This window comes from Lactuca sativa, chromosome 7 (genome assembly GCF_002870075.4).
Source record: "Lactuca sativa cultivar Salinas chromosome 7, Lsat_Salinas_v11, whole genome shotgun sequence".
NCBI classification, from domain to species: Eukaryota; Viridiplantae; Streptophyta; class Magnoliopsida; order Asterales; family Asteraceae; genus Lactuca; species Lactuca sativa.
This window is the reverse complement of record NC_056629.2, coordinates 81,344,778-81,633,135: the sequence shown is the minus strand read 5'-3', so window position 1 is coordinate 81,633,135 and position 288,358 is coordinate 81,344,778. Positions and strand designations below refer to the sequence as shown.

The 288,358-nt window shown below is 37.9% G+C and overlaps 2 protein-coding genes across 2 annotated transcripts; one reads left to right on the top strand and one right to left on the bottom strand.

Annotated features, from left to right (window-relative positions):
- Positions 1–13,785: 13,785 nt before the first annotated feature.
- On the bottom strand, positions 13,786–15,730 carry LOC128127280 (cold-responsive protein kinase 1-like). Its single transcript, XM_052765731.1, has 5 exons — positions 15,525–15,730; positions 15,284–15,440; positions 14,965–15,117; positions 13,956–14,015; positions 13,786–13,824 (listed from the first exon to the last, which is right to left on the bottom strand). The coding sequence occupies exons 1-5, from the start codon at positions 15,728–15,730 to the stop codon at positions 13,786–13,788; spliced, it is 615 nt and encodes a 204-aa protein (XP_052621691.1).
- A 226,931-nt stretch (positions 15,731–242,661) lies between these two features.
- On the top strand, positions 242,662–243,933 carry LOC111890244 (trafficking protein particle complex II-specific subunit 130 homolog). The gene is made up of 5 exons (XM_023886401.3): positions 242,662–242,788; positions 242,864–243,050; positions 243,125–243,402; positions 243,492–243,582; positions 243,702–243,933. The coding sequence occupies exons 3-5, from the start codon at positions 243,139–243,141 to the stop codon at positions 243,887–243,889; spliced, it is 543 nt and encodes a 180-aa protein (XP_023742169.2). The 5' UTR covers positions 242,662–242,788; positions 242,864–243,050; positions 243,125–243,138; the 3' UTR covers positions 243,890–243,933.
- Positions 243,934–288,358: the final 44,425 nt, after the last annotated feature.

Sequence of the window (288,358 nt, the reverse complement as noted above, 5' to 3'; positions counted from 1 at the left end):
CTCATACTTGTAAAATCGGCACTTAAGAGATACACAAGTGAGGGCTAGTCGATTTTGGTGCAATATAATCTTCTCTCAAGTTATTCCAATTGTTGGTGGTGTTGTGTGAAGCATTTGAGGCATCAACTTTGGGGTGCTAGGCTCACAATCTCTTAAGGAATCAAAGCTACAAGAAAGGTATGTCATTCTACTAGAATTTTGTATTACATATACCCCATGATATGCTAGTTAGGATGAAACCTTGGAAAAATGAAAGTTTGCATGTATAATAGAGAAAAAATAGATCCAAGGTTTCTAGGGTTGCATGCACACCATAGGAGTGTTAGAATGCTCAAAACCCATAAGTGGTCTTAGAGCCCATGCTTGTTTTCAATTATACTTGACGTAACTTGCTAAAAAAATCGATTTTCTGCTCAATGTTTAGTGAACTCGCCGAGTCCACTGGGGGGACTGGACGAGTCCATGTTAAAATTCATCCGACTCGTCAAGTTGGTTCTTGCACTCGACGAGGTGGAGGCCCTGAGTGCAAAATATCGAGTTTTAATGTTAGAATTAGACTAGGATCATTACCCTGAACTGGTTTTAGATCGTTAAACCTGTTTTTGATGTGGTAATGATTGTGCTTATCTAATTTCAAAGATAATTGTCAAAATTTCAAGTTTTATATTAAGTTCATATGATTCTTGAAAATTGTTGATATGAATTATGCATGCTGATGGTTTTTGTTAGATTATAGAAATTATTTGACATGCTTGTTAGTTTAATTGTTGATCTTAATGCATTTTAATGGACTCCATAACTTGTCCTCAAGTTATGGAATTCCAAGGGTCTTTTTCCATTAAAATCATTAAAACTCATAAGTTATAGAAATGAATGGTTTTGAATAGTTTCAAAACTTGCCCTCAAGTTTTGGAATTTGTAAACTCTCTTTAGAATACTTTAATTCCAAACCCTAGAATTTTAGAAGTTTAAAATTCAACCCTTATACTATTATATTATTAAAAGTATAATATATATATATATATATATATATATATATATATATATATATATATATATATATATGTATGTATAAGAATAAGTCAGTCTTACCATTAGTAGGCCTCATTCACGAAGCGGGTCTATAAGGTTGCTGCCTATAAAATGGAAGCTTAATGGGTGTCCATTCTCACCCACCGCTTCCTTGATTTGTGGAGGGTCATTAGCTGAACGGGTAGGACAGGACACTAATTCTCATTAAGTATAATGATAATTATAAAGTAACTAAACCTTTTATAAATTCCTAATCTTAGTTATTTTAGGAAAATGTGAAATTAATGCTAACCCATGAAATTACACTTTGCACCTTGCTAAGTTGTTAGTGGAGCGTGTGTGGTTAACCGGCACACTAACTTGGACTAACAAGGGTGGAAAAGGGTGGCTTAAGGTTTATCATAGATCGGTGGAGCGTGTATGGTTAATCGGCACATCGATTAGGTGATAAAATTAAGAGTACCAAGTTAATTTGCATGGTTATTCACACCTTGTTTGTGATCCTTGGTATCCCAGTCACAAACTTGAAGGGCATAATCAAGATTTAAACATGCCATTGAATTGTTCAATGAATCTCAAAAGATCTAGGAGTTTCAATCCAATTAAAACTTGATAATGTGTTCTGTTTTTCATGGTGGAAATTGGTAAATCGTCATTTACCTACCTTAAGATATTTTGTAGCTTGGATTACGACATACCTCTTCCAAATTATAAAATATTGTGTTGGGTCCTAGCCTTAATATTTCGTTTGGGTGTCTTATTAAGGACTCTTTATCTAATCTAAACCTGTCTTTCTTCCTTTTCAGATGTCTTCTAACAATGCTTCTGGCTCAAACCCTACTGGCTTATTTTTCTCTCTTGAATCTTTATGGGAGAGTCATCTTTGATGGGACTAATTTCAATTATTAGATTAGGAACATAAGGATGGTCACTTGTTATGAGGACAAGGACTATGTCCTTGATAAGGAGCTAAAGGTTATTGATGAGTCTTCTGCTATTCCAGAGGAGATTGCTGAGTACACTACCCATGAGAAGGATGTTACTAAGGTATCATGTATCATGTTGGTTCCATGACAACAAAACTCCAGAAATCCTATGAAGATTTCTACCCTTATGAGATGCACCTAGACCTGATGGAAAGATACCATCAGAGTGCTCGTCAAGAAAGGTATGGAATCATCACCTCCATGACAACAAGAAAAATGAAGGATGGAGAGTCCATCACGGGCCACCTGCAGAAAATGCAAAGATTCGTGGACCGTTTGCTAAAGTTAAATGTGAACTTTGATGAGGAGTTGTAACGGCCGTAGATCCGGGCTAGTCAATTTAGAGGCAATAAGTGTCAAAAATTACTTTTCGGCAAAAGATTATTTAGAATAAATAATCTTAACTAAGTTGTAGTATATGTTACAAGGTTTCCATACATATAAAGAACGCCGAAATCCGAGTTATAATGAAGAAGTTATGACCCGTCGAAGTTGCGCGACGGAACCGACACGATACCGAGAAGCGTAAATAGTGAATTTACGATAAAGCGAGATTTAGCCTTAGCGATCTAAACGAAAGTCATAGAAAACGTTAAATTAAGAGAATCCATAAAAAGAACGCCCAAATCTGACTTCGTATGAGGAAGTTATGATTTTTGAAGTTTCGGCTCAACAGTGTACAACCTGAAATTCGAATAGTAGATTGAGAGGTTTTTAGCCAACACAACCTAAACGAGAATTGAAGGCCTCATTAATAGTAGCATAACGATAAAAAGATAGACGAAAACGGACGTCGGATGAAGAAGTTATGATAATTTAACGGACCAATCCAGTCCCGGCCTGTTAATAATGTAACATTTAAAATAAATCAAAATTAGCCGACAGAGTCTAAACAAAAGTTGTAGAGTACGTTCCCGCTTTCGTGTGGATATAAGGAACATCGAAAACAGAGCTCGTATGCGAGAGTTATGATTTTTAGAAGTCGGAAGGAAAAACTGCGAAGCTGGAGCAAGATCGATGACGTGGCGGCATCAGGGCCGTCCATCGCTGAAGCAAGTCTCGCACCGGATGAGGCCACGTAGCCCCTTCGCATTACGCCCTGCGTCCGAAACGAAGTACGCCCAACGTACCCCCGCGCCCGAAAATGTTTTGATAACGTATTTATCGTGTATTTCTGGGAACAAATTCCGCAACATTTTTATGAAAAGAAGTACTCTGATTTTTACAAAGCATAAACAAAATCGGTCTTATCTGGCCGTGAAAAAATGGGGATGTCACAGTTGGTATCAGAGCATTAGTTTAAGCGAACTAGGAATATGAATTTATTTCTAGACTTAAACTTAGAATGCTAAGCGATGATTGTGAGGTGTGAGCGCTAACTTATTTTAGGAATTATGCCTAAAATGCTTTTATGTGCTAAATGCTTGTGACTGATATGCTGTCGGATCTATGGTCTATTGCCGACCGGATCTGGAAATATGTGTTTAGGATTCTAAGCGTTTAACTATGATATTAGAACTAGCATATAAACGTTTCAGAGTGATAAGGATGATTTAGAACGTCAATCCTAAATTAAGATCTAGATTCAGCTTATTCGGTGTATAGATCAAAATGGCAAGAACCCGCAGTGGAGCTGGGAATACAAATAGGAATAGGAATCAACCCCCGATGATTCAGCAAATACCTGTCATAGTAAAAGATGTACCCGAGCCAATCACCATGGCTGGAGTACAAGCCATGATTCAGACAATGTTAGCTGAAGAAAGGGAAGAAATGAGGCGGATGTCGAATAGGGATGAAGGTACTATGCCCGTTGAGCAACCCGATTCCTGAGCAATCGGAGGAAGGGAACTACAGCCGCCAAGTGAGTCAAGTTGGGACTCAAGGTGAACGAAGGGATGGCCCGGAGAGGAGAAACAACAAGGATGGGCGAATGTACAAGAATTTGTTGGGTGCGAAACCACCAAATCTCTCAGGAAGCCCAAAGCCTGTTGAGATTATGGATTAGATCTCCAAGATGGAGATGGTGTTTGAGAGCTGCAGATGTAGCGAGAAATAGAAGACTGTCTTCGCAGTAAGACAACTGAAAACTGGAGTGTTGAGTTGGTGGAAACTATTGACAGATACGATGCCACGAGGAGAAGCCCTAAGGATGACATGGGAAGAGTTCTTGGAGCATTTGAAAATGCAGTACTGCTCATAGATAGATCTGATAGACCTAAACAATGAGTTTCAGAACCTGAAGAAAGGGAAGATGAGTGTTGATGAGTATGCCACCGCATTCACCGAAAGGATGAAGCTATTCCCATACCTGGTGCCTACTGAACTCTCCAAGATTGATAGGTTTTCTAACGGACTGCCCACAGACTATGGCCCAATGGTCGAAATGGCAACTACCTTGAAAACAACTGTTAGGGCAACTAAGAACATAGAGACCCAGATAAGAGAAAAGGGTCTAGAAAAAGATAAGGCATGAGAGAAGCGGAAGTTTGAAGGATCTTCAAGGTCCAACAAGGAGAGCAAATTCTCAAAACTTGGAGGAGGAGATGGAGGTGAACCAAGATGGTGTGATAAATGCAAGAAGAAGCATTGTGGGAAGTGCAACGAAGAAGTGACTTGTTACAAGTGTGGAAGGACTGGTCACTATTCCAAGGACTGCACACGTAATGATAAAGTATGCTATGGATGTGGACGTAAGGGGCACATGTCCAGAGACTGCCCAAGGAAAAATAAAGCAACAAGAACAGAAATGCCACCAAGGCCAAGGGCATTTCACATGATCCTCGATGAAGCAGAAAACCATGCGAGGAATCAAGGATGAGGACTTCATATCCGAAGATCAAGTTATGCAGTAGCCATAGTATCGTATGATGTAGCCTATTAGAGGCATGGTCTAGGGTAAACTTGAACACCTATGTAATAGTTTCGAGAAATAATGAAGCCCTCGTTTTGTTATCTGATGTGTTAAACTGTTATGTGATTTTCCTGTATGGTGACTTGGAAAATTTGTGAGACAATACGTGGGATGAGTATGAGTAAGTGTGAAATGTAGTAGATGCATTTACTACCGGAAGCACACGACTCACGCTTGGATCAGGGAAAGTCACAAGGTTACCAAGAAGCTAGTAATTGATATCGTTTTATTCAAGTATGTCGTTACCATTGTTTCGGTAATGACTAAAAAAAAGATTGTTGATATTCCGACTCTAGTGGTCATATCAAATTGAGTCCGACTATGCTGAGTATGCTATGTGGCTTAGAAAATCAAATTCGATGTAGCATCTGACTTAAGACGGAAGATTGGAATAAAAAGCGATCAGTAAAGGTATCACAAAAAGTTGCTTGTAGCTAGAAATGCTACCTTTTAAAATGTGATTATATCACATTAGAACATGAAGGAAGGTATAGTTTGTTTTGGGATATAACTATAAGAGACCTGAGTCTAAACGTGCATCACATGATGGTAGGTCATAATTTGGAGTCTAACCTGAGATAGAAAGCAGGTGCACGATCGAGTGCTTCTTACAGTCAATAAGTCTAAGAGATAGACTTGAAGGAATATAGAAGTTATAATTATTACCTAGGATGAAGAGATGACATATGGAGTTATCATGTGAGCCCTGTTTAGTTGATGATTCCGGGATGTAATCATCCTAAGGGGGAGATAATTGTAACGCCCGTAGATCCGGGTTAGTCAATTTAGAGGCAATAAGTGTCGAAAATGACTTTTTGGAAAAAAGATTATTTAGAATAAATAATCTTAACCAAGTTGTAGTATATGTTACAAGGTGTCCATACAGATAAAGAACTCCGAAATACAAGTTATAACGAAGAAGTTATGACTCGTCGAAGTTTCGCGACGGAACCGATACAATATCGAGAAGCGTAAATAGTGAATTTAAGATAGAGCAAGATTTAGCCTTAGCGATCTAAACAAAATTCGTAGAAAACGTTAAACTGAGAGCGTCCATAAAAAGAACGCCCAAATCTGACTTCGTATGAGGAAGTTATGATTTTTCGAAGTTTCAGCTCAGCAGTGTACAACTTGAAATTCGAATAGTAGCTCGAGCGGTTTTTAGCCGACTCAACCTAAATGAGAATTGAAGGCCTCGTTAATAGTAGCATAATGATAAAAAGACAAATGAAAACGGACGTCGGCTGAAGAAGTTATGAGAATTTAACGGAGCAATCCTGTCCCGGCCTGATAATAATGTAACATTTAAAATAAATTCAAAATTAGCCGACGAAGTCTAAACGAAAGTTGTAGAGTACGTTCCCGCCTTCGCGTGGATATAAGGAACATAGAAAACGGATCTTGTATGCGAGAGTTATGTTTTTTAGAAGTCGGAAGGAAAAATTGCAAAGCTGAAGCAAGATCGATGACGTGGCGGCATCAGGGCCGTCCATCGCTGGAGCAAGCCTCGCACCGGATGAGGCCATGTAGCCCCTTCGCATTACGCCCACGTCCGAAACGAAGTACGCCCAGCGTACCTCGCTCTTGTGCGGTCCGAGACTTCGCCACGTCGCACCACCTAGCAATCTTATCCGATGAACGCGCCGCGTACCACCTTCGTTACGCCCAACGTAGACCGAAGGCTCGCACTATAAAAGGCAGCGAAGGCTGCCGACTTTCTTGCACATTTCTACTCTCTCTGTAGATTAATTTCTATCTCTAAGTGTCCTAATCGTCCCAAAACCCTAGGTAAACCCCCTAGCTCCCAAAGGAAGCGCCAAGGCTCCCGGAGTCCCGAGAAAAAGGGTCTTTCGTTTTCAAAATGCTGCTCCGAGCAAAGCCCGATTTTCTTTAAAATCCACAGTAAGTGAGCTACGCTTATGCAAATTTTAATATAGCTTTCAAATAATTATAGTAATGTTATTAGGTCCTTAAAATAATTATTTGGGCTATTATTATGAGTTATATTGAGTGCTATTTAACGCTTATATAATAATAATAATAATAGTCAGACTATTAATTTGTCGCGGTTATTGTTAGACTAAACCCTAGTGGTATTGATACTTGGTTTTATCGAAGGAAATTGTTTTGAGAATATTGAAGCGCTGTCCGAGTGCTGAGTCACCACCTTTCAGGTGAGTTCATAGTTACTTTCAACTTACACATAGATATGAAGTGTTTTATATAAACTACGTGCTATGTGTGCATATTATCTGAATACTTGCTGTCTATACTGGATGAACGTTTTATACATGTTTTAAATGATTTAAGTTGTATACGTATTTTATATATACGAATATGTTGGGTATGACATGGGTAGATGAATGATGGGAGATAAAAGATGATGTGAGTAAACATTGGCAGCTATAGACTTAGTGCCTAATAAATAACATCGGCAACTATGGACTTAGTGCCTATTGGACAAGCACTAGTAGCTATGGACTTAGTACCTGTTAGGAACTAGTAGCTATGGACTCAGTACCTGTTAGGAATTGGTAGCTATGGACTTAGTACCTATTAGATAAACACTGGTAGCTATGGATTTAGTACCCGATGAATAAACTATAACAACTATGGAATTAGTGCTTTATGAATGAGCATTGGCAGCTATGGATTTAGTGCCAGTCCTATAACCCTGGAAGTAAGGGACTTCGGAATAAATGAATGCAAGATAGATGACTCTTAGGATAGATCCTTAAGAGTAAAGAAGATAATGGGGATGAGTAATTGAGTTGATTGTTTGATTGTTTAAACATAATAATTATATTATTGTGGGTTGAAAACCCTATGTACTCACCAGGTTTCCCAACCTGACCCACTCAGTTTATTTATATCACAAGTGTTGATATGAAGTCACATTACACTGAGAGATTAACGAGATGTAGATCACTAGTGTAAATAAATGTAAGTTCCGTTTATGCTTATGTTTTTGTATTGACGATGACATCCCAAACGTTTTAAAATGAATAAAATACGTTTCTTCAAAAATGTTTTGATAACGTATTTATCGTGTATTTATGGGAACAAATTCTACAACATTTTTATGAAAAGAAGTACTCTGATTTTTACAAAGCATAAACAAAATCGGTCTTATCTGGCCGTGAAAAAATAGGGATATCACAGGAGTTAGCAATATATATCATTCTACACTCTTTACCCTCATGTTATGATCAGTTCCGCGTGACCTATCACATGAACAAGGAGGAGGTCACACTTAGCAAACTTCAAGGACTTTTTAGGACTGCTGAAAGTAGTCTCAAAGGTAAGAATGTTGTTACCACTCCTACCACTGCCCATGTTCTGGCAATTGGGCAAGGTAAAGGGAAAAAGAGGAAGACCCCTTCGAAGGGTGCCAAGGGAAAGTCTCTTGATGGATCATCTTCGAGTGGAACCAAAGGTGGTTCTACCACTCCCTCTTCCAACCCGTAGGATGCACAATACTTCTACTGTCAGGAGAAAAGGGCACTGGAAGTGAAGCTGCCCCAAGTACTTGCAGGATGTTAAGGATGGGAAAGTGAAACCCACCCATGTAGGTATCTACAGTATATTGTCTAATAACTCACCACATACTATTCTTGGGTCCTTGATACAAGGTGTGGAATTCACATTTGTTCTGATTTGCAGGGCATAAAAAGAAGTGAGGATGTGGAGCACGGGATGATAAACTTGATCATGGGGAATAGGAAAGCTTCACCTATCACCAAGATTGGAGTTTATTCTTTACTACTTAGTAGTGGGTTAATATTAGATTTGAATAAATGCTGTTAGTCGTCTAAAATGGCAAGAAATGTTATTTCCTTTCATGGTTTGTTCAAACAAGCATTTACTTTTTCATTTGATAATGAATGTGGTGGTATTAATGCTTTTTATAATGGTGTTTTTTATTTATTTTAAAGCATTACCTTGTGATTGTGTATATTAAACTGTGTCAGTTGTAGACAGCTTAGGAAATAATGTATTGCGTATTGATTCTTCCACTAGTTTGGATAAGGCATCCTTGTGGCATTGTCGTCTTGGACATGTCAACAAGAAGCGCATAGGCCAACTCCAAAAGGCTGGAGTCTTGGAGTCACTTGACTTAAAGTCAGATGATAGTTGCAAATCTTTTTTACTTGGAAAAATGACTAAGTCACCCTTCACTGGTACTTGTGCTAGGGGTGGAGGTTTGTTGGACCTCATACACACAGATGTGTGTGACCCTTCAGAACGACCACAAGTGATGCTAACTGCTTTTATGTGACTTTTACTGATGATTACAGTAGATATGGTTATGTATACTTAATCAAGCATAAGTCAGAAACCTTTGAAAGATTCAAAGAGTTTAAACAAAAAGTGGAGAATCAGTTGGGTAGGAAGATAAAGATGCTCCGATCCGAGCGGGGTGGTGAGTATCTTAGTATCGAGTTCTTTGACTATCTTAAGGAATGTGGAATTTTTTCACAATTGACACCTCCTAGGAGACTACAGCTAAATAGGGTGGTTGTGAGGCGCAATCGAACCTTGTTGGACATGGTTCGTTCCATGATGAGTCGAGCTTCATTACCAATCTGATTTTGGGGGTATTCCTTAGAGACTGCCGACCATATCCTTAATCTAGTCCCTACCAAAAAGGTTTCCAAAACACCTCACGAGATGTGGACTGGGAAAGTTCCCACTTTACACCACATCAAGATTTGGGGTTGTGAGGATTCCGTGAGGCGTGAAACTCACGACAAGCTCGAACCTCGACGTGAGCGGTGTATTTTTCATTGGCTACCCACATAAATCCTTTGGTTATCTCTTCTACAAATCGAGTGACAATGTTGTCTTCGTGACGAGGAGAGGAGTCTTTCGTGAGAGAGAATTCATAAGCCAAGGAAACAGTGGGAGACAAATTGACCTTGAAGAACTTCAAATGTCAAGCGGTGAAGGAACCTCAAACACTAGCAATCAACCCGAGGAGGAAACTCCTGTTGAGCTGATTGATGATTCCATACCTCCGAGGCGTTCCACAAGAGTTAGGAGCACACCTGATTTTTATTATGGTTTCCATATTACTATAGAAGCTGATGCATTTATCAGTGATAGTACACTGATAAATTTTGATGAACCTAACAACTTCAAGGAAGCCATGGCAGGCCCTGATTCTGCCAAATGGAAAGAGGCTATGAACAACGAGATTCAGTCCATGTATGGCAATCAAGTTTGGAACTTGGTTGACAATGTACTGTGTCGTAAGACAGTCGGGTGCAAATGGATCTTCAAGAAGAAGACCGACATGGATGGGAAGGTACACACTTATAAGGCGCGACTGGTTGCGAAGGGCTTTACTCAAACTCCGGGAGTTGACTACGATGATACCTTCTCACAAGTACCTAAGATTAAGTCTATTAGGGTTATGCTAGCCATAGCTGCATTTCATGATTATGAAATATGGAAAATGGATGTCAACACTGCTTTCCTTAATGGAACGTTGGCTGAGGATGTTTACATGAGTACGCCAAAGGGTTTTGTTGTTGCAAAGTACCCTAATAGAGTGTGTAAGCTTGAGAAATCCATCTATGGATTAAAAAAAGCATCTCACAAATGGAATCTTTGTTTCGATTAAAAAGTCAAAGAGTTTAGCTTTTCAAGGAACGAGGATGAGTCCTGTGTATATGTTAAGGCCAGTGGGAGTATAGTTAGCTTTTTGGTATTGTATGTGGATGAAATACTACTCATAGGGAATTACATCCCAACCTTGCAGGAGGTTAAGTCCTGGTTTGAGAAGTGTTTCACTATGAAGGACCTTTGAGAAGCCGACTATATCCTAGGGATAAGGATATTGGGTGACAGGAGTAAGAGACTAATTGGACTTAGTCAAAGTACCTACTTGGATAAGGTGTTGAAAAGATTCAGCATGCAGGATTCCAAGAAAGGTGATTTACCGATCTAGAGCAATGCCAAAATGAGTAAGACTCAGAGCCCGAGTACAGAGGCTGAGATAGCTGAGATGAGTTAAGTACCATATGCTTCCGCTGTAGGCTTGATCATGTATGCTATGACTTGTACTCGGCCTGATGTGGCCTTTGCTTTGAGCATGGTCAACAGATATCTAGGGAATCCTGACAAGGCTCACTGGACTGTGGTGACGAACATTCTCAAGTACCTGCGAAGGACTAAGGACTGTGTGACAACCCGAAATTTCCATTCAAATCAAACCATTTCAATCCAATAGAAGTAGAGCAGTTACAGTGAAAATTCAGACTTATGATATAAGTTTGGCAGTTTTCAGGGTTTTACACCTAAAGAGATATTAGGAGAGTGGATGCACTAGGATTTTGTTCAACACTGTAATTCCATTACTCTAGGTCATTAGAATCCATTCCGAGAATAAAAATATTTTCTGCCAAAAATCTCAGGACTATAAATAGAATTCTGAACCAAATTGGTTCATTAGTTGAATTCCAATTAGAGAAAAGCCAATTTCTCTCTCACTGATCTTCGGGTTTTCATCCCAGATTGTGAGTCTACTTTCCTAGATGTGTTTTAATACTTGTTATATGCTTAATAACATTATTTACATGTCCAAAATACAAGATTCGGGAGCTTACGGCCCAAGAACGTTCTTGGGGTGTAAACTCCAAAACAAGGCCTAAAAGCTATCTAGTCCCATTTCCTTGTTAGGCAACTAGTTAGGGACTTTATGTATGAACATTAGAGGCTAGAAATCAATCAAAATCATATAGTTTTAGGAGTTTACGGCCAAGGATATGCTCTTGGGCCGTAAACCCCTTTTTCAAGGGCTAAGAGTGCCCTAATCACCCCCAAAGGCTTGGAATCTATTATAGACAAATACCCTAATGTGTTTAGGACCTAGAAAACATAAGAAAAGCACAAGTATTGAAGAGTTTACGGCCAAGAGTGGTTCTTGGTCCATAAACTCCCATAAAGGGGTCAAAGGACACCCTAAACACTTCCTTAAGCCAAGAGACAATTTGGGCATGTAAATAGATGAGTTATTGACTAGCTAAAAACATTTAGAACCCCATGTGTGAGGGAGTTTACGGCCCAAAAGGTTCCAAGGCCGTAAACTCCATAAAATGGTACCAAATGGTGCCATAAACCCTCCTAAAGCCAAGTACTAAAGCCTAGAATTATTCCTAGTTATTATAGAGACTTGAAAGCACCATAAGAACCCTCCCAAGGGAGTTTACGGCCGTAAACTCCAAGGGAATAGGGTCTTTGGGCATTAAACTCCCCAAAGGATTCAATATGGTGCCCAAAAACTTGAATAGCCTAGAAACAATTCCCCACTAGAGTTGTAGAAATTCTAAGCACCATTTCAAGACTTGGTTGAGAGTTTACGGCCAGGAGCTTACTCCCCTAGGCCGTAAACTCCAAAGAATATGGTCTTTTGACCTTAAACTTCCATTAGGGGCATTGCACTCCTTTGTTGCAACCCATTAGCCTCCTAGCACTTGACCAAAAGTGTTGTCCTCGCGTTAAATGTTTATACTTGTATAATTAGTGATTTAATCTCTAATTATTTATATACATATGTCTTCATATGTAATTAGGATCATTGTGTATGTCTAAGTCTTCACTTGACACCAAGCACTTGCCCGATCCTTCCTTCCGATAACAGTCCGTTCAATTCCAGTCACTTACTGCAGGTGAGTTCATACCCCTAATCAATGTTTTAAATGATTTTAAATGCTTTAATGGGGGAGGATACAAGTAGAAACAAACATGTAATTAAATCATTGATATGTATTTTATAACTATGTTTGTCATTTAACAGATTTCACATGCTACAAAATGTGATGCATGAAATGGTTTTACATCTTAAAAGCACATTGTTACCAAATGTTTTACCTCTGAAATGTTTATTAAAATGACATCAAGTCATTGTTAATTATTTTTCAAAACCCATAAGATGTCTTACAAAAACCATTTTTCATTCTTGAACTAAACTATTGCATATACACTTATATTCTTATATATGTATTGATGTTATAGTTTGTATCGTTCATTTAGTTTCCCACACCCTTGAGTAGTAAGAGTGTATAAACCTACATGGTCAACTAGTTATATTACAGTAGATCATCATAGGGATAATTTGAAGATAATCAAACGTTACTTCTATTACAAGGAGTTACACAAGAGTCAGTTCATTCATGAGTCTATACTAGTACATTACCTGATACATGAGTACTTACAGATGTTTACCTGATACATGAATATGTTTACATATACCACTACTAGAAAAAAGGCCTTTTACGACGCTCATTGCGCGTCGTAAAACGCTCAGACGACGCGCAAATGCGTGTCAAGGAAGGCCCTGTCATAAAGAGAGACGACGCGCATTTACGACGCGCATTTACGACGCGCGGTTACGACACGCAATGCGTATCAAGGAAGGCCCTGTCATAAAGGAAGACGACACGCATTCGCGTGTCGTAACTTTACGACGCGCGTGTTAATGACATGCAATGCGTATCAAGAAAGCCCCTGTCAAGAAAGGCCATGTCATAAATGAAGATGACATACATTTTTGCGTATCGTAAATTTAAATGTTTAAAAAAAAATAAATTTATATATTTATTAATTTTTAAATTAAATTTTCATTTAATTTCTTATAACAGAAATAAAATACCATATACAAAAAATACAATCCATTGCATAATATAAAATAAATTGCACAAATTATAATGTCATACAAAAAATCATTCAAATGTTAAACAAAAATAATACATTGCTAACATGTGTTATACATTCCTATAAAACTAACAAATAATCGTACAACTCTGTTTCTTACTGGAAAGGAAAGCCAAACATGATTACAAGTCTCCCTTAATCTTGAACTTCGCCACCACCGACGTAAGAAAAAAACTGCGTATAAATATCAAAAAACAAGATATGAGCCAATCATTCTATGACTCAAGGAAAAATATCATTAGAGAAATGTGAAAAAAATATGAAACAAATGAATGAAAGTGCATTGCTATTTCTTTAATACTTACTGCATAGAGTAAGACTTGGACATCATCTATAGTTTTGAAGGACATTGATGTCTCCCTATGCTGCACATATTAAAAATAAAAAAGAACAAAATTAAGTAACATATGGATTCATATATCTATCAATTGTATTGTAAATTGTAAATTAAATAAATAAGCATGCTTATTTATTTTTGCTTGTGTCTCGTTTCCTCCAAAACTTCTAGATACGTTGTGATCATGCTATAAAAATTGATTAACATGCAGGTTGTGAGCATTAAAGAAGCTTTTGAGAAAACTATGAGACAATACAATTGTGAGTTTGCTTTTGTCCTCAACCGTGCTTCCAATCTTCATCTTGTTGAGGTTTGTTTCAGGGAGGGCAAAATATATATTTTTATATTTACATAAAGGAAAAAAGTTTGGATTAGAAAATGACATGTTTACCCTTGTAATGAAAAGTTGTGTTTCAATTTTGGTCCTTATTTTTGAGGTTCTTGTAAAGGTTTTGGTCCTTGAGTATAGCTGATTTTTTCCACTTTGGACCCAAAAATAGTCATTTTCGTTGGAGAAGAGGCCAAATATGCAAAAAGGAAACTGTAGGGACGAAAAGAAAAAAGAAATCTATATTTAGGGACTAACAATTGTAGTTGGTTCAACTGAAGACTTTGATCCTTCAAAAGGCAAGACTTTAGTTGACCTTCTAGTCCTTGTTGTTTCACTTTGTTGTGATTTTGGTCCCTCTTACTCGCACCGTTAGTAAAATGACAATTTTACCCCTAGCCCCTTTCTTATAAACCAAAAAAAAGCAAACCATAACTTACTTGTGTAAAAATTCAAGACCTCCTACAGCTCTTGATTCAGTTCCCATCAATTCAATTAATCCTTCCCATTCCTGCATATATATATATATATATATATATATATACATAAGGTATTAATAAAAATCATACATACATACACACATACATACATACCTACATACATACATACATACATAAGTGAAGAGATTTTTCACTTAAAAGCATATAACCACTTCAGAAGTTGTAGGTCTAGTTGATGGTGGTTGAGTGCACATCAATGCTATCTTGATGATCTCCACAACATGTTCTACTGCATATTCACTAGGATCTAGTTTCTCATCCATTAAATTCAGATGCGCTCCACTCTCATGTAGATCCCGTGCCTATCATACACATAACAACAGAAAGGCTAGTAAGAACTTCTCACCTAAGCTTAAGGTCTCACTGAATACAAAATAAATCATTGAGTGTTTGAGATACCTTCATCATTAAAACCATAAATGAAAAGAACGGGTTGAATGAACCAACCCTTAATTATGAGATACTTACATGATCAAGGAGATTTTGAGTGACTAATTGGTAGTCAACATCCTTGTATCTCTTTCCACTAATGATTTCTAGGACCACCACACCAAAGCTGTATGTATCAACTTTCTCAAATAATTGCCCATAAATTGCATATTCAGGTGCTACATAACCACTATTCCTGCAAAGATTTAACATTGGTTATTGAAAATTTACTTTAATCAAATTGAATTAGTAGTTAAGTTATATGTACTTTTAAACATACAAATTCCCTGAGAATTTTGTGCTAAGATGAGTCGTATCTTCTGGTAGCAGTCTTATAAGCCCAAAATTTGCTATTTTTTGCTGGAATTCTCTATCAAGTAGAATGTTGCTAGTTCTTATATCTGTATGGATGATTGGAACATGGTACTTTTCATGTTGATATGAAAGACCCCCTGCTTCCTGTAAGAAAATCTTTCTGGTACCCATATATAAAAGAGCTTGATCGTCAATGTGGAAAGGGACAGCTAGCTGTTGAATTACCACTCTTATGGTCTGAATCTGAGCTCAATTATCTACAGGAAGTCCAATAAAGGTATATATATGTTCCTATCCTAAGTTTTGAATTTAAGAATAGACACCCCTGTGTTGTTGAATATAACAAACACATTACACATACGTCCCTCCTATCAGGCTGAAGTTGTTGAAAGAGCAGAAGGCATCAGAAAAGAGTATAATGAGCTTGACACTGTCTGGTTCATGGCTGGATCCCTATTTCAGGTTGTTTAGCTTTTTCCTTGGTTCATTTTAGTTATTACTAATGCCTCACCCTGTAATCACATCCAAATTCATAATCAAAAATAAATAACTAGAATAAAGAAAGTAAAAGAAAATTTTAATATTATTTTAAAATCAGCTTCACCATGGCATTAAAATGCACGCTGCGATCTTCTTCCAAACATAATTATTTGGCTTAAATAATGCATACCGACTTTGCTAGAATATATATGGCCAGGTACTTGAACAAATCCAGCCTGAATAAATCCAGCCTAAGAAAGAACCTAGCCTATCAGAATCAGGTACTTGAAAAAATCCAGCCTGAATAAAAGCAAAAAAAAAAAATTAGAACTAGTTGAAATAAAAAGTTGAGTGGGAAAAGAACAAGACAAAAAGTTCTTCATCATGATAGAAATACAAAATACTAATAATGTTAAAAAGGAAAAATGATCATAAGATGTGAAGGAAGATCAGGAAAACAGTCATCGAGATGATGCTTGGACCATGCTATTTGGCACCCAACAAACCTACATAGTCAAAAACACATTAAGGAAGAATTCAAGGCATGATACTATTGAAACTTAAATGACAAAGATCAATCCATGCAAGAGCATTCTTAGAATGTAGAGCACAAACCTTCAATGAAATCAAGCCTCAGGAGCTAAAGAAGAAAGAAGAACAAAAAACCAAGTTGAGGTTGTGTGGCTCTGAACTTATGTGCTCCTTCAACAACCATTTGTCAAACCACATCCTGTAATAAAAAAAAATACAACATGTTTAATTTGAGTAACAATAGACATGGTCTACTAACAAAACCTGTAAATAAAAAAAATCAAACCTAGTATAGATTGCAGATCAGTGCAAAAGAAGAGTTGAGGTGTCAAGTTGATATAGGAGAAGAAGACGTCGACTTAGTCAAACCATTTATAGTGTTTCCTATTCATGCCCTAACCTAATTCACCCTAAATTTCAAAGAAATTGATCAAATTCTAGCATAACTATTAACCCAATCGGGCACATGAACTGGTGGATAAAGGAGAAACCGAAGATTGAGAATTCTAAATCACAAACTAAGATCAAAATCATATGGAAAAACTCTGAAATCATAAACTCATATGGGAAGAAATATGTGAAAAAGAATTCTGAAGAAAGAGAAACCGAATATAAACATTACCAGAATCAAAAGAGAAACCAGAGGAAGCAACAAATTCTCTCAATCCCTCCTCCGATTTCTTAAACTCGTGCATCATTGTATCGCCACTGGAGATAGAGACATAGAGCCTCAGGCTGCCATTGCTGCTTCCCAGCATGCAGTTTCACCTCGATTTGGAAACAGAGCACGAAACCAAATATGGCGGAGATCATCTTTTGGGCCGAGAGTTGTTTCTTCTGCTACTGAAGCAAGAACTGATCTCACGAAACTCGAAACGCAGGTGAAGAAATTGGTCAGCGACTTGAGCAGCGTTTCCATTGATACAGTCAGGAACGCCACCGGTGAACTCAGATTACTTGCGAGACAAATGAAATTGAAAGGTGAACTCAGATTACTTGCGGGATCAAAGATTTGGTGATATTGCGATTTTGTTGTGGGAAAAAAGAGGATTTGTGATGATATTAGGGTTTTTTTTAGGTATTAGAGTAACAGAGATAGAGAAAGAGAGAGAGTGAGTGAGAGAGAGAGAGAGAGAAGAAAGATGGAAATAAGATAGAGGATAACAATGGCGGCATTTCAAACTTTTGGGATTTTCTTTCCCCCCAGCTGCAAAAAAATAGAACGCGCCTTTCATTCAAAAAATATAAAGCGACATTGCTAGACGACGCCCATTTTTAATTAAGTGCCCTCCGTGTTTTTAATTTTTTTCTTGGACATTAATTTTAGGGCACGCACAAAAGCGTGACCTCTATCCTTCAAAAGTTTGAAGAGATGACATTATTTTTAGAGCGCGCGCTTTTGCGTATCGTAAATCACTGCGTGTCATTGTTTGCGCGTCATTAAAGGCTGTTTTTCTAGTAGTGTACTTACATGATACATGAACACGTTTACATGAACACATTACATGAGTACCTTTACGTAGATATACTTAACTGTGTACATTAACATGAATACTTGTATCTCGAATTGCGAGGATGATTTATTAGTACCTTCTGTGTAAATCTTCCTGCCTATTCCACAGTACCTCGGAATATCTAAGATAGGACCCTATCCCATAGTACCTCGGGATACCTAGATGGGCCTCTATCCCACAGTACCTCGGGATATATATACGAGACTAACACAATTGGGCTTAGAGACATATGGTCAAAACTTATCTTTCATTTTGATTTATGGTCAAAACCTATTCCACAGTACCTCGGAATATCTAAGACAAGATGGAGCTTGTTCAAGACTTATCTTTCATTTTGATTTATGCTTTAATGTTTATCAAAATTTGACAGAACATATTTGTATAATAATTACATTATTAATGCAATGGATGATGTTGTTGCTTGTTTACTACTTTACATTGTTGTTGATATTATACATGACGTGCTCCGCCCCTGAACGTTTCCGCCGTTCGTGGTTTTGGGGTGCGACAGATTGGTATCAGAGCATTGTTTATAGTGAATTAAGTATATCAACCCATAAAAGATATACTAACTATAAATACATAAGGGATTAAAAATACTCTGACCAAGAGTTTATACTTTAAATAGTAAAATATTTAAGTAAGTATACGTGCTGCATTCATACTAAAATCAGTGTCACTAGGACAGTACAAAAGAATTACGATTGTTGGACAACACAAGTGGGCTTAGAGACATATGGTCAAAACTGGGAAGATATAGCCTGATCGCCTATATTATCCGAGGGTTGACTAGCATGTGCCTAAGTTTAATTGTGTGGTTGCAACAATGCTAAAATCTTACCAACCCTACCACAATGAGAACAATAGAACATAACATTAAAATTTAAAATACTATAGGAGTATTTGTTGTTACTATAAGTACTTATACTTGAGAATTAAAACGGGATCTTCATTAATAAGTTGATAGTTGCTAAGTGGATGCACTAAAGCCACATGTAATTAGGATGTTATAGACTTAGAATTTGTGGAAATTTTGCCTTACCCCTATTCTGTGTGAATTTGGAGCTAAGGTCACTTATTCGAAGGTCTATCCTGTTTAGATTACACATAGCTGGTATGCACTTCACAAATAGCGATATAACTAATGAAGGTTTTCCTAAATAATTATCTAGATAGTTTGTCTAATAATTATTCTCTTACCCTAAATTCTCGCATAGAAAACATAGCTGGAATCCATCCCCTCGGCAACCAGTATCTTCCGAATGAAGTCATAGCTGGTTGGTTTGGAGAAGAACCAGAGAATGATCATCCTATCCCCTTGAATGATCACCATGATGAAGACCTTTCGTATGATGCTAACTCCGAAACAGAGGTTGAGAACCTACCCCGAGCAGCTCCCTTTCCAATTCCTAACCCTCGTCCGGCTTTTTCGTGGCCCGAACCTGAGTGGGTGGAATGCTTGGAAACATGGAGCCAAGGACAAGATCAGTCTATGCCATTTGATGGCGACCAAAGCTTTTCCGACTTGAGCAATGGGGGCTCAGCAGATAGAGTCTTGCCAATCTTGGTCCGCAGAATGGCCCAAAATGAGATTCAAGGCAGGACAGCCCTACATCAGATTACAGAAGTAGTCGCCTATGCTAGAATGCATACCCTCCGCACCGTTCGTCTAGAAGATGCACACGAGAGATCAGAGAGAAACCATGAAACCCTGCTGCAAGCACTGGCTGAATCACGAGCCGAAGTCATAGAGCTCCGAGTACGCCAGAGGGTGTACGAACGACACCTACTTGACATGGAACGTCAATTGGCTGAACTGAGAGTTCACCAGAGGGATGACCGTCGCCAGTAGTAGACGCTTTACTTTATGGTCCTTGTTAAAAGGAATCGTTTTCTGTCTATGGCCGATGTGGCATTTTCTATGAAATTATCTTGTTCCGTAAGTACTTTAGCTAGGCCTTTATGCTGTCAGGAACTATCTTCTGTGGATATGATGTAAGACCTTTACAAGGTCCTTTTCCAGAATCTTTACATCGTGAATATCAAAGATATTGACAGCCGGCTAACTTCTGTGTCATTCTTCATTCAATTACTCTTATCATTCTTTCATTAGAGTCTATCTGAATCATGCTTTAGCCAAGTCATTGGACTATAGAAAGTTAGATCCGGAGACATTTCCAAGTCTCTATCAGTGGTTGGATCTTATAATTCACCAACCCACGATACCTCAGCTCGAACGACGAACGTTTTGAGACCATCCTACGAACTTACTTCCACCCGTTACTAGGACTGCATCATAGGGATGTAGGTCAAACCTTCATAATCATACCTTCAATCTGTACTAGGACTGTGTCATAGGGATGTAGGTCAAACTCACAAGAACATACTTCTATTCTTTTCATAATCAGTCAAACTAAGTCTAGGTTCAACCATGCTCGCTCACAAACTCATTTTCTTTCCATGAAACAGAATCATGTCGCCAAAGAAAGACGAGCAACCCATCAACCAAGCACCAACCCTCCAGATTGATGCAACTACCTTTCAAGCTGCAGTCTCGGCTGCCGTGTCAGCTATTCTGACCCACCTTCACGCTAACGATGCGAATGTTAGCGGAGCTGTTAACAACAATGCCAATCCTGGTGACAATCTAGTACCTCGACGAGCAACAAACCACCACGATACCCCGAGTGTCAGGACCAAGAGTAACAAACGGAAGTTTTGGGATAGGAAGAAGGACAAATTACGAAGAGGAACGAACAAGAAACAACCACCGGTAGCGACCTTCACAGCTACTACATCTGTACCTCCTACCACCATTCCTTCTGGTGCTCCAATTGTCCCTACACCAGCCAGGCAATATGCCGGAAACCTACTAAAATGCTATAAGTGTAGCTTTCATCATCTGGGTAGTTGCCGTCCGTTACACTGTTTTAGGTGCAACAGGAATGGACATACTACCAGCTGCTACAGGATTCCGATTCAACACATCACATCAACCACCAATGTCCAAACCTCTCAGATATGCCATCTATGTGGCGTCATGGGACACTTCAAGAGGGACTGTCCAGCAGAGAAGGACAACAACAAACCTAACAGAGTTTGATCGCAGAGTGGAAAGAGACGGTTAAGGACCCTAATATAGTATAGGTTCCCTCCAAATCGTCCGTTTTTGTATGATCAAAAACATGTTTAAAACTAGGGCAACTAGAGTCTTACCTTTTGCGAGATCCTATCTGTATAGGGATTCTCGTGCTGCGTATACTTGTCTTTTGTAGTATACCTTATTCGCAGCAATAGTCTGGTAGTAAATCTAAAGTACTGTAACTCTGTTCATGGTTGCACGGTTGTTTTTGTCTGTAAACGTTTTATGTTCAAATCTAATGCCTTTCAGTTTCTGTACGATTCCGACATTATCATACGACTCAATTAAATTTGATCCTCACAAAAACAGCTTCATACGTACGTCTCCTTATCAGTAAACGTCATTTTCGCGAAACCGTCACATCAGAACACCGAAGTACTCATGCCAGGAGTACCTCTTAGTTATCTTCTTTCCGAAGAAATCCCCGAAGTACCACTCGTACAGTACGTCAAGTTCAATCCAAGGATTCATGCGATTGATCTATCACTGAGGAAGGTATACGTAAGAGTTATATATGATCAAGCTTCTACAGGTTTAGAATTGATGATTCCACTTTAACTTCTTTTTCCCTGATGGGATGTGAACTTAAAGAAGAGTTAGTTATTCGACTACCTTTTCAACCTTAATTATATGCGACTCTTATACCCGAAATTGTGATTGTGAAAACATGTATGGATTCTAATATGAACTTCAGGATGGAGAACTGCTTGAGACTACGAGTAATCACATCGTCATGTGAACAAACTTAGAACCCAGTACGACTCCCGAAAACAGATCGCCCTATAGTTTAAACACCCACGGAGATACCAGAACAGTACAAACAACTTAGCGAACTACACAGAAATAGAATTTGAAGACTAGGTTTCTCACCCTAGGGAACCCCGGTCATATTCTCCCAGAGATCGACGGATTGCATCGTATGTGCCTCGGATATCGAGGACTTCGTCAAGATTTTCATAGAAATCGTTATCTCCGCCTCGCATAGACAAAATGGTTAAGCAAATGCAAGGAAAGAAACTACTTCCAGGAATGGATCTGAAATCCGAATATCACCAGTTTGAGTGTTAGGGAAAGATGTCCGGAAGACTATCTCCTAAACTCGATACGAACACTTCGAGTCCGTAGTGATACCCTTCGGATAGGACCAGTACGCCTATAGTTTTCATGAGCTAGATGAATAGGGTACGTCTTTCTTACTTGGATCAGTTCGTCATTTCTCCATGTAATGACTTACTCATCTACCCTTGTAGTCAGAAGGAACCCATGGGAACATTACCTCCAGAGGAACTTCTTGTGAAGTTCTCTATGCACGAGTTTTGAAATTGAAGAGTCAAATTTCTATGACACACTGTTAGTAATGTGAGAAATTTTGAGCACTTCTTCAGTTTGCCAGAACCGTTGAACATTTATCGACACCAGAGACGCCGACAGTCTTTCGCCAAATTCTAGGTCTTACCGACCTACCGCCATAGTTCATTCAGAACTCCTCGCAAGCTACAGAAACTCGTACGACTTTGACCCAGCAAGGGGTGGCCTTTGACTGGGAAGTTACGCAAGAAAAGGAACCTTTGAGATTCCAAGTGAGTGACCAAGTTCTTTAGGATAACTCACTCTGGGAATGGCTTAATACGCTTCGTAAAGCATGGAAAGCTAAATCCAAGTTAGACAGGACCTCCGAGATTCTTATCAGAATCTGTCCTGTGCCTCGCACAAACTAGACCTACTCCGCGAACTCAGTAACGTACTTTCTACTCTTCGCATCTCGATCGTGAAACCATACCTTTCCATTAGGACTCTTGCAAGTCCACTCGTCAAAATCCTCGCCTTCGTATTAGAACCGTAGTGACCCTCGACCGAGAGGTCAACACCGTCGCCAGTTAGTGAAGGTTCGTTGGAATTCCAACCGAGAACCCGATTTCACTTTAGTGCGCTAGAACCAATCAATTAGGAAGTTTCCTCCTCACGACTCGATCATTCGTGCATACTTCCTTGCCTAAATTCTAATTTCGGGACGAAATTCCCTTTAACAGGGGGATGATGTGACAACCCAAAATTTCCATTCAAATTAAACCATTTCAATCCAATAGAAGTAGAGCAGTTACAGTGAAAATTCAGACTTATGATATAAGTTTGGCAGTTTTCAGGGTTTTACACCTAAAGAGATATTAGGAGAGTGGATGCACTAGGATTTTGTGCAACACTGTAATTCCATTACTCTAGGTCATTAGAATCCATTCCGAGAATAGAAATATTTTTTGCCAAAAATCTCAGGACTATAAATAGAATTCTAAACCAAATTGGTTCATTAGTTGAATTCCAATTAGAGAAAAGCCAATTTCTCTCTCACGGATCTTCAGGTTTTCATCCCAGATTGTGAGTCTACTTTCCTAGATGTGTTTTAATACTTGTTATATGCTTAATAACATTATTTACATGTCCAAAATACAAGATCCGGGAGCTTACGACCCAAGAACGTTCTTGGGGTGTAAACTCCAAAACAAGGCCTAAAAGCTATCTAGTCCCATTTCCTTGTTAGGAAACTAGTTAGGGACTTTATGTATGAACATTAGAGGCTAGAAATCAATCAAAATAATATAGCTTTAGGAGTTTACGGCCAAGGATATGCTCTTGGGCCGTAAACCCCCTTTTCAAGGGCTAAGAGTGCCCTAATCACCCCCAAAGGCTTGGACTCTATTATAGACAAATACCCTAATGTGTTTAGGACCTAGAAAACATAAGAAAAGCTCAAGTATTGAAGGGTTTACGGCCAAGAGTGGTTCTTGGGCCGTAAACTCCCATAAAGGGGTCAAAGGACACCCTAAACACTTCCTTAAGCCAAGAGACAATTTGGGCATGTACCTAGATGAGTTATGGACTAGCTAAAAACATTTAGAACCCCATGTGTGAGGGAGTTTACGGCCCAAAAGGTTCCAAGGCCGTAAACTCCATAAAATGGTACCAAATGGTGCCATAAACCCTCCTAAAGCCAAGTACTAAAGCCTAGAATTGTTCCTAGTTATTATAGACTTGAAAGCACCATAAGAACCCTCCCAAGGGAGTTTACGTCCGTAAACTCCAACGGAATAGGGTCTTTGGGCCGTAAACTCCCCAAAGGAGTCAATATGGTGCCCAAAAACTTGTATAGCCTAGAAACAATTCCCCACTGGAGTTGTAGAAATTCTAAGCACCATTTCAAGACTTGGTTGAGATTTTACAGCCAGGAGCTTACTCCCCTGGGCCGTAAACTCCAAAGAATATGGTCTTTTGACCTTAAACTTCCATTAGGGGCATTGCACTCCTTTGTTGCAACCCATTAGCCTCCTAGCACTTGACCAAAAGTGTTGTCCTCGCGTTAAATGTTTATACTTGTATAATTAGTGATTTAATCTCTAATTATTTATATACATATGTCTTCATATGTAATTAGGATCATTGTGTGTGTCTAAGTCTTCACTTGACACCAAGCACTTGCCCGATCCTTCCTTCCGATAACAGTCCGTTCAATTCCAGTCACTTACTGCAGGTGAGTTCATACCCCTAATCAATGTTTTAAATGATTTTAAATGCTTTAACGGGGGAGGATACAAGTAGAAACAAACATGTAATTAAATTATTGATATGTATTTTATAACTGTGTTTGTCATTTAACAGATTTCATATGCTACAAAATGTGATGCATGGAATGGTTTTACATCTTAAAAGCACATTGTTACCAAATGTTTTACCTCTGAAATGTTTATTAAAATGACATCAAGTCATTGTTAATTATTGTTCAAAACCCATAAGATGTCTTACAAAAACCATTTTTCATTCTTGAACTAAACTATTGCATATACACTTATATTCTTATATATGTATTGATGTTATAGTTTGTATCTTTCATTTAGTTTCCCACACCCTTGAGTAGTAAGAGTGTATAAACCTACATGGTCAACTAGTTATATTATAGTAGATCATCATAGGTATAATTTGAATATAATCAAACATTACTTCTATTACAAGGAGTCACACAAGAGTCAGTTCATTCATGGGTCTATACTAGTATATTACCTGATACATGAGTACTTACAGATGTTTACCTGATACATGAATATGTTTACATATACTTACATGATACATGAAAACGTTTACATGAACGCATTACATGAGTACCTTTACGTAGATGTACTTAACTGTGTACATTAACATGAATACTTGTATCTCGAATTGCGAGGATGATTTATTAGTACCTTCTGTGTAAATCTTCCTGCCTATTCCACAGTACCTCGGAATATCTAAGACAGTAACCTATCCCATAGTACCTCGGGATACCTAGATGGGCCTCTATCCCACAGTACCTCGGGATATATGTACGGGACTAACCATTCCGGAACTCATCTGTTAGCAACAGTGGGTAATGAACATCTACGGATGCCTACGGTTATTACTTATATTAGGTAGATCGATTTGGGACTAACCCTTCCACCCACCTGCTGCTGCTACAGAGGACAATTGGACAATCTTCGGATGTTCATTAGGTTATACCTTTCGCTTAATGCGATGTTGTGTCAGTCCTAGTACCCTGCGATGACATTTACATTAATACTTGTTTTGGACAATCTTCGGATGTCCATTAGGTTATATGTAATATGTTAGCCCTAGTACCTCGGGTCAACATTTACATTCGTCTTGTTAGCACCAGTACCTCCGGCTAACAATTACATGATTATATTTTTCCTGTTTATTTTATTTTGTGATATCTTTCACATAAACGAGGAGTTAGACTAAGTACTTTGGTACTAGTCAATAGAAAGGAAAAACTATCATTTTACATAGTCATAACAAAACATTCGGGTATTGGTAGAAGACTACACTTCATACATACAGAACATTCGGGTCTTGGTAGAAGACTACATTTCATACTTATAGAAAATAAGGGTTTTTCTAGGGATTTCATACTTAACACAACATTTTCATTTAAAGGTTTACATGGATTTCATAACAGATTTTCACAAACAAGGCAATGACACTTATATACTTATGAATTCACCAGCTTTAAAGCTGATACTCGCTTTCAAAATTACTTGTTTCCTTAGGTCATCTTAGACATGTACCGATGCAAGGAGAAAGGAAGATGGAGCTTATTCAAGACTTATCTTTCATTTTGATTTATGCTTTAATGTTTATCAAAATTTGACAGAACATATTTGTATAATAATTACATTATTAATGCAATGGATGATGTTGTTGCTTATTTACTACTTTACATTGTTGTTGATATTATACATGACGTCCTCCGCCCCTGAACGTTTCCGCCGTTCGTGGTTTTGGGGTGCGACAGACTGGGTGCTTACCCTTGGTGGGAGTGATGACTTGAGAGTAGTGAGGTATAGTGATGAAATCTTTCAGACTGACAGGGTTAATTTCCGCTCTCAGTCGGGCTAGGTATTTACCCTAAAAGGATGAGCAATTACTTGGAAAAGTTCCAAGCAGGAGAAAGTAGCAAATTCAAGTTTCAAATCAGAGTATATAGCAGCAAGCGAGGCGGCGAGGAGGCAATATGGCTAAAGAACTTCATTGGAGACCTTGGAGTTGTACCTGCTATAAAGGAGCCTATGGAGATTTTCTGTGACAACGAGAGTGCAGTTGCCTTAGCCAAGGAACCAAAGGATCACGGTAGATCCAGGCACATCGACAGAAAATACCACTTCATTAGACATCGAATAGAAGAAGGACTACTCGTGGCGAAGAGGGAATCATCAGATGAGAACCCAACAGATCCCCTCACGAAGGGACTGAACAAGGTTAAGCATTTACAGCATGAGAGGCACATTGGGCTGAAGGTCGATATTAATTTTAGTAATTAGATAGCTTTCGAAACTTGTAATAGTTGAAATGTAATTGACATTTGATATTTAAATAAAATGTGTTTTTATTTACTAGTATGGTATTGTCTTGTGTGAATCGTTTACTATTGTTTCATTTTGCATGTTTTGACTTCTAGAATAATTATATTATTCAAACCATCCACAATCGATCATACTTTGGAAGTAGGTATTGAAATAAGGCTGTCATGAATTGGGTTTGTAGATTTGTCTAAATTGTATTAGACATAGCCATTGTTGCTGCAACATTCATGAGTGCTCATAAGTTTTGAGTATTGGATTCAACCCACGCTCAATTGTATCACTTCATGGAATTAATCTCAAGTGATCGTGAGACGGTAATATCATATAAGTCTTCAAACCAAGATATATGAGTTGTTGACTATGAGTTGCTTATACATTGATAGTACGAAAACACATCAGTAACTTGATGTTATAAAACGTGCTGTTGTGTACAATTTGACGATTACTTAGTACAAGCATATGAGTCGAAGTTTATCTATTCCTTTTAGTCTTTGGAGGATTAAAAGAGATATCTTCGGCCCCTCGATGATTTTTTTGGACTTATGTGTCAGGCCCGGTCAGAACTGAATTGATGTGTTCGATTAAGTTCTATGTCAAACAAATCGAAAATCGGGAAACAAACTGCTAGACAATAAGTACGAAGTTGTTCCATGTATTTGTCCAACTGATATCTTGAACAGAGGATTATATGATCACTTATCTAAAATGGCACAACTTAGTTCCACAAGACTTTTAAGAGCTACGATTGCTGGTCGGATCCTGAAGTCGTACTTGCAGCTATAGTTATTAGACTTATCCAAGTGGGAGAATGTTGGATAAGGTGTCTAAATCCATAAATATATTTTGTATGTACTTGACCCAATTTAGCATGGTCCATTTGGGTTGCATGGCATTGGAACAATTTGGATAGACTTTTGTGAGAAGAAGATATTTATGGTTTATTAATATATTATAAGTTCTAATATATTAATATGAATTATTTAATTAGTATTGATCAAGAATTAGTTTGGTATTAATTTTGTGATCAAAAGAGATTAAATAAATGGGGATTGATTTGGTAAATCGTTCATTCTTATAAAGTGGGCTTATGATCCATAGTTCTTCATGATGGGCTAAACCCATGTGGTGACCCATGGATACTCCATGGAGGTTAAAACCCATGGATCATGAAGAATGTGGAAAGACATGAGTTACATGGTGTAACCCTAATGAGCACACTATAGAAAAAAGCCTCATACTTTTAAAATCGGCACTTAAGAGATTCACAAGAGAGGGCTAGCCGATTTTGGTGCAATATAATATTCTCTCAAGTTACTCCAATTGTTGGTGGTGTTGTGTGAAGCATTTGAGGCATCACATTTGGGGTGTTAGGCTCATATAGTCTTAAGGAATCAAAGATACAAGAAAGGTATGTCATTCTACTAGAATTTTGTATTACATATACCCCATGATATGCTAGTTAGGATGAAACCTTGGAAAAATAAAAGTTCATGTATAATAGAGAAAACATAAATCCAAGGTTTCCAGGGTTGCATGTAGGGGTGAGCGCGGTGCGGTTCGGTGCGGTTATTAGCCAAAACCTCACCATTAACCGCAAATGCGGTCAATCCATTTTCAAAACCGCATGGTGCGGGTTATTTTTGCGGTGCGGTTAGGCGGTTATTTTTGCGGTGCGGTTTTGTTTTTTCTGTGTTGCGGTTATTAACCGCATGGATTTGGTGCGATTATTTTGTGTGGTTTTTAACCACAATTTAGAGCTCAAATAGTTTTAAGAGTTCAAACATATTACTTGTAATAATAAAAAAAAAACCATAAGGTATAAGACAATTAACTGTTTAACTTAAACCACAAACAACTATTATCTTAAAAACGTCAAATCATTAGTAATTAACAATAAATATCTTAAAGTTGTCTAATTTCATCATTTTTCAAAGTTAAACATAAGAAAAAACCAACACTTTTGTTTTCTAGTATTTTATTCGTCTTTCATTCATTAAACTTGTCTTATTTTTAATATTTAATAAACTAATAATTGATAAAAAAAATTGTATATAATATATGCGGTGCGGTGCGGTTTTTTTTTGCGGTTTTTGGAAACTAATAACCGTACCGCACTGCAAATTTGCGGTTTGTGAAAAACAGAAAACTTCACCATCGGTTTTTATTGCGGTTGCGGTTTTTCGGTTGCAATTTATGCGGTTTTTGCGGTTAATTTTGGTTGCGGTGCGGTTTTTGCTTTCCCCTAGTTGCATGCACACCATATGAGTGTTAGAATGCTCAAAACCCATCAATAACCAGTTCTAGTCCTTTTTCCTTCTTAATGCCCTAGGCATTTGGAAAATTTAGAACGAATGAATATTATAGCACATGTAATCGATCCTATACCCGAAGCAAATTGGACACGATTTATAAAGACATGATACTTGACCAGTCTTTTGCTACAATATTTCTATTTTCCATGTTCTCATAATTCGAATTATGAAGAGGGGTGCCATAATCATAATCAAATTTTGAGAACACAATTAACATTTCCTTATGTTGAACCATTCCAACATAACATTCATATATATATATATATATATATATATATATATATATATATATATATATATATATATATATATATATATATATATATATATATGACTAAATTTGATTAAAAACTCAATCTAAGCTTTTAGATTTTTAAATGAAGTATAATTTCTTCTCCCTTAATTATAGCAAAACAACTTTTCAAACACTGCAACTTTGCGATTTGAAACCTTGTGTTTTTCTATAATTAACATTGCTAACTTGCAACACTTACCATAATAATTATGGTCCCACTAGAATAATAGTTATTATCTTACTAGCATAACATTTATGTTCCCACTAGCTTTGACATGTATTCAGAAATCAGCTGGACTTCTAGAAATCAATACTTATTGACTTCCTTTCCAGAGTTCAGATTTTTGATACGAGATGCTTCGATAAGACTTTTCTCAAACTCATACACCGTTATTTAGATAGCTCACATGTGTGTCTAAACAATTTTAGAACATACATCAATAAGTCCCAAATGTTTAGACCTTTGCCATTTCTCGTAATTCAAACTATGAAGATGGACACCGTAATCATAATTGAATTTGAGAATGCAAATGTCACAATTGCTAACTATTTAAAATCTACTTAGTGAAAGCGTTTCCTCATAATCATTTTCATGAATTGGAGAGACACCTTATGACACTTATATTTTATGGTGTATGTGTTCCTATCCATGTGAATTTGTCAAACCATAATCATATGACAAGGTTAGTGACAAATCCAAACTCATATAGACTGAACTTGTTCAATCTCAATTTTGTTGCCACCTAGTAGCATAAGGGCATACCATGTATTCTAAGTTGTTAAGCAACTCACCCATACTGATGAATGAAACTTTCATTGATCCAGGTGCTTTGCTTTATGCAAACAACTGAGAACTCATAGAACTCATATGCATAGTCAACTTTTAACTAGAATGAGCACATAAATAAGAATATGTCATCATGATAGGTTACAACCTCAAGTCGTGTGCTAGTGATTAACAATAGGTTTATTCTTGATTAGTTCTTGAAACTTGTCAAGATCTTTAAGACTCCCACTGACCTCTTGACATATAGGATTCTCTTGTCATTAAGCATTCCTTGACAAACAAATATTCAAGAGTTAGTGCGGATTCTTATCATGATAAATACTTCACACAATTGGTCTTAGTTGGTGTTTGTCCTTACCAAGACATCACAACTTACCAAATTCAAATGTACATGAGTAAGAAACATTTTACTCTACATTTGACAAGTGTTATTAACCTTTCATAAGATTATGTCACTCAAGTTACAATATTAGAGTATGACTCTAAGACTTGTTCTTGGAACGAAGTATGATTCACCTTTTGATTTAACCATTTCAACAATTCACGATTCCTCTTCTTAGACATACAAGTGCACTAAGGTGTCCTTAGAGGATCAATTGTGATATGTTTTTCCATAATCATTAGGATGATCATAAAACACGATACTAAAGTACTCTCCCATCTTTTTAGATTGGAGAAACTTTTATCTTTCTGCCTAATTTGATTCTTCTCATTCATTCAGCCATACATTGAAACTTTTCTAACATTTCAAAATTATACTTAAACTTATAAGCATAACCATATTTACTTACTTTCAGTAAATCATGACAAATAGTTTTATCGATCTTTGTGGTGGACCTCGACCAGTACATAACCAAGTGTACCCGATCCCCTAGTCCTTCAGTTGACTCATATATTCATGCGAGCAAGGAATTAGTCTTAATTTCCCAAAGGCAAAGGTTCTCATTCATCACACAATACAAGTTGCATGATTCCAAGTTTATATCCAATTGAAACTTGGGTGATGAGAATATTTCCTTATTTGGCAAATTTTCGACACTACCACCAACAAAAGAATCAAATTCATATTGTTAACATAGAAACATACAAACATCAATTTTCACAAATGCCATTGCACGGAGATATAATAAAATAAATACAAAGTTTATTTATTTATAAATTGCGGAAAAACTTTTCCTTACAATGCAATTATAAATGAAAACTATGTAATTACAAAATTTTAAGCAATCTATCATAACTCTTAAGCAACATGTGACAACCCAAAAATTTCCGTTAGTATTAACGTCGAAATTAAGTACGTCAAAAATTAGCCAAATTTATCCCAAAATATTTTTGACCGGATTTAAACCTGTTGGAATATTTTAAATAATATTCGTCAAGCGAACAAAAATTAAGGAGGTATAATTTTAAAATTTGCCGTGTTTAACGGTAGTCGTGAAAAACCCCGTTCGCGGTTGGTGTCAGGTGAACCCCCAACCAGGCCATAAACTCCACCCTATATAAGGATTGAGTGGGTTTCATCCCACCCTTTTCCCCACCTTATAGACTTTCTCTCTCTACTTTCTCTCTCTACAAATCGGGTTTTGGTCAAAAATTGCCCATTTGAGCTTCCAATCGGTAAGTTAATCTTCCTAGCTTGTTGTTTATCTCATCTAGCTTGCAAATTCGTGGCTTAAACATCCAAAAACCCCAAGAACAAGAGTTTACGGTCTTGGGAGCATCCCAAAACCGTAAACACCTTGAAAGAGGGTTTTGGTGCTCAAAAACCCCTCCAAACCACTTCTAATGCTTAGTTATGACTTAGGGCTTACATGAAAGGACTTAGAACACCAAAATCTTAAAAAATGGGGAGTAAACATGAGTTTATGATCTAAGAACATTCTTAGACCGTAAACCCATCTTCAAGGACCAAAACACCTTTTTGGGTGTTAAACTACCCCTCAAACACCTCCAAAAGCTTCCATGAGTGCCTAGAGCCTTGTAATCCTTCATTTGATGCACCAAAACACATGATTCATGGACTAACATGAGTTTACCACCGTAAACTCATGTGTTTAAGGTAGTAAACTCCCCAAGAACACCTTCATAGACTGTAAACACCTTTCCAAGGTGTTTAAGTGCCTTTAACACCTTCCTATGCTCATATAAGTGACTAGAACCTTGCCTACATAGCCTAGAACCGCCAAAGCACAAAAGAAATGGACTAACATGAGTTTACTACCGTAAACTCATGTGTTTACTACCGTAAACTCATGTGTTTACGGCCATAAACTCCTCAAGGAGTGGCTCATGGACCGTAAACTCCCTATTGTGTCCATTATGAGCCCCGATCACTTCCTTAGCCATTGATTCGACTCTAGCATGATTCCATGAGTGAGTTAAGACCTTTAAACATCCCATGACACCACTACCATGAGTTTACGGCCGTAAACTCATGGGGGAAGTGGTCTTGAAACCGTAAACACCCGTAAGGGCCTTCATTTGAAGAGTAAACTCCAATATGAGTCCATACACACCTTCTATGCAACCCTTGATACTTCTAGCACTTGTAGCAAAGTGATTTTATGTAGTAAGACATCCTTACTTGCTTAATTAGTTATTAAATGACTAATTAGATACTTAAATGTATCATTACATGTTAAATAGGATTCGTGTGTGTGGTCAAGTCCTCACTTGACACTTAGCATCCTATACCGTCCATTCATCCAAAACGCCAATGTCAGGTGAGTTCATACCCCTGAATTAACCTTTTAAATGTTTTTACATGCTTTTATGGGGGGGGGGGTGGGGGGAATACAAGTTAAAACATGCTAGTTATAATATCAATCATATGAGATTAATAACCCGCATGCACAAGGATTTATTACACCTTTAGCTGTTTTACCAAGTATAATACTATAGATGGTTTTTCCAAAACGTCTTTACTTGTTTAAATCTTTTCTCAATTTATCTCTCGTGCTGTATGTTTTACTTCAAAACCAGTTAAAACAGTATTTTAAGCAAAGGTTTTCTTTACATATATTGTTTTATCAAAATTACATTCAAAACTTGTTTATGAAAGGTTTTCAAAGGATTTCCAAAGGACTTCAAGCTTATTTTACAAAAGGATATCAAGTCACAATTTTCTTAAGTGTAAAGGTTTTCCAAAGTTTTTGTCAAAGTTTTCTTCTTTGCTTCTATGCTTCTATTTCTTTAAATGCATGCCTGTACTTGTATAGTTATATAAATAATGTTTAAAGGACTTAGGAAGGCTAGTTCGCCCTATTTCCTTTTCCTCGTTGGGATGTGGTCTGGTGGGTATCGGATATCTGTCCGAAGGTCGTTTAAACATTAATTATATATCATGTATACATGTATAGGCATAAAGGTTTACATCGATCAGTTCATTTCCCTTGGGTAGGAAGGGCATCCTTCCATTCATCATTCATAGATCAGAGACACTAGTAAGTATTATAGGAATAGTTAGGAGGTTCTATTTACTCTTTCTAGTACGAGAATTCCACAGGAGTCAGTTCATACGCGAGTCTATATTATTTCTCCAGTGCCTCTAATAGAATTCAGAATACGAGATGCATCTTTAAGACACGGATCTACCCGTTGTCGAGTTGGTAACCAGAGTCTCCTATAGGGAGAGCGGGCATTGTGTGTATAGATCTATATGTGACTGACACTCCCACACCCTGACTGCTAGCTACAGTCCACGGCCTGCCAAGCCAAGGGGTGACAATTGTCATATTTATTCCGACGCTTGCAGGGCGTCAAGTACTCTAGTTTTAATCAGTATGGTTACGAGTATCTCTATGTTTACCTTATAATTCATGGCCTTAAGGTAACGAGAATTAACACTGTATTTATGTAACAACACTCTTAGGATTAGTCTTTGTTTTAGACCTTGCTAGCTGTATCGTTCATTTGATACTGTCTGGGGTCTGTGTTTCTTTGTTTTAGACCTTGCTAGCTGTATCGTTCATTTGATATTGTCTGGGGTCAGTGTCTCTTTGTGTTAGACCTTGCTAGCTTTATCGTTCATTTGATACTGTCTGGGGTCTGTGTTTCTTTGTTTTAGACCTTGCTAGTTGTATCATTCATTTGATACTGTCTGGGGTCTGTGTTTCTTTGTTTCAGACCTTGCTAGCCGTATCGTACATTTAATACCGTCTGGGGTCTGTGTTTCTTGTTGTTAGACTGAGCTAGGTGTATCATTCATTCGATACTCTCCTGGAGTCTATGATTTCTTTTGCCTTAGTCAGCAGTATTTCCTGCTGAGGCATATGTTATTTTCCCCTAGTATTTTTACTAGTGATATTCTCCTACTTTCTTTAAAGTCTAATACCGTATTTTGGTAATGATAGTGTTTTAGGGAAAATTTCTCTTTAAAACATAACACTGCCGAGTCTTGGTAGAAGACTGCTTTTAATTAGAAAATATAGGATTTTCTGGAAAGGACGCTAATACACCGTAGACTCTAAATTACTACTTGTTATAAAGTGATTTTGAATAAAATGCTTACTTACACAAATGACACTAAATACTTATGAACTCACCAGCATTTATAAAAATGCTGATACTCGCTTTCAAAATAACTTGTATTCTCAGGTCAACGATAGACAGGTACATCCCAGGAGCTTTTGCGAAGTCAGCCTAGAACCGAGCTGTATCTATACTAGTTTCTGTATTACTTTAATGTCTCAATGAAATGTAACTTATGTAAAACTATTACTATTAATGCAATGGTTGTTGTACTTCGATTACTATACTGCATATGTTGTGATACTTGACATGACGTCATCCACCCCAGAACGTTTCCGCCGTTCCGGTTTTGGGGTGTGACAGATTGGTATCAGAGCATTGTTTATAGTGAGCTAAGTATATATCAATTCATAAAAGATATACATCCTATAAATACATAGGGATAAAACACTCTGACCAAGAATTATACTTTAAAATATAACTATATTTTACCGAAGTATAAGAACATCCAGAATCTAAACACTCGAACACAAGTATCACAAGAAGAACAAGAATAAAAGTCTTCGGATGTTGAGAATTACCGTCAAACCTGGGCAGTTATGTAATCGTAAGCTGGAATAAATGTAACCTGATCAACTATATTTATTCGAGATGCGATGAACGTGTGCTTGGGGTGATAGTGGTGTTGCTACGAGTCTGAAACTTACCTACTAGGAATGCTAGAACCAAACATAAAGTTTAAAATACTATGAGAGTATTTTGGAATACTAAAAGACTCACATTAATCCCAGAATCATGTTCAGAAGTTAGAAACAAACAAGAAATTAAAATACCATAGGGGTATTTTAGGAGCCATAGATAACCTTGTGTGAAGAACTAAAAAGATCCTTATTGATATACTTACAATTACAGAGGGTATACTCCCAAGGGTTATATATAATAAGGATCCCATAGACTAAGAATGTGTGGTTTCGCTCTACTTCCTTTTCCTCGTTGGGATGTGGATATAGAGTAGTATCACATATTCGAAGGCCTATCGGATCTAAGCTATATATGATTTGTGTACCCTATGTAATTGTAGCAGGACTCGATATGGATCACCCAGCGAAATGTTAATAATCTCTTAGGATTCTTTAGACATTTCCATTCTCGCTCGAACCCTATAGAAAACCCTATCCACTTCAGTACTCGGCAGAAGAGTTGATTCAGACCCTGAAGAGGTTCATTGAGAAGATTTCCTGTTCGGAAATAAATGAACTAGGTCGAGACTATTGAAATCACCAAGTGCCTATACCTTTTTAGGGACATGGTGGGAAATTCGCCTAAACTTCCGAGATTTCCAGTCATCCATCATGAAGTGATGACACCCAGAGTCGGAATCGGAAGTAAGACGGAGTAGAAATTCAATATGTCTATAGGAGAAGAGAACTCTAGGTAACTACCCGAAGGAAACCAACACTGGTCCCAGTCAAAGATACGAGGTAGACAGAGGGAGCCAGTGCATGGAACCCGAGAAGTGTCTTTTCCTCGTGTTCGTCACGCTAATACACCCATAAAATAATACAATTTAGTGAGTTAGTGATTACACTACTCACGCTATGTGTTAGGTAAATCGTCTTTTCCGGTTGCAAGTAATACGATTAGAGCGGATCCCCACACCTATATTGAGAGTGTTTAGCCATAAGTCCTCATGAGCCTTTCTTCCCGTGGTCTTCGTTCCAAACTGTGCTCAGATCTTTCCAAGCCGGAGAGTGAACCTTTCCCAGTATAAAGGTAACTTAGTAGGAATGACTCCCATCTTATGGCTTTTTCCGATACTCATACTCTTACCTTGAATACCCAGACTACATCATAGGGATGTAGGTCGACACTCAGACAACCAATATCCGAGGCATGGGAAAAATTTATGCCTATTATAGTAAGGACAAATACGTCCGTGGTTAACCATCTTCTCTCATCAGCTTGTGTTCCTTTCCGTGTAGGAAAAACCATGCCGCCGAAGAAGCGTAACCCATCCCCTGGGAAGGAACCAACTCTCATATTCGATGAAGCTACGTTCCAGGCTGCAGTCTTGACAGCCGTAGCAGCTGTCATGGCTCAACTGAATGCTAACAACGCCAATGTTAGCAAGAGCCCTATCGGAAATTCCGATCCTAGTAATGGACATCAGCAACCAACACCTGCATACCTAGCCACCCAAGAACCTCAACCAACTCCACCGAAGAGAAAGTTTAAGAACGAGGAAGGAAGTGCCTCAGCTTAGGGACCTTTCGTAGGGCAACGAGCTGAGACAGTCAATATCCCTACCAACCCTTCCATCCCAACACCTACAAGACCATACCTAGGAAATCTTCCCCACTGCAGCAAGTATAGCTACCATCATCATGGCGTATGCCGGGAACTCTGTTGTACTAGGTGCAACATGAAGGGGCATACCGCTCACGTCTGCAGAACCCCGATTGAGTTTATTACATCAACCACTAATGTGACGACCAATCCAGTATGCCACCTATGTGGTGAAATGGGACACTTCAAAAGGGATTGCCCAACTGAAGGAAACGACAAGGGCACAGGAGGAGTCTAACTCTAATGCTTAGAGAGAAGCATCAAGGAACCCGGTAGAATTTTTGGTACGTCTCTCGATCCTAGATAACTAACCGAAAACATTAAAAGACTAATTCTAAATGTAATTACTTCCCCGTTAAGGCGAAAGTCGCAGCACTGTTATAAAATTTAAAATTTCATCAGGTAAAACTATAATGACTAGATATATACGTTACGGCAATGTATAATTGAGATGGATAGACCTAGAGTGAGTGAATGCCGCCTCATTTCCTGTTCCTCATTTGGTTGTGGATTTAGGGCGGAGTCGCTCAGTCAACAGTCCTCCCCACCTTAATTATACATGACTAGTCTATCTTAGGCGATTATAGAAAGTCCTCGTGAGAATCCATTCATGAAAGGTATCCTATTCCGAAACACTCAGGGACCTTTATAGTTCCGCGTCGACTCTATCAGTCCAAGTATCCGTGATAGTGATACACAGGACGAAACCCGAGACGCCAAGAACTGGTGTGTGCGTTCAGCACATGACCCTATCGATCCTCATTCTATGTCATGTCGATGTATGCCAACTTCGACGCCTCTATCAATCATGGTTCGACTTATTGCAACCGTGTGTAACTCCCTAGTGCTGTGTAAAAAGAATTTTCACCGTAGCCATTTCGGCAAATAAAGGTTCTTCTGAACCTAAACATAATAAAAATAATAAAGACTAATGCGATCCGTCAGTCGTCACTCTTATTTCTAACCTTCCGAAGTACCCAGGAGAAGGGTACCACGCGCTGTTAACCAACCCTTCTTAGACAAATAGAACCTGGAGCGAAAGACACTGCAGGTATTCCAGAAGACGATAACCACCCGAAGCCTACTCCATAGATCTCCCAGAAAGACCCTTCGCACCCCACAATCAGGTTCGTGAATCAAGAGGATAGAACTCATGGGACTGACTACTATAACTGAGTATATGCATAAGAGTAGTATATAATTGAGATAAAAAAGATTTAAGATGTGTGCTTCATCCCTACTCCCTGTTCCTCGTTGGGTTGTGGGTCTGGGGTGGAATCACACAACTGAACATCCTATTGACCTCAATTATATACGGCTTGCATACACCAAGTAGTAGTGGTTAAGCCGAGTATGAGCTCTACCACGAATCTCATAGCAAAACCCTTCATCCTATTCCATAGAATAGGAAATAGAGTCAAGAGAACCATTACGGGTTGAGCTACTATAATGACCACAAATCCGAAATTTGTTGTCATTCTGGTTAAGCCAACATAGTAGCTAACACCCTCAGTTGGTAAGGAAATCTGAGTCGTAAGAGTCAAGGACATTGACTACGACAATCCATTCATGCTTAATCCCCCGAATTAAGCATCTCAGTGGATATCCTGGAAATCCAGAAGCTGCGATACGTTAACCCTTGAGAAGAGTGGATGAAGAGATTAAAAGTTCCGAGTGACGGAACCATATACTTCTAGACTTAACCTAAATCAAGAAAACTCAGAACCACCAGAAGAGTAGTTGCAGAAGATGCTCGCACTACTCAGTCACTTCGTCCACCCTGTTACCGACGAGTAGTGCCTAGGACACTTCGCCTCCTCTCGTGGAAGAAGTCACCGTCGCCCTGTAGACGATAGACTGTATTCTCCGAAGCGAACACTAGAATGCCAAGAACTACAGGATAACCTCCGCAACCAAGAATACTTGATTAAAGTGCGAAAGTAGGTTGCGTTAAGCCTTATAACCCAGGTCCCAAAGAGATTATAGACTTGACACCAGTCTAGGTGTTAGTCGATGGGTTATACAAGAGCACGCGCTTTCTGCAACTGAAATAAACCGATGCCTTAGAGAATAGAGCATATTTTAGAGATTTATTGGACTACCAGGTGTTCCATGGATACTATCTCACACAGAAATAGTAGAACCACCTCCCGAGATAGTCCAACACTTCAGAAAATCTCTAAGGACTAAGTTAGCCTGAACAGAGGCTACTATCCATGAAACAGCGAAGCAAGAAAGAGCATGATCCTTTCTCGTGAAGGATCATATTGTGAAAGCGCTAACTAGACGATAATGTAAAGTTTAAAAACTTTCTAAGCACTCGTCTGGTGAAACCCTATCTCCCCGACCCTGAGAGTTTCCGATAGAAACGTCTCAAGAACCAGAAGTGCAGATTCGTTTCGCACTAGGTTGAGATAGACCCCTGCAGCAAGCAGTTACCCGTAGACATGCAATCCATCCGATGATCTAGAAAACCTCTGAAAGCCAATTGGAAGGAAACACAAATCCAAGGACAACCCGAGCTTTCTAAGAACCAACCTGAAGGACTACACTCCCAGTATGAGAGAACGTTTGAAACTTCCGAATGGCGATCACGCCATAGAAGTACACTATGTTCTAATTACCGAAAAGCCATACCCTTCTGAGAGCTTAGGACCATCCGAGATTCTACACAAAAATTGGTCTGACCCTCTTCAGACCACTACTACTTTCGGAAATTACACAAGTTTCATCCCAAATCAATCCACTTCTTAGACTTGATAAGTGTTTGCCCGACATCACTTCTTGTATCCCACTCATCTTGATAGAAACCATTGGGAACCCTAACTTCGTAGATGAACCATTAGGAATCGCTAACTACACGAGACGGAATCCGCATCCCACTAGTGAAGGTTCGCTGGAACGCCAAGCGAAGACCGGAGTTCACTTGGGAGAGCGAGGACCATTCGAATTAGAAGTACCCTCATCTCATTATTCGATCATTCATACCTACTTCCTTGCCTAAAATCTAATTTCGGGACGAAATTCCCTCTAACGGGGGGATGATGTGACAACCCAAAAATTTCCGTTAGTATTAACGTCGAAATTAAGTACGTCAAAAATTAGCCAAATTTATCTCAAAATATTTTTGGCCGGATTTAAACCCGTTGGAATATTTTAAATAATATTCGTCAAGCGAACAAAAATTAAGGAGGTATAATTTTAAAATTTGCCGTGTTTAACAGTAGTCGTGAAAAACCCCGTTCGCGGTTGGTGTCAAGTGAACCCCCAACCAGGACATAAACTCCACCCTATATAAGGGTTGAGTGGGTTTCATCCCACCCTTTTCCCCACCTTAGACACTTTCTTTCTCTACAAATCGGGTTTTGGTCAAAAATCGCCCCTTCGAGCTTCAAATCGGTAAGTTAACCTTCCTAGCTTGTTGTTTATCTCATCTAGCTTGCAAATTCATGGATTAAACATCCAAAAAACCCCAAGAACAAGAGTTTATGGTCTTGGGAGCATCCCAAAACCGTAAACACCTTGAAAGAGGGTTTTGGTGCCCAAAAACCCCTCCAAACCACTTCTAATGCTTTGTTATGACTTAGGGGCTTACATGAAAGGACTTAGAACACCAAAATCTTAACAAATGGGGAGTAAACATGATTTTATGGTCTAAGAACATTCTTAGACCGTAAACCCATCTTCAAGGACCATAAACACCTTTTTGGGTGTTAAACTACCCCTCAAACACCTCCAAAAGCTTCCATGAGTGCCTAGAACCTTGTAATCCTTCATTTGATGCACCAAAACACATGATTCATGGACTAACATGAGTTTACTACCATAAACTCTTGTGTTTAAGGTAGTAAACTCCCCAAGAACACCTTCACAGACCGTAAACACCTTTCCAAGGTGTTTAAGTGCCTTTAACACCTTCCTATGCTCATATAAGTGACTAGAACCTTGCCTACATAGCCTAGAACCGCCAAAGCACAAAAGAAATGGACTAACATGAGTTTACTACCGTAAACTCATGTGTTTACGGCCGTAAACTCCTCAAGGAGTGACCCATGGACCGTAAACTCCCTATTGTGTCCATTTTGAGCCCCAATCACTTCCTTAGCGCTTGATTCGAATCTAGCATGATTCCATGAGTGAGTTAAGACCTTTAAACATCCCATGACACCACTACCATGAGTTTACAACTGTAAACTCATGAGGGAAGTGGTATTGAAACCGTAAACACCAATAAGGGCCTTCATTTGAAGAGTAAACTCCAATGTGAGTCCATACACACCTTCTATGCAACCCTTGATACTTCTATCACTTGTAGCAAAGTGTTTTTATGTAGTAAGACATCCTTACTTGCTTAATTAGTTATTAAATGACTAATTAGATACTTAAATGTATCATTACATGTTAAATAGGATTCGCGTGTGTGGTCAAGTCCTCACTTGACACTTAGCATCCTATACCGTCTAGTCATCCGAAACGCCAACGTCAGGTGAGTTCATACCCCTGAATTAACCTTTTAAATGTTTTTACATGCTTTTATGGGGGGGTGGGGGGAATACAAGTTAAAACATGCTAGTTATAATATCAATCATATGAGATTAATAACCCGCATGCACAAGGATTTATTACACCTTTAGCTGTTTTACCAAGTATAATACTATAGATGGTTTTTCCAAAACGTCTTTACTTGTTTAAATATTTTCTCAATTTATCTCTCGTGCTGTATGTTTTACTTCAAAACCAGTTAAAACAGTATTTTAAGCAGAGGTTTTCTTTACATATATTGTTTTATCAAAATTACATTCAAAACTTGTTTATGAAAGATTTTCAAAGGATTTCCAAAGGACTTCAAGCTTATTTTACAAAAGGATATCAAGTCACAATCTTCTTAAGTGTAAAGGTTTTCCAAAGTTTTTTTCAAAGTTTTCTTCTTTGCTTCTATGCTTCTATTTCTTTAAATGCATGCCTGTACTTGTATAGTTATATAAATAATGTTTAAAGGACTTAGGAAGGCTAGTTCGCCCTATTTCCTTTTCCTCGTTGGGATGTAGTCTGGTGGGTATCGGATATCCGTCCGAAGGTCGTTTAAACATTAATTATATATCATGTATACATGTATAGGCATAAAGGTTTACGTCGATCAGTTCATTTCCCTTGGGTAGCAAGGGCATCCTTCCATTCATCATTCATAGATCAGAGACACTAGTAACTATTATAGGAATAGTTAGGAGGTTCTATTCACTCTTTCTAGTACGAGAATTCCACAGGAGTCAGTTCATACGCGAGTCTATATCATTTCTCCAGTGCCTTTAACAGAATTCAGAATACGAGATGCATCTTCAAGACACGGATCTCCCCGTTGTCGAGTTGGTAACCAGAGTCTCCTGTAGGGAGAGCGGGCATTGTGTGTATAGATCTATACGGGACTGACACTCCCGCACCATGCAAATTAGATTTGTACACCCAATGTTACAAACCACCTAATCAATGTGTTGGTTAACCACACACGCTACATTGATCTATTATTAACATCAAGCTACCCTTTGCCACACACTGTCAGTCCCAGATTAGTGTGCCGGTTAACCACACACGCCCCACTAATGACTTAACAAAGTGTAAAGTGCAACTTCATGGAATAGCACCATTTTCATATTTTGCCTAAAGTTACTAAGATTGGGAATTTAATAAAATTTTAGTTGCTTTGTAATTATCATTATATTTATAATGATCATTAATTTCCTATCCTACCCGTTCGGCTAACGACCCTCCACCATCAAGGAAGCGGTGGGTGAGAGTGGATACCCATTAAACTGCCATTTGATAGGCAATAACCTTATATCCCCCTTATAATTATATGAATACATTTATATAATTATAAACTTATAATAATATAATAGTATAAGGGTTGAATTTTAACTTCTAAAAATCTAGGGTTTAATTTGGAATTGAAGTATTCGTAAGTGAAACTTTACAAATTCCAAAACTCGAGGGCAAGTTTTGAAACTTGTCAAAACTTTTGGTTTCCATAACTTACAAGTTTAATATGGTTTTTGTGAAATTTTTTTCAAGTTCCGTAACTTGAGGACAAGTTATGGAAGACTTCAACACCATTTAAAAATGACTCTTACAAAATGAGACCTTTCATTTTCCATAACCTATGAGTTTTAATGACCTTTTAAAAGAAAAACTTTTCATTTTCCATAACTTGAGGACAAGTTATGGATATCATTAATATCATTTAGATCATTATTTTAATTAACACAATAATCAAATAATACATACATGATCTAGTTAAACTCATAAGTCAAGATAATTCATATCAACCATTTGCAAGATATTAGACTATTAAGTAACTAATACAAATTTTGAAAATATGACAATTATCTTTTATTAGGATGAGGATAATCATTACCATAGCAACACAATCAAATTTTATGAACAAAAACATTGTGTGGTAATGACCCTAATCCAAAACAGGCGAAAAAGCTAAAAATTTTTCCCACTGAACAATCGCCACCTGGTTGTAATTTTTACCACCTCGTGGTGATCAGGTAGGTTAAAAAACGATTTTTCTTGCTTTAAAAAACAATAAGCATCATGTATAATAGAAACCAATCCTAGTCTTTGATACCACTGAAGGGTTTTAGTATACTACAACATCCCATGATGCACATACAACCTTAAATGCTACCTAAATGCTTTGGATCTATGTTCTCTCTAATTATACATGCAATATTGTTTCCAAAGAATTAAGCGTAAAACTAGCATGCAATTGACATAAACAACATAAAATACTAGTTAGGAGTTTACCTCTTTATGTAGCTTGTAGAACTTGTTGTATTTGGCCTTTAAGAACTTAGTGCCCCAAGTGTGACACCTCAAATGGTTCACAACACACCTTAGACAAAGGATGAATTGTGAGAGAGTTTATACACACTAAAATCGGTTATAGTCTTCCAAAGATCACTAGGTCTTGATTTTAGTAGCCTAGGGTCTTCTTATATAGTGTGGCTAGGATTAGGGTTACATCCACGTAAACCCTAATGTGAATGACTTTTCATCTTACTTAGGATCCATGGGTTAAAACCTCCATGGACTATCAATGGACTACCATATTGGTTTAGCCCATCCTAAATAACCATAAGCCCACACCATAAGAATGATTGATTTACCAAATCAACCCCCTTACATTTAAATAGTTTCTTTTGATCACTAAATTAATTCCAAATTAATTCTTGATCAATACTAATTAAATAATATGATTTCATATTAATATATTAGAACTTATAATATATTAATAAATCATAAATAACCTCTTCTCTAAAGTCCATCCTATCAAATTGTCGTGGTGATATGCAACCTAAATGGACCATGCTACTCTAGGGTCAAGTACCTACCAATTATAGTTATAGGCTTAGACACCTAATCCAACACTTCTCTACCTCATGTTCATGTTAGGCTGATCCATAAGACATCTCAGGCTCTTATGGTCCGTATACATGGTACATCGAACTCCATAAAGATTGTGACGCCAAAGCTTAACAACAAAAACCATCGCCCCCGATTTCAAATCACATGTGGGATACTACGCCTCATGAGGCTTCAGTTGCCTCGAAGCATATGCAATCACATCCCCCTCTGCATCAACACATCACCTAACCTTGAAATGAATGCATCGCAATAGACCACAAAATCCTCAATTTCCTTAGAGAGGGCAAGTACTGGTGCTTCACAAAGTCTCTGACGAAGAGTCTCAAATGATGCTTGTTTCTCAGCCCCCAACTTAACACAACATCCTTCCTCGTCAACTTAGTGAGAGGAACCACGATCTTGGAGAAGTCTTGAATGAATCTCCGATAGTATCTCGCCAAATCGATGAAGCTCTGAATCTCAGATGGAGACTTTGGAAGTTCCCACCGCATCACCTCCTCTATCTTGGCTGGGTCAACCAAGATGCCATTCTGGTTGAAAAGGTGTACTAGAAACTAAACCTCATGCAATCATAAATCAGACTTAGAGAACTTGGCATATAGCCTCTCCATCCTCAAAACTTTGAGAATCTCTTGCAAGTGCTTCTCATGCTGCCCTCTGGTCTTTGAATAGACTAAAATGTCATCAATGAAGATAATAAATTACCGATCCAACATGGGCTTACACACCCGGTTCATGAGGTCCATGAATAACGCTGATGCATTGGTAAGTCCAAAAACCATCACCACAAACTCGTAATGCCTCTAATGAGTTTGGACGGTCGTCTTTTGAGTATCCTCCTCTCACACTCTCATCTAATGGTGGATAGACCTTAGATCAATCTTAGATAAACAAGATGCCCCTGCAAATGATCGAAGAGATCATTGATCCTTGGAAATGGATAACGGTTCTTCACAATCAACTTGTTCAGTTCCCGGTAATCAATACACATATGGTGTGAACCATCCTTCTTCTTGACAAAAAGGAGCGGTGCTCCCCACAGAGAACTGCTCGGTCGAGTAAACTCATTTCCTAACAACTCCTGAACCTGAGAGGAAAACTCTTGCATCTCAAGAGGTGCAAGACGATACAGTGCATTGGCAACTAGCGCCGCACCAGGGATCTGATTGATTCAGAACTCTACTTGCCTCTTAGGAGGCACACCAGTTAATTCCTATGAAAAACATCAGGGAAGTCACACATAACATGAACATCAGAAATGGAAACCAATGTCTTCTCATCAACCCGAGTATCCATCACATATGCTAGATAACCCATACACCCATGCTGCAAACTCTGCCTCGCCGTGGCACCAGAACAAAAAGCGGATCCTGACCTAGTACTCTCGCCATAGATGGTTAGCACTCCCCTACTAGGATCTCGAACCGTCACCAAATTTTGTTAATAGTCAATCGATGCCCCAAATTGGCTCACCTAATCCATACCCACAATAACACAAACATCTCCCATCGAAATAGGGATAAGATCTATCGGATACCCAACACCAAAAACCTCTAGCACACAACCTTGACAGATATCTGTAGCGGAGACCGGATGCTCATCAGGTATAAGAGTCTCAATGGCCTTCTCAAGGTCTCCCATGCAAAACTAAAAACATGACACAAAAGACCGACTCGCATCTGAGTCAAACATCTCAAGTGTAGGTACATAATTCATAAGGAAAGTACCTAAGATGAATAATATCGTAAGCAACATAACTAAATCAGTAGAAATAAATAAAGAAAAAATACCAACCACGACATCTGGAGCTGCTCTAGCCTTCTTTGATGTCAGGTGAAATGCTCTCCCTCGTGCCCTCGGATCCTCGACCTTCCCCTGCCCACCATTAGTAATACATAAGGCCGCATGGGCCGGAGTCTGAACCGCCCTAGATGCAAGCTGTGGACACTTGACCCTCAAATGAACCTTCTAGATGCGATTGAAGCAAAACTAAAATCCATTTGGGCAATCCTCTGCCATATGCCCTTCATTGCTACACATGTTGCAAATGGTCCCCGACCGACAGGGTCCCTCATGTCCCTTTCCGCACTTGCTGTGAGTGCGACCCTTCTGGCCTCCTACTCTTGAGTTAGAGGGCTTTGGCTGCTTAGTCACCGACTACGACTCCACTGGTCTTCTTTCTCTCACCCAAATTTCCCTCTCCTCTCTCACCTGGGTCTCTAGCTTGATCTATCTCCTCCTAGCATGGGTCTGCAACTCAACCAACGTACGATACGAGGTGCTTGCAATGAATTCATGGATACCCCTCCTCAGAATACTCAGGTACCAACTCATACGCTCCTTCTCAGTTGACACATGCTCAGGGAAAAACAGAGCCCTATGATGAAACATACTGGTGATATCAGTCACTGTCTCAATCTTCTACTTGAGAGACAGGAACTCCTGGTCCAACCTCTCTCTCTCTCTCTCTCTCTCTCTCTCTCTCTTTCTTTCTCTCTCAACCACTGGTACAAACTTATCTCTGAACGTCTCAGTAAAATTCTCCCAGGTCACTATAGAATGCTCTGCAAGAGTATGATCAAGTGTCACACATTCCACCAATCCTTTGCACCCAAGCAAAGTAGGTTTAGCGTAAAACGAACCCTCAAATTCTCCGGACATTAGCAAGTGTAAAAAAACCCTCAACATCAAAAATCCATCTCATCGCAACAATTGGATCCTGGGTCCTTTAAAACTCGGGTGGTTTCGTGTTGTTGAACTCCCAGTACCACAACGAATCTCCTCCCCCTTGCGGCCTCACAACAACAATGGTTGCGGTGGATGTGGCTGCAACAACCTCAGTGATGGCGGCATAGCGCTCGTCAAAAGTCTCAATCAGCATGGTCTTAATAGACCCAAACATCTCTGGTATAACCCCTCTGATCGCTGCGACCACCTCGATGGCCACAATCTTACGAATCTCAACATTACTGGCTCTCGGCCTCTCGGGGTCGCTGGAGCCTGAACCTCGGGTAACCACCATACTAAAACACATAAGAAAACCATTAGAATCAGGCTAAAGTGCATACACAAACATCCATACACTCCTGCAAGCTCCTTAGTTCGTTAAGATTCCTTCTTGAGCCACGTACAGATCCGTTGCTTTCAATAGTACGGGCCTAATACTACCTTCCATACCAACCCGTATTTGTCTCAAGTCGTCCCCTCCAGAACCTAAGTCACAAGGAGTCTATTTCTCATGATCAGCTATACACTCAACTGGATGGTTCCTCAGAACCACTAATAAGCATCTAGGTACTCATTTTAGATTGCTCCCTAACACTGCTCCACCTCACAAGATCTCTGCTATCCTCGCCATTTGCTTTACGCATGCCAATCGTACACAATACAAGACTTGATAGACGGTCGAATTAATGATGCTACCTTAAATCCACAACCAAACATGTAACAGGAAGAATGGCTAAATCAGGCATTCTAAGGCTATAAAATCCTAACTATATACAATTATGCACCATACACCAAGCAAATAACAATGACAAATTAATCTTATAAGAGAAAACTCCTAGGCTAAAGGCATCACAAATCAGGAAACCCAATCACACCTTTCCTATAAGATCCTTAGCCTACCACTAGCATACAGTTCTATCATTTCATAAAATATCAAATTTACTCTACTCATAAAGTAAATAGAGATATTTTGGGAAACTACTGCCCGAGCTCTGGCTGATTGTACACACTGCTTCACTGGGTTTTTCTCTTGTAAAATTTTTTGTTTCTTTGAAAAGTTTTTATTAAAATCTTCAGATCCTTAGTTTGAGTTTGGAATTCCCCTAGAGTTCATTCAAATCCCTCAAACTAGGGCTTTGATACCAAATTATAACAGCTCAAATTTTAAACCAATTTTTTTCATTTTTAATTTCACATAAAACACTTTTCATAATAACTGTCCCATGAAAACCATAATATCAATTACATATCCATAATAAAATATTAGAGTGTCCCAAAACATCCAGTAATAAAATCTCTAAGCGAATGTCTACAATCATGCCTTCGCTTTCCTGAGATCCTCAGACATACCTGAAACACAATTAATCAACAACTGTAAGAACAAAGCTTAGTGAGTTCCCCAAGATATGACATACAACACAAAACATAAAACATCTATGGGTTATCAGTAACCCTAGAGACCACCCAAAGTTTTAATGGGCAAAAAACACGCGACGTGGGTTATCAGCAACCCTGGAGACTACCCAACGTCTATACAAATAAACAACACATACACAGTAATAACACTTAGACCCAACTGGTCATCACATGTACATATAAACAATTATTCTACCACACATGTAAGAGTAAGTGAGGAGACTCACCTGATACTGATGACTGATAAATCTCACTCCTGAATTGCCAGAACTATACTCTGCCTAATAAACACAACAAGTAACCCTAATCAATTAAGGTCATCAACCCGACCCACAAGTCCAAATCCCGCAACTATGCCCCTTAAAGGAAAGAAAGACCACTTTGTCCTTCCATGGTCCAAAAACCTCAACTTTTGACCAAAAGTTAACAAGTCCAACACGTACGCTGGCCGTACATTCCTTATGAGCGATGTATTCCATGATCAAGATGGTTTGGGGTCAGGCCTGGCTACGCTGGGCGTAGCTAGGAAAACGCTCAACTTACGCTATCTGATCCTAAAATTCACTTCCTAACGCCTTAATCATTAACACATGAAACCCAAACACAGATTTGACCTCAAGAGAATGTCTTAACCCATAGAGTTTATGACTTTAAGCCTTTGCATGGCTGAAATAAGCTTAAACCTCAAAACCCTAACTTAAACCATACTCAAAACCACCAAAATCTTGCATGGACAAAAGGGACCATCAAGCAAGCATTTTTATGACTATAGATGTCCTAAAACATGAAAGGAAAACTAATGTGCTCTGGAGTATACCATACTCACGAGCATCCAAGCTTGGGACAATAAGTTCATAAATAACCTTTTTTAAGAGATCTAGAAAGAAAATCACCGTGGTATAAACTTTATCCCTTCTGAAAATGCACAAGGTGAAGTATAAGTTGGATCCAAAGACTAAAATGCACCTCCTTCTTCTCCAAGAACTTCCTTCTCTGCCAAGAATGCTCAAAAATCACAAACAAGCTCCGAAATCTCACTCATAAAGCTAGGGTTCAATATCTAGGGTTTAAAGGGAATGGAGGTTGGCTAATGAATATCTAAGGGTGGTATAATGTGTTTAAATAGGATACACAACTCAAAATTAGGGTTTAGGAACATCACCGAGTATGCCTGACATACTCACATGTATGCCCAATGTACCCCACCACCGCATTGACCTCCTCGCTGACTTATGCCAACGTACTAGGCTCGTACGCCTAGCGTAAGTGACCATAATGTAAACAATTGTAAAGTCGAGGGCTAAAATGGAAATACCTGATAGAGGATGTTACAAGAGGCTTAAAACTGGAATTAAGAGAGAGAAAATCAGTGAAGTCCCTTAAATTCTTGGTGGTGCTCTCAAATCTCGAAAAGCCTAGTTTCCGTTTACTGCTCCAGGAAGAAGGAGTCTCTGCGTCGCGGTTAGTCGATTCCAACTTTAGATCTGTTCTATTTTATGGTGTTCTCTTAGTTTGGTTGCTTCATTTCTTTTGGTTTGTGTCTTGGGTGCGATTACAAGAGAGGGGTTCTATGTTGGATCCTCCAAGTATGATAAACTGGCAAAACCAAAGAAGCCAAAGAACAAATGTGTATGCATTCTATCCTTTATTATGTTTATGACTTAGTTTCCTAGATCTAGTGAGCATAGGTCCTTATGATTTGGTAATATATATATATATATATATATATATATATATATATATATATATATATATATATATATATATATATATATATATATATATATATAACTTCCGTTTTCCCTTAAGTTGTCTAAGGACTCTCAGAACCCAACATATACTACCTCGATTTCAAGGTGTAGAGGTTGGTTATTGTTCCTTTTGTATTCTCGTTGGATTTGGATGGAATATATAGTTTTGAAGCTTCAACCCCCTAGAGCTCTCAAAATCAACTACGGGTGAAATTAATAGCTTTGTGATGTTCTATCTCATAACACAAACCGTGTCTACATGTTTCTTCTCATTTGGACAATGTACTTTCGCCGCCATGTTCGAATGATTATGACTTTCTCATACGAATATGGATGTCAACGAATTTTATACCTACATAACTCTATTGAGACAAACTAAAACTTTCCTTTAAGAAGTTTGTAATGAAAAGTTCTATTTTTAAATTATGACTCGGTAGGTATAAGGGTAAACATATTTCATTTTAACATACTTTACTGTTACATCCTTTGGTTTTACCTTTTATGTACTTATCCAAAATTCATATCATATACTTTATTTGAGTTTTTAGGGTTGTTATAGTAACATACATCGATCCTATAGCGTTGGAATATGGTACTTTATTCATGTATGCTATATCTTCTTTAGTAGTCAGACTCAAAGCAGATGATAACTTAAAGTTAGATGCAAAAGGCGTGATGACTTACTATGAATCATGCATGTTAAAACGGTGAAAATTTTCTCAATTTAACTTTCTTAAGAAAGATATATAACTCTTGAACTCCTGTCTTACACGATTTCCATTCTTATAACTTTTTTTCTTAGCCCCTAAGTCCTTCATATCAAAATCAAATTTGAAATGGTATTTTATCCTTTTATTCTTCTTTATATTTTTGCTAAAATTAACATGTCATCCATGTATAAAAGTAAACAGACCATTGAACCATCATCATACATGCTATAGCGAACATAACTATCATATGTGCACCTTTTCAGCAAGTGACTGGTCGTGAATGAATCAAATATGTTATACCATTGTCATAAAGATTGGTCAAGCATATTTATAGATTTCTTGAATTTACACACATAGTTTTATTTCTAGGATCTATGAATCCCTTAGATTGTTGTATAAATATCTCTTCCTCAAGCATACCATTTAAGAATGTTGTAGTTACATCAAGTTGTTCTAATTCATAATAATTTGAAGCAACCATTCCTTACAAAACACATAATAAAACACTTATAAATGTGTGTTTTACAACCAGAGATAAAGTATCATGTAATCGATTCCTGGGATTTAACTATATATTTTGGCTATGAATCGAACCTTGTATCTTGGTTTGTCACCTAGATGATTTGCTTCCTTTATTTTATAAACCTATTTGCATTAACTGTATCCTTAACTTCAAATTTGAAACGAGATCCCATGTACCAAATTTTTTGTAGTAAATCCATCTGTTTGTGCATGGAAACTATCCGCTCACTTGAGTTTTTGGATTTTATGGCTTCTTCATAGGTTATTGGTTTTAAATTAGACTCAACTTCATTTGCAATAGTAAGAGAATATGCTATAAAATTTTCTTAAGCAATCCTTTTGAGAGGTATGATCTGTCTTGTCAATCTATTATATATGGACCATGAGGTTGAGATATGAGTGTATATGATGCTACAATTGTATTAGGTTCACTAGTCATATTCTTACTAGGCGAGGCTAGTTTGTGTAGAGGAAAATCTACCCCCACTTGTGATTCCGTATTTTCTCTTGATGGTTTATCTTCATTGGTCAACAAGTTTGTTACCATATGGAGCATAATTTTTTTTTTGTTAAAGGTCACTTCTCTTGAAGTGATGAACTTATTTATCTCAAGACTCCATAACTTTAAAACTTTTACTTCTTAGTTGTATCTAAGAAACATGCACTTGGTTTCTCTTGGTTCGAATTTGACATTATTAATCGAGCATATGTTCGACATCTAAAGTATTTTAACCTTGTTTAATCGGCAAACTTTACAGACTGTAGCTCAATTGGGGTCTTTTTTCAATCTCTCATGAGAGGGATCGACTGAAAATATAGAATGCAATAAAGGTTGCCTCTACCTAAACATACTTTGGTAACCTAAATTTAGAAAGTTTGCGCAAAATTTTTCCATAATCGTGTGATTCATTTTTCCAACCACGTCATTCTATTGAGGTGTGTGAAGCATCACGTGGTGTCATGTAATTCCCTCTTTCTGACAATATGTGTTTAAATAGTTTGAATAGAATTCGAGTCTATTATCTGTACGAATATATTCTACTTCTAAATCATATTGTGTTTCAACTAATACTTTCCAATCCTTCAAAATTGAAAATGTTTCTCACTTTTATTTCAAGAAAAATGATCATAATTGTTGGGTTTTAGTATACTACAACATCCGATGGTGTACATACAACCCTAAATGCTTTGGATCTATGTTTTCTCTAATTATACATGCACTATTGTTTCCAAAGCATTAAACCTACAACTAGCATGGAAATGACATAATCAACATAAGATTGTGTTATGGAGTTACCTCTTTGTTGTAGCTTGTGGAACTTCTTGAGTTTGGCCTTTAAGAACTTAGTGCCCCAAGTGTTGCACCTCAAATGGTTCACAACACACCTAGGACAAAGGATGACTTTTGAGAGAATATCCTAACACCAGAATCGGCTCAAGGATCTCTAAGAACACTAGTGTGTCTACTAGTCAATTTTGGATGCTAAGGGGCTTCTTATATAGTGTGGCAAGATTAGGGTTACACAATGTAAACCTTATTGTGCATGACCTTCCATATTCCTTAGGCTCCATGGGTTTAAGCCTCCATGGATCATCCATGGGTTGTCACATGGGTTTAGCCCAACCTAAAGAATCATGGATCATTGACCCACACCATAAGAATGAATGATTTACCAAATCAATCCCCATATATTTAATTAGTCTCTTTTGATCACAAAATTAATTCCAAATTAATTCTTGATCAATACTAATTAAATCATATGATTTCATATTAATATATTAGTACTTATAATATATATTAACAAATCATAAATTACCTCTTCTCAAAAGTCCATCATGTCAAATTATCCTGGTGATATGAAACCCAAATGGACCATGCTACTCTCGGATCAAGTACATACCAATTATAGTTATGGGCTTAGACACCTAATCTAAAAGTCTCCCACTTGGATAAGTCTAATAACTATTATTGTAAGTATGACTCCACAACCCGACTAGCAATCGTAGCTCTTAAAAGCCGCTGTCGAACTCTGACCTAGTCAATGACGTGTCCATTAGATAAGGGATCATATATTCCTCCATTCTAGATATCATATGGACTGCGACATAGATTATAAACATTCTCTCTATCCATCTGTTGTTCCCGATTTCCTATTTATGACGACCAACTAATTGAACAAATCAAATCAGTCCAGGCTTGGCCAAACACTTAGGTTTGTCATCACTAAATCATCGAGGGGCCTACAGATATTGCTTTTATGCACATGGGGTAAAAGGAACGGATAAACTTTGACCCAAATGCTTGCTTGTACTTACTCATCAAATTACACACAAGGATATGTTTTATAACATCCAAGTTACTGGTGCATTTACATATGTTAATGTGCAACCGACTAGCAACTACAACTCACATGTCTTCATTTCAAGAATATAAGATATTATCGTCTCACAATCACTCGCGATAAAATCCATGAAGTGATTCAGATAAGCGTGGGTTGAATCCAATACTCGAATCTTATCCGAAGAGCACTCATTAACATTGTAGCAAACTTGTGCTATGACTAAAACACCTCTACATACCCATTCATGACAGTCTTGCCTCAATACCTACTTCCAAAGTTTGATTGACTGTGGATGGTTTGAATAACCTAGTTATTCGGGAATACAACACATGCAAAGTGAAACACAAGAATAATACTAATCCTATATGGCCCCAAAACTTTTGAGTGCCATATTGATTACTCATCATTCATTGTATAATGTTTCGATTTATCAACTTAATACTTGAATTAAAACAATAGCTATGCCATGCTCCAAGCATGCACACTATGTTTGTCTATGGTCCTCACTTTGTGAAATAGATCAATTGAAAAACATTTCAATGATGTTCATTTCACAATTCCAAATATTTATTGCAAGTGTAAGAATTCCAAATTCTTGTCAGTACTAAACTTTCATGTAATGCAACCTTTGTAATGTCATGGTACGAAAAGTCAAAGAGACTTGAACAACAATATTACAAAACTTTCCACTGGAGATTGATAACAAGGCAATTCCAAGGAAGCAAAGTCTCAAATTCAAAGTACATTCCTTTGAACATCCTTCTTGCATTAAGTTTTGTAATCTTACACAGATTTAAAGAATAACTTCCACTTATGGAAGCATTTCCATATTCCCATTTTGACTATCACTTCTGAATAGGAGTTGCCTCTTTTTAGAATATGTGAATATGGTCCATCCATTTTATACTTCCAACTGCAAGCGACCAATCCACGGCGAACCTTAGATTGTCCGTAATAGCTGTTAACCAATTTAGTCATATCCAGTGATAGTCCTTTTTCCCTCTTAATGCCCTAGATATTTGGAAAATTTAGAACACGAGAATATTATAGCATATGCAATCGATCCTATATCCGAAGCATATGGGACACGATTCATAATGTCTAACATAAAGACATGATACTTGACCAGTCTTTTGCTACAATATTTCTATTAACCATGTTCTCACAATTCGAATTATGAAGAGGGATGCCATAGTCACAACTGAATTTTGAGAACGCAATTAACATTTTCATATAGAATTTCCTTATATCGAATCTTTTCAACATAACATTCATATATGTCCTTGACTAAATTTAATTAAAATTTAATCTAAGCTTTTAGAACTGAAATGAAGTATAAATTCCTCTCCCTTAATTATAGCAAAACAACTTTTCAAACCCTGCAACTTTACGAATTGAAACCCTTTGTTTTTTTATAATTAACATTGCTAATGTGCAACACTTACCATAATAATTATGGTCCCACTAGCATAATAATTATTATCTTACTAGCATAACACTTATGCTCCCACTAGCTTTGACATGTACTTAGAAATCCGTTGGACTTCTAGAAATCAATACTTATTGACTTTCATTACCAAAGTTCAGATTTCTGATACGAGATGCTTCGATAAGACTTTATCTAGGCTTCTCAAAATCAAACACCTTTCCTTAGACAACTCACATGTTTAGAACTTACAACCATAAGTCTGCAATGTTTAGACCTTTGCCATTTCTCACAATTGGAACTATGAAGAGGGATGTCATAATCATAATCGAATTTGAGAATGCAAATATCACAATTTCTATCTACTTAAAATCTACTTAGTGAAAGCATTTCCTCACAATATTTTCATGAATTAGAGAGAAACCTTATGACACTTAATTTTTATGGTGTTTGTGTTCCTATCCATGTGAATTTTTCATAACCATAATCATAAGACAAGGTTAGTGAGAAATTCTTAATTTCTTGCCACTTGACAGCTCAAGGGCCTACCATTAATTCCAAGTTGTTATGGAAACAACTGAGAACTCATAGAACTCACATGCGTAGTCAACTTAACTGGAATGGGCACAAAAATAAGAACATGTCAAGACGATAGGTTATAAACCTCAAGTCGTGTGCCAGTTATTAACAATAGGTTTATTCTTGATTAGTTCTTGAAACTTGTCAAGATCTTTAAGACTCTCACTGACCTCTTGACATATAAGACTCTCTTGTCAAGAACTATTCGTCGACAAAAAAATATTCAAGTGTTAGTGCGGATTCTAATCAAGACTAACACTTCACACAATAGGCCTTAGTTGGTCTTTGTCTTATCCAAAACATCACAACTTACGAATTTCAAATGTACAAGAGTAAGAAACATTTTACTATGCATTTGACAAGTGTTATAAACCTTTCTTAAGATTATGTCACTTAAGTTACAATCTTGGAGTATGACTCTAAGACTTCTTCTTGGAATGAAGTATGATTCACCTTTTGATTTAACCATTCCAACAATTCACGATTCCTCTTCTTAGCGATACAAATGGACTAAGAAATCCTTAGAGGATCAATTGTGATATGGTTTTCCATAATCATTAGGATGATCCTAAAACACGATACTAAAGTACTCTCCCATCTTTTCAGATTGGAGAAACTTTTATCTTTCTGCCTAATTTGATTCTTCTTATTCTTTCTGCTACACATTGAAACCTTTCCAGTGTTCAAAATTATACTTAAACTTGTAACAATAACCTTATTTACTAAACTTTAATAAATCATGACGAATAGTCTTATCGATCTTTGTGGTGGACTTGACCAACGTACACCCAGTGTACCTGATCCCCTAGTCCTTTACTTGACTCACATATACATGTGAAAAAGGAATTAGTCTTAATTTACCAAAGATGAAGGTTCTCATTCATCACACACTACAAGTTGCATGATTCCAAGTTTCTATCCAACTGAAATTTGGGTGATGAGAATCTTTCCTTATTTGGCAAATTCTTGACACTACCACAAACGAAAGAATCAAATCCATATTGCTAATAATAGAAACATACAAACATCAATTTTCATAAATGCCATTGTAAGGAGATATAATATAAAAATAAACAAAATTTTATTTATTTATAAGATGCGGATAAACTTTTTCTTACAATGCAATTACATATGAAAACCATGTTTCTAAATATTTCTAAGCAATCTATCATAACTCTCTTGCAGCAGCTCAAGATTCTGATCGTCAAACCATGCGATCGAAATCCATTTCTTCGTGATCAGACTCAACTTACTCTTCTTTTAAGCTCCTTTGATTCTACAAAACATCAAAATGTAATTGCATTACATCATGTATTAAGAATCTTCAAATAGGAACTTAATAGAGTTAGATTGTGGATTTTACCTGAAGTAGAGTCAAATTTTTTTGACTTTACCATCTGTGTAATCTTTGACGTAAATATGGCAGCTTCTCAACCAATGCTCCTTCTCTTGGCAATAGAAACATATGGAATCTTTGGGAATGGTACACTGGACTTTCTCAGATTTTAGCCTTTCTCTTTACCATTTGGTCAAATGACTTAACTATGGCTGATCCCTTTCCATTGGGAAGAGAAAGCTTTTCTGGACTTCTAATGTTCCAATTGTCAATGTCCATGGAAGTGTGGAGAGTAGATCTTCCAATGAAATTTGCTTTACCAATGTACTAAATCATTGCCGATTCAGTAGCAACAAGCAAATATGTTAGATGAATAAGGGTCATGTCGTGATCTCCCATATAGTAGTCCTTGAAGAACCCACTATATGACTTAGGAAGTGATTGAAGAACCTAGTCAACAACCAACTTCCTTGAGACTTCGACACCCAACTCTCCCAGCTTGTCAATATATAATTTCATCTCCAGGACGTGAGCACATACATACTTTCCTTCCTGCCAATAGGGCTTTGAGTGACCTACAGCTTGTGGGTTAGGGAGAATTATTAGAGGAGGTGGAGAAATTGAAGTTCAACTACAACATGAAGAAGGGATTAATCTTTCACCTTGATTGCCTTGTGGAAAATCATCTTTATAAAGAAAGTTTTTTTCCAAAAGATTCGCGAAGACCATAGTTGTTTGAACTAGACATCTATAATGGGAGAAATTCAATTTTAGTTGATTTTAGTCCTTAATATAACACCCAACATGAAATATTAAGGCTAGAACCCAACACAATATTTTACAATTCAGAAGAGGGATGCTGTAATCCAAATTGCAAAATATTTAAAGGTAGGTAAATGATGATTTACCAATTTCCACCATGAAAAACGAAATTGATAATTAAGTTTTAAATGGATTGAAATTCCTATATCCTTTGAGATTCATTGAAATTTTCAATGGCATGTTTAAATCTCGATTGCGCCCTTCAAGTTTGTGACTGGGATGCCGAGGATCACAAACAAGGTGTAAATAACCATGCAAATTAGCTTGGTAGACTCAATGTTACAACCACCTAATCAATGTGCCGGTTAACCACACACGCTCCATCAATCTATGATTAACATCAACTTGCCCCTTGCCACACATTGTTAGTCCTAGATTAGTGTCCCGGTTAACCACACACGCTCCACTAACGACTTAACAAGGTGCAAAGTGTAATTTCATGGGTTGGCACCAAATTCACATTTTCCTGAAGTAACTAAGATTGGGAATTTAATAAAAAATTAGTTACTTTATAATTATCATTATACTTTTAATGAAAATTAATGTCTTGTCAAACCCGTTCGGCTAACGACCCTCCATCATTTAAGGAAGCGGTGGGTGAGAGTGGATGTCCATTAAACTGCCATTTTATAGGCAGTAACCTTATACCACCCTTATTGACCGGCTTTGTGAATGAGGCCTAGTAACGGTAAGACTGACTTTACTCTTATACATACATACATACATATATATATATATATATATATATATATATATATATATATATATATATATATTAGTAAACCTATAATAATATAATAAAGTAGAAGGGTTGAATTTTAAACTTTTAAAACTCTAGGGTTTGGAACTAAAGTATTCAAAAGTGAAACTTCAAAAATTCCAAAACTTGAGGGCAAGTTTCGAAACTTGTCAAAACTTTCCAAATCCATAACCTATGAGTTTAATATAGGTTTTAAGAAAAGACTCTTGACATTCCATAACTTGAGGACAAGTTATGGAGTTTATAAAAACATTTATGTAAAATACTCTTCAAGTTCCATAACTTGAGGACAAGTTATGGAAGACTTAAAACCATTTTATGATGACATTTAAAAATGAGACTTTTCATTTTCCATAACTTGAGGACAAGTTATGGATTTCACCAAAAACAATTAGATAAAAAATTCCAACTAACAAAATCAAACAATTTGCCTATGATCTAATTAAACTCATAAGTTAAGATAATTCATATCAAACAAGTTTCAAGAAATTAGCCTAATCATATAAACTAATACAAATCATGAAACTTTGACAATTATCTTTTATTTGTATGAGAATCATCATTACCATATCAACAAAATCAGGTTTTATGAACTAAAACATTTTGTGATAATGATTCCAATCCAAAACAAGCCAAAAAAACTCAAAAAACTGCCCACTGGAGCACCAACTCGGCGAGTACATGAACTGGACTCGTCGAGTTGGACTTTTTCTGCGTGGACTCAGCGAGTACCTCAATAGACTTGGCGAGTTCGCTGTCCAGAATGTAGAAACTTTGATTTTTTGCTTTGAAAAACAATAAAACATCAAGTATAGAGGAAAACAATCCTGGGCTCTGATACCACTGTTGGGTTTTAGTATACTACAACATCCTAACACCAAAATCGGCTCATTGATTTCCAAGAACACTAGTGTGTCTAGTAGTCAGTTTTGGATGCTAAGGGGCTTCTTATATAGCGTGGCATGATTAGGGTTACACCATGTAAACCCTAATGTGCATGACCTTCCATAATCCTTAGGCTCCATGGGTTTTAACCTCCATGGATCATCCATGGGTTGTCACATAGGTTTAGCCCAACCTAAAGAATCATGGATCATTGGACCACACCATAAGAAGGAATGATATACCGAATCGATCCCCATATATATATATATATATATATATATATATATATATATATATATATATATATATATATATATATAATTAGTCTCTTTTGATCTCAAAATTAGTTCCAAATTAATTCTTGATCAAAAATAATTAAATAAGATGATTTCATATTAATATATTAGAACTTTTAATATATTAACAAATCATAAATAACCTCTTCTAAAAAGTCCAATCTATCAAATTGTCCTGTTGATATGCAACCCAAATGGACCATGCTACTCTCGGGTCAAGTACATATCAATTATAGTTATTAGCTTAAACAGCTGATCCAACAATAACTTCCTTGAGAAGTCATCAATGGCAGTGAGCATCTAGGAAGCGCCAGTTTTCGATGTAACTATTGCTAGTCTCCAAAGTTCCAAGTAAATGTAATCAATTTGCCCTTTTGTTATATGTTTTCCACTTATAATATTTACTTGTTTTTTCTTACCATAGACACAATCCTCATAAAATTCCTTTTTAACTATTTTGTGATCTCCAAGTAACCCTATTTGACTTAGCATATATATATATATATATATATATATATATATATATATATATATATATATATATATATATATATATATATATATATATATATATATATACCATGGTAACTCATGTGATCAAGTCTGAGGTGTCTTATTAATATGCCACTAACGATATTATGGACGATCAAATTATTATTGGTGATGTAACGGTTTTATTGAAACTCTTATCAAATATATATATATATATATATATATATATATATATATATATATATATATATATATATATATATATATATATATATATATATATGTTTTAAGAGTAGAAGATATTATCATTTTAGAATTACTCGTGATTGAATCCATGAAGTAATATTTAAGCGTGGGTTTAACCAATACTTAAAATCCCCACTTTCTAAGTACTCATGAATATTGCAACAATCCATATGCAATTTCCAATTACCATGGACAATGTACAAATATTCCATGACAGTCTTAAATCAACACTTACTCCCTAAAGTATGATCGAATGTGGTATTTCGAATAAATTAATATTCAGGAAGTAAAATATGCAAAATGAAACACAAGAATAAATCAATTGATCAATGGTATCACACACTTTGAACATAAATAAATCTCTATTACTTAATCACCATTCAGGTACAATTTATTGTTGTTACATCGTTTTAAAAGCTACCAACTAACTACTAAAATCTAGAATCTAATATCATCTATCAGCCTAATGCTCCTAGCATGCTCGAAGTTCTTGACCTTGCTTAATCCTTTGTGAGAGGATTAGCAGGATTATCCTCCGATGATAAACTATTTAACAATAGGGTGTATGGTTAAATCTCCTTTCTTGGAATTCTCCATATTGAACCATTTCAATATTTTATCCAAGTATGTACTCTGGCTAATCCCAAGAAAATTTCTCTGCCTATCTCTATAAATTCTTATTCCAAGAATGTATGTTGCCTCACCTAGATCCTTCATAGAGGAACATTTACCAAGCCAATATATTACTTCTTTCAAAGTTGGAACATTTTTTCTTATAAGGAGTATGTCATCAACATACAAAACTAGAAAGGTCACTACACTCCCACTAGCTTTGACATACATGCAAGACTCATGCTTACTTCTAGAAAATCCAAACTCTTTAACCCTTTCATGGAAGCAAGATTGCAACTATGAGATGTTTGTTTAAGTCAATATACGGACTACTCAAACTTGCTCATGATAATTAGGGAATTTAGCATGTTCAAAACCTTCTGGTCGAGCCATGTAAACATCCCTAGTCAGTTACCCATAAAGGAAAGTAGTTTTAACATCCATTTTCTATACTTCATAGTCATGTTGAGAAACTATGGCAAGCATTACCCTAATTGATTTAATCTTGGCAACTAATAAAAAGGACTCATCATACTCAATCCATTTAGTTTGAGTAAAGTCCTTTATAATCAACCTTTCCTTAAAGATCTGTACATTACCATCCATGTCGGTCTTCTTCTTGAAGATCCGTTTGCACCCTACTTTCTTTTGACCATGCATGTGCTCAACCAAAGTCCCCACTTGGTTGTTGTACATGGATTAGATCTTGTTAGTCATTTCTGCTTTCCATTTTGCATCGTCAGGGCCTACCATCGCTTCCTTCTAATTCATCCAAATTTACCAGTGTTTAGTGTGTTATCACTGGTAAACATGTCCTCATCTGCCGTTATATGGAAACCATAAAACTTAGGTGACATGCTAACTCTACATGATCAACAAAAAGGTAACAAATTATTAATTGGCTCAATAGGCATTTCATCCTCGGGTTGAGTGCTAGTGTCAGCTAAGGTCCCTTCATTAGATAACTCTTGAATTTCTTCAAGATCAATTGTACTCCACTATCCTCTTTAGATATGATCTCACACACACATGCACTCTCTCTCTCACTCATACACAACACACACACACACTCTCTCTCTCTCTCTCTCTCTCACGAAAGACTCCTCTTCGAGCTAGAAAGACAATAATGTCAGATGGTATGTATGACGACTATCTAACGCAATTCGGTTGATATATAGCCAATGAAAGTACACCTCTCACCTCTGGATTCCAGTTTGAGTTGATTCTTGCGACTAACAAGAGTTTCACAACCCCAAACATTGATATGTGTGAGCAAAGGAGGTTTCCTATCCACATCTCATGAGGCATTTTGGCAACCTTCTTGGTAGGAACAAGATTGAGGATATGGGCGTTTGTTTCTAAGGCTTACCCCTAGAACGATATAGGGAGTAAAGCTCGACTCATCATGGAATGAACCATGTCAAGCAATGCAACACCTGTAGATTAGGACTAGATATTTAAGAGATTTTTGTTATAGCTATTCATTTTATTGAATAATTAAAAAAACTCGAATAGGATAATTATTCGTGATACGTGTTACAGGCTATATAAATTTCCATTTAATATATGCACGTTATGTGATCAAATATTATAAGTATATAATATTTTTAGAAAATCATATTATAAAATTTTATCATTGAAGCGATACAATAAAGTTTAAAAATAAAAGAATATTTAGGATAAATAATCTTAAGAAAAGTTGTATTAGTCGTGATGACGATCCCGTGGATATAAAGAACGCTTAAAACTGACTTCGTATTTGGAAGTTATGATTTTTTGAAGTTTCGCCAATACGTAAAGAAGAATCGAAGTACTCGTAAATACGAATCCGTCGATATATAGAATGTCGAGAACAGAGTTCGTATGAAGAAGTTATGATTTTCGCAAGAGTTTTAACGGTATAACACTTTATAAAATATAAAGTAAAAATAAAATGAGATTTAGCCGTTGAGACCTAAAGGAAAATTGTAGTACTTGTCAAGATGAACGCGAGAATAAAAAATGTCGAAAACGGAGCTCGTATGCGAAAGTTATGAATTATTGTCACTAAGTTTTAGTCTAATATTTATTGGGACTATATATTAGTCTAGATTTATAATTAACTCAAAGTCCACTTTCATGAAATATCAAGTAAGGAACAACCAGATAGGATCATATTGGAAGTCGGGTCCAGTTCGTATACGAAGTATACTGTTTGGAAATCCCACTTTAAACACCTCACTAAGTCACAACCTAGACATCATCCCCGTAAGTAGATAAATAACTATAACGACTTGGAATCACTGATAAATCTTTTTTGAAGGTTCATAATAACGATAATGAACTTAAACATAAATAATACTTATAGTAGGGTAATCTTAACTCACTTGCAAGGGGGTTCATCGAGAAACCGGGATATGCGCAAACATAACTTCTGAGCCAAAAGCTCTTCTTCTCGTGGACTCCTAGCGCTTTGAGACTCGCCACTAACACCTAGGAGGTTCTATGGGAAAGAATAGAGGCTTTGGTGGTGTTTGGGAGAGAAATGGGTGAAGAGGTGTGGAGAAATGAGTGAAAAACGAGCTCTATTTATAGGCTGCCCAGTGCCCAGTACACTGGGCGTACTCAATATTACGCGGGGCGTAATGGGTAAAACACCAGTATGGTGGGTGTACCTAGGGCTGTTCAGTATTCGGATAAAACCGAATTATCCAATTGGACAATTTGGATTGGACTATTTGGTTCGGATATTCGGATTTTTGGATTGGTTTTCAACAAAACCGAATTATTATTTTGGATTTCGGATTGATTTTGGTGTATAAAATAAGAACCAAATAGTCCAAAAAAAAAAACGAATAATCTTTAATAATTTATCTATTTATAATATATATATCTATAGTTATTTATTAATTTTGTAATTTATTTTTTCAAATAGATTCAAAACGTTTCACCCGATAAATAAACATTAATAGACATTTTCTCTCAAAAGTTTTCTATCTATAAAATACTTAAGTATAATATATCTTCTTAGTAGTTGTTTATAAATTTCAAATGATAACTAAATAATTTGTTTTTGCTTCTTGTGTAAAGTTAGGTAATATTATAATTATATGTCGTTTTAAAATGTTTCGGTTTTTTAAAACCGAATTATAAAAACCGATCCAACCGAATTGTAATTGGATCGGATCGGATCGGATTTGAATTTAGTTTGGACTATTCGGATCCATGTTTTGAAAACCGAAATCAATTTGGATTCAGTTGATTGAATCGGATCAAACCGATCCATCCAAACGAACACCCCTAGGTGTACCTAAGAGTTATGCTGGGTGTAATTTTCCATGTGTCTTAATCCCGTTCCAAGCCGCGGGGTGGAAGTAGTGGCCCGGATCTTGCCACGCGGCACTTCGAGGTTTAATCGAAAAATTAATTATCTTCTAAAATCCGAAACTTTCATGTACGAGCCCAGTTTTTAACGTTCTTTATATTCACGCATAGGTAGTGACGTGATCTACCACTTTTGTTTAGACACCATCGGCTAATTTTGACTTTATTTTTGAAGTTATATTTTAACAGGCTTAGCCAGTTAGAGTCCGTTAAAAATTCATAACTTATCATCCGACGTTCGATTTTGACTGTCTTTATAGCATTGAGCTTCTATTAACGAGATATTCAATTCTAGTTTAGATTGTTTCGGTGAAAAATATATCGGTCTAAAATTCGATTTCCGGCCTGTGTACTACTACGTTGAATTTTAGAAAAATCACAACTTCCTCTAACGAAGTTAGATTTGGATCTATATGCACATTCTCGGTTTAACGTACAGTACGAATTTCATTTAGATCTCTAAGGCTAAAAAGTATTTTATCAAAAATTCGCTTTTTAAAATACGCGGTGCCGTGCCTATTTAGTCGCGAAACTTCGACGGGTCATAACTTCTTCGTTATAAGTGGGATTTCAACGATCTTTATATCTTCAGAATCCTTGTCACGACTACTTCAACTTTTTTTTAAAGATATTGGGCCAAATTTTCATTCTGTTTTTGATGCATATTTTTTTATTATTCTATTACATCGTTATAAGCACGTATGTTGCACGTAAATCACATAAATCAAATAATACTCAAATAATCCTTCCTCATTACTTCAAAATAGGTTACAATTGTTGATACTAACTATTACATTATTATAATAATGCTTAGCCAGAAACACGGGCGTTATAATTCTCTCCTCCTTAGGATGATTCCATCTCGGAATCATGCATCAGCAAACATATGTGGATAACGACTCATCATGTCACTCTCTGTCTTCCACGTGAGGTTCGGCCCATTCGAATTTTTCCATCGCACTAGCACTAATTCGACCATCTTGCGTCGTAATTTCTTCGTTTGCTTCAGGCTCTCAATTAACCTCTTATCTTCGTCAATCCTTAATTCCAAGAGTGGAATTATATCGGGAACTTCTATAAAAAACTTCCTCAAATAACACACATGGAAAGTGTTATGAATACTGTCTAGTTGTTCTGGCAATTGCAGCTACTAAGCTTGGTTCCCAATCCTCTGAAGAACATTGAACGACCCAATAAATCTTGGACTCAACTTTCCTTTCTTTCCAAATCTTATAAGTCCCTTCCACGATGAGACTTTGAGCAACACTGAATCTCCAACTTCGAATGTCATTGGTCGTTGCTTCTTGTCAGCATAGCTCTTTTGGCGATACTGAGTTGCTAACATCCTTTCTCTAATCTCCTTTAGCTTTTCAGCAGTATAATGGACTATTTCGGGACCCATAAACGCCTTTTCTCCGGCCTCAAGCCAACAAGACGGCGTACGACACTTCTATCCATATAAGGCTTTATAAGGCGCCATCTTAAGGCTTGAATGGTAACTATTGTTGTAGAAAACTCTACCAGGGGTAAATGCTCATCCCAGTTACCTTGAAATTCTAGCGTACATGATCTTAACATATCTTCCAGTGTTTTAATTGTCCTTTCAGTATGACCATCAGTCTGTGGATGGTAGGCTGCACTTAATGACAACTTTGTACCCATTTCCTCTTGTAGACTCTTCCAATATCTTGATGTGAAATGACTGTCACGATCTGATTCAATCGTTAAGTGAACACCATGAAGTCATACTATCTCTTTCAGGTAAGCATTTGCAAGCTTATCCATACACCATCTCTCATTGGCTGCTATGAAGTGTTAATTCTTTGTGAACCAATCTACGACTACCCAAATCATGTCGTGACCGTTCTTCGTTCTGGGTAATTTAGTCACGAAATCCATGGTGATGTCTTCATTTTCCTATGGGTACAGGTAAAGGTTCTTAACTCCCATATGGTTTATGATGTTGTGCTTTAACTCTCACACATGTTACACACTCAGCCACATACTTTGCAACGTCGAGCTTCATCGCTGGCCACCAGTAGTAAGGTTTCAGATCCCTATACATCTTAGTGCTGCTGGGATGAATCGAGTACATGGTCTTGTGAGCTTCTTCCATCAAAAGATCCCTTATTCCTCCCATTTTAGGCACCCAAATCCTATTTTGGAATAGCTTCAATCCTTGACTTTTTGTACCAAACACCAACGTTTTGCCTAAACGTTCTTCCTTTCGGTCATTTTTCTCCAAAGCTTCTTCCTTAGATATCTTGATGCTTTCCATAATTGTTGAGACAACTTCTATTCTTAACGCTCTTATCCTTTTTTTTCCAGGTTTACCAGGGTGGTAAAGTATCTTGCAGTCATAATCGTTTAGCAATTCTAGCCAACATCGTTGGCTTATATTCAGTTCCTTTTGATCAAATAGATACTGGAGAGTTTTATGATCAGTGAAGAGTTTGCACTTTGTGCCATAAAGATAATGCCTCCATATCTTTAATGCGAATACTACCACTGCCAACTCCAAATCATGATTGGGGTAGTTATTTTTGTGCTCTTTCAATTGTCGAGATGAATATGTTATCACTTTATCTCTCTGGGTCAGAACACAATCTAACCCAACTCCAGATGCATCGCTATAAACTGCGAAGTCTTCAACTCCGTTAGGTAAAGAAAGAATTGGTTCCTCACACAAATTCTTCTTTAACTTCTCAAATGCATCTTCATGTTTCTCACTCCATGTATATGTAGCTCCTTTATAGATCAAAGCTATAAATGAAGTAGCTATCGAAGAAAAGCCTTGAATAAACCTTCGATAATATCCAACTAATCCCAGAAAGCTTCGAATCTTAGTGGGACTTTTTGGTCGTTCCCATTTCTTCACAACTTTAATCTTTGCTGGATCTACCATTATTCCTTACGGGTTAACCACATGACCCAAGAATTGGACTTCTCGAATCCAAAACTCACATTTGGAGAACTTTGCATACAACTTCTCCTTCTTCAAAACTTCTAATTCTTCTCACAAGTGCTTTCCATGATCTTGCTGGCGCTTTGAGTAAATTTGAATGTCATCTATGAACACTATTATAGATTTATTGGGGAATGGTTTACAAACCCTATTCATCAAATCCAAAAATGCTGCTGGAGCATTGGTTAGTCCAAATGACATACCCAAGAACTCATAGTGTCTGTATCTTGTTCTGAATGCGGTCTTCTCGATATCTTGTTCTCTCACCTTCAGCTGATGATATCCTGACCTGAGATCGATCTTTGAGAAATAGCTCGAACCTTGCAGTTGATCGAACAGGTCGTCAATCCTTGGTAATGGATACTTGTTATTTACCTTTGCCTTGTTCAGTTCTCTCTAGTCTATGCACATCCTCATGCTCCCATCATTCTTATTCACAAATAACACCGGAGCTCCCCAGGGTGAAGAACTAGTTCTAATAAAACCGTTATCCAAAAACTCCTGAAGTTGCATCATAAGCTCCTTCATCTCTGTCGGTGCTAATCGGTATGGTGCTTTCACTATTAGCATCGATCTTGGAAACAAGTCTATTCAAAACTATACTTGTCTATTAGGGGGCAATATAGGAAGATCTTTGGGAAAGACTTCCGGATAGTCAGACACCAATGGTATTATTTGCATTTCTTTCTTCTCCTTCTTCAATCATAAATGCCAAGTATGATGTGCATCCTTTGGACAAACATTTTCTGGCTTTCATAAGAGAAATGATTCCAGAATTTACTCTATGTTTGTCCCCGTACACCATAAATGAATCTTTTCTAGGTGGGCTTACTCTTACCATCTTCTTCTTGCATAGTATAACGGCATCGTTTGCATTAAGCCAATCCATCCCTAGTACAATGTCGAAACTGTTCAACTCAATGGGCAACAACTCCTCGTGGAATTTATTCCCGTTCAAGTCGATGATGATGTTTTAATGCAATCCCTAACAGGTATGAATTTTCCACTAACAACTTCTACAACTAGAGCATTATCAAGTTTATCTACATGCAATGCTAGTCTTCCACCAAATTTATACGATATAAAGGAGTAATTAGCTCTAGAATCAAACAATATATTGGTAGGTAATCCATTTACAAGAAAGGTACCTGAAGCAACATCTGCTTCATCCCTTTTTGCTTCCAGGGTCATCTTGAATGCTCTTCCCTTTGGCCTCAGTGGAACATTAGGCCTTGCTGCCTCTTTCTTCTTCGGGCAGTCCTTAGAAATATGTCCTTCCAGGGTCATCTTGAATGCTCTTCCATTTGAGACTCTGTTTTTTTGTTGGACCTTGAAGATCCGTCAGATTTCCTCTTCTCGCCAACTTTAACCTTGTTGGCAGTTCTGTCTTTGATCATTTTTTCAACAGACTTAGCAGCCCAAATGGTCGCCTCAAGAGTAGGTGCCTGGCGTACTGGCATAGTGTACTCCCATGGTAGTCCCTTTGTATACTTATTGATTTTTGTTATCTCGTCAGGGATGATGCACAAAGCAAACTCCACCTTTTTCGTGAAGGCATTGGTATACTCATCAATGGACATGTTGCCCTTTTCAACGTTAGAAATTGGTTCTTTGGTTCTAGCATGTTTTGGGATAAGCAAAACTTGCATTTAAAGTGTACCAAGAACTCTGCCTATGTCAGTTATAGTGGCTCATTGGGGCTTATGGTCTTTCCCAAAGTGTTCCACCAACGAACAACCCCACCCCTAAGCCGACGAACAACATAAGTTGTTTGTAGCTTGCCCTTACAACCACATGTTATGAAAGCTGGCTCCATTTCAGAGATACAATCCATAACTCCGATTGGATCTTCTTTCCCAGTAAAAGTTGATGTTTTTCAAGTCGTAAAGTCTTTATACTTGCATCCGTTCCTTTCAATTCCTTCATTATGGTTATTTCTTCTCACCACTTGTGGTTTGGCTTGACTAACAGTTCTACTATAGTTTCCTTCTTCTAACTGTCCCTCATTCAGTTCAGGTTGCACAACTGGTATAGTGGGTTCATCCCTATTAAGCAACTTTTGTCTAATCTCCTCCCTTTGTTCAGCCATCATAGCCCGAATCATTGCTTAGAGTCCTGCCATCGTGATTGGCTTGGGTGTAGCTACGACCTCTGTTGGACGCTCAATCACTCATCGCGCAGGTTGGCGGTTTCCATTAGCGTTTCTAAATCTGCTTCAGGTTCTCACCATGTCAATCTATACACCAAAGTAGGCAAATTTAGATATTCATTTACGATAGGCGTTTAAATCCTCTTTGTCACTCCGAAAAGTTACATGTCGGTTCTAATATCGTAATCAATTGTTTGGAAATCTAAACGCATAAGGTTTCCAGATCTGGTCGACAATAGACCATAGTTCCATTCAAATAATTGCATCATGAGGAATTTTATAGCTATACACAAATCATTTAGCACATAAAATCAATTTAGGCATCTTTCCTAAAATTAGCTAGTGCTTGTGTCTAAAATATAGCAGGCACTCATCTCAAAATCATCGCTTAGCATTCTATATAACATCCTGTTCCGAATAGATTCCTAGTCAGAGGCTGTGGCCCAAAGATCGGTCATCATAAGGAGTAGGGTTTTTAAAAGGTAAGATCTAGGCCCATTTGGGTGCGGGTGATGTATTAGAAGTGATCTGGGTGTTCGGTTCGTGTTTTGGAGCCTAAGGGTATTTCGGTAAGGTGTCAGTTAAGGCTTTTGTGGGAAATGAACTTTTGTTCAGAATGTATTAAGAAAGGTATGAGTTGATAGAAGTGTAGGGCTTCTCGCGACCTTTTCGTGGATATAAGGTTCGTCGGGAACGGACCTCGGATGAGGAAGATATGACACTTTGCAGTTATTGGCAATATTTATCCCTAATGGAGAAAAGTGGCAAGAAGATACCAAGCATGCAAGGTGGCCAACGTGGAAGTATGCTCAACGTATAGGAGTAAATGGACGCGGTTGTTGGAGGCGTACATCCAACGTACATGAAGTATGCCCAGCGTACGTTCAGAGTCCCTAAACACTAGTTTTTAGGGTTAAGCACTATATAAAGAATATTTTGACTCAAACCCTAGTCTCCTTATCAGCCTCTCAACCTCTAAACCATAGAAATCGACCCTTACCCCTCATTTGAGTGATTTTTGAGCTTGGATGGCCATTAGAGGAGTATTTTGTTTCTTTTGAAGAAGGTGTTCATTCTTGAAGACTTATTGAAGAAGATAGAGCTTTTAGATCCAGAACTACACCAACTTTTGGCTCTCATTTGAGGTATAAAGTCTTAAACTTGGTGGTTATTTCCTTAGATCTCTTATGTTGAGTTTTTGGACCTTTTTGGTCCCAAGGATGAAGCTTTATGGTTCAAATCCAATTCTTAGGCTTAGGGTTGCCACCCTTGGTGCTATTTGAGTCCCTAAGATAGAAAATTGCCATCTTGAATGTTTTAATGGGTTCATGCAAGAGTTAAGACCATTTTTAGGGAAGTATAATGCTATTTGGTCTTTTTGGAGCATGCAAAAGCATAAAGTTGCCAACTTTATGCCTTAGGACTCATCAAACGACCTAGATCTGAGTTTAGGACATAAATTCTTCAAGTATTAAGCACTTAATGGATTTTGTGCATAAGCTGGTTGTACGCTGGGTGTACTATGTAGTACGCTGCGCATACAACCTTTCGCCCAGTACGCTAAGCGTACAGATGAGGTACGCTAGGCGTACGCTCTCAGGAGGACTTGGACCTTAGTGGACTTTAGACCTTTGGGCCCTAATGGTTTTTGGCCTGGATTTGCTGATAGTTGGGTCTAAATGTATCTTTGGTCAAATATTGGAATAGTTGGGCATATTGGGCCTTGTAGGAGTGTTTATCTTTAGTGGGCCTAATGTGCTTGGTCCTTGGGCCATCAGAGAATTATTATTGGACCATTGGATTGCTAAGTGTGTTGGACTGAAAAATAATGATTGGGCCTTATGGTAAAGGTTTGGGCCTAATTTGGAAAATTGGGACATTGATGGATTAATGGACATTATAGTGTTGGGCTTTTGTTTTGGGTTTGGTCCTTAGTTTTGGATCATAAGGGGACAAGGTCAGAATGATAATTTTACCCCATGCATGGATTAAGGATTATGGTATGGCACCCAATTGCTAATTGGGTATATTGAATGGTATTGTTAGCTTAGGAAGAGGACATGTCAGGAGCTAAGGATTTCTCTCAGGAAGCTTCTGCATTCAAGGTGAGTCTCCTCACCATACCAATGGGTCGAAGGTACCAAGGCTGACCCATTTTGTGATATGTGGAACACTAGTTGATGTAGTGATATGTGGTACACCAGTGGGTTATATGCTATGTGGTTTGTTAGTTGTTTTGTGTTACTTGAATGTAAGACCTCAGGGGGTTCCTGAGGCACTTGCGTGTAAGACCTTGGAGGGTTTCCATGGCATCCTATGTAAAGACCGTGGGGGGTTCCCAAGGCACTAGGGTGTAAAACCTTATAGGGTTTCCATGACATCCTTAGTTAAGACCATATGGGGGTTCCAATGACATTGCGCTAAGACCATGTGAGGGGTTCCCATGGTACCTGGTATAAGACCCTGGAGGGTTTTCAGGGCATCCTTATATGTTTGTATGTATGATTTATGTGACAGTGGGCTAAGATCCTGAAGGGTTTCCAGGGCACCAGGAGCTAGACCCTAGAGGGTTCTAAGGCATCCCTATTTGTTAATATGCATGACTTGTGTAGTTGATATAGATTAGGTGATTATGTGTGTAAGACCTTGGAGGGTTTCCATGGCATCCTTATATGTAGCTTATATGGCTTATGTGATTGATATGGTTTATGTGATTATGTGGTGTATGCTCTGGGGAACTCACTAAGCTTCATGCTTACATTTTTGTTTATGGTTTCAGGTATCATTGGTTGTGAAAGGAAGGCCCAGCTTGATCGCAGCGCACACACCCGTGTTTTCCGCATTATGTGATTTTGAGATGAACTCTGATAAATGTGTTTAATTAGCAATGTTTTTGGAATACTTGGATTTAAAAGATATCTGTGTTTTGACTATAATTAAAATGAAATTTTTACCCTTGATTTTTGGGTTGTTACATTTTATGTTTAAGTCTAGAAATCCTACAAATTCCTAGTTCGCTTTAAATAATGCTCTGATACCAATTGTGACATCCCCATTTTTCAAGGTCAGAAAAAGACCAATTTGTTTATGCTTTATTTTAAAATCAGTGTATCATTTTGAAGAATAATATTGCGGAATCTGTTCCAAAAAATATGATAAAGACATTATTAAAGCATTTCCGAATAAATGTATTTTAATTATATTAATAACGTTGGGATGTCATCGTCAATACAGAACATAAGCATAAATAAAAATAGTACTGACCTTACAAACATCTATTATTCTAACGACCTATAATTCATAGATCTCTCATCCGATCATCTCACCTATGCTCTTACACCACTACCTGTAATATAAGAAATTGAGTGGATCAGGCTTAGGAGCCTGGTGAGCACATAAGGTTTTCAACCCACAATAATTAAGTTCTTTAATTTTATCAAATCATTCAACCGGATTACCCTTTCCCATTATCCTCACTTTCTGTCCCTAAAGCATCTAATTTAAGGGACCTAGCCTAAGGAATATCTTCGGGATTGACAATAATGCTTAGGGGATTCCTCAGCTGTATATGTCAGTAAGACAACCATGAGGGGGATGGAGTACACCTGGTGAAGATGTAATTCAAGAACACCTACAAGTTGCGAGCCTGCTAACGTTCCACTGGACTGTCTATAATAGTCCATGGTCGTCATCTACACTCTGCTAGATGACTGGATAAACTTTAAAATCGAGGCCTCTCATCATTTATTTCATCTTTCATCATATATATCATCTACTCATCTTTACCCAACATAAATATAAGTACAAAATACATACACAGTTTAAAATCGAGTAAAACATGTATAAATCGTCCATCTAGCACAAATATTAGGAATACAGATAATAGGCACATATAGCAAGTAATTTATATTAAATACTTCATATACTATGTGTAAGAAGAAATTAATTATGCACTGACTTGTTAAAGTAACGACTCAAAATTCCGGCAGTGCTTCGCTTCTAACTATTGTCTTTTCCTTAGACGAAACCTAATATTATTATCACTAAGTTTTAGTCTAATATTTATTGCGACTAATTATTATTATAGATTTATCATTAACTCAAAGTCTACATTCATGATATATCAAGAAAGGAACAACTAGGTAGGATCATATTGGAGGTAGGGTCCGTTTGGTATACGAAGTATACTGCTTGGAAATTCCACTTTAAACACCTTACTAAATCACAACCTATACATCACCCCTGTAAGTAGATCAATCAATATAATGACTTGGAATCGTTGATAAATCATTTTATTTGTTCATAATAATGATAATGAACTTAAACATAAGTTATACTTAAAGTAGGGTAAGCATAACTCACTTACAAGGGGGTTTAGCGAGAAACCGGGATCTGCGTGGGCAGAACTTCTGAGCCTAAATGATTTCTTATTGAGGCCTTATGGTACTCCTGGACTCGCTACTAACACCTAGGAGATTCTAGGAGAAAGAATAGAGGCTTTGAGGATGTTTGGGAGAGAAATGGGTGAAGAGGTGCGGAGAAATGAGTGAAAAACAGGCTCTATTTATAGACTGCCCAGTGCCCAGTACACTGGGCATACTCAACATTACGTCGGGTGTAATGGATAAAACAATAGTACACTAGGCGTACCTAAGAGGTACGATGGGCATAATTTTCCATGTATAGCAATCCTGTTCCAAGCCGTGGGGAGGAAGTAGTGGCCCCGATCTTGCCATGTGGCACTTCGAGGTTTAATCCAAAAACTAATTATCTTCTAAAATACGTAACTTTCGCATACGAGCTCCGTTTTTGACATTATTTATATGCACACGTAGGTAGCAATGTAATCTATAACTTTTGTTTAGACTCCATCGACTAATTTTGAATTTATTTTTAAAGTTATATTTTAACAGACTTAGCTTGTTAAAGTCCGTTCAAAATTCATAACTTTGTCATCCGACGTTCGATTTCGACTATCTTTATATCTTTGAGCTCCTATTAACGAGATATTCAATTCTCGTTTAGATTGTGTCAGCTAAAAATCGATAGGTCTAAAATTTGATTTCTGATTTGTGTAGTGCTACGTTGAATCTTAGAAAAATCACAACTTCCTCTAACAAAGTCAGATTTAGATGTTCTCTATATGCACGTTCTCGGTTTAACGTATACTACGACTTCTGTTTAGATCTCTAAGGATAAAAAGTAGTTTATCATAAATTCACTTTTTTGGATACGTGATTCCGTTCCAGTTTAGTCGCGAAACTTCGATTGGTCATAACTTCTTCGTTATAAGTGGGATTTCAACGATCTTTATATCTCCGGAATCCTTGTCACGATTACTTGAACTTTATTTAAAGATATTTGGTCAAATTGTAATACTCATAAAATTTCATGAAAATTTTAAACTTTTAATTAAATCCAAAAACCGTCATTGGGTACAAATTGTTTTAAAATATGTTCAACATCAGAGAAATCCTAGAAACCAGGAAATCAAATATGAGGAGGTTCACGATCACGCCTTCGCCTTTCCGTGATCCTTTGAGGTAACTGAAACATAATCCACAACTGTAAGTCCAAAGCTCATTGAGTTTTCCCAAAAGACCAACACTACACAAAACCAGAATAATATCATAAACAATATGAATTTAGAGCCTTCAGTCTGACTGGAATGCCCTATCGGTATACAGTCTATCTGGTATGCTCACAGAACCTACAGCATGACTAGTACGCTACCTTGGGCCTTCAGCCTATCTGGAACGTTCTCCAGGTCTTCGGCCTGACTGGTACGCCATACCGACCTTCAGTCTATCCGAGACGCCCTAGGTCTGTTGGCCTTCAACACAAAGCAGGACTGCCTCAACCCAACCACACATAACATGTTAACATATACATTACACATAAACATATAACCATGCAACAGAAAAATAAGTAGATCTTACAGATCACTAAGCATAGTATCATCCTATCTACCAGGATGTAGATCTAATAGATCACAACGGTACTCAATCATGCATTAATCAGGATAACAATCCAAAAGGGGCCAACCTTGGTGCCTATGACCAAACAAGTATAGTGTGGAACACTCACCTTACAAGTAGCGTTGAACTGATAAGATCTAACTCCGAATCTCAGCTCCCGACTCAAATGCCTACAACCACCATGCGGCTAATTCCATCAAAACCCCAAAATACCCAAAATGCCCTCAAAAGTCAAACTTGGTCAACAATGGTCAAAGTCATAGTCAACGGTCAAGGTCAACAGTCCATGTTGACCCAACTCGCCGTGTTGTTCTTTAACTCACTGTGTTTCTCCATAGATTCTGAATTGGTACAAAACAAACCTACATGCCGAGTCTAACCAACAACTTGCCGTGTTTTTCTAAATTTCCAACAACTTAATACATTAATCCTTTTTTATCAAATTTAAGGCTTCTAAATGCAGATCTGATGCCCTGGAGCTGGAAAACCACATAAAGTTGCCAACTTTACGTTCATGCATGCCAATAAGAAGCTCTAGAACTCAAGAAGGGCTTAATAAATGACTTAATGCATGAATGAAACCTAGAACCTAATAAAGCTTGCAACTTTAAGCCAAATGTGGCCATAAAATAGCCATATCTAATGTGACAACCCATGAAATACTCAACTCCTTGAACAATCCGACAATGAGCCAATAATCACAATAAAACTTCAAGGAAGAGATCTAAGAAATAATGAAGCAATGTATAGACTTTATATCTCAAAAAGACTGCAAAAAGTGGGGAGGTTCTGGATCTATAGCCTTCCTTCCAAACTAGACACCTCAAACTTCAAGGCTCCTTCAAAAGAGTACCAAAAATCAACACTCAATGCACTCCACAAGCTCACACACTCAACTTTGGAAGATGATACATGTAATTAGGGTTTCTGGATAGAGGAGGCTGGAAAGGAGTCCATCCAAGAGACACTAGGCCTTTAAATAGGGTGCAACACCCTAAAAATTAGGGTTTCCTTCTTAGCTACCAACATACCGGGTTGAGGCACATTGACTCGCCGTGTTGGTTTGTTAATATCCGTGGCCAAAAGTCATCTCAACACGCCGTGTTGAGGCTTCCAACTCGGTGAGTTTCCAAAGAAAAACATGCTTAAAGAAATAAATCTCATACCTGGGGATCAGGATGTTACATGAATTTTCATTCTATATTTAACGCATATTTTTATTATTATTTTATTATATCGTTATAAGCACATATGTTGCACGTAAATCACATAAATCACATAATACTCAAATAATTCTTCATCATTACTTCAAAATAGGTTACAGTTATTCACCCTAACTATTACATCATTATAATAGTGCTTAGCTAGAAAGGCGAGCGTTATATATTCCCATCTTGAAAAACTAATACCAATATTAGTAACTGATTCCAAAAAATTAAGACACTATTTTGAAACACACACAATACATGTGAGAACCAGCTACCCTATCTAGAATGTTATCCGAAAACTAAAGATGCCAGGTAAGATGGAAAAGTGCTTCGTAAAACTAAGCACATATCACATAAAGTAAAAACCAAGATCCACTATAAAGTCTCAAGCACTAGTAGACTTTGTGGCTGATTTTAATGATGATCTACAACCTGAAGCAGATTTGGAGAGCAAAGAACTCCAAAAAGAAGAAAGCATGGGAACATGGACACTCTTCACTGACAGATCCTCAAACTTTAGAGGAACAGGCCTAGGGATCTTACTAAAATCGCCACAGGGGGACATCATTCCCTAGGTAGTTAGCAGCGAATTCGATGCAACCAATAACGAGGCTGAATACAAAGCATTAATCATGGGATTATAGTTGACCAAGGAACTTCAAATCAAGAATCTTCAAGTATTTATTGATTCCTTATTATTAACTAATCATTTTAATGGATTCTTTGTAGTGAAAGGCGAAAGACTAGCACTATACCTACAAATCCTTAAAAAATTGGCCTCTGAATTCGAAACTTTCAGCCTAAACCAAGTCCCCAGAGAAGAAAATGTTGAAGCAGATTCACTAGACAACCTAGGTTCTTCCCTTAAGATCCCACTAGAAGTTCGGATCCCTATAACCCATATACTAATCGTAGTGATAGAAGATCCCTCCAATAAACTAGATGATGCCAATCACCATGGCCAAACAACCGACGAGGATCCTGAACCTCAACCATTTTCCCAGAATCCTGCTCATCATACTCTTAACATTCAGGATCCCACACAACACCACAAATCTTGGATCTAACCCATAATGGAATATCTGCAAAATGACACAATCCCCAAAGAGGAAAAAAGCAAGAATACATTTAAGATGAGGGTCTCACGATTTGTGATGATCCAAGGAAGACTGTATAGGAAATTCATGGCATGTCCATACCTTATATGCTTAGAAGATCACAAACCTAAAGAAGTCCTAAAAGATATACACGCAGGAGATTGTGACAACCACAATGGGGGCAAATCCTTATGCTCCAAAGCATTAACGACCAGATACTATTGGCCAACAATGAAAAAAGATGCTCTCTTACATGCCAAAAATTGTGATGCATGCCAGATCTATAGTAACATCCCACATCAACTTGAAGAATCGTTGCATCCTATCATTTCCCCTTGGCCATTCATGAAATAGGGAATGGATATAGTTGGCAAGCTACCAAAAGCTCCTGGTGGAAAGGTGGTCATGCTAGTAATGACATACTACTTCTCAAAATGGATAGAAGATAAAGCCTTTGTTCAAGTACAAGACAAGGAAAGGGTCTCATTTATAAGTGTAATATCCTGACTAGATTCGGGATCCCTACAGAGATCATATGAGATAATGGATCCCAATTCAGAAGCAAAAGGACTAGATAATTTTGCACTAGTTAGGGGAGTAAAATGATAATGTACACTCATGTTCACCCTTAAGCTAATGGACAAGCTGAATCCAAAAATTAGATCATAGTAAAAAATCTAAAGAAAACGATCGATAAGAAGAAAGGAAGATGGGCAGAGGAACTTCCTTTCGTCCTATGGGTAGATAGAACCACTTCAAAGGCCACCATAGGCCAAACTCCATACTTTCTGGTGTTTGGGACGCAAGTTGTGATCCCTACTGAGGTGGTAATCCCAACATCAAGATATCAACTACAAGATCAAGAGGACAATGATAGGATCCTAGCCTAAGATCTTGACACTATTGATGAACTCAGGGATCTTGCGAAGATTCGCATTGCTGCTCATCAACAGAGGATCACCAAAGCATATAAAATGAACATCAAAGTTAGAAGATTCCAGGCAGGTGATTTGGTAGATAGGAAAATGTTCCAAAATACCAAGGATCCTAGTGTATGTAAATTGGAACCTAAATGGAAAGGACCTTATCTCGTTGATTCAAAAGCAGGGAAAAGGGGCATATTGGCTAGCCACCCTTGAAGGCAAAGTCCTGTCAAGATCCTGGAATGCCATTCACCTAAAAACATACTTCATGTATGTTATGAAGATCATTTTCAAACAAACTCGAGGTACACTATCTCTACCCTCTACTCTTATCCGATTCTTTTTATTATTGTGAAAACCAGTACTGACTTAAGCATCAGATGGTCGTTAGATAGGGTAATGCCTACCCCAAGCTAATGTTTGCTTCGTGCATGAAATAAAAGATCCTAACATTCAAGCATCCTAACTGGTAGGTATCCTGACATTGGTTGATCCTAACGTTCGAGGATCCTAGGCTTCAGGGATCCCAATAGATACATATTCTTCATGATTGCAATGGGTAACTATGAACAGAGACTGATAGTCTCTTCTATGACAAAGGGTACTTAGTCCCCTCTAATGTTTCTACACCTCGCTTGGACGCATAAAATATTATTATGGGATGTGAGTAAGGGGATCATTTCACACTTTAGTGACTTGACTACCCTCTTATTTCTGAACACAAGTCAAGATGCTTAAGTTTGAATCTAGGGTTAATAACATTGACATGTTATCTCAAGTTGGAATCTTCCCCAGAAAATACATAAGCTTTATAACATTTTCATGTTATCATACGATTTGGGATCTTCCCCAGAAAGTATATAAGGTTTATAACATTTTCATGTTATCATACAGTTTGGGATATTCTCCAAAAAATACCTATGGTTTATAATATTTTCATGTTGTCATATGATTTGGGATTTCCCCGAGAAATTTACACTATGATATTACCTTGAATTAGGATTTTCCCCAGTAGATTACTAAGAATATGCGAGACTTATAACATTACCATATTGCAAACAAGAGTTTCCTCATTTATTTAACAAAATGAAGTTATCTCTAATTGATTCCTAAGACCCAATAATCGATAGATCTCACTAAGTTAAAGCTAATCAAGGGCCCCTCCTAATGATCTCCTAAAGCAAGGATCCTTCCATATGAAAGCTTCAAGATCATACGAAACTAACGACTTCATAACTTAAAATTTCTCTTAAGTGAAAAAATCCTAAGGATGACCAGGTCTTATCTATCCTTTAATATTATTTTTTCCTGCATAAAAAGATTTTTTTATCCTAAAAGATTTTGTTTATTTTAAGATCCTAGTCTGTTGACTAATCAATTCAGGCTAATCAGATCTTAAAAGATTTGAACTTTTCAGTATCCCGACTATGTAAGATCCTCAAAAATCCTACAATCATATCAAGCAAATTAACCATGCAAGCCGAGAAGTATAAAACAACCGTAGCATAAAAAGGGGTTGCCCACCAACCCCACAAAATAAAGAGTGAAAATATTGTTTTACAACCCAAATTTATTCAAATTGTTTTTAAGCTAAATCATTCTCAAGTTGCAGACTGTTCACCTCCACTTGGAGCCACCTCCGTATTTCCTCCTCTTTCCTTCGGTTGTGATGCATGTCCCTGATTGGCGGCAACAGGCTTGCCGGTCAATTATTCAGGGATTCACGCCATCCTGTTACATTCCAGGATCCCATATTCTCGAGATCCTCCACAAGATTGATTTTTGCTTCCCAAACAACAACAACCGCACTTGTCCTCCCTTCAACAATCACGTCGTTAATCTCAGCCACATGCTCCTTTTCCTTTCCAACTGGACAACTTCTCCATTCTCTGCTGGAGCTCCTTATTGAATCCCTCCTGCTCGTCTAAAGCATGCTCTGTTTGAGTAAGTTTGGATTTGAGATCCTCACCGGAGTGAGAGACGTGACCAACAACCTAAGAGGAACCACGATAAAAAGATAGTAAAACTAAATGGAAAAGAAACATGAATACTCACAGATTGGGAGAAGGAGATTAGCTTCTTTAACGCCTCTTCTGTCCCAACGTTTTCAAGATGCCAAGCATTAGATGGGTTTCTCTTGCGAGAAGCCGGGGTCTTCACAATGAGGTCGAGCTGAGTCTTCTTAGGAGTAAGCGAAGGAGGGATATTTTCCTTCTTCACCATGAGCAAACCACTAGATATGTCGTCTTCAAGTTCAAACAAGACAAATCGGGAACTAGAGCGAGTGTTTTTGGATCCTACACATTTAGAAGGATCCCCGTAGGCTCAGGATCCTAATGATAAAATAGATAAAAACATTGAGAATGATCCTTACCAGTGGCCATCGAAGCTATGGCAGAAGAACCCTATTGAAGACTAGGAGACTCAAGTTTGAATGATTTGATGTCTACAGATAAAGCAATAAAAGGCCTCACCTTATCCTCAGCAATAGGAAAAGCTTCACCAAACTTGTAACCTGCATCAAAATAATCAAAATAAGAAATATAAATCCTTGGATCCTCAAGATCAATAAATAAGATCCTACCCTCTACAACCCAAGCTCTAGGCAAGAGATTCTCACCATCAATAGAATCTCGCCTCGCAAAAAATAACTTTTCCTTCCAGGCTCTATCGTTGTGTTTGGTTTTCAAGACAAGAGGGGATTTTTTTGGTTTTAACCCTAAATAGAAAATGAGAACACCCAAAATTCGAGAGATCATAAACAGAAGCTAACTCAGTAAGACCAATGTCTAGATTGTGGGAATCTTTAACTCACTCAGTCTAATACAAAATCTTCCAAATACTGGGCATTGCTTGGACATAGGAAAGCTTGGTGGCTTAAAAGAAATCAGAAACAATACTCGAAAAAGGATATTTGAAGCCCAAAGAAAAGGCGTATTTAGGGAAGCATACCGAAGAAGGAGAAATGAAATCAGGCTAAATAGAAGGATCAAACGACCTAAAGATTACATCAGAGAGAAAAGCTCTGTTGGCCTTAAGATACTGCATGTCCTCGTCATTGAAGGAACAAACCTCATCATGGGCTAGAATCCTCTGATCGACAAAGTCATTCTCTGGAGGAGCAGTAATGTTGGCACGAGAATGGACCATCTTCTTGCCCATGATCAGAGAAATGAACAGTACAAAAGAAAAACAAGGGGGAGAAATTACCTGTGAAGGTAGCTGGAGACGTGTTAGGAAAGGTAAAAAGAGTTGAAAGGATTACCCAATTTAACCCAATGGCAGAAGAGAGAGGGTACGATTTGACCACGTGATGATTAACCTTGGGTAGATAAACCCTATCCGATTAAAGTTTAAAATTCAAAATTTTTATCTCTTTTATTTATTATTATTATATTATACCTTTAAATACAGGAAAACTAACCCTTATATTTTACATGTATAATTTGGGGGCAATTGTTAGGGACATCATCCTTGAATCATATTCAGGATCCTCAAATATTTATGGAGCCTCAGGATCCTTAAACATATCACAGGATCCTAACTATTACCACCAATATCTCTAACATTTGTAACAACTATATTTTCTTTATTTTTCTCACATGTGGAGAATTAGTTAACACAAGACCCATTCTCAACGGAGAGTTATCTCAACCAGGAAAAAGACCCGGAATACCATGTCAAATAATGGTTCATATGTTGATTCCATAGGATCCCAGAATTATCAGACTTCTTGTTATTAGAATTAGACTATAAGTAACACATGTAGTTAGCACACTACGAACACTTTTAACTTCTCTACGGTACTTGTACTTACATTTACACATTCATCTTTGTAAATCGACATTTTATATCAATAAAAACATCAAGACAAGTGATTATTATCAGCTCCCAAGGTTTTATGCCGGAGATCCTATCAAGAATCCAGGGATTTCCTTGTAACTCGCTTGTGTCACTTTGATCATCATTTCATACTTGATTACTGCAAATATCATAGCCTCTCATACAATTTGGTTGAATTCTACTTTGTCCATTTTTGACCAAAAACAATTATCCATTTAATGTGATTAATGTCCTATGAAACCCTTTCGGCTAACGACCCTCCACCATACAAAGAAACGGTATGTAAAAAGGACACTCATTTAACGGTCATTTTATAGGTCGTTTCCTTATACCTCTCCTATAGTGTGGCATCGTGAATGAAGCATACTCTTGATTTGACTGAGTTTATGTGATACATAATATATATATATATATATATATATATATATATATATATATATATATATATATATATAGAGTATTTTAAAGCCTTTTAATAATATAAGGTTCAAATCTTATTAATTCAATTAACTTTTAATTAATTAACATTTAAAGAAATTAATATTTCAACCAATTATGATTTAATAATTACCTTTAATTGAAATTCTAATTAACTAGAATTAAATCTTTTTTAGAATTAAATAATTATCTTTAATTAACATTTTATCAATTAATATTTAATCTTAATCATTTCCTTAAATTCGAAATTAGGGTTTATTAATCACATAGTTTAATTGTTAAATTTTTAGGCAAATAAAATAAAAAATAAGGAAACTAATGAAACTCTAGCTAATTTCGAAATAGGCAAGAGAGGAAGCCAAATCGAAAACTTTAGAGGGCTAGGAATTTTCAAAATAATAAATGTCTATTAGTTTTTCACAAATGTGGATAATATAGACAAAAACCTAAGCTCTGATACCATTGATGGGTTTTGTAGGTTACTATAAAAAGTAATCAAACATAATTTGCACATTGAAATTTCACATGAACAATTATGTGCACATGAAACCTAGAAACCTATGGATTTTCTCATAATAACAACCTACTTTGAAAACTAATCTATTTAACCTAATGTAATCGGAAATTACATAAAAGAAATCATACCTTTTCTTAAATCGAATTATGCCAAACACCACTCTTGAAAACCTTCTTGGAAAGCTAGCTCCAATAATGTGGTAGCCTCTAATGGATCACATCCAAACCCTAGCAAACCATAGGATCAAAAATTAGATAGGGAGAGATAACGAAAAGTAATTTCGAAATTCCCTATCAATTGTCTAATATTTTCCAAGCTTACTATAAGTACATATTTATAGCTATCGGAAATCCTGATTTGAATATTAGAATAATAATATTTTAATCTGATTCAAATCACTTACCATATAAGCAAATGAAGGCTTCTAGAAATCCTAATGAGGGCTCCCAAAAGCGTCCACCATAGGGAGGTTCTAGAATGCCTTGCTTGCTCAACTATTGAATAGTTTCACTCTAACCCTTATACCTTGAATTAATTATAATTAATCGAAGATCAATAATTATATTAATTATTATCAATTCTTATTTAATTGCTTATTAATTCTGATTAATATATTAATAAATCATTTATCTCTCTCTTAATATAATTCCAAGCTATTTCTAGGTTATGAGGGGAACCCAAAAAGAACTTTATTTTTATTTACTAAAAATATACCAATTTACTTAAGACCTTATACACTTAATCCAACAAATGTTTCCTTGATATGTGAAAAGGCTATCAATAAATCCGGATGACTACAATAAAATAAGACAAAACAACATTTCGCATGATCAATATAGGTACAATATGTTATTAGAGGATGTCATTCAACATAAAACACATTGGCATGATATATCAACGACCATGCAATAAAAGAAATCTATGTCGACGATATGGTATAACCACAATTCAGAGCAAGTAAATATTCCTAGGGACATAAGAGGATCGTTTAAGAGTTTGAGAAAATTTCACATGAAATTCAACACAACCAAATGCGTTTATGGGGTCAAGGAAGGCAGATTCTTTGTCTATTTTGTCACAGAGATTACATAAAGTTAACTCCACAAAAAGAAGCACAATAAGCAATTTGGTCCCATAAATCAATCTAAGAAGTTCAAGCCCTATACATGATGCTAACACAATTTGGTTGTTTTTAGCAAAATCTATAGACAAATCGATACCATCCTTGTAAACATTTTAAATGCCGAATCTCAAAAAATACTTCAAATGTGGGGCATAGGTCAAAGAAGCCCTTAACAAATTAAAATAAGTTCAATGGACAATACTAACTTTAGCTTGCCCAATACTAGATGAAACAATTAAAGTGTACATTTGAGCAACACTAGATCTACACATTAGCGGTCCCGGACCGGTTTTGGTCGGTCTTGCAATTGTCCGGTATTTTTTAGACAAGTATATTTTAGGCCCGATCTTATTTGTGGACATGTCTTTTTTTGGTTTGGAATTTTTGGGACCGGTCTCGGTTTTTTTTGCTTCCGTCATACGATCTTTGCATGCATCTTTTTCAGTTCAGTTTTAATGTTTTTCAGGTTCGGTTTCATATTTTTTATGTTCACACCAAAATAATAAATCAAAATTTACCAAAAATGATACATTAAAATTTAATAAAAGATAGAAGAGAAGAAGTTGGATAATACGTGGTTAACACAAAAATCCAGTTTTTTTTAAGCTTGGTCTTGAACATGTCTTAGATCACTCTAGGACCGTGTTTTGGTCAAAATCCGCATAAGTAATTTAGTAACCAAATTAGTAAGTGTGGTGTTATGTTTAGGTAAATATTTTTAAAAAGAAGATATATCAGATGCTTAAGATTTTGGAAGATGTTGAAGATGTTGGATGTGCCCAATATTTCGTCAATAAGACACTAATGTAAAGATTAGCTATATAGAAATATTAAATACCAATGTTGGTTTAGCTTGGAAATGGGGATAAAAATAGTGTCAAATTTATAAAATTGTTGAAATATGTAATAAGTCTTAAGATATTCGTAAAGGGCCAAGATACCACAAAGTATCTTGAGGTTGTAATTGAACAAAAAGTATAACATTTGAATAAATGTTTGTAAGTATAAAAATGGATCAAACAACAAATAATAAGTAAAAATGAGTGTAAGAACAAAATAATATATGAGGAAAGCCCTTAATCCTTTTGGATCTCCGACATAAAATCTCGGGAGGTGATAATGTCACATGCCTTAGAAATTATACTGATAAAAATAAGATTTAAAAGTGCAATTTGATCAAGTGTGAAGTGTTTTCGTGTATACGAGCTTCCAGAGAGTGAGTAGAAGTAAGAGTGACTAAGTGTCTGGGTGCAATCAATGGTGAACGTGTGTGAAATGATCTGAGCTCCTTTATTTATAAATTTGACATGTAACTAGAGGTGGCAAAAATTGACACCACACGAAACACAACACGAACCCGACACAAAATAAACGGGTTTGTGTAAGATATTTCAACCCGTTTAAATAAACGGGTTGACACGACACGACACGAAAATTAAATGGGTAAGGTTAGGGTTGAGAATTTCAACTCGAATATGACTCGAAAATGACCCGTTTATTTATATGCAAGTTTTTTGAATTATTTAAATAAACTAGAAAGATACAAAACCAAAAGCATAAGTAAAAGAAAACCTTCAAATTGAATTATTTTGTAATGTTGAAATGACCTAGCCGTCTAGATCAAGATTTCATTTCAGTTTTTCCATTCTCTCCCAAACTGCCCAGTCTCTTTCACCACTCTCACATCCTCATGACCTTGTCATCTGCCTCCCCAACTCCCACTCTTTTAATTTTGTCATCTAAACTTGCTATGGCTTCATCTATTCTAACTCAAACAATTAGTTTTTCATTTCCGCCTACCAAACTCCTACTCTTTCAACATGCTCAATCTTTTAACCTCACATGACACGACATATTTCAAGGTATAGCCCTAACCTGAAACCCGACTCGAAAATAAACGGGTTGACACGACACGACACTTTAATTAAATGGGTCGGGTTAGGGTCAAGCACTTACAACCCGTTTATTGTTTCGACACGACACGAACCCGACACGACATGACACGATTGCTACCTCTACATGTAACCAACTTCCCTAAAAATCTGGGACCTTCCCTTATTCTTGCTTGAGTAGGTATTTCGGGGAGATTCCATGTTTTTTCTTGTTGACCTCGTGCTTAGTTGACTTAGTCCATGTATTATGAGGTAAGCCTTTATCCGTGCACAAGAAATATGATTGCAATCCCATGATATTCGCTTATCCAAGATCCAGGGTTGTTCAAGATCTTGAGTGGTTAAAGATGTTAATACATGTTCAGGATATTATATGTGACTTTTTTCTGAGAATAGACATCCCAAGTCCCTTTCCATCCATTACATAACCATTTTAGTCACTTCCATTAGTTGAGTCAACCCTTGGTCAGGCCTAATTTGCCAAATTGACACTTTTGGTCCCTTAACTCTAAAATGTTAACATTTCAACCTTTAACTTTCTAAGCTTTATATCAACTAATGCTATAATTATCATTTAAATGACTTAATTACGTAAATAATCAATTATTTAATTACTTAATTAATTTAAGAAGTTATCTTAAATTTTAGGATTTACAAAAATATATGGATGAGGAAGGTTTTGAATAACGGAAACAATTGGAATAGTGCTAGATATGCAAAATAGACATTTTTGTGCGAAAAGTGAAAGTGATTGAAAATCACAGCAAATATTTTTGAACAATCTTAAGAAAAAAGTAATAAAACATTTGTCGCATGGATGACGCCAAATTTTTTGGTCAATAATCAGATAAATAATTAAGTAACCAAATTAGTAAGTATGGTGTGATGTGTAGGTAAAGATTTTTAAGAAGAAGGTTTATGAGATGCTTAAGGTTTTAGAAGATGCCGAAGATCTTGGATGTACCCAAGATCCTATCATAAAGACAATAATGTAAAGATTAGTTGTAAAAAAAATATGAAATACCAATGGTTGTTTAGCCCAAAATATAGGTACTGTATACATGGAAATGGGTTCAAAATTAGTGTTAAAGTCATAAACTCTTTGAATGAAGTAATAATTCCTAAGATATTAAAAAAAGGCCAAGATACCATATAGTATCTTGAGCTTGTAATCGAACAAAAAAAGTATAACCGTTGAATAAATGTTTGTAATAAGGTTTGTAAGTATAAAAATGGATCAAACCACAATTAGTAAGTAAAAATGAGTGCTAGAACACAACAATATAGGATGAAAGCCCTTAATCCTTTTGGATCTCTGACATAAAACCTTGGGAGGTGATAATATCACATGCCTTAGAAATTATATTGATAAAAGTAAGATTTATAAGTGCAATCTGATCAACTTTGAAGTGTTTTCTTGTATATGAGCTTCCAGAGAGTGAGTAAAAGTAAGAGTGACCAAGTATATGTGTGCAGTTAGTGGTGAATGTGTGTAAAATGATCTCATCTCCTCTATTTTTACATCTGAAATCTAACTAACTTTCCTAAAAATCCAGGATCTTCGCCTATTCTTGCTCGACCAAGTATTTCGGGGAGACTCCACATTTTTTCATGTTGACCACATGCTTAGTTGACTTTGTCCATGACTTATGAGATAAGCCTTTACTCCTGCACAAGAAATATGATTGCAATCCCAAGATATTCGTTTATCTAAGATCGTGGGTGGTTCAAGATCTTGGAAGATTGAAGATGTTAATACAGGTCCAAGATATCACATAAAAAATAAGGTTATAAGAATATCTCCCATAACAATTGTCGCCATAAATTTGTATTCCGAGATCATGGAAGATGGAGATTTCTAAATTTGATATCATAGCATTAACTGATGATAACTGTTTTGTAAGGACCAAATCATACATGTTCAGCTTACTTGAGAATTTCAAATATTCAAAGGTCAAGATTTCCATTCATGTCCTGCTATGAATTCAAACCTGATTATGCTTATTGCTTTACTTGAAATCTTTGAAGGTCCTTTAATCCTTTAGTTAGGATTTCTTTATATCCTTGTTCGAACTATAAGTTAATTATATTTGTGTTTCCTACTTGTTAGTTTATATTAATGAAAAGTACTTGTTTTAAACTATTATCCTGATGTGGAAGGGTATCAAGGAGTCTAAACAGGATCTTGAAGCTTCAAAAAGGAAAATGGCGGCTAAGTTGTCTAAGGATGAGAAAGAATTGAAGAAAAGGGATAAATATCGTGATCTTAAGTTTAAGTATCTTGCAACCAAAAATGAAGGGTTGTCCAAGAGATATATTGAGTTCAAGGGAAATATTGGTGAGATTACAGATAAGCCAAGGACTTTATTGTGAAATTGGCATTAGAGGTGTGGTTGAAAATGATATATAATCTCAAGAAGGGTAATGAAGCTTCTTCGGATTAAGAAAAGTGGGTGAAGTTATTGAAGATGGTAAATGGTGGGAGCAGAAGAAAAGGAGAGTCAATATATTGAACATCCAAAGAGTGTGGTAGATGTTTCCTTTTGAAGGCATGGTTAAAATAGTTTTACTTTGCAATAGTTTGGTTTAATTTTGAATATGCTCTTGGGAGCATAGTATTTCAAACAAATTAAATAATATTTGGTGAAAAATATATTGGTAAGATATATGTTAAGCAATAATTTACAAATGGAATATATCACTTAAGAAAATAATTTTGAAAAGATTTATTTTAGAAAGCTTGAATTGTAGGAAAAGTTCAAGATTTATCGGAAAGGTTTTAGAAAAATTCGAAACTCTAAAATTTAATGTATTTTAAAGAAAACTCTTTTAACAAAAGTATCATATTTTAGAAATATGAATAAATGAATTTCTAGAATAATTTCAAGAACTTGGTTAAACAAAAGTAGAAGAGATTAAACTATTTTCTTTGTTTTTTTTTTTTGAAAATATTCAAATATTTAAATAATCTCTAAGATTATCTTACATTGATTAAAAATAGGAGTATTTTTTAAAGATAACTCATGATATTATTCATTATATTTTTAAAGAGAACTTTCTAGGAAATAATGTTTGGATATTTTAGTTGTTAAGCTCTTGAAATATTTTGATAAAAATATTAGGTATCAAATCCTAAATAGTTAACTGGAAACAAACTTTAAAGGAATGTATTTTATAATGATTTAGATGGTGTTTAAGGTAATTTTGAAAAGGTTTTATACATAAATTAAATAATTTTAAGACTTCAAACTCTTTTAAGAGAGTATTTTTTATAAAAGAATATCATACATGAAAAAATATTACTTCAAAAAGTTTTTAAGAATAGATCTAAGAAATTGAAGAGAAGAATTCCTTTGAAAATGATTTTAATGTAAGTCTCCTAGGATTTCAAGAAAAAATGAATATGAAAGATTGTGTACCTTAGAAGCAGCTTTAGATGTCTTAAGTGTAATCTTGGAACTCTAAAATTTTCGAAGAAACTTAGATTCGTAAAATATCCTGAGAACTTGGATGAACTTCTTCAAGGTTCTTGTGCAATGCTTGGAGATTCCTATGTTGTATGTTCAATATTTTGAACAATTGAGATTCTTTGCACATGATCATGATCAATCACGAATGCCAAAAACTTGGGATATTTTGATAACTTGATCACTTTGTATTTTGTAAACAAACTTATGTTCAATCTTTGAGTTACCTATGAATATCAAATACCTGGGGTATTCCCATAACTTGAGAACCTTAGCTTTGATGAATATAATTTTGTCCAGCCTTTGATATCTTGGGATGCCCCCACTACTTTAAATCTTTGGTTTTAATTTAATATTTAAGATTTGAGTTATTCATGTGTTTTATTTTTCTTAGCATTGTGAACATGATTATGTCTAAACCACTAGAAAACATAAAAATGTTGGATATATTAGGATAACCTCGTCCTAGGGTTGTTCCCTTGGGAAATTCCACATCCTTGTGATATTTCCTTATGCTTTAGTTTAACATGTCAATGTTAAATTCAGCTTGTGACACACTCCTGTCATTCCATTGATTTTTTGCTTAAGTTCTAACAAATAGTCAGTAATATGGAGGTTGTCAGTTACTAAAGGGTAAGTTGATCCCCATATCCTTTGACTATTTCTAGAATTTGTGTGTCCAAGTGATGTGTCTCAACCTTATCTCATAGATAGATGATAATCGTTAAACCTTAGAAGGTATCTTCGATACCTTGGATCTCAGGAGGGATGACCAGTCCCTAATATCTTGGTCAAGATCTTCAGTGTCAGTGTATCTTAGGCCAAGATCTTGGGACTAGGAAAAGTAATTTTGAAGATGTATGGTATTCCAAGATCTTGGGAGTACTTGTTCATCCAGTCTTGACAGTTAATATCCCCTTACCACTTTCCAAATAAATAAGGTAGGGACCTTCCCATTTTAGAGCAAGCTTAAATGAACTAAGTTTTGAGGCTTTTTGGAAATTTTTATAAGGAGAAGATCTCTTACCTGGAATCTTCTTATTAGGATTTTCTTGTTACTGGATTTTACAATCCTTTATTGATATGTTTCCGTCCTTATCTTGGCAAGATCCCTTAGTTCATCCACCGTGTCAACAGCTTGGCTCAATATCTTTTCATTTTGTTTAGTATTACGGAATCTTGTCTCGACTGTAAGGCTCATGACTCCTGGAGGGACCATTTCTAACGTTCTAAATACCAAATAATGTATGATCTAATATGTGGAAACTTTGTTGTGGTTCTATCTTCCTAAAGAACCAAGGTTAGTTCTTCAACCCGTTATTTCTGTTCTTTTTGTGAGTCTTTTCCTTAAGTTGTTGATGATGATCTTGTTTCCTGACTCAGTGTGACCATTAGCTTGAGGACGAACATGGGTGGAAATGATCATCTTGATCCTCCAACTTATGCAAAAGTTTTAAGTCCTCTCACTTTTTAATTTGAACAAATACTATGACCATTCGATGAATAGCCACAGTGAGATGATTGGGTGTATAGGCTCAGTTGGTTGATGCAAGACGTTGTTGTGTCTTTGGCATGCATCACGTCTTTTGATATGTTCAACAACATCATTTTTTATTGTTGGCTAATATTAACCTATTCTTAGGATCTTGGAGAAGAGTGCTCTTACCCCCATTATGGTTGCCTCATCCTCCTTCATGAATTTCCATGAGGGTTATCTTATCTTGGATTCTTAATCTTCAAGATACCTAAGATAAGGTCCCGATGTAAAATTTTTAAATAAGATATGATGAATGATGTTAAATTGTGAGGATTTTAATTTGAAAGTCCTTGGGACTTTTTCACTTTTAGGAATGGATCTATCTTTGAGATATTGTAAGATGCGTAAGATCCATGATTTAGTTGAAGATTCTAGGTTCAAGATCTTTTGCTCTAATATATTCAATTCCGAGATCGTTGGGTTATGCACCATTTCTTCCTTAATATCTTCTATCGCAGGCTTGACGTTGTAAGAAATTGGTATCTTAGTGTCTGGGTGAATCTTGAAAGCAGAATCAAGATTGGCTAATGCATCAAACTTTGTATTGTCTTCTCGGAGTACCTGTTTATTCTGAAATCTTGGAACATGGAGGCAAAGTCCTTTTTTATCTTCAACCATAAATCTGGTCTTTCGCTTTTAATTGTGTAGGATCAATTAAATTGGTTACTGACTAACAATGAATCAACACATACCTAAAGTTTTGTAATTCCAAGATCATGGGCAATTTATAAGCCCATAATTAATGGTTTATATTCTGCTTCATTATTGGTTATTTGAAATTCACAACTTACTTCTTCGGGTATAATGTCCCCTTGTGGCAATTTTAGTACGACTCCGAGACACGTTCCTTTGGAATTAAAAGCCCCATATATAAAAAGGGTCCATTTTTGGTTCCTTTGTATCTTGAATCCATTGGACTTTGTTTTCTACTTCAGTTTGAAGATCCAAACTGAAATAAACCACAACAACAACTAATGCTTGTGATCTTATTGCAGATTTTGGCTTGTATCTTAGGTCGTATGTACTTAATTGTATAGACCACTATGCCATCCTTCTTGACATCTCTGTTTTTTTCATTAAATTCTTGATTGGGTAGTTAGTTTTAACACAAATATGGCAAGTTTCACAATTATTTCTTAAATTTAGTTAAAGCTCAGACAAGAGATAAGATTAGCATTTCAATATGTGAGTTCCTGGTTTCAATATTCTAGAAACTTTTACTTACACAGTAGACTGGATGTTGAACATTATTTTGTTCCTTTACTAAAACTACACTTGTCACATTCTTAAATACCATAAGGTATAGGAACAATGGTTCTCTAACTTTAGGTTTGGCTAAGAATGGAGCCAAAGATAGATAATTCTTCATTTACTGTAATTATTATTCATACGTTGTTGTCCATTCGAACTTATTGTTCTTTCTCAAGACGTCATAAAAGGGTTTGCATCATTCATATGCTTTTAAGATAAACTTGTTTAAGGATACTAGATGATGTGTTTTTATTATTCACTAAAAGCTTTAAATTTACAATCCTATCTAATTCTACTAGCTAAAAGAAAATTAGGCAGTGTACCTAGTCGCGTAGTAGTATAGCACACTAAGTAATGAGTCGAACACATGAACCAGAAATTCTAACAAGAAATAAATTGATACTAATTAAACTAAACAAAATATAGTAAATTGCAGAGGGGGGGGGGGGGTTATCTGATTTTTCAAGTTCACAAAAACATAATTCAAGCAATTATCTAAAACAAGCAAGTAGAAACAATTTGATATCAAGAATAAATAGCACTTCAATTTAGTTTCGAATCCCCCTGTTCTCATGGTTGATTTCTAGTTAGGTGAATTAGTTATGCCTATTACCAAATTATAAAGTGATTAGTAATCATAATCTGAGTTCCTAGTATTTATGATCTATTTTAAAATAGTCATGTAACTTAGAACACCAAATTGATATTAAGATTAATTAGACTATGATTGATAAGATCTAAGTATTACCTATCAATGATCAAGAAAAGCAATTTAAGAACATATAATGAATTAATAATGCTCTTAAACACAATTTAAGAAACTAACTTTTACCAACTAACTATAGGATTTGTTTAATCACTAGATCTAGCAATTCAATGTTCATAAACAACTAGATATCAAGTTCATGCAAGAAGATTGGTCATCTAAGTACACAAAATTTGCAGAATAAGTAATAAAGATTCGAAATTTAAGATGATTGGATAATGATCTATCAAACACAAGTTAAATCAACATAAATAAATACATAAATGGAAAAATCAACACATAGTACTAGGATTCATCTCCACCAAACGAAAGTAAAGGGTATTAGCCTATGATTGAAGCTGGGAAACATATATTCATAGAGTAAACTAAGTTAAACATAGTGAAAACGAGCAAACTGAATGTATTAATGATGTTCATCTATAACTTCAATCCTTGATATTCAAATGATTCCTTGCCTCTTAAGGGTTTCTCAAAAGGTATTAGTTGCTTTTAGTCACTGGTAACAACATGTTCTCAAAATTCGACCTTAAATTTGTATATATAAGTTTCCTAAAACTGATCGCCATGTCGTGACATATTGCTCGCCACGACGTGAAAGATTCTTTCTTTGCGTATGTACCAAGTCTTCTATGCAAATTCATCGAGAAGATTCTACATCACCACGTTGTGGCATGTAAGTGACCACGATGTGGCATCCATTATTGCACATAAATTCTTCTCATCATGAATTCTTCAAGTCCTTTTCTTCCAGCTATCCATTTTTACTCTTTTTCCTTTGAGAGTGTCTTTTTGACTACAAAACAGATTTTTCCCACAATAAGTACCAAATATCTTAATAAATAACCACAATATAGCTAACGGTATTAAATTATTGCTTAGAATTTATGACTAGTTTTAGCATTATCAAAATCCCCCACACTTGCCATTTGCTTGCCCCCAAGAAAAGCTTTATTATTTTAATACATCACATCAAGATTTTGCTCACCAATATCATACAAAATAATCTAAGTTGAACTCACTAATTACACCTTGCCTCAATGCATATATTTGTATCTAAAATAACCTAAGTACTTCCCAAGTCCTAAATACTCACAATCCTCATAAACGTCTCCCACTAAATTTGAACAACATTCATTTTCAGATTCCTACCATCTATACCCTTTTATTTACCCCCTTTCATTTCAAAAGCTATTACCAAATTCCAAGTGACTCAACTTTTAATATATATATATATATATATATATATATATATATATATATATATATATATATATATATATATATATATATATATATATATAACTAAACTTTTATTGATTCGAATTTTTTTTGAAACATTTTCTCTCTCTTTTTTTCACTTTTTATTTTATTTTTCACAATATTTTCTATTTTTTTCTATTTTTTTCAATATTTCAACTTTAAATAAATAAGCAAGCAATTAAATCTAACTTTGTTTCTATTAATACTACAATTCGTGACTTTCTAAGAAATTTGTTGGAGTACTCGAAATTTCTAAGGTCACTAATGGAACCTATGACTTTTAATGAAACCCATGTAACGACCTTCTTTCATTCCATCCAAGCTTTTATAAATAGGTGGATAAATTTAATCATTCCTAGGAGTAATACTCATTGAGTCTCAAAGGGTACAAATTGGTTCCATCCTGAACTGTTACTTATTTAATATATATAATTAGACTCAAAGTGCAGAAATTAAAACATATAATACTTGGAACTTCACTAGCTTTATTTTAACAGAAAAGATCCATGAGATAAATCGTCGACTGATAGGCTTTTTATAGGGTCTAGATATTCACAATGCAAAACATATTATGTCCCTACACAATGTCATGTTTTTGTCTCATGATTTCACTAACGCTGGGAAGCCATAAATATACCATAACAAATTAGCTTAACTAAATCATAGAGTTCTCATAAAAAATCATCTCATATAATGGTAGCAAACTAGTTCTAACATAATAATATCAAAATTTTAAATTTTCTAGAATTTTAAGTTAGAGCATTTTTCAAGTCTCTCTCTCTCTCTCTCTCTCTCTCTCTCTCTTTATATATATATATATATATATATATATATATATATATATATATATATATATATATAAAGCTAGCATTTTTTTTATTAAGTATGCTTGTTATCCTTTTTCGACTCCTACCCACACTTATTTCATACAATGCCCTCATTGTATGCATGAAACAATTAAATGCATAGAAAAGCTGAAAAAAGGGAGAAAATGACATAAACCCATGGGTTAGTAGTGGCGAGATCAAATTGATTGTAGTGGGTAAGATTTGACATCTCGAAAATATTGCTGAAAACTAGACTTTCTTGCTTCAGAATTTGCCAAAAATGAATCAAGAACATAGACTTCTGATTTGTGGTGTAAAATATTGCAAAAAGTTGCAATGAACAATAACCATTACGTGGGAAAGTGTCAACCACGCCACGGTATCGAGTTTGAGATAATATGAATCACGATAAAAAGGACTCCATAATGTGGGAAAGTGTCAATTATATCACAAGGATAAAAAATGACGTTGATGTATCGTGAGTGAATGTTGCACCATGACGTGGCAATAGTGCCACCATGCCATGGGTCCTAGTATTTCCAGAATTGCTCTAACTTGAAATTGGTTCATGTTGTGATATCACTCCCTATTCTTAATCCTCAAAAGTCTCATTTAGTCTCTTATAATTCCACATAATAATTCTCTCATGAACTCGACGTGCACCCGACACTTATCAAAAGCTGACTCTCTCGACTATAATCTTTAACTCTCTCGGCTTTGCATCTTCCTCATGGGTATGTTTTCTGGAATACCCTTTTTCTCTTGGTTTAAAGTATCCATTCTATGACATTGTCCCCAAGTTCTTTCAAGCTACTTAACTTTCATTTGTTCAAACCATGCCTGTAATCTAGAGGATTTTGTCTTGGATTGACCGAGTAAATCTTTCCCGTGACCAAGAGATAGGTCTTCCTGAGTTAGCCTTCATTTTTGAACCATCTACCTTTGGAAATTCTCATTTTTTACTCAACCTTAAGCCCAAACAGTCCCCGTTGATTCTGAAATCAAAACATAATGACAGAGCTTGGAAGAAGTATTTCTTTGTGAGGTGTGATTCTATTGTCGTTGGAGAGTTTTTTCCTAAAACTTAGGCTAAAAAGGGTTAGGTTCGTTTGTTGGTTTTGAGGATCCTAAAATTTACCGTTCTTATTTTTTTTTTGTTTGAATGCAGGTTTGAATTTTGGGGAAGCATTTTATGAAGCTGAAGATATCGAGGCAATGGATGCAGGATTTCTTGCTTTACCAATAGGTGCTAGGACGTTCATGTTTGATTGTGCAAATCTTCAGGAAGATTCATCCACGACTGCTTCCATGGCTATCGGTTAGGATACCTTTGTATTTGTTTACTTTAATATTAGGATCTTGAATTTACAAGGATCCTTCATGTTTTGTAAGATCTAAAACCACTCGTTCTAGTGCTCGCTTCGGTTTGGTCGATATTGAGGATGACATGTCCAATGGTTTGCTCATTGTGAAGAAGGAGAAGATCCCACCTTCTGCTCCCGCCAAGAAGACCCAACTTAACCTTCCTGTGAATCCTTCTTCATATCGCAAGAGAAAATCTGCCGTTATCTAGGATCTTGAGAATCTAAGGACATGCGAAGCACTAAGGAAAATGATTTCTTTCTCCCATTCTATAAGTGATTTTGTGTTTCCTTTGTTCAAATTCGATTTTCTGCTTATTGTTGCTTTTTTACAGGTGGCTGATCACATCTCTTGCTCTAATGAGCATCCCAAGACAAAGCTAGCTCAAACAGAGCATGCCTTGAGAGAGCAAGACGATATCAACAAGGAGCTTCTGTAGAGGATGGAGATGTTGTTTAAGGAAAAGGCTGATAAGGAGGAGGATCACATGGCTAAAATGAATGAGGTCATAGCCGAGGCAAAAGCTAGTGTTGCTATAGCTATTTGGGAGACAAGGATCAAGCTCGTGGAAGATCTAGAGTATGCAGGATCTTGGGACGTGGCCAGATGGAATCAATGAGGATCCTTGATTATCTTCAACTTAGTGGATTTTGGGAGGATCCTACCTTAAGAATCAATCTCAGAGAAATACTTTGCAATATGTTAGTGCTGCAAGTCTTGCATACTTTCTGGGGAATATCCCATCTTCAAGAAATATGTTTAATATTATTATTTTTGAAAGAACCTTAGGGGAAAATCCCAATCTTAGTAAATTACTGGGGAGGACCCCAAATCGTATGATAACATAAAAATGTTATAAACCTTAGTTATTTTCTAGGGAAGATCCCAACTTGAGATAACATGAAAATGTTATAAACGTTGTGTATTTTCTGGGGAAGATCCCAACTTGAGATAACATGAAAATGTTATAAACCTTATGTATTTTATGGGGAAGATCCCAACTTGAGATAACATGAAAATGTTATAAACCTTGTGTATTTTAACTTATGTTCAGAAATAAGAGGGTTGCGAAGTCTCTGCAACATGAAATGACCCCCTTATTCACATCCCAAAGTTAGATAATGCACATCCAAGCGAGGTGTAGAAACCTTAACTCATATGAAAGAGGTAATTAACTCTTTAAACATTAGAGGGGATTAATTACCATTATTCGTAGGAGAGATGATTAGTCTTTATTCTTATTTGTGTTAAAAATAATAGAATGTTGTATCTATGAGACTCTTAAATGTCAGGGTCTTCAATCGTCAAGGTCCTTGTATGTTAGGATGCCTGAGTGTCAGGATCCTTATGTGTCAGGATCCTTGTGTGTCAGGATCCTTGAGTTCCTATGCACAACAAACATTAGCTAGGGGTGGACGTTAGTCTAACTAACGCCCCTATGATGCTTCAGTTAGTAGTGGTATTTGAAGAGAGAAAATAGTAATAAAGATAAAGGGTAAAGGTAAAGAGTATGTACACATTAAGGTTTTTGGAATATATCTCCATCCAGGGTAGCTAGCCAATATGCCACCTTTCCTGCTTCGGCATCTATGAGATACGGTCCTTTTCATTTAGGTGTCAGTTTACCTATACTAGGATCCTTGGTGTTTTGGAATGTTTTCCTTAGTACCAAGTCTCCTATTTTGAATCTTTTGACTTTTATATTTTTATTGTATGCCTTGGTGATTCTTTGTTGATGAGTAGCGATGCGGATTTTAGCAAGATCCCTGAGTTCATCAATAGTATCAAGATCCTGGCCCGGATCCTATCGTTGTTTTCTCGATTTTGAAGTAGGTATCTTGCTGTTGGGACCACCACTTCAGTGGGGATCATTGCTTCTAATCTGAACACCAAGGAGTATAGGGTTTGGCCTGTGGCTACTTTGGAAGTGGTTCTATCCGCCCATAGTACGAAAGGAAGTTCTTCTGCCCATCTTCTTTATGTTTGTCCAACCTTTTCTTCAAGTTATTGACTATGATTTTGTTCCTAGATTCTGTTTGACCGTTGGCGTAAGGGTGAATAAGAGTGGACATTATCATCTTGATTCCCAACTCATGCAAAAGTATATTTATGTCTTGCTTATGATTTGGGATCCGTTGTCGCATATGATTTTGGTAGGGATCCCGAACCTGGTCAAGATATTACGTTTAATAAATGAGACTACCACTTTGCCTCTTACCTGGAAAAAGGCTTCGACTTCTATCCACTTTGAGAAAAGTCAGTCTTCACTAGCATGAAGACCTTTCCTCTAGGAGGTAACGACAATTTGCCCGCTATATCCACCCCCCACTTCATGAATGGACAAGGGGAAAGGATAGGATGTAGTGGTTTTGCTGGTTGATGTATGATGTTGTTATGTAATTGACAAACATCACATATTTGAGTGTGAAGGAAGGAATCTTTCCTCATGGTTGGCCAGTAGTATCTTGTCCTCAACACTTTGGAGCATAAGGATTTTCCCGCAGTGTGATTGCTGCAATCTCCTTTATGTATATCCTTTAGAACATCTACAACTTCATGATCTTCTAAGCATCTAAGGTATGGACCTACCATATATTTTTTATATAATTTAACTTGGACTATACACATCATGAGATCCTTGTTCTGAATGCTCTGCCGCTTTTTTGTTCTTTTGGGATCGTATCATTCTCGAGATATTCCATAATTGGTTAGATCTAGGATCTTGAGGTTGGGGAAGGATCCTTGATGTTAGGATCCTGAAGATCAAGTTGAGGATCAGGGTCTTCGATAGTAGTGAAGTTGGTAGTTTTCTCGTGATCGTTGGGATCCTTCAATCTTTTGGTAGGATCCTAGATCGCTGGGATTAACAGGTGGGTTATCGGGATCCTGATTTCAGGCGGGATCCTAAGAGAAGATTCTAGGTTGGATAAAGCATATGCTTCAACATTTTCTTCCCTAGGGACTTGGTTTAGGATAAATGTTTTGAATTCTGAGGCTAAGTTTTTGAGAATCTGGAGATATAGTTCTAGTCTTTCTCCTTTTACTGCATAGGATCTATTAAAATGGTTAGTCAATAATAAAGAATTAATGAATACCTGAAGCTCCTTGATTCGATGATCCTTGGCTAACTGTAACCCATGATTAGTTCCTCATATTCTGCTTGATTATTAGTTGCATTGAAGTCACAACTGATTGCTTAGGGTAGGATGTCTCCCTGTGGCGATTTTAGTGTAATCCCTAGGCCAGTTCCTCTTTGCTTTGATGCTCCATATGTGAATAGTGTCTATCTTCCCATGTTTCCTTCTTCTAGAAGTTGTTTGGCTTTTACTTCTACTTCAACTTGTAGATCATAACTAAAGTCAACCACAAAGTCTGCCAATGCTTGAGACTTTATAGTGGATCTTAGCTCATACTTTATGTCAAATGTGCTTAATTCACGAACCACTTTGCCATCCTTCTTGACGTTTCTGGTTTTCTTATAAAATTCTTAATGGGATAATTAGTTCTTACATTTATAGGATGTGTTTCAAAATAGTGTCTTAATTTAGTAGAAACGGTTACTAATGCAAGTATAAGTTCTTCAAGGTGGGAGTACTTGGTCTCTGGATCCAACAAACTTTTACTTACATAGTATATGGGATGTTGATCCCTGTTAAGATCCTTATCCAAGACTGCATTCTCTGTGTTTTATGATACTAAATGGTAGGGTAATGTGGTTCCACATCTAATGGTTTTACCAATAGGGGTGTTGAACTTAAATATTTCTTAAGTTCCTAGAAAGCATCTTCACGTTTCTTCGTCCACTTGAACCTTTTGTTCTTCTTCAAGATTTTGTAGAAAGGCTTGCATCTTTCCGAGGATCTTGATATGAACCTATTTAGGGCTTCCACCCTTCTTGTTAGTCTTTAAATATCGTTTTTCAAGGACGGTGATATTAGATCGAGGATGGCCTTGATTTGCTCCGGGCTTGCTTCAATTCCTCTTTTGGTCAGCATGTATATAAGGAACTTACCTGATCTCATTTGGATGTGACACTTGGAGGGATTTAACTTCATGTTGTATTCGTTTAATATGTTGAAGGCTTCTTCGAGATCCTTGAGGTGATCTCCAACTTTCTTAGACTTGAATACCATGTCATCGATGTAGACTTCCATTGTGTCCCAGTTTTTCTTTGAACATCTTGTTGACTAGCCTTTGGTATGTGCACCTGTACTTTTAAGACCAAATGCCATGAAAATATAAGAATAGATACCTGTTGGAGTTATGAATGCTGTATCCTCTTGGTTGGATGGTTCCATCTAGATTTGTTGGAATCCCGCTGATGCATCTATGAATGTTACTAATTCGTGACCTGCTGTCGCGTCTATCATGGAGTCTATGTGTTGTAGAGGGAGAGGATCCTTGGGACAAGCCTTATTAGGATCTGTGTAATCTATAACAATTCTCCATTTACCATTCTTCTTTTGTACCACGAACACATTAGTTAGCCACCTTGAAAATTTCACCTCCTTGATCATTCCTATTTTAAGAAGTTTTTCTATTTGTTCTTGTATAACTTGGTTTCTCTCCAGTGTAAACTTCCTTTTCTTTTGGTGTATCGATTTGAAAGATGGATCAATGTTAAGCTTATGTGTTATTATATTTTTGTCTATATCTGTCATGTCCTCGTGCATCCATGCAAACATGTTGCTTCTAGGTTTGAGGAACTTCATTAGATCTTGTTTGATTTGTTTAGGCATTAAGGATCCTATGAGAATTTTGGCTTTAGGATCCTCAAGGTTTAAGGTCATTTCTTTTCTATCTTGTTCTCTTGTTTCCAGTACGTCTCGTGTCCCCTTCTATAATTTCTATTCTTTCTGTGGTATCGTCAAGGATTTCATCGAAGTCTTGTAGCATTATTTGGATTCTTGTTGATCTCTTGTGATCTTCACTTCCCCCCATGGGGTAGGCATCTTCATACACTGATGAAATGTTGACATGACAATCTTCATTTCGTAGATCCATGGTCTACTTAGTATAACATTATAAGAGGACAATGTATCAATTACACAAAAACTTTGTATAGAGTTTACCCCCTCTACGTAGATAGGTAGCTTTATCTCGCCAATGATGTGTTTGGTTTTGCCGCTGAATCCAATCATCACCGAGGAACTTCTAGCTATCTCAGACTCCAGGATATTCATTCTTTTTAATGCATCCAATAGTATAATATTGAGTGAGGATCCTCCATTGACGAGGATACTTCTGAGGAAATGGTTGGAGATGTGAAGAGTGATCACCAATTCGTCATGATGAGGATCCCATATGTCTTGTCTATCTGCTTCGTCGAAGGTGATCTCTTTCTCGTTTGTTATTGACACGTTCTTCTGGGGTCCTTTTTCTTTCTTTGTTTTTGATACCTTGGAGTGCCTCTTTGCTACAGAATAAGAGGTACCACAAATGTAAGATCCTCCAGAGATCACATTGATTACCTTGGCGTCAGCGGGAGGGGATCCTGGTTTGTCGAGGATCTTCTTAGGATCCTGATTTTTCTCTTTGGATATCTCCTTTGCTTAAGAGGTGGTTGATCTCCTTCCTGAGAGCTATGCAATCATCTATGATATGAACTAAGTCTTCATGGTATGCATACCATTTGGATTTGTCTTTCCAACTGGTGGATTTTTCTCCTTTTCTTGGCGATCTTGCTTTATCTCCAAGATCCTGCATAGCAAATATTACACTTGAAATATCCACAGAAAAACAATAATTAGTAATTTTAGGAAAGTCTTCTTCCTCTCCTTCATCTTCAAGGGCATTAACCCTATGATGGTCAGGTTTGGAATATCATTTTGATTTATAGGATCTTTAAGCCTAGGAGTCGGCCTTCCTATTGGGGTGACCATATGAGCTTGATGGGTTGCTCCTCTTTTGGATCTCCTTGTCTTCTTCGAGCCTTATGAACTTTAGTGCTCTGATCCTAACTTCGACCATCCTTTTGCATGGAGTCATTACGAGGTCTTCGTAGAAAGGAGAGTCCTTCTTTAAGCTCATTTTAAAGTCTTCAACTGTAGTTTTCATTTCAATGTTGGGGATAATCAGAACTTCCATGCCAAACCTATTCACAAAAGTCATAGGGGATTCCTTAGGATCTTGGACCACTGGATAAAGATCGCTAGTGATGTTTTCGAATGTTCCGCTACAAGAAAATTTATTGTTAAACAAATTAACTAAATGAGTGAACGAAGTAATAAAGTAAGGAGGAATGTTAAGAAGCCATTTTAAAGCTGATCCTGTGAAGGTTGAACCAAATGTTGGGTTTTGAGCATTCTAACACTCCTAAGTGTACATGCAACCCTAAATACCTTGGATCTATGTTTTCTTTATTATACATGCAAATATGATCTTTCCAAGGTATTCATCCTAACTACCATAATAACATAGATCCATATGAATATATCAAGTTAGAATTACATACAGCTTTGATGTATATTGTCTTCATGAAGCTTGAGTGCCTAGTGCCCCAATTGTGACACCTCAAATGGTTCGCACAACACCAAATACACATGGAAAGACTTGAGAGAACTTCACACTTAATGAAAATTGGCTAGCCCTTTCTATTATCCATAGTGGCCCAATTTTCTCAAAGAATAAGATCATTATATAGTTAGGGTTACACCATGTAAACCCTAATTGTCATGGCCTTTCATTTCCATGATCCATGGGTACAAATACACCATGTAGCATCCATGGAGCATCTTATGGGTTTTAGCCCAACTTGACAATCCATGGAGCATTATCCCACTATATAAGTATGGATGATTTACACAATCAACCCATATATTTAATTAGTCTTCTTTTGATCACTTAATTAATCCTAGATTAATTCTTGATCAATACTAATTAAATAATCTTATTAATATATATTAGAACTTATAATATATTAACAAACCTTAAGTGTTATTTCTCTCATTATAGTCTATCCAAAAGCATCATGCAATGCAACCCAATGGACCATGCCGGGTCGGGTCAACTCTTACCAATTATAGTTATGGACTTAGACATTAATCCAACAGTCTCCCACTTGGATAAGTCTAAAACTATTATTGCGTATGACTTAAAGAACCGACTGGAAATCGTAGCTCTCAAAAGTTTCTGTCGAACTCTGACCTTTGTCGATGACTTGTCCGTTAGATAAGGGATCATATATTCCTCCATTCTAGATATCATATGGACTGAGACATGGATTATAATCATTCTCTCTGTCCATTTGTTGTTTCCCGATTTCCGATTTATGACGATAGGCTAATTGAACAAATCAAATCAGTCTTGGCTCGGCCGAGCACTTACATTTGTAATCACCAAATCATCAAGGGGCCCACATATATCGCTTTTATCCTGAAGGTAAAAGGAATGGATAAACTTCGACTCATATGGCTTGTTCTACTACTTGTTGAATCATACACAAAGGCACATTTTATAACATCAAGTTACCAATGCGTTTTCGTGCAATCAATGTATAACCAACTCAAAGTAACAACCCATATCTCTAGGTTTGAAGAATATAAGATATTATCGTCTCATGATCACTCGTGATAAAATCCATGAGGTGATTCCAATGAGCGCGGGTTGAATCCAATACTCAGAACTTATGAGCACTCATGAGTGTTGTAGCCCTTTGTCCAACATCTTAGACGTCTACAAGCCAGCCCATGACAGTCTTAATTCATATCTACTTCCAACATATGACCGACTGTGGATGGTTTGCATAACTTAGTCATTCCGGAAGAATAACCTAGTTTATTCTGGAAGTCAAAACATGCAAAATGAAACACGAGAATAATTGAATCTAATATGGTATGATAACCTATGAACATAAATAAAACACCTTTTATTTATCACCATATGATTACATATTATTCACTATATATTGTTTCAGCTATCAACTTTATTCTTGTATTTAAAACAATAATTGTCCCATGCTCCAAGCATGTACACTATGTTTTTCTAAACACTAGTCATGCCATACAACAAGTATGCATACTATGTTTGTCTATGATCTTTACTTTGTGAATTAGATCAATTGAACATAACTCCAATGATCCTCTTTTCACAGTCCCAAATCCTTACTGCAAATGCAAGAATTCAAATTTCATGCCATTTACTGAAATCTATTAGATTCTAAACTTATATGCATTGATCCTCTTGTAATGATTATGCACAAAGTCAGAAAGACTTGACAACAACCATTACAGAGCATTCCAAAGGAGATCAGCTCCTTGGAAACATCCTTCTTGCATTAAGTTTCCTAATATTACACAGATTGAATAATTTCTAACTTTGAAACATTTCCATATTCCATTTTGACTATCACTTCTAAACAAGAGTTGCCTCCTTACATATTATGTCAATATGGTCCTTCCAGAATTAACACTATACTTCCAACTGTCCTTGAGAAACCAATCTTTGGTAAACCTTAGATTTTCCTCAACAATTGTTTATTCCTTTTAGTCATATCCAATTCTAGACCTTTTCCCTTCTAAATGCCCCAGGCATTTGGAAAATTTTAGAAAGGATGAATATAGCACATGTAATCGATCCTATATATGAAGCATATGGGACACAACTCATGATGTCTCACATAAAGACTAAACCAGTCTTTTTCTATAATATTTCCATTTCAATTTGCCAAGTTCTCATAATTCAGATTATGAAAAGGGATGCCATAATCATAATCGAATTTTAGAATGCAAATAATGGACCCATATATTAGAATTTTCTTATGTTGAGCCATTCCAACATAACATTCATATATATATATACTTGACTAAATACAATCAAAACCTTAAACTAAGCTTTTGGATTTGAGAGGAAGTATAATTTCCTCTCCCTTAATTATAGCAAAACAACTTTTTCCCAATTGAAACCTTTTGTTATCTATAATTAACATTGCTAACTTGAAACCTTTGTCATAATTATCATGCTCCCACTAACATGATGATTATTAGCATAACACTTATGCTCCCACTAGCTTTGACATGTACTCAGAAATTAGCTGGACTTCTAGAAATCAATACTTTATTGACTTACTTACCAAAGTTTAGATTTCTGATACTAGATTGCTTTGATAAAACTTTAGCAATATCATACACCTTATCTTAGATAGCTCATAGGTATGTCTAAACAATTTTAAGAACTATGAAAAGGGATGTCGTAATCATAGTCTCGATTGTTTAGACCTTTTCTGCTTCTCACAAGTCCATGTTAGTGTGCTGGTTAACCACACATGCTCCACTAACGACTTTGAGAATGCAAATATCACAATTGCTATCTAGATAAAATCTACTTAGTGAAAGTGTTTCCTCACCATCATTTTCATGAATCGGAGAGAAACATTATGACACTTAGATTTAATGGTGTACGTGTTCTTATGCATGTGAATTGTCAAAACCATAGTCACAAGACAAGGGTAATGACAAATCCAAACTCATATCTACTGAACTCAATCTTAAATTCTTGTCATCTCGCAGTTCAAGGGCCTGCCATTGCTTCCAAGTTGTTGTGCAACCAATTGAGAACTCTAAGAACTCATATGCAAAGCCAACTTTAATTGGAATGGGCACAAAATATGTCAACACGATGGGTTATAAGCCTCAAGTCGTGTGCTAGTGAAGAACTTCAGGTTTTATTCTTGATTAGTTCTTGAGACTTTCAAGACCTTAAAGACTCCCACTGTCCTCTTGACAAACACTTCACACAATTGGCCTTAGTTGGTCTTTGTGTTATCCAAAACATCACAACTTACCAATTTCAAATGTACAAGAGTAGAAAACTTTTACTCTTACATTTGACAAGTGTTTTAAACCTTGTTTAAGACATGTCACTCAAGTTACATTCTAAGAGTATAACTCTAAGAATTGTTTTTGGAACGAAGTATGAATCATCTTCTTGATTTAACCACTTCAACAATTCATAGCTCCTCTTCTTAGCTATCATAATGCACTTAGAGGATGAATTGTGATAAGGTCTCTAAATCATTAAAATGATCATATAACATGATACTAAAGTACTCTCCCATCTTTTCAGATTTGAGAAACTTTTATCCTTCTGCCTAATTTGATTCTTCTTATTCGCTCTGATATACATTGGAACCTTTTCCAATGTCTCAGAATTACACTTAGGCTTGTAAGTATAACCATATTTACTGAGCTTTAGTAAATTATGACAAATAATCTTATCAATCTTTTATGGTGGACTTGACCAGTGCACAAGAATGTGTACTCGATCCCTTAGTCCTTCACTTGATTCACATATACATGTGAACAAGGAACTAGTCTTAATTTTCCAAAGATGAAAAATTCTCATTCATCATGCTATACAACTTGCATGATTCCAAGTTTTGGTCCAATTGAAACTTGGGTGATGAGGATCTTTCCTTAGTTGGTAAATTTAGACATTACCACAAATGATAGAATCAAATTCACTTTCCAATATTGCTATCAGTGGAATCTTATAAGCAACAATTTTCCACAAACGCCATTGTAAGGATACATAAAATAAATAAAATCAAACATTTCTTTTTATTTTAAAACTTTGCGGAAAAACTTATCCTTACAATCCATATGAAAACTTGTTGTTATCTATTCCTAAGCAATATCTCATAACTCCTAAGAAGTAGCTCAAGAATCCGATCTTCAAACTATGCGATAGAAATCCATCTACGCGATCAGATTCAGCATAGACTTTCTTTAAGTTCCTTCATTTTTCTTTGATTCTTAAAACACCACCATGTGACCCAGTCACATCATGTATCAGAATCTCAGAATAGAAACTTAGCAGAGTTAGATAGTGGACTTTACCTGAAGTAAAGTCAAACTTATTGACTTTAACACCCTTAGGTAAATTGGCAGCTTCGCAACCAATGCCCTTTCCTTTGGCAATTTAACATACGGACGCTTTGGTAATGGAACATGGGACTATCACAGACTTAGCCTTTCTCTTTACCATTTGGTCAACCGAGTTGACTATGGCCGATCCCTTTCCATTGGGAAGAGAGAGCTTTACTGGATATCCAATGTCATTATTGTCAATGTCCACAAGTTTTAGGAAGTTGATCTTAGCAAATAGATAAGATCATTAAGGGTCTTGTCATAGTCTGTTTTATAGGAGTCCTAAAGGAACTCACTATGTGACTTAGAAAGTGATTGAACCACCAACTTTCTCAAGACGTTGACACCCAACTCTCACGGCTTGTCAATATGTGACTACATCTCCAAGATGTGACCACACATAGACCTTTGCTTGCCAGTAGGGCTTGAGTGACCTTAAACTTTTCTAGAACTTGTGGGTTAGGGAGAATAATTGGAGGAGGTGAAAAGAAGTATGATTTCCATGGGACATCATCTTCATTTAGGAAAGCTTGTTTCAAGAGATTTGGGAAGATCATAAATGTCTAAACCAGACATCTTTTGGGAGATATTCCAGATAGTTGATTTAAAGTCCTTAATATGACACCCAATATGAAATATTAAGGCTAGGACCCAAAACAATACTTTTATAACTTGGAAGAGGGATGTCGTAATCCAAGCTATAAAATATTTGAAGGTAGGTGAATGATGATTCACCAATTTCCACCAAGATAAACGAAATGTATTATTAGGTTTTAATTGGTTTTGAAACTCCTAGATCTTTGAGATTCATTGAACTTTTCAATGGCATGTTTCAATCTCGAGTGTGCCCTTCAGGTTTTGTGACTGGGATGCCGAGGATCACAGAACAAGGTGTGAAGTAACCATGCAAATTACTTGGTACCCTTAAGTGTTTACCCCTCAATCGATGTGCCGGTTAACCACACACGCTCCATCGATACTATGATAAACATTAAGTTACCCTTTTCCTACCTTGTTAAATATGAGTTAGTGTGCCGGTTAACCACAGACACTCCACTAACCGACTTAAACAAAGTGCAAAGTGTAATTTCATGGATTAGCACCTTATTCACATTTTCCTAAGTAACTAAGATTGGGTATTTATAAAAGGTTTAGTTACTTAGTATTTATCATTAATACTTTTAATGAAGGGAGAATTCTAGTCCTTGTCCTACCCGTTCGGATAACGACCCTCCACCTGTCAAGGAAGTGGTGGGTGAGAGTGGACACCCATTAAACTACCATTTTATAGGCAGTAACCTTATACCCTCCTTATAGACCGGCTTCGTGAATGAGGGCTACTAACGGTAAGACTGACTTTACTCTTATACATAAATATAAATATTATTAACTTATAATATTATAAAGTATAAGGGTTGAATTTTAACTTTTAAAATTCTAAGGGCTAACTTGGAATTAAAGTATTCATAAGTGAAAAATTTTCAAATTCCAAAACTTGAGGGCAAGTTTTGAAACTATTCAAAACTAATTAATTCCATAACTTATGAGTTTAAAGTAGTTTTAATTAAAAGACTCTTCAAGTTCCATAACTTGAGGAAAAGTTATGGAAGACTTTAAACTAATAAAAGAATGAACTTTTCTTTATTTTGTAACTTATGGAATTAATTAAGGTTACACATTTTATTACTTAATGAAGTGACTCTTGAACCTCCATAACTTGAGGACAAGACTCTTCATTTTTGTAACCATTGCCAACTTTTATGAGTTTTATGAAACTTAAATGTGACCTTTCATCTAACTTGAGGACAAGTTACACAAACACATTTTAGAATCATCTCTTAGATTAAAATGGATTAAAAACACATAATCAATTAACTTATCTATTAATCTAAGCAACTCATATGATCAAAGATAATTCACATCAAACTTTTTCATGTAGTTAGCATAACTTTTAAACTAATACAAAACATGAATCTATTGACAATTATCTTTGAAATTGGATTAGCATGAACATTACCACATCAAAAACAAGTTTATAAGTTCAAAAATAGCTTATGGTAATGTTCCTAGTCCAATTCCAGCCAAAAAACCCAAAGATATGATGTCTGAAGGCCAAACTCGTCGAGTTCTTCATGGAACTCGTCGAGTTCATGCTCTAATACATGAACTCGTTGAGTTTTGTACCAGAACTCGCTGAGTTTTAGGCCCTGACAGATTCTTGGCTTCGAAAAACCTATTTGCATCACATATAAGAAAAAGCAAGCCTAGGCTTTGATACCACTGTTGGGTTTTGAGCATTCTAACACTCCTAAGTGTACATGCAACCGTAAATACCTTGGATCTATGTTTTCTCTATTATACATGCAAATATGATCTTTCCAAGGTATTCATCCTAACTAGCATAATAACATAGATCCATATGAATATATCAAGATAGAATTACATACCTCTTTAATGTAGATTGTCTTCATGAAGCTTGAGTGCCTAGTGCCCCAAATGTGACACCTCAAATGGTTCACACAACACCAAATACACATGGAATGACTTGAGAGAACTTCACACTTCATGAAAATCGGCTAGCCCTTTCTATTATCCATAGTGGCCCAATTTTCTCTCAGAATAAGATCATTATATAGTTAGGGTTACACCATGTAAACCCTAATTGTCATGGCCTTTCATTTCCATGATCTATGGGTACAAATACACCATGGAGCATCCATGGAGCATCTTATGGGTTTTAGCCCAACTTGACAATCCATGGAGCATTAGCCCACTATATAAGTATGGATGATTTACACAATCAACCATATATTTAATTAGTCTTCTTTTGATCTCTTAATTAATCATAGATTAATTCTTGATCAATACTAATTAAATAATCTTATCAATATATATTATAACTTATAATATATTAACAAACCTTAAGTGTTATTTATCTCATTATAGTCTATCCAAATGCATGATGCCATGCAACCCAAAGGGACCATGTCGGGTCGGGTCAAGTCTTACCAATTATAGTTTTTGACTTGGACATTAATCCAACACCAAAACTCTTGCATATGCAAGCTTCTTTCAAGTGAGTGGGCATGGGAATGATCTCCATCCTTTCCCTGTATTGTGCCACGTGCTCCTCAGGATCTATAGTCCCGTCATAAGGCTTCATGTTGGGGCTTTGGAATCACTTTGGGACTTTTGACAACTATTGCTGGAAAAAATCTTGAGATCATGTGTCTTGTGGGGGATACTTCCGGTACAGGTTAAACTACCCCAGGCACGCTTGAGATCATTTGTCTTAATTGCTAAAGCTCCTTAGCCATGGTCGGGATTAAACCTGTATCAAGGTCCATAGAGTTAGTAGTAAAGATATTATTATTGACGAGGTTACCAGGACCCTTGTTATTGGGAGTAACAAATGTTTCGTCGGGATCTTGGGTCGTATGTGCGACAACCCGTAATTTATTCCGTTGTTGTAACCCATTTCCATTAATAAAATTTATTTTATTGAAATTTGTCCGTTAACTTATGGGTTAGGCAAATAAAGTAATGATTTTATTTTAAGTGTCGAAACGAAATAAAATCATGTGAAATCACCCCAATTTTTATTTGGAAAATTTTTAGTTTTGACCTCGTCGGGTTACGACAACTAAATCGGGTACGACCATAAGCCTCATTTAACGTCAGTATCAGGTAGATTTCCACCAGGTCTCAAACTCAAACCATATATAAAGTTGAGAGGACCTCATTTGAAGCTTTTTCACTCTCTCTCACTACTCTCTCTCTATAAACCCAAACTTTGATCCAAAAATCACCCATTCAAGCTCCAAATTGGTAAGTAATCCCTCCTAACTGATAGTTTAGCTTGTTTATCCTTCAAATCTATGTCTAAATCATCCAAAAGGACCAAAGACATGTGTTTACGGTCCAGGAACAATCCCAAACCGCAAACACCCTTAAATGGGGTTTTGGAGCCCAAAAACCCTTCCAAACCACTTCTGGAGCTTAGTTATGACTTAAGGGCTTGCATGAATGGACTTAGAACACCAAGATCTTGATATTTAGGGAGTAAACATGAGTTTACATACCAAGAACATGCTTGGACCGTAAACACCCCTTCTAAGGCCGTAAACACCATTTAAGGTGTTAAAATGCCCCTTAAACACCTCTTATGCCTTGGAATAATGTCTAGAAACAACCACCATTGTGTTAGGGACCTTAAACATGAGAGAAACCACCCCCTTAGGAGATTATGGCTGTAAACCCCCCAAGGAATGGTTCCTGGGCCGTAAACTCCTCTATAGTGGTCAAATGGTGCCCTAACTTCCTTCCATGGCTTGTACTTTGGACTAGAACCACTTGTGCTTAACCTAGGATCACCAAAACACAAAACGAAAGTGCACGTGAGAGTTTATGGCTGTAAACTCCTAGTTTACAGCCGTAAACTCCTTAAAATGGTCCCTTTGATGGTTTAATCCCTTCCAATACCTTAGAACTAAACCTAGCTTAATTCCACAAGTGTTGTAATACCATTAAGCATCCAAGAACACACCACCCATGAGTTTACAGCCATAAACTCACGGGGATATGGTTATTGGGCCGAAACCTCCCTCAGTAGTTTACTCTTGAAGAGCAAACTCCATATCTAGGCCTTACACCTCCTTAGATGCTACCCGGATCACTCCTAACACTTGAAATGAAGTGTTTTCGCGCCTCAGAGTGTATATTCTTATTTATTTAGTAGTTCAAGTCTAATTAGATACAATTATGTATCTCTTCATATTACATAGGAACCTCGCGTGTATTCTAGCCCCGAACTGACACTTAGCCTCCTAACCGACACATTTCTCGTCTGGTGAGTTCATACCCCTACACCTTTTTCCGTGTTTTTCATGTTTTTAGGGGGGGATACAAGCAAAAGTACAAAGAAATCTTGTACTTAAACTTATTATTTCATTTGAAATGTTTCATATTCTGTATGCTTTTAACACTGGAAATCGTATTAACCAACTGTTTGACTTGCAGAGTTAGTTTTCAAACTAATTGCGAAACCCATTATAAAATGTTATATTTTATATTTCACAAATGATTTTCCAATTCATTACTGTTAAAATCATTAATCTTAGAACTTTTGATACGTCCTCTGTAACACTCCACAGAGATACGCGAGTGGAGGACCGCCTTTGTAACTAGAATTTAAAACAGGATTTTCCGCATTATTACTTGTAAATTCGTTATTTTTAAGGTTGGAGACATGTCCTCTGTAACACTCCACAGAGATACGCGAGTGGAGGACCGCTCCTGTAACCAGAATCTCTCAGAAGGAGAACGTGACTTGAGTGTATAGATCTATATGGGGCTGACTACCCCGCACCTTGCTGCTAGCTACAGTGGGACCGGCAGGTCTACGGGTGACAAAAGTCATAAATGATACTGGCCTTCCTTTTGCCATATCTAGTTTATCGTATGGTTATAGAACTCGCAACTTAGATAATGGAGATTTACTTTTAAGTAATACAGAACTTAGTAAATTAATAACCTTAGGAATTAGTTTACTATCTATTTAATAGTTTTATATACGTGTTAAAACTAACGTACTTTTCAAGGATAACCAGACTTTCAAGAAACTTCACTTAAACTCTACAAGTATGGTAGATACTTGTACACTGCATTCCGAATCGATAACCAACCACTAACTTTTAAGGAAAATAAGGGTTTTTCCTGAGATAACATAGCTGTTCTTAACCAAACTGTGTAACAAATGGATAACTAAACCTTTCTTATAAGAAAATATGGGATTTTCTTGGATAACAACTTTTTCAGAAACCAAAGGAAACTTGTTCTTTTACAGAAACAAACCGCTTATGAACTCACCAGCTTTATGCTGATATTTTTAAAACTACTTGTATTCTCAGGTCCTCGTTAGACAGGTATCCCGCATTCTTTTGGAGAAGATGGAGCGTTTTTAGCAGTCTCGTATTTACCTTTGTTATATTGATGTATATGTAAATCATGTATTACCTTTGCTTTCAAACAAATGTAAATTTCCTATGTAATGTAATGGTTGTGTTTACTATGCTTACTATGTACATTGGTTGTGATACTTACATGATGTCCTCCGCCCCGGAACGTTTCCGCCATCGGTTTCAGGGTGTGATAGTATGGGATTGCTCTCTTGGAGTTGCGCCTAAGGCGGGAGCAGAGGCCGGTATTAAGGATTCTATCTTGCGGTGAATCGCTGAGGATCTCGTGTTATCAAAGTTCAGGATCTTGGGCTGTAAGATAGAGGGTGCTTCTTCTTGAGGCTTGTGGATTTCTATCCTCATTCTCTCCACTTCCTTGAGAATTGTCCTCTTATCCTCCTGTTATTGAGCAACTTGCTGTTCTAGTTTCTTCATCATAGCGAAGATTTCATTATTCGAAATCAGCACAGGAGGATCTTGGAATCTTTGGGTAGCGACCGAAGAGGTGTTTTTCTTCGGTGATTCTGAGTCTTTCTTGGGAGCTCCAGTTAGGGTGTATTCTAGCCCAACATATAATAATGGGTCCAACCCTAGGGTTTCTTTCAACCTAAACATGCAATAATGAGCCTAGACCTAGGGCCAAAGCATGGGGTCTATTTCAACCCAAACATATAATTATAGGCCCATTCCTGGGGTTTCTTTCAACCCGAACATGCAATAATAGGCCCAACCCCAGGGTGTATTTTAACCCAATCATACATGCAAGAGTCACAAAGAAAGCTAGCATCCCACATAACACAATCCAGTGGGCCAATATTGATGCCTTCGACCCATAAGTACAGTGAGAGGACTCACTTGAACTACTCAACAGAAGCCCAATAGCTTCCTCAACATCGTAACAGCCAACCCAAACTTCTTAAAACTAAATCGAGACGAATCATTAGTCAAATACTCAATTCTACCCAAGTTTGACCAAAAGTCAAATTGGTCAAAAGAGTCAACGATTAGCTTAGTCAAAGTCAACATCAAGTTGTAACCATTATTTGGTCATGTTGTGAAAATGTAACAACAAAATAATCATGATTCTGGACACCATCACGTCGTAACACATGCTATGTCAGCTTGTGACTTTTGGTCAAAAGCCCAAAATCTTCAATAAGTGCTTAATCTCTTCATACCAAGACACATAACCTTAGATCTAGATCCTAAATAGCTTCATAATAGATAAAGCCTCCAACTTTATCCACTAGGATGGTCCAAACAACCATGATCTAGTCTTTAAGTCTTAAAGGGAACAAGAATGCATGTTTTTTAGTTGAATCCATTAAGTCCAAGTCTCCAACCTTTAGATCTGAATCAACATGATATTTAGATGGATAAAGTTTCCAACTTTATCCATAAGAATGTCTCAAGCTTTCAATATCTAAACTTTAATACACCAAAATGGCCAAAATGACAATGATAACTTGCATGGCTGAAAGGGAAAGCAAAAGATCAAAGTTTTCCTAGTCTATAAGGTCCAGGAAAACATTCTAAACTGATCAAAAGGTGTCGGACTCCAGATTTGAAAGATACAATGTTCTTGGGACCTAGGAGAGTAATAAAGTTGCAAACGTTATTCCCATCTTTGACTCAAAACTCATTAAAATGGACGAAAACACCAAATACACTTAGATCCAAAGATGAAATGCAATAAATCTTGGAACTTTATAACTTACAAAGGTCTAAAAGGTAAATGATTGTTGAGATCTTCAAATGTCAAACTTCAAGGATCAATCTTGCATGAAGACATTGTTCCAAAACCACCAAAAACACCAAACTTAATGAGAAAGGAGAAGGAAGGCTCAAATCTTGAAAATGGAGGCTAGGGTTTCTCCCAAGGGGGTCTAGATATGATGGAGGCTAAGAAATGTAACGCCCGGGTTTCAGGGCTAAGCATTTTTGTCAATGTAATAGTCTAGGTCAAATCTTGTGACTCTTTTTGAAGTAATAAAGATGAAATATTTGAGTATTATGTGAATTATGTGTGTTTATGTGTGTTTATTTAATTATAAATGTATAATTAATAAAGAATAAAAATGAGCGTCAAAATTAAAGTGTGAGATAATCCCGATATCTCTACATAAAGTTGTAGAATATGTCTCAAGGTTTCCGTGCATATAAGGAACACCGAAATCCGAGTTATAACGAAGAAGTTATCACCCGTCGAAGTTTCACGACAAAACCGACACGATACCGGGAAGCGTGAATAGTGAATTTACGATAAAGCGAGATTTAGCCTTAGCGATCTAAACGAAAGTCGTAGAATATGTTAAACTAATAACATCGATAAAAAGAACGCCCGAATCTGACTTCGTATGAAGAAGTTATGATTTTTCGAAGTTTCGGACTAGCAGTGTACAAAACAAAATTCGAATATTAGATTGAGCGGTTTTTAGCCAACACGACCTGAACAAGAATCAAAGATCTCGTTAAGAGTAGCGTAACGAGAAAAAGATGGGCGAAAACGGATGTCGGATGAAGAAGTTATGAGGATTTAACGGACCAATCCTGTCTCGGCCCGTTGATAATATAAAATTTAAAATCGAGCCAAAATTAGCCGACGGAGTCTAAACGAAAGTTGTAGAGTACGTTCCCAGCTTCGCGTGGATATAAAGAACGTCAAAAACGGAGTTTGTATGAGAAAGTTACAAATTTTTAAAGTTGAAGCATGAATCTACGAAGTCTGTTGCGAGGTTGATGACGTGGCTGCATCTGGGCCGCCCATCGTTGATGAAGGAACGCGCTTCGCATCTTGACACGTCGCCCTTCGCATACGCCCCGCGTCCGAAGTCTGTACGCCCAGCGTACCCTCGCCCTGATATACTCCGAGTGTTAGACAGCTGGAAGCTCGCTGGCGCTCTTATCCGATGGCTACGCCCCGCGTAGGTCCGAGGTACGCCCAACGTACCGAGGCCTCACAGGGCTATAAAAGGGGGCCGATGGTTCTTCATTTTTCACACCTTTTTCACTTCTCTCTCTAACTTCTTTCTCTCTCTAAGTCCTATAAACCCCCCTAAGCCCTAGTTAAGCCCCTTAGCACCCTAGGGAAGCCCCGAGGCTCCTGGAGTCCCGAGAAAAAGGAGGTTTTCGGTTTCGAAACGCTGCTCCAATTAAGTCTCGGTTCTCGATAAAATTCGCTATAAGTATGCTACGCTTACGCAATTCATCCCGGTTGCACCTGAGCCAGTCACCATGGTTGGAGTTCAATCCATGATTCAGGCTATGCTGGCTGAACAAAAGGAAGAAATGAGACGGATGCTCCACGAGAATAGGGACGAACCTACCATACATGTTGAACCGACGGAGCCAGTTCCCGAGCCATCTGAGGAAGGGAACTACAGCCGCCAAGTGAGTCAAGTAGGGACTCAATGTGAGCAAAGGGATGGCCCAGAAGGGATAAACAACAAGGATGGGCGGATGTACAAAAATTTCTTGGGTGCGGAACCACCAAGTCTCTCAGGATGCCCAAAGCCTGTTGAGATTATGCACTGGATCTCCGAGATGGAGATGGTGTTTGAGAGCTGCTACTGCAGCGAGAAGCAGAAGACTGTCTTCGCTGTAAGACAATTGAAAACTGGAGTCTTAAGCTGGTGGAAGCTATTGACAGATACAATGCCACGAGGAGAAGCTCTGAAAATGTCATGGGATGAGTTCTTGGAACAACTGAAGGCACAGTACTGTTCAGAGATAGACCTGATTGATCTGAACAATGAGTTCCAAAATTTGAAGAAGGGGAGAATGAGCATCGATGACTATGCTGCTGCATTTACGGAAAAGATGAAGTTGTTTCCATACCTAGTGCCAACCGAACTTTCCAAAATTGAGAAATTCGCAAACGGACTGCCGGCTGACTTTGGCCCAACAATCAAGATGGCAACCACTCTGAAATCAGTTGTTCGAGCAGCTAAGAACGTGGAGACCCAACAAAAGGAAAGAGGTCTGGAAAGGGCTGAGGTTGGTGAGAAATGGAAGTTCGATGGATCCTCGAAGTCCAACAAGAAGAGTAGGTTCTCGAAGTCTGGTTCGAGAGGAGGAGGATCAGAAGCGAAGTGGTGTGACAAGTGCAAGAAAAAGCACCCTGGGAAGTGTGACGGAGGGGTCACTTGTTACAAATGCGGAAAGCCTGGGCACTATGCCAATGAATGCACCCTCAACCAGAAGGCCGGTTATGGGTGTAATGAAGAAGGGAACATTTTGAAGGACTGCCCGAAGAAGAAGGAGGCAGGAAGACCCAACATACCACCGAAGCTGAAGGCGAGAGCCTTCCAGATGACGCTCGAGGCTGCAAAGGAGGCAGCAGACGTCGCTTCAGGTACCTTTCTTGTAAATGGTTTGCCTGCAAATGTACTATTTGATTCCGGAGCCAACTACTCCTTTGTATCGCATAAATTTGGTGGGAAATTAGCATTGCCTGTAGAAAAACTTGATAATGCCCTGATTGTAGAAGTTGCCAGTGGCAAATTCGTACCTGTTAGTAATCATATTAGGAACATCGTCATTGACCTAAACGGAAACGAATTCCACGAAGAGCTATTACCCACAGAGTTAAACGGTTTCGACATCGTTTTGGGTATGGATTGGCTTAGCGCCAACGATGCTGAGATTCAATGCCGAAAGAAGATAGTAAGGGTGAACCCACCCGGAAAGGAATCATTTATGGTGTACGGGGACAAACGCAGAGTGAATTCTGGAATCATATCCCTGATGAAAGCCAGGAAATGTTTGTCCAAAGGATGTGCATCATACTTGGCATTCGTAATCGATGCTAAGAAGGAGAAGAAAGAGGTGCAGAATATACCGGTTGTGTGTGATTATCCGGAAGTCTTTCCCGAAGATCTTCCCGGATTACCACCTGATAGACAAGTGGAGTTTCGTATCGACTTGTTACCAGAAACAACACCAATAGCAAAAGCACCATACCGATTAGCACCGACGGAGATGAAGGAGCTCATGACGCAACTTTAGGAGTTGTTGGACAACGGTTTCATTCGACCTAGTTCATCACCCTGGGGAGCTCCGGTGTTATTCGTGAAGAAGAAGGACGGAAGTATGAGAATGTGTATAGACTACCGAGAGATGAATAAGGCAACGGTGAAGAACAAGTATCCATTGCCGAGGATTGATGACCTATTCGATCAGCTGCAAGGTTTGAGCTACTTCTCAAAGATCGATCTTAGGTCAGGATATCATCAACTGAAGGTGAGAGAGCAGGATATTAAGAAGACTGCATTCAGAACAAGATATGGACATTATGAGTTCTTGGTTCTGTCATTTGGGCTAACCAATGCTCCTGCAACATTCATGGATTTGATGAATAGGGTTTGTAAACCATTCCTTGATAAATCCATGATAGTGTTCATCGACGACATTCTCATCTACTCGAAAAGCCAAGAGGAGCATGGGAAGCATCTACGGGAAGTATTAGAAGTGTTGAAGAAGGAGAAGCTTTTTGTAAAGTTCTCCAAATGCGACTTTTAGATACGGGAAGTCCAATTCTTGGGTCATGTTGTTAACCAAGAGGGAATAATGGTTGACCCTGCAAGGATCGAGGCTGTAATGAAGTGGGAACGTCCGAAGAGTCCCACGGAGATTCGAAGCTTTCTAGGATTAGCCGGATATTACCGACGATTTATCCAAGGCTTTTCTTCAATAGCTGCTCCATTAACAGCTTTGACTCATAAAGGAGCTACGTATACGTGGAGTGAGAAGCACGATGAGGCATTCGAGAAACTAAAGAAGAAGTTATGTGAAGCACCGATACTTTCTCTACCCAATGGAGTCAAAGATTTCGCGGTTTATAGTGATGTATCTGGAGCGGGTTGGGTTGTGTTCTGACCCAAAGAGAAAAGGTGATAGCATACGCATCTCGACAATTGAAAGAGCACGAAAAGAACTACCCCACTCATGATCTGGAGTTGGCAGCGGTAGTATTTGCCTTAAAAATATGGAGGCATTACCTCTACGGCACGAAGTGCAAGCTCTTCACTGATCATAAGAGTCTCCAGTATCTGTTTAATCAGAAGGAGTTGAACATGAGGCAACGACGCTGGCTAGAACTTCTCAAGGATTACGAATGTGAGATACTTTACCACCCAGGTAAAGCAAATATTGTTGCTGATGCTCTCAGTCGGAAAGTCAATCTTGAAAGGAAAAGGCCAAGAGTGTTAAGAATTGAAGTCGTCTCGACGATTGTGGAAAGTATCAGGAAAGCTCAAGAAGAAGCTTTAGAGAAGAATGAACGAAAGGAAGAACGTTTGGGAAGAACGTTAGTGTTCGGTACCAACAATCGAGGACTGAAGGTATTCCAAGATCGAATTTGGGTACCTAAGACGGGAGGAATAGGAGATCTTCTGATGGAAGAAGAACATAAGACCATGTACTCAATTCATCCCGACGATGAAGCTCGATGTTGCGAAGTATGTGGCCAAGTGTGTGACATGTGCGAGGGTTAAGGCACAACATCAAAAACCGTATGAGAGTTTAGAACCTTTACCTGTACCCATGGGTAAATGGGAAGACATCACCATGGATTTTGTGACTAAACTGCCCAGAACGAAGAACGGACACGACATGATTTGGGTAGTCGTGGATCGTTTCACCAAGAGTGCACACTTCATAGCAGCCAACGAGAAGTGGTCTATGGATAAGCTCACAAATGCTTACGTGAAGGAAATTGTAAGACTTCACGATGTCCCTCTTACGATTATATCAGATCGTGATAGTCGTTTCACATCGAGGTTTTGGAGGAGTCTACAAGAGGAGTTGGGTACAAAGTTGTGTTTGAGTACTGCTTACCATCCGCAAACTGATGGTCAGAGCGAAAGAACGATTCAGACGTTGGAAGATATGCTGAGAGCATGTACCCTCGATTTCGAAGGGAATTGGGACGAGCACTTACCTCTGGAAGAATTCTCCTACAACAACAGTTTTCACTCGAGCATCAAGATGGCACCTTACCAAGCCTTGTATGGACAAAAGTGTCGTACGCCGTCTTGTTGGCTTGAAGCCGGAGAGAAGCAGTTTATGGGCCCCGAGATAGTCCATGAGACTGCTGAGAAGTTGAAGGTGATTAGGGAAAGAATGTTAGCAGCTCAGCATCGTCAGAAGAGCTATGCTGACAAGAAAAGACGACCGATAACCTTCGATGTTGGGGATTCCGTTTTGCTTAAAGTCTCACCGTGGAAGGGACTTATACGATTTAGGAAACGAGGAAAGTTGAGTCCAAGGTTTATTGGACCGTTCAAAGTTCTTTAGAAGATTGGGAGCCAAGCTTACAAGCTGGAATTGCCCGAAGAACTCAATGGTATTCATAACACTTTCCATGTGTGTTATTTGAGGAAATTCACGGGAGATGTTCCCGACATAATTCCAATCTCAGAGTTAAGGATGGATGAGAACAAAAGGCTGATCGAAGAGCCTGAGGCAATTGTTGACCGTAAGACTAAGAAGTTACGACGCAAGATGGTCGACTTGGTGCTAGTCCGATGGAAACATTCGAATGGGCCGAATCTCACTTGGGAAACAGAGGATGACATGATGAGTCTCTATCCACATCTGTTTGCTGATGCATAATTCCGGGACGGAATCATCCTAAGGGGGAGAGAATTGTAACGCCCGGGTTTCAGGGCTAAGCATTTTTGTCAATGTAATAGTCTAGGTCAACTCTTGTGACTCTTTTTGAAGTAATAAAGATGAAATATTTGAGTATTATGTGAATTATGTTTGTTTATTTAATTATAAATGTATAATTAATAAAGAATAAAAATGAGCGTCAAAATTAAAGTGTGAGATAATCCTGATATCTCTACATAAAGTTGTAGTATATGTCTCAAGGTTTCCGTGCATATAAGGAACACCGAAATCCGAGTTACAACGAAGAAGTTATGACTCGTCGAAGTTTCACGACAGAACAGGCATGCTACCGGGAAGCGTGAATAGTGAATTTACGATAGAGCAAGATTTAGACTTAGCGATCTAAACGAAAGTCATAGAATATGTTAAACTAAGAACATCGATAAAAAGAACGCCCGAATCTGACTTCGTATGAAGAAGTTATGATTTTTCGAAGTTTCGGACTAGCAGTGTACAACCCGAAATTCGAATATTAGATCGAGCGGTTTTTAGTCGACACGACCTGAACGAGAATCGAAGATCTCGTTAAGAGTGGCGTAACGAGAAAAAGATGGGCGAAAACGGATGTCGGATGAAGAAGTTATGAGGATTTAACGGACCAATCCTGTCCCGACCCGTTGATAATATAAAATTTAAAATCGAGCCAAAATTAACCGACGGAGTCTAAACGAAAGTTGTAGAGTACGTTCCCACCTTCGAGTGGATATAAAGAACATCAAAAATGGAGTTCGTATGAGAAAGTTACGAATTTTTAAAGTTGAAGCATGAATCTACAAAGTCTGTTGCGAGGTTGATGACGTGGCTGCATCTGGGCCGCCCATCGCTAATGAAGGAACGCGCTTCGGATCTTGACACGTCGCCCTTCGCATACGCCCCGCGTCCGAATTCTGTATGACCCGCGTACCCTCGCCCTTATCTACTCCGAGTGTTAGACAGTTGGAAGCTCGCTGGCGCTCTTATCTGATGGCTACGCCCCGCATAGGTCCGAGGTACGCCCAGCGTACCGAGGCCTCGTAGGGCTATAAAAGGGGGCCGATGGTTCTTCATTTTTCACACCTTTTTCACTTCTCTCTCTAACTTCTTTCTCTCTCTAAGTGCTATAAATCCTCCTAAGCCCTAGTTAAGCCCCTTAGCACCCTAGGGAAGCCCCGAGGCTCCCGGAGTCCCGAGAAAAAGGAGGTTTTCGGTTTCGAAACGCTGCTCCAATTAAGTCCCGGTTCTCGATAAAATTCGCTGTAAGTATGCTACGCTTACGCAATTTTTAATATAGCTTTCAAATAATTATAGGAATGTTATTAGGTCTTTAAAATAATTATTTGGGCTATTATTATGAGTTATATCGAGTATTATTAACGCTTAATAATACTTGGACTAATTAATTTGTCGCGATTATCGTTAAACTAAACCCTATTGGTATCGATACTAGGTTTTATCAAAGGAATATCGTTTTGAGAGTATCGAAGCGCTGTCCGAGTGCTGAGTCACCACCTAATCAAGTGAGTGCATAGTTACTTTCAGCTTACACATAGATATGAAGTATTTTATATAAATTACGTGCTATGTGTGCATATTATCTGAATACTTGCTATCTATGCTGGATGAACGTTGTTATACATGTTTACAATGATTTAAACTGTATATGTATTTTATATCTACGAAAATGTTGGGGTAAAACATGGGTAGATGTAGTAGGTGATGTGTGATAAAATGATGAGAGGCGTCGATGTTGATGTTGTTGATTCTGTCATCTAGCGGAGTATGGATGACGACCACGGACTCTTCTAGACAGTCCAGTGGAACACTAGCAGGCTCGCAACCTGTAGGTGTTTGTGAACGATGTGTTCACCGGTGTACTCCATCCCCCACATGGTTGCCTTTAGGACATTTATTGCTGAGGAATCCCCTTAGCAGTAGTGTCCGTCCCGATGATGATCCTTAGGCTAGGTCCCTTATGATAGGTGTTTAGGGACGTAAAGTGAGGATAACGGGAACGGGTAATCGGGTTATTATTGATTGATGAAATTAATAAACTTATTATTGTGGGTTGAAAACCCTATGTGCTCACCAAGCTCCCAAGCCTGACCCACTCAGTTTTATGTATTACAGGTAGTGGCGCATGAGCATAGGTGTGATGTTTTGGACGAGGGATTACGGATATAGGCCTGTAGATATGAAATAATGTAGTAAGGCTTATATTGTACTGTTTATGCTTTTGATCTGTACGAACATGACATCCCGAGTCTTTTAATTAAATACATTTCTATGGAAATGCTTTTGATAAATCTTTATCATATTTTTGTTTTGGGACAAATTCCGCAACACTTTCATTTAAAATGTAACTCTGATTTTTAAACAAAGCATAAACAAACCGGTCTTTTCTGGCTGTGATTTTGGAGATGTTACAAATGGTATCAGAGCTAGGGCACAGGTCGATGTGTTCGACGGGGATGTCGAACCCTATAATGGGGGGTGAAAGTGGGTTAGATCTGATCCCACATCGGCTGGGAAGGAGAACTAAGCATTCCTTATAAGGGGTGTTGATACCTTCCCTAACACAACGCGTTTTAAAGCCGTGAGGGCAGCAGATCCCATAAGAACTCTGCAGTTAAGCGTGCTCGGACGGGAGTAGTACCGGGATGGGTGACCCCCTGGGAAGTCCTCGTGCCGAGTGGCCCAAAGCGGACAATATTGTGATACGTGCCAGAGGGGGGTGTTACAGTTGGTATCAGAGCATTAGTTTAAGCGAACTAGGAATTTGTAGGATTTCTACACTTAAACTTAGAATGCTAAGCGATGATTGTGAGGTGTGAGCACTAGCTTATTTTAGGAATTGTGCCTAAAATGCTTTTATGTGCTAAATGCTTTGTGCATAATATGCTGTTAATTGTTCGGATCTATGGTCTGTTGCCGACCGGATCTGGAAACCTTATGTGTTTAGGATTCTAAACGTACGACTACGATATTAGAACTAGCATGTAAACGTTTCGGAGTGATAAGGACGATTTAAACGTCTCTCCTAAATAAAGATCTAAATTCACCTTATTCGGTGTATAGATCAAGATGGCAAGGACCCGTAGCGGAAACGTGAACGCGAATGGAGGTAGGAACCAACCCCCAGTGGTTCAGCAAATACCAATTGTTCGGATCTTGGGCTGCACAGTTCTCACGTCGTGAGAATATACTTCTCACCTCGTGAGGACTCTCACGTCTTGACACATTTCTCACCTCGTGAGGATGAGTTTTCACCAAATTTCACTCCAACTTTAAATAGTAATAACTTTTTTGTTTCAAATTCGTCTTTGATGTTCTTTATATGCACAGAAAGGTATTGAGCAGCCCCACAACTCTATATAATTACATTTGACTTAAAACACACCAAACTGAAATCCTTAATTCATGAAAGAAATCTGAAACATCACTTTTCACATTTTACCCTTTGACTCCAAGACACAAATCTAGGGCTTAGATCACATAACCAATGTTATCAACATCCAATAGGTTCTAAACCCTATTCCCTTGAAGCCTAAGGTCTTTACTTGATCCATTTATTGTCCACAATCCCGAAACAAAAAACTTCTCAAAACGGGATGTTATTATATATATATATATATATATATATATATATATATATATATATATATATATATATATATATATATATATATATATATATATGATGTAAGTCGGAATTTGTCATGAGGCTGATCGATTCATGATCTTGGATATGTTCTTTGATGTCGCTAGCAAGCCTCGATTTGATTCCTATTACACTCGTAAATGAGAATCGTCAGAGTCGCCCTGGGACTTGAGTCTCGGGAGCGGCCTCCGACGATTTAGTTAGTATCGATACGAAATGGGGGTCAGATCCTTCGAGTGGAAGGAAACCAATTGTATGTAAGTAGAGAGAGTTTAGAGCTTTCCATTTGATGTGTCTTTAGAGCTCTATATATAATGTCGATAATCCCTTTTTATCTTGGAGAGCAAGTTTACAACTATGCATTGAGAAGGTAAGTGTATGATCTGTACCAGAGGTGATAGGTGTACGCTTTTGTCTTGGGAAGGAGCAAACCCGAAATGACTGAACCATAGCGAAATAGCCGAACCATCGGGAGATGGCCGAACCATAACAAAATGGCCAAACCGTCGGGAGATTATCGAACCATAGCAAAATGGTCGAATCGTCGTGAGATGGCCAATGACATATTTATTCTTCAAAAATGGATATGGGGTTATATGAAGGTGGATATATATATATATATATATATATATATATATATATATATATATATATATATATATATATATATATACACACACACACACAAAAACGTGAAAACAAGGAAAACGCAAACAATTTTGGATAAGAATAATTTATGAAAACTCGAAAACAAGCAAAAGCTATGACATTGTGCCACCTCAATCTTAAATTTTAGACAAGATTTCATCAAAACACTGAATTAGATGATGATAATCGATGATACATGATAAATTGTTTCATATTAGCAAAACATGTTTTTTTGACGTTTGTATTATGAAAACTTGAATTTAAAAGTTGAAAAGGACGTGAAAAGAAACGGTTGTTAAAACCACCTTTAAATCTATATTACCATAACACCCTTCAATGTAAACTTATTATCTTTAATTTATTGCTAATAAATTTAATTTCTAAAGTATATGTGTTTGATTTTTATAAGATAAAATATGGTTTCATATTTTCGCAAAATATTTATGTTTTCCCTTGAACCACTTGTGTGTATATATATATATATATATATATATATATATATATATATATATATATATATATATATATATATATATATATATATATATATATATATATATATAACTTCATATCATGAAGAATTCTTTATTCATTTATTAACAAGAAAATTTATTTTATTACAGACGTAAATACCTAGTGAGAAATGCAGGTTGTATTTGAAAGATCCGACATTTTTTTGCGACCAGTTGTGGATGCATTCCGTTTTGTTTCGGATGGTTCTTTTTTAGATTCTTTTGTTTTTTTTTCGATCTGATCTCGGTCTTTTTTCAGGAAGGTTGTGTTTGTTCATGTCTAAGCTTCCCAAGAGATATAAGCTCAGGCCAAATAGTGATCTTGTTGTAAACAATTTTAAGAACCTAAACATGACTAGGTATACCATGTCGTAACTGGTAAGAGATTTTACTGTATTTGGTTCACGTAAGGTATGGTGGAACAAGCGGAGAGGGAGATACATCTTTCATGGAGGTATAATAAGAAAAGCACCACTTATGTCAGCACTAATTACATTGAAAAAAAAAAGTTATATGCAATTGAATACTTAAAAGTTAAAAATTCCACATCATGATATTTGTCGATTTACCAACGAAGATATTATCTTTAGAAGGTCGTTAGGCCTGTCTATTTACTTAGATATATTTTATTTCAGAATATATAATCTTACATTAAGTAGTTGTGGTCAAGATCGACCATCATTTTATAAATCTATTTAATTATAGATTTATATTGTTTTAATAATATTATCTAGTAATGCCAACGCCCCATCAACCTATTAATTTTTGTAAGTCAATGTGTGGTGTAGATTTTAAAACTATGGACAAATGTAGAAGACAACAACCTCAATAGTATAGAAATAGAGATATTCCTCCGTACGTATCACAGGACAAAAATAAAAAATAAAAAATAAAAAAATAAAAGATAAAAGTCAGAAATCAACAACCCATCATTTCATTATTTGGAGGACGGATTGAATTTTGTCATATTTTATCATACTTAACTACTATTTGAAATTAGAATATTTTAAGAGTTAATCACAAAATTAGCAAAATTGGAAATATCATACCCAAAATAAATCTTGTTTTCAATATTTATTATAAGGGGATGAGCCGCATATAATATTTTTTTATCATACAAATTTTAGAATATAAAAAAAAAAAAAAACAAAGCTTCCTACCAATGAATATCAAATTCATCGTGGTCTCAGACACGGAGACCCCTATCACATTTTCTTTTCATCTTGGCTATGGAGAGGCTTTACGTAGCTTTTATGAGCTCGGATGACCAATGTTTTTAGAGGTGTTACTATTTTAGGGATTGAGATCTCGCATCTTATGTGTGCAGATGATGTCATGCTTGTGTTAGATTGGGATCCTGAAAATGTGAATCGCCTTATTCGCATTCTTCGGTGTTTTATATGGCTTCGAGTCTCAAAATCAATTTGCATAAAAGCAAATTGATTGGTGTGGGAGGCCCTTACAACCAAGTTTCTATTGTGGTGGATAAGATTGGTTGTGTTGCAGCTGATCTCCCTTTTATCCATCTTGGTGCCCCGGTTGGTCAGGCTATGTCTCGTGTTTCTGCTTGGTCTCATGTTTTTTATCGGGTTCGAACTAGATTGGCGGGTTGGAAAGCCAAAACCCTCTCTTTTAGAGGTCGTCTCACCTTAGTGAAGTCTGTTTTGGGTTCATTGGGGAGCCATCTGATGTCGATTTTTCTTGTTCCCATTTCAGTTCTTACCTCCTTAGAGGCCCTATGGGCTTAATTCTTTTGGGGAGTGAATGTGGATGAGAGAAGAATGCATTGGGTCAGATGGGATAGAGTTCTAGCTAGTAAGAAGAGGGTGGATTGGGTATGGGTAGTTTATTCTCCTTTAATAGGGTCATGATGTTTCGTTGGTGGTAGAGATTTGATCATTCTCCTTGAAAGTGCGAGATTTAGTACACTAACAAGGTTTGAAAACTCAAACCTTGAATTAACTTAAGATCAATGTCTACTACTAATATTTTGGTCCAGTCAAGTCTGGTAAACCAGTCTTGTCTTGATGTATGAATATCAACAAAGTATTCAACAAAATATTTAAGTAGACTAAAATAAGTATGAGAAAAGTAAAGACAATTTAAGAACAAGAAGAATGATGGTGAAAGAGATTTGACTTGCAGAAGAGAATTTGTAATTGATGTGAAGAGAATATTGCTATTCTTGCTTACAATTCATGAAACATCATCTCCTTAAATAGTAAAGGCGAGACATAGTACAAACCGTGAACATTCTATGGACTAGATAAAACTACGAACTAACCAAATTTGACACACAAGATTTACTTGATTTTGTCGTATGAACTGTTCACTCAATAAAACGACAAGAAGGGAAACGTCTAGAGTTGTGTTTAACAAAAAAAAATGTCGTTGAAGCTAAGACATTTTATATAGGATGTCGATAAGACCATCTTTGATGTAAGGATTTAAACGTTGGATGAAGAAAGAAACATGAGAAAGATGGAGGTTGCAGAAATGAGATTTTTATTATTTATATGTAGTAGGATCTTGTTAACCATGATTTTAGACACAACACTTAGGACCTTATTGGGGGTAACATACGTCATCGAGAAATTCAGGTAAGAAAGTTTATAGTGGTATGGTCATGTGCATATGAGGTAATCGACTAATGTTAGAAAAGTGAAGACAGTTACGGTTGAGGGTGCTAAAAGGAGGGGTCGATCGAATGAGGAAGTGAGAATATAATGTAAGTGAGACTTGGAGTTACACCTTACTAAGGACATGATATTAGATATGAAAATGTGGGTACTTAGTGTTGTGGGTGAAATTTTGACCTTTACTTTATTATGTCTAACATCTTGAACTTGTACTAACATCTTGAATCGCCCAAGATCCTAAAATGCTCAAGATCTTGAACAATTGAATATCTTGGTATTGCAATCATATTTCTTGTGCAAGACTAAAGGCTTATCTCACAAGGCATGGACTAAGTTAACTAAGCACATGGTCAACAGGACAATACGCCGAGTCTCCCAAAATACATGGTCAAGAGAAGATAAAGGAAGATCCCTTCTTTTTAGGATAATTAGTTAGCTATCAAATGTGTAAATAGAGGATATAGGTTCACTTCATAACACGTTCTACACTCACTCCTGATTAGCTCTCGAATCCACTACTCTTCTTCTCATATTCTACACTACATGTAACGGCCAAAGATTTGGACTAGTCAATTTCGAGATAATAAACATTAAAAATGACTTTTTGAAAGAATATTATTTAGGATAAATAATATTCACCAAGTTACAGTATATATGACAAGGATTATGTACATATAGAGAACACTGAAACCGACTTCTTATGAAGAAGTTCTGCTTCTTTGAAGTTCTGCGATTAAACTAGCACGACTCTGTGTATCGTCAAAAGTGAATTTTCGATAAATTACTTTTATCCTAAGAGATCTAAATGAAAGTCATAGTAGACTTTAACTGTAACACCCATAAAAATCATAAGAAATTTAAACTTTTAAATTCAATACAATTTCATAAATTGTTTATAAACAAAGTTTTCAAAACATTTTCTCAAACATCAGAGTTTTCCCAAAATCATGTCTTAATAAGAGGATGTGTACGATCACGCCGTCGCCTTCCCACGGTCATCCATAGTACCTGAAACATAACCCAAAACTGTAAGCCAACACTTATTGAGTTCCCCCAAAGTACTCCCACATAAATATAATAACAAACATCATGCATACAAAACCTTCACCCTGGAATGTTGCACTGGCCTAAAGAGTATCTGGAACGTATACAGAACCTTCAACATGACCGGAACGCCTCATCGGGCCTTCAGCATATCTGGATCATTCTCTAGGCCTTCGGCTATACTGGTATGCCTCTCAAGCCTTCAGTCTATCCGGTACACCCTAGGTCTCTTGACCTTTAGTCTACATCGGTCCGCCTCAACCCAACCACTCACCACACACACACACACACACACACACACATATATATATATATATATATATATATATATATAACAGATAAACATACATATAACAAGTTAACTGGCAATCACACAAATCTTACAGATCACTAAGCATAACATCATCCTATATACCAGGATACCAATCTAACAAATCACTATAGCACGATAACATACTATCACATAACAAGGTATCTAATCCAATGGGCCGGCCTTGGTGCCTTCGACCCTCAAATACAATGTGGAAACCTCACCTTGCAAACTAGACAAAAGCCGATGAGGTCCCGACTCGCAATATCATATCTCTAACCAACACCTATTTCAACCAAATGACTAATCTCCATTAAAATCCCAAATTACCAAAAATACACTTAAGGTCAAACTTGGTCAATGTCAAGGTCAAAATGGTCAAACCAACTAAGTCAACTGAGTCATCCTAGCTAAGTCAACTCAACCGAATCAACATAGAGTGAGTACGTGAGGTGTACTTAGAAGGTATGTTGGGCGTACTCGCATCCTCGCATGTTGACCACCATCGGGGCGGTTGACTTTGTACGTAGGGCGTACTCTGAGTATGCGGGGCCTACTCCCAGAAGCGCAAAACTTCCATTAAGAGCTTAATGGCTAAAGCTCTTACGTCCATATTTAAGATCCACGGCTAAAATACTCTTAGGAGTCATAAAGCCTCCAACTTTATCACTTAGCATGTCCAATAAGTGCTTAACTCAAGGTCTTAATCCATTAGGACCTTCTAAATGATTCATGGAGCAAAACTAACCATTTGAAACCCATTTTTATGACTCAAGACCCTTCGAAAGGTCTAAAAGGATGACTTAATGGGTCAAGAACATACTTTGTTCAAGAATCATCATTTTGGGACCAAAAAGAGACTATAAAGAGAAAAAACCTAGATCTACAAGATGGAGTGGTAAAGATGCAAGCTTTATACCTTTTTGAGGTTTCAAACAAGCTATAAATCCCAGATCTACAATGCACTCCACTCCAAGGTCTTCACGCCACCTACTTCTTTCTTCCAAACCACAACAAATCTCACTTAAGGATCAAAGTTGCTTCTATTTTGCTATAGGTTTGCTTGACGGTCGATATTGCAAATGAAGGTTGAGTAAGAAGATGGTTTGAGTCTGTTGCTTAAATATGAACCAAAGCCCTAAAATTAGGGTTTGCATGCCACCCTCATATGCCCAATATACGAAGTGTACACCCAGCATACTAAGGCGTGCCTTAGTACGCTTAGCGTACACACACGTATGCATTACATACTCATCCAACCCAATTTCCACCAAAAGCCACTTTGGGCCCTTTTTACCATTTCTCAACTTATGGACCAAAATGCAACATACTAAAATCATAAAGCCCAAGATTAGAAGTCCCTTAACATCGGGCTGTTACAGTTCTCCCCCACTTGATCTAGACTTCGTCCTCGAAGTCTGCCGTGGAGAATAACTCAGGATAATGTTCCCGCATCTCAGCCTCTGGCTCCTAGGTCCACTCGGAGCCTCTCTGACACTGTCACTATACCTTTGCTAAAGGTATCTCCTTGTTGCGCATGACCTTCCTCTTCCTTTTTAGAATAGCTATCGGCCTCTCAAAAAAGTTTACGCGCTCATCGACCTAAATATCATCCAACGGAACCACTACCTCTCTGTCCAACACACATCTCCGCAACTGAGAGACATGGAAATTGTGTTGAATCTGACTAAGCTCGCTCAGCAAATCCAACCAATAAGCCACCTTGCCAACCCTGGAAATCACCCAAAAAGGTCCAATGAACTGGAGACCCAACTTCCCCCTCTTCCAGAAATGTATCACACCCTTCCAGGGAGAGACCTTCAGAAGCACCTGAAACTCCAACTTTGATCGGTGTCGGTTGACATAGCTCTTCTGCCGACTCTGAGTGGTCTGCAGTCTCTGCCTGGTCTATTAGATAAGATCTATGGTTTGAAGTACTACTTTAGTCCTTCCCATAACCTTGTAACCAACCTATCTCCAACAGACCGAGGTACGATACCTCCAACCATACAAGAGCCCCAGTGGTGCAGCACCAATGCTGGAGTAATAGCTGTTGTTGTAGGAGAAATCCGCAAGAGGTGGGTAGGAATCCCAAATCCCAACAAAATCAATAACACAAGCCCGTAACATATCCTCTGTGTTTTTTATAGTACGCTCACTCTACCTATCGTTACGCGGATGATATGTAGTGCTAAAATGTAACCTCGTGCCCAGTTCCTCGTGGAACTTTTGCCAAAATTGGAAAGTGACCGAACATCTTGGTCAGAAAATGTGGATACCGGGACCCCAGGGCAAGCAATGATCTCCCAGACATCGGCCAAATTTTCGGCCGAACAACTCTCTCGGATAGCCAAAAAGTGGGCACTCTTGGTTAATCGATCCACGATGACCCATATAGCATCAAATCCCTTTGTTGTCTTCAGCAACTTTCACATGGGAACCTCCAGAGGCTACAGCTTGCCATGCGGCCTCTGGTGCTCGGCCTTGACCATCCTGCATGTCAAGTACATTTCGACATACCAAACTATGTCTCTCTTCATACACCGCCACCAGTAACTCAATCTCAAATACCGATACATCTTGGTGACTCCCTGGTGTATAAAAAAACAAGACTTATTAGCCTCCTCTAACACTATCTGCCTGGTCCCCCAGAAACTGGAACCCAAACCTGACCATACCTGGTCAACAAACCTCGACTATTCGTGACAAATTTGTCTATCTCACCCCTGATCCGTTCCTGTTTCCAGTTCCTCTTCCGGACTCCCTCCACTTAAGCCTCTCTGATCAATCCCAAAAGCAATGAATCAACGGACGCCCTCATACACATCTCTATAACTGAAGATCCAGCTGACTTGCGGCTCAAGGCATCCACTACCACATTTGCTTTACCCGGATAGTAAAGGATCTCGCAGTCATAATCCTTGACCACGTCCAGCCACATACGTTGCCTCATGTTTAGGTTTTGCTGATCCATCAGATATCTCAAACTCTTGTGATCCGTGTAGATAGTACAACAGACAACATAAAGATAATGTCTCCAAATCTTGACGGCAAAAACCACTACCCCCCAACTCCAGGTTATGCGTGGGATATCACGTCTCATATAACTTCAGCTGCCGCAAAGGATAAGCAATCACTAATTCTCTCTTCATGAGGACCACCCCCAAACCGGTGGTGGATGCATCACATAATACTACAAAATCATCGACCCGCTCTGAGAGGGTCAATATCGGGGCCTCACGTAACCACTACCAAAGAGTCTTAAACACCGATTGTTGCTCAAAGCTCCATCGGAAATCCTCCCCTTCTTCGTCAGACAAGTGAGGGGTACCACAATCATAGAAAAGTCCTGAGTGAATCTCAGATAGTACCTTGCCAAACCCAAGAAGCTCCTGATCTCTGAGGGAGATATTGGAACCCCTACTGCATCACAACCTCGATCTTGGCCGGATCGACCAAAATCTCATCCTGCTTAATGAGGTGCCCTAGGAACTGGGCCTCTCATAACCAAAACATGCACTTCGAGAACTTGGCATAAATCCCTTCTCGCCTCAAAACCCCAAAAGCACTCGAAAGGTGCTCCTCATGCTGCTCTTTGGTCTCGGAATACACCAAGATATCATCAATAAACACAATGACAAATCTTTTTGGCATCGTCCTGCATACCTAATTCATTATATCCATAAATACAGTAGGCACATTGGTGATCCCAAATGGCATCACCACGAACTCGTAATACCCATAACAAGTCCGGAATGCGGTCTTCTCCACGTCATCCTCTCTCACTCTCACCTAATGATATACATACCTCAGATCTATCTTGGAGACCCAAGATGCACCCTGCAATTGATCAAAAAGGTCATCAATCTGTGAAAGGGGATAACGACTCTTCACCGTTAACCTTTTCAACTCCCGGTAATCAATGCACATCCAATGTAAACCATCCTTCTTCTTGACGAATAGTATCGGTGCTCCCCATGGAGAACTACTCGATCTGATGAACTGCTTGCCTAGCAGCTCCTAAAGATGAGATGACAACTTCTGTATCTCAAGTGGTTCCACAAGGTACGACGCCTAGGCAATCGGGGCCGCACTTGGCACAAGATCAATCCTGAACTCAACCTGCCTCTCAGGAGGCACACCCGGTAAATCTTCTGGGAACACATCAACAAACATCCCTGACGACTGGAACCTCTAAAATTGAAATCTAAAATCCAAATTGAGTATCAACCACATAAGCTAAATAACCTGCACACCCGTGCTGAATATACTAACGAACCCTAGCTACCGAACAAAACCCTGAACAAAACCTAGTGCTCTCTCCGTAGATAACTAGTTCTCCTCTACTTGGGGTCGGAACTACCTTTCGCTAGCCCTCACAATCAATCATGGCACTAAACCTGCTCAGCCAGTCCATACCCACTATCATGCATACATCCCATATGGGGATAGGGATCAGATCAATCATATAATGTACTCTACAAATCTCCAATATACAATCCTGATACATTGCAGATGCAAAAACCACATGTTCGTTGGCGATGGAAACCCACAATGGATACTATAACTCCCCAATAGGCATATCAAACTCCCTACTAAATGATCAAGATACAAAGGACCAAATCGCGCCCGAGTTAAATAACGCAAGAGCAGGCAAAAATTTCACTAAGAACGAACCTATTAGGAGCGTATACATGAGCATAACATATAACATAATCAAAACAATAATAGATAGAAACATACCAGCCACGATGGATGGAGCTGCTCTAGCCTCCTTAACTATAAGCGAGAAATCATGACCCTGAGCCCTCGGGGGATCCGCCCTCCCGTGGCGCCCATCAGTGATCCTCAAAGTAGCTAGCACGGGCCTACACCGGCTTGGCGGCGAGCAATGGGTAGTTGAACTTCATATGGCCAACCTAATCACAATGGTAGCAAACCATGGTACACGGAACTGGGGCCGACTGGAGGCAATCCCTCACATAGTTTCCCTCCTTGCAGCGTTTTTGGCATACACTCCCCGATTGATAAGCCTCTTCATGAACCTTACCGCACTTTCTACAAGTGCGGACCCTCTGACTCCCGGATCTAACATCAATGGCCTTGAAGCGCTTCGGCACTGGCTGTGACTATGTCGGGGTTTGTCTCTGCTCCCCCTCGTCTAGAGCTCCATCTTAATCTCACGCCGCCTGGCGGCCTCCTGCAGCTCCAACAATAAACCATAACGATGGATAGAAACAAACTGCCTAACGTCCGTCTTGATCATTGTCAAGTAATGGGCCATATAAGCTTGCTTAGAATCAGCAAAATCAGGACAAACATGGCCCTCTCCATGAACATTTTGGTGATCTCCGTCACCGACTCTGTCCCATGTCTTAATCCAATTCCTCCTGGGCCAACCTCTCACGCTCCACCAGTGGAACATATCTAGAACATAACATCTCCGAGAACTGCTCTCAAGTCTCCGCAACTCTCTACTCAGAAGAATAGGAGCTAGTAATAAGTCTCCACCAATCCTTCACTCCATACCTAAGAATGTTTAGAGCACACCTGACCTTCTGGTAAGCTGGGCAAGAGCAAGTGAAGAAGCATCCCTCAATGTAAGACAGCCACCTCATGGCTATGATCGGATCGTGAACTCCGTCGAATGTTTGGGGCTTCGTATTGTCGAAGTCCCTATACTAGAATACTCTCCCAGCACCAATCCCAACAGCGGCAATGATTGTGGTGGCTGCAGCAGCCTTAGAGAGGGCAACGTATCATGTATCAAAGTACTCCACCATGGCAGTCTTAATTGACCCAAACATCTCTAGTAACTATGCCCGAAATTGAGAAACAACCTCCTCCTGAAGGATCTCCTTAATCCTATCCTCAAACACAGCTGGCCCATTTTGCTCACCTGTCCCTAATCCTGATCCAGTCGTGCCACTAAACGTCGCGTCATCACCATATTGAAAATAAACCAGGTAGATATCAGATAAAATGCATATCATACCAGGGGAACCAACTCCCAACAAAGCCCTAGGGGTTTTGACTTCCCTTCTACGCATATGGGCCCTATGCTTCTATTCGTACGAGCCCATACTAACTTCCATACCTACTCGTATTTGTCTCATAGGATTATCACAAAAAGCCTAACAATACACACTAGCATACACATACACTCAATCTTCACTTCCTAGAGGAAGGCTAAACATTACGAAACTGGCCGAATGACCCCACACAACACATCCATGAAACTTCCACCAACCCTACAACACTTGTGTATGCTAATCATACATAACATTGGACTCTATAGATGGTCGAATACCCAATTATACCCTAAGCCTTATTCAAACAAGAACAAGAAATAAGGCCAAACCAAACATTCTCAGGCTATAGAATCATAGTTATGTACAGCTATGATGCGTACACTAAGCAAGTAAATTAATGATGCTAATTTCATATAAGGAAAACCCTAGACTATCAGGCATCACATAATCAAGCAATTCTATCATGCAGTTCCTAAAGATCCCTAGCCTGTCGCTAGCATGATGTTCTAATATATCACAAGATCAAATAACATTGTGGTAATTTTGGGTCTACTTACTGGCTCCGACTGATCGTACACATCGAATCCTCCTTGATTATTTTGAAAAATCAATTTGAAATCTTCTTTTAAATCCTTTTCCTTAGTTTGAGAATGGATTCACATTAGTGTTCCTCTAATTTGCTCAAACCAAGGCTCTGATACCAACTTGTAACACCCATAAAAATCACAAGAAATTTATGTTGTATAAGGTGTCTAAGTCCATAACTATATTTGAGATGTACTTGACCCGACTCGACATGGTCCATTTGGGTTGCACTTCACCCAAACAATTTATATGGATAATCTTTTGAGAATAGTATAAGTTATGATTTATTAATATATTATAAGTTCTAATATATTAATGAAATCATATTATTTAATTAGTCTTGATCTAAAATTAGTTTAGAATTAATTTAGTGATCAAAAGTGTGACTAATTGAATATGGACTCTTGTATTTATATAGTGTGGGCTAATGCTTATTTAGAATGGGCTAGGCTTGCATGGAAAGTCCATGGATAGTCCATGGAGCTTTAACCGATGGATCTCATGGAAATGAAAGGTCATGGGTATTAGGGTTTACATGGATGTAACCCTAATCCACCACACTATATAAAGGAGTCCTTGGCACTTGAAATGGCACTAGTTTTGTGTGAGAACAAGGGTGGGCCGATTTCAAGAAGTGTTCTTCTATTCTTTCAATTTTCCAAGGTTTGTGTTGATTTGTGACTTCCATTTGACGCATCCACATTATTGGTGCTAGGCTCTCAAACTCCAAGCAATCAACTACTATCAAAAGGTATGTAACTCTACTAGCTTTTTATGTTTCAAAGTTCCCCATGCCACGCTAGTTACGTTAAGAACCTTGGAAAAGCAAATTTGCATGTATCTTAGTAAAACATAGATCCAAGGTTTCTAGGGTTGCATGTACACCTTAGGAGTGTTAGAATGCTCATAACTAGGGATGAGCAATGGGCAAGACCCGGACCGGACCGGTCCGAAGACCGAAAACCCAAAGACCGAAAATCGTGAATTACGTTACCCGAACACCGGACCGTTTTTGTATGTATCGGGTCCGGGTTCGGTCCGGTCCGGTTCCGGGTATTAAACCGGTTTCGGGTTTTGGACCGAATTGGACCGTTTTTTTTGTAATGGTGGAAGGCGATGGAGAGTTGGAGGGCCGAATCCAAAAAATAATTGTCACAACTATGAAAGAGCCGCACAAAGGTTTTTTTTTTAGTCATCGCTCTTATGGACGAGCCTCACAATTTCTAAAAACACTAATAGTAAATAAATGTTCATGGTTTTTAGGAAAAAAAAGCCTAATAAATAATATTACGATAGATACATTACGGAATATTCAATTTGGTGAGACATGTGGTACTTAATTTTAATACACAATCACATTAGATATATTCTTTTTTTGTAGCAATAATTTATAATTTAATAAAAACTTTATAGCATTAACTAATAAGTCATTATTATTATTTATATATTCTAAAATATGTACAAAAGAAATTAAGGTGAAAGAGTTTTTCGGTCCGGTCCGGGTTAAATCCCGTATTCCGGGTACGGTCCGGTCCAAACCCGAAGTCCGAATAGTGGTAAAAACAAAACCCGAAAACCGGCCCACTAATCTGAATATCCGGTCCGGTCGGGGTCCGGTCCCGGTTTTTTTCCGGTCCGGTCCGGTCCAACGGGTCATATGCTCATCCCTATTCATAACCCTTCAATTTAGACTTTTAAATTCAACCCAATTTCATAAATTGTTTACAAATTATAGTTTTCAAAACATTTTCCAAAATATCAGATTTTCCCCAAAATCATAAGTCATAATCAAAGGATGTGTATGGTCACGCCTTCGCCTTCCCGCGGTCATCCGAAGTACCTGAAACAAAACCCAAAACTGTAAGGCAACACTTAGTGAGTTCCCCCAAAGTACAACCACACAAACATAATAACAAAAAACATGCATATAGAGCCTTCAACCTGACTGGAACGCCACACTAGTCTACAGAGTATCTGGAACGCTTACAAAACTTTTAGCATGACTGGAACGCCACACCAGGCCTTCAGCGTGATCGGTACGCCTCTTAGGCCTTCAGTCTATATGGGACGCCCTGGGTCTCTTGGCCTTCAGTCTACACTAGTTCGCCTCAACCTAACTACTTACCACATGTAGACATATACATAATAGATAAACATACATATAACCAATCAACAAATAGATCTTACAGATCACTAAGCATAACATCATCCTATATACTAGGATACCGATCTAACAAATCACTGTTGTATGATAACATACTACCACATAACAGGATATGTAATCCAATGGGTTGGGCTTGGTGCCTTCGACCCGCAAATACAGTGATGAAATCTCACCGCATAAACTGGACAAAAGCTGATGAGGTCCCGACTCCGAATCTCAGCTCTCTAACCAACACCTATTCCAACCAAATGAATAATTTCCATTAAAATCCCAAATTACCCAAAATACCATTAAGGTCAAGCTTTGTGAAACTTGGTCAAAGTCAAGGTCAAACTGGTCAAACCAACTAAGTTGACTGAGTCATCCCAGCCGAGTCAACCCAACCAAGTCAACTCAACCGAATCAACTCAGAGTGAGTACGCGGGGCGTACTCCGGAGGTACACTAGGCGTACTCGAATCCATAGATGTTGACCACCATCATGGTCGTCATACCACCTTCTTCTTTCTTCCTAACCATACCAAATCTCACTTAAGGCTCAACGTTGCTTAACTTTTGCTCTAGGGTTGCTTGAGGGTTGATATTGTAGATGGAGGCTAAGTAAGAAGAGGGTTTGAGTTGATAATGTTGTTTACATATAAACCAAAGCCCTAAAATTAGGGTTTGCATGCTACCCTCATATGCCCACTGTACCCTTAGCGTACTAAGGCACACCATAGTATGCGTAGCATACAAACACATACGCATGTCATACTCATCCGTCCCAATTTCCACCAAAAGCCACTTTGGGCCCCTTTTCACCATTTCTCAACTTATGGACCAAAATGAAACATACTAAAATCATAAAGCCCAAGATTAGAAGTTCCTTGAAATCAAGATGTTACATTAACCCAATAGCATGAATATAGAGAACATCCAAATTTGACTTCATAAGAGGAAGTTATGATTTTTCGAAGTTTCAGAGCAGTAGTGTGGGCCTAAAAATAAAAATTTAAATCGGTTGAATTGTAGCTGAAACAATCTAAACAAGAATTTAAGATCTCATAAATATGAACCTATCAATATAAAGACACCCGAGAACGGAGTCTGTATGTAGAGGTTATACTTTCTGCACCGATTCCTAATAGCCTAAGGCTATAAAAAATATAGATATTTAATGGATTGAGAATTAGTTGGTTATGTCTAATGGAAAGTTGTAGATCTCGTCGATAGCTTTCCGGAGATATAAATAACGTCAAAATCGGAGCTCGTATGAAGAATTTACGCCATTTTGAAAATCTGGAAAATCAAGCGTGCGATGACATGGTACCACGAGAGGGCGCCATGTGGCATGGTCGGGAGCCACATTCCTCCGAGAGACATGTATACATGACTCCATGAGATTTTGACATGTGGCACCAATGGAACGTGACACGTGGCACCTTATAGAAGAGGCATATGTGGACCACCGATATCGCGACATGTTGCATGAGCCGCGGGGAGCAACATTGTAGCAGCACACGACGTGCACCCTAGATGCACATGGCGCACTTGGAAAAATTTCCTATTAATACTCCCTCTCATATAAGCTCCTCGCATCTAACCCCTAGAGTCTCTTTCTTTCTCTCTTTCTCTCTCTCTCTCTCTCTCTCTCTCTCTCTCTCTCTCTCTCTCTCTTTCTCTCTCAAATCTCCCCCTTGTAGAACCTTTTTCCTTGAGCTTCTGGCTTGAGGCGAAGCCCTACGACACCCTTGAGTGCTCAGTTAGTTGTAACCTTCGAGTAGGAGATACTTTGTCAATGTTTTTCCTACTTAGTTCCTGGTTATCATCAAGAAACTCTATAAGTTAAGCTATACTTGGTTTATGTTAAGTGTAACTTATGTTTATAGTCATAATTCTTTATTATGAACCTATAAATACGATTTATCAGTTAATCCATGTCATTATACTAATTGATCTACTTATGGAATATGTGTCTAGATTGCTCACGTTGGCTTGGTTATTGGATTTCAGAATGGCTACATGCCGAAATGATCATGCTTCCTAACTGTCCTGCCTGACTGATCCGTACTTGATAAATCTTGATGTAGACATTGGGATTAGTGATAAATCTAGACTATAATTATTTTAGTCGTCGGGATTATGAAACTAGACTAAGGCTTAGTACTCTATGTGTCTGGGTCTTTTCAAATTACAAAGCGAAGCGCTGCCGAAATTGCTAGTCATCCACTTTATCAAGTGAGTGCATAGTTACTTTCATCTTACACATGGATATTAAATATCTACATAATTAAATGCTATATGTGCTTATGTGCAAAAATGTTATGTGTTAGATGAAATATTATAATATGATTTTTATTTGATTTACAATATATGTATTTTCTTATGTATAATGTATTGGGTAGAAATAGGTAACGAGGGTTGAATAGAATAGAGAAGGAGATACGTGATGAAAGATGGAAACAATAATAGGCCTTAACTTACTTGTACTATTGTACTAGGCGATGAAGCTATCTGGCAGAGTATAGATGACAACCACAGACTATTCTAGATAGTCCAGTGGAACGCTAGCAGACACGCAACCTGTAGGTGTTTTGATCTATGTGTTCACCAGGTGTACTCTAAAACCTATTGACTTGTATAATGAGTAGATTCCCTAAAATAATACTGTCAATAAAGAAGATGACCTCTAGGATAAATCCTTAGGAATAAATATAAAAGAAAACCTACTGACAAGTATCTGGAGGAATCCCTGAACTAGTACTATCAGCATAGATGATCCTTACGATAGATCCTGAAGAATAAAGTAGATAATGGGGATGGGAATTGGGTTAATTTTATGATAATTAAACATATTAACTATAGTATTGTGGGTAGAAACCCCTATGTACTCACCAGGTTTCCCAACTTGACCCACTCAATTTATTATATCACAGGTAGTGATATAAAAGATACATTCTGCTGATAGATTCAAGGAGTATTAGGCCATTATTTAATTACTGTAAGGCCAATAATATTACATTATGCTTATGTTTTTGTATTGACAATGACATCCTGAGGTTTTTAATAAAACACATGTCTTCAAAAATAATTCGATAATATCATTACCACATTTTGGGACAATATCCGCATAAATAATATTTTGAAAAGAATCATGTGAATTAAATATGCATAATTAAATTGGTCTTTTCTGACCGTAAAAATGGGGATGTCACACTACATAATTAGATTGCACCTGTAATCATCTTTGGTTTTTATAATATTTCTGAGGTAGTGTGACGATTGTCACGTCCCATGGTTTTATGTCAGAGATCTTGAGTGATCAAGGGTTTTCCTTGTGTATTCTTGTGCTCTTGTTCTTATATTTATGTTTATACTGATCTTTCTCACTTTGCATTGCTCTTACATGATTTATTAAGCATATTATATGTCATTACATCTTTGGAATATGGCATTTATCTTGAAATACTTTACAGTATCTTGACCCTTTTGAAATTCTTATTGTTCTTTCTAACATTTTGTACATATTTACCACTTTAACACTATTTTTATCCATATTTTTATATATTGTCACAGCCCCAAACCTGAACGGCGGAAACGTTCGGGGGCGGATGACTTCATGTGGTAACGTAACGAATGAATACATAGTAAAGAAAGCAATACAACCATCATATATATAATTGAAAGTTTACATTTGTCAAAAGTTACATGTTCAAAACCAATTACAATATGATATCAAAAATACGAGATTTAACTGGCGCCGCAGCATCCCTTCAACAAAAGCATAATGATACCTGAAATTACTGATTCCCTGGGACATACAAGTAATTTTGAAAGAGTAGATCAACATTTAAGCTGGTGAGTTTCATAAGTATTTAAATGACAATGTTTGTATGAAATGAAATGTTTTGTCTTTGTTTGTTTGTGTTTAGAAAATCCTATATTTTCTACTAGTATAAAAGTAGCCTTCACTCAAGACCAATGTTTGTTTCTAAAATGTATGTAAGTGTAAAATAACCAATGTGTATGAAAAACCTTGTAAATCAATGCATTTTTAATACCCCATGTGAGTTTTATAACCATACTATTGACTTGGAATGCCTATACATAACGTTCTTCAGGCGTTGGAATGTTATGACGTTTGTCACCCCAAACGGTGGACTGCAGCTAACAATCAGAGCGCGGGTTGTCAAGCCCGTATAGATCTATACACAAACACCATGCTCCCCCTCCAAGGGATTCTGGTATATAATACAGGACTTGAAATGTGTACTCGAACGTACATGAAGTTAGTGTCTCACAAAACCATGGTATAAAAATAGATCTACTTGTTAAAATGTTACGTTTGTTCTTGTATACGAAAGTGACTTCTTGAAATTCATGTTTCTAGTACATAAGAGTTAGAAATTTGTTTGTAAAACTATACCTATTATAGTTTTCTAAAAGTGTGTCTCGTTTGTTTAGAAATACCTAGAAAAGAAATCATTTGTTTATGAAAGCATAGATTTTTGGTGTAGAGTCTCAGATAGACAAGTATAATCTAAGAAAAGTTTAGTTTATACATGCATTACGACAAATTTATATTTCAAAAGATAGAATGCTATTTTAACATATGTTATATATATGAAAGTTCCTTATAAAGTTTGTAAATTGCATGTGATTTGGATATATAAAAGCATATAAAATAGTTCTTTATGTAACACACGATAATACTCGTGTGTTTTACTTGTAATCCCCCCCTTGAAAGCATATAAAAGAATTTATAGAACATTTAAAAGGTAAATTAAGGGGTATGAACTCACTTGAAAGTTTGAAGATAGCGAGATGGAAAACCGGGCAGAGTTTTGTCTCGGGAAACGGATTTTTCTCGGGATTCTCGAGAATCTCGGGAGTAAAATCGACCCTCGGGACTTGAGCAAAAAGACCAGAGCTTCGGGTTTGAACGGGCACGGAAAACGAGGCAATATCGAGAGAGAAAGGAGAGAAATGAGCATTTTTTTCGGAAGCCTTCGCATGCTATTTATAGGAGCGTCTGAGAAGCCTCGTACGCGGGGCGTACGCTCGTACGCGGGGCGTACGCTCGTACGCAGCGCGTACGCGTACGTCATGCATGATCGAAGCCTCGACTGCCTCGGCTTCGGATGGGACGGATCTGTCTGTCGGGTCGGATGGGACGGCGGGTCGGACGGGCGGGTCGGACGGGTCGGTCGGACGGGCGGGTCGGACGGGTCGGTAGCCTCGCATAGGGCGACGTGGACGATCCGAGGCCAAGCCCCTCGGGTACGCAGGGCGTACCTCGGATGAGGACGCTGACTCCTCTTCGGATAATGCTTGAATTTTGAATTAAATAAATATATAATTTATTTAATAAACTTCAAAAATTCATATCTTCTTTATACAAACTCCGTTTTCGATGGTCTTTATATCCACGCGTAGGTGAGACTACGCTCTACAACTTTCGTTTAGATTCCGTGGGAAAATTCCGAAATTATTTTTATTATTTATTTTATAACTCATCGTGTTTAAGGAATTTCTTCAAAAATTCATAACTTCTTTATCTGACGTCGGTTTTTGCCAGACTTTTTACCGCTGAAATACCATTGTCGAGACCTTCGATTCTCGTTTAGGTCATTCCGGCCAAAAGTCGCTCGATCTCCGATTCTAGTTTTTAGTTGTCTGTTGCTAAGCTGAACTTGGAAAAATCATAACTTCAATATACGAAGTCGGATTTGGGCGTTCTTTTTACGTACGATCATGGTTTAAAGACATTTAAACATAGAAGGAATTTAAATAGAACTATTTGTACATTTTATTATGAAAGTTAATTTTATTAACTCAAAAGTGTTTACAGTACTTGACCTTTTAGGTCATTACAAAGAGTTGAAATATCGGGTTGTCACATCATCCCCCCGTTAGAGAGAATTTTGTCCCGAAATTTTAAGTAGTAAAGATACTAGTGAACATGAAAGAGATGAGGGTACTTTTGTTTCATCTGATCTTCGCGTTCCCATGTGAATTCAGGTCCCCGCTTGGCGTTCCAGCGAACCTTCACGATGGGTATGCGACTTTGTTTTGTTTGTTTGACCTCTCGGTCCATGATTTCTACTGGTTCTTCCACAAAGTTGAGGCTCTCGTTGAGTGGAATAACAAGAGTCTCGTCGGACATACACTTTTTCAAGTTTGAGATGTGGAAGGTTGGATGGATGTTACTAAGTTCGCGCGGTAGGTTAAGCTTGTAAGCCAAAGGGCCGATTCTGGCAAGAATCTCAAAAGGCCCTGTGTATCTTGGATTTAGTTTCCCACGCTTTCCAAAGCGTATTAAGTCCTTCCATGGTGAGACCTTTAATAAGACGTGGTCTCCTACCTGGAATTCCAAAGGTTTCCTCCTTTGGTCAGCATAGCTTTTCTGCCGGTCTCTAGAGGCTTTCAATCGTTCACGAATCTGAATGATCTTCTCTGTCGTTTCTCGTATGATTTCCGGACCGGTGAGAGTGCTCTCAGGAACTCTTCCTCTAGCTAACTGGGTATCGCCAACTTCAGTCCAGCACAGAGGGGATCTGCACTTTCGACCATAGAGGGCTTCAAACGGAGCAGCCTTTATGCTTGTATGATAACTATTGTTGTATGAAAATTCGACAAGGGGTAAATGCATATCCCATGCCTTTCCAAAGTCAATCACACAGGCTCTCAGCATATCTTCTAAAGTTTGTATCGTTCTCTCACTTTGTCCGTCTGTTTGTGGGTGGTAGGTTGTACTCATGTCTAGCCTAGTCCCCAGGGAACTTTGTAGTGACTGCCAGAATCTTGAAGTGAATCTACTATCTCTATCGGAGATAATGGATATCGGAACACCATGCAGTCGCACTACTTCCCTTAAGTAAGTTCTTGTAAGTTTCTCCATTTTGTCAGTCTCCTTGATGGGTAGGAAATGCGCGGATTTGGTCAATCTGTCGACAATGACCCATATGGTATCGAGTCCACTTGTCGTCTTGGGTAACTAGATTATGAAGTCCATAGTAATCCACTCCCATTTCCATTCTGGTATCTCTGGTTGTTGTAGTAATCCTGACGGTTTCTGATATTCGACCTTAACCTTAGCGCAAGTAAGACATTTACTTACGAAGGTAGCAATTTCTGCTTTCATGTTAGGCCACCAGTACAGTTTCTTAAGATCCAGATACATTTTATCTGAACCCGGGTGAACGGAATACCTTGAGTTGTGAGCTTCGGTCATGACTACGTTTCAGAAACCACCATGTTTCGGGGTCCAGATTCGGTCCATGAGATAGTAGGCTCCGCCACCCTTGACTTCTAGATTCTTTTCCATTCCTCGCAGGGATTCACCCGCCACATTTTCAGGTTGCAAAGCTTCCAATTGTGCCTCCTTAATTTGTGTGGATAAGTGGGAATGGATAGTCATAGTCAAAGATTTGACCCTCCGACCAGTGTATTCTTTTCGACTGAGGGCGTCAGCTACTACGTTGGCCTTGCCAGGATGATAACGAATTTCGCATTCGTAGTCATTTAGTAACTCAACCCATCATCGTTGTCGCATGTTGAGTTCCTTCTGATCGAAAATGTGTTGAAGGCTCTTGTGATCGGTGAAAATAGTACTCTTTGTTCCGTATAAGTAGTGTCTCCAGATCTTCAGCGCAAATACCACTGCTCCTAACTCGAGATCGTGGGTCGTATAGTTCACTTCGTGTGTCTTAAGCTGTCGGGAGGCATAAGTGATAACCTTCCCTCTCTGCATAAGAACACAACCAAGTCCTTGATTTGACGCATCGCAATACACTACGAAGTCTTCTATCCCTTCGGGGAGGGATAGTATCGGTGCGGTGAACAAGGCCTGCTTTAGTGTCTGGAATGCCTTCTCTTGTTTCGCTTCCCAGTCAAAGGCCATGCCTTTCTGGGTTAATGTAGTAAGACGTTTCGCAATGCTAGAAAAGTTCTTTATGAATCTGCGATAGTAGCCAGCTAGACCTAGAAATTGACGAATTTCTGTAGGTGTCTTTGGTGCCGACCAGTTCTCAATGGCCTTTATTTTGGAGGGGTCCACGTGTATACCTTTCTCGCTAACAACGTGGCCTAAAAATTCGACTCTTCGAATCCAAAATTCGCATTTAGAGAACTTCGCATAGAGTTTCTCCGTTCGCAGTGTTTCTAGGACTTTTCGTAGGTGTTGACTATGCTCTTCCTCACTTCGGGAGTAGATAAGTATATCATCGATAAAGACGATGACGAACTGATCCAATTAAGGATGACATACCCTATTCATTAGGTCCATAAATATTTCTGGTGCATTGGTCAATCCGAACGGCATCACTACAAATTCGTAGTGTCCATAACGAGTTCGGAAAGATGTCTTTGGAATGTCCCCCTCTAGAACTCGTAGTTGGTGGTATCCGGATCGTAGGTCTATCTTTGAGAAGTAGTTCGCTCCTTGAAGTTGATCGAATAGGTCGTCAATACGGGGTAGAGGATAGCGGTTCTTGACAGTAAGTTTGTTCAGCTCTCTATAGACGATGCACATACGGAACGATCCGTCTTTCTTCTTTACAAACAAGACCGGTGCTCCCCACGGTGAGAAACTTGGTCTTATGAATCCTTTTTGAAGGAGTTCATTAAGTTGACTGGAAAGTTCCTGCATCTCTGCTGGTGCGAGACGATATGGCGACTTCGCTATTGAGGTAGCTCCTGGAACTAAGTCGATTCTGAACTCGACTTGGCGTTGCGGTGGTAATCCTGGTAGTTCTTCTGGAAAGATATCGGGAAAGTCGCGCACTACCGAGATGTTCTTGATGTCCTTCAGTTCTTGACTTGTATCAACGATGTGCGCTAAGAATGCTCAACAATCCTTCCGCAAGTACTTGCGAGCTTGGATGCACGAAATGATGCGAAGGTTTGTACTAGATTTGTCACCGTAGATAACTAATGTTTCGTTGTTAGGGAGATTAAGACGGACTGCTTTCTCAAAGCACATGATGTCGGCGCGAAGAAGACTCAACCAATCCATGCCGACTATGACGTCGAAACTTTTAATTTGGACCGGCATGAGATTGATTGGGAAAGAATGGCCGTCTAAAGTTAACGTACAGCCCATGTATATGCAGTTAGTGTTTTCGGTTTTTCCATTGGTCATCTCTACAGTGAATGATTTTTCTAACTTGCTAGGTTTAGGTTTAAGCAAATGAATAAAGTTTTGACTCACGAAGCTTCTCTCCGCTCCACTATCGAATAATATGCATGCATATGAATTATCGAGAAGGAACGTACCAGCAACTATAGTTGGGTCAGCTATAGCTTCGTCGTAGCCTATTGCCAAAACTCGTCCCACACCGCCGGTGCCTGCTGCCTTAGGGCAGTTCCTCTTGTAGTGGCCCACCTCGCCACAACCGTAGCAAGTCTGCCCTACACCCGCGCCGGGAACTTGAGTGATCGGCTTTGCGGGGTCCTTGTAGAAACGGGCTGTGTGTCCCTTTCTGTTGCAGTTGGCGCACTGCATTTCCCGACAAGGTCCATGGTGGTGGTAAGTGCATTTGGTGCACTTTGGGAGGTTACCTACATAAGGCTTTGTTGGGTAGGTATTTGTAGGAGCTGTAGTAGGTACAGTGGTAGCATTCACTGAAACCAGCTGTTTCTTTGCGAATTCTTGGGAAGACCCACCCTTCCCTTTATTCCACACTCTCTTTCTGCTATTGTTGTTGTTGTTGTTGTTGTTGTTGTTGTAGTAGTAGTAGTAGTAGTTGTTGTTGTTGTTGTTGTTGTTGTTGTTGTTGTTTCCTTTCTGTGGTTCTGGTGCAAAAGTGGTTGAGTTCTGATGACCTCCGTAGTCAATCAGAGATTGTGCCAGTTCCTTAGCACTTTCAAAGGTGTCAGGTTTGGAAGCTAACACGCTTGACCGTATTTGGGGCGTCAGTCCCCAGATGTACCTTTCTATTTTCTTGCTCTCGGGAGCAATCATATCTGGACAAAGGATTGCCAGCTCGCAGAATCTATTGGTATAAGTAGCGATGTCGGTACCAACCATTCCGAGAGTCCATAGTTCATGTTCGAGCTTTTGAATCTCTCCCCGTGGGCAGTATTCTCTCATCATCATGGCTTTCAGGCTCTCCCAGCTTATGGAGTTTGCCACGATTAGGGTAAGTACTTTAACGTGGCCATTCCACCAAGTTAAGGCTTTATCTATAAGGGTGAAAGTTGCAAATTTGACTTTGTTGTGCTCGGGACAGGAGCAGATTTCAAAGACTGCCTCCGTCCTTTCAATCCACTGCCTCAGGGCCATCACACCACCAGTTCCATAAAACATCCGGGGTTTGGCATTAGTGAAGTCCTTATAGGTGCATTCTCGAGGTGGTCCATGACTCTCGCCATGGTTGGATGGGTGTGTGCCAGATCCCGAGCCATTAGTACTCGAGTTATTGATCTGTGACATGGCAGCTGCCACCGCTGCGGTGACTGCTGCTTGGAACATAACAGCATCAAATTGAGGTGGTGGAGGTGGTGGTGGTACAGGTGCTTCCCCACCGTTGTTTCGCCTTGGATTCCTACGCGGAGGCATCCTTCAACTATAGGTTGAAAATACATGGATAAGAATTTCATAGAAAATGTATGTGTCTCATGAACTAAATCGCTATAGTTCAACAAAAGATGATAGTATGAGTCTTAAAATAGAAGAATGAAAGTTATTTTGTAAGACTGAAGGTATGAAACAAGTATTTGGTTTCACAAAGACCTTTCAAGGTTTGAACGAAATACTTAACATAGTAATAATAGTGTCACTTATATTAATAAAAAAGTTGTTACAACGATCATGAAAATTTGACCCCTATAAGGGTCTCCGATTACAAAGTTCGAGAAATTTAAAGACTTTTAGCCGATGTCCTAAGCTATAACAAAATTTGAGTCTTTGACAAGCACTACTTGCGACGTAGGTTGCGCTTGGAGCTTGACTCCGCATCTGATTGCTTCGACTCCATTAAATGCCTATCAAAAGCGGCTTGTTGTTCCCTCAGTTCAGCGAGGGCTGCAATCATTTGCGCTTGAAATGCTTCGGTTTGGAGTTGAGCATTGTCTTGTATCTTGTCCAGCCTACGGATGTCAGAAGTGTGAACCTGCACTTCCACGTTGACATCCTGGAGTCGGCTAGCTTGAACTCCGGACTGATAGGACTGATTGGCTAACTTACCCACCATTACCGGGAGTGCTCGATCAGCCGAACCTCCGCCGCGGACATCATAGAAGTCCCGGAACATGCCGTAGGGAGGGCGTATGCCTTGTTGTTGGCTCCAATGATGGAGGTGACTTCCCCAGACGGGAGTCGGTCCTTGAAAGTTCCTTACAAAGATGGGAGGTTGAATGGGTGGTGGATCGATAACTTCCGGCTCTGAGTCGGTACCGTAGTCATCACCCACTTCTATGGGTTCCTCGTCCTCTTCGGGATCATCTTCGATCCATCCTCCGTTGCCTTGGTTGGGAAAGTAGGGGTCGCCAGGGTGGTGAAATCCAGCCATTTGACTGTACGAGAAATAGGGTTATAAGAATGGAATAAAGTTGAAACATGCAAAACATGTAATTCAAACTAGTTTAGATAGCAAATACTCCTATTGTATTTAAATTCTTGTGTTTGATTCTAGTAATGGTTTGGTAAGTTTTGACTTGTTGCTTTCTACGATCATTCCTCGATGTACGTTGGTCCAATCTCGGGCAAATATAGTTGATCACGCTATATTTGTCCAAAATCTGATTACATATATCGAGTCTCAATCGTAGTGTCAACTTGTCTAAATACTTGTATAGTTAGATAACATGAAAATAATTTGTGGTAGGTATGTAATTGTACTTAAATGAACTATCAATTTAAGTTGCATGCAATGCTGCTTAAGCGTAAAAAGAAAATTTGTTTTGTCAGAGAGTATTAGTCCCTTAAGAATTTATAGTTTGTATATCTTATGTGGTTCGATATACTTAGTTCACTATAAACATTGCTCTGATACCAATCTGTCACACCCCCAAACCTGAACGGCGGAAACGTTCGGGGGCGGATGACTTCATGTGGTAACGTAACGAATGAATACATAGTAAAGAAATCAATACAACCATCATATATATAATTGAAAGTTTACATTTGTCAAAAGTTACATGTTCAAAACCAATTACAATATGATGTCAAAAATACGAGATTTAACTGGCGCCGCAACATCCCTTCAACAAAAGCATAATGATACCTGAAATTACTGATTCCCTGGGACATACAAGTAATTTTGAAAGAGTAGATCAACATTTAAGCTGGTGAGTTTCATAAGTATTTAAATGACAATGTTTGTATGAAATGAAATGTTTTGTCTTTGTTTGTTTGTGTTTAGAAAATCCTATATTTTCTACTAGTATAAAAGTAGCCTTCACTCAAGACCAATGTTTGTTTCTAAAATGTATCTAAGTGTAAAATAACCAATGTGTATGAAAAACCTTGTAAATCAATGCATTTTTAATACCCCATGTGAGTTTTATAACCATACTATTGACTTGGAATGCCTATACATAACGTTCTTCAGGCGTTGGAATGTTATGACGTTTGTCACCCCAAACGGTGGACTGCAGCTAACAATCAGAGCGCGGGTTGTCAAGCCCGTATAGATCTATACACAAACACCATGCTCCCCCTCCAAGGGATTCTGGTATATAATACAGGACTTGAAATGTGTACTCGAACGTACATGAAGTTAGTGTCTCACAAAACCGTGGTATAAAAATAGATCTACTTGTTAAAATGTTACGTTTGTTCTTGTATACGAAAGTGACTTCTTGAAATTCATGTTTCTAGTACATAAGAGTTAGAAATTTGTTTGTAAAACTATACCTATTATAGTTTTCTAAAAGTGTGTCTCGTTTGTTTAGAAATACCTAGAAAAGAAATCATTTGTTTATGAAAGCATAGATTTTTGGTGTAGAGTCTAAGATCGACAAGTATAATCTAAGAAAAGTTTAGTTTATACATGCATTACGACAAATTTATATTTCAAAAGATAGAATGCTATTTTAACATATGTTATATATATGAAAGTTCCTTATAAAGTTTGTAAATCGCATGTGATTTGGATATATAAAAGCATATAAAATAGTTCTTTATGTAACACATGATAATACTCGTGTGTTTTACTTGTAATCCCCCCCTTGAAAGCATATAAAAGAATTTATAGAACATTTAAAAGGTAAATTAAAGGGTATGAACTCACTTGAAAGTTTGAAGATAGCGAGTAAAATCGACCCTCGGGACTTGAGCAAAAAGACCAGAGCTTCGGGTTTGAACGGGCACGGAAAACGAGGCAATATCGAGAGAGAAAGGAGAGAAATGAGCATTTTTTTTCAGAAGCCTTCGCATGCTATTTATAGGAGGGTCTGAGAAGCCTCGTACGCGGGGCGTACGCTCGTACGCAGCGCGTACGCGTACGTCATGCATGACCGAAGCCTCGACTGCCTCGACTTCGGATGGGACGGATCAATCTGTCGGGTCGGATGGGACGGCGGGTCGGACGGGTCGGTCGGACGGGCGGGTCGGACGGGTCGGTAGCCTCGCATAGGGCGACGTGGACGATCCGAGGCCAAGCCCCACGGGTACGCAGGGCGTACAGGAGTACGCAGCGCGTACCTCGGATGAGGACGCTGACTCCTCTTCGGATAATGCTTGAATTTTGAATTAAATAAATATATAATTTATTTAATAAACTTCAAAAATTCATATCTTCTTCATACGAACTCCGTTTGCGATGGTCTTTATATCCACGCGTAGGTGAGACTACACTCTACAACTTTCGTTTAGATTCCGTGGGCAAATTCCGAAATTATTTTTATTATTTATTTTATAACTCATCGTGTTTAAGGAATTTTTTCAAAAATTCATAACTTCTTTATCTGACGTCGGTTTTTGCCAGACTTTTTACCGCTGAAATACCATTGTCGAGACCTTCGATTCTCGTTTAGGTCATTCCGGCCAAAAGTCGCTCGATCTCCGATTCTAGTTTTTAGCTGTCTGTTGCTAAGCTGAACTTGGAAAAATCATAACTTCAATATACGAAGTCGGATTTGGGCGTTCTTTTTACGTATGATCATGGTTTAAAGACATTTAAACATAGAAGGAATTTAAATAGAACTATTTGTACATTTTATTATGAAAGTTAATTTTATTAATTCAAAAGTGTTTACAGTACTTGACCTTTTAGATCATTACAAAGAGTTGAAATATCGGGTTGTCACATATATACACATACTAATATCTTGGGTTATATCGACATTCTTTAACTTATTTTCTTTATAAAAAATCTTAACATTACTGTCTTATTTCTAGGATCTTGGGCACGTCCAAGATCTTTGACTCCTTTTAACATCTTCAATAGTTTACTACTTGCTTTTTCAGAATCTTTGTACAAAACATCACACCACACTTATTAATTTTCTTACAAAGTTATTATGGGATTTTTGACCAAAACAATTAGTATCAAGGTAACAGTGTAGTATTGGTGTAGTGTAACTTCATTTTCTTTGTTTTTGCTTGTCCACCAATCTTCTCCTACCTACTCTTGTTTTCATATTTATTTTTATTATGTGCGACCAATATATGCTTTTGGCTTACTTCTTGTATTTGCTTTCATTACTTGCGTATTTATTTATTTGTGTTTCACTTGATTCTATTTGTCGCACTTCATTTACATATAAATTTCATTTATTAGTCTCCTTATTTAGACACACTCCTAATGATTGGGTTTGCTGACTTACACTATTTATTATTATTATTTTTACTCATGTAAGGATCACTATAGAGAAATAATTGTGTTAATTTGAAAGCCTGAAATAATTAAAACAAGAGTTAATGTAATAAATCGATCCTCTGGTTTGGGTAAACAAAGTGCTTCATCCTTATCTTTTTTTACTCAAAATGTCTATGTCAGACATGAAATGACTATATTGCACTACTAAATATGATTTTGTATTTTGTAGTTATTATTATTAGTTTATATTTTTTATTTGGACCCACCAATCTTACCTTGCCCCACCCTTCCTCGTTAGAAGATCTTGTGACACCCTACCTTGTTCGCCTTCGACAACCACTACCGGTCATCACTTACACCAAATTAAATAAAACCAAAATCAAAATTGAACCTCAAAACCTAAAATCAAAATCACACCTAACAAAATTAAAATGAGCCTTTGTGTCCTAATACAAACCTCAAGATCAAAGATGATGACATTTAAATAGGAAATTGTGTACCAGTAGAAACATCAAAATCAAACTAAAACAAAACCAAACCCAATGAAATCTGGTTTGAGGATTTGGTAGTGTGAACTAGGGAGACAGATGCAACCACGCTAGGGCGGCGACATCAATCAGGATGATGTGTTTTTAACAAGAGAAATTGAATGAAAAACGTGTTTTTTCATCATAGACATTTTTTTGTAGTTATCGGTAGGCATTGGTTACAATTTGTAGATCTAGTAGTAGTGGAGCAGGAGATTGAAGATGAAATATGAGTTTTGAATATTTTCCTAGAATACTGATTTATTGATATGATTTTTGAAGCTTTTACATGTCGAGAAGGTTACCTACTCTGTCCCGACGTCATAGAGGAAAAAATATCACTACTATCAGATTTGAACTAAGATCATCAAATTCAGCACAATAGAGGAACCACTATCACTAGCTCCAGCGGCAAAGAGAAACGACATAGGTTGTTCGGTGTTTCTCAAATGGATATAAGGGAAAAATCTAGTGTTTAAAATGGGTTGGTTGGGGGAAATTGGTGGCTAAGGGTGACCATGGTGCAATTCGATATGGTGTTTGGCCAAAACCAAATTCCAAACCGCCAATACATGTTCTTACATTTTAAAACTAAATGGTGCTTTTATTTTGGAATGTGGTTATACGATTAATTTTTGTAGTTCGATTTTATATGTTTACGATTGGGTTTTTAACCACGTGGCTTTGTTATTAGAGCATATGCACACGATTGAGTGTAGCCTAGATCAGATATATAGGATTCCCGCAAATGATATTTCATGGCAAGCAACACCCGATGTAGCATCAATAAAGCAACAGAGATGCCTGAGGCACAAACACACACCTCAATTAAGGATAACCAATAGGTTGGTTAATGTCTCATGACTCCTTCTGAGACCTACAAATATTATTTCATGATAATGATTATTTCCTTATAACACCATTAGCGTGAACCAATTGTTTACCATGAACATAGTATATCCCTTTGGATACACTTTATCCAAATAAAATGTTGGATTAGATGTCTAAGCCCATAACTATTATTGGTATGTACTTGACCCGAGAGTTGCATGATCCATTTGGGTTAGATATCATCAGGACAATGTGTTAGGATGGACTCTTGAGAAAAGGTTATATATGATTTATTAATATAATATAAGTTATAATATATTAATATGAAATCATATGTGTTAATTAGTATTGATCAAGAATTAATTTGGAATTAATTTAATGATCAAAAGAGACTAATTTAAATCTATGGGGACTAATTATGGTAATTAGTTATATTTATATGTGTTGGGCTTATGATCCATGTTGGACCAAGTTTATGTATGGATACAAAAAGAGTTAGGACAGATGAACCATGGATCATAACACCCATGGGTATGGATTTGGGTTATACACTTGACCCTTGCAATCGAACATATAAATATGTTATTTCATGACCAAAAATGCTAACACTTGGACTTGGAGTTCATGGAGGTGTTGTTGGTGTGGAAGGAATTCTCTCTCAAGTTCCACATTTGTTCATGATGTGTTGTGACTTCATTTGAGGCTTCCACATTATTGGGGCTAAGATCTTAAGGCCAAATACATCAAGACTTCAAGCTACACAAAATGTATGTTACCCTAACTAGTATCTTGTATGGTATATGAAAATTGCATGCTAGTTGTAGGATTAATACCTTGGAAACATCATTGCATGTATAATTAGTGAAAACATAGATCCAAGGTATTTAGGGTTGTATGTGCACCATATGATGTTGTAGTATACAAAACCCATCAGTGGTATCAGAGCCTAGGCTTGGTTTTCAGTTATACTTGATGCAATGCTGTCAAAATCAAATTTTGGCTTTCTGGACTGTTGACTCGCCGAGTCCACTGGGGGGCCTCGCCGAGTCAAAGAGTAAAATCATCCTACTCGTCGAGTAGGTTCATACACTCGACGAGTAGGAGGCCCTGAGTGCAGATTTTCGACTTTTAAGGCTGGAATTGGACTAGAATCATTACCCTGAGCTGTTTTTGAACTTATAAACCTGTTTTTGATGTGGTAATGATCATTCTAATCCAATTGAAAATATAATTGTCAAAAGTTTCATGTTTTGTATTAGTTTGATGGGTAGGCTAATTACATGAAAATTATTTGATTTGAATTGTCTTGATCATATGAGTTTAATCTAGATCATAGTTTTTATTGACATGTTTGTTTTTTTATTAGATGATCTTAATGGCCTTTAATGGATTCCATAACTTGTCCTCAAGTTATGGAAAACCAAAATCTTTCTTGTTAATGAGCCTTTAAAAGTCATGAGTTATGTATTTGAAGAGTTTTTTTTTCATAAATTGTTTTATGATATCCATAACTTGTCCTCAAGTTATGGATTTTCAAGATTCTTGTCATTAAAATCCATATTAAACACATATGTTAGAGATTCCAAAAGTTTTTGAATTGTTCAAAACTAGCCCTCAAGTTTTGGAATTTGTAAAGTTACCCCCCATGTATACTTTAATTCTAACCCTTAGAATTTTAAATAGTTTAAAGTTCAACCCTTATACTATTATAATATTATAGGTTTAATATATATATATATATATATATATATATATATATATATATATATATATATATATATGTATGTATGTATAAGAGTAAGTCAGTCTTACCGTTAGTAGGCCTCATTCACGAAGCCGGTCTATTAAGGTTACTGCCTATAAAATGGCAGTTTAATGGGTGTCCACTCTCACTCACCGCTTCCTTGACTGGTGGAGGGTCGTTAGCCGAACGGGTTTGAAAGGACATTAATTCTCCTTTCATTAAAAGTATAATGATAAATATAAAGTAACTAAACCTTATTAAATACCCAATATTAGTTACTTTAGGAAAATGTGAATATGGTGCTAACCCATGGAATTACACTTTGTACCTTACCAAGTCGTTGGTGGAGCGTGTGTGGTTAACCGATACTAACATGGACTAGTAAAAGTAGCAAAGGGTAACTTAATGTTTATCATAGATTGGTGGAGTGTGTGTGGTTAACCGACACATCTCTTAGGTGATAAAAATTAAGGGTACCAAGTTAATTTGCATGGTTATTCACACCTTGTTTGTGATCATCGGCATCCCAGTCACAAACTTGAGAAGGCACAATCGAGATTTAAACATGCGATTGAAAAGTTTAATGAATCTCAAAGGATCTAGGTGTTTCAATCCAATTAAAACCTAGTACCTATTTCATTTTTCATGGTGGAAATTGGTGAATCGTCATTCGCCTACCTTCAAATATTTTATAGCTTGGATTACGACATCTCTCTTCCAATTTATAAAATATTGTATTGGGTCCTAGCCTTAATATTTCAGATTGGGTGTTATATGAAGGACATAAATCAAGTAACTTGAATTTCTCCCATTTTAGATGTCTGGTTCAGACAACTATGGTTTTTCCCAAATCCCTAGGAACCAACTTTCCTAATGAAGATGATGTCCCACGATTGGATCATGGAAATCATACTTCTCTTGCTCCACCTCCTCCAATTATTCTCGTTAACCCACAAATTCTTGAAAAGTTCAAGTTCACTCAATCCCTATTGGCAAGCAAAGTCTATATGTTCTTTCATCTTGGAGAAGAAGTTACATATTGACAGGCTGGGAGATTTGGGTGTCGAATTCTCGAGGTAGCTGGCTGTGGACATGGTTCTTCAGTCACTTCCTGATGACAGATCACGTCATGACCCATATTGATCTTATCTATTTGCTTGTTGCTGCTGAATCAACAATGATTTAGGGCACTGGTAAAGCAAATGTGGTTGGAAGATCTACTTCCCAAACTTTCATGGACATTGACAATGGAAATATTGGAAGTCCAAAAAAGTCTTCTCTTCCTAATGGAAAGGGATCGGCCATAGTCAACCCGGTTGACCAAATGGTAAAGAGGAAGGCTAAGTCTGAGATAGTCCCATGTATAATTACCTAAGAGTACATATGTTTCTATTGCCAAAGGAAGGGGCATTGGTTGCGAAGCTGCCCAATTTACCTGAAAGCTCATAAGAATGGTAACAGTCGACAAATTTGACTGTGCTTCAGATAAAGTCCATTCTTTGACTCTATTAAGTTCCTATTTGGAGATTCTTATTACATGATGTGACTAGGTCACATTTTGATGTTTTGTAGAATCGAAGAAAGGAAGCTTAAAGGAAGACTAAAGTAATTCTGATCGTGAAGAGATGGATTTCAATCGCATGACCTGAAGATCAAAATTTTGAGCTGCTACTTAAGAGTTATGATATATTGCTTAGGAATAGATAAAAACATGTTTTTCATATGCATTTGCATTGTAAGGATAAGTTTTATTTCGCAAGTTTTAAAAAAAAAAAAGTTTTGATTTTGTTTATTTTAAATTTCCTTACAATGGCATTTGTGAAAAATTGTTGTTTATATGATTCCATTGATAGTAGCATTGGAAAATGGATTTGATTCTTTCGTTTGTGGTAGTGTCATAATTTACCAAATAACGAAAGATTTTCATCACCCAAGTTTCAGTTGGATAGAAACTTGGAATCATGCAACTTGTATTGTATGTTTAATGAGAATTTTCATCTTTGGGAAATTAAGACTAATGCCTTGTTCACATGTACATGTGAGTCAAGTGAAGGACTAGGAAATCTGGTACACTTGGTTGTGCGCTGATCAGGTCCACCATGAAGAACGATAAGGCTATTCATCATGATTTACTAAAGTTTAGTAAATATGGTTGTGCTTACAAGTTTAAGTATAATTCTGAAACATTGGAAAATTTTCAATGTATAGCAGGAGGAACGAGAAGAATCAAATTAGGCATAAAGATAAAACTTTCTCCAATCTGAAAATATGGGAGAGTACTTTAGTATCGTGTTTTATGATTATCTTAGTGATTATGAAACCATTTCACAATTGATCCTCTAAGGACATCTTAGTGCATTCGTATGAATAAGAAGACGAATTGTGAATTATTGAAATGGTTAAATCAAAAGATGAATCATACTTCGTTCCAAAAACTGAGTCTTAGAGTAATACTCCAAGATTGTAACTTGAGTGATATAATTTTAAGAAGTTTTATAACACTTGTCAAATGTAGAGTAAAATGTTTTCTTACTCTAAAGACCAACTAAGACCAATTGTGTGCATTGTTTATGTTGATAAGTATCCACACTAACTCTTGAATATTTGTTTTGTCAAGGAATGGTTCTAGACAAGAGAATCTTATATGTCAAGAAGTCAGTGGGAGTCTTAAAGATCTTGAAAAGTTTCAAGAAACTAATCTAGAATAAAACCTGTTGTTTATCACTAGCACACGACTTGAGTTTTATAGCTTATCGTGTTGTCATATTCTTGTTTCTGTGCCCATTCCAGTTAAAGTTGACTATGCATATGAGTTCTCTGAGTTCTCAGTTGTTTGCATAACTACTTGGAAGCAATGGTAGGCCCTTGTGCTTCCAGGTGGCAAGAAGTTAAGATTGAACAAGTTCAATCCATGAGAGTTTGGATTTGTCACTAACCTCATCTTGTGTTTATGACAAATTCACATGGATAGGAACACATACACCATAAAATCTAAGTGTCATAAGGTTTATCTTCGATTCATGAAAATTATGGTGAGGAAACGCTTTCACTAAGTAGATTTTAACTAGATAGAAATTGTCATATTTGCATTCTCAAAGTTGTTAGTGAAGCGTGTGTGGTTAACCGACACCCTACATGGACTTGTGAGAAATGGTAAAGGTCTAAACAATTGAGACTATAATTACGACATCCTTTTTCATAGTTCTAAAAAATTATTTAGGCACACATGTGAGCTATCTAAGGAAAGGTGTATGATTTTGATAAAGTCTTATCAAAGCATCTTGTATCAGAAATCTAAACTTCGTTAAGAAAGTCAATAAAGTATTGATTTCTAGAAGTCCAGCTGATTTCTGGATACATGTTGAAGCTAGTGGGAGCATAAGTGTTATGCTAATAATTATCATGTTAGTGGGAGCATGATTATTATGTTAGGTATTGCAAGTTAGCAGTGTTAATTATTGAAAACAAAAGTTTAATTTGCAAAATGTACTTTGCAGGGTTTGAAAAGTTGTTTTGCTATAACTAAGGGAGGAAATTATACTTCATTCTAATTCTAAAAGCTTAGATTAAGATTTTTAATAAAATTTAGTCAAGTATATATATATATATATATATATATATATATATATATATATATATATATATATATATATGAATGTTTTGTTGGAATGGTTCAACATAAGGAAATTCTATATATAGAAATGTTTATTGCGTTCTCAAAACTCGATTATGATTACGGCATCCCTCAACGTAGTTTGAATTGTGAGAACATGGAAAATAGAAACATTATAGCAAAAGTCTGGTCAAGTATCATGTGTTTATGTGAGACATTATGAATCGTATCCCATATGCTTCAGGTGTAGTATCGATTACATATGCTATAATATTTTCACGTGTTCCGAATTTTCCAAATGCCTAGTGCATTAAGATGGAAAAAGAACTAGAACTGTATATGACTAAAATGATTAAGCAATTGTCAAGGACAATCTGAGGTCTACCAAAGAGTGGTTGCTCATGGACAATTGGAAGTATAGTGTTAATTTTGGAAGGACCATATTGACATATTCTGAAAGGAGGCAACTCTTGTTCATAAGTAATAGTCAAAATGGGAATGTGGAAATGTTTCCATAGGTGGAAGTTACTCATTAAATCTGTGTAAGATTAGAAAACTTAATGCAAGAAGGATATTCAAAGGAATGTACTTTGAATTTGAGACTTCATTTCCATGGAATTGCTCTCCATTGGAATACTTTGTAAATGTCTGTTGCCAAGTCTTTGACACTTTTGTGCATAGTCATTACAAGAGGATCAATGCATATAAGTTTAGAATCTAACAGATTTCAGTAAATGGAAAAGAATATTGTATTCTTACATTTGCGGTAAGGATTTGGGATTATGAAATGAGCATCGTTGGAATCATGTTCAAATGGTCTATTTCACAAAGTAAGGATCATAGACAAACATAGTGTGCATACTTGGAGTATGGCATGACTATTGTTTGGACAAACATAGTGTGCATGTTTGGAGCATGGCATAACTATTGTTTCAGTTCAAGTATTAAGTTGATTATTCGAAACATTATACAATGAATAATGTGTAATCAATATGGAGATTAAATAAAAGGTGTTTTATTTATATTCATAAGTTCTGAGACCATATTGGATTCGATTATTCTTGTTTCACCTTGTGTGTTTTGACTTACCAAATAACTAGGTTATTCAAACTCTCCAAAGTCAATCATACTTTAGAAGTAGGTATGAATCAAGATTTTCATGAATTGGGCTTGTAGATGTCTAAAGTCTTTAGACATAGCAAAAGTTGTTGCAACATTCATGAGTGCTCCTGGAATGAGATTTGAGCATTGGATTAAACCCACACTCATTTGAATCACTTCATGGATTTTATCATAAGTGATCATGAGATGATAATATCTTATATTCTTCAAACGGAGATGTGTGATTTGTAGTTGCGAGTTGGTTGCACATTGACATATGTAAATGCAACCAGTAACTTGGTTGTTATAAAACATATTGTGTGATTTGATGATTAAGTACAAGCGAGCATTTGGGTCGAAGTTTATCCATTCCTTTTACCCTTGGAGGGATAAAAGCGATATATGTGGTCCCCTCGATGATTTAGTAATGACAAACGTACATGCTCGGCCGGGCCAGGACTAATTTGATTTGTTTAATTAGTTAGTCGTCAGAAATTGGAAATCAGGAAACAACAGATGGACATACAGAATGATTATAATCCATGTCTCATTCCATACGATATGTAGAGTGGATGAATATATGATCCCTTATCTAATGGACATGTCACTGACTAGGTTAGAGTTCGACAACGACTTTTAAGAGCTATGATTGCTAGTCGGGTTTTGGAGTCGTACTTGCAATAATAGTTTTAGACTTATCCAAGTGGGAGACTGTTGGATTAGATGTCTAAGCCCATAACTATTATTGATATGTACTTGACCCGAGAGTAGCATGGTCTATTTGGGTTGCATATCATCAGGACCATTTGTTAGGATGGACTCTTGAGAGAAGGTTATATATGATTTATTAATATAATATAGGTTATAATATATTAATATGAAATCATATGTTTTAATTAGTATTGATCAAGAATTAATTTAGTGATCAAAAGAGACTAATTTAAATCTATGGGGACTAATTATGGTAATTAGTTATATTTATATGTGTTGGGCTTATGATCTATGTTGGACCAAGTTTAATTATGGATACATAAAGAGTTGGGACGCACGAACCATGGATCATAACACCCATGGGTATGGATTTGAGTCATACCCATTACCCTTGGAATCCAACATATAAATATGTTATTTCATGACCAAAAACACTAAGACTTGTACATGGAGTTCATGGATGTGTTTTTGGTGTGGAAGGAATTCTCTCTCAAGTTCCATCTTTGTTAATGATGTGTTGTGACTTTAGTTGAGGCTTTCACACTATTGGGGCTAAACTCTTAAGGCCAAATACATCAAGACTTCAAGCTACACAAAAGGTATGTTACACTAAATAGTATCTTGTATGGTATATGAAATTCATGCTAGTTGTAGGCTTAATACCTTGGAAACATCTATAATTAGTGAAAACATAGATCCAAGGTATTTAGGGTTGTATGTGCACCATAGGATGTTGTAGTATACAAAACCCATCATAAAATACATCATTGTACATTTATATAGTAACGCCAGATTCATCATCTGGTTTATATGTCAACTATCATATGTTACATATATCACTATAACACAATAATACTCACAATAATATACAATTTATTAATAGCACAATATAAATTGATATAATATGAAAAAACACACACGCCACCAAAATCCAATGTTAAAGTAGAGTTACTCGCCTAAGTAGTTGGTAAGCCTTACTCCTGATTTGGTCTTTGGCTTCCACTACTTCTTAACTTTTCACTTTTACAACACAAATTCACAATCCATTACGAGCTAAACTATATGAGCATTTGTTACTAATGTAACTTGGATAATTTTCACAAGGCTGATCATGTCGAGATATTGGATATGTTCTTCGATGCCACTAGTGAGCCTCACGGTGTTTCCTATGATACTCATCGAAAATCTAGTTAGATTCTCCGTAGGACTTGCATCCTGAAAGAAGCCTTCGACGATGAAGTGAGTATTGATACAAAAATTTGGGTCAGATCCTTCGAGCAAAAGGGAACTGATTATATGTTTGTGCGCTGTGTGTGATAGAGATTTTGATCTTACTCTGGGATGTGTGTTAAGAGGTGTATATATAGGTGGGACCTTCTACCTTGGGGAGAAAGCAAATAAATGTACGTGAGGTGACTAGTGTTAGCTCTTATCTTCGAAAGGAACAAACCTTATTATCTAACAAAACCATCATGAGAAGACCGAACTGAACCGTCATGAGAATACTAAACTAAACCATCATGAGAATACGAAACTGAACCATCATGAGAAGACTGAACCGAATCATCCTGATAAGACGTAACTGAATAATATTTGGCAAAATGGACAAATCTGGTTGACCAAATGGCTGAACTATGTTTGCTCGTACTCAAAAAAAGGTCTGGGTGATATATATATATATATATATATATATATATATATATATATATATATATATATATATATATATTCATACATACATACATACATACATACATACATACATATCAATAAGACCCCCAAGTCTGAAGTAGCTGCGAGTAGAATTCCTATCCTACTTTATACTTATCCTATCACACATACACAACTGAATGTCTTCATTGAATTGTGTTAAGAGAAGAGACATAATCATGCCTTTTTTCTATAAGTTTATGTGAATGATATTAGAGTTGTGAGGTAGTCTATCCATGTTGTAATTTATTCGACATGCTTTTGTATGATCATGAAGTTTAAATAAATCAAAGGTGTTATATGTAACCAATAATCATTGATCACATTATCTTATAATTGGAACTATCCAATAAGTCACCCAAGTTTAAAGTGGGAGGAGTCGATGTTTAGTCCTACTTCAAACTTATATTATGATGAATTATAATGTGATTAAGGTTTTTGGTTAGTTACTATGCTAACTCTTAATTTTAATTTATTATTTAACAAATCACAAACATGTATGTTTGTATTGTATATGGGCCCATTAAGTGTTTACACTAATGTGTTTTTAGGATGGACGTCGTTTTGGTAGCTGTTGTTTACTGTCGATTCAAAAAGTATTGTTTCACTAAATCTTTCTTCAAAAAGTGTCATTTCGATAAATATCATCTTCGCGTTTTGTATGAATGTTGCAAAACAATAAACTAATGTTGGTTTACACATACTATCACCATTCATTTTTTATGGTTCCTATGAAGCACGATGTTCATTTACACAAGTATAATTCGACGATATTTGTCACATGTTGTATCGATAAATGTCATTTCGATAATTGTCCTTTTCAGTACATGTTGTTTTAATAAATTTATGACTTTGGGCGTAATCCGAGGTTATTCGATAAATTTTGTTTCGAAAAGTGTCATTTTGATAAATATCGTTTTTGCGTTTTTTATAGATGTTGCAAAACAATAAATGATGTTGGTTTACACACAATATTACCATTCAATTTTTATGGATTCTACAAAGTACATTTTTTGTTTAAACATGTGTAGTTCGTCGAACCATGTTGACCGAATGGTGAACCATTTTGGCCGAATGGCCAAACCATATTGACCGAACCATATTTGTCCGAACCATATGGGTAGAACCAAATTTGGCCGAACCATGTTTACTCGTACTCAGAAAAAATGTCTAATGACATATATATATATATATATATATATATATATATATATATATATATATATATATATATATATATATATATTCACCAAACAACTTAAAACTCCATAATACAACTACTAAATAACTTAATCTCGTAAGTCGTTAGCTAAATCTCACATTTCTAACAATTCAACATTTTTGGGTTGATAACCCTCATTAACCAATATGTGGAATTCATCGTCACGTTTACAGCAGAGTTTGCAAGAGAAACATCTTATGAATTACAAAAACTAACTTTGGTTCTAATAACACTACATAATTACACTATAAGACACGATAACGTAATAACAGAATATAAGGATACTTAGCCCGATTGACAACATGTACCCTCACGTTTTAGTATCAACTCTGTGACCAAAATCCCGAGAACTACATCACTCTAGCTCTCTTCTGAATCCATTTTCTCAAAACTCTTCAAATGAACCACACAACATCGTTTATATAGACGATACTACTAGTGAGTCGCACTATATCCCTCTATAATCACGCCAAATCTATGTAGACATTTAGAGGTGCCATGTGCCCCAATTACCTGTCACATGTCCTCTAATTTTTCCATGTGTCTCGCCCTCACTACAAATGTTGACCACAAGACACCTCAATGCGTTGCGACAAACTACACTCACACCACAACCTTGGTCGTGAACTAAGGTTGACCCTGACTTTGGCCACGATGCGTCGCACGTATACAAGGTCATGCTACACCTTTCCAAAAATAAAAGTCTACCTATAATAGTGTCACATATTCTCCCTCTACTCCACAATGATACATTATAACACCTTTTATACACACCTTCAAGAAAGATTCGTTCCTTATTTCTCCTACTTGGGATATAAACAAGTTACACCCTTTTAAATTACACCTGTTATGAAAAATGGCTATTACAAGTTCTCCCATCCTTAAAGATATTCCATCACCGAAATCACCTTTAACGAATGAGATATTATTATTTAAACCTCATCATGAGCTTTTAAGTTATAATTACACCTCTGTCATACTCAAAGTGGATAGTACTCATTCCACTTAAACTGTTAACGTCGTGATTATCAACGCACACCTTCACCATGATTCTAACTCCAATATAAACATCTTAAATCACACATTGTATCACCTTATATGTTTAACTGTTATGTCACATAACAAAATACCGTTCTAATAAACTACAACTTGAAATCACCCTAATTTTAAACCTAGTATTCACTATTTAGTTCTTAACTAATAGTATTGTAACGTTGTGATTTTTCACTTCATTAAAAACAACATTTAACATACTATAGCAATGGAAGTTTTAATTTATTTATTATAAAATATCACCAACGTTACTTAATCTAAATCTTTCAAAATCAACCCATCAAAACTAACGTTTGTAAAACTGATACGAAAGCATGTACCAAAAACTGGTGTAAAAGAAATCTTATCGATAAGTCTCAAACTGGTATCATCACTAAACGATAATATAACAAGTAACTACCCAAAGGAATCCCAACCTCATCAGGCCATCAATTCACGCTACCTGTACCAATGCAAGGCGAAAGCAAAACGAAAAGAAAAAAGTGTCAGCATCAGCACAATGAGTCAATCTCAAGCATATAGGTATGGAAACAAACATACTTCATACAATATGTTTACTCATGCAACCAATGCATACCAATCAACATTCATTGCTTAATATCATCAATATATAATGTACATATTAATCTGGACATTCTTCATCGTATTAATTATCATATAATTTACTTCGCATTAATTATTTTTAACGTCCCTTGCTAACTAGGGTCTATAACATCGCTAATCCCAAAAGAATGACCCTGTTTGCTATTAACATGACATGGCGACCCAGTGTACCAAATGGGGCGCGAATCCCACCCGTAACAATGTCCCTGATTCTATGTGTTGACATACTATGTCTGTACATGTATGAGCACGGTGCATTGCCGTTCGCGGGTGGTACAATTGTACTTTCACATGAATACCCCCACCTAAACATTATGCTTGATGCGGTGTCTCCGAGTATCGAACATCACTCCAGTCTCGATACACCGGCATTCACCGATACCATGTGTCCAAATGGTTAACTAAAAAAACAATTCAACACCGTTTTTGGCTTAAGGTCTTTTATCCAACGATGTTCTTCGATTTCAACTTCCAAAAGGGCACACACCTAAGTTTAGGTTACTATCGTTTTCTTCCCGATATATGTATTCCCTTTTTTATTAATTAATTTTATAATTAATTAATTCACTCGCATAGGTCAGACACACACATCACCAATGCATATTAAGTTATCATGCTTGTATTCTAATTATTAATTCGAGCCATATTATATCACATGTCATACTACAAAGGTATATATTTAGTTTCACCACATAGCATCATATATAAGCATGTAAAGAAAATACAACTTTTAGCAATATACTTTCTAGCATGTATTTCTTAACTTTATACAATACATGTTATAACAAAATTTTGGCTTGCATAACTTCACATATTTGACACCAAATAAAGTCCTCACCACAACCATGAACCTACCATTCTTTTCATGCATAAATTAGCCATATTAAGGAGTCTAAGATACGAAAGCTCCCTCCCTAAATTCATTTGTTAATGCAATTCATCACAAATTTAGAACCCAAACATCACATAAAACTAAGATTATAACATCACCTATAATAATCTAGACTATACACTTGTACTAAAGCATGCAAAATTCCCATAAATGTACCTAAACAACCACAAGAATAACTCACCTCTAGTCCATGATGTCTAGGGTTATGAACAGAAGAGAAGCACCTTACATCAAGAAAATTAACACCCTAAAAGATTACACATGGAGCTTATCGGGATCAGCGCAAAAAAAAAACAATTCTAATTAGACTGAAATTGTTCCCTGACAGGTAAGGTGTCACGTTGTGGTCCGAGCATCAGGTCAGGACTTGGAACCAATCAACTCCTGTCACAGCACCGTAGTGGCTAAGTGACCGCACCTCAGAGGGGTTGTGTGTTTCAAATCGGAAAGCCGATCATGTACCTTCTCAAATCTGGTTTGGCTTTGACTAAAGCCTCTTTTAGGGTGATTTTAACCCCTCAAAACCACTCAAATACATCCATGCTGATTAGAAGACTAGATGGACCAATCAATACTCCTAAACCAAGGATTTTGCATCATCCAAGGTTCGTTCAAGAGTATATATTTGGAGGATAAAAATGAAAGCAAGAGAGTGTTTCATAGCTTCAGTGGAATCAAGCATTTTACAGAGATTAGATGAAGAAGAAAACAGTCCATCAGCACTGTGACAACCATCAAAACTCAGGTTAGGACTCATCTAGAACCTTGTCATGTCCATGCGTGCACATAACTTGGCTTTAGATGCAACAAGTTGAGCTAGATCGTAACTTAAAAGATCCCTTGGAAAAAGTAGTGAAACTTAGCTTGTACTAAGCAGTCACATTTATATGTGAATACTACAACTAGGTTGTAGAGTGCCAAAGTTCAATCTCAAAACTAAACACAAAAACCATGTTCGGAAGATCAAAGCTCAAGGGTATGTAGAATACCCTAATTTGTTTATCGGAACATATGGTGTGCTTAAATAGTTAGATAACTTATCAAACTCAATTCATTTAAATCATAATTTGATTTATTTATAAGTTGGAAATTATATCCACACATCATAATTTGAATTATGAGCCGAAAATATAATCTAAGGATGGTCTAATCCTACATTCATATGTTGTGAACCTTTATTTCATTTATTTGAAATATAAAAATTCGATTTTATAAAAATCAAATCATAAGTTATCATTTTTATAACTTAATTCAAGATAATTCAAGTTTATGAATTTACTTCTAAAAACAAATAGTTCAATAAAAACCAAGAAATAAACTCTTGGAAGTTTATGAAAATACTTAGAGTTCATATAAAAATTAAAGCCAAATTTTTATAAAAGTTAAAGGAAGACTCTAAGAGGGTACCATTACCAAGAAAAGCCTCATAATAACCCTCTTTCCTCCTCAAAAATTCGGCCATACACAACCTCTTATTCACTCTCTCTCACTCATTACATCTTAGCCCTATATTGCAAAATTCGAGACCAGATTTTTCATGTTAATATGAGAGCAAAAAAGGGATCTTAGAGACATATTCTCTAGGAGAGATTTTGTCATTTTGGTTCTCATACGATAGTTCACATTACTAGAGTTTTGTGGACAATTTTGGTGGAGTATAGCCCCAAAGAGATGACGAGAGAGATGGTCTATCCAGAGAGACAAAATCTCACTTTTTCTCTTCCTTCTCTCTGGAAACCACACTTTATATCTCTACAAATAAGCCCCTCAACCACGAATTTTCAGCCTTATTTTGGGTGTCCTTGAAGCGCCATATCAAAGGGTAAGTGCTTATCATACACCTCTTGAAGATCTATAATATAATTTACAAGTTCTACGTACTTTCTCCTTCTAATTTTCGATTTCTAAGGCATGTTCTTGAAAAGAACCTTTGTTTGATCTTGATGATAGTAGATCACCACCAAAAACATGTTGCATGTTTTTTAAATGGTGATGATCCATGATCAAACCAAATTCAAGAGCAAATGTGAGCACATGCATGCCTTATCTAGCACCAAAAACTGATTTTTCAAAAGTTTAGTATCATTTATCTTGGTTTAATGTAAGATCAAATGGTTAGAAACAAGTATTTCTACAGAATATATTTAATATAATGTTGTTTTGTCTCAATCTAAGCAAACCAAACCGATATCATTAGGTAAAATAGAAGTTTGAACTATGTTTTCATGAGTTTTACTCTTCAACATTCTGAGATTTGTTTACTCGACTTGAAAAGGTCATAAATCACTTATTTCTTGACCAAATCACGATATTTTTTTTCTTCTAAAAACTAGATCCTTGAGTTAAATTTTGAACCCATTTGGCCTTACTATAAAACATTAAAAATCTGATTTTTTACGATTTTTACAAAAACGTTGCGCAAACAACACTTTTTCTATGATCACTAGTCTTGCATTACATGATCAAGGGTCTTAAAACCCACCCTAAATCTGGGTAAAAATATTTTAGAAACTTAACATATCCATAAAAGAATGCCTAAATTTCATCGATTATAATCCAATAGAATTTTGTACACATATTCGTGAACTTTCAGTTACATTTAGAACTCATGCACTATACTTGCTACATACCCTAATTTGTAGATGTTGAATACCCCATTCATCTTAGAAATAATTGTGAGAAAAATTGTTTTATGCAAGTATGTGGTTTTAAGAGGTGTTCTGTAAAATCGCAAGTGCTTAAACAAAATCCTTATTTTTATATAAAAATAATGATTTAATGACCATAAATTTAAAATATTTTTTCAAAAGAGATAAAACTCTGATTTTTTTATTAATGTATTGACAAAATAAGAATTCCATGTGAATATTCAGATGATTTGGACACTGTTTGGTATTTTATCCATATTTTTCATTAAATTGGAGCATGAAGTTACGTATTCGGGTCATTGGACTAAAAGACGCTAACCAATATTTTTCACAACCTTGGGAATATTATGGGAGCCTATAAAAATTAAATTGAGAGTTTTAGAAACTGTTTTCCATATCTTTTGAGTTTTCTCTATTTTTTGGGCTTGAATTTACAATTAAATATCAAATGACCTTAAAAAATGTCTACAAAATTTTTGAACACCAATGCCCTTTGTTAGAACTAGAATTAAGTTTTTACAATTTTTTGAGTTCATTTTCATGTCTTTATGGATGTTTGGACGCAAGGTACCATGAATTCAATAATACCAATAATGAACCGAACAAATTTTGGGCACTTTGCGACACCACTAGTTGGATAGGTAGATCTTAATCAATGGTTTAGTGAATTGTATCTCACTAAAAAACATTTTTTCCGTAAAGCACTAGTAGAAATATATCTCTACAACACCGAACTGCGAAGCTTGAGCCACAAACTCTCCCTAGTGAGTATTCATAACCCCCTTTTTATTATTTTCATGTTTTGAGGTGGAAATCATGCTACTGTCTTATGAGGTATCCATACTATTTTATGAACTTGTGAAACTTTGTTTTATGAACTTGTTGAACTCTATTTTGTGAACTTACTGAGCCTTGTTTTATGTAACACATATTCCAGGTATCATTTGATTTTCTTAAAGTTTTTAGGGTTTTGTACTGGGACTCGACGAGTTGGGGAGGCCAACTTGACAGGTAGAGATCAATTTTGGAAGCGGGACTTAAGGTCTACTCGACGAGTTGGAAGGCCCCAACTCGACGAGTAGACACTGTAAAGGAAAACCCTAATTTTCAGGGGTTTGTACCCTATTTAAAGAACTTATGGGTCATTTGTGGCCTCCCTCATCGTCCTATCTGTCCAGAGAGAAACCCTAGCTGCGCTTTAGAGATTTGTTGAGCGTGTATGAGCTTTGGAGAGTGAATCTTGTACTTTTTGGAAGGAAACCTGAAGGTTGAAGAGATTGAAGTGAGGAGAGGGATTTAGATTCGGCATCTATCTTGTGTTAGCATCCATTTGGAGGTAAAAAGCTGCTACCTTGATCTCTATTCGCTTAAATATCATTTCATGAAAGAATATGGTCACTTTTGGTGCAAAAGGGTGTTATACTCGGATTTGGACATGTCATGAGGACATGGTTCCAGATCTGGACACCTCTAGGTCTTCATGGACATAAAGTTGCTCCCTTTATCTAGTCTAGACCCTTCTCTATGTCCTAAACATTGTAGAAATCCTAGCTTTAGTGTTTTAGCCATTTGAGGCCATGCATGCACGTAAAGTTTGCAACTTTATGTGGTAATTTGGTCTTAAGGGACTGGATCTGTAGTTTAGAGGTTTGGATTCGACTGGAAGGACTGGTTATGTTGAGGCAAGGGGAAACTTCACGAGTTGCCCTGGAGACTCAGTGAGTTAGAGTGGGTTTTCCTGTTTTTTGTCTACAGAGTAAAGTCGGCGAGTTGATAAGATAACTCGACAAGTTGGATCAGGTTTTCCCATTTTTGGTTTGACGAGTTCTGCGAGTTGATAAGACAACTCGACAAGTTGGTTAGGGTTTTCCCCCAATTTTCTAAACATTGGAGGGAGGAACTCGACGTGTTGCTAGACACACTCGACGACTTGGGTCAACATGGACTGTTGACCTTGACTTTGACTAGGGTTGACCATGTTTGACTTTGAGGGTATTTATGGTATTTTAGGCATTTAACAAGTTAATCACATGATGGTTATCAGCAGTTGAGTTGGAGCTGTGCATTGAGACTTATTTGATCTTATCTTATCAGTTCAACATTTTTGAGAGGTGAGTCTTCTCACCATACCAACGGGTCGAAGGCACCAAGGCCAACCCATTTTATGATATGTGGTACACTATTCGAAGTAGTGTTATGTCGCATGTTTGCTGGTTATGTGCTAGGAGGTATGCTAGTTGTATATGTGGTATACTTGTATGGAAGACCATGGGAGAGCCCATGGCACTTGGACGTAAGACCATGTGGAGATCCCATTGCTTTCCTATTAAAGACCATGGGAGAGCCCATGACACTTTGATGTAAGACCATGTGGAGACCCATGGCTTTCCCATTAAAGACCATGGGGGAGCCCATGGCACTTAGGTGTAAGACCATCTGGGGAGCCCATGTCATCCTGGAGTAAGTCCCTGGAGGGGAGCCCACGACATCCCTATATGTTGTATGCATGGCTTATATGGTTTATGTAGCTTTTATAGCTAATATGGATTATGTGATTATGTGGATTGTGTGGGGTATGCTCTAGGGAACTCACTAAGTGTTAGCTTACAGTTTTCTTGTTTGTTTCACGTACTTCTGAGCCTAAGGGCAAGGGCAAGGCTTGATGGTGTGACAAGCATTCTCTCAGGCGTTTTTATGGGACACTCTGATATTTGAAATAAAATTGTTGATGTTATGAATTTGAAAAAAAAATTGTTCTTTAGATTTTGTGGTTTATTGGAAATGTTTTGATTATTTAAAAATGAAAAATTTCTTTTGAAAATTGGGTCGTTACAAGTTGGTATAAGAGCCTTGGTTTGAGGGAATTGGGCACACTCTCGGGTGTGTCAAGACTCAAATTAAGGAAATGGTAAAAAATGTTTTCAAAAATCAAAAATTAAAAATTCTTAAAATGGAAAAGAGGAGAGTGCAATGCGTGTGATCGACCAAGCTCAAGTAAGTAGTTCCCCAATTTGTTAGCCATGTGATATTGATATTTGGATTATCATAGTCGGATGGATATTGCTATGTGTATGCTTTTAAAATTGTATACGGTTAGGAGCTTATAGCCTTAGAATGAATGATTTGGCCTTATTTCCTGTTCCTTGTCTGGTTGTCGTCCTAGGGTAGAATCTATTAATCGAAAGTCTATTTGATCTTGTTTTGTGTATAATTTTCATGCAGAAAGGCAACCTGTTATGATTGAGTTCTCGTTTGTTATGGATGGAGAAAATCTTAGGATAACCTAGGATTTGAACTTTGCGGTATCCTATGAGATATGTTTTGTTCTGGGACGAATTAGAGTCATCAGGTAGAGCCTTGGGGAAGGTACATGTAGGTGTGGCAAGTAGTATTTGGCCCGTACTACTGAAAGCACATGACGTGTACCCGAACCAATGATAGATATGGAGGGTCTAAGGAGAACCGTTGTGGGAGGATCCCCTTTTTGGACATCCTGGTCATTATGTTTTATGATATTGCAGTTTAGTATGGTGGTGACACGATTTGGAGCAGGAGGATCAGGATCAGGATTCGGATCTGGGTCGGGTGATGGTACTGAGCCCATCGATGAGAGGCTATGCGAGCTCATTGTAGCCGAGGTTACGTGGGGCATCCTTGACACTAGCCCAGTGATTTTTGGGACGATAAAGGAAGGGATGATGGAGATTATGGAGGAGAGGCTCAAGTCATTCAGATCTAAGGTTGCTGTGGGCCAAGCCGGGGCCCGAAATCCCTTTTTCTGGGAGTTCAAGGTATGCAGGGCGCCAAAGTTCTTTGGGGTCATGGATCCCATAGTTAGCCGATGTTGGGTGGTGGAAATAGAGAATGACGAACACACGAGTTCCTACCCTGATGCGACAAAGGTGGATTTTGCTTCATGTATGCTGAGGGATCAAGCCCAAGATTGGTGGGGAGAGGTGACTAGCCAGGTGGGAGCAACCGGTGTGGCTGAGATGACGTGGGCAGTGTTTGTCAGTCGATTCGATTTGGAGTTTTAGCCACCTATTGAGGTGCAACGGTTAGTTAGGGAGTTTCATGAGCTCCAACAGACCACCGAGACTGTGGCGGAGATCACCGCCAAGTTTCAGGAACGAGCGATGTTGATCCCACAATATGCTATATACGAGGATATGAGAAGCACGAGGTATCATTCCATGCTGAGGGATGATATCCAAGAGTTTATGAGCTTTACAGGGTGCCAAACCCTAAACGAGATGGTGGTGAAGGCCCATGAGCGGGAGATGGAGTTGGACTTCCGGACCAAGTGGAAGCCAGAGTAGGCACTGATAGCAGTAGGTTACGCTAAAAAGCCTAAGACCTCATATTCTTCTAGTAGGGGCCAGAAGGGTTGTGGCCGGTGTGGAAAGTGTGATAAACCGCATAGTGGGGCTTGTCGGACGGCAGGCTCGGGATGCTACGCATGTAGCCAGTCAGGCCACGTGATCAGGGATTGCCCTAAGAAGGGCCTGATTTGTTTCCACTGCAACTAGACCGGCCACAAACGGACCGATTGTCCGAGGTTGAAGGGAGGGGGAGGAGCAGCGACGGTGCCTGCACCCACCACACTAAGGATTACTGATGGCCGCCTAGATAAGGTGAATGCTCCAGCGGTTAAGAGTCGCGCATTTCAGTTGACCACCGAGGAGGCTTGGGCAGCGCCAGACGTTGTAGCTGGTACGTATTTTTATGTTCCTGATCTATACTTATTTGCATTGCTTATGTGTATATTTGTACTCATGAATAGGAAACTTTTTGGTCAATGGTATGTCGGATCACGTTCTATTCGATTCGGGTGCTACCTGATCGTTTGTATCTCTTACGCTTAGCAAGAAGTTTCGGGATGCGTGAGGGACTTTGGGTTGACCGGTTGAGGTTGACATTGCGGATGACCGCACTGTGAGTGCTATGAGGGTGTATCAGGATTGTGTCCTGATAGTGCTTGGGGAGAGGTTTTGTGTTCATCTAGTCCCGATACCGCTGCGAGGGCTGAAGGTGAATGTTAGGATGGATTGGTTAGGAGCTAATGGGGCCATGATCGATTGCGAGTGCCAAATAGTGAGGGTTTGAACCCCAAGTGGGGGAGAACTGTTTATTCATGGAAAGAGGGCCTCATAGGGGCCAACCCTTTGTTCAGCTGCGAGGGATAGGTGATTGCTTCATCAAGGTTGTTCGGGATTTTTGGCTTATATCTCAGATACGAAGGTTGAGACCACGACGGATGTGGGAAGTGTACCGGCTGTACAAGAGTTTCGGGATGTCTTTCTTGGGGAATTACTTGGAGTGCCTCTAGAGAGGCAAGTAGAGTTTTGCATTGATTTGGTGTCGGGTGCCGCTCCGATAGCCAAGGCACCGTACCGGCTAGCTCCTCTCGAGATGCAGGAGCTATCTACATAGCTTCAGGAGCCGCTAGACTGAGGGTTTATCGGTCCGAGTAGTTCCCGTGGGGAGAACCAATCTTGTTTGTGAAGAATAAGGATGGGTCACACATGATGTGTATTAATTATCGAGAGTTGAACAAGCTAACGGCGAAAAACCGTTATCCGCTCCTGAGGATAGACAATTTGTTCGATTAGCTGCAGGGTGCATCTTCATTTTCCAAGATTGATCTTCGGTCGAGGTACCATCAGATGAGGATTAAGGGTGAAGATATACCAAAGACAACCTTCAGGGCTCGGTACAGGCACTATAAGTTTGTGGTGATGCCATTCAGGCTCACCAATGCCCCAGCAGCATTCATGGATCTCATGAACATGGTGTGTATGCCGATGCTGGATCAGTAGGTGATCGTTTTTATTAATGATATATTGGTCTATTCTAAGACCAAGGAGCAGCACGAGCAGCATCTGAGGGATGTATTGGAGACATTGAGAATGGCAAGGCTTTATGCAAAGTTCTCAAAGTGTGATTTCTTGTTGCGAGAGGTGTAGTTTTTGGGGAACATCATCAAATAGGAGGGTATTTCGGTGGATCCAGCCAAGGTTGAGGTAGTGATGCGGTGGAAAGTACCAAAGAACGCATCTGAGATTCGTAGCTTCTTGGGTCTAGCAGGGTACTATCAAAGATTCATACAGGTTTTCTCCTAGATTGCGGTGCCTTTGACCCGCCTGACCAAGAAGAATGTGACATTACAATGGGGCCTGAATCAGCAGTTGGCTTTCGAGACCTTGAGACAGAGGTTATGTGAGGCTCTAATTCTCGTACTACCTGAGGGGCTGGATGATTTGGTAGTGTACTGTGATTCATCAATCTCGGGGTTTAGCCCTATACTGATGCAGATACGGCATGTGATTGTGTAAGCCTCGAGGGATTTGAAGCCTAAGGATGCGAACTACCTCACTCACGACCTGGAATTAGGGGCAATGGTGTTTGCCCTCAAGATTTGGAGGCATTATTTGTATGGAGTTTGGTTCACCATCTTCACTGACCACATATGTTTGAAGTATTTTATGGATTAGCAAAACCTAAACATACGACATAGGAGGTGGTTGGATGTACTGAAAGATTATGATTGCGAGATCTTTTACCATCTATGGAAGGCCAACATGGTGGACAATGCTTTGAGCCACAAGAAGGTGGGTTTCTCCGATCAGGAACGTTTGTTTGAGGATCACTGCTACATATGATCAAGAAGGCTAAAGTGGAGGGTTTGAAGAAAGAGAACTAGAAGATAGAGCATATTCGGGGGCAATTTCCTATATTTGTATGGGATAGTTGGGGACTCTTGACACGGTGTGGCCGGGTGTGGGTACCGGTGATTGGGGGAGTGAGACAAAAGATATTGGAGGAGGCACATAAGTCTAAGTTCTCTATACATCCGGGAGCCACAAAAATGTATAGAGATATGAGGCTAAGCTACCGGTGACCCTGCATGAAGCAGGAGATCACGTGGTTTGTGGAGCGGTTCTTGACCTGCAGGAAGGTCAAGGCCAAACATTTGCGGACGCATGTCAAGGTTCAACCGCTACCCATTCCTATGTGGAAGTGGGAGAAGATCACCACGAACTTCATCACAAAGTTACCGAGGACAGTGAGGGGTGTGGATGCCATATGGGTGATTGTGGATAGGTTGACGAAGAGTGCCCACATTATTCCGATCTCCGAGAGCATCTCCGTTGAGAAATTATCGAATATTTATGTGCAAGAGGTGGAGGCTTGGCACGGGGTGCCAATGTCATTCGTCTCTGACAAGGATGTTCGATTTACATCTACATTCCGGAAGAAGTTCCACGAGGAACTGGGCACTCAGTTACATTTCAGCATGGCGTACCACCCCCAGACAGATGGCTAGAGTGATAAGACGATCTAGACACTCGAGGATATGCTTCGGGCATGCGTGTTGGATTTTGGAGGGATTGGGATACATACCTCCAACTTGCAGAGTTTTCATATAACAATAGTTATCATGCTAGTATCGACCGAACTCCGTTTGAGATGTTATATGGTCGGAGGTGTAGGACTTCTATTTGCTGGGGTGAGGTTGGACACCGAGTCATGGGGAGCACCAAGGTAGTGCTCAAGACAACCAAGTTGATTCAGCAGGTGTGCGACCGACTACGAGTCATACAAAGACGTTAGAAAAGCTATGCTGACCGACGTCGATCGGAGTTTGAGTTCCAGGTGGTGGACTTTATTTTACTAAAAGTGTCGTCATGGAAGGGAGTCATCAGGTTCCAGCAGAGGGGCAAGTTAGGGCCCCGATATATTGGCCCGTTCAGGATTTCGGCCCGCATGGTCAAGGTGGCTTACCGTTTGGACCTATCGGACGAGCTCAACCAAATACACAACACCTTCCATATGTCTCAGCTTCGGAAATGTGTCACAGACGATGCCGTGATTATTTCCTTGGACGATATTCAAGTGGATGAGAGCTTGAACTATATTGAGAGGCCCATTACGATTTTGGATAGGAAGATGAAGGTTCTTCAGAACAAGGAGGTGAAGTCAGTGAAGGTGCAATGGCAGCACCGAAAAGGCTCCGAATGGACTTGGGAGCTGTAAGAGGAGATGCGATATTACTACCTAGATTTTTTTGCATCTGTAGACTTCGAGGACGAAGTCTAGTTCAAGTGGGGGAGATTTGTAACACTTGTTCCATGTGTCATTTGATTTTCTCTAAGTTTTTAGGGTTTTATACTGTGACTCAATGAGTTGAGAGCCCAACTCGACAAGTATAAATCGATTTTTGATGTGGGAGTTAGGGTCTACTTAACGAGATGGAAGGCCCCAACTCGACGAGCACACACTGTAAAGGAAAACCCTAATTTTCAAGGGTTTGTACCTAATTTAAGGAACTTATGGGTCATTGGTGGCCTCCCTCATCGTCCTATCTGTCCAGAGAGAAACCCTAGCTGCACTTTAGTGATTTCTTGAGTTTGTGAGAAAATGATCCTATGACCCATGCATATGATCATGTATCATTTCCTTGAACATTTGGCCCCTAAAAGTTAACTTTAACCAAACAAAAAAGTAACTTAATAAGAAAACATAACAAAAACTATCCTTGGTGATGGAATGGAAAATTCAAGTCGGTACAATCCTCCCCTCCTTACGTGGATTCCTTCTTGGAATCAGAAACTGGAACATACATGCAAAGATAATGAGCCATCATATCGCCATCAAGTTCCTAAGTCATCTTAGTACCATGTTTGTTCTTCCACGAGATTTTCACAAGCTTCACTCTCTTCTTTCACAACTACTTGGTTTCACGTTCCAAAATTGTCTTAGCTTCCTCCATCAAATGCTTTGATTCATAAGTGGCAAACATGGAACACATCATGGATTCCCTCTAGATCTTGTGGTAGCTCCAACATGTATGCTTGATCACCAATCTGCTCCATCACCACAAGTGGACCAATGTTGATCTCCTTCCAAGATGAGACTTTCAACATTACTCTCTCTCCCACCTCAAAGGTCTTTGGTTATTGCTTTTGATCAATATACATCTTTTTCCTTTCACGTGATACATTTAAACAGGCACGAGCTATCTTCACCTTATGCTCGGTAATTTGCACAATCTCCAAACTCGCAAGCTGCTTTTCTCTCGAATCCAATCAACACGCTAGAGTGTGACATTTCATGCCATAGAGCGTCTCGTATGGTGACATTTCGATACTAGAATGGTAAGTGTTGTTTTAGGCAAACTCCACCAAAGGTAAATGAGTATCCTAACTCCCACCTTACTCGAGAGTTTTTATGGTCCTGTCGTTCTATGCATCGGTCTAAGGGTGATAGGCTGTACTCAAATGCACCCTCGTACCTAACTCCTCCTAAAGTTTTGGCTAGAATCTTGATGTAAATTGACTGTCACGATCAAGAATCATAGATAATGGCATGCCATGTTGCGTTATGATCTCTTCCACATACATTTTTTCATGTTTTTCTAGCTTCTGGTTCTCCTTGGTTGCCAAAAAGTGAGTGCTTTTTGTAAACTGATCCAAAATTACCTAAATCAAATTGTTGCCACGTGATGTTTTTGGTAGTTTCGTAACAAAATCCATCATGATCTTATCCTATTTCCATTCGGGAATCTCTAGTTGCTGTAACTCTATGTAGGGTTGCTGGTGATCAGCCTTGAGTTGAGCACAAGTCACACACTTTGACATGTACTTTGCTATCTCCTTCTTCACACTCGGCCACTAATAATTGGCTTACAAGTCTCGATACATCTTTTTCGTGCATGGGTGGATTGAATATTTTGATTTATGCGTGTCTCACAACAATGTGTCATGAACACCATCTACCTTAGGGACCTATAGTCACCCTTAAATGGTCCTGAGTTCTAGTCCGTCCTCTACCAAAAGTGCTCACTCCTTAACTATTATCTCACTCTTCACATGGTCTTATTTCAAACCTTGATCATGTGCAACTCGAATCTGTTCAAATATACTTCGAGAGTTTTTATGGTCCTGTCGTTCTGTGCATCGGTCTAAGGGTGATAGGCTGTACTCAAATGCACCCTCGTACTTAACTCCTCCTGAAGTTTTGGCCAGAATCTTGATGTAAATTGACTGTCACGATCAAGAATCATAGATAATGGCATGCCATGTTGCGTTATGATCTCTTCCACATACATTTTTTCATGTTTTTCTAGCTTCTGGTTCTCCTTGGTTGCCAAAAAGTGAGTGCTTTTTGTAAACTGATCCAAAATTACCTAAATCAAATTGTTGCCACGTGATGTTTTTGGTAGTTTCGTAACAAAATCCATCATGATCTTATCCCATTTCCACTCGGGAATCTCTAGTTGCTGTAACTCTATGTAGGGTTGCTGGTGATCAGCCTTGAGTTGAGCACAAGTCACACACTTTGACATGTACTTTGCTATCTCCTTCTTCACACTCGGCCATTAATTATTGGCTTACAAGTCTCGATACATCTTTTTCGTGCATGGGCGGATTGAATATTTCGATCTATGCGTGTCTCACAACAATCTGTCATGAACACCATCTACCTTAGTGACCTATAGTCACCCTTAAATGGTCCTGAGTTCTAGTCCCTCCTCTACCAAAAGTGCTCACTCCTTAACTATTATCCCACTCTTCACATGGTCTTATTTCAAACCTTGATCATGTGCAACTCGAATCTGTTCAAATATATTCGATACTACATCCAACCCCATGGACTTCATGTGATAAAACATTCTTGGCTCCTTATGACTCAGAGTATCAACTACCATGTTTGCTTTTATCGGGTGGTAACTGATCTGGCAATTGTAATCTGCAAGCAACTCGAGCCATCATTGTTATCTCATATTTAATTCTTTCTGATTTTGAATATGTTGCAAGCTCTTACGATTAGTATAAAGCGTGCTCTTCATCACATACAAGTAATGTCATGATACCATGAGTTCAAATACGACAATCGCCAACTTTAAATCGTGTACCAAATAATTCAACTCGATGCTCTTCAGCTGTCGGGAAGCATAAGCGATCACATTCCAATGCTGCATAAGTACATAGCACAACCTTGAGATGTACATGTCTCTATAAACCACCAAGTCATCATTCCCCTCAGGAAGAGAAAGAATAAGAGCCCCACACAAAATATTCTTCAACGATTGAAATGCCTCCTCCTGCTTATCAACCCAAACAAATGGGTCTGCCTTTTTTGTAAACTTGGTCAGCAAAAGCGAATCTTTTAGAAATCATTAATAAATCTCCGGTAATACCCATCCAAATCCGGTTTTCAGAAGGAATCTTCGGCTTCGGCTACTCCCTGACTGCCACTATCTTCGACGGGTCCACTTTAATCCCGTCTGCCGCCAATAACATGTCCGTGAAACTGGACCCCCTCAACTAAAATTCACATTTGGAGAACTTTTTTTTTTAAAAGTTTCTCCTTGCGCAAAGTGTCCAACACCTCTTGAAAATACCTTGAGAATAAACCAATATATCATCGATGAAGACTATAACCGATTTTTCCAAAAGTGGATGAGATAACCGATTCATTAGGTCCAGAGACACTACAAGCTCATTTATCAAACCGAATGGCATCACTAGAACATCATAATGCACATACCATGTCCTAAAAGCGGTTTTAGGAACATCCCACTCACAGACCTGCATTTGATGATATCCAAAGCAAAAATCTATCTCCAAGAAGTGACTAGCTCCCTACAACTGATCAAAGAGATCATCAATCCTCGGGAGTGGCTACTTATTGTTCATAATCACTTTATTCAACTCTCTGTTGTTAATACACATTAGCATAGAGCCATTCTTTTTTCTTCACGAAGAGGACCGATGCTCCCCAAAGCAAGGAACTCGGTCTAATTAAACCTTGCTATAATGACACTTGCAGCTGAGGCCATATTTCCTTCATCTCTAAAGGAGCCAACCGATATGGTGCTCTAGCTATTGGATTTGTGCCAGGAACGAGGTTGATCTGTAACTTTACCTAACCTGGTAGTGGTAATGCAGACAACTCGTCAGGGAAAACATCTCTAAAATCACTAACCATCTCCACATCATCAAGATCCACTGTCTTCATCGTATAAATAATCTGCATAGAGCCAAGAAGGCCTCACATCCCTTCGTCAGACACTTACATGTCTTCATCGTATAAATAATCTGCATAGAACCTAGAGATTTTTGCCCATGAATAATAATAGAACCTGCCTCAGCTAGTGCAATACGAATGCACTTATCATAGCACAAGATCTCAGACTAAATGGCAGACAACCAATCCATTCCAAGGATAACGTCAAAGGACTTGATCCTGATCAAAATCAAAGTCATTGGGAAGGACTAACCATAAATTACGATTAAACACCCATAAAATTTCTCTCGCACAAGAATAGAATTCCCTACAACTACATCAATTTCTAACATAGGACTCAATAAGCTACGAGGTATCACAAATTGAGCACAAAATGTAGGGGATAGAAACGATCTACTAGCACCAATATCAAATAGAACTGTAGCAGGAAAATCATTAACCAGAAAGGTTATAAGAATCACCTCATTATCACGTATGGCCTCATCCGCTGTAATCTGGAAAACATGAGCAACTACTTTAGGTGTCCCTATTTTCTGACTTGAACTGCCTATTGTAACTTTTGGGTTGGGGAAATGCTTAATCAAATTTTGCATCTCCTTGTAACTATAGAAGAGAGGCTTGGTACTCATACACATAGATATCTTGTGGACTAGTTTTCCACACCATCTGCAACTGATGGTAATGCTGCTACACTGACCCGTATGCGAAGACTGAAACTTTAGTAACTCGGCTTGTTGTTCTTTTTCCAACAAAAGTTATTCTTCTTCTTGTAGGAAATACTAACCCTCTCACTTTCTATTCTCCCTGTGCTTTGCAGTAGCATGACCCGGTGTAGAAAAATCATCCTCTACCTAAAGAGCCTCATCCATGGCATCCACTACAATGTTGTGCCGCCTCATTTTGGCTCAATACTCGGCTGGTAGTCGCTCAGCATAATGCTCCACCTGTTTAACATCATTAGGGCAGTAACCCTTCGAAAATTACAACTTCTAGAAGATCATGGTGTTATAATTTGCAATGGACATAGTCCTCTTCTCCAGTGCCAGGAACTCTTGCTCCATCCCAAATATTTTCCCTGGAGTGTAGAAGCAATCTTGTACCTTTCGATTAAAAATCTCCCATGTCATTACACTTAACGCATCCTCGGTGATAACTAGATCTATCACTTCTCACCAATCAAGAAAATCACCCTCCAACTTCAAAAGTTCATAGTTGACCTTCTATGACTTGGTAAAATTTCCTGAGAAGAAGATCTGATTAATCTTTAACAACCACTACATATACTCTATCAGGTATGCTCCTCCCTGGAAGGTAGGGTTTGTGGTCTATGAATGTCTTGAATGAACTTCCCTGATGATCGAATTAATCCCTGGCAGGCTCCCCGCTCCACTTCCTGGTCATAGAGCGGCTCTTGGCTTCTTCCTTTTGTGGCTCCTCCTCATTCTTGCCCTCAGGTAGTAATAGTCTAGCGGCGTGCATGGACCAGTCCATTAGCTCCAACTCTCTATCATGCTTATGGAGTTCCTCCTGAAGATCCACGATAACAGCGACACTTTCAGTGTTGTGTGCATGTTAAGCGTAAGAAATGAACCTCTAGCTATCCAAACCAAAGCAATTCCGAAGTCCTTCTAAATTCGAGGTGTGAAGAGCTCTGAAGTCGTTCTGAATCCGAGATGAAGATGTTTCTGAAGTATGAGTGTGTAGAAGCATTTAATGCTTTTTATATTTAGTTGATGTAACAGTTCTTAGGACCAAATCAAGTAAATCTTTTTTAAGTGTCAGAATTGCTAAACACTTAGTATTAACTAGTCCTTAGAATTTTTTCTCGGTTTGTACCATGTCTCTCCTTTACTATTTAAGGAGTAGATGTTTCATGTAATTTACACCAAGAATAGAAAGCAACCAATATTCTCTTCACATCAATTTCAAACTCTCTTACAAGTCAAATTTCTTTCACTTACATTCTACTTGTTCTAAAATCATCTTTACATTGATCACACTTAATCTTACTTACTTGAATACTTTGTTATATATTATCCTCAAGTCTCGACTGGTTTACCAGACCTGACTGGACCAAATTATTAGGAGCAAACATTGATCTCAAAGGATCATTCAAGGTTTGAGTTTTCAAACCTTGTCTGCGCATTGAATATTTTTATCACAATTGGTATCAGAGCTTGAGTGGTTGTCCTTTGAGTCCATAAGAATATAATATAGTTTATCTGAGATTACCTTGGTATCTCAATGATTTTTGTGTCTGGGATAAAATTTCTTCTATATATCTCTTCTGCTCTAATACTTTAACTTCAATGGTTGCTCCTAATCCAACTCAGCAAATATATTCAATGCAAATAGCAAATAGCATGGGTTGCTTTCTCGTTCCCCATTGCTAGTTGAAGAGTATGATCATTGGAAAGTTAGGATGAAAAGATTTTTACATGGAAAGGAAAAAGGTGAAGAAATATGAAGGTCTATGAAAGAAGGTCCTCATGTTCCGATCAGACAAACGGTGAGAGATGTTGCTGAAACTCTCATGGGCCAAGAAGAACAACATCTAGCACCTCTTACTGTTGTAGACATCAAAAAGTTGCATGCTGACCAGATTGCGTTTTTTGAGATGGTGTTTGGTGTTCCTCCATATCACTTTGAGCAAATTAAGTTGTGAAAATATGCAAAAGAGATTTTAGACACTCTTTAGGACCTGTTCAAAGGTTCCGAGAATATGAAAGACAAATGTCTCACTTCGGTTGTCAATGATTTTGATACCTTCACCATTACTCCAGGTGAATCTGTAGCCTTGGCTTTAAATAAGTATCAAATTGTTCTAAACAACATTACTGCACATGGTATAATCAGAAATCCTCTTGAGTACAATCTGAAGTTTATCAATAGCCTCGGAAAAGGCTGGGAAAACGTCAAGTCATGTCTTCAGAGTAATGGATCTCTAAAGAAGCTGAAGCTTTATCAACTCTTTGACGAACTACAAGGCCATGAAACTACTGTCGCACAAACGTTAAGGGAACTATTAGTGGTGTTAACCCACTTATTTCTAACCAATTCATGTCAGATCTCTTAGGAGATTTCTGACCTGTTCCACCTGTTCAACCAATATTTCCTACTCCACATACTGTATCTGTTACGAGTCATTCAGAAAATCTTGATCTCGATCTAGCTGAGTCTGAACTTCGCTTTCAACAAGAGTCTTCTCTATTATACATGAAATACAATCATCCATGGAATCCCAGTCATAAACCTTATCAAAACCGATTCCAAACCCCTCATCAAAATAATCCTCAACCATTTCCCAAACCTTCAGAGAAAACACCTTCTTACAAACCCAACATCTCCTCATCAGGTCATCCCTCGGAATCCCATTAAATTACGAAGTCAGACAAACCTAAGATAGTTTTTCATAAGTGTGTACATGGTAATCATTTTTCCAAAGACTGTTTGGCTAAAACCTCTCAGAAACCGAAGGTCAAAGATTTTTTATACTATGCTCGCAGAGCTCAAGAGCTGGCAGTAAGTGAGAAAGCTTTTATTACTATTGTGTCAAGAGATATTGAAGGGTATTGGTCTTCAGGAGATGAGGATGAAATGTGTACTGGAAGTAATATGTGTCTGGAAAGATAGTCGATCGAATGTAAAGAAGGCTACTAGTCATCAGGTTCAGAAGGAGACGATGAAAATGATGAGCAGAAGTTTTACTACATGATAACCAATGATCCACCAGGTAGGAGCATCGTTCAGTAGGTATAATCTATGATTACTAAAATAATTTTGATTTATCTCTCTGTGAACCATATTTAACCCAAATCCAATCAGATATGACCATCATCCATATAGCCTATGAGTCTGCCATAGAAGTAACTGAGAAGCTGGAGAGTGAACTTACTTGTCTTCGACTACGCTTTGAAGATCGAAGGCTTAAGATAGAATCACTAGAAATAGATCTTGTAAAGTCTCAAGATGAATGTGTCATTTTAAAAGACAAATGTAAAATCATATTTTGTGAAAAAAATGTATTACTTTCTAATAACAAACGTCTTAATGCTAAAATTGATGCTTTAGATCATTTAATTGATATTATTGAAGCAAATGAACGGATAACACATAATTTTTGTCACCCATGGTCCAAAGCACCAGGCTTCGGAAGCGAGTTTCCAAAACTCGTTGTTCGTCCACTGAAGTAGTTGAAAAATCTAGCTTTTATGGGAGACGTTCCGAACCACAAACATTCAGATACCCCTTTCTCACCACTATAGCCCCTTCCTGAGACTTCATAACAGTTCCAATCTTTGATTCCTGAGTTCCAACCTATAGTTGTCAAATATACTTATTCCAAGCCTCTTCCATCTATGATAACCCTGGACCTAAACTAGTCATCGGATTCATTCCATGAGATCATCTATACTGTACTTCAAATTCCGAACATCGGTCCTCTGAACAATTGTATTGTTGAGGAAATAATTCAGGAGACAAATGGTGTCACACCTCGGCCGTAGGTAGAAACACCAGGTAGTGTAACGTCATTTTTCGTATCACAGTTATATAACATACATTGAACAATACTAAAGAAAATACATCCCTTTATTGATGATTGAAAGTTACATTAGTGTTTTCCTAATATTTATTACATAATATCCGACTATGACATACTTCATAATGAACAAAAATATAATAGTAAAACTTCTCCTGTTCGAATACATACCAACTTTTCAAGTTCCTGAAAACACATGCATTTTAAAAATACGTCAACATAAAGTTGGTGAGTCCACAAGTTTTGACTCCATAAAATAATACATTTTCACACATTCAAAAGTATAGTTTTGAAAGTATCATTTTGACTCTCCAACATTTAGTATGTATATTAGGTATAATAATATACTTATCAATTAAGTATTATACCTAAACATTTCTGAATCCTAAGGTATAAGTAGGGGAAAACTTATACTTAACATTAATACTTGTATACGACAAGTTATAATGTTTCTAACAATTTGCTACCATGAGTTTGTAACCACTGCTATGACATAATACCTCTGATAGAACACACTCATGATTTACCATGAGAAACAACACCGTACGCTTCATCGACGCCGAAACAATAACAAATAAAAGGATAGTTCATCACTTGCTTTTGGTTGACTGTAGCTAAGAGTCACAAGTGGGGTGGTCAACCCGTATACTAATTATACACAACTTCGTCACTCACACGGGATTAACGGTTACAGTTCAGAGGATTTCCGCTAAGATCCCCAATCTTAGTTGATGAATACAATTACTCATGTAGACTTTGACGGCTTCCTATAGCTCTAACAACAAAAGCATATTCATGTCTAAAACCCTAAGTTACTATACTATGCTTTTAAACATTACTTCTAACTTCATAATATTTAGCCAGTATAACCGCTATATCTTGAAGTAAAACCAGGTTTTATCTTGACCTAAAACCAATAATAACAACATATAACGTTCCTAGTTTTATCTTGACATAAAACTATCAATAACAAAACCAAGTTTTATCTTAACATAAAACTAACAATAACAATATATAACATATCCAGTTTTGTCTTGACATAAAACTATTAATAGCAACATACTTCATAACTTAACATATAGAACTTCTGAATATAACATCAGAACTATATCGCACACAACATATATATAAAATCCTAAGTATAACTGAAGATCTACATTAGTAAATTAACATACTAATAAGTTGATATTAGTTGTATATATTCAAAATATTATATTTAGAACAACCATACCCCGGTTATCATAACTATATACTATCATATCGACATAATAATAACATATACATAATATCTAGCATGCGTTTTCCCCCGAAATAATAGAAAGTGGGGCCGTGAAACTCACCCTAGTAGCGTGATTTTATGTTATCTAAGCAAAACGGTCAGCGTGCAAGATCGTCGGGGCTCGAGATGCAAGATGGCCTCAGCAAAGGAGAGAAAGGAAAGAAGTTTTGGTGTAAGAATGGCTGAAGTCGGACCAGCTATTTATAGTAGGGATTTTAGTAACTCACGTCATGAGTTTCATAAGGCTCACGTCGTGAGTCTAGCATGTTCACCCCGTAGACTTGCCATTTGCGTACCTAGCTTCGGAAGGTGGCCATGTGACTCCTCATGTCGTGAGAAACTCGTTGTTCACGTCGTGAGTTTGGATCCTATCCCCTCGCAGCCTCGTCACACACCTTCTAGATTCTGAGATATGGATAAATGACTTCTCACGTCGTGAGTAAACCCTTGTTCACATCGTGAGTTTATTTACGAGTACCACAACTCTCTTTTAGACTTAAATAGCTAATTATCAGTCTATTTTAAATTCCTCTTAATATAGAGATTTATAGTGTTTGGTTTATCATAACTTCTTCATGTGAAGTCAGATTCAGACGTTCTCTATATTTTTGGAATCGTATGGACGTATACTTTGATTTGTATCATAAAGATAGTTCATATTTGTATTAGAGTTTATCATGAAATACATAGTACATTTATCATATTACATGATTAGCATAATCACATGTGATTGTTATTGACCTAATTTTGATGGGTGTTACATTCTCCCCCCGTTAGAACAATTTTGTCCCGAAATTTATCTTGCGGATAAGGTTTTGTCAAGTAGTTGGGGGTATTTTGCTTTCATCTGATCTTCACGTTCCCAAGTAAATTTAGGTCCTCATAAAGAGTTCCATCGAACTTTCACTATGGGAATACGACTTTGCTTTAATCGTTTGACTTCTCGATCCATGATCTCAACAGGTTCTTCTACAAAGTTGAGTTTGGTATTGACTTGTATCTCGTTGAGAGGTACAACAAGTGTGTCATCGGATAGACATATTTTGAGATTTGATACATGAAAAACATCGTGTACATTACTTAGCTCTTGAGGCAACTTGAGTTGGTATGCGACAGAACCAATTCTTGCCAGAATTTCAAAAGGTCCTATATGTCGTGGGTTTAGTTTGCATCACTTCCCAAATCGAATTATACCTTTCCAAGGAGAGACTTTCAACATTACTTTATCTCAAACTTGGAATTCTAAAGGCTTACGTCTTACGTCAGCATAGCTCTTTTGACGATCACGTGCAGCCTTTAATCGATCCTTAATTTGCACGATCTTTTCAGTTGTCTCGTGGATTATTTCTGGTCCAGTACATAAGGTATTGCCTATACATTCTCTGGCCATCTGCGTATCTCCAACTTCTGCCCAACACACTGGGGAGCGACATTTTCGTCCATAAAGAGCCTCAAACGGTGCAGCCTCGATGCTGGTGTGATGACTATTGTTGTAGGAAAACTCAATTAACGGTAAGTGAGTATCCCACACATTTCCAAAGTCTATTACATAGGCTCGGAACATATCTTCTAAAGTCTGAATGGTTCTCTCACTCTGACCATCAGTCTGTGGATGGTAAACTGTACTCATGTCTAGACGTGTTCCTAAGGATTTTTGTAGAGATTCCCAAAATCATGAAGTGAATCTACTATCACGGTCAGAAATAATAGAATTTGGAACTCCATGCAATCTGACAATTTCCTTAAGATAAACTCTAGTCAGCTTCTCCATCTTATCGTTCTCCTTAATTGGTAAGAAATGGGCAGACTTAGTCAATCTATCGACTATTACCCAAATAGTGTCGAACCCACTAGGAGTTTTGGGTAACTTAGTGATGAAGTCCATTTCCATTCAGGTATTTCCGGTTGTTGAAGTAAACCTGAAGGCTTTTGATGTTCTGCCTTCACTCTAGAACAAGTCAAACATTTGCTCACATAAGTAGCAATTTCTGCCTTCATGTTTGGCCACCAATAATGTACTTTTAAATCCAAGTACATTTTTTCAGAGCCTGGATGCACGGAATATTTGGACTTGTGGGCTTCTTCTAAGACCAAGTCCCTGATTCCACCGAACTTAGGCGTCCAAATTTGCTTCATAAAGTGTCGTGTTCCATCATCTTTTTGTATAAGTTGCTTTTCCATTCCTCGCAAAGCTTCATGCTTGATGTTTTCTTCTTTTAGAGCCTCAAGTTGAGCTTCTCTAATTTGTGTGATAAAGTTAGAATGGATCGTATAGTTAATGCTCGTACCCGTCGGGGTTTAATATATTCTTTCCGGCTCAAGGCATCTGCTACCACGTTTGCTTTTCCGGGATGATAATGAATCTCACATTCGTAATCATTCAACAATTCAACCCATCTTCTTTGTCTCATATTAAGATCTTTTTGGTCGAATATGTGTTGGAGACTCTTGTGGTCGGTAAAAATAGTACACTTGGTACCGTATAAGTAATGTCTCCAAATTTTTAGTGCAAAAATTACAGCTCCCAATTCAAGATCATGGGTAGTGTAATTATTCTCATGCACCTTAAGTTGTCATGATGCATAGGCGATAACTTTTCCTCTTTGCATCAACATACATCCAATCCTTGATCTGATGCATCGCAGTACACGACGAAATCTTTTGTCCCATCTGGAAGGGATAGGATTGGTGCATTACATAACATTTGCTTCAGTTTCTGAAAAGCAGCTTCTTGTTTGTCTTCCCAGTTGAACTTCATATCCTTCTGGGTTAGTGTTGTAAGTGGTTTGGCTATTTTGGAGAAATTCTCTATGAATCTTCGGTAATAGCTAGCAAGTCCTAGGAATTGACGCACCTCTGTTGGCGTCTTTGATGCTCCCCAATTCCCGATTGCTTCAACTTTGGATGGGTCAACATGAATCCATTCGTTGCTAACTACATGACCTAAAAATTGAACTTCTATAATCTAAAACTCACATTTGGAGAATTTAGCGTACAACTTTTCTTTTCTTAGTAGTTCCAATATTATTTGCAGTTGTTGACCATGTTCTTCCTTGGTTCGTGAATATATCAATATATCATCGATAAATACGATCACGATTATCCAAGTATGGTTTGCAAACACGATTCACGAGATCCATAAACACTGCTGGGTCATTGGTTAATCCAAAAGACATAACTAAGAACTCATAATGCCCATAACGAGTTCTAAATGCTGTTTTTGGAATGTTGTCTTCTTGTACTCTGAGTTGATGGTATCCTGATCTAAGATCTATCTTTGAGTAGTAGCTAGATCCTTGCAGTTGATCGAATAAATCATCAATTCTCAAAATTGGATAACGATTCTTGATCGTTAGCTTGTTCAGCTCCCGATAATCAATACACATTCGAAAGGATCGGTCCTTCTTCTTGAAAAACAAGATTGGTGCTCCCCAAGGTGAAAAACTTGGTCGGATAAAGCCTTTGTCAAGAAGTTCTTATAGTTGGCTAGACAATTCTTGCATTTCAGATGGAGCCAACCGATAAGGAGATTTTGCTACTGGTGTTGCTCCTGGAATTAAGTCGATTTGAAACTCAACTTGTCGGACGAGAGGTATTCCAGGTAGATCTTCAGGAAACACGTCAGGGAAATCACATACTTGAGGTATGTCCTTGATTTCTTTTGTCTTTCTCTTCCTATCTACAATGTGAGCTAAGAATGCGCTACATTTCTTATGTAGATATTTTTGGGTCTTAGTACAAGAGATGACTTTCAGGTTCTTCCCAGATTTATTGCCATAGATAAGCAGAGCTTTGCCATTTGGTAAGGGTAGTCGTATAGCTTTCTCATGACATAGAATTTCGGTGCGGTGTGAAGATAACCAATCCATGCCAATTATAACATCAAAACTACCGATAGGCATTAATTGGCATGAGGTTGACGTGAAAAAGGTAGTTATTAAGAGTTAACAGACAGTTTTCTAGGATTTCATGAGTTTTCTCAGTTTGACCATTAGCGATTTCTACTTCATAGATTTCTTTTAATATGCTAGACTTATGACTTAACAATTTTCTAAATCTTGGAGTTATAAAACTTCGATCTGCTCTAGAGTCAAAGAGTATAGAAGCATATAAATTATCTATAGGAAATGTACCAGATACGACCGAAGGGTCCTGGATAGCCTCTCTACTTCCAATCACAAACGCCCTGCCACGTCCTATGCCTCCTTGACTCCTTAACTTTGGACACTCTTTCTTGATATGTCCAACCTCCCCACACTCATAGCATCTTCTTTCTTCACCATGGCCTGTCCCATTATTGGTTTGTTAATCGACTGTTGCAGGTGTTGTGCTCCTGCAGTAACTAGAAGTATGCCCCTTTTTCTTGCACATCATGCAGACAAAACAGTCACCTGGATGATGACGGTTGCACTAATTTCACCATGAAGATTTTGGTTGAGTAGGTACTGCTGTTGTGGCTGCGTAGTTGGTTGCCACTTCTTGTCTTTTCTCAGATGATTGTTTGGGATTCTTCCTATTAAACTTGCGCTTGTTTGTTCTAGATTTGGGAGACTTAGCCTTTGAGACCACTTATGTTCCTTGGATCTCTGTAAGGGTTAGCTGACGAGCTATCCTTTTGGTTCTGTCATAAGTCGTAGGCTTTGATGCGATCACCATGCCATTGATTTGTGATGCTAAACCCTAAATATATCGCTCAATCTTTTTATATTCAGGGGTTACAAGTGTTGGACACATTACAGCAAGATCATTAAATCTAGCGGTATAAGCTTTTATCGTTGAACCCTTCATGGTTAAGGTCCATAGTTCTTGTTCCAGTTTATGTATCCCCTCCCTAGGACAATACTCCTCTACTAGCATCATTTTTAGCTCCTCCCATTTCATGGAATTTGTAGTATCAATTCCCATTGTATTCACATGGCTATTCCACCATGTAAGTGCTGCGTCAGCGAAAGTACTTGTTGCAAATCGTACTTTACAATCATCTGGACAAAAGCTTATTTGAAAGACGGATTCTGTCTTTTCTATCCACCTTGTGAAATTCACCACCCCTTCATTTCCATGAAAGATTTTTGGCCTGCAATTCATAAAATCTTTGTAGGTACATGTTCTAGCGGTCCCTACATGGCCTTCATTTCTAACTCCATCTATTGTATTGTACTAATTGAGGGGTTTATTTCTGGTGGTGGTTGTGGTTGTTGTGGTGCTGATGGTCAGTTAGGGTTTAGCCGATCACTCCTTCAAGGCATTTTGTTTTAGTTCCTATTATAAATAATAAGAATTTTTATGAGTTTTGTTAACCATTTAATACACGAGTACTAAATACTCTAGTTATTATTCATAGCGTAAAACATAATAGACAACATAATGATTACTGTAACGTATGCTTCATATTATTACTAGTGGTTACATCAGTTTATTAAGGTTTATAAGAGAAAAGTTTCTATAAACATTGCAAAATTTGCAAGGTTTTCAACATCCTTGCTATAAACTTTCCTCTTTTCGCTTTAACTAATCTGATTTTCTCTATTTACATAACCACTAGTTGTAGCTTATCTACCAGAAACCTAAGTGATGACCCAGCACGTCAGTGACATTAACCACTTGCTCTTCAAGTGCTTAAGTTCTCTGCTCAAGACTTCCCGTGCGTTCTTCATTTCTTGAGGTTTGATTGTAGAGCTCTAACTCTGCAATCCTGGCATCGTGAGTAATCATGTCATTATAAGCAAAATTTATACGAAGATGGACATCCATCACCGATTCCTGATCTCGTGTCCTTTGTCCTTCTAGCCTTCGCACTCTTCCAAAGAGATGAGTAGCCCTCCCTTCGACAATTTCCATCTTATCTTCAATTTTCATACTTTTCACAAACAATTGAGAAAAAGTGTTATCTTCAGAAGAATGTGGGAGATGTGGTCGAGATGACAGACCAGTCTCATACATCTTGGCAGCTTTTTCTTCCGCCACCTATCTATCAACTGTTTGTGTAATTTGTACAGCTTCATCTTGAACTCTATGACTTCCTGAAGATGTTGCCTTCTGACTCTTCTTAAGCTTTTTCCATATCGGTATAGATTTACGTGCAGTGCGTTTCATTTTTACTCCTCCTAGAACTTTACGGTAAACAGTGTTCAGTGGTGGTAGAGATGATGCCACCGACTCTGTCTCCTCCATGGATTCGCTTTCTTCCATTGGTTCACTCTCTTCCCATTCGTTGGAGGGTAAAGGTGCTCCATCGTCAGAAGGTATTGGATGAAAGGTGGTTGGAGTTACAGGGTAGTAAGGATCGCCTACCATCATAGGGAATGAAAGTTCCTCTTTTTCATCCGTATCCTCGATGATTATCCATTCTCGTGAATGTGCCATGTCGCATTCCTATACATTTTGGATCACCAAGAGTTTAGTCTATCAAATATTTTCCCCAAATTAAATAGTTCATATGATCTGATCATAATAAAATGTAGTTGCACACCTACACCTAGTTGTGATAAGATCTATGCACATATAAACTTTAGTTGGAATATTTGATCTAAATCCTTGAGATCAAAAACATTCCGGGTATTAAGGTGTATTCTCATCGCGGGTTTGAGACTTTATATATGACTCTATATTCTTATTTATTATATTCACGCTTTAACTATTGTTTGTTACTTCAGGTCTATTTGATAAGGCCCTAGCCAGTCAGGACTGTCGAAAGGGCAGGATCATTTTAGGATATAGACGTTTTGAAATCCAGCAACCCAAATCGACATGTATATCCTTGTCACCGCTCCCATAAGTAGTCCTTCAGTAGAATAATTAATAATACTTTTTATTTATAGGCTAAGGGATATACCTAAACCTAATAGAGTAAGCCCTAAACTATAGACATGCTTTCCTAAGAAGTACCAGTTCACAATAGTTAATAGCTCTGATACCAATCTGTCACACCCCGGCCGTCGGCAGAAACACCAAGTAGTGTAACGTCATTTTTTGTATCACAGTTATATAACATACATTGAACAATTCTAAAGAAAATACATACCTTTATTGATGATTGAAAGTTACATTAGTGTTTTCCTAATATTTATTACATAATATCCGACTATGACATACTTCATAATGAACAAAAAAATAATAGTAAAACTTCTCCTGTTCGAATACATACCAGCTTTTCAAGCTCCTGAAAACACATGCATTTTAAAAATACGTCAACATAAAGTTGGTGAGTCCACAGGTTTTGACTCCATAAAATAATACATTTTCACACATTCAAAAGTATAGTTTTGAAAGTATCATTTTGACTCTCCAACATTTAGTATGTATATTAGGTATAATAATATACTTATCAATTAAGCATTATACCTAAACATTTCTAAATCCTAAGGTATAAGTAGGGGAAAACTTATACTTAACATTAATACTTGTATACGACAAGGTATAATGTTTCTAACAATTTGCTACCATGAGCCTGTAACCGCTGCTATGACATAATACCTCTGATAGAACACACTCATGATTTACGATGAGAAACAAACACACTCATGATTTACCATGAGAAACAACACCGTACGCTTCATCGACGCCAGAACAATAACAAATAAATGGATAATTCATCACTTGCTTTTGGTTGACTGTAGCTAAGAGTCACAAGTGGGGTGGTCAACCCGTATACTAATTATACACGACTTCCTCGCTCACACGAGATTAACGGTTACAGTTCAGAGGATTTTCGCTAAGATCCCCAATCTTAGTTGATGAATACAATTACTCATGTGGACTTTGACGGCTTCCTATAGCTCTAACAACAAAAGCATATTCATGTCTAAAACCCTAAGTTACTAGACTATGCTTTTAAACATTACCTCTAACTTCATAATATTTAGCCAGTATAACCCCTATATCTTGAAGTAAAACCAGGTTTTATCTTGACCTAAAACCAATAATAATAACATATGACGTTCCGCGTTTTATCTTGACATAAAACTATCAATAACAATACCAAGTTTTATCTTAACATAAAACTAACAATAACAATATATAACATATCCAGTTTTATCTTGACATAAAACTATTAATAGCAACATACTTCATAACTTAACATATAGAACTTCCGAATATAACATCGGAACTATATCGCACACAACATATATATAGAATCCTAAGTATAACTCAAGATCTACATTAGTAAATTAGCATACTAATACATTAGTAAATTAACATACTAATAAGTTGATATTAGTTGTATATATTCAAAATATTATATTTAGAACAACCATACCCCGGTTATCATAACTATATACTATCATATAGACATAATAATAACATATACATAATATCTAGCATGCGTTTTCCCCCGAAATAATATAAATTGGGGCCATGAACTCACCTTAGTAGCGTGATTTTATGTTATCTAAGCAAAACGGTCAGCGTGCGAGATCGTCGGGGCTCGGGATGCAAGATGGCCTCAGCAAAGGAGAGAAAGGGAAGAAGTTTTGGTGTAAGAATGCCTGAATTCGGACCAGCTATTTATAGTAGGGATTTTAAAAACTCATGTCGTGAGTTTCATAAGGCTCACGTCCTGAGTCTTGCATGTTCACCCCGTAGACTTGCCATTTGCGTCCCTAGCTTCGGAAGGTGGCCATTTGACTCCTCACGTCGTGAAAAACTCCTTGTTCCCGTCGTGAGTTTGGATCCTATCCCCTCACAGCCTCGTCACACACCTTCTAGATTCTGAGATATGGATAAATGACTTCTCACGTCGTGAGTAAACCCTTGTTCACGTCGTGAGTTTAGTTAGCTTAGGGTTTCTGAAAGCTGAATATTCGGAAGGCCATAACTTTTGCATACGAACTCCCTTTTTTACGTTCTTTATATGCACACGTAGGTATTTACGAGTACTACAACTCTCTTTTAGACTTAAATAGCTAATTCTAAGTCTATTTTAAATTCCTTTTATTATAGAGATTTATAGTGTTCGGTTTATCATAATTTCTTCATGCGAAGTCAGATTCAGACGTTCTCTATATTTTTGGAAACTTATGGACGTATACTTTGAGTTGTATCATAAAGAAAGTTCATATTGGTATTAGAGTTTATCATGAAATACATAGTACATTTATCACATTACATGATTAGCATAATCACATGTGATTGTTATAGACCTAATATTGACGGGTGTTACAAATGGACATGAGTGTAATAAATCAGATTTTGTTTGGGCTTCATTTCATAGTGACGTTGATGAAGAAATTGTATGTGAAAATTTATCTAACTCGTGTGTCTCTAATTCTGAAGGGATCTCAAAAACAACTCTTGTGCTAAATAAGCCTAAGTTTGACAATCCATCATCTGGACAAACTTCCAAGCCATCATCTAAATTTCAGAAGAAACACTGGTTAAATAAGAAAGATATTGTCATCTCTAAGATAGAAGCCAAAAATGCCCTTAAGAAAGAATTTAGGTTAAGCCAAAATTCAAGTTTCATTGAGAGATCCGGAATGAAAGTGTCTTGGGCAGTTAGCCAAATCACTATGAATCATAACACCTTTGCACCTGTTAAGATTCTTAAAAGGCCATCCAATTTTCCTAGTCCAGTTGTTCAAAATAAGTTTGTCAGTCCTAATAAAAAAAGTTACTATTGAGACTCATTCTATAAAAACTGACTCTCCTCGGACAGTTTCTTTTGTATTTATTGCTAAATCTAATGGTATAAATTTCAAACCAAAACAATCTCCAAAACCAAATGTTCCATCAAAAGCAGCAAGCAATGAACGGGTTGGTAAGAATGTTGTTGTTCAGAAATCCTCAAAAGATTCAAAATAAAATTTTTAGTGGAAAGTAAAAAAGGTTGAGAATGCATCTATAACTTCCGTTAACAAAGTGATTCCTACATCCCAAAAACTATTGTTCTGACAAAAGCAGTGTCTAAACAACCTTTGGTTGAATATGATTTCTGCATAAATGGAAAGACCATGGCATTCTGTTTCTTTCCCAAAATTTCTCGAAACAAATCCTCCGAAATACCAGTTGCTCAAAAGTCACAATCCAGTGTCTAAACAACCTTTGGTTGAATATGATTTTTGCATAAATGGAAAGACCATGGCATTCTGTTTGTCTCCCAAAATTTCTCGGAACAATTCCTCCGAAATACCAGTTGCTCAAAAGTCACAATCAAAGTCCAAAGCCCATGCCAAAGTCCCTAAATCTAACCCGGAGACTAAAAACTCCAAAACTCACTGATTTTGTAGGCACTCTATGCTTCTGAACAAGATACAATATGGTATATTGATAGTTCTTGTTCCATTAACATGACGGGCCATAAAGACTTTCTACATGATCTCAAGCTTTCTCCAAACGCTGGTTACGTGACGTATGACAACAACTCAAATTCACAAATGTGAGGTTATGGCAACCTCGCTAATGGCAATTTCTCTGTATACAATGTGGCATATATAGCTGACCTCAAACACAACCTGATTAGTGTGGCTCAACTCACTGATGCAACCCGCAGAATTGAATTCTACAAAAACCATAGCTACGTCATGACAGAAGATCGGAAAGAATGTGTAATCAAATCAAATCGCACCAAAAACATGTATCCATTAGACATCGATATGATCATCTGAAAGCCTCAACTTTGTCTTCTCTCAAAGGCCATTCCTGATGTTAGTTGGTTATGGCATCTGAGGCTCGCTCATCTAAACTTCTGATATATGAATGATCTTGTTTCCGGTGAAATGGTTGGAGGTCCGCCATTCCTCAAATTCAAAAATGATCATCTCTATGTCGCAAGTGAATGTGGGAAGCAATCCAAGAAATGTCAACTTGTAATAATTGAAATGTCAATTTTTGAACCATTAGAACTTTTGCATATCGATCTTTGTGGGCCCTCCACCGTAGAACGTCTGCATCACAAAAAGTATGGTCTTGTGATTGTTGATGACTACACAAGGTTCACGTGGGTCTTCTTCCTTAGGCTAAAATCTAAAACAGCCTCAGACTATATTAATTTCATCAAAGGAATTGAATTTCTTGTCAAACTTCTTGTTAGAAGAATCCGAAGTGACACTAGATCAGAATTCGCCAATGTCACCATTGAGAAATTCATCTCCGACAAAGGCATCGACCACAATTTCTCTACTCCTTACGCTTCTCAACAAAATGGTGTGGTTGAAAGAAGAAACCAAACTCTCGTTGAAGCCGATCGATCAATGTTGAACATTGCTAACGTACCTCTTTATCTCTGGGCTGAAGTTGTGTCCACTACATGCTTCACTCAAAACCAAAGAATCATTAATCTCCGTCTCAACATGACACCATATGAAGCCATGAATGGTTGCAATCCGAGTATGTCGTTCTTACATGTTTTCGGATGTAGATTCTTTATAAAAAACAACCGTGATCAACTCACCGAGTTTCAACCCAAAGCCGATGAAGCAATCTTTTTGGGATACACAACCAATCCAAAGCCTACAGAGTTCTGAATCGTCGAACTTGTGTTTTTGAAGAAAGCTTTCATGTCACTTTTAATGACAACTTTGTTTGGAATTCTGGCCTAACTCACGTTACAACTCATATCATATAGTTTGATGGTCCATCACCAGAATCTCTGAATTCTCAAATCATCCACGAAGTTGACTTCGAAAGCCTGTTCGGACGTTAGAAACCGCTCTTGACTCGGAATCTCAATCAAGACCTTCCACATCAAATGCAGCTCCAATTTCTCAAAACATTTCTGGTCCAACCCCTACCTTTCCTCCATTTGATTCCGAACCCTTTCAACCTCCTCAGGTTGAGTAGGAGAATGATCATCCTTCCCATGAATCAAATGTGGATGGATTGCAAGATGCAACAGATTAATTTGCTGAATATGACCCTACTTCGAACAACAACAAAGATGATGCTAACTTCTTTGTCTTTCCGAACGAAGACAACATTGACATATCCGATTCAGAAGTTCAGGGGCAGTACCATCTGATAGGTTTTGATCATAACAAACAATCCTATGTACGCATGCAAACCTAAATAATTTGATCAACGTTTTCATCAATTGAACATACAACTTGAACAACAAAAACATAAAACCCTAGCATGCTACTATGATTTCAAAATTCACAACTCAGGGTAAGACTAATCATACCATGATCACTATATAGTTATAGCAATCGAAATCCTTGTGTTGTTGAAGCCTTGAGAACAAGCGTCACAAATGTCATGCCTCTAATGGTTCACACCCAGCACTAGCTATGGAAGATGATTTAGAAAGAAGAGAGAGACTAGAAATTTTGTCCAGGTCTTCCAAAGAACTAGTTGGCCAAAAATCATATGGTTATGCCCTACTTATAATACAGTTAGGAAACCCTAGATAAGCCCAAATCCAAGATTATATTAAACTAGATAATTATCCACTTTCGTGATTATCCATTAGGGATTATTCTAGATCCCTTAGGCTCCAAGAAATCACATCTCTTATGAATGATTCTAGATTGCGTTTTGCTCAACTATTGAAAAATTACAATTTAGTTAGTGCATTTTTATTAATCCCGAAATTAATTAGCATTTTTATCGTCCCAACAGTCTCCCATTTGGATAAGTCTAATAACTATAGTTGCCAATATAACTTCTAAAACTAATTAGCAAATTATAGCTCTTAAAGCCATTGTCGAACTCTAACCCAGTTAGTTACGTGTCCTAAGATAAGTGATCAAATATTCCTCCGTTCTACAAGATATCGTATAGACATGAGACATGGATTATAATCAATCTCTCTATCCAATATTTGTTTCCTGATTTTTGAGTTATGACGATCGAAATCAAACAACCAGTTAAACACATCAATTCAGTCCAGGCTTGGCCAAGCGCTTTAAATGTCATCATCAAATCATCGAGGGGCCCACATATATCGCTTTTCCCATTAGGAAAAAAGGTACGGATAAACTTCGACTTATATGCTTGTACTATTCATTCATCAAACCACGCATAACAATATGTTTTATAGCATCATGTTATTGATGTGTTTACACATTATTAATGCACAACCGACATGTAATCAACAACTCATATATCTATGTTTCAAGAATATAGGATATTATCATCTCAGAATTACTCGTGATAAAATCCATGACGTAATTCTCTGAGCGTGGGTTTGTCCGATACTTAAAATCCCCATTTTCCAAGTACTCATGAACATTGTAGCAAAACCATTGCTATGTCTAATATCCATAGACAATCTACAATTCAATTCATGACAGTCTTAATTTGCTACTTACTTTTAAAAGTACAATCGATTGTGGATGTTTGAATAATCCAATTATTCGGGAAGTAAAACATATAAAGTGAAACATAATAATAACCTAATTAACTATGGTATCAAAACTATTGAATATAAATAAAAACTCTTATTATTTAATCACCATATTAATTATACTTTTTTCATTGTATAATGTTTCGAGTAATCAACTAAACACTTGAATTAAATGTGACATCCCCATTTTTCACGACCAGAAAAGACCGATTTTGTTTTTGCTTTGTAAAAATCAAAGTACTTCTTTTCATAAAAATGTTGTGGAATTTGTTCCCAGAAAACCACGATAAATATGTTATCAAAACATTTTCGAAGAAACATATTTTATGCATTTTAAAACGTTTGGGATGTCATCGTCAATATAGAAACATAAGCATAAACGGAACTTACATTTATTTACACTAGTGATCTACATCTCTTTAATCTCTCAGTGTAATGTGACTTCATATCAACACCTGTGATATAAATAAACTGAGTGGGTCAGGTTGGGAAACCTGGTGAGTACATAGGATTTTCAACCCACAATAATATAATTATTATGTTTAAACAATCAAACAATCAACCTAATTACCCATCCCCGTTATCTTCTTTACTCTTAAGGATCTATCCTAAGAGTCATCTATCCTGCATTCGTTTATTCCGAAGTCTCTTGCTTCCAGGGTTATAGGACTGGCACTAAATCTATAGCTGCCAATGCTCGTTCGTAAAGCACCAATTCCATAGTTATAGTTTATTCATCGAGTACTAAATCCATAGCTACCAGTGTTTATCTAATAGGTACTAAGTCCATAGCTACCAATTCCTAATAGGTACTAAGTCCATAGCTACCAGTGTTTGTCCAATAGCCACTAAGTCCATAGCTGTCAATGTTATTTGTTAGGCACTAAGTCTATAGCTGCCAATGTTTACTCACATCATCTTTTATCTCTCATCATTCATCTACCAATCTCATACCCAACATACTTGTATATTTAAAATACGTATACAGTTCAAATCATTTAAAACATGTATAAAAATGTTCATCCAGCATAGACAACAAGTATTCAGATAATATGCACACATAGCACATCGTTTATATAAAATACTTCATATCTATGTGTAAGATGAAAGTAACTATGCACTCACCTGAAAGGTGGTGACTCAGCACTCGGACAATGCTTCGATCCTCTCAAAACAATTTTCCTTCGATAAAATCTAGTATCAATACCACTAAGGTTTAGTCTAACGATAACCACGATAAATTAATAGTCTGACTATTATTACTATTATATAAGCGTTAAACGATACTTATATAACTCATAATAATAGCCCAAATAATTATTTTGAGGACCTAATAACATTACTATAATTATTTGAAAGCTATATTAAAAATTGTGTAAGCGTAGCTCACTTACAGCGGATTTCAAAGAAAATCGGGCTTTACTCGGAGCAGCGTTTCGAAACCGAAAGACCCTTTTTCTCGGGACTCCGGGAGCTTCGGGGCTTCCTTCGGTTGCTAGGGGGTTTACCTAGGCTTAGGAGGGGGCTAGAGATCCTACAGAGAGAAAGAAGTTAGAGAGAGAAGTGATTTTGGTGCAAGAGAGCCGGCTGCCTTCGCTGCCTTTTTATAGCCTGCGAGGCCTCGGTACGATGGGTGTACCTCAGACCTACGCTGAGCGTAGTGCTTCGTTCGTACAACACATGTTGTAGCTTAGGTGGGGCGACATGGCTTCTCCTGGACCGAGGGATGAAGCTGTATGCGGGGCGCAACTCCTTCCGACGCGGGGCATATTTCGCAATCTCAAGGCACCCTTCGGACTACGTGGGGCGTTCTCAGATTACACTGGGCGTAGTCCTCGCACAAGCTGTCCCCATCCGAAGCGAGGCGTGCGCAACAAGGAACGGATGAGATTTGGCCACGCCATCAATCCTGTATCAGATTTCACAAATTCACTTTCCGGCTTCTAAAAATCTTAACTTTCGCACACGAGCTCTGTTTTCGACGTTCTTTATTTCCACGCGTAGGCGGGAACGTACTCTACAACTTTCGTTTGGACTCCGTTGGCTAATTTTGAATTTATTTTAAAAGTTACATTATTAACAGGTCGGGATAGGATTGGTCCGTTAAATTCTCATAACTTCTTCATCCGACATCCGTTTTCGCCCATCTTTTTCTCGTTACGCTACTCTTAACGAGATCTTCGATTCTCGTTTAGGTCGTGTCGGCTAAAACCGCTCGATCTATTATTCGAATTTCGGGCTGTACACTACTAATCCGAAACTTCGAAAAATCATAACTTCCTCATATGAAATCAGATCTGGGCGTTCATTCTATGGACGCTCTCAGTTTAACGTATTCTACGACTTCTGTTTAGATCGCTAAGTCTAAATTTCGCTCTATCGTAAATTCACTATTTACGTTTACCGGTATCGTGTCGGTTTCGTCGCGAAACTTCGATGGGTCATAACTTTTTCGTTATAACTCGGATTTTGGTCGTCTTTATTTGTACGTAAACCTTGTAACATATACTACAATTTGGTTAAGATTATTTATTCTAAATAATATTTTTCCGAAAAGTTATTTTCGACACTTATTGCCTCTAATTTGACTAGCAAGATCTACGGGCGTTACAATTATCTCCCCCTTAGGTTGATTACGTCCCGGAATCATCAATGAAACAAAGCTCATATAATGACTCCATACGTCATCTCTTCATCCTAGGTAATAATTATAACTTCTATATTCCTTTAAGTCTATCTCTTAGACTTATTGACTGTAAGTAGTACTCGATCGTGCACCTGCTTTCTATCTCAGGTTAGACTCCAAATTATGACATCCCATCCTGTGATGCACGTTTAGACTCAGTTCTCTTATAGTTATATTCCAAAACAGACTATACCTTCCTTCATGTTCTAATGTGATATAATCACATTTTAAAAGGTAGCATTTCTAGCTACAAGCAACTTTTCATGATACCTCCACTGATCGCTTTTTATTCCAATCTTCCGCCCTAAGTCAGATGCTACATTGAACTTGATTTTCTAAACCACATAGCATACTCAGCGTAGTCAGACTCAATTCGATATGACCACTAGGGTCGGAATATCAACAATCTTTTTAGTCATTACTGAAACGATGGTAACGACATACTTGAATAAAACTGTATCAATTACTAGCTTCTTGGTAACCTTGTGACTTTCCCTGATCCAAGCGTGAGTTCTGTGCTTCCGGTAGTATATGCATCTACTACATTTCACACCTACTCATACTCGTCCCAAGTATTGTCTCACAGTTTTCCAAGTCACCATGCAAGAAAATCACATAACAGTTTAACACACCAGATATCAAAACGAACGCTTTATATTATTTCTTGAAACGATTACATAGGTGTTCATGTTCACTCTAGACTATGCCTCTAATAGGCTACATCATACGATACTACGGCTACTGCATAACTTGATCTTCGGGTATGAAGTCCTCATTCTTGATTCCTCGCATGGTGTTCATGTTCACCCTAATACTATACTCAACATAATATGCGCTCAACCCTCACTACTAGGGGACATCGCGTATCTCACAACTGATCCCATAGCTTTGCACAACTCACACCTCCGTGGAACTTCCACCAGCCCCTGCAGCGCGAGTGTATGCTAGCCTCACATAACACTGGACCCGATAGACTTCCGAATATCCATTCCTACCCTAAGGTCGAATCAGACATTCTCAGGCTATAAGATCTTGACTATACATAGCTGTGATGCATATACTAAACATCTACAGTTATTATGTCAATTCCATATACAAGAAAACCTAGGCTAATAGGTATCATATAATCAGGCAAATCTATCATGCGATTCCTGAAGATCCCTAGCCTAGCACTAGCATGATGTTCTAACATATCAGAATATCAAATAATTGTATGGTATTTTTGGGGTTTACTTATAGGCTCCGGCTGATCGTACCCTCTGCATCCTCCATCCTTTATTTCGAAAACCATTTTTTTAAAAAACTTGCTTTCCGAAAATCTCCTTGATTTGAGACTACATTCACACGAGTGTTCCTCCAATTCACTCAAACCAAGGCTCTGATACCAAATTGTAACAACCATAAATTTTACGCCAAATTTAAACTTTTTCAATCATAAATAAAAATCAAACAACATCGTTTAAAAAAATGTTTTCAAATCAATATCCATCAGAGTGTCCCAAAATCATAACATAAGGATGAGGAGCGGTACGGTCACGCCTTCACCTTTGCCATGATCTCCTGAAGTACCTGAAACAATAAACTGAAAACTGTAACCCCGAGGGCTTAGTGAGCTACCCCCAGAATACCAATACCACACTAACAATGCCATATCAGTAACAATCAATCAATCAACATGCATACTGGGCCATCGGTCTGACTGGACCGCCCTACTGGGCCTACAATCTATCTGAATCTATCTCAACCCTTCGTCACGACTGGTCCGCCACGTGGGCATGTAGTCTCCCCGGACCGTTCATAGGGTATGTTAGCCTTCAGCACAAAGCAGGACCGCCTCAACCCAACCAACAAGCAAATAACCATGTGCGCATAACTATCATATACTGGCATATACAAACCTCAAACATCTCTATCTCACTGATCATCAATCATAGAATTCTCTCGTAACTAGAGTACCAACCTAGCAGGTCACTAACATACCAATCCTTATAGATCATAAGAGCATAACATACTGTCTACCCTGATTCCAATCTAACAGATCATAACCACATGTAGCATACCATAACAATAACAACTAAAGGACCGGCCTTGGTGCCGTAGACCCTATCGATATAGTAAGGATAACTCACCTTTCTGATGTCGACTCAGAAGATAGACTCTAACTCTCGGATCACTTGACAGAGGCTCCACCACCTATGATCATAGTATAATATACTCATAAGTCCTTAACCTTATAAGGTACTCCATAACCCACTAGTCAACCCCTGATCAAAGTCAAAGTCCTCAGTCAAGGTCAACAGTCCATGTTGACTCCAACTCGCCGAGTACCCTCCACTACTTGCCGGTTTCCTTGAAGCACATTCCAACTTGCCGAGTCATCGGGGTGACTCGTCGAGTTCCTTCGATTGTCGTTCAAAATTTAAGGCCACCCGTCGAGTTCCCTCTTGTAACTCGACGGATACTCACGCATACATATCCTAGGGAAAACTCATCCGACTCGCCGAGTTGTTCTTCAACTCGTCAAGTCTTATGGTAATCTTCATCGGACTCACCGAGTTGTTCATCCAACTCGTCGAGTTCACAGCCATCGTTATGTGACTCGCCGAGGCAACCTTGCGACTCGCCGAGTCCATTCAGTCCTTTTTCCATACATGTCTATTTTGAGCCATGTGGCGGCTCCAAATCACATATCCAAGCTTCTAGGGCATGATTTTCATGTAAAGTTGCAAACTTTACGTGCATGCATAGCTACAAAGGTTCTAAATGCCAAATCTAAGCTCTTAATGGGGGTTCATGCCTAAGAGGGGCCTCAATCAAGACCAATACAACAACTTTATGACTCTAAATCTTAAGGAGTGTGACAACCGTCAATTTTCGGTCAAGTCAAAGCCAACTAAAGTCAACAAGTCAAACCGGTCAACTCAATTTGCCGTGAGTACTAGAGTTTACGTTATGTAACTTCTAAACAACTCTCTATTCTAATGAGAGATCATAAATCGAAAAGTGCGTTCACCTAGATCTCCTTAACCTAAAACGGTGGTACGTGGAGAGCCAAACCGATAAAACAATGTTACATACTCATCGGGAGTATGCAAGATCCCTAATCAAGGCTTAACGGGGTTTAAGGACCTTGCAGTGCGTAGCCGGACACTCAAAAAGGTCACCAATGAAATCTCTCCCACATATCTCTAAGTATGTGAAACCTCTCCCACATATCTCTAAGTATGTGAAATCTCTCCCACATATCTCTTTGTATGAGAAATCTCTCCAAGTATGTCAAATCTCTCCCAAATCTCTCTCAGTATGTGAAATCTCTCCCACATATCTCTAAGTATGTGAAATCTCTCCCACATATCTCTAAGTATGTGAAATGTCTCCCACATATCTCTTTGTATGAGAAATCTCTCCAAGTATATCAAACCTCTCCCAAATCTCTCTAAGTATGTCAAATCTCTCCCAAATCTCTCTAAGTATGTGAAATCTCTCCCAAATATCTCTCTGTATGTGAAATCTCTCCAAGTATGTCAAATCTCTCCCAAATCTCCCTAAGTATGTGAAATCTCTCCCAAATATCTCTCTGTATGTGAAATCTCTCCAAGTATGTCAAATCTCTGCAAAATCTCCCTAAGTATGTGAAATCTCTCCCAAATCTCTCTCTGTATGTGAAATCTCTCCAAGTATGTCAAATCTCTCCCAAATCTCCCTAAGTATGTGAAATCTCTCCCAAATATCTCTCTGTATGTGAAATCTCTCCAAGTATGTCAAATCTCTCCTAAATCTCCCTAAGTATGTGAAATCTCTCCCAAATCTCTCTCTGTATGTGAAATCTCTCCAAGTATGTCAAATCTCTCCCAAATCTCCCTAAGTATGTGAAATCTCTCCCAAATCTCTCTTTGTATGAGAAATCTCCCTAATTATGTCAAATCTCTCCCAAATCTCTCTGAGTATGTGGAATCTCTCTCGAAATCTCTCCCCAACTTTCTATAATCACTCGAGGCATTCCGACCCCCGAATTTGGCGAAAATAGCCCAAAAACGGAAGTCTACGCGAAAAACGAACTTAAGGAAACGAACCCTCCGAACCGAAAGTACTATTCATGAACCGAACCGAAAGTACTATTCATGAAGGTCCGAACCGAGACTACTGTTCATCCGAACCGAACATCGCATAAGAGGAAGAACCGAACCCGAAGGTACTGTTCATTACTGTTCACAACAGTTCCTTCGGTTCTAGCTTCCCTTCGGACCGAACCGCCGGACTTCGCTTCTCTTCGGACCGAGCCTCAGATCCATTCTCGCTTCGCTTCTTCCTTCTGGCTCGCGCCTCTCGCGTCCGAACCGTGCACCCATCTGACCGAACTTCGGCCTAGGGACCGAACCTCGGCCTAGGTCCGAAGAATCTCGCTGGAAAACTCATTTTTCACCCCGTTTTCGCGTAATTTTGCGTTTAAGACCCGTTTTTAATTGTTTTAACATGGGATTTTCACCAAAACTTTATTTTAAAATGTAAGACCCCTAAATTAATGATTTAATCATATTTTAAGGGTAAAATCTTATCCAAATAAGATTAGGTAAAGTACAAAGGTAGAGTGTTGACTTTACCTTATTTTATGACACAAGCAACCTCATACCCACTCTATGATTAACCCACACTCCTCCCCACCATACCTTGTCACTTCCTTGTACTTTTTACCTCCCTCACAAGCCATATCCACGTTTTGAGAGCTGGATATTCATCCTCTCTCCTCATCTTCTCTCATTTGTTCTCATTTCACAAGAAAATCAAACTCCTTTCTCTCTCACTTTCTCTCTCTAGAAATCTGAGATTCAAGGGCTGATCTTGAGTTTTCCTCCACATTTGGTAAGCATAATCCATTTCCTTTATGATTATCTCAATCATTTCAACTCAAATCATGGATATCTTACACAAACTCCATTATATTTGTGTTAGAGCTTCGAATCTTCAAGCGATTCTTCTAGTGTTCTTGGGTTGAACACATCTCTTCTTCAACACTTATCTACTGAAATCACACAAGGTGAGTTCATACCCCTACTTTTTCATGTTTTCTTAAGTTTTTAGGGGGGGAATACAAGTTAAAACACAAAGAACATAACTAAAATTTTCTAACAGCTTTCATCAGAAAAGTTGGACTCCATTCACGGACTGTTTTGGACACCTTAAACATTTTAGTTTTCAAAACTGTTTTAGGTGCATGTAGTTCCACTTCTTAGCTTTAAAATGGCTACTTGCACATCCCCATACGATTTTTCTACAATTTATGGTGATTTTTACAAAATTGTCTATCATTTCAAACACCAATCCGGACCAGTCTGTGATTATGGACTATTTCACCTAAGTTACAGGTCATTAAAAATCATGATAAAAATTATGAGTAAACTAGACACATTTTGGGAACTCCCAGAATTTACGGATTTAGTTTTCGACTTCGTATGATTTTTCTATGAATTTTCAAAAACAGTGTAGAAAGGCTGAAAATTTGTTAACAACTTGTAATTTTTATAACACTTTGTATTATGTTGAGCAAAGTGTATAATGTCAAGTTCTAAGTATTGAATGTGATACGTTGTAAATTTTATCATCATAAACTGAAAATAAGTCATTCATGATAAGATTATTCATTCATTTAGAACACGTATATATATATATATATATATATATATATATATATATATATATATATATATATATATAACTATAATAAGCATAGTTTAATGGATTTCATAATCCTAACGCTTTTTCATAAAAGAGTTCTTATATAGTACAAACGTTTTGGATAAGACTATAATAGGTATAGTTTCCGATACATCACATAACACACACGTACGAAAAGGGTACATTCATACAGAAAGGTTTTACACTCCCGCATACAACTTGTAAACTTGTTAACCTATATTGTGAGACATTCTCTTTCCGTACGTCCGAGTGCGGAATATAAAATCCTGTACGTTATAATCAGAGTCTCCCGGAGGGAGAACGTGATAGTTGTATATAGATCTATATTGGGTTTGACAACCCACACCTTGCTGCTAGCTACAGTTGGACCTGCAGGACTACGGGTGATAATTGTCATTTCAGTTTTTCGACGCCTGAGAAACGTCGTGGCAGGTTCATTTAGTCTTAAGTATGATTATAGCGGCTCACATAAGGATATAACAATACATAAAGTTTACGGGATTTTTATAAAACTTTAATGGGTTTTATGTCGATTTTAAAATCACTTTTATCTCAATAAGTACCGATATTACTGTTTACATTCGGTTTTTGGTATTTATGACTACACATCATTTGAAACCACATTTATAACTTTAAGTATAGACAATACTTGTTATTTTCTCGGTCCTGAGACTTAGGACTACATATACATTAAGTATTAACAAACATAAGATTTTGCGGGAACATCATTTAATTCAAGTGCGTTTATGTCAATTTAAGCACATTTTATTTTCCTTTAATAAGAAAGGTTACTTATACATTTTGGTCGTCGGTTATGAGACTACATTACATAAACTTTATAAAGAAAATATTGGATTTTCTGAATACATATCACATCATTTTTACAAGGAAAACGGTCTATTTCTCCAATAAAATCTCTTATGAACTCACCAACCTTTGTGTTGACACTTTTCAAAACTACTTGTATTCTTAGGAATTTAGTGAAAACAGGAAACCAACAACGTTTTGAGGATGGGACGATAAATCGTCAAACAGTTCATTTTGTTTCATAATGTAATTGATTCGAATCATGTAAACATATACTTTGGTGTAACTTTTTCAGTTATATTTATGATGGTTGTATTTACTTTGAGCACTATTATACTCGTTGTTGTGATACTCTACATGAAGTCCTCCACCCTCGAACGTTTCCGCCATCCTTGGTGGTTTGGGGGTGTGACAAGGAGGGTCCAGATCTGAAGTTACAACTTCAGATCTAGCCCATAGCCCACCTTATCAACCTCAAAATCCATGAAAACCCTCAAAACTCAACAAAAAGCAAAAAAGGGAAGTAAGGATGGCAACTTGATACCTCCAAGGGATGTTAGCTGAGGTAATTTTTGCTTCCCACACCTTCCTTGCTTCAATTCCTTTGCACTTCTTGCTTTTCTCTTCTAGCCAACCTTCTTTCCAAGCTTAAGACACACCAAAATGGAATACCACATGAATTAGGGTTTTTTAGGAGCTCTCAAAGACTGCAAAGAGGCCAAAGGAGGCTGAGGCTCCTTTAAATAGAGGTGCAAATCCCAAGATTTAGCGTTTCATCTGCCAGCTCCTACTTGTTGAGTCCCAATATGGACTCATCGAGTAGGTCACTTAACATGCGATCCCACCTCGCTACTACTGGACGAGTAGGTCAACCAACTCGTCGAGAAGAGCTTAACCCAATAAATCTTATTTAAACAATAAATGAGAATCGGGGCGTTACATTGCCACATCCCCCAAACCCTTCACTTAATCCAGAATAGGACAACATAGAATTAACCATTTCTTTCAAAGTCCTATTCTTCCTTTCAGCTACACCATTTTGTTGTGATGTATAAGGAGCTGTGGTTTGATGTACTATTCAAGTTGATTCAAAATAAACTGGATCATAATACTCACCACCTCTATTAGTACGCAAGATTTTTATTAATTCATTATTATGTAGTTCTACTTGTTGCTTATGGATTTTAAATTTATCAAGAGCTTCATCTTTTGAATGTAGAGAATAGACAAAAATATCTAGAAGCATTATCAATAAAAGTAACAATATACTTTTTGTTTCCAAGGGAAGGTGTTGCATGGAAATCACATAAATCACTATGTATAAGATCCAGCACCTTGCTTTTCCTAACAACATCTTTGAAAGGTTTTCTAGTGATTTTAGTTAGCATGCATGTTTTAGTTTTTTCATTATTTTGCATATCAAAACTAGGAATTAAACTCATTTTAGACATGTCTTAGTCTCTTGTAATGAATATGTCCTAGTCTAACATGCTATAATTCAGATTTATTAAAATTATTGCTAGTACTAGTAGAATCCATTCAAACAGAATTATCAATAGAAGGATAATTAATGTTAAGCCTAATCATTCCATTTCATACATATCTTGACAAGATATACTTGTCACTTTCTAACACTTATTTTTAATCACAATTATTTAATACAATTTCAAACACGAGATTCTTACGAATCCCTGGAACATATAAAACATTGTTCAAACACACATATTTACCAGAAGTAAAATAAGTAAAACAGATCCTATGCCCTTGATTGGTTCAGTTGCAACATTTCCCATCTTCACAACAGATCCATCTTCAATTGGATGAAATTCCTTGAACAAATGTAGATCTTTTCAAACATGACTTGTTGCTCCCATATCAACCCGCCATGCAACATTATCATCCTACACATAAAATGCTTTAGAAATCATAGAAATATAATTCTAAATATATTTAGAATTCTGCATGAAGACAGAAATTTGACCTTGTTCCTTTTCTAGATCCCTAGATCCACTTGGTCCAGCACCATCCTTGTTCACTTTACGAACACAAAAATCTTTCTTGAAGTGACCCGGTTTGTTACAATTCCAACAAACCACTTTAGCCTTCTTGTTGGAAGACTTGTCATCCTTTCCTTTAAACTTGTTTTTCCATTATACTTCTTTTGATTCTTTGATCCTTCTCCATCCACCATGTTCACAGAAGAGGAACCAACTTGGTTCATGCCTTTGGGACAGTTATTAAGTTCTTGAGTTGTAACGCTCGATTCCTGTTATGTATTTTAATAAAGAATTATTGATTTTTCCTAAGGGACTCGACGAGTTTAAGGCCCCAAACTCGTCGAGTAGGAATGGGATTGTCGATGCGAGACTTGAAGTCTACTCGACGAGTCGAGAAGCCTCGACTCGACGAGTACGACTATCAGAGTGAAATCCTAATTTTTAGGGTTTTCACCTTATTTAAAGACCTCCCTCATCGGCTCCCGTATTCCAGCAAACCCTAATTCGTGATCTTGAGCTTTGTGAGTATATATGAGTGAAAAAGGAGTGATTCCTTGATGTTTTCTTACAGGAGAGAAAGCTAGAAGTGCTTGGTTGAAGGAATGAGCTTTGGATCCAGAGGAAGAACTTTATTTCCAGTTCATTTGAGTTATAAAGTCTATACCTTGTCTATTTTTTTACTAGATCTCTTCATGGGGTAGTTTAGGACCATTTGGACCATATTATGGACCCATTCATGGATGCAAGCAGGTTTTGGAGTAATAACTTCATATCTAGAGTCTTTAAGGGACTCCATGGCATAAAGGTGCCAACTTATTGGCCATGGGAGTCCCATGCATCATATGAACCACTTATTTGGGCTTTTTGAGCTAAATAGCCCATGCATGAATGTAACGTTTGTAACTTTACGTGTTATATCGACCCTAGGAGACCAGATCTATGTTTTGGATGCATTAAGCCCGACTAAGAATGATTGTTTGGATTTGGACTTAGGGGGACTCGATGAGTCATTCATATGACTTGACAAGTTGGGTCATAGTCCCCCAACCTTTTCTGATACTGAGCAAACTCGCTGAGTCTAGAAAATGACTCAGCAAGTTGGATGTGTTTATGGATTTGAAGATCAATGAACTCGACGAGTCCATGGATGAACTCGGTGAGTTGAGAGTAAAATGTCCCAACTGATATGTGGAAGAACTCAATGAGTTCAAGGATGAACTCGGCGAGTTGAGAGCATAATGTCCCAATTAATATGAAGAGATGAGTTCAGTGATGAACTCGGCGAGTTATGAATGAAATGCCTCGACTTGTATGAAGTGGAACTCGACGGGTTCATGGAAGAACTCGACGAGTAGGATCGAGACTCCGGTGTTTTATGGACCCAGGAACTCGACGAGTTGATGGGCCAACTCGGCAAGTTGAGTTAACCAGAATGTTGACTTGGACCCGAAGGTTGACTTTGACCAAAGTATTCACCTTTGACTTGACCATTGACATGAGTTGACCCTTAAATGGGTTATGAGTATGAAAGAGTAATCAAAAGAGATTTTATGTGTAGGTGTTTAAGGAGAGCTGATCCCAGAGCCAAGGACAGTTCAGCTACTTCACGACATTGAGGTAATTTACCTTCCAGTAAAAGTGGGTCGAAGGCACCAATGCCGGCCCACTAGTAAAATCCATAGTAGAGATGATTGTCTTTTTGATAATTATCTGGTATGTCACTATCTGTTATGCTTTATGTGATGGGTTTTGAGCACTATAACAATACTGTGGTGCACATACAACCCTAATGCTTTGGATCTAAGTTTTCTCAACTTATACTTGCAATTTTCAATTTATCCAAAGCATGAATCCTAACTAGCATACAATTCAGAGATTTACAACATAATCCAAGTTAGATGAATACCTCTTCGTTGTAGCTTGTAGAACTTGGCCTTTTAAAAGCTTAGTACCTAAATATGATACCTCAAAAAAGTCACAAACACCAAAAGCAAGCGGAGACTTATGAGAGAGAGGTTAGAAAGCACCAAAATTGGTTAGGGTTTCACCTTAGAAATGGTTGGCCAATTTTGGAAGGCTAGGGGTTCAATTTATAGTGTGGAATCCTTAGGGTTTCATACATAAAACCCAAATTTACTTAAGCCTTTAAGTATTCCAATAATCCATATGATAGGCCATTTGGACCAACTCTTTATGGACTCTCACATAGATTTACTCCATCCCTAATCAACATGGATCATTAGCCCAAACTGTAAGTATTAATGATTTACCTAATCAGTCCCTGTAAATTTAATCAGTCTCTTTTGATCAATGAATTAATTCCAAATTAATTTTTGATCAATACCAATTAAATAATATAATTTCTCAATTAATATATTATTCATATAATATATTAATAAATCACAAATAACTTCTTTCTCAAAAATCCATCCTATCAAATTGCTCTGGTGAAGGCAACCTAAAAGGACCATGCTACTGTCCGGTCAAGTACATATCAATTATAGTTACGGGCTTACACACCTAATCCAACAGACTCCTACTTGGATAAGTCTAATAACTATAACTGCCAATGTAACTTCAAAATCCGATTAGCAATCGTAGCTCTCAAAAGCCGTTGTCGAACTCTGACCTAGTCAATAAGGCGTCCTTTAGATAAGGATCATATAATCCTCTTTTCTTCAAGATATCATGTGTACAAAGACATGGAATAAAGTCATACTCATTGTCCATCAATTTGTTTCCCGATTTCTGAATTGTCCGACACAGAACTTAATTGAACACATCAATTGACTCTTGATCGGGCCCAACACATATGTCAAAACAAAATCATCATGGGGCCCATGATATCGCTCTTAATCCTCTTAGGACAAAAGGAACAGATAAACTTCGACTTATATTCTTGTACTAATTACTTGTTAAATTATACACAACAACACGTTTTATAACATCAAGTTACTGATGTGTTTTCGTACTATCAATGCACAACCAACTTGTAATCAACAACTGATATATCTTGGTTTGAAGACTATACGATATCATCATCTCACAATCACTCGTGATAAATTTCATGAATTGATTCATGTGATCGTGGGTTTAATTCAATACTCAAACCTTGTTTCAGCAGCACTCGTGAACATTGTAGCAAACTTTTGCTATGTCTAAACACCTTAGACAATCTACAAGCCAATTCATGACAGTCTAACCTCATAACGTACTTCCAAAGGATGATTGACTGTGGATATTTCGAAAAATCATAATATTCTGGAAGTCAAAACATGCAAAAGTGAAACAATAGTAAACAATAGACACAAGATAGTAACTTTACTCATAAATAAAACTCCTTTATTCAATCATCAAATGTCAATTACATTTTATCTATTACAAGTTTCTAAACAACCTATCTAATCACTAAGACTAATATCGTCCCTTAGGCAAATGCTCTTAGCAAGCTGCAAATGCTTAACCCTACTCAGTCCCTTCGTAAGGGGATTTGCTGGGTTATCCTGTAACGATAGCCTCCTTACTACGAGGAGTCCATATTCTACTTGATGTCTTACGAAGTGATATTTTATGTCTATGTGTCTGGATCTGCCATGATCCCTTGGTTCTAGGGTTAAGGCAACTACACCCTCGTTTTCATACAAAATCTTCATAGGCTCCTTTACAGCCGGAACAACTCCAAGGCCTCTGATGATGTTCTATAGCCATATTGCCTCCTTCAACGCTTCACTTGCTTCTATTGTGACAACTCGAAATTTCCTTCTTGTACAATAGACCAATTGAATCGAAGTTAGACTCATTTTGTTAGCTTTCAACACTGTTTGGGGTCTATTGGAGCGTTCTAAACGTAATACAAATGAGGTGGGAACCTAGAAATAGGATAACGTAAATCGGGCCAAGCACTCCAAAACAAGGAGTGTGCGGCCACACACTTGAGTGTACGGCCAAACACAGGTGTGTGCGACTGCCCACCCGTTTCCAGCCACAATCCAAGGGCCTCAAGAGTGTGAATCACCATATCAATCAACTTGTTACTGGTAAAACATCTAAATCTATGCTCAAAACTCATAGTGTTCTTCATCCAATGAAGGAGTGCGGCCGCACACCTTCATGTGGTGACCGCACAGCTTTATGTGGTGACCACACACCTCCATAAGATCAAAGAACACCTCAAAAATCATCATTTTGGACACAAATTAGGAGTGTACGGTCGCACACCCCCACTGTACGGCCGCACAAACACATTTTTTGAGCGCATTGACCATACACTCCCTTGTGTGGTCATATACCACTCATATACAACCTTATATGATAGTAACACTTCATAATAAGTGTTTTTCTAGTCCCTAAAGAGGTCCCAATACAATGAATAGTTATTTCAAATACTAATTACACATACAAATATATATATATATATATATATATATATATCGTTATATCGTCAATAGGATCCGTTGGTGCTCAAGTCCGCAATTAACACCCAACCTCCTAAACTGATCCTACCATCAAATCAGTCGCTATAGGTGAGTTCATACCCCTTAATTAACCTTTCAAAAAAAAATTAAATGCTTTTATGTGGGGGGGGGGAATACAAGTTGAATCCAACAATTTATAGTGTCAATCACATGTGATTTGTAACTTACAATCATAAAGGATATGTACACTTTTAACCATTTTGCCATCAAAACTGTTTTCAATGTTTTCAAATTTATTTTCATGACAATTTGTTATAAAAACTATTTCCAAATTTTTTTAAAAAACTTCGTATGTTTCTAAAATATATCCACACCAATATATTTATATAAGTAAGACTTGAAGGGCTTAGGACCGATAGCTCGCCTTATTTCCTGTTCTTGTTTGATTGGGGTCTTAGGGTAAATTGTTATCCGTCTGACTGTCGTTGAATTCTTAGTTATATATTTTATGTATTTGTGTTGGATATGAATACCTTCACTCAGTTCAACACTTCTGAGTATCCAAGAATGACTGCAACATGCCAGTTAACTATAATAGGTATAGTTAAGATTTACCACTCCTCATTACCATTACTATGATACTTACCACGGTTAGTACTATTATGAGTCACTACATGTTAAGTACTATACAGGAAGAATACAATATGCTATACAAAGAAACACTAGATACATTATACCGAGAAGCACACTATACACTAATACAAGAGAACATACTAAAATAGAATGTGAGACACTATCTCTCTATATGGAACTTTACTGCGCCTTCACCATGTAACCTTAGTCTCCTAGAGGGAGAGCAGGCTCTACGTGTATAGATATATATCAGGCGGACACTCTCACATCATGACTGCTAGCTACAGTCCGAGCCGACTAGGCCTAGGGATGACAACATGCTACTACACTACATATGACCTGGAGGGTCATGATACATTCAATTGCCTATCCGCATGGTTACAGACATATTCACATTTGGAACCCTAGCATAACAAATTACGAATTAAAGTTAAAGTAGACTCCTCGAAGTGTATTAAATACATATCAATACCTAGAGTCTGCGGTTATTTACCATTCAGTCGGCAGTAACATTGCTGGAACAATACATTATTTTCCCATTCACTTTGTTCAAATGAAGCCCAAACTATATTTTTATAATTAAGAGTCTAATTGGGAAAACTTTTACACACTCAAAGGATCAAACCTACAAGTAACCAAGTCTTGGCAGAAGACTACTTTTATTAGAAAATATAGGATTTTCTGGAGATTCACACTATTTTCAAACTTGATAACAACTTTCATGTTATACAATTATAAACACTTTTATACAAGCAATGACACTAAATTCTTATGAACTCACCAGCTTTATGCTAATACTCGTTTTCAGAATAATTTGTATTCTCAGGTCAAAAATAGATAGGTACTGATACAACTTTTGAGAAGATGGAGCACATACAAGACTCCTCTTTAATTTTTTATTATACTTTTCGGTGCCTACAAACTATAAAGAACACGCTTGTATTACAATTACTATAATAATGAAGTGGATGTTGTTGCTTGTTTTTACTATTATGCATTGTTATGATACTGTACATGACGTCCTCCACCCCAGAACGTTTTCCGCCGTTCTCGGTTTTGGGGTGTGACAGATTGGTATCAGAGCATTGTTTATAGTGAATCAAGTATATCAACCCATAAAAGATATACAAACTATAAACACTTCGGGACTAAAACACTCTGACCAAAATATATACTTTTAAATACCAAAATATTTAACTAAGTATATATATACACATCCATTAATACAAAGGATCAGTATCATACTAGAACAGAACAAAAGTATTAAGATTGTTCGTCGGCACAATTAGGCTTAGAGACATATAGTCACATCTGGGTGGATGTAGCCTGATCAACTACATTTTTTCTAGGAGTGACTAGCATGTGCCGAAGAGTGATTGTGGTGTGCAACAAGTCTAAAAACTTACCAACACTACCACAAGAACGTTAGAACAAGAATATTATAGGAGTATTATGCTTTCTATTAACTACATATGTGAGAACTAAAAAGGGTCGTTACTAGTAGAGCAATAGTTGCTAAGTGGATATACCGCGGTTACATGTGACTAAGGCGCTATAGACTTAGAATCTGTGACCTTTGCTTCATTTCCTGTTCTTGTTTGATTGTGGGCTTAGAGTTAGGGCCACTTATTCGAAGGTCTATCTTGCTTCGGTTACATGTAATTGGTATGCACCATGCAAGTATTGGGTCAACTAATAACGATCATCTTGTATGTATCTTAGATTCACATGTCTATTAAACTTTCTTTCCCCATTCTCGCGTAGATAGCATGGCTGGCTTCCACCTTCCCGTCGATCTGTATTACTCGAACCAAGGCAAAGGAGGATGGCTCGATGAGATATCAGAAGATGAGCACCCGATCCCTTTGGATGATCACCGTGCAGAAGGCTTCTCGGATGGGTCGTACTCCAAACCCGAAGTCAACAACCTACCTCCTGTGGCTCCGGTCCCAAACCCTAACCCCCGCCAAGCCTTCCAAGGCCCGATGCCTGCATGGGTGGAATGCATAGAGACATGGAGTGAAGAGCAAAATCAACCCATGACATTCAATCGTGACCGAAGCTTTTATGACACAAGAGAAGGAGGATCAGCGAACAGAGTCTTGCCCATCCTGGTCCAAAGAATTGCCTGCAATGAAATCCAAGGCAGCACAACCCTCCAGCATATCGCAGAGGTTGATACAAACGGAGGACTGCACTCCATTCGCACCAGTCATTTGGAGCATGCTAGACAGATGTCTGCAGTGGACCATGAGGCCTTACGTCAGGCATTAGCTGAGACTCGGGCTAAAATCATAGAGCTCCAAGTTCGCCAGAGGGTCTACGAGTGACACCTCCTCGACATGGAACGTCAACTGGCAGACCTTAGAGTTCGCCCGAGGAACATTCGTTGCCGCCGTTAAAAGATGAATGGCACATCTTTTCTTTTGAATTAGGAATAGCCTTTAACATCTACACTTGAATGAGACACTTGTCTGTATAATATTCCTATCTTTCAGTATGCTATGTAGACTTCTAAACTGTCAATCATTTTCCCCTCATATGGTTTGATGTAAGGCCTATTGTTAGGCTAATTTTCCCGAACTTATTCACATCAGTAATTCCAATAATATTGGCAGTTACCTACTTCATGGGAAAGTTTATGTTTTCGTGTTTCCCCTACTCCGTTGCAATGACTCTCTCTGATATTTGGACTACATCGATATAGTCCATGAAACGCTCTCATCCTGTTTGCAGTTGATTCTTACTATTGACGTCATCTCTGTAAACTTTCAGTGAAAGATGCCTCCTCGCAAGCGCCCGAGCAAAGGCAGACCTGCGTCACAAACTCCACCTCCTCCTCCTCAGTTTGATCCAGTGATGTTTCAGACCGCTATAACCGTAGTTGTGACTGTAGCTATGGCCCAAATAAATTATGGCGATGCAAGTGGAGCCGGAATAGGAACCAACTCTAGACATGGTGAAATCCATGCACATACGAATGGGTGTACCTATAAGGATTTCATGAGCTGCAAACCAACATTCTTCAATGGAACCGGAGGGATCATTGCACTTTCCCAATGGATCGAAAGAACTGAAGTCGTCTTTGAAATATGCTCGTGCCCCGAGGAGAGCAAGATAAAGTGCACTGCTGCTACCTTTACTGAAAGTGCCCTGACATGGTGGAATGGCCATGTCAATTCACTCTCTTTAGTAACAACCAACTCCATGGAGTACTGCCCTAGAGGTGAGGTTCAGAAACCCAAGGAGGAACTCTGGAACCTCAAGATGAAAGGGACAAACATAGTGACTTATACGGCCAGGTTCTGCGACCTGGTAGTTATGTGCCCTAACATGATCCCTTCTGAAAACAAGAAAATTGAACGAGACATTTGGGGTTTAGTGACCCCGTATCGAGGAAACGTTCTATCATCACACCCTACAACCTTTGACAACGCCAAGGAATTTGCCCACAGGTTGATTGATCATGAAGTTCCTTCCACTCCATCAACAGCAACAGCAACTACCACTGCACCGACCAAGACATCCGACAACAAGAGGAAGCGTTGGGACCAAAAGAAGGGCGAGAAAACTCAATCATCTTCCAAAAACCAACAGATTGTGGCTGTCCATGTTGCCACTACTCCTGCTACCCCTGTACCAGCAAAATCCTATGCTGGAAACGTGCCCAAGTGCCCAAAGTGCCCCTTCCATCATAACGGCCCCTACCGTGAAATGCACTGTACTAATTGCGATCGGAAGGGCCATACCGCCCGGTTTTGCAGATCTCAACCCAAACCCATTTCTCAGGTATCCGGCTCGGGAGTAAGCCAGGCCTGTTATGGCTGTGGCGAAGTAGGGCATTTCAAGAAAAACCGCCCTAAAGCTGGGAATGCGGGAGGAACAGGAAGACTACTTGCTATTGACCACAACGTAGTAGTAGTAGACCTGATAGTAGTCACGGGTACGTTCCATCTTGATAACTCTTATGCTTGTATCCTATTCGATAGTGGAGTAGAAAGGAGTTTCGTAGACCATAACGTTAGACAATTACTTAAGCAATCCCCGCAACCACTAGAAGAAATATTCGTCTTAGAAATGGCTAACGGAAAGACAGAGAGTTCTAACGAGATCTATATAGGCTGTACCCTTATGCTAGATTATCATTTGTTTCCAATCGACCTCATACCAGTATCGATCAAGAGTTCCGATGTCATTGTGGGTATGGACTGGTTGAGTCTCCATCGTGCTGATATTCTGTGCTTCGACAAAGCCATTCGCCTAAACCTACCGAATAACGAAACCCTGTTAATCTATGGAGACAAACCCCATACGAGCCTTCGAATCATCTCGAGTATTCAAGCCCAGAAGTACTTGCGTAAGGAATATCGCGTGTTCCTTGCACACGTTGTCGACACGAGCCAGAAAACGAAAGATCTAAAAGACTTCCCCGTCGTATGTGATTTCCCCGATGTTTTTCCAAAAGAGTTACCAGGCTTACGTCCGCAACGTCAGGTTGAGTTCAGGATCGACTTAATTCCAGGAGCTACCCCCGTAGCCAAGTCACCCTATCGTCTAGCGCCTGCTGAGATGCAAGAGCTGTCTGATCAACTTAATGAGCTGCTCAATAAAGGTTTCATAAGACCAAGCTTCTCACCCTGGGGAGCGCCGCTCTTGTTCGTAAAGAAGAAAGACGGATCGTTCCGTATGTGCATCGATTATAGGGAACTCAACAAACTCACAGTCAAAAATCGCTACCCTCTTCCTCGTATAGACGATCTATTCAACCAACTGCAAGGGGCGAGTTACTTTTCCAAGATTGATCTAAGGTTTGGGTATCATCAATTACGAGTTCTTAAGGAGGTTGTTCCAAAAACAGCTTTCCGAACTCGTTACGGACACTTCGAGTTCGTAGTGATGCCCTTCGGACTGACCAACACACCCGCAGTATTCATGGACTTAATGAATAGGGTGTGCCATCCTTACTTGCATCAGTTCGTTATATGCAAAGTTCTCTAAGTGCGAATTCTGGATTCGAAGAGTCGAATTCTTAGGACACGTGGTTAGCGAGGAAGGAATCCACATGGACCTATCCAAGATTAAAGCTATTGAGAACTGGTCAGCACCGAAGACGCCTACAAAAATTCGTCAATTTCTAGGCCTCGCTGGCTACTACCGTAGATTCATTCAGAACTTCTCTATGATTGCGAAACCCCTTACAGCATTAACTCAGAAAAGGCGTGGCCTTTGACTGGGGAGAGAAACAGGAGAAGGCATTCCAAACCTTGAAAAGAGCCTTATGCACCGCACCAATATTGTCCCTCCCCGATGGGACAGAAGATTTTGTAGTATAGTGCGATGCGTCCAATCAGGGGATCGGTTGTGTCCTGATGCAACTAGGTAAGGTCATTGCCTACGCCTCAAGACAGCTGAAGGCCCATGAAGTTAACTACACCACGCACGACCTTGAATTAGGAGCGGTTGTATTTGCTCTAAAGATTTGGAGACACTACCTGTATGGTACGAAGAGCACGATATACACTGACCACAAAAGCCTCCAACACATACTGAACTAGAAGGAGCTCAACATGAGACAAAGACGGTGGGTCGAGCTACTCAATGATTACGACTGCGAGATTCGTTATCACCCGAGAAAAGCCAATGTAGTAGCAGACGCCCTAAGTCGAAAGGAATATTTTAGTCGAAGAGTTAAGTCATTAACAATGACTATCCATTCGCATCTATCCGCACAGATTAAGGAGGCTCCGCTCGAAGCTTTGAAACCTGAGAACGTGGTGGGAGAATCCCTACAAGGAATGGAGAAGAACTTGTAGATCAAGGGTGACGGAACCTTATATCCCATGGACCGAATCTGGACACCGCGATACGGTGGCTTCAAAGACTTGGTCATGAAAGAAGCACACAACACCCGATACTCCGTTAACCCAGGTTCGGACAAGATGTACCTTGATATCAAGGAGTTATATTGGTGGCCAAACATGAAAGCGGAGATCACTACCTTCATAGGCAAGTGTCTGACTTGTGCCAAGGTGAAGGTCAAATATCAGAAACCCTCGGGTCTACTCCAGCAACCCGAGATACCTGAGTGGAAATGGGAGATGATTTCTATGGATTTCATTACCAAATTACCCAAATCTCCGAGCGGGTACGATACTATTTGGTTAATTGTCGATCGATTGACAAAATCCGCCCATTTCCTGCCAATCAAAGAAACTTTTGAAGATGGAAAGACTCACACGAATATAAATCCAAGAAATTGTGCGTCTGCATGGTGTTCCTATATCTATTATCTCCGATAGAAACAGTAGGTTTACTTCAAGGTTTTGGCAATCACTGCAAAAGGCCCTAGGGACGAGGCTGGACAAGAGTATAGCCTACCATCCGCAGACCGACGGACAAAGTGAGAGGACTATCCAAACCCTGGAAGATATGCTACGAGCCAGTGTGATCGACTTTGGTAAGGCATGGGATACCCACTTACCCCTTGTCGAGTTTTCCTACAACAACAGCTATCACACAAGCATCAAGGCAGCTCCATTCGAAGCCCTCTACGGCCGAAAGTGCAGATCCCCTCTATGTGGGGATGAGGTGGGTGACACTCAGTTAGCTAAAGGGAGAGTTCCTGACAGCGCTCTCACAGGTCCGGAAATCATTCGAGAAACGATCGAGAAGATCGTCCAGATTCGTAAACAATTAAAAGCCGCTAGAGATCGACAGAAAAGCTATGCAGACAAACGAAGAAAACCTTTGGAATTCCAGGTAGGAGACCGAGTCCTTTTGAAAGTCTCACCCTGGAAGGGCATGATACGCTTTGGAAAGCGTGGAAAGCTGAATCACAGATACCCAGGGCCTTTCGAGATTCTCGCTAGAATCGGCCCCGTAGCTTAGAAACTCAATCTACCCCGTGAACTCAGTAACAGACACCCTACCTTCCACGTCTCAAATTTGAAAGAGTGCCTATCCGACGAGACTCTGGTTGTCCCACTCGATGAGATCAAGATCAACGAGAGCCTCAACTTCGTGGAAGAACATGTGGAGATTATGAACCGAGAGGTCAAACGAACGAAACAAAGCCGCATCCTAATTGTGAAGGTCCGCTCGAACGCCAAGCAAGGATCGGAGTTCACCTGGTTGCGCGAGGATCAAATGAAACAAAAATACCCTCATCTTTTTGCTTAGTTATTATGTCATAACATAGTTACTTGAACACTAATTTCAGGACAAAATTCCCTCTAACAGGGGGATGATGTGACAACTCGAAATTTCTTTCTTGTACAAGAGACCAATTGAATCCAAGTTAGACTCATTTTGTTAGCTTTCAACACCGTTTAGGGTCTATTGGAGCATTCTAAACGTAATACAAATGAGGTGGGAACCTAGAAACAGGATAACGTAATGTGTATCAAGTAAAAATCGGGCCAAGCACTCCAAAACATGGAGTGTGCGGCCACCCACTTGAGTGTACGGCCACACACAGGTGTGTGTGGCCGCACACCTATTTCCAGCCACACACTCACCTCTATATATAGGGGAGGACCCCTTTCATTCATTCTTTCCTCCTTTGGCTGCAATCTACTTCTCTCTCTACTTTCTCTCTCTAAAAATCTCATACAAAGAACAATCCAAGGGCCTCAAGAGCGTGAATCACCATATCAATCAACTTGTTACTGGTAAAGCATCTAAATCTAAGCTCAAAACTCATAGTGTTCTTCATGTGTTCTTCATCCTATGAAGGAGTGCGGCCACACACCTTCATGTGGTGACCGCACACCTTCATGTGGTGACCACACACCTTCATATGATCTAAGAACACCTCAAAAATCATCATTTTGGACATGAATTAGGAGTGTACAGTCGCACACTCCTGTGTACAGCCGCACACCCCCACTGTACGGCCGCACACTCAAGTGTGCAACCGCACACACACATTTGTTGAGCGTATTGACCATACACTCCCTTGTATGGTCATATACCACTCATATACAACCTTATATGATAGTAACACTTCATAATAAGTGTTTTTCTAGTCCCTAAAGAGGTCACAATACAATGAATAGTTATTTCAAACACTAATTATACACACACACACAAATATATATATATATATATATATATATATATATATATATATATATATATATATATATATATATATATATATCGTTACATGGTCAATAGGATCCGTTGGTGCTCAAGTCCACAATTAACACCCAACCTCCTAAACTAATCCTACCATCGCATCACTCGCTACAGGTGAGTTCATACCCCTTAATTAACCTTTCAAACGTTTTTTTTAAATGCTTTTATGGGGGGAATACAAGTTGAATCCAACAATTTATAGTGTCAATCACATGTGATTTGTAGCTTACAATCATAAAGGATATGTACACTTTTAACCATTTTGCCATCAAAACTGTTTTCAAATTTATTTTCATGACAATTTGTTATAAAAACTATTTCCAAATTTTTTTTAAAAACTTCGTATGTTTCTAAAATATATCCACACCAATATATTTATATAAGTAAGACTTGAAGGGCTTAGGACTGATAGATCGCCTTATTTCCTGTTCTTCTTTGATTGGGGTCTTAGGGTAAATTGTTATCCGTCTGACTGTCGTTGAATTCGTAGTTATATATTGTATGTATTTGTGTTGGATATGAATACCTTTACTCAGATCAATACTTATGAGTATCCAAGAATGACTGCAACATGCCAGTTAACTATAATAGGTATAGTTAAGATTTACCACTCCTCACTACCATTACTATGATATTTACCATGGTTAGTACTATTATGAGTCACTACATGTTAAGTACTATACAGGAAGAATACAATATGCTATACAAAGAAACACTAGATACATTATACCGAGAAGCACACTATACACTAATACAAGAGAACATACTAAAATAGAATGTGAGACACTATCTCTTTATACAACACTTTACTGCGCCTTCACCGTGTAACCTTAGTCTCCTGGAGGGAGAGCGGGCTCTACGTGTATAGATCTATACCGGGCGGACACTCTCACATCCCGACTACTAGCTACAGTCCAAGCCGACTAGGCCCAGGGATGACAACATGCTACTACACTATATATGACCTGGAGGGTCATGATACATTCTATCGCCTATCCGAAATGGTTACATACATATTCACATTTGGAACCCTAACATAACAAATTACGAATTAAAGGTAAAGTAGACTCCCCAATGTGTATTAAATACATATCAATACCTAGATTATGCGGTTATTTACCATTCAGTCGGCAGTAACACTGCTGGAACAATACATTATTTTCCAATTTACTTTGTTCAAATGAAGCCCAAACTATGATTTTATAATTAAGAGTCTAATTGGGAAACTTTTACACACTCAAAGGATCAAACCTACAAGTAACCAAGTCTTGGCAGAAGACTACTTTTATTAGAAAATATAGGATTTTCTAGAGATTCACACTATTTTCAAACTTGATAAAAACTTTCATGTTATACAATTGTAAACACTTTTATACAATGACACTAAATTCTTATGAACTCACCAGCTTTATGCTGATACTCGTTTTCAAAATAACTTGTATTCTCAAGTCAAAAATAGACAGGTACTGATACAGCTTTTGAGAAGATGGAGCACATACAAGACTCCTCTTTAATTTTTTATTATACTTTTTGGTGTCTACAAACTATACAGAACACGCTTGTATTACAATTACTATAATAAAGAAGTGGATGTTGTTGCTTTTTTTTTTTTTTACTATTATGCATTGTTATGATACTGTACATGACGTCCTCCACCCCAGAACATTTTCCGTTGTTCTTGGTTTTGGGGTTTGACATCTATGTACTCTAATTCGCACGTTGAATCAGCTACGGTCTCCTGTTTGGAACTTTTCCATGTTACTACTCTTCCATTTAGGGTAAATACCCAGCCCGACTGAGAGCGGAATTGTCTCTGTTAGTCTGAAAGTTGGCGTCACTATACCCTGTCACTCTCATGTCATCACTCCTACCTAGGGTAAGGACCCAGTCCTTAGTCTTCCGCAAGTACATAAGAATGTTCTTTACTGCTATCCAGTGAGTTCTACCAGGATTTCCTTGATATCGACTAACCATGCTCAAAGCAAAAGTCACATCAGGGCGAGTACATGTCATAGCATACATGATCGAGCCAACAATAGAAGCATATGGTACTCGACTCATTTCTGCTATTTGTGCATTGGTACTCGGACTCTGAGTCTTACTCAGTTTGGTATTGCTCTAGATAGGCAATTCTCCTTTCTTGGAATTCTCCATGTTGAAACGTTTCAACAACTTGTCGAAGTAGGTACTTTGACTAAGTGTTATTAGTCTTTTACTCCTATTTCTCAATATCCATATCTCTAGAATGTAAGCAGCTTCCCCAAGGTCCTTCATAGCAAAACACTTCCCAAGCTAAGACTTAACCTCCTGCAAGGTTGGAACGTCGTTTCCTATGAGAAGTATGTCATCCACATACAACACCAGAAATCTAACTATCCTCCCACTAGCTTTGACATATACGCAGGACTCATCCTCACTTCTCGAAAAACCAAAGTCTTTGAATTTCTCACAGAAACAAAGATTCCATCTGCGAGATGCTTGCTTTAATCCATAAATGGATTTCTCAAGCTTACACACTCTATTAGGGTACTTCGCATCTACAAAACCCTCTGGCTGACTCAGGTAAATATCCTTAGCCAACTTCCCATTAAGGAAAGTGGTTTTGACGTCCATCTGCCATATTTCATGATCATGAAACGCAGCTATGGCTAGCATAACCCTTATATACTTAATCTTCGCTACTGGTGAGAAGGTCTCGTCAATGTCAACTTCGCGAGTTTGAGTAAAGCCCTTCGCAACCAATCGTGCCTTATATGTGTGTACTTTCCCTTCCATTTCGGCCTTCATCTTGATGATGCATTTGTACCCAACCGTCTTACGACCTGGTACATTGTCAACTAAGTTCCAAACTTGATTGTCATACATGGACTGAATCTCGCTGTCCAGTGCCTCTTTCCACTTAGCAGACTCAGGGCCCACCATGGCTTCCTTGTAGTTAGATGGCTCATCAAAATTTACCAGTGTACTATCACTGATAAACGTATCACCTTCCTCAGTCATATGAAAACCATAAAACTCCGATGCCATCCTAACTCGAGAGGAACGTCGAATTGGTAATGATTTGTCAACTGGTTCAACAGGAGTCTCATCCTCAGGTTGAGCGCTAGTGTTAGAGGTTCCTGGTGGATTAGTGTCTAAGTCCATAATTATTTTCGTATATACTTGACCCGGTGGTGCATGGTCCTTTTGGGTTGCCTTCACCAAAGCAACTTGATTGGAGAAATAAATAGAGAGAGAGGTTATGATTTATTAATATGTTATAATAATAATATATTAAAGGAGAAATCATATTTGTTTAATTAATATTGATCAATAATTAATTAAGAATTAATTTTTTGATCAAGTGTAATTAATTAAAATAGAGGGGCTGAATTGTAATTATGTGATAGTTACAAAATAAGGTAAGGATTATCTTAAATATAGGGTGAACGAATTTAAGGTGATAATGCCTTAGAATTCGACTAGGATAAGGGTTTCTAAGACTTATCTTATGGTTGCTTGGTGGGCAAGCAACTAGATAAGGATAAGGACTAAAACTCTAATCTTTACACCTATATAAACCCCCTAAGGCCTTAGAATTCGTGCACTTGTTCCCAAGAAGTCCTAAGGACGAATTCCTACCTTTCTCTCCTCTCTCTTTATACCTTCTCCACTTGCTTATGGTGTTTGTAAGCCATTAGAGGAGTGACACTTGTGACTCTAAGCCTTCCAAAGTCAATTCAAGGAGGAATTGGGATTGTTATTACTACATAACAATCAAGGTAATATCTTAAACCTAATTATATGTTAATATTGATTTCCATATGCTAGAATTAGGGTTTATAGTCTTGGATTCAAAGCATGTACAATAGAGAAACCTAGATCCAAGCATTAGGGTTTGTATGAGCACATAGGATGTCTTATGACCAAAACCCATCAGTGGTATCAGAGCCAAGATTGGTTTCTATTGTAGTGTTGCTTGATATGTTTGCAAAATCGTTTTTTTTTTGGGCTTTCTGGCTGAGGAACTCGGCGAGTACCATAGTGTACTCGGCGAGTAGACCTCAACTCGGCGAGTACAGTGTGGTACTCGGCGAGTTCGAGCGTCAGACAGAGGTATATCCGGGATTTATTGCTGTTTTTTCTTATAGATAGTTACCTTATCATGTTAGATCTATATTAATCCGATTATATGATATATTTGACTATATTCTTGATTTAATTGAAGATATTTATCAATTAATAAGATAATTGTTTCCTTATAAGATAATTGATTAATTATTTTGAGTAAATTGATAAATTGTTTTGCAAGAAATCATTAAATAAATCAAATATGGATAATTATGTGATTAAATGTTAATTTGAATTATTTGTTATTTGATCCTTGTTGTTATGAAAAGTTTCATATTTTGCCCTTGAGGTTTTATATTTTAAATTTGAACCCAAAAGTTTTTGTAGTTTTGAAATTTAAATAGTTGAAACCCTAATGTTTTGAAAAAAGGTTTCAAAACTTGCCCTCAAGTTTTGGAATTTAAATTTTGATTAAATAGTTTAATTTTGATGCATATTTAAATTCTAAACCCTAATGTGTCGAAATGTTTCAAAACTTGCCCTCAAGTTTTGGAATTTAAAAGTCGATTAAAAGTTTAATTAGGAATGTTAAATTCTAAAACTCTAGTATAGTTTTGAAAAAGTTCAAATCACACCCTTATGGTTTTGTTAATTAATTAAGGTGTATAATTAAAAGAAATTTAATAAATCCATAAAAGTTTAGGTTTACAATTTAATTGAATTAAAAGTATAATTGTTAAATTAGACCACCTAGTATTTTGAAAGTATAAAATACACCCTATAATATATATAACATTAAAGGTATAACATTATATATATGTATGAGTAAAAGTCAGTCTTACCGTTAGTAGGCCTCATTCACGAAGCTGGTCTATAAGGGGGTGTTTAAGGAAATTGCCTATAAAATGGCGATTGAATGGGTATCCACTCTTACCCACCGCACTCTTGACTAGTGGAGGGTCGTTAGCCGAACGGGTAGGATAGGACAAAACCTTTCATTATAAGTATAGTAAAGTACAAAAGTAACTAAATGTTTTAAAAAATTCCTAATCTTAGTTACTTAGGCAAAAATGAATTGATGCAATTCCATGAAATTACACTTTGTGCCCTTGCGAAGACGTTAGTGGAGCATGTGTGGTTTACCGGCACACTAAATGGTTATAAGCAAAGGTAGCAAAGGGTGACTCAATGTTTGTCATAGTCCGGTGGAGCGTGTGTGGCACATCGGATAGGTGATTGTAACATGTGAGGGCACCATGTAAGTTTGCATGGTTATTCACACCCGCTTTGTGATCCTCGGCATCCCAGCCACAAACTAGAGGGGCATATCGAGATTTAAACATGCCATTGAAAGTTCAATGAATCTCAAAGGATCTAGGAGTTTTCATAGATTTAAAACTTAAATTTCTTTTTCGTTTTTCATGGTGGAAATTAGTGAATCGTCATTCACTTACCTTCAAATGTTCTGCAATTAGGGTTACGGCATCCCTCTCCCGAGTTATAGAATATTGTGTTGGGTCCTAGCCTTAGTATTTCATTTGGGTGATTTACTAAGGACTCAATCTATCAACTAACTTGAATTCGTTTTTCTCCCGTTTTGTAGATGTCAAAGTTCGACAACTATGGTCTTCTCAAATCCCGTGGAACAAGCATTCCACATGAAGATGATATTCCACGATTCGATCGAGGAACAAGAAATCATGCTTCACTTCCTCTACCTCCTCCAATTATTCTCCCTAACCCACAAGTTCAAAGGCTTGAAAAGTTCAAGATCACTCAAGCCCTTTTGGCAAGTAAACATAAAGAAGGAAAGTCCATGTGTGCACACGTCCTAGGGATGAAGTCACACATTGATAGGTTAAGAATGTTGGGATCTGTTGTCTATGAGGAAATGGCTGTTGATTGGGTTCTTCAGTCACTTCCCAACTCATATAGTGAGTTCGTAAGAGAGTACTATATGATGAACTACGATGTGACCCTTATAGATCTCATCTATATGCTTATTGCTGCTGAATCTGCAATGATTTGGCACAATAGAAAAGCAAAGTTGATTGGTGAATCTGCCTTCGAGACCTCTATGGATATAGACAATGGCAACGAAAGACATGCTATGATCGAAAAGTTTGATCATAAGAGAAAGGCGATGTCTGAAGTAGTTCAATGTCCTGTTCCAAAAGAGTCGATTTGCTTTTATTGCCAAGAGAAGAGGCATTGGAGACGAAGCTGCCCCATTTACCTAAAAGATCTAAGAGATGGGAGAGTCGAAACGTATGGCTCTAATTTAGGTAAAATCCATTGACTAACTCTTTTAAGCTTCATTCTAGATTTTGAATACATAATGTGATAAGATTACAATTGATGTTTTTGTAGGATCGAAGAAAAGAAAGGAAGCTTAAGGGAAGAAGTGAGCAGAATCTAACCATGAAGGAATGGATTTCGATCGTGTTTCTCGAAGATTAGATTCTTGAGCTACTACTTAGAGTTAGAATTAGATTGCTAAGAAAGATGTATTAGCATAAGTTATTCAATGAGTTGCATTGTAAGGACAAATTTTTCCGCAATAAAATAAATTTTGATTTTAAATTTTATTTATTTATCCTTACAATGGCGTGTATGAAAAAAAATTGATGTTAAAATGTTTCTATTATTAGTAATAATGGATTTGGTTCTTATTATGTTATGGAAAGTCGAGAATTTACCAAATAGGGACAGTTTCTCATCGCCCAAGTTTCAATTGGACAGAAACTTGGAATCATGCAACGTGGATGCACGATGAATGAGAAATTTCGTATTTGGAAATTAGACTAATTCATTGACAAAGTGTCAAGTGAAGGACTAGGAGATCGAGTACATAAAGTTGTGTGTTGATCAAGTTCACCATAAGAGTAACAAATATATTCGTCATGATTTACTAAAGGTTTAGTAAATGTGATTATACTTACAAGATTAAGTGTAATTCTGAATTGATTAAAGGGTTTAGATCAATAGCAGAACGAATAAGAAGAATCAAGTAGGCAGAAAGATAAAAGTTTCTCCATTCTAAGAAGAAGGGAGAGTAGCTTTTATGCTTTATGATAGGTCTTAATGATTAAGAACCATATCTCAATTGATCCTCTAAGTGAGTCTTAGTACAATTGTATGTTTAAGAAGAGGAATCAAGGATTGAAGAAATAGTTAAATCAAGAAGTCAATCATACTTCATTCCAATAACAAAGTCTTAAAGTTAAGATTGTGACAATGAGTGAAAAGTATTAAGAAGGTTTATAGCATTCATCAAATATGGAAAAGTTGTGATGTCTTGGATAAGACAAAGACCAACTAGGACCAATTTATGAAATGTTTTGATATAAACTACGCTAACTCTTGAATATTTGTTTGTCAAGAAATGGTTATTGACAAGAGAATCTTATATGTCAAGGAGTAAGTGGGAGTCTTAATGGTCTTGAAAGGTTTCAAGAACAAATCAAATAAACCTTATCGATCATCACTAGCACACGAGTTGAGGTTTACAACCTATCGTGTTGACATTATTTTGTTTATGTGTCAATCCAATCGAGTTAATTATGCATGTGAGTCCTATGAGTTCTCATTTGAATGCATAAAAGGCAAGGACCTTGATCAATGGAAAGTACATTGATAAGAAAAGGTGAGCTGCTTAACTACTTGGAAGACATGGTGGGCAGCTGTACTACCATAAGGCAAGAAATCAAGATTAAGGAAGTTTGGTCCATATGAGTTTGAATTTGTCGTAAACTTTCGTTTTAACAAATTCACATGGATAGGAACACATACACCGTTTAAAATCTAAGTGTCATAAGATTTCCTCCTTCATGAAAATGATTGTGAGGAAATGCTTTCACTAAGAAAGATTTTAAGAAGATAGTGATTGTAAAATTGCATTCTCGAATTCAATTAATTATGGTTACGGTATCCCTTTCCATAATTTGAATTGTGAGGTTTGGCAATTAGTCTTAAGTGTTTAGACACATATATGAACTATCGAAGGCAAAGGTGTATAAGTTCAAGAAGCCTTGATAAAAGATTATCAAAGCACTAAGTATTAGAAACTTGGACTTAAGAAATTCAATAGGTATTGTCTTTCTGGAAGTTAAGATGTTTAAGAATACATGTCGAAGCTAGTGGGAGCATAAGTGTTATGTTTTATAATAATCATCATGATAGTGGGAGCATAAATGCTATGATTGTATGATTATTAAGGCACGTATTGCAAGTTGGCAGTATTAATTATAGAAAACAAGAGTTATACCTTGCAAAGTAGTAAGGGTTGTAAGGTTGTTTTGCTATAATTAAGGAAGAGAATATTATGCTTCATTTCAAATCTACAGGATTAGGTTGAGAAATGTTAATAAACTTAGTCAAGGGTACATAGTGTGTTCTTAAAATTTCGATTATGATTACGGCATTCCTCTTCACAATTCGAATTTTGAGAACATAGCAAATAAAACATTATGCTTCGTGTCCCATACGCTTCGGGTATAGGATCGATTGTAAATGCTTTAATATTTGACCATTCTAAAATTTTCCAAATGTCGAGCACATTTAGAGGGAAAAGGGACTAGAATTGGTTTTAACTAAAATAATTAAACAACTATCAAAGGACAATCCAAAGTTCGACGAGGATTGGTCGCTTGTGAGTAGTTGGAAGTATAGTATTGGAAAATATGGAAATGTTTCCATATTGGATGGACCATATCGAAATCATTACGAATAGATAAGATTCTATTAAGAATGAGTTGTCATATGGAAAATATGGAAGCGTGTCCATATTGGGAATTGAATATTGAAAATCTATGTCTAGATTAGAAACTTTTATGCAAAAGGATGTTTGAAGGAATGTACTTTGAGTGAGAAACATAATATCTAAGGAATTGTCTTGTAATAATCTCCGATAGAGGACTTTGTAATATCATTGGCAATAGTCTTTGTGATTTTGGTGCAGTGACATTACGAAAGGATGTTTGCATAGAATGTTAGAATCTAGTATATTCTATAAGTAACAAGAATTTGATATTCTTTAACTTATGAAAAATGGATTTGGAGTTGTGAAATGAGAAGGATTGGAAATGTGTTCTATGTGATCTATTTTACAAAGTAAGAACCACAGGTAAACATTGTGTGCATGCTAGGAGCATGGGACAAGTGTAATAATTCAAGTAAGAAGTTGATTACCCGAAACGACAAATAATGAGTAATCAATATGGTGATAAATAAAAGGCGTTTTATTTATACTCAAAGGTTTGAGGCCATATGGGATTAGTATTATTCTTGTGTTTCACATTTGCATGTTTTGACTTCCAGAATAATTGAGTTTATTAAGAATAATCGAATTATTCGAACGGGCCATAGTTGTTCATATGTTGGAAGTAGATATGAATGAAGACTGTCGTGAATTGGTGTGTGGATTGTCTAAAGAGCATTAGACATAAGCAAATGTTTGTTGCAACGTTCATGAGTGCTTATGAATATGATTTGAGCATTGGATTAAACCCACGCTCACTTGGATCACTCCATGAATTGTATCACGAGTGATTGGTGAGACGATAACATCTTATATTCTTGAAACCAAGATGTGTGAGTTGTATCTTACAAATCGGTTGCACATTGATAATATGTAAACGCACTAGTAACTTGGTGTTATAAAACATATTGTTTTGTGTGATTCGGTGAGTGAGTGCAAGCAAGCATTGTATCAAAGTTTATCCGTTCCTTTTATCCAAAGTAGGATAAAAGCGATATCTTTGCGCCCCTCGATGGTTTAGTGATGACAAACGTAAATGCTCGGTCGGGCTAGGGCTAATTTGATTTGTTCAATTAGTCTGTCGTCATAAATCAGAAATCGAGAAGTAGTACAAAGAGAATGATTTGAAATCATATCTCATATGATATCTAGAGTGGAGGAATATATGATCCCTTATCTAAGGACACGCGTATCTGATAGGATCAGAGTTGACAGCGGCTTTGGAAAGCTACGATTGTAGATCGGGATCCGATGTCATACGCAGAATAGTTGTTAGACTTATCCAAGTGGGAGACTGTTGGATTAGTGTCTAAGTCCATAACTATTTTGGTATATACTTGACCCGATGGTGCATGGTCCTTTTGGGTTGCCTTCACCAAAGCAACTTGATTGGAGAAATAAATAGAGAGAGAGGTTATGATTTATTAATATGTTATAAGAATAATATATTAAAGGAGAAATCATATTTGTTTAATTAATATTGGTCAATAATTAATTAAGAATTAATTTTGTGATCAAGTGTAATTAATTAAAATAGAGGGGCTGAATTGTAATTATGTGATAGTTACAAAATAAGGTAAGGATTATCTTAAATATAGGGTGAACGAATTTAAGGTGATAATGCCTTAGAATTCGACTAGGATAAGGGTTTCTAAGACTAACTAGATAAGGATAAGGACTAAAACCCTAATCTTTACACCTATATAAACCCCCTAAGGCCTTAGAATTCGTGCACTTGTTCCCAAGAAGTCCTAAGGACGAATTCCTACCTCTCTCCTCTCTCTTTATACCTTCTCCACTTGCTTATGGTGTTTGTGAGCCATTAGAGGAGTGACACTTGTGACTCTAAGCCTTCCAAAGTGAATTCAAGGAGGAATTGGGATTGTTATTACTACATAACAATCAAGGTAATATCTTAAACCTAATTATATGTTAATATTGATTTCCATATGCTACAATTAGGGTTTATAGTCTTGGATTCAAAGCATGTACAATAGAGAAACCTAGATCCAAGAATTAGGGTTTGTATGAGCACACAGGATGTCTTATGACCAAAACCCAGCAGTTCCATCATTGCTTAACTCTTGAAGCTCTTCAAGGTCAATTTGCCTCCCACTATCCTCTTGGCATACGAGTTCTCTTCCATGAAAGACACCCATTCGTGCTACGAAGACCTCGTTCTCACTAGGTCAATAGAACAAATATCCAAAGGATTTCTATGGGTAGCCGATGAAAATACAATGCCCACTACGAGGTTCGAGCTTGTCGTGAGTCTCCTGACTTACGAAAGCCTCGCAACCCTAGACCTTGATATGCGATAACGAGGGAACCTTCCCTATCCACATTTTGTGTGGTGTTTTGGTAACCTTTTTAGTTGGGACTAGATTAAGGATATGGGCAGAAATATCTAAAGCATACCCCCAAAATGAGATAGGTAATGAATTTCGCTTCATCATAGAACAAACTATGTCCAACAAGGTTCGATTGCACCTCTCCGCTACACCATTCAGTTGCGATGTCCTAGGCCGCGTCAACTGTGAAACAATTCTACATTCCTTAAGATAGTCATGGAAATCGATACTAAGATACTCACCACATCGATTGGATCGAAGCATCTTTATCTTCCTGCCCAATTGATTCTCCATTTCTTGCTTAAACTCTTTGAACTTTTCAAAGTTTTCCGACTTGTGCTTGATTAAGTAGATATATCCATATCTGTTATAATTTTCGGTAAAGATTAAAGAGAAGCAGTTAGCATCCCTTGTGGTGGATCTAAAGGTCCACACACATCAGTGTATATGAGATCAACCAAGCCCTCACCTCTTTCACAAGTACCAGTGACAGGTGACTTGGTCATCTTTCCAAACAAACAAGATTTGCATGTGTCATCTGAATTTAAGTTAAATGACTCCAACACTCCATCCTTGTGGAGTTGGTCTATGCGCTTCTTGTTGACATGTCCAACACGACAATGTCACAAGCATGCCTTGTCCAAACCATTGGACGAATTAATATGTAATACATTATTTCCTAAGTTTTCTACAATCATCACAGTTTCATATATACCATTACAAGGCAATGCTTCAAAATAAAATTTACCATTATAAAAAGCATTAATTGAAACAATTTCATTGTTAAATGAAAATCTAAAACCTTGTTTATACAAACCATGAAAAGAAATATTGTTTCTCACCATATCTGTGACAACCCTATTTTTCCCAAAAAGCATTGTAAACACTCGAAAGCTAAAAAGCAACGAAGTTAACCTCGAAAATAAAGTGTTCAAGTATCTAAGTTGGGGTACATCAAATATTAGATATCATGCCAAGGTTTCCAAGAACATAAAGAACGCTCAAAACCGGGTTATATTGAAGAAATTATAACCACTCGTATATTTACGACACGACGTTAAAACATTATTTGACGTAAAAAGTAGAATCTCAATAAAATGCATTTTAGCCTTAAGTATCTAAACCAAAGTCGTAGATCTCGTTGAAAGGTGAGCGTACATAAAAAGATCGCCCAAATTGGACCTCGTATGAAGAAGTTACGAATTTTCAAAGTTTCGTAACAGTAGTAGAGGGCTAAAAACTCAGATTGAAGATCGAGTGTTATTTAGCTATCGCCACCTAAACGGAAGTTGAAGATCTCCTCAGTGGTGATAAAACAATAAAAAGACAAACGAAAACCGACGTCGAATAAAGAACCTATGAATTTTTAACGAACTTTAGGAGGCCCGGCCTATTAAAAATATATCATTAAAAATAAAGTCAAAACTAGCCGACGGAGTCTAAATGAAAGTTGTAGAGCATAATCTCACCTACGCGTGGATATAAAGAACGCGAAAAAACGGAGCTCGTACGCGAAAGTTACGGAATTTAGAAGTCGGAAGCAGGGATTACGCCCCGCGTACTCTGGGAGTACGCCCCGCGTACTAGACCCAGAGTCGAGTCTCATCGGCCCGCCCAAGCTACGCTCGGCTAGACCCAGGAGTCCCATCGACCCGCCCAAGCTACGCTAGCTAGACCCGAGTCGTAAGCCATGACGCCATCTTACGCCCCGCGTACTCCGGAAGTACGCGCCGCATACGGGGGTTTCCAGCCCTATAAATAGAAGGCATAAGCTTCGAGTTTAAGCACACATTCACAAACCTCCAGATACTCTCACACTCTTCTAAAGCTCCAGAGACCATTCCATCACCTCGGTTTCCGCACTCGAGCCCCCGACGAAAGATTTACGCTGCAGAGATCCCCAAAGAGCCGACGACGCAACCATCCGCGGTCGAAGTTCTACTCAACCCTAGCCTCACTCTTCAAACTTAACGAGTGAGTTCATACCCCTACTTTTCAATTCTTTTCACGTTTTAGGGGGGGAATACAAGTACATTACAAATCAAAGTATCATTTTATAATATCGTTCTTATAAAGTTTTGATACAAAAATAACTTTATGTTTAAGGGGATATTATATTACCAAGTTGTTTTTATCAAATGGGAACATACTTTTGACAAACTATAATGAGTATAGTATTCAAGTGATTCATACATCTTACATATACATCTCGACAAATGAAATGCTTTCAAAAGAAGTACAGCCTTTATTATCGTAAATTTGTTTATACTAAGTAATGTGAGACAGCTTCACGCACTACTAGAAAAACAGCCTTTAATGACGCGCAAACAATGACACGCGGTGATTTACGATACGCAAAAGCGCGCGCTCTAAAAATAATGTCATCTCTTCAAACTTTTGAAGGATAGAGGTCACGCTTTTGTGCGTGCCCTAAAATTAATGTCCAAGAAAAAAAATTAAAAACACGGAGGGCACTTAATTAAAAATGGGCGTCGTCTAGAAATGTCGCTTTATATTTTTTAAATGAAAGGCGCGTTCTATTTTTTTGCAGCTGGGGGGAAAGAAAATCCCAAAAGTTTGAAATGCCGCCATTGTTATCCTCTATCTTATTTCCATCTTTCTTCTCTCTCTCTCTCTCTCACTCACTCTCTCTCTTTCTCTATCTCTCTTACTCTAATACCCAAAAAAAACCCTAATATCATCACAAATCCTCTTTTCTCCCACAACAAAATCGCAATATCACCAAATCTTTGATCTTGCAAGTAATCTGAGTTCACCTTTCAATTTCATTTGTCTCGCAAGTAATCTGAGTTCACCGGTGGCGTTCCTGACTGTATCAATGGAAGCGCTGCTCAAGTCGCTGACCAATTTCTTCACCTGCGTTTCGAGTTCCGTGAGATCAGTTCTCGCTTCAGTAGCAGAAGAAACAACTCTCGGCCCAAAAGATGATCTCCGCCATATTTGGTTTCGTGCTCTGTTTCCAAATCGAGGTGAAACTGCATGCTGGGAAGCAGCAATGGCAGCCTGAGGCTCTATGTCTCTATCTCCAGTGGCGATACAATGATGCACGAGTTTAAGAAATTGGAGGAGGGATTGAGAGAATTTGTTGCTTCCTCTGGTTTCTCTTTTGATTCTGGTAGTGTTTATATTCGGTTTCTCTTTCTTTAAAATTCTTTTTCACATATTTCTTCCCATATGAGTTTATGATTTCAGATTTTTTCCATATGATTTTGATCTTAGTTTGTGATTTAGAATTCTCAATCTTCGGTTTCTCCTTTATCCACCAGTTCATGTGCCCGATTGGGTTAATAGTTATGCTAGAATTTGATCAATTTCTTTGAAATTTAGGGTGAATTAGGTTAGGGCATGAATAGGAAACACTATAAATGGTTTGACTAAGTCGACGTCTTCTTCTCCTGTATCAACTTGACACCTCAACTCTTCTTTTGCACTGATCTGCAATCTATACTAGGTTTGATTTTTTTATTTACAGGTTTTGTTAGTAGACCATGTCTATTGTTACTCAAATTAAACATGTTGTATTTTTTTTATTACAGGATGTGGTTTGACAAATGGTTGTTGAAGGAGCACATAAGTTCAGAGCCACACAACCTCAACTTGGTTTTTTGTTCTTCTTTCTTCTTTAGCTCCTGAGGCTTGATTTCATTGAAGGTTTGTGCTCTACATTCTAAGAATGCTCTTGCATGGATTGATCTTTGTCATTTAAGTTTCAATAGTATCATTCCTTGAATTCTTCCTTAATGTGTTTTTGACTATGTAGGTTTGTTGGGTGCCAAATAGCATGGTCCAAGCATCATCTCGATGACTGTTTTCCTGATCTTCCTTCACATCTTATGATCATTTTTCCTTTTTAACATTATTAGTATTTTGTATTTCTATCATGATGAAGAACTTTTTGTCTTGTTCTTTTCCCACTCAACTTTTTATTTCAACTAGTTCTAATTTTTTTTTTTTTGCTTTTATTCAGGCTGGATTTTTTCAAGTACCTGATTCTGATAGGCTAGGTTCTTTCTTAGGCTGGATTTATTCAGGCTGGATTTGTTCAAGTACCTGGCCATATATATTCTAGCAAAGTCGGTATGCATTATTTAAGCCAAATAATTATGTTTGGAAGAAGATCCCAGCGTGCATTTTAATGCCATGGTGAAGCTGATTTTAAAATAATATTAAAATTTTCTTTTACTTTCTTTATTCTAGTTATTTATTTTTGATTATGAATTTGGATGTGATTACAGGGTGAGGAATTAGTAATAACTAAAATGAACCAAGGAAAAAGCTAAACAACCTGAAATAGGGATCCAACCATGAACCAGACAGTGTCAAGCTCATTATACTCTTTTCTGATGCCTTCTGCTCTTTCAACAACTTCAGCCTGATAGGAGGGATGTATGTGTAATGTGTTTGTTATATTCAACAACACAGGGGTGTCTATTCTTAAATTCAAAACTTAGGATAGGAACATATATATACCTTTATTGGACTTCCTGTAGATAATTGAGCTCAGATTCAGACCATAAGAGTGGTAATTCAACAATTAGCTGTCCCTTTCCACATTGACGATCAAGCTCTTTTATATATGGGTACCAGAAAGATTTTCTTACAGGAAGCAGGGGGTCTTTCATATCAACATGAAAAGTACCATGTTCCAATCATCCATACAGATATAAGAACTAGCAACATTCTACTTGATAGAGAATTGCAGCAAAAAATAGCAAATTTTGGGCTTATAAGACTGCTACCAGAAGATACGACTCATCTTAGCACAAAATTCTCAGGGACTTTGTATGTTTAAAAGTACATATAACTCAACTACTAATTCAATTTGATTAAAGTAAATTTTCAATAACCAATGTTAAATCTTTGCAGGAATAGTGGTTATGTAGCACCTGAACATTTTTGCCATTATTTGTAGGACTATAGCTGTTCACTTCACCAACCCATTCCATGTCAGCACACGTGTAGCAGATAAATGCAGTGATGGCACCTTGCTTTTGCAGGTATATTGATCTCAAGTCTTGTTAGGGTTAAATGCAAAAAAAAAAATAATAACAATTATTTACTCACATTCCCAGGTGATACTCCACTCACAAGTGAAGGCTAACTTAACCATACACGATTCTTGGCTGGACCTAAAAGACGGTTTTACCCTTGCTGGTGAAAGTCAAAGTAATGGAAGACCAACATCCGCCTTCTTTCCACTTGTAGTTCCTTCTACATCAAGAGCCGGAATCTTGTTCACTATATCCCTACCCACAAATGGCAAGCATTATTTTATTTCTCATTTTATCACTCATCTTTAGAAAAAATAATCAATCTCTCTTTTTTTTTTACAGATGAAGCGAAAGATATGAATCCTGATAGTGATACGATATTAAATATAAAATATAAAATATCTGGGGATAGAAATCATGGATCGCATACTCCTATGTTTGAGGATGAGTCTTCACAGATGTTGACTTTTAAGAGTGCTCTTGTTTTACAAAGACCAGTGTTGGAACCTTGTTTGGCAGTTGGTTTTCTTCCCCTTCCTCCAGAAGGCCTTAGAGTCGGCCAACTTTTTACTATGAAGTGGCGAGTTGAAAGGTTGAAGTATCTCGAGGACGAACAATACGTAAGTTTCTAAAATTTTTACTTTTTTTTTTGGCAATAAAAAAGTAAAAATGACTTAAATGTTAAATCATATATTTGATTTGCGAACAGGATGAGGTAGTATATGAAATAAACGCAAATTCTGAAAACTGGATGATTGCTGGGAGGAAGCAAGGCCATGCACCTCTCTCCACAAAGCAAGGTACTACTAACCTTTTTTAATCCAAATCCTCTTTCAATATCTCAACATTTAATAAATTAATAAATTTTATATCTTGATTTCGAAACCTTGTTGTCTAAAAATAAACTTAATGTATACAGGTTCACGAATAGAGATTTCAATCCTATGCGTGCCATTGGTTGCTGGGTACATGCGGCCCCCACAACTGGAGTTACCGGACATTGGTGAGGGTAATATTAGTTGCAACCCAGCTGGGCCCCACTTGGTCTGTGTTTCCCCTCCACCTCTCAGCTCCTCCTTCTGTATTCCCATTCCCATTCCTGCCTAGAGATGAAATCGTGACTTTTGTAGGTGCTTTGGTGTGGTGGTCCTAGAAATCATTAGTGGAAAGAGATACAAGGATGTTGACTACCAATTAGTCACTCAAAATCTCATTGATCATGTAAGTATCTCATAATTAAGGGTTGGTTCATTCAACCCGTTCTTTTCATTTATGGTTTTAATGATGAAGGTATCTCAAACACTCAATGATTTATTTTGTATTCAGTGAGACCTTAAGCTTAGGTGAGAAGTTCTTACTAGCCTTTCTGTTGTTATGTGTATGATAGGCACGGAATCTACATGAGAGTGGAGCGCATATGAATTTAATGGATGAGAAACTAGATCCTAGTGAATATGCAGTAGAACATGTTGATGAGATCATCAAGATAGCATTGATGTGCACTCAACCACCATCAACTAGACCTACAACTTCTGAAGTGGTTATATGCTTTTAAGTGAAAAATCTCTTCACTTATGTATGTATGTATGTATGTATGTATGTATGTATGTATGATTTTTATTAATACCTTATGTATATATATATGCAGGAATGGGAAGGATTAATTCAATTGATGGGAACTGAATCAAGAGCTGTAGGGGGTCTTGAATTTTTACACAAGTAAGTTATGGTTTGCTTTTTTTTGGTTTATAAGAAAGGGGCTAGGGGTAAAATTGTCATTTTACTAACGGTGCGAGTAAGAGGGACCAAAATCACAACAAAGTGAAACAACAAGGACTAGAAGGTCAACTAAAGTCTTGCCTTTTGAAGGATCAAAGTCTTCAGTTGAACCAACTACAATTGTTAGTCCCTAAATATAGATTTCTTTTTTCTTTTCGTCCCTACAGTTTCCTTTTTGCATATTTGGCCTCTTCTCCAACGAAAATGACTATTTTTGGGTCCAAAGTGGAAAAAATCAGCTATACTCAAGGACCAAAACCTTTACAAGAACCTCAAAAATAAGGACCAAAATTGAAACACAACTTTTCATTACAAGGGTAAACATGTCATTTTCTAATCCAAACTTTTTTCCTTTATGTAAATATAAAAATATATATTTTGCCCTCCCTGAAACAAACCTCAACAAGATGAAGATTGGAAGCACAGTTGAGGACAAAAGCAAACTCACAATTGTATTGTCTCATAGTTTTCTCAAAAGCTTCTTTAATGCTCACAACCTGCATGTTAATCAATTTTTATAGCATGCTCACAACGTATCTAGAAGTTTTGGAGGAAACGAGACACAAGGAAAAATAAATAAGCATGCTTATTTATTTAATTTACAATTTACAATACAATTGATAGATATATGAATCCATATGTTACTTAATTTTGGTCTTTTTTATTTTTAATATGTGCAGCATAGGGAGACATCAATGTCCTTCAAAACTATAGATGATGTCCAAGTCTTACTCTATGCAGTAAGTATTAAAGAAATAGCAATGCACTTTCATTCATTTGTTTCATATTTTTTCACATTTCTTTAATGATATTTTTCCTTGAGTCATAGAATGATTGGCTCATATCTTGTTTTTTGATATTTATACGCAGTTTTTTTCTTACGTCGGTGGTGGCGAAGTTCAAGATTAAGGGAGACTTGTAATCATGTTTGGCTTTCCTTTCCAGTAAGAAACAGAGTTGTATGATTATTTGTTAGTTTTATAGGAATGTATAACACATGTTAGCAATGTATTATTTTTGTTTAACATTTGAATGATTTTTTGTATGACATTATAATTTGTGCAATTTATTTTATATTATGCAATGGATTGTATTTTTTGTATATGGTATTTTATTTCTGTTATAAGAAATTAAATGAAAATTTAATTTAAAAATTAATAAATATATAAATTTTTTTTTAAACATTTAAATTTACGATACGCAAAAATGTATGTCATCTTCATTTATGACATGGCCTTTCTTGACAGGGGCTTTCTTGATACGCATTGCGTGTCATTAACACGCGCGTCGTAAAGTTACGACACGCGAATGCGTGTCGTCTTCCTTTATGACAGGGCCTTCCTTGATACGCATTGCGTGTCGTAACCGCGCGTCGTAAATGCGCGTCGTACATGCGCGTCGTCTATAGACGACGCGCAGAAGCGCGTCGTCTCTCTTTATGACAGGGCCTTCCTTGACACGCATTTGCGCGTCGTCTGAGCGTTTTACGACGCGCAATGAGCGTCGTAAAAGGCCTTTTTTCTAGTAGTGATGTACGTTCGATGTATGCATTATTAAGTCCTATATTATATACCATAATCCCTTGTAGGGGGAGCGTGATACTTGTGTATAGATCTATACGGGATTGACAATCCCACACCTAAGCTGTTAGCTACAGCTAGGCCGGCAGGCCTGGGGTGACAAATGTCATAACAGTTCCAACGCCTGAAGAACGTTGTTACAGGCCATCAGTGTCAATAGCATGGTTATAAAACTCACATAAAAGTATAAAAACAAGTTTGATTTACGAGATTCATATATGCATTTCAGTTTTCCATTTCATCGTTAACACAAATTTTATCACTATTATTCAAGTATGGAAAACACAAACGCACTCCAACACGGGAAACTTTTCAAATCATTTATAGAAAATATTGGATTTTCTGAAAACTTCGTTCATCGGTTTACTATCAAAAAGGACATACTTTTTCAATACAAACCGCTTATGAACTCACCAACTTAATTGTTGACACTTTTTCGAAACCACTTGTATTTCTCAGGGAATCAGTAATACAGGTAACCACCAGCTTTTGGAGAAAGGAACACTAAGGATGTTTTATTATGGAACATTTATCATCTCATTGTAATATTCTTTTGCTATTATGTATAACGCAATAACATACGTTTTCATTATATATGTGATGGTTGTGTTACTTTCTTTACAATATTCAATGGTTGTGATACTACGTGAAGTCATCCACCCCCGAATGTTTCCGCCATTCTGGTTTGGGGGTGTGACAGATTGGTATCAGAGCATTGTTTATAGTGAACTAAGTATATCGAACCACATACGATATACAAACTATAAATACAAAGGGGACCAAAAAAAAACCCTCTGATGAAACATTTTCATGAACAAAATACTTTCTTTTAAATATTTACATTTTTTTAAAAGCATGCATTAATCTCGTATCATAACAAGTTTTACTAAAAAGTATTAAGGCAAGTTACGACACTACGATTGAGCCCCGGGGTATGTAATCAGGTCGAGAATAAATATAGCCTGATCAACTATATTTATCCTGGATTTGACCAACGTACGTCGAGGAATGGTCGTAGTGGACAACAAGCCAAGAACCTACCAAATACAGATCAATTTAGTTTCGCCAAATTGTAATATTATAGGAGTATTATTAAAAATAGTTGTACAAATTATAGTTAAAAATAGTAAGTCGTTAGATAGAATTTTCTTTTCTTATAAAGTTCTCATACATCCATCCTAGTACAGACAAATGGTCGGATTCCATTTACCAGGAGATCCCTACTACCCAAACCAAGGCAACGACAGTTGGATAGAAGAAGACCCGGAGGAAGAACCCGAAGGGGTTATCGAGGGAGAATTCGAAGTCGAAGTCGGAGAGGAATTCGAAGTCGACGAGGAGATCGTGGAAGTTTCTAGTAGGACAGACTCCGAGCCAGAAGTATACGACCCTCCCATCCCTCATCCTCCCGAAATCAGACCATATCAACCGGGACCCATTCCCATGTGGGGAAGTCACCTCTACTACTGGAGCCGCCAACAAGGTGTACACCCTCCTTTCGGCATGTGCCGAGATTTTTACAATGTCAGTGGGGGAAGCTCAGCTGATCGAGCACTTCCTGTTCTTGTGAACGCTATAGCTACCCAGAACTACGAGACGGACAGGCAAGCAACCAGAGTTCGCGAGGTCAATGCTGCTACCCAAGGTAACGCCGCTGACATCCGCCGTTTGGAAAGACTACGTGAGAATACCCAAATCTACACGGGGACACTTCAGAACCAAATGATAACGGCTCTGGCAGATATAAGAGAGATGAAGGAACAACAAGCAGATCTTGAGAGGCGATTGATGGGAGCCAAACGGTCGGATGCCGAATCTAGCTCCAAACATCGCAAGTAGAACTTGTTCGAGCCCCAACAATTTTGTTATAGATCAGGAATTTGGATAAAAGTTTCTCCCTTATATCCCTTGTTTTCCCTGTTATATCCGTAATCGGAGATCTCTAGGAGGATCAAATTTTCCCGAACAAGTTATGCAATGTAACACACCTCAGGTGTGACCTATATGTATAAATATGAAGTATTTCTTATTATATACCTCTCAAAAGTTGCGAGTTTTAAATTTCTATGCCTACCTTGAAACCATAAACTAAAGTCAAAACAAATTACAAGATACAACTAACACACGATTGTCAAAACATTAGAAACTTATAGTATTCATTCTTATTTTTCTCTACCAGAACATGCCTCCTCGTAGATCAACACGCAGAAACTCAACTTCAACACCACCTCCACCACCTCCTCCAATTATGGACACCGTTATGTTCCAGACTGCTGTAACCGCTGCTGTAACTGCAGCAATGGCACAAATGAGCAACAACGGATCGGGGGGAGGAACAAACAGTTTTACAAATGGCCAAGGTCAAAGCCGTTCAGGGGTATGCACTTACAAAGACTTCACCAACGGAAAACCTATTCCCTTTTACGGGACTGGGGGAGTATTGGCTCTATCTCAATGGATAGAGAAAACGGAAGCTGTATTCGAAATCTGTGCATGTCCTGAAGAAAGCAAAGTAAAGTTTGCCGCTTTTACTTTCTCTGAACGCGTCCTGATATGGTGGAACGGCCACGTCCAGACACTAACCCTGGTGGTGGCAAACTCCATGGGTTGGGAAAACTTGAAAAGAATGTTCCTTCGAGAATACTGCCCAAGAGGCGAGATTCAGAAGCTTGAACAGGAACTGTGGAACCTCTCGATGGTAGGATCGGACATAACTAGTTACACCAACAGGTTCAATGACTTAATAACGCTTTGCCCAGGCATGTTAACCCTGGAGAGCCAAAAGGTCGAGAGATACATCTGGGGACTATCACCCCAACTTCGTGGACGTGTGCTAGCTTCCAGACCCTTGACTTTCGCCAGCGCCAAAGAACTAGCGCAATCTCTTGTTGATCATGGTGTCTGTCAAGGAGTCACGGCTATCATGGCTGAACCAACCAAAGGGAACAGTAACAATGAGATCAATGCCAACAACAACAACAAGAAGAAATTTTGGAACAAAAGGAAGGGGCAAACTTCGCAAGAACCTTCAAAGAAGCAAATGGTTGCGGTTCATGCTGCTACTACCCCCACCACAACTCCTGCTACCTCTGCGCCAACAAAACCATATGCAGGAAATCTGCCCAAGTGCACCAAGTGAAACTACCATCACCATGGTATTTGTCGCGAGATGCACTGCAAGAACTGTGACCGAAAAGGGCACACAACCCGTTTCTATAAAGCACCGGCACGACCAATCACTCAAGTTTCTGGCACTGGAGTAAGTCGGGCGTGTTATGGGTGCGGAGAGACTGGACACTTCAGGAGGGATTGTCCCAAGGAAAGGAATATTGGCGGTGTGGGGAGAGTGCTGGCAGTAGGACAGAGAGAAGCAATAGCGGACCCCACGGTGGTTACGGGTACGTTTCTACTCAACAACACTTATGCATGCATACTTTTTGACTGCGGTGCGGAGAGAAGTTTTGTGAGTCATAAATTCAAACACCTACTTAATCAAAAACCCCAACCACTCAATAAAATATTCACTGTAGAAATGGCAAACGGTAAAACAGAACACGCAAACGATTTGTACGTAGGGTGCACACTAAATTTAAACGAGCGTTTGTTTCGAGTCGATCTTATGCCCATTTCCATAACAAGTTTCGATGTCATCATCGGTATGGACTGGTTGAGCCTTCACCATGCCGATATCCTTTGCCACAAAAGGGTTGTTCGCCTAAATCTGCCAAACGGCGAAACTCTTGTCATTTATGGCGACAAACCTAGTTCAAGTTTACAAATCATTTCCTGTATTAAAGCACAAAAGTACCTTCGTAAGGAATATCATGCCTTTCTAGCCCACGTAGTAGACAAGAAACGAGAATCGAAAAACATTAAAGATATTCCGAAAGTCTGCAACTTCCCGGATATTTTCCCAGAAGATCTTCCAGGAATCCCACCGGAACGTCAAGTCGAGTTCAGAATCGACTTAATCCCCGGAGCTACCCCTGTAGCAAAATCACCTTACCGTTTAGCCCCAGCCGAGATGCAGGAACTATCCAGTCAATTAAACGAGCTGCTGAGCAAGGGATTCATCAGACCGAGCTTCTCACCATGGGGAGCTCCAGTCCTATTCGTGAAAAAGAAGGACGGATCCTTTCGCATGTGCATCGATTATCGGGAATTAAACAAACTCACGATCAAGAACCGATATCCCTTACCACGCATAGACGATCTATTCGACCAACTACAGGGAGCAAGCTACTTCTCAAAGATCGATCTAAGATCTGGTTATCACCAACTGCGAGTGCTGGAGGGAGACATCCCCAAAACAACTTTCCGAACACGTTATGGTCACTACGAATTTGTAGTAATGCCCTTCGGATTGACGAATGCTCCAGCAGTGTTCATGGACTTAATGAACCGAGTATGTCGTCCCTTCCTGGATAAATTCGTGATCGTATTCATAGATGATATACTCATCTATTCAAGAAGCCAGGAAGAACACAGCCAACATCTCCGCCAAGTACTGGAAACATTACGGGCAGAGAAACTTTACGCAAAATTTTCCAAATGCGAATTTTGGATTCGGGAAGTGGATTTCCTAGGACATGTTGTAAGTAAAGAAGGAATACACGTGGACCCCTCCAAGATAAAGGCAATAGATAGTTGGACTACTCCAAGAACCCCTACAGAAATCCGGCAATTTTTGGGACTCGTTGGGTATTACCGAAGATTCATACCGAACTTTTCAAGGATTGCCAAGCCACTTACCACCCTAACCCAGAAAAATGCGACCTTCGACTGGGGAGAAAAACAAGACAGCGCATTTCAGACACTAAAGCAAGCCTTATGTAGTGCGCCCATCCTAACCTTGCCAGAAGGAACGGAGGACTTCGTGGTCTATTGTGATGCATCAAACCAAGGACTTGGGTGTGTCTTGATGCAAAGAGGGAAGGTCATCGCCTACGCCTCAAGACAACTAAAGACGCACGAAGTGAACTACACAACGCATGATCTTGAGCTAGGAGAAGTCGTCTTCGCTCTGAAGATATGGAGACACTATCTCTACGGCACAAAATGTACCATCTTCACTGATCATAAAAGCCTCCAACATATCCTCAATCAGAAAGAACTCAACATGAGACAGAGGCGATGGGTAGAACTACTTAGTGATTATGAATGCGAAATTCGATATCACCCCGAAAAGGCTAATGTAGTGGCTGATGCACTCAGTCGGAAGGAGTACTCAGGTCGCCGAGTGAAATCCCTAACTATGACAATCCATTCACACCTGTTCACGCAAATCAAGGAAGCCCAAATAAAAGCCTTGAAATCCGAAAATGTGACAGGAGAAGCCCTAAGGGGAATGGATAAAAACCTTGAGACCAAGAACAACGGAATTCGTTATTTCATGGATCGAATTTGGATACCAAAGTTTGGTGGATTCAGAGAAATCGTTATGGACGAAGCCCATAAAACACGATACTCCATACATCCCGGCTCCGATAAGATGTACCTCGATCTCAAGAAGTTGTACTGGTGGCAAAACATGAAAGCCGAAATTGCTACCTACGTGAGCAAATGCCTGACATGTGCCAAAGTCAAGGTGGAATATCAGAAGCCCTCGGGTTTATTACAACAACCAAAAATACCCGAATGGAAGTGGGAGCGGATAACCATGGATTTCACAACAAAATTACCCAAGACAACAAGCGGACTCGACACCATTTGGGTAATTGTCGACAGGTTAACTAAGTCAGCACATTTCCTGCCGATCAAAGAGACGGATAAATTGGAGAAGTTAATAAGGACATACCTCAGAGAAATTGTACGACTGCATGGTGTGCCCATATCCATTATCTCGGACCGAGATAGTAGATTCACCGCAAGGTTCTGGCAGTCGCTACAAAAAGCTTTGGGGACAAGACTAGACATGAGTACCGCTTATCACCCACAAACTGACGGTCAGAGCGAGAGAACTATACAAACCCTAGAAGACATGCTGAGAGCTTGCGTAATCGATTTTGGCAAAGCATGGGACACACATCTATCATTGGTCGAGTTCTCGTACAACAATAGCTACCACACCAGTATCAAGGCTGCCCCGTTCGAAGCCCTCTATGGTCGCAAATGCAGGTCACCTTTGTGCTGGGCCGAAGTGGGGGACACGCAACTAGCAAAAGGACAAGCAACTGACAACACGCTCATTGGACCAGAAATCATAAGGGAGACTACGGAGAAGATTGTTCAAATCCGAGAACGTCTAAAAGCATCAAGGGATAAACAAAAGAGTTACGCAGATAGAAGACGAAAACCCTTGGAATTCCAAGTTGGAGACCATGTCCTACTCAAAGTCTCGCCTTGGAAAGGTTTAATAGGCTTCGGAAAACGTGGGAAACTGAACCCTAGATACATCGGACCATTCGAAATCCTTGCCAGGATCGGTCCAGTAGCCTACAAACTTAGACTACCTCAGGAGCTCCACAACGTACACCCTACCTTTCACATATCGAATCTGAAGAAGTGCTTGTCCGACGAGACCCTTGTCGTCCCTCTAGACGAAATTGCAATAAATGAAAACCTTCAATTTGTGGAGGAACCAGTAGAGATCATGGATCGGGAAATCAAAAGGACTAAACAAAGCCGCATACCCATTGTAAAGGTCCGCTGGAACGCCAAGCGAGGACCTGAATACACCTGGGAACGCGAGGATCAGATGAAACAAAAATACCCATATCTTTTTCCTAAAACTGTAAACTCTGTCTTAGATTAAATTTCGGGACGAAATTCCTTTAACAGGGGGATGATGTGACAACCCTATTTTTCCCAAAAAGCATTGTAAACACTCGAAAGCTAAAAAGCAACGAAGTTAACCTCGAAAATAAAGTGTTCAAGTATCTAAGTTGGGATACATCAAATATTAGATATCATGCCAAGGTTTCCAAGAACATAAAGAACGCTCAAAACCGAGTTATATTGAAGAAATTATAACCACTCGTATATTTACGACACGACGTTAAAACATTATTTGACGTAAAAAGTAGAATCTCAATAAAATGCATTTTAGCCTTAAGTATCTAAACCAAAGTCATAGATCTCGTTGAAAGGTGAGCGTACATAAAAAGATGGCCAAATTGGACCTCGTATGAAGAAGTTACGAATTTTCAAAGTTTCGTAACAGTAGTAGAGGGCTAAAAATTCAGATTGAAGATCGAGTGTTATTTAGCTATCGCCACCTAAACGGAAGTTGAAGATCTCCTCAGTGGTGATAAAACAATAAAAAGACAAACGAAAACCGACGTCGAATAAAGAACCTATGAATTTTTAACGAACTTTAGGAGGCCCGGCCTATTAAAAATATATCATTAAAAATAAAGTCAAAACTAGCCGACGGAGTCTAAATGAAAGTTGTAGAGCATAATCTCACCTACGCGTGGATATAAAGAACGCGAAAAAACGGAGCTCGTACGCGAAAGTTACGAAATTTAGAAGTCGGAAGCAGGGATTACGCCCCGCGTACTCTGGGAGTACGCCCCGCGTACTAGACCCAGAGTCGAGTCTCATCGGCCCGCCCAAGCTACGCTCGGCTAGACCCAGGAGTCCCATCGACCCGCCCAAGCTACGCTAGCTAGACCCGAGTCGTAAGCCATGACGCCATCTTACGCCCCGCGTACTCCGGAAGTACGCGCCGCGTACGGGGGTTTCCAGCCCCATAAATAGAAGGCGTAAGCTTCGAGTTTAAGCACACATTCACAAACCTCCAGATACTCTCACACTCTTCTAAAGCTCCAGAGACCATTCCATCACCTCGGTTTCCGCACTCGAGCCCCCGACGAAAGATTTATGCTGCAGAGATCCCCGAAGAGCCTATGACGCAACCATCCGCGGTCGAAGTTCTACTCAACCCTAGCCTCACTCTTCAAACTTAACGAGTGAGTTCATACCCCTACTTTTCAATTCTTTTCACGTTTTAGGGGGGAATACAAGTACATTACAAATCAAAGTATCATTTTATAATATCGTTCTTATAAAGTTTTGATACAAAAATAACTTTATGTTTAAAGGGATATTATATTACCAAGTTGTTTTTACCAAATGGGAACATACTTTTGACAAACTATAATGAGTATAGTATTCAAGTGATTCATACATTTTACATATACATCTCGACAAATGAAATGCTTTCAAAAGAAGTACAGCCTTTATTATCGTAAATCTGTTTATACTAAGTAATGTGAGACAGCTTCACGTACGTTCGATGTATGCATTATTAAGTCCTATATTATATACCATAATCCCTTGTAGGGGGAGCGTGATACTTGTGTATAGATCTATACGGGATTGACAATCCCACACCTAAGCTGTTAGCTACAGCTAGGCCGGCAGGCCTGGGGTGACAAATGTCATAACAGTTCCAACGCCTGAAGAACGTTGTTACAGGCCATCAGTGTCAATAGCATGGTTATAAAACTCATATAAAAGTATAAAAACAAGTTTGATTTATGAGATTCATATATGCATTTCAGTTTTCCATTTCATCGTTAACACAAATTTTATCACTATTATTCAAGTATGGAAAACACAAACGCACTCCAACACGGGAAACTTTTCAAATCATTTATAGAAAATATTGGATTTTCTGAAAACTTCGTTCATCGGTTTACTATCACAAAGGACATACTTTTTCAATACAAACCGCTTATGAACTCACCAACTTAATTGTTGACACTTTTTCGAAACCACTTGTATTTCTCAGGGAATCAGTAATACAGGTAACCACCAGCTTTTGGAGAAAGGAACACTAAGGATGTTTTATTATGGAACATTTATCATCTCATTGTAATATTCTTTTTCTATTATGTATAACGCAATAACATACGTTTTCATTATATATGTGATGGTTGTGTTACTTTCTTTACAATATTCAATGGTTGTGATACTACGTGAAGTCATCCACCCCCGAATGTTTCCGCCATTCTGGTTTGGGGGTGTGACAATATCCGACAAGTAGCAACAATTATTCAAATCTAAACGTAACCCACTACTAAGCATTAGAGAATAAAATCCAATCTTTGTGACAGGCGACACTTTCCCATTCCCCATGATCAAGATCATCTTCCCATGCTCCACATCCTTACTTCTTCTTAGACCCTGCAAATCAGAAAAAATGTGAAAACCACATCCTGTATCAAGGACCCAAGAACTAGCATGTGATGAGTTGTTAGATTGAATGGTGTAAATACTTGAGAAGGTGGGCTTTATCTTCCCATCCTTAATGTCCTAGAAGTATTTAGGGAAGCTTCATTTCCAATGCCCTTTTTCATGACAATGGAAGCACTCTGCTTCCTTTGGATTGGATGAAGGAGCAGCAGAACCACCTTTGGACCCACTTGAAGAGGATCTATCATGAGAATTTCCCTTGTGATTCTTTGAAGTATCTTTCCTTTTCTTCCCTTTCCCATGTCTAATTTCCAGGACTGGGGCAGCAGCATTAGGAGTGGGTACAACAGACTTGCCTTTTAAACTACTTTCAACAGTTCTTAATAGGCCTTGAAGCTTGCTTAGAGTGACTTCCTCCTTGTTCATATGATAAGTCATTTTGAACTGATCATAACAAGGAGGCAAGAAGTGTAGGATAATGTCAATAGCCAACTCTTCGTCGAAATTGACATTCAACTTTAGCAAGCGGTCCACATATCTTTGCATCTTTTGCAAGTGGGTCGTGATGGACTCTCCATCCTTCATTTTTTTTGTTATCATGGCGGCAATGATTTCACACCTTTCTTATCAAACACTCTGATGGTACCTTTCCATCAAGTCTTGATTATGGCCTTCAAGTTTTTGACTGAGGTACCGAGGATCACAAACAAGGTGTGAATAACAATGCAAATTTGCTTGGAACTCTCGAGTCATTTACCACCTGATCAATGTGTTGGTTAACCACACATGCTCCATTGATCTATGACAATTCTCGAGCTATCCTTTGCCACCCTTGTTAGTCTATATTAGTGTGCCAGTTGATCACACACGCTCTACTAACAACTTGGCAAGGTGCAAAGTTCATATTCATGGAATAACACCATTTTCACATTTTTCCTAAAGTAACTAAGATTGGGAATTTATGAAAACATTTAGCTACTTTTATAATTATCATTATACCTTTTAATGAGAATTATTGTCCTATCCTACCTATTCGGCTAACGACCATTGAGTAGTCAAGGGAGAGGTGGGTGAGAGTAGACACCTATTCAATCGTCATTTTATAGGCAAATTCCCTATACCCCCTTATAGACCAGCTTCGTGAATGAGGCCTACTAGCAGTAAGACTGATTGTCTTATACATATATATATATATATATATATAAGTATTAAGCTTTTAATATTATAATAGTATATGGGTTGAATTTTACACTTCAAAACTCTAGGGTTTAGAATTTAAATATTTTAAAATTAAAACCTTTTAATCAATTTTTTAAATTCCAAAACATGAGGGCAAATTTTGAAACTTTCCAAAACTTCGTGGAACATTTTGAAAAATTAAATTAATCATATAATTAACTATATCACAAAATTGACCTAATCTAATTTCATATAGCAAGATGATTCCAATTAAATTCTACAAATAATTAATTTTTTCGCAAAATCAAGTAATTATCTTAAAATTTGACAATCATCATTCAATTGGATGAGGATAATCATTACCTTATCGGAAAAATCAAATTTTATCAGTCAAAACAATTTGTGGTAACGATCCTAATCCAAATCTGGTTAAAAACTCGAAAAAATTGCTAACAGATGATCGAACTCGTCGAGTCAGGCAATGGACTCGTCGAATTCCTTCACAGGACTCATCGAGTCCAGCAGTCAGAGGCCAAAAATGAAATTTTTTTAGCTTTGAACACAATACAATTGCATCAATATAACAGAAAACACCCTAGGCTCTGATACCACTGATGGGTTTTAAGAACTATAACAATCCTATAGTGCACATACGACCCTAATGCTTTGGATCTAAGTTTTCTCAAGTTATATATCCGATTTTCAATTTATCCAAATCATCAACCCTAACTAGCATACAATTTAGAGATTTACAACATAAAACAAGTTAGATGAATACTTCTTGGTTGTAGCTTGTAGAACTTGGTCTTTCAAGAGCTTAGTACCTCAAATGTGATACCTCAAATAAGTCATAAACACCAAAAGCAAGAGGAGGCTTATGAGAGAGAGGTTAGAAAGCACTAAAATCGGCTAGGGTTTCACCTTAGAAATGATTGGCCATTTTAGGAAGGCTAGGGGTTCAATTTATAATGTGGAATCCTTAGGGTTTCATACATAAAACCCTAATTCACTTAAGCCTTTAAGTATTCCAATAATCCATATGATAGGCCCTTTGGACTAACTCTTTATGGACTCTCACATAGATTTAGTCCGTCCCTAATCAACATGAATCATTTGCCCAAACTATAAGTATTACTAATTTACCTAATAGTCCCTATAAATTTAATTACTCTCTTTTGATCGCGGAATTAATTCCACATTAATTCTTGATCAATACCAAAAAATAATATAATTTCTCAATTAATATATTCTTCATATAATATATTAATACATCACAAATAACCTCTTTCTCAAAATTCCATCCTATCAAATTTCTCCGGCGAAGGCAACCCAAAAGGACCATGCTACTATCGGGTTACGTACATGCAAATGATATTTATAGGCTTAGACACCTAATCCAACATTATGTGCTAGTATGTATTGATGTTATGTGATAGTGGTAGGAGGGGTAGGATAGACCCCAGTACCGGTCGATAGGGCTGAAGGGGTATGCCAGCATCCGGATAAGCTAGGCAATATATGATTATATGTTTATGCAGTAGGATGCTATGTGGTAGAGTAGGGGGTGAAATAGTCCACGATACCGGTCGAAAGGACCAAAGGGGTAGGCCAGCACCCTGATATGCTAGGCGAGGTACCAGTTGAAAGGACCGAAGGGGTAGGCCATCACCCTGATATGCTAGGCTAGGTACTGTTCGACAAGACCGTAAGTGTAGGCCAGCACCATGATATGCTAGGCTGTTACCATTTGAAAGAGGCTGAAGGGTTAGTCGAGTACCCAGATATGTTAGACAATATGTATGTTGTATGGTATGTGGTATGATGGGGGAACTCACTAAGCTTTGTGCTTATGGTTTTCAGTTTTTGTTTCAGGTCCTTCTTCTTCAAAGGGAAAGGAGTCGGTACAGTAGCAACGCATCACACACACACACATCATTTCCGCATATGAGATTCTTGGGATTTGTACTTTGACTGTAACGCCTGTAGATCCGGGCTAGTCAAGTTAGAGATAATAGGGGTCGAAAACGACTTTTTGGCAAAAGATTATTTAGAATAAATAATCTTAACTAAGTTATAGTATACGTTACAAGGATTCCGTACATATAAAGAATGCCGAAATCCGAGTTATAACAAAGAAGTTATGACTTGTCGAAGTTTCGCGACAGAACCGGCACGACGCTGAATGACGTAAAAAGTGAATTTTTGTTAGAGCGATATTTAGCCTTAGTATTCTAAACAAACTTCGTAGAGTTCGTTAAACCATGACCGTGCAAAAAAAATAACGTCTGATTCTGACTTCGTATGAGGAAGTTATGATTTTTCTAAGTTTCGACTTAGCTGTATGCAGCCCGAATAATCGATTTGAGATCGAGCGGCTTTTAGTCGAAAAAATCTAAACAAGAATCGATGATCTCATCATTAGTAGTGCAACGGTAAAAAGACAGACAAAAACGGACGTCAGATGAAGAAGTTATGATTTTATAACGAAATTTTCCAGTCTCGGCCTACTAAAAAATAATATAATAAAAATAAAGTCAAAATTAGCTGACGGAGTCTAAACGAAAGTTGTAGAGCATAATCTCACCTACGCGTGGATTTCAAGAACGTCAAAAACGGAGTTCGTATGCAAAAGTTATGAATTTTTGAAGATCGTGGCACGCATACCAAAGCTTATCCGAAGAGTACGCCCAACGTACTGATTACGCCTAGCGTACTCCAAAATTACGCCCAACATAATCCCAGACCCAGCAGCCTATAAATAGAAACCGAGATCAGCCATTTTCTTTGCTCATTTTCTTTCTTCTCTCCAAGTTTTTGCCTCGATTTGCGTGCCAATTATATCCTGAAGCCACGTTATCATTCCCAAGCCCCGAAGCAAGTTTCGAAGTCCCGAAGATCCCGAGAAGTGAGATTCCCGAGCCGAAGCCCTGTCCGCGAGGAGCCCGGTTTTTGTGAAGATCTTCCAGATCTACCCAAGAAGACTACTTCTACAAGTCGTAGTGTTGTCCGATCATCTTCTGATCAAGTGAGTGTATAGTCACTTTCATCTTAGACATAGATATGAAGTATTTTATAAAATACGTGTTATGTGTGTGTGTGTGTATATATATATATGTATATATATATATATATATATATATATATATATATATATATATATATATATATATTGTTGTGTATATGCGTGAGTGCATAATTACTTTCTTCTAACACATAAATATAAAGTATTAGCTATGAAATACGTGTTGTGTGTTATATATTAATTATCTATTTGAGATGGACTTGGAATTAATATTTTTTGTTAAATGATTTAAATTGTGTTTGTATTTCTATCTACAAAAAATGTTGGGTAGAACACGCGTAGATGGAATAGTTGGTGACGATGTGACTTCGTGCCTAATGAGTAAGCCTTGGTGACGATGCGACTTCGTGCCTATTGAGTAAGCCTTGGTCACGATGTGACTTCATGCCTGCATGATAAACCTTGGTGACGATGTGACTTCGTGCCTTTTGTGTAAACCTAGGTGACTATGAGACGTAGTGCCTATTGTGTAAACCTTGGTGATTATGAGACATAGTGCCAATTGTATGAACCCCGGTGACTATGCGACGTAGTGCCTATTGTATAAACCGTGGTAGCAAATGGACTTTGTGCCAGTTCCTTAGGTAAATCCTTAGGAATGAGTGAAGAAAGTATAATCGATTCTTAGGGTAAAACCTTAAGAAATAAAGAAGATAATAGGGATGGGTAATTGGGTTGATTGTTTGATGATTGAATATAATAAATATATTATTGTGGGTTGAAAACCCTATATGCTCACCAGGCTCCCAAGCCTGACCCACTCAGTTTTCTTTGCATTACAGGTAATGACACAAGAGTATAAGTTGATGGACTTGACGAGAGATTTTGGATTGTAGATCAGTGGTTATAAATGACTGTTGTAAGGTCTATTTTATATTGTTTATGCTTTTGATCTGTATCGGAACATGACATCCCGAGGTTTTATTATTTAATAAAAATACCTTCTTTTTGAGAAATATTTTGATAAATGGTTCTCATATTTTGTTTTTGGTACAAATTCCGCAACTGTTTTCTTTAAAAGATAACTCTTATTTTAAAACAAAGCATAAACAAATCGGTCTTTTTTGGCCGTGAAATTGGGGATGTCACAGTTGGTATCAGAGCATTAGTTTAAGCAAACAAGGAATTTGTAGGAGATTTCTAGACTTAAACTTAGAATGCTAAGTGATGATCGTGAGATGAGTGTCTACCATATTTTAGACACGAGCACTAGTATATTTTAGGAATGATGCCTAAAATGCTTTTATGTGCTAAATGTTATATGTTTTCCATATGTGATATTATTTGTTCGGATCTATGGTCTGTTGCCGACCGGATCTGGAAATTTTACGCGCTTTGGTTTCTAAACGTTTAATTATGATATTAGAACTGGCATGTAACTTTTCAGAGTAACAAGGAGTATTACACGTCTAAATCTTTTCTATCTAAATTCTTGTCTTGATGCGCTGGACGCATGCTTCCATGAATGTAACGCCATGGTGAAGGCTCGTAGCAAAAATTGAGTAAACAGAGGAAATGAAAAAGGCTTATGATAGTGAATGACACCTATCGGAAGATATCGTAAGAGTGGTGTCTTGTTGTTAGTATATGTCAAGCAATGCGTTTAGAAGAGTACGGTACGTCCGAAGTACACCTACGATTGGCGGGATGATGGAATATTGGTGTTATTCATAAAGTTGTCCCATCGGATGAACCTTCCACCACCAACCAAGTTGAAGCAAGATTGATGACTAGAGATACACATGGAAGAAATCCTAGTAGAGTCTAAGGAAACTTATATGATTATGTGGACACATTCGTATGTGTTAAATTGTTTTCTGATTTTAGGACTTGGGGACTGCGAGACAATACTTGGGACGAGTATGAGTAGGTGTGAAAGGTAGTAGATGCATATACTACCGGAAGCACAGGACTCACACTTGGATCAGGAAAAGTCACAAGGTTACCAAGAAGCTAGTGATTAATTCCGTTTTATTTTGGTATGTCATTACCATTGTTTTGTTAATGACTAGTGAGATGATTTTTTTGTTTCGACCCTAGTGGTCGTATCCAAATTGAGTCCGACTACGATGAGTTGGTTACATGGTCCAGAGGACCAAGTTTGATGTAACATCTGTAACGCTCGTAGATTCGGGCTAGTCAATTTAGAGACGATAGGCGTCAAAAATGAATTTTTGATGAAAGATTATTTAGAAGGATTAATCTTAACCAAGTTTTAGTATATGTCACAAGGTTTCCGTGCATATAAAGAACGCCAAAATCCGAGTTATAACGAAGAAGTTATGACCTGTCGAAGTTTCGCGACAGAACCGGCACGACACAACGTGACGTAAATATTCAATTTACGTTAGAGCGATATTCTTCCAAAACAATCTAAATGAGAATTCAAGATCTCATCGATAGTAGTCCAACGATAAAAATATAGACGAAAACAGAGTTCAGATGAAGGAGTTATGAGTTTATAACAGAGTTTTCCTATCCCGGCCTACTAAATATAATATATAAGTAAAATAATTATAATATATTAAAAATAAAGTCAAAATTAGCCAATAGAGTCTAAACGAGAGTTGTAGAGCATAATGTCACCTTCGCGTCGATATAAAGAACGTCGAAAACAAAGTTCGTATGCGAAAGTTATGAATGTCTGAAGTTCGGGGCGCAAAACCCCAAAACTATCAGAGACCACGACGTGGCAAGCAGTGCCACGACACGGCAAGTCTCCTGACACCTCCGGGAGTCCCCCAGATGCAACTTGCGATGACGCATGCAGTGATGACCAAGCCCACGACGTGGAAAATGCCAGTTTTGCCCTATAAATAGATTTGAAGGGCCAGCCGAGTTTGGTTGCTCATTCTCTCATCTCTCTCCCATATTACATCGATATACGTGCAAAGAAGTACCCCCGAAGCCCCAGTATCAACCCCGAGACCCGAAGCAAGTCCCGAAGCCCGAAGATCCCGAGAAGAAAAGAGTTTCCGAGCCGAAGCTCCGCCCGCGAGAAACCCGGTGTGTGAAGTGATCCCGGTTTCACCGAAGAATACTACTTCTACAAGCCGTAGTGTTGTCCGATCATCTTCTGATCAAGTGAGTGTATAGTCACTTTCATCTTACACATTGATATGAAGTATTTTATATAATACGTGCTATGTGTATATATATTGTTATTTATATGTGTGAGTGTATAGTCACTTTCGTCTTACACATAGATATGAAGTATTTTATAAAATACATGCTATGTGTATATATATTGTTGTTTATATGAGTGAGTGTGTGGTCACTTTCTTCTAACACATAAATATTAAGTATTTGCTATGAAATATGTGTTATGTGTATAATATAAAGTTGTTTATATGTGTGAGTGTGTGGTTACTTTCTTCTAACGCATAGATATGAAGTATTTGCTAAGAAATACGTGTTATGTGTTTATACATTGTTTGCTTATTTGAGATAAGTGTGGAATGGATGTTTTATATAGTTTTTAAATGAGTTAAACTGTATATGTATTTTATATCTGCGAATATGTTGCGTAGAACATGGGTAGATGAGATAGTTGGTATGTGATAAAATGAGGAGGTATGAAAGATGCTTAAGAATAATATCGGTAGATGCACCAAGTAGTGAATGTCGTAATCCTGACAGATGCGCATATAGGATAATGTTGGCAGATGCGCCAAATAGAGAATGTCATAATGCTAGCAGATGCGCTTAAGCATAATGTCGGCAGATGCGCCAAATAGAGATGTCATAATACTAGCAGATGCGCTTAAGAATAATATTGGTAGATGCACCAAATAGAGAATGTCATAATGCTAGCAGATGCGCTTAAGCATAATGTCGGCAGATGTGCCAAATAGAGAATGTCATAATACTAGCAGATGCGCTTATAGGATAATCCTGGCAGATGCGCTTATAGGATAAGGTCAGCAGATGCGCCTAATAGTGAATGTCGTAATTCTGGCAGAGGCGCTTAAATGATAAAGTTGGTAGATGCGCCTTAAATAATAGTAGAATTTGTGTCTATTCCTTAAAGTCAAAATTTAGGAATGAATGAATAAAGGATAGGTGATTCTTAGGGTAAAACCTTAAGAAATAAAGAAGATAACGGGGATAGGTAATTGGGTTGATTGTTTGATGATTAAATATAATAATTATATTATTGTGGGTTGAAAACCCTATATGCTCACCAGGCTCCCAAGCCTGACCCACTCAGTTTAACTGTATCACAGGTATCGATATGAAGCTGCTTTGCACTGAGAGATTAAAGGAGATGTAAATCACTAGAGTAAATGAATGTATGTTCTGTTTATGCTTATGTGTCTGTATCGGAACATGACATCTCGATGTTTTATTATTTAATGAAAATACATTCTCTTTGAGAAATGTTTTGATAAGTTTTTATCATATCTTGTTTTGGGAACAAATTCCGCAACTGTTTTCTTTACACGATTACTCTGATTTATAAAACAAAGCATAAACAAATTGGTCTTTTCTAGCCGAGAAATTGGGGATGTCACAACATCTGACTTAAATCAGAAGATTGGAATCATTTTACAAGCCCTATTTCTTTGATAATTCCAGGACGTAATCATCCTAAGGGGGTGATAATTGTAACGCCCGTAGATCCGGGCTAGTCAATTTAGAGATAATAGGGTTCGGAAACGACTTTTCGACAAAAGATTATTTAGAATAAATAATCTTAACTAAGTTATAGTATATGTTACAAGGATTCCATACATACAAAGAACGCCGAAATCCGAGTTATAACAAAGAAGTTATGACTTGTCGAAGTTTCGCGACAGAACCGGCACGTCGCTGAATGACGTAAAAAGTGAATTTACCTTAGAGCGATATTTAGCCTTAGTAATCTAAACAAAAGTCGTAGAGTTCGTTAAACCATGAGGGTGCATAAAAATAACGTCCAAATCTGACTTCGTATGAGGAAGTTATGATTTTTCTAAGTTTCGACTTAGCAGTATGCAGCCCGAATACTCGATTTGAGATCGAGCGGTTTTTAGCCGAAACAATCTAAACAAGAATCGAAGATCTTGTCATTAGTAGTGCAACGGTAAAAAGACAGACAAAAACAGACGTCAGATGAAGAAGTTATGATTTTATAACGTAGTTTTCCTGTCCCGGCCTACTAAAAAATAATATTAAAAATAAAGTCAAAATTAGCCGACGGAGTCTAAACAAAAATTGTAGAGCATAATCTCACCTACGCATGGATATAAAGAACGTCAAAAACGGAGTTTGTATGCGAAAGTCATGAATTTTTGAAGATCGTGGCACGCATACCAAAGCTTATCCGAAGAGTACGCCCAACATACTCTATGTACGCCCAACGTACTGATTACGTCCAGCATACACCAAAATTACGCCCAGCGTAATCCCAGACCCAGCAGCCTATAAATAGAAACAGAGATCATCCATTTTCGTTGCTCATTTTCTTTCTTCTCTCCAAGTTTTTTCCTCAATTTGCGTGCCAATTATATCCCGAAGCCCCGGTATCATTCCCGAGCCCCGAAGCAAGTTCCGAAGTCCCGAAGATCCCGAGAAGTGAGATTCCCGAGCCGAAGCCCTATCCGCGAGGAGCCCGGTTTTTGTGAAGATCTTCCAAATCTACCCAAGAATACTACTTCTACAAGTCGTAGTGTTGTCCGATTATCTTCTGATCAAGTGAGTGTATAGTCACTTTCATCTTACACATAGATATGAAGTATTTTATAAAATATGTGTTATGTGTCTATATATATATATATATATATATATATATATATGTATATATATATATATATATATATATATATATATATATATATATATATTGTTGTTGTTGTTTATATGCGTGAGTGCATAATTACTTTCTTCTAACACATAAATATAAAGTATTAGCTATGAAATACGTGTTGTGTGTTATATATTAATTATCTATTTGAGATGGACTTGGAATTAATATTTTTTGTTAAATGATTTAAATTGTGTTTGTATTTATATCTACAAAAAATGTTGGGTAGAACATGGGTAGATGGAATAGTTGGTGACGATGCGACTTCGTGCCTAATGAGTAAGCCTTGGTGACGATGCGATTTCATGCCTATTGAGTAAGCCTTGGTGACGATGCGACTTCGTGCCTATTTAATAAACCTTGGTGATGATGTGACTTCGTGCCTTTTATGTAAACCCAGGTGACTATGAGACGTAGTGCCTATTGTGTAAACCTTGGTGACTATGAGACGTAGTGCCAATTGTATGAACCCTGGTGACTATGCGACGTAGTGCCTGTTGTATAAACCGTGGTAGCAAATGGACTTTGTGCCAGTTCCTTAGGTAAATCCTTAGGAATGAATGAAGAAAGTATAATCGATTCTTAGGGTAAAACCTTAAGAAATAAAGAAGATAATAAGGATGGATAATTGGGTTGATTGTTTGATGATTGAATAAAATAAATATATTATTGTAGGTTGAAAACCATATATGCTCACCAGGCTCCCAAGCCTGACCCACTCAGTTTTCTTTGCATTACAGGTAATGGCACAAGAGTATAAGTTGGTGGACTTGACGAGAGATTTTGGATTCTAGATCAGTGGTTATAAATGACTGTTGTAAGGTCTATTTTATATTCTTTATACTTTTGATCTGTATCGGAACATGACATCCCGATGTTTTAATAGTTAATAAAAATACCTTCTTTTTGAGATATATTTTGATAAATGGTTATCATATTTTGTTTTTGGGACAAATTTCGCAACTGTTTTCTTTAAAAGATAACTCTGATTTTAAAACAAAGCATAAACAAATCGGTCTTTTCTGGCCGTGAAATTGGGGATGTCACACTGACATTGTTACTATGTTTTGAAATGATTTTGAGACTTATGATCTATGGATTTTTATGAAATGAAATAACTTGAGGATGTTTTCTATAAATTGTTTTATAAATTACTATATAAAAAATGAAAATTTTGGTCCGTCTTTTTGGGATGTTACAAGTTGTATTAGAGCCTTGGTTTGAGAGATTCAGACACACCTTTGGGGGTGTCTGGACTCAAATCGAGGGCTTGAAAGATTTTTACAAGAAGATATTTTTTCTAAAACTTAAAATAAAGAGTTTTGAGAAAGAACAAAGTGTGTGATGTATGCAATCAACCAAGATCAAGTAAGTTTTCCCCAAGATACCCATACATGTTATGTTATGATATGATATGATTATGAGAACTGCATGCTAGATTAGGGTTGAGGATGTAGGAAGGATGCCTTATATGCCTATAGTATGTGTATGAGAACTGCATGCTAAATCAGGGCTAAGGATCTAGGAAGATGTCTTATGTTCATGCTATATGTGCTTATTGAATTTCATGATAGAACTGATTAGTCAGTGATAAGATGGCCTAAATAGGATATGCTTGGTTTTGTTACTCAATGCTTGAATGTTGCTTGCTTTGTTCTTTTAGGAGTTCTAGTTATCTTTAACTAACTAGTAAACGAATACGTTAAGTTACATATTGCGAGGACTAAATAATTTCAGAAAGGTTAGGTCTAGCCGTATTTCATAGCTCTTGTTTGAGTCCAATCGTTGTAGGGTAGGACCTCTCATTTGAAGAATTATTTTGTCTTAGTGATATGTAATGGTATTCGTGAGCTAGTTAGGTAAAGGTAGCAGGGATTTCTTATGCAGCTGATAATGGAGAGTAGGTCGGAGAGTTTCCCTAGGGTAAGCCTCGGATGAGATTAGTGCAATGAGCAGTAGTAGTAGAAGGGACTTGGTTAAGTCAAGGCAATCCTTGAGGAAAGTACGGATATATGTGGAAGGTAGTATGGGCCCGTACTACTGAAAGTAGAGGATCCGTACTCGAGTCAAGGAGGGTCGAGATAGAACCAAGGAACTTATAGAATGTGTGAGACTTCTCAAGGTTATGTATGACCATGACAATTATGTGTTTTGTTTCAGAATGGTGGTGACACATCACGGAGCAGGAGGTTCAGGGACTGGGTTAGGATCAAGTTCAGGTTCGGGTGCAGGTTCCGAGCCGGTTGATGACGGACTACGTGAGTTCATTGCGTCTAAGATTACGAGAGGCATACTTGAGGGGACCCCAATGATTTTTGGGTCGATCAAGGAAAGGATCATCGAGCTGATGGATAAGCGTCTCAGGGTGTTCAGGAGTGACATGGCATCTGGCCAGATAGGGACACACACACTCTCCTTCAAGGATTTCAGAATATGTGGTGCGCCAAACTTCCATGGGGTGAAGGAACCCATTATAGCCAGGAGGTGGATTGCAGACATCGAGTCTGCACAGTTGACGAACTTCTGCCCTGAGGGGTTGAAGGTCCGGTTTGTTGCAGGTTGTTTGCTCGAAATTGGTGGGAGGCGGTCAGTGATTCTTTGGGAGCCCTAGCCATTGAGCCTATGACATGGTCGGACTTTGTGACCAGGTATAGGGCTGAGTTTGTGCCAGCTATGGAGATTCAGCAGCTAGCCAGGGAGTTTCTTGACATGAGACAGATGACTGAGTCGGTGGCGGAGATTACCACCAAGTTCAGGGAGAGGGCCTTACTGGTGCCTCTGTACGCGGGTGATGAGGAGATGAGGAAGTCCCGATAGTATGATATGTTGAGAGCTGAAATTCGAAAACATGTCAGCCACTCAACATGCCCGACTTTGTAGGACATGATAGCAAGGGCGAGAGAGTGGTAGATTGATATAGAGCACATCCGGAAGAGGAAGGCAGAGGTTAGGCAGGTTACTGGGGTTTCGGGGAAGAAAACTAATGGATTTGACACTAGGTCGAAGGGCTAGCAGGGTCGGATCTTCTTTAGGAAATGTGGCAAGACTCATGAGGGAGTTTGTAGACTAGGATCATCGGGCTGCTATAAGTACGGCAAGCTTAGGCACTTTGGTTGGGATTGTACTACCCCTACCCCCACCCTTCAGATGTCAGAATTGATTTGCTTCCATTGCAATCAGAAGAGCCATAAAAAGGCCAATTGCCTGAGGTTGACATCAGGAGTGCCAGTGGCGACGCCAGCTCTAGCGACCCTTCGGATCAGGGATGGCCAACATGGCAAGACGGATGCTCCAGTGGAAAGGAGCCGAGCCTTCCAGCCGACCGTCGAGGAGGCGTGTGCCACACCGGATGTGGTAACGGGTATGTTTTCTTTTCCCTAACTCTTATTACATGTCGGTTATGATATTTATGTGTTTTGTTTAGGATCGTTCCATGTGAACGACATTCCAGTACAGGTGTTATTTGACCTGGGAGCTACCTGATCATTTGTCGCTCTTGCTCTTAGCAAGAGAATTTCGAAGTCATCAGGCATGTTGGATTGTCCTTTAGAGGTCGAGATAGCTGACGACCAATTTGTCTGGGCATCAGAGGTTTTCAAAGATTACATTTTGAGGTTCTATGGCGAGCATTAGCTCGTGGATTTGGTTCCCATTCCGTTGCGTGGGAAAAAGGTTATCATCGGCATGGATTGCTTGAGCCCTAATAGGACGGTGATCGACTGTTCGCAGCATTTGGTACGTGTCAGGACCCCAAGTGGGGGAGAGCTGGTGACTCAGGGCGAAAGGTCGCAGCGTGGACCAGCTATGTGTTCGACAACGAGGGCTAGGTATTACCTTCAGCAGGGTTCCGCAGGGTATGTCGCCTATGTTATGGATACCTGGGAGGCAGGTAAGGCGACTGTGAGTGATGTACCAGTGGTGCGAGAATAACCGAACGTATTTCCAGAGGAGCTGCCTGGGATACCTCCAGAAAGGCAGGTGGACTTTAGGATTGACCTAGTCCCTGGTGCGGCTCCGATAGCCAAGGCACCATATCGTTTGGCTTCTCCTGAGATGCAGGAGTTGTCTACACATCTGCAGGAGCTGTTATACAAGGGATTCATTAGGCCGAGCAGTTCGCCTTGTGTCACGCCGGTAGATCCGGGCTAGTCAAATTAAAGGCAATTAGTGTCAAAAATGACTTTTTGGCAAAATATTATTTAGAATAAATAATCTTAACCAAGTTGTAGTATATTTTACAAGGTTTCTGTACATATAAAGACCGCCAAAATCCAAGTTATAACGAAGAAGTTATGACCCGTCGAAGTTTCGCGACGGAACCGGTACGATACTGGGAAACGTAAATAGTGAATTTACGATAGAGCGAGATTTAGCCTTAGTGATCTAAGCCAAAGTCATAGAATACGTTAAACCGAGAGCGTCCATAAAAAGAACGCCCAAATCTGACTTCTTATGAGGAAGTTATGATTTTTTGAAGTTTCGGATTAGCAGTGTACAGCCCGAAATTCGAATAATAGATCGAGCGGTTTTTAGCCGACATGACCTAAAAAAGAATCGAAGATCTCGTTAAGAGTAGCATAACGAGAAAAAGATGGGCGAAAACGGATGTCAGATGAAGTAGTTATGAGAATTTCACGGACCAATCCTGTCCCGGCCTGTTAATAATGTAACTTTTAAAATAAATTCAAAAATAGCCAACGGAGTCTAAATGAAAGTTGTAGAGTACGTTCCCTCTTTCACGTGGATATAAAGAACGTCAAAAACGGAGCTCGCAAAATATACGAATTTTTAAATTTCGTAGTCAAATTTGTGAAGCCTATTGCTCTATTGATGACGTGGCAAGATCCTAGTTGTTGCTTGGTGATCACGCCTCTCTTCGGATGAAGGACACGTCGCCCTTCGCTATGTCCCGCGTTTGAGGACAAGTACGCTCTGCGTACTCCGATCTTATCCGGTTCCGATGCGAGCCACGTGCGAGACAGCTGGATGCAAACTGGCCCCTCTTATCTGAAGCTACGCGTAGCGTAAGTACGAAGCCAGCGCCTATAAATAGGCTGCGAAGGGTTCTGAGTTTTTCACACCAATTCCCTTTCTCTCTCTAATTTCTTTCTCTCTCTAGCCTATTCTGAGCCCCCTAAACCCTAGGGAAGCTTTCGGTTTCGATTGGACTTGTGACCTTCACTGCATTAATCATGCTAGCACTCCATGTTTCATATTGTGGCTTCATGTGCTTGAAATAGAACAAGAAGAGCAATTCATCAGCACCATTATCAGTGGAAGGGACATTTGCTACTTTCACAAAGGAGCAAAACTTGATGGCTTTCGGAGTTATTGGCAGATCTAACTGCGAATTTTATGTATTTTGAAGCTCGAATGACACAACTGGTTCTAGCCAATATTGACTCGGCATATCCACAACATTATTCTAAATTCACTTTAGAGTCCACTTTGGAAATAAAATCTTTCGACTTTCCAAAGTGATTTGAGCTTCGCGTTCTGCTTTCTCTTTTGCTTCAGCCTCTTGGATTATTCTTTGATGTTCGTCAATTTCATCCTCTCGTGCCTTTCTTCTTTTGAGCTCATTTTCATCAAGCTCTTCATCTTCGTTGTTGTCAAAAATGGGTTCTTCACTGAAAATTTTTTCTCTTCCTTTAGGCTCAGATTCACTTTTGACAGTGTGCTTGACTGAAGGTTTGGGGTCTTGCTTCTTGGATTGTGACACACCTTCTCCCCTTTGTTTTGGAATGGAGTTAGATTACGGAACACCTTCCAGTCGATGAAGCATGGCGAAGACAGGCCTTAGTTTCTCAGTAAGATGCTTCTTTACCGTAATCGTGATCATTGAGTTGCGAGTCTCAATGATACCCAAAAGCATGCCAGTGACGTCTACGATGTAGCTTTTCATAGTAGCTTTCTCAGATAACAAATCATTGACTTGTTTCTAAGCATTTTCAAGCTTGAATGTCAAGACTTTCACCTTTTCAGTCTTGACAGAAAGAGCATCCATTATTTTTCTCTCCACAGCTTGATCTTCTTGAAGTTTAGAGAGTTGCAAGGAGATGGATGACTGGAATTTGTCATGGTCAGATTTAAGACCAGTGCAAACCTCTTGAAGTTTCACGTTCTCAGTTTTAAGTGTTGAGCCCATGCTAGAAATGACTTCATTATCCCTTGTAGTGTTGGAATCAAAGGAGCTTTGTAATTTCTCTATGAATACTTGAGCATCAGTTATTAGTTTATCGACTTTTTTGGTCGTGTTGTTGTAGACTGTGGTAGAAGCATCTACCGCCTTGTTCATCTTTTCAAGGTTGGCATAGTGTTCTTTAGTAAGGGTCTCAATAATGGACTTGACTAATGCTTGAGAATAATCATCAGTGGATGATGACTTTGTAGCGTTAAGAAGTGAGGTTGCGAAACACCTAATGAGACAGGTAGGCATGGAGCGATAGAGATTGGTGTTGAAGCGGTGGCAGTTGGAGAGGGAACAGAGACAGTCTCAACAAAATTAGTGGAAATAGGAACTAAGATAGGAATCTCTATGGTTACCTCAGGAGCAGTGGAAATAGGCTGCAAAACCTCTAGTTGGGAAGTTGTTGTAGTGTCTTCGGTTGGGACAGGCGCATCCACTTCAATGCATACGTCTTATTGAGTGTCAGACTGTGATGTTCGCTTTCACTGGGAGTTGGAGGTTTGGTCTTGTGAGCTTTTTTCTTTATCTTTCACTTCTTTGCTAGAGAAGGAGCAGGTGTAGACGAGTCGGCTTGTGACTTTTGTTTCTTGGATGGTTTTGCAGGTTCATATAGACCCTCTTTATCACTTTGTTTCTTTTCCCCCTTTCTTGCATCCTTTCTACCCTCCTTTCTTTGGTTTATCAGCTTCATCAATTATCAACTGCATCTTAGGATTCAAAGGACGAAAACATGAAACATGAAATTTCATGTAAGCTTCAAGGATTTTACTAGCTGTAGGAACATCTCATAATATGGCTTAAGGAATTGAACCAACAAATGAAAATTTGGAGTTATCAGCAAGGATAACGTTGGTGGTATGAAAGATGGAGATGGCAGACATACAGGAGTCTTGCATCCATGGACTGTTGTGCTTCTCGATTTCCCTCTAAACAATGATTGTCCAGAATAAAGCCCAGGAGATTTCATTGTGTCTCATTCTTGAATGGGTGCTTTGTACCAATTGAGCCCAAAGAATAGCTCCAACATCGATGTTGATTCCATTGTAGAGCCCATACATAATCGTAATAAACAACTTATTGGCACAGTCCGACCAGTGACACGCTCCGCAAAGCTTTTGAACAATAGCGTAAAGAGCCCATTCCATAGCGGTATCAGATTAGGCTTCCTGAATTTTGAAATTGTGGTTAGGGTTTCTTTGTACCCCATTTGGTAGAACATCTCCATAATGGCGGCGATTGAGATGGAATCATGATCTACCATATCATCGGTGTGAGCAAGCCCCTAGCAAGGAGCAAAATCAGGACTTGGTGATTAAGGTTATCTGGTTGTGAACTTCAAAGGTGATCCATTGTTCTTCATTGATGTAGCAAGCGGAGGAGTAAGCCTTCGACTAGAGAGACATCGGAACAACCTACGATGCGCTCAAAGCTTTAACCAGTGGTGAGTATTTCAAGAACTAGACGATCAGTAACATGGAGTTGTCGTACTTGAGAGGATCGAGATCGATAATCAAGTTTTGTTTTTGCTTGATGGCGAGAAGTGATGACTGCCCTATTTGTTCTTAAATAGAAGGAGTTTCAGAAGATCCCGTCATTGATGATTTCTTGAAGATGAAGATCATGAACAGTTGAGACCTTTTCGATCATCGTAATTCTTTAAGAGTATTTGTGAGTGGTAAGGAGAGATGTAGCATCAAAAACGCTTTATACTGTTTGTTTGGAGAGAGAAATCTGGAGAGAGATTGTATCGGGTACTGAAAAAGTCGTCTGCAAAAGCGTGATTTGACAACTGTTACATCAGAAACATGTGTCAGGCGGTGGTAAAGGAAACGTCGGTTCAAATTTTCACGCGCCCATTTGAATTATTATCCATTAGAGTGTCGCGTCAGTTTCTCCCTTTCACATTTAATTGTATACCAAATTTCGCATTGAAATATGAACTTTCGCCTTTTAGTAAACTTGAGTTGAACTGCGAAACTGAAAATAAGTTAAGGACCACGAACTAGAGTTTTGGAAAATCACAAGGATCTTCGTGCTAGAGTGTGCGAAAGATAAAGAAATAAAGCAAAGCATTTGTGTGGGATTTTAGTGATGTCTACTTTAAGACACAAAATAGTGAATCCCGGGCAAGGATCTCTTCCTTCGAAGTCATTAGAGACTAAGAAGTGTCTGTGTGGTTCCCCGTTGAATTAAGATCACTTGTTTATTAAGAAACAGTGAAAGGCACCTTTTCTTTAGGATTACAAGGTGGCTCTATCTTCAACCAAACACCGAAACTTGATATAAGTACGAACGTTCGGATGAAGTACTCGTGTGACCAATTTAGTCAGTTGAATGAGTAGCTTTGAAATTATTTTAGTGACTTGCATAAATTCAGAAATCTCAAGAAAATAAAAACTGGATCTTTTGGGAAGAAATATCTTAGGTTTAGAGCATTTCATTAAGATCTCACGAAATAGAAAGAAAATTATTGGTACAAACCACGAAAGTGGAGTTTCGTTAATTCCTTGGTGAAAAATCTAGAACATTAATTGTTCGTCGTCAATTCATAAAAGTATGTTGAATTTTGAGTTTCACTCAGTTCGTGGTTGAACGAAAAAATATCATTAACACAGATGTTGTGTAACCGTAAACCTCAGTGATAATTTCTGACAGTCTCAAGGGTTACATTGGTGAATGCGAAAGTGATGGACAAAAGTATGAGGTGGTTCCAAGGAAGATAGTGTACCTCTACTTTGTGAAAATGACCAAACAACTAACACTTTACTCAATGTGAGAAGATTAAGGGAGCTCGTGACTTATATGAATTCGTAGCCTAACTGGGAAGAAACAATTGGTATTATCAATTCAGTAAGGCTTCAACATAAAGTCGTCGAGGCTTCAGACAACATGCAACATCATGCTTCTAGGGACACTTAGCTAGTACATATATAAAGAGTTTTATACCTGCCCCATCATTCGTGTTAGAAAATAATGACTTTGCCTTTAAATCTGCACAAATATTTAATGAAAGAAATATGAACAGAACAAAAAAAAAATTTGAATTCTAAGTTTTTCTGAACAAAAAATAAAAATAAAAAGAAGTAAAATGTTTTTGTATTTTGATATTCTTGAAAATAATAAGAAAAAAAATAAAGTATATAAAACAAAATTAAAACAAAACCTTTAAATAAATAATAAAAAATATATACATAATGCACAAAAGGATATAAAACGCTCCAAACCACGAACGAACAGTTGATCATCAGATATGTAAATCTTTCCCATTAAGTCACAGGATAAACAAGGGTTGTGAATGGATGCGAGTGTTCGCACTGATTCACAGAACAAAAGACGATTATGAATGACTATGAGCGTTCACACCAATTCGCATGACATGCTCTAGACTGCGAGTGCGAAAGTACAATTGAAAACGAAAGTGTCACTATGAAAGCGAATGTGGTTTTGAAACAGATTCAACTTCCATCATTCCCAAGCCTTGAAGAAATCTATTGAAGGTTGTTTCAGGCAAGGCTTTTTTGAATATGTCAGCTAACTGATCAGCATATCTCACAAAGTATATTTCAACATTACCATCTTCCACATGATCCTTAATAAAATGATACCTTAGTGTTATCTGTTTCCTCTTTGAGTGTCGCACTGGATTGTGACAAATGTGAATGGCAATTTCGGAGTCACAATATAATGGGATTCGTTTCATGTTCTGGCCATAGTCACAAAGTTGGCTTTGAATCCAAATGACATGTGAAGTTCATGAGGCAGCAGCTATGTACTCGGCTTCAACAGTTGAGACGGATACACAAGTTTTCTTTTTCGACTGCCAACTTACGAGCTTTCCATCCAAAAATTAGCATCCTCCCATTGTACTCTTTCTATCGAGGCCACACCCTCCCAGATCAGCATCTGAAAATGCTTGTATGCAGAAACATGATCTTGATGGATACCATCTGCCTAGTGAGGAGGTTCATTTTAAGTACCTAAAAATGTTCTTAACAGCTACCATGTGGGGTTCGTGAGGATTCGCTTGGAACCTAGCACAATAACAAACGGAAAACATAATGTCTGGTCAACTAACTATTAAATACATCAATGAACCTATCATCTGACGACAAAAGGACATATCAACAGCTAGTTTTTCCAAAGATGGTGTTAGTTTCATTCCGAATGCCATTGGAACCTTCGTTTTTTAGTCTCTCACCATTCCAGACTTAGCGAGTAGGGTCTTCGTGTATACCTCAGATTTATAAATATACCTTCCTGGCTCTGTCTTATGTTTAATCCAAGGAAAAAGTTAATTGGACCCATTGAGCTCATCTCAAATTTCGTTTCCATTAGCTTTCGAAATTCAACTGTTAAGTTGCGGATAGTTGATCCAAAGATAATGTCATCAAAGTAGATTTGGACAATCATTAAGTGGTCACCCTCTTTCTTGTGAAAGAAGGTTGGGTCAACCGAACCATGTTTAAATTTGGACATTCTTAAGAAACGAGTGAGAGTTTTGTACCAGGCCCTTGGAGCTTGTTTCAGACCATAAACTGCTTTGTCTATAATGTAACAGTGATTAGGATACTTCTCGTTTATGAAGTCAGGTGGTTGCTCCACATACACCCTCTCTTCAAGTTCACCATTCAAGAATGCACATTTGATGTCTATCTGGTATACTTAAAAATTCTTATGTGCCGCATAAGCCAGAAAGATGCAAACATATTCTAGCCTAGCAACAGGTGTGAAGGTCTCTTCGTAGTAAATTCCTTCTCCTTGACAATACCCGTTTACAACCAGTCACGATTTGTTTCATATAAAGTTTCCTTCTTTATCAAGCTTGTTGCGAAACACCCACTTTAACCCTACAACAAATGCATCCATTGGAGTAGGAATTAGCCTCCAGACTTTGTTTCGTTCAAATTCATTGAGCTCCTCATACATTGTGTATACCCAATCCGAATGATCCAGAGCAATCTGAACATTTTTGGGTTTAACTTTGGAGATAAACGAATTAAACATGCAATATTCTACTTTGGAGAGTAAATGTAACGCCCGTGTTTCTGGGCTTGCCATTTTTAGCAATGTAATAGTCTAGGTTAACCTTTGTAACTAAATTTGAAATAATAAAAATGTATTATTTGTGGATTTTGTGAATTATGTAAGTTATGTGTTTATTTGCTTAATTATGTGATATAATTAGATTAAGAATAAAATAAGCGTCAAAATTAAAGTGTGAGATAAGCCCAATATCTTTACATAAAGTTGTAGTGGTTGAAACAAGGATTCCGGAGATATAAGGAATGCCAAAATCCGAGTTATAACGAAGATGTTATGACCTGTCGAAGTTTCGCGACAGAACCGGCACGACGCCGAGTGACATAAAATATGAATTTAAGATTGAGCGATATTTAGCCTTAGCGATCTAAACAATAGTCTTAGATTTCGTTAAACCGAGAGCGTGCGTAAAAGGAACGCCCAAATCTGACTTCGTATGAGGAATTTATGATTTTTCTAAGTTTCGACTTAGCAGTATGCAGCCCGAATACTCGATTTGAGATCGAGCGGTTTTTAGCCGAAACGATCTAAATGAGAATCGAAGCTCTCGTTGTTAGTAGCGAAACGATGAAAAGATAGGCGAGAACGGACATCGGACGAAGAAGTTATGATTTTATAACGAAGTTTTCCTGTCCGGGCCTTCTAAAAATAATTAATAAAAATGAAAGTCAAAATTAGCCGATAGAGTCTAAACGAAAGTTGTAGAGCGTAGTCTCACCTTCACGTGGATATAAAGAACGTCGAAAACGGAGTTCGTATGAAGGAGATATGAATTTTTGAAGTTTAATAAATATTAAATATTTTTTTTAATTAACATCCGATATTATCCGAAGAGAGATCAGTCGGTCTATCCGAAGTACGCAGCGCGTACTGCTGTACGCCCCGCATACAGCGAGGGGCACTCGAGTATTCCGAAGTCGTATGCAATGACGTATGAGGGTCGATGACGTAAGCGTTGATGACCTCCGAGGCGTACGCCCCGCGTACCCCGAAGTTACGCCCCGCGTACGTGCGAGGGTCAACCTATAAAAGGGGATCCGAAGGCAGCTCTTTCTTCACACACAATTTCTTCATTCTCTCTAGTCCTTTGCCTCGTTTTGCATGCCGTTTGCACCCCAAAGCCCCGGTATTATTCCCGAGCCCCGAAGCGAGATCCGAAGCCCCGAGAATCCCGAAGAGCGTTATTCCCGAGCCGAAGCCCTGCCCGCGAGGAGCTGGTTTTTGTGAAGATCTTCCAGATCTACGGAGAGACACTACTTCTATAAGCTGTAGTGCTGTCGGATCATCTTCTGATCAAGTGAGTGTATAGTTATTTTCTTTCCAACGCAATATTATGAAGTATCTAATATAAAATACATGCTACGCGTATATATTTTGTGGTTATATGTGCGAATGTATATTCTCTATGAAATACGTGTTATGTGTGTATGCCTCATCTGTTATGTGGAATATGTATTGATTAAAGCATGCTATACAGGTTTTCTTTAAACAATGTATAAAAATGTATATTTTTATCTACTAATATGTTGGGTAGAACATGGGTAGATAATTGGTGTGTAATAAACAGATGAGAGGCCTCGGTGTTATTGGTGTTATTCTAGTCATTCAGTAGAGTATGGATGACGACCACAGACTATTCTAGACTGTCCTGTGGAACACTAGCAGGCTCATTACCTGTAGGTGTTGTGAACGACGTGTTCACCGGTGTACTCTATCCCCCACATGGTTGCCTTTAGGATACTTATTGTTGAGGAAGCCCCTCTGCAGTAATGTCCGTCCTGATGAAAATCCTGAATTAGGTTCCTTATAATAGAAGTTATTTTAGGGACGTAAAGTGAGGATAACGGGAATGGGTAATCGGGTTTATTGTGGTTTGTTGAAATTAAATATAATTATTGTGGGTTTGAAAACCCTATATGCTCACCAGGCTCCCAAGCCTGACCCACTCAGTGTTTTTGTATTACAGGAAGTGGCGCAAGAGCTTAAGATGGGCGAATCATCAAGTTGCTTTGTTTACAAGTCTGTATATGTATATATTTGTTGAATGCCTTATAATGTTATCGTTTATGCTTTATGATCTGTATCGGAACATGACGTCCCGACTTTTGATTATGAAATGAAATCATATCTCTTTATGAAATGTTTTGATAAATATCTATTTTATCATGTTTTGTTTTTGGGAACAAATTTCGCATCTCTGTTAAAACTAAAAGGATTTACTCTGAAAATTTTTAAAAAGCATAAATGAAATCGGTCTTTTCTGGCCGAGATTTTGGGGATGTCACAGTTGGTATCAGAGCATTAGTTTAAGCGAACTAGGAATTTGTAGGATTTCTAGACTTAAACTTAAGATGCTAAGTGAAGATTGTGAGATGTGTGTCTGATAAATTTTAGACACGAGCACTAGTTTATTTTAGGAAAGTTGCCTAAAATGCTTTTATGTGCTAAATGTTATATGTTGCCATATATGATATTATTTGTTCGGATCTACGGTTTGTTGCCAATCGGATCTGAAGGTTTATGTGTTTAGGATTCTAAGCGTATGTATACGATATTAGAACTAGCATGTAATCGTTTGGAGTAATAAGGTGAAATTATTTGGTGTATAGATCAAAAATGGTGAGAACAAGAAGCGGCGTTGGAAATGCTGATGAAAACAGGAATCAACCACCTGTAAATCAACAAGTACCTATCGTAGCTGATGCACCTGAGCCGATAACAATGGCTGGTGTACAAATGATGATTCAAATGATGTTGGATCGTTAGATGGAAGAAACAAGACGCCTGCTTAGGCAGCATCGTGAAGAACCGTCAATTCAAGCGGAAGAGCCCGAGGAGAATGGGGGCAGTCTGAAGGAGAAAACTTTAATGGAATCATTGGTCAAGACGAACAACCAGTGGTTAGACGCAATAACCAGTATGGAGGAAATGATGGTCGTGGGTGCAAGTATAAGGATTTCATGGCATCCAAACCACCATGCCTATCCGGAAGCCCGACGCCGGTACAAGTTATGGACTGGATCTCCGAAATGGAGACTATGTTTGAAAGTTGCAAATGCAGCAACAGGCAGAAGACCGCTCTTGCGATCCCTTTGCTAAAATCTGGCGTGCTGAGTTGGTGGAAGCTGTTAGCTGACTCTATGCCCAAGGGAGAAGCAAGCAAAATGTCTTGGGAAGACTTTGTGGAACAACTAAAACTGCAATACTGCTCCGAGCAGGACCTTCTGGAAATCAGTAATGAGTTTCAGAATTTGAAGAAAGGGAAATTGAGCGTTACTGAATACGCTGCAAGTTTCACGGAAAAGATGAAGTTTATCCCATATTTGGTGCCTACAGAACTCTCTAAGGTCAACAAGTTTGCCCTTGGACTACCAGCGGACTATGGTCCAATGGTTAAGCAAGCAACCACATTGAAAGCCGCCATCTGGGCTGCTAGAAATGTTGAGACCCAGATCAGGGAAAAAGGTCTGGAAAGGTCAGAGGTGGGTGAAAAGAGGAAAATCGATGGATTTTCAGGGTCCAGCAAGAAAAATAAATTCTCGAAGTCTAGTTCGAGAGGAAGTGGAGGAAAGGTAGAGGCGAAATGGTGCGACAAGTGCAAAAAGAAGCATCATGGGAAGTGTGACGGGGAAACCACATGCTTCAAATGTGGAAAGCCAAGGCATTATGCCAACGACTTCACTTTCACCAAGAATGTTTGTTATGGTTGTGGTGAGGAAGGGCACATCTCAAGGAATTGTCCGAAAAAGAAGGAAGCAGCAAGACCCAACATTCCGCCAAAGCCAAAGGCGAGAGCATTCCAGATGACACTGGAAGCTGCTAAAGATGAAGCTGATGTTGCTTCAGGTACCTTTCTCGTTAACAAATTGTCTGCCCAAATTTTATTTGATTCTGGAGCCAACTACTCCTTTATATCACATGAATTTGGTAGAAAACTAGCTTTGCCTGTTGTTAGACTAGATAATGCTTTATTAGTCGAAGTTGCTAGTGGCAAGTTTGTACCTGTTAGTTATCACATGAAAACATCTTAATTGACTTGAATGGGAATAAGTTCCACGAGGAATTATTGCCTATCGAACTTAACGGTTTCGACATCGTTTTGGGAATGGATTGGCTTAGCGCCAATGATGCCGAAATTTTATGCAAGAGGAAAATAGTGAAAGTGAACCCGCCTGGGAAGGAATCGTTTATGGTGTACGGAGATAAACGCAGAGTAAACTCTGGAATCATTTCTCTAATGAAAGCCAGAAAATGTTTGACCAAGGGGTGTACATCATACTTAGCATTCGTGATCGACGCTAAGAAGGAAAAGAAGGTGATGCAAAATATTCCTGTTGTGTGTGATTATCCGGAAGTATTTCCCGAAGATCTTCCTGGATTACCGCCCGATCGACAAGTAGAATTTCGTATTGACTTGTTGCCCGGAACAACGCCAATTGCAAAAGCACCTTATCGATTAGCACCGACAGAGATGAAGGAGCTAATGATGCAACTTCAGGAGTTATTGGACAAAGGTTTCATTAGACCTAGTTCATCACCCTGGGGAGCTCCGGTGTTATTCGTAAAGAAGAAAGATGGAAGCATGAGGATGTGCATTGATTACCGAGAGCTGAATAAGGCAACAATAAAGAATAGATATCCGTTGCCGAGGATTGATGACCTATTCGATCAGCTACAAGGTTCAAGTTATTTTTCAAAGATCGACCTAAGGTCAGGATATCATCAGCTAAAGGTAAGAGAGCAGGATATAGAGAAGACTGCATTTAGAACGCGATATGGACACTATGAGTTTTTGGTTATGTCGTTTGGACTAACCAATGCTCCAGCAGCATTCATGGATTTAATTAACAGGGTTTGTAATCCGTTCCTTGATAAATCTGTGATAGTGTTCATTGATGACATTCTGATTTATTCGAAAAGCCAAAAAGAGCATGGCAGACACTTGCGAGAAGTATTAGAAGTCTTGAAGAAGGAGAAGCTGTATGCAAAGTTCTCTAAGTGTGATTTTTGGATTCGTGAAGTCCAATTCTTGGGTCACATGGTCAACCAAGAAGGGATAATGGTTGATCCAGTGAAGATCGAAGCTGTGATGAAGTGGGAACAACCGAAAAGTCCCACGGAGATCCGAAGCTTTTTAGGATTAGCCGGATATTACCGAAGGTTTATCCAAGGCTTTTCTTCAATTGCTAGTCCATTAACAGCTTTGACCCACAAAGGAGCTACTTATGCTTGGAATGATAAGCATAAAGAAGCATTCGAGAATCTAAAGAAGAAACTATGCGAGGCACCGATACTTTCTCTACCCGATGGAGTTGAAGACTTCGTTGTTTATAGCGATGCGTCTGGGGTTGGATTGGGTTGCGTTTTGACCCAAAGAGATAAGGTGATCGCGTATGCGTCTCGACAGCTGAAAGAGCATGAAAAGAACTACCCGACTCATGATTTGGAGTTGGCAGCGGTAGTTTTCGCTCTGAAAATATGGAGACATTACCTCTATGGCACGAAGTGCAAACTTTTCACTAATCATAAGAGTCTCCAATATCTCTTTAGTCAGAAAGAATTAAATATGAGGCAACGACGCTGGTTGGAATTACTTAAGGACTACGACTGTGAGATACTTTACCACCCCGGTAAAGCCAATATTGTTGCTGATGCTCTCAGTCGGAAAGTCAATCTTGAAAGGAGAAGGCCAAAAGCGTTGAGAGTTGAAGTTGTCTCGACTATTTTGGAAAGTATAAAGAAAGCTCAAAGCGAAGCTTCTGAGAAGAATGACCGAAAGGAGGAACGTTTGGGCAAAACGTTGGTGTTCGGTGTAAACAGTCACGGACTGAAGGTGTTCTAAGATCGGATTTGGATACCTAAGACAGGAGGATTCAGGGATCTTTTGATGGAAGAAGCTCACAAAACCATGTACTCGATTCATCCCGGTAGCACAAAAATGTATAGGGACCTGAAACCCTACTACTGGTGGCCGACGATGAAGCTTGATGTTGCAAAGTATGTGGCTGAGTGTGTGACTTGTGCGAGAGTCAAGACACAACATCAGAAACCGTATGGGAGTTTAGAACCATTGCCTGTGCCTATGGGTAAGTGGGAAGACATTGCTATGGATTTCGTCACTAAACTACCCAGAACAAAAAGTGGTCACGACATGATTTGGGTGGTTGTTGATCGATTCACCAAGAGTGCGCATTTCATAGCAGCCAATGAGAAATGGTCTATGGAAAAGCTTGCGAATTCTTACGTGAAGGAAATTGTGAGGCTTCACGGTGTCCCGTTAACAATTGTGTCGATCGTGATAGTCGTTTCACCTCATGATTTTGGAAAAGTCTACAAGAGGAATTGGGTACCAAGTTGTGTTTAAGTACCGCTTACCATCCGCAGACTGATGGTCAGAGTGAAAGAACGATACAAACACTTGAAGATATGCTGAGAGCGTGTACCTTGGAATTCCTAGGTAATTGGGATGAACATTTACCTTTGGTAGAATTTTCCTATAATAATAGTTTTCACTCGAGCATAAAGATGGCACCTTATCGCACGCCGTCTTGTTGGCTTGAGGTTGGGGAAAAGCAGTTTATGGGACCGGAGATAGTCCATCAAACGGCTGAAAAGTTGAAAATAATTAGGGAAAGAATGTTAGCAGCTCAGGACCGTCAAAAGAGTTATGCTGACAAAAAGCGAAGACCGATGACTTTTGAAGTTGGAGATTCGGTTTTGTTTAAAGTCTCGCCATGGAAGGGACTTATAAGATTTGGTAAAAGGGGAAAGTTAAGTCCAAGGTTTATTGGACCGTTTAAAGTTCTTCAGAGGGTTGGGAACCAAGCTTACAAGCTCGAACTACCAGAAGAACTGAATGGAATTCATAACACTTTTCATGTCTGTTACTTGAGGAAGTTCACGGGAGAAGTTCCCGACATAATTCCACTTTCAGAGTTGAGGATCGATGAGAACAAAAGGTTGATTGAGGAACCGGAGGCAATCGTTGACCGAAAGACTAAGAAATTGCGACGTAAGATGGTTGAGCTAGTGCTTGTCCGATGGAAACACACGAATGGGCCAAATCTCACCTGGGAGACGGAGAGTGACATGATGAGTCGCTATCCGCATTTGTTTGCTGGTGTGTGATTCCGGGGACGGAATCATTCTAAGGTGGAGAGAATTGTAACGCCCGTGTTTCTGGGCTTGCCATTTTTAGCAATGTAATAGTCTAGGTTAACCTTTGTAACTAAATTTGAAATAATAAAAATGTATTATTTGTGGATTTTGTGAATTATGTAAGTTATGTGTTTATTTGCTTAATTATGTGATATAATTAGATTAAGAATAAAATAAGCGTCAAAATTAAAGTGTGAGATAAGCCTGATATCTTTGCATAAAGTTGTAGTGGTTGAAACAGGGATTCCGGAGATATAAGGAATGCCAAAATCTGAGTTATAACGAAGAAGTTATGACCTATCGAAATTTCGCGACAGAACCGGCACGACGCCGAGTGACGTAAAATATGAATTTAAGATAGAGCGATATTTAGCCTTAGCGATCTAAACGATAGTCGTAGATTTCGTTAAACCGAGAGCGTGCATAAAAGGAACGCCCAAATCTGACTTCGTATGAGGAAGTTATGATTTTTCTAAGTTTCGACTTAGCAGTGTGCAGCCGGAATACTCGATTTGAGATCGAGCGGTTTTTAGCCAAAACGATCTAAATGAGAATCGAAGATCTCGTTGTTAGTAGCGAAACGATGAAAAGATAGGCGAGAACGGACATCGGACGAAGTAGTTATGATTTTATAACGAAGTTTTCCTGTCCGGGCCTTCTAAAAATAATTAATAAAAATGAAAGTCAAAATTAGCCGACGGAGTCTAAACGAAAGTTGTAGAGCATAGTCTCACCTTCGCGTGGATATAAAGAACGTCGAAAACGGAGTTCGTATGAAGGAGATATGAATTTTTGAAGTTTAATAAATATTTAATATTTATTTTTAATTAACATCCGATATTATCCGAAGAGAGATCAGTCGGTCTATCCGAAGTACGCAGCGCGTACTGCTGTACGCCCAGCATACAGCGAGGGGCACTCGAGTATTCCGAAGTCGTATGCAATGACGTATGAGGGCCGATGACGTAAGCGTTGACGACCTCCGAGGCGTACGCCCCGCGTACCCCGAAGTTACGCCCCGCGTACGTGCGAGGGTCAGCCTATAAAAGGGGATCTGAAGGCAGCTCTTTCTTCACACACAATTTCTTCATTCTCTCTAGTCCTTTGCCTCGTTTTGCGTGCCGTTTGCACCCTGAAGCCCCGGTATTATTCCCGAGCCCCGAAGCGAGATCCGAAGCCCCGAGAATCCCGAAGAGCGTTATTCCCGAGCCGAAGCCCTGCCCGCGAAGAGCCGGTTTTTGTGAAGATCTTCCAGATCTACGGAGAGACACTACTTCTGTAAGCCGTAGTGCTGTCGGATCATCTTCTGATCAAGTGAGTGTGTAGTTATTTTCTTTCCAACGCAATATTATGAAGTATCTAATATAAAATACGTGCTACGCGTATATATTTTGTGGTTATATGTGCGAATGTATATTCTCTATGAAATACGTGTTATGTGTGTATGCCTCATCTGTTATGTGGAATATGTATTGATTAAAGCATGCTATACAGGTTTTCTTTAAACAATGTATAAAAATGTATATTTTTATCTACTAATATGTTGGGTAGAACATGGGTAGATAATTGGTGTGTAATAAACAGATGAGAGGCCTCGGTGTTATTGGTGTTATTCTAGTCATTCAGCAGAGTATGGATGACGACCACAGACTATTCTAGACTGTCCTGTGGAACACTAGCAGGCTCATTACCTGTAGGTGTTGTGAACGACGTGTTCACTGGTGTACTCTATCCCCCACATGGTTGCCTTTAGGATACTTATTGTTGAGGAAGCCCCTCTGCAGTAATGTCCGTCCTGATGAAAATCCTGAATTAGGTTCCTTATAATAGAAGTTATTTTAGGGACGTAAAGTGAGGATAACGGGAATGGGTAATCGGGTTTATTGTGGTTTGTTGAAATTAAATATAATTATTGTGGGTTTGAAAACCCTATATGCTCACCAGGCTCCCAAGCCTGACCCACTCAGTGTTTTTGTATTACAGGAAGTGGCGCAAGAGCTTAAGATGGGCGAATCATCAAGTTGCTTTGTTTACAAGTCTGTATATGTATATATTTGTTGAATGACTTGTAATGTTACCGTTTATGCTTTATGATCTGTATCGGAACATGACATCCCGACTTTTGATTATCAAATGAAATCATATCTCTTTATGAAATGTTTTGATAAATATCTATTTTATCATGTTTTGTTTTGGGGAACAAATTCCGCATCTCTTTTAAAACTAAAAGGATTTACTCTGAAAATGTTTAAAAAGCATAAATGAAATCGGTCTTTTCTGGCCGAGATTTTGGGGATGTCACAGTAAAGTTGTTCGTTTTGCCTTTTGGTGTGCTCTTTTAAGAATTCCTGAAGACAATTTGCCTATAACCCGTGTTTTTGGATGATCTCTAGTCCATTTAGTCAGAGGATGATAGCTAGGATCATAAGATGGATCCAATTCTGCATTTATGTCCTAAAATTCTTACTGTATATCGGAATCATCAATCTATAGATCCGAATCATCATTCGTATTATCTTTCTCCCCATTGAATGATGTGAATGTCTCTTCTTCAGTTATCAGATATTCCCCATGGAGTGGACTTTCATGGGTATCTTGTGGATTTGAGTGCTACCCCTGAAAAGTTATATTGGAAGTAGATTTAGAACTTTACCCCTGAAATGTAGCATTTGTGTCATTTGGGTCATTCGCACTTGGTTGCTCTTTGTGCATATCATTCGCAACGTCATCAATTATCTTCTTCAATTCATCAACCTTGTTGTCAGCCGCTTTGGATTCGGAAGAGATAGCCTTCTCTGGCTCATCGAATAGTATCATGAATTCTTAGTAGAGATTGGATAGTGGAATCGTAGCTGGGCTTGGTTTAGGAAAGATCTCTTTTGATTGACTGTCATTTGCTTGAGTCCTCTTTAAGTAGTTATTGCCGAACGTGTCATAATAGGTTTCTTCTATTCGCTTTGATCGTTTGTTGAGAACCCTATATGCCTTAGAGGTCAGCGAATACCCCAAGAAGATATCTTCGTCAGCTTTCACATCGAATTTGTTCCGTTGTTCTTTAGAATTAAAGATGAAGAACCTACAACCAAAAACATGGAAAAATATTACGTTAGGTTTTCGTTTGTTTATTATTTCGTAGGAGTGAAAGAAAATCGTTTATTGAGAAAGGAACGGTTTTGGGTGAAGCAGGCAGTTCCTATCGCATCTGTCCAGAAGTAGGGTGGAAGATTCGCAAATGAGAGCATGGTTCTCACAGCCTCACACAATGATCGGTTTCGCCTTTCAACGACTTCGTTCTGTTGTGGAGTGTAAGAAGCTGAAAATTTAAGCGAAACTCCTTTCGCTGTCAGAAATTCTTCAAACGTATGGTTTTTGAATTCCAACCCATTGTCACTGCGAATATTGTGAATCAGCTTTCGCAGTTGTAATTCAATTTACTTTATGAAGTCTTTAAGCTTGGGAGTGGCTTCATATTTCTGCTTAAGAAAATACACCCAAGTGAAACGAGAAAAATCATCTTCAATAACAAGAATATACTTATCACCACCAATACTTTCGATCACGGACGAACCACAAAGATCGATGTGAAAAAGTTCGAGTGGCTCAATGACTTTTGTATTCACCACCGTTGGATGACTTTTCCTTCTTTTCTTTCCCATTTCGCATGCAGCGTAAAGATGATCCTTGTCGTACTTTAAGAGAGGAAGCCCTCGCAGCAAGAACAAGCTTGTTGATATCTTTGAAGTTAAGCTGTGAAAGTCTTTTATGCCATAGCCAGCTATCATCTGTTGGAGCTTTCATGAGAAGGCAAATGGCAGGCTTCCCGTGTATCGGGTTTAGGTTCGGTGGATACATCTCGCCTTTGCATTTAGACTTTAGAAGGACTGCTTTGGTTTTCTTCTCTATGATCTCAAAACCTTTGTCGTCAAATGTTACCTTCAATCCTGTACCAACGACCAACTGCGAAACACTTATTAGATTGTGTTGCAAACCCTTGACATAAGCAAGTTTACGAATTGAGAATTCACCATTTGTTATTATCCCGTAACATTTAATCTCTCCTGGTGAGTTATTCCCAAACTTCACTCTTCCACCATTTTTCAGTTCTCTATACTCTCGCGGTTCCTCCTTTCTTCCTGTCATGTGACACGAATAGCCACTGTCGATATACCATTCAGTGTCAAACTGTTCATCACGAATTACCTACAAAAATTAAGCAGATTTAGGAACCCAAAGTTGATTGGGTCCTTGTCAGCCTTTATAGAAAGAGGGAAAGTAATTGCAAGATCAACCATACAGGTTCGTTTTATTAGGGTGGTGTTATCTTTCTTTGTAATTTTAAAAACCTTGATTCTCTTATCTTTTAGATTAGTATCTTTTGTGTTAGTTTCGGGCTTCTTGCTTGGAGCTTGATGATCCAAAATCAACTTTCCTTTTCCCTTAACATCTTTTGAAATCTTGATACGATATGAAGTGTATTTGATTTGTGAATTCTGAGGTTTTGGATTCTCCACATGGCATTTTGGCTTTGAAAGAATAGGTTTTTGAAAAACTTTCTATTTAATATCATGTTGTGACAACCCAAAATTTCTATTCTGTACAAACCATATCAAATAAATAGAAGTTAGATCAGTTACAGTGAAAT

Bases quoted from the DNA above. Each gene is read 5' to 3' on its own strand.
- LOC128127280 (XM_052765731.1), bottom strand. From the start codon at position 15,730: ATGGGTACCAGAAAGATTTTCTTACAGGAAGCAGGGGGTCTTTCATAT. The intron at 15,441-15,524 runs GTATGTTTAAAA...AAATCTTTGCAG, and splicing joins ACAAAATTCTCAGGGAATTT to GAATAGTGGTTATGTAGCAC. The intron at 14,016-14,964 runs GTTATATGCTTT...TAATATGTGCAG, and splicing joins GACCTACAACTTCTGAAGTG to CATAGGGAGACATCAATGTC.
- LOC111890244 (XM_023886401.3), top strand. From the start codon at position 243,139: ATGAATCCTGATAGTGATACGATATTAAATATAAAATATAAAATATCT. The intron at 243,403-243,491 runs GTAAGTTTCTAA...ATTTGCGAACAG, and splicing joins ATCTCGAGGACGAACAATAC to GATGAGGTAGTATATGAAAT. The intron at 243,583-243,701 runs GTACTACTAACC...TAATGTATACAG, and splicing joins ACCTCTCTCCACAAAGCAAG to GTTCACGAATAGAGATTTCA.